The 288358-nt window shown below is 40.7% G+C and overlaps 2 protein-coding genes and 1 long non-coding RNA gene across 6 annotated transcripts; 1 reads left to right on the forward strand and 2 right to left on the reverse strand.

The window, feature by feature from the left end:
* Positions 1 to 25512: 25512 nt before the first annotated feature.
* On the forward strand, positions 25513 to 26574 carry LOC116655248. Of its 4 annotated transcripts, none has more exons than XR_006507379.1 (4): positions 25513 to 25999; positions 26200 to 26233; positions 26297 to 26361; positions 26417 to 26574. It is a non-coding gene; the product is annotated as an uncharacterized LOC116655248 (long non-coding RNA). The 4 variants fall into 4 exon arrangements; XR_004310389.2 differs by having other exon boundaries at positions 25517 to 25999; positions 26297 to 26357; positions 26417 to 26569; XR_006507378.1 differs by having other exon boundaries at positions 25521 to 26233; positions 26417 to 26569.
* Positions 26575 to 34254: 7680 nt separating this feature from the next.
* LOC123257461 (glycine-rich cell wall structural protein 1.0-like) lies at positions 34255 to 34969 on the reverse strand. Its single transcript, XM_044716631.1, has 2 exons — positions 34588 to 34969; positions 34255 to 34535 (listed from the first exon to the last, which is right to left on the reverse strand). The coding sequence occupies exons 1-2, from the start codon at positions 34967 to 34969 to the stop codon at positions 34255 to 34257; spliced, it is 663 nt and encodes a 220-aa protein (XP_044572566.1).
* A 70510-nt stretch (positions 34970 to 105479) lies between these two features.
* On the reverse strand, positions 105480 to 219395 carry LOC26514765. The gene is given in 8 exon segments (XM_044716066.1): positions 105480 to 106237; positions 106296 to 106375; positions 106377 to 106452; positions 106507 to 106576; positions 106578 to 106663; positions 106723 to 106834; positions 166770 to 166980; positions 219016 to 219395. Coding segments are annotated over 7 exon segments (795 nt in total). The 5' UTR covers positions 166974 to 166980; positions 219016 to 219395; the 3' UTR covers positions 105480 to 106070.
* Between the last annotated feature and the right edge of the window lie 68963 nt (positions 219396 to 288358).

Raw genomic sequence — 288358 nt, forward strand, 5'->3', positions numbered from 1 at the left:
GCTTTGAGATAAAGAGAGGAATCCCTTTAGATCCCTTTAGAGCAATCCCTTTGGGGAAAATTTTGATGTAATTCTGCTTTGTGTTTCAGTGTCTCATGTCTTAATGAGAAGACTTACAAATGCACATTTTTACGAGTAGAAAGCTTTATATGCATATGCCTCCACTGAGCATATAATGCAAAACTTTGCTTTGCTTAAATTACAGCCACCACCATTTTTGGGCCAAATCATGGATTAAAAGCTAAAAAAAAGAACCGGGCAAACCAACTTCGCCAATACTTTTCTAATATTTATTATTTTATATCGCACAACCAAAATAAATTATTACATTCAACAATTGGTTTAACTAGAAAAACTGGAAAAACGTAATTTCCAGTTTTTTTAATTTTTTATCTTTGCGCATTTATTTTAGATATAATACATGTTTATTATATGATTGATCGGATATGCCATAACTTTGTTTTTATTTTTATAAGTTAGAAGGATGGGACTTAGTACAGATTGCATTTTGGGCAATCTTACCCGATTTGCAAAATTTTATTACGCAACGCAGTGAAGGAGACATCTCCGACCCTATAAAGTATATATATTCTTGATCAGGATCACCTCCTGAGTCGATATGAGCATGTCCGTCTGTCTGTCTGTTTCTACGCAAACTAGTCTCTCAGTTTTAATGCTATCGAGTTGAAACTTTGCACACACCCTTCTTTCTTTTGCAGGCAGTACTTAAGTCGGAACGGCCGGGATCGGTCGACTATATTCTATAGCTGCCATATAACTGATTGATCGGAAATGCCATAACTTCGTTGTTTTTCAAGTTAGAAGAATGGGAGTTTCAATGGATTCCTCTTTGGGCATATAATTCGATATATAATTCGATATGCCAATTTTCACAGGGATCGGCCAACTTTATACGATCCGCTATATATCTAATAATTCTCTAAATGCTTGGCGCCACCTAGCGGACTGCGACTCAACTGCAAGGGTATATAAACTTCGGCTCCGCCCGAAGTTAGCTTTCCTTTCTTGTTTTATTAGAAATTTTGTTGATGGTGAAATTCTCATAAGGATCGGACAACTATATAGGATCCGATATATATAATAATAATATAAGCTTCTGCTTAACTGCAAGGGTATATCAACTTCGGCTCCGCTTGAAGTTAGCTTTCCTTTCTTGTTTTTTTATACCCCTGCAGAGGGTATTATAATTTTGGTCAAAAGTGTGCAACGCAGTGAAGGAGACAGCTCCGACCCTAGAAAGTATATATATTCTTGATCAGGATCACCTCCTGAGTCGATATGAGCATGTCCGTCTGTCCGTCTGTCTGTTTCTACGCAAACTAGTCTCTCAGTTTTAAAGCTATCGAGTTCAAACTTTGCATACATCCTTCTTTCCTTTGCAGGCAGTATATAAGTCGGAACGGGCGGGATCGGTCGACTATATCCTATAGCTGCCCTATAACTGATTGATCGGAAATGCCATAACTTTGGTGTTTTTTAAGTTAGAAGGTTGGAACATTCCACACATGTTATGTTTGACCAAAATATCTTATGTGCAAAATTTCAGAACTTATGTGCAAAATTTGCAAAAGGATCGGCCGACTATATCTTATAGCTGTCATAGAACGATCGAAATTGGCATAACTTTGGTGTTTTTTAAGTTAGAAAGATGGGATTTGGTACAGATTCTATGGTACAGATTTCTTGGGAAAAACAATCTGATCTGCCAATTTTCATAAGGATCGGCCGACTATATACGATCCGCTATACATCTAATAATATAAGATGCATGGCGCCACCTAGCCGACTGCGACTGAACTGCAAGGGTATATAAACTTCGGCTCCGCCCGAAGTTAGCTTTCCTTTCTTGTTTTTTTATAATTTATTATATAGTGGAACTTTCATAAGGATAGGCCTCTCATCTGTTAATTTGTTAAAACAATTTGGTTTCCCACAAATACAAAACAATTTTGGATTTTAAATACATTTTTGGGCAAATTTTTAATTAAAATTTTTAAACTAACCAAATTCCAAAACCTTTGTAAATTAAAAATACGTATAACTTCAGAGCCACTGAAGTTTCTTTACGTCTTTAGAAAGGTTTTTAATTATTTCACCTTCTTGAATGTCAAAATCTATAGAGATAAAAATAAAAGAGTTTTGATGTTTATCCTTACAATTAAAGTATTGCTAACTGTGTGAATCGCCTGTCCAGAAGTTACTTTCATATATATATTTTCTATATATTATGCGTTCTTTGCGTTATTTTAGTGACGAAAATATGCTATATAGGTGTACAAAATTGCATATAAAAATTATTCTTGTTCAGCACGTGCAAGAAAAACAAAAAAAAATCAATCACGTGCCGAACTAGAATATTTTTTATTTGCAATTTTGTACACCTATATAGCATATTTTCGTCACTAAAATTGATATCAGTCAATATTTTATATGATAGTACTATTAGTATTATATTAGTAGATAGTACTATAAAAACGATAGTATCTGGAGCTCTGGAGATATACAGTGAGTCACAGCTTAAATGCACCAGTACGACATTCTAACTTTAAGTCGCCATAACTTTTAAACAAACGAACTTTTCAATGAAATTCATACGCAAATTTAAAGATATGTATTTTAAAATAAACAAAACAACTTCCATATATTTCTTAAGCATTTTTTTTAACGGGCTTAACAAATAAATAACAAAAATACTTAATTTTGTCAAACCACAGCTAATTTGAAACAATTTTTTTCAACTTAATTTTTATTTATAAAATTTCAGTTCTTAAATTTTAGTATTTAGTTTGTCCACCTTTCTTGTAAAAGAAAAGTTTAACCCTTTCGGGACGGAACCAACCAATTTTTTGGTTACTTCCGGCGAAATTTTCTTCCATTCCTCGGTAAGGGCGATTATTAAATCGTTTTTGTTGGATATTTGTCGTTTTCTTATGTTCTGATCTAATATTACCCACAAATTTTCAATGACATTTAAGTCAGGAGATTAAGCACTAATAATTATAAGCTGATAATTTTTGTCCGACGCCCCATATCTTTTGTTAACTTTTGACAACTTCGATCATAATAAAGTTGTGAAAAACAAATCCAATATGGCATAGCAAAAGAAATAACTGGTACGCATATTATAGTTAAGAAGAAAATGATGGTTAAAGGTAAAAATGGCAAAAAGTAATGATGGTAATAAGTGGTTCAAATTGGCTGTGTATCTATTTTTGAATAAAAATTAGGGTTGTTCTCTCTTTCTTTCTATCGATATACAAAATCTCTTTTTTATGGGTTTTATTATAAGTTATATCTAAGCATAATGTCGTTTAAATGTTGTTACTTTCGTGCTTAATATGGAAATATTATTAACTTAAAGACTAAAAATTGCTTCGGTTTATTTAAGCTGTGAGCAAATGTATATCTGGAGATATTGATTTATACTCTCTATTGTGGATTAATGTAAGCCCTTAAACCGATTTAACAATTTTTTACAACTATATATATAAATTCGCATTCCAGGTGAATCAAACTGACGTTCCCTAATTTGTATATTCCTGGAACATCTGTGGAATCTAAAAGAGTTTTCAGCAAAACGGGCCAAATTATTTCAGAGAGGTGACTCAAGGAGGACAATATTTATATGCTTTTGATTTTGTATAAAAATTTTGGATTAAATATACACTTTTTTACAAAAAAAATTATATTTGTGTGAGACGATATTATCAACGACTATCGATGGTTTAAAATTTATTGTCGTCAAAAATCGATGGACCCACTATTGATAGTTCTCAACGTCTAATCCAAAGTATTCCCCTCTGTCCTGGCAACACGAGTCAGCGTTAAGTGATCTTTCGTTTCGAGGACTGGGAAGTGAGCTGTGGCTGTCTTATGATTTATGTAGGTGATCTTTTTTTTTAAGGGGGAATCCAAATTAAGGCGGTATAAGGTGCTCCGCTGTTTTTTTTTAGATAATTTGTTTTTTGTTCCTATTCCTTGAGTGATTTCGTTAATGACGACTGTTGGTTCGATCCATTTGATGGCAGTTCTGCAGTCCCTGGCTGGTCTTTAGTTGGTAGGCTCAACTTTTCGTTGTTGAGGTGCATAATCAATATGCGGTATTTTTGTACGCCTTGTTTTCATTGTTTTATTGAAGTAACTAGTAGAATTGGTTCATGTCAATTCTGTTGGTTAATTTCATGGCCAGAATAGTGAAGTCTTCTAGGGCAAATAGATGGCGTTATTTTGGGGTCGAGAGACGAAGTGTAGGTTGATGTTGTTGTCGAGATTGACTTATTGTTTTTTGTTTTCTTTTCTTGATTGAGCTTCCCTAATCCACGGGGGTAATTTTTATACCCTTGCAGAGGGTATTATAATTTTGGTCAAAAGTGTGCAACGCAGTGAAGGAGACATCTCCGACCCTATAAAGAAAATATATAAGTTAACTGAAGTTAACCGCGCAACTGCAATGTCCGATTGCTTAAGAACTCGCTCTGGCCAAACTGCTGACACAGCGTCTGGCCGGATGCTTGTGCATAGCCGGCGAACACTGCATATTTGCATGGCCGCTATGAAATACATTTTTGTTAGCTTTAAGTTTCAGTTTATGCTAGAGCTTCATACAATAAAGAACACTAATATCAAACTCCGGCACAAGCCGTTAAAGTTAATTCATTTGTTAAATTGGTTACTCAGCCTCAAGGGCGGTAACAACGGAGTAAGTGACTCCCACCGTAACTTCCAGCAAGAAGGAAGAAACCTAGGCAACCGCCAGGTACAAGGGCGGTACTCAGCCTCAAGGGCGGTAACAACGGAGTAAGTGACTCCCACCGTAACTTCCAGCAAGAAGGAAGAAACCTAGGAAACCGCCAGGTACAATCATATCACCCGCAACTGAGGACATCGTCATCAGCTACGAACCAACAACTACTACTACCACTTAACTTAACTATTTCGGAACTGAGGACATCCGTCATCAGCAACGGACCAACAACTACTACTACCACCTAATTTAATTAATTGGCACCCATCGTAAAAACATGTAAGTGAGCATTTTCATTCACAATTCTTTCAAGTCTGCTTTAGTTTCATGTCAAATAAAAAATAGAAAAGTAGTGAAAATGTGTTACACTGACAGCTAAAAACTGCAGCCCCATTAACCTTTTTTTTAAAAAAAAAAAAAACTAAATAAATTCCATTAATTGGCTGACGGTTTAGCATGGTATTTTTATACAAATTTTTTATAACAATAAAAATTTTATACAAATTTATTATAGAAACCATTCTTGGGATATCTACCTCCCAATATTTGTTTGCATTTATTTTTCTGTATAATTAAATAAATAAACATTTTTATACAACAACAAAGCTTGAAGAATAGAAAATTCTTAACCAAGATAAAAAAAAGTCACCAGCTCAAAATTTTATTTTCATTCAAAAATAATTCATATAATTGTGTGCATTTAATTCAGCTTTTATATGTCTCTTTGGTTACACAAAAATTCTTGGTATTAGCTGCACAGTCTTGGTTATTTATTTTCCCTTTCTGTTTTGTTTCCCCACTCCATTTTTGGGAATATGATACGGCCGCGCATGCAGTCTGTGGCACTTTGTTATTTTTATTTTTTTTTTATCTTTGTGTTATAGCGGAGGCTCAGTCCCCGCATACCCCTCACCTTGCCTCTACTTGGCAAAACAATAGTGCCGCTCAACGAGCCCGCACACATATGTAACTAAAACGACGGCTCAGCCCTCGCGAGCCCCCCACCCTACCAATCGCCTCTGTGGGCATGCAATTCGAGCATGGAACATTTTTTTCTCTTCTCTCGGATTTTATACGTAGCTGCAGCTCCACATGAGCAATTCCTTCCGGACGATATAGAAGCGTAAGACAGTTCTCCAGTGATTCTGAGTCAGAATCCGAAAGACCGGCCAGATCTTCCACCCCAAAAAACGCTACAGCACTCAAACACGCAAGAATGGCTTTCAGCATGGAACAAATGACAGCCACCATACAGGCAGCCGTTCAACATGCCGTCCAAGAAGCCAATATTGAGAGCCAGCGTAGGGAAAATGAACTTCGCCTGGCTATACAGCGGCTGACCGAACAAGTCAACGCAGTACAGGTCACTCCCGCGCAAGCGGAAGCCCCCGTAATCAAAGTATATGAACCCATAGAAATTAGGGACAACGTAAAATGTGACGAGCCCCTAGATGCCGTCAAGTGCCTGCCCGAATTTACGGGAACGCAGGAAGCATACGTTTCCTGGCGGCAAGCGGCGGTAGCCGCGTATTATATTTTTAGGAACTATATAAATAGCTCTCGCCATTACCAGGCGGTTATAATTATTAGGAGTAAAATAAGAGGCCCTGCCGATGCCGTGCTATCCTCGTTTGGCACTGTGCTGAATTTCGACGCGATTATAAATCGACTCGACTTCACGTACAGTAATAAACGCCAGATTCACGTTATCGAGCAGGAAATGGGTACTCTCAGGCAGGGAAATATGACCCTACTGCAGTACTATGATGAGGTCGAGAAAAAACTGACCTTGCTCACCAACAAAGCCACCATGTCGTACGAAGCCTCGGCGGCAAAGGTTTTGTGCGACAAATTCCGGGACGACGCACTCCGAGTATTTATCTCGGGACTTAAGCGTAGTCTTACGGATGTCCTCTTTTCGGCAAAGCCGAAAGATATGCCTTCAGCCCTCGCTTTGGCACAGGAAATAGAAGCTAACCACGAGAGGTACTCCTTCGCGGCTTCGTTTGCCGAAGCAAGGACAAGGATAAAAAACACTATCCAAAAACACAAGACCACCGTCAGGCTCCTCCGCCGGCGAATGCCCAGACAAATACTGGCAAAAATCCTTACTACACAAAGCAACACAAAGTGCACTCTGCCCCACACAGCGGAAGCACACCTGAACCCATGGACATTGACCCATCGCTTTCCAGAATGCTCAAGCCGTCCCTAGCCCCGGCATACCAAAACAGGAAGCCGGCAGAGTCCGATCGATCGGGCCCACACAAAAGGCAAAGGGTTAACCACGTCGTGCAGGCCGCAGGTGAATCCGGGGGAAATATACCGCCGCAGCTTCAGACGCGGCTCAAGAGATTGACGACGACGCCATTAGGGAATACGACTCAGACGTCATTAATTTTTTAGGGGAAAGTCCCTGCTACCCGTCATCAGACGAAGAGTAGCGGGGCTGGAAATGAAGCTTCTAATAGACACGGGCGCGTCAAAAAATTTCATCCGTCCGATTGAAAGGCGTTCGCCCAGTGGATTCACCATTTTCGATACATTCTATCCATGGCGTTACCACGATCACAAAGAAATGCTTCATATCCCTATTCAAAAATGCCTTCGCTAACCCAAACGAGGCGTTACCTTACAACACTTCAGTGGTTGCCACCATTAGAACAGTTGATGAGGAGCCCATTTATGCCAGACCCTACCCATACCCGATGGGAGCAGCCGATTTCGTCAATGGCGAAATTCAAGACCTCCTAAAAAACGGCATAATCCAGAAGAAGCCCCTACAATAACCCAATATGGGTAGTAGACAAAAAGGGCACCGACGAGTCTGGCAACCGTAAAATGCGGCTGGTATTAGACTTTCGAAAGTTAAATGAGAGGACAATACCGGATCGCTACCCCATGCCAATTATCTCTATGATACTAGGGAATTTGGGCAAGGCCAAGTTCACAACGCTCGATTTGAAGTCTGGCTACCACCAGATTACACTGGCGGAACGTGACCGTGAAAAAACTTCCTTTTCCGTAAATGGGGGAAAATACGATCTTCCAGAGAACCATCGACGACATACTGCGAGAGCAGATTGGTAAATTTTGCTATGTCTATGTCGATGATGTTATCGTCTTCTCAGAGGACGAAAACGCCCACGTACGGCACGTAGACTGGGTACTAAAGAGCCTGCACGACGCCGACATGAGAGTGTCGGCGCAGAAATCGGTCTTCTTCAAAAAAAGCGTTAATTTTTTGGGATTTATAGTCACCAGTGAAGGGACTAGGACAGACCCAGAAAAGGTTCGGGCCATCAAAGAATTCCCGGAGCCCAAAAACGTATTTAAAGTAAGGTCATTCATGGGCTTGGCTAGCTACTATAGGTGCTTCATCAAAGATTTTGCATCAATAGCTAAGCCCATTTCGAGCATCTTAAAAGGGGAACATGGAAATGTCAGCAGATACAGATCCAGAAACATCCAGGTACAATTTACCGAGCCACAACGGCTGGCCTTCGAAAAGCTTCGAAACATCCTGGCCTCTGAGGATGTCATCCTCAGATACCCCGAGTATAAATTGGCATTTGATCTAACGACAGATGCCTCAGCATACGGCATTGGCGCAGTGCTTTCCCAAAAGGGACGACCCATTACTATGATCTCTAGAACCTTAAAGGACAGAGAGGTTAACTACGCTACCAACGAAAGGGAGTTAGACTGTTAGCCATAGTTTGGGCACTAGAAAAGCTTCGTCACTACCTATATGGGGTCAAAGACATAAATGTCTACACTGACCACCAACCTACGCGGTTTCGGATTCTAATCCAAACACGAAAATTAAAAGGTGGAAAGAACGCATCGACGAGTGTGGTTCCAAGGTTCATTACATGCCTGGCAAAGACAACCTCGTTGCAGATTGTTTACATTGTTTTACATTGATTACATTGTAAAAGAGGAAGAGGCCCTCTCGAGCGCAACCTCAATTTACAGTGAGCTGTCGCTAACTCATACCATCCCATCCACGGATAAGCCTCTCAATTGCTTCCAAAACCAGATAATTCTAGAGGAAGCTCGCTTTTCGTCTAAACGCAGCTTTGTTCTCTCGAGGCAACAACTCAACGTTGTAGAAGAAGAAGAGGCATTTTCAAGCGTGGCCACAATTCACAGTGAGCTGTCGCTAACCCACGCTTCCAAAACCAGATAACTCTGGAGGAAGCCCGCCTTTCGTCAAAACGCAGCTTTGTTCTCTTTGGAAACAAGAGACGGCATAACATTGACTTCGCTTACGAGGAGTCATTGCTGGAGGAGCTCGCGGACGTGATAGTTCCTAAAGGCGTAAACGCCATTGCGATTTGCACATGATAGCAATGGTACAGGACAAATTGGTTCGGCAATTCCCAGCCACCAAATTTTGGTACTGCAAAAACCGAGTATCGGATATTTTTGCAATTGACGAGAGGCGGGAGTTTCTCACTGTCGAGCACAACAGAGCTCACAGGTCTGCCCAAGAAAACGTGAAGCAGGTACTCTCCGAGTACTACTTCCCAAAAATGACCAAAATGGCGAACGAAATAGTCGATTCCTGCAGGACTTGCGCCAAGACTAAATACGACAGACATCAAAGAAACAGGAGCTTGGCGAAACACCAATCCCATCTCATGTAGGAGAAATGCTACACATGGACATCTTCTCCACGGATAAAAAGTATTTCCTTACGTGCATCGACAAATTCTCGAAGTTTGCCGTCGTCCAACCGGTCCCCTCTAGATCCATAGAGGACCTCAAAAGCCAGCGCTACTACAGCTGATGAACATTTTCCCTAAGGCAAGGTCATATATTGCGACAAAGAACCATCGTTGAACTCGCACACCATCGTGGCCATGCTGGAAAACCATTTCAGCGTTAGCATTTCAAATGCTACGCCCCTCCACAGTGTCTCAAACGGACAAGTGGAACGCTTTCACAGCACTCTGGTAGAGCTTGCGATACCGTAGAGCCAGATACAACAAATCTATCCATTCGGTCATCGACAAGAGGCCGGCCGACGTCGTTCAGACTCAATCAAATGAGCCACAATACGAAATATAGGATAAGATAAAGCTCTCTCAGGACAAGAAGCGTTTTCCCGAAACAGAGAAAACACTTTCCGACAAAATAGAGTGTTCGAGGTTGGCGAAAAAGTCCTAGTGAAGTCCAACAAACGCCTAGGAAACAAACTCTCACCGTTATGTGAAGAAAAAACCGTTGAATCGGACATGGGGACGACATTAAGGGGAGGGTGGTCCACAAAGACAACCTTAGGTAGGCCAAGCGTGACTATATTATCGCTCGAGTGATAATTTTTCATTTTTTATTGTCCTTTTTTCCTACTTGGCATAAGTTTTTTGCTTCCATTATTATTTTAATCACGCTTTGGTGGTGGGCTACCCAATTTCAACAAAACTTACAGCACATCCAAACTACAGGTTCACAACCATATCCCTGATTTTCCTTTTAGCCACAACAACGGCACGCGTCACGGACTATTCTAAAGCTAAATACATTTCCATCGTTGATGGCCGAATTCTAGTATGGGAGGAATTCGCGTTCGCGTAGGCGCGTCATAGAAGAAACTAATGGGATGACCGACATTGTTCCTCAGTCTCACATGCAGAAACTCTTGGTTGTTGATGACACCCATCACGCGACCTACTCGACGCGTTGAGCATCCATCATAGGGTAGCAAGAAGCTTAGACTTCCTAGGGACCGCGTTGAAAGTAGTGGCAGGAACGCCGGACGCGGAAGATTTTGAAAAAATTAAATTTAGAGAATTCCAATAATCACTTGCAAACAATAGGCAGGTCAATATTAACAATAAAGTACAAATTCAAATTAATCAAATTTCCGCTACCGTCCAGTAGCGTAGATAGGGGGGGATCAGGGGGATCAATCCCCCCCCTTGGGTCTGACAAATATAAGATGATATAATCTCAAAATTGAAAAAGAAACACATTTTTACGCGATGACTGTGCAGTACAGCATTATTATTATTATTATTGAAGATTGCGGATTATTATCGCAGTGTAAAATAAAACTTACAAAAAAATAGGATATTATTCTGAGTCATATCCCCCCCATATCAAAAAGCTATCTACGCCACTGCTACCGTCAACCAACTTCTGAGTCCCAGTTGAGACTAAAAAGTTCCAAATTGATACTATTCGAGATGCTTTTAACTCGAAATAGGATGATAACAATGGAGCTGCAGGGTTTAATACTGGCAGTAGCACTTGCCAAGGTTAATGTTGTTAGCCCAAGCATCTTAGATCATGCAGACCTGGAAGGTGTGTGGATGGAAGAGCAGACCGAGACCGCGATAAGGGATGTTTTGTCAGTATCGCCCGTTAAGATCTTACAATCCGATAACATCTTACACTTTATTATTAAGTTTCCAAAAATTAAGTCGGCCTGCAACAAGATCACCGTTTTCCCGGTGTCACATCACGACACCATACTCAGGCTGGAAGATAACGTGATTGCTGAATGCGACGGCAATATCCACACGGTAGAAAACTGCTCCTCGACATCAGGGGCTACATTTTGCCGGCTGGCACGAAAGCGACTTACACCCCATTACTTACGTTGATGAGGGGATTGTAATTATAAATGATCGCCCGGCTCGCGTGTGTGTGGATAATGGCACCTGTGCCTATGTAAGGGGCACATATCTCGTCACCTTTGCAGAAGGTGCTATCGTCAATGAAACCCGATTGGTCAATCATGACACACCGCAGAAGTGGGCTCCAGAAGTGGCTATCTCGCCTTCCCTGAACCTCACTATGGAACGTAACGTTTTCAGTCTTCCTTACCTTCACCGGTTGAGTGAACGTAACCTGGAACACATTAAGGAGCTCGGGGAGAAGGTGGTTGCACCATCAATTATATCAGATAGTGTTCATAGCGGGAGCAATATGCTGCGCTCTGATTTGCATCGGCTTGGCCTATCGGCGGATCACTCAGGCCCGAAGAACCGCGGCCCAACTAAAGGAGATGATCGCCCAAATAGGGTCGGCCGAGGGCGGCCTCATTCTTGAAGGGGGAGTAGTTAACTGAAGTTAACCGCGCAACGGCAATGTCCGATTACTTAAGAGCTCGCTCTGGCCAAACTGCTGACACAGCGTCTGGCCGGATGCTCGTGCATAGCCGGCGAACACTGCATATTTGCGTGGCCGCTATGAAATACATTTTTGTTAGCTTTAAGTTCAGTTTGTACTTGAGTCTCACACAATAAAGAACTCCTTTACCTAAACTCCGGCACAAGCCGTAAGATTCAATTCACTTGTAAAATTGGTTACTCAGCCTCAAGGGCGGTAACAACGGAGTTAGTAACTCCCAACATAATTTCCAGCGAGAAGGAAGAACCCTAGGCAACCGCCAGGGATATTATATCATTCTCTACTGAAGACATCCTCTCCAGCAACGGACATACAACTATACCTACCACCTAACTTAACTAATTCGGAACTGAGGACATCCGTCATCAGCAACGGACCAACAACTACTACTACCACCTAATTTAATTAATTTATATTATTGATCAGGATCACCTGCTGAATCGATATAAGCATGTCCGTCTGTCCGTCTGTCCGTCTGTCTGTTTCTACGCAAACTAGTCTCTTAGTTCAAACTTTGCACACATCCTTCTTTCCTTTACAGGCAGTATATAAGTCGGAACGGCCGGGATCGGTCGTCTATATCTTATAGCTGCCATATAACTGATTGATCGGAAATGCCATAACTTTGGTGTTTTTTAAGTTAGAGGGTTGGGACTTTCCACACATGTTATACTTCTTATACTTCAAAATATCTTATGTACAAAATTTCATAAGGATCGGCCGATTATATCCGATTATAGCTGTCATAGAACGATCGGAATTGGCATAACTTTGGTGTTTTTTAAGTTAGAAAGATGGGACTTGGTACAGATTACTCTTTGGGCAAAATAATTCAATATGCCAAATTTCATAAGGATCGGCTGACTATATACGATCCGCTATATATCTAATAATATAAGATGCGTGGCGCCACTTAGCGGACGGCGACTGAACTGCAAGGGTATATCAACTTCGGCTCCGCCCGAAGTTAGCTTTCCTTTCTTGTTTTTTTTTTAATTTTTGTAGGAGGCTAAGGCATGTACTCATGTCTACTTTTAATATCTGCAGAGTACCGCCAATCGGCAAGGATAACAACAAGGGTATGAAAAAGATTAGATAGCGAGGCCAGAAACCCGAGTAATTACTTTAATAGTGATAAGGAATAGAGATGGGTACCGGCTGGGTCTGGGCCGCGACGACCTTTTGCCATAATTTACTTACACAATAGTTCTAGAATAGATCTAGCAAGTTTGTATCTAGCAAGTGAAGCCACTATATATAGCCTATGAACTAAACATTTTCTTGATTCAATCTGAATGAGTGTTATACAAAATGAAAGGTAATATTTTCATTAGATGGATATTATCCAAACATTTGTCCTTTAGCTTGGAAAAAATTGAAGTAAATGTACAACGCTTTTGATTCACTAAATTGGAGATAGGAGGGACATTGGTGTAACCAGAAGTAAAATATTTTATTATATACACAGATTCTGCTTGATCGATTAGTATCCCAAACATCCGACATTTATTTCAAGTTATTCAGGAAAATCGATTTTAAAAAAATTTCCCAAATAAATGTGTTTCTCAAATATTTTTTCGAAAAAAAGTCCCGTCCGCGTTTGGTTAAGGTTTCCTAACTTTACACCCAATGCACCTCACTTCACATGCTTTACTTCGATAGAAAGGTTTTTTAAATATCTTATTCACTTTCTTAAGTTTCTTTCTTTCTTACCAAATTTCTATATCGTAAGAAAAAACAAATACGCTGAAAAAAAATTAAAAAAGTTTTTTTTCAGAATTGGCTTAAACGATTCTATTCATCCGATAAGTAGAGCTACCGATAGTGTTGGTTGTGAAGCTAATGTACATATTCACATATTAAATCTTATAGGGTTTTGGATTTGCTTATTGGTGTTTGCGAACATAAAAAACAAAAAAATAAATAGTAATAATACTTAAATGTATTTATTCATTTAAATAAGAATAGAATAAGAATATATTTAAATAAAACTAAAAAAAAGGCACCTCTTAACTAAGTGCGAAAAGAAATACGCCTAAAGTTTGCTCGAACGCATATGACATGGTCCAATGAGTGGCATAACTTCGAATTTTCAGACGACAAAAAATTAAACTTAGAGGGTCCTGACGGATATAATTATTATTTCCACGATTTACGCAAGTAAAAGCATCATCTGGATCGCCGGGTTGGAGGAGTAATGGTATGGGGAGCCATATCCTATTATGGCAACTGCGAACTGCAGTTGTTAACCCCAAAGATGAACGCGGAAAATTACAATTGCGTTCTGAAAACTGCATTTCCCGTTTTTACAAACTTTTTTGGGAATCTCAAATGGCATTTTTAGCACGACAATGCCCCAATCCACACAACCAGGACCGTAAAAGCATGGATTCAAAGGGAAAATGTCAGTGTCCTGGAGTGGCTCTCATACTCCCCAGACTTGAACATAATAGAAAACGTCTGGGGATGGTTAGCTAGGAAAGTGTACGAGGGTAGCAAACAATATGCTACCAAGGAGGATTTAATTCACAGTATAAAACAGGCCTGGTCAACAATAACGTTGGACTATCTAAAGAACTTGTATGACTCTGTCCCCAATCGAGTTTGCGGAGTCCTTGTAAACAAGGGAGGGGAAACTCATTATTAATTTTCTTTAAAAATGCTTAAACTTAATCATAAAATTGTTAAAGATAATATTTTGTAATAAATTGATCGAAAAAAGTTAAGTTAATGTAGCTGGCGCTATCCTGATGACGCAGTTTTTTCTTTTAAATAAATCTGTTTCTTTAGTTTTTAATTTAATAAAAATCTATGCAAATACCAACTACGTTCTAAAATACGTTTTTGTTTAGAGAAATAATCGAATTATATTGGAAAATAATTGTACAGTTCAATCTTAAATAGTTTTGATAATATTTCACTTCAAACGCGAACACCAAGGGGGGCGCTAATCTGGTGACGCGCAGTGTAAACACATCTGTATAATCATTGGATCATGCTCGCTTAAATTATTACGCCCAATGTGTCGAAAAATTTAAGTTTTCCACAATTTGTTTATGTTACTCTGTAAAAGTAACGCATAATAAATATCAATTTCCATATTTTAGCAATCGATTTTTTTCTCCATAATAACACTCAGAAGCTATTTCAAATTCGAAATGTACAGAGGATATATGAATACCGCTCTTTTTTTTGCTGAGGTTGTATAATGTCAGGCAGGCAATTATATAAAAAAAAAACCTCTTGACGATGTAAAATACCGGTGACAAGCATTCATGCAACGCTCAAAATATCTGATATCAAATAAAAACAAGAAAGGAAATCTAACTTCTGGCTGAGCCGAATTTTATATACCCTTGCAGTTAGGTAGCAGCTTTTATTATTATATGTATATATATCGGATCGTATATAGTTGGCCGATCCTTACGAAAATTTCATGGATTCAATAATCAATTTTCGAATGAAAATGTTGGAAACAGCCCCAAGCATCTTTCAAAATAGCTATAGCAAAAATGCTATTTCCGATGCCCTCTGCAAGGGTATAAAAAAATTTAGATTTTGTTGTTCTTTTGTAGTGGATCGGGACGAGCCAGGGCCATTTTTCTCAAATTAATGTAAATTAATGTTTAATGTTTATTTATTTCCTTGTTTGGTATGTTAAAAATTTTGGACAAGATAATATTGTTTCAGTTTTATCATTGAGGTCAACATGAGTGATAAGTTAACAAACGTTTTCTGATTAAGTGTTTACATGTACATATGTTAGTTGAAGATATGATGACGTAGAGTTAAAGACCGAGTTTGTTTAGTCCACCATGATGTTTCGATACGTCTCTGAAATGCTTTTCCGATTTTGTTTAAAGTTTGTCCCAAAATGTTCCCATTTGAAAAAAGGTAATAAATGTATTTACGTTAATCAATTGAATTTTCTCACTAATAAAAATTAGTATGGGCTTCAGTTAACATTGTGTTTCATATTCTGTTTCGACCGCAATGTAATTTTTTTCAATTTTTTTTCTACATTATTTTATTTATTTGTCAAATATTTTCGAGAAGGCGCTTGTAAGCGTATTTGGCCCTGAGCGCCAACGAGGCTAGCTCCGCCACTGTCTGGTTTGTTACAAATTTGACTTGCAATGCAGAATTTCTTCTTTTACTAATTCTACCCCGGCTAATAATTATGATAGACTTTTTCCATTGTTTTGGAAAGTTTTCTGATGTAACTTAATGCGCAATCTGGTAGGTTTAACATTTAAGAAATGATTGGGTATAACCCACGAGTCTTATTTGGATTCAGATGTTCCTTGATGACGTTAGAGATTTCAGTATTCTGGAATACGATCTCTGTGATGTGATCGTTGATTGTGGATGGATATTGTGAACATGCCTGGAGCTGCATTTGATTAAAAGACGTTGTGTAGGAGTTTTTCGAAACCCTTAGCTCTTTCTGCATCGCTAGTAGCCCAAGAGACATCTTAGTCTCGAAACGGTTTTTCAACAAGAATCGGTGGGCTTATATCGAAATGAGCTTTCCAGAGCAGGAATTTTCCAGGTATTGGTCCGTAACCGTAGTAGTAGACACAAAATCAGACATGGGAACCAAGTTGTCAACTAGGGATATTTTAGGGAATTTTAGGGAAGGCGTTTTTTTTGCCATTATTTTGCTTTGCTTTTGGATTTGCTATTGGTGCCTTTGATTCGTAATTAATAAACTCTGAGTTTGCTTTTGTTTTTTACTAAAAATTTCTATTATTAAATAATCTGGCATCTCTTTTCAAGGAAACTGGCGATGGACTCCCAAGTTGGAATGGAATCCAAGGAATCCGAGTCAGCCTGCATTTTTTTCCACTTAAACTGTGTGGCATCATCAACCTTCTGCAAACCGTACTTGGATTATGATGCAGCTAGCAATCTGCTTCGTAGTGCCCATGCGTACCAGGGCTCGCATATTGCGAGGAGATTGGATCTCCCACACACCAAGACAGGTGGCAAGAGGGGCGCAGGGGGGGGTCAAGAAAGTCAGCACTGCAGCGTCGGATGGGCCAGCGCCCATGGGTGCTGTGTTTAGAAAAACGGAAAGGGAGAAATGCGTCGAGCACAGACGGCATGCGGGGGCAGCAGCGGGTACGCGCATCAAATCGAGCAAGGAGTCAGGGGAAAAGGATCAAGGATCCGCGGCAAAGCTGAGGCCCAAGGGTAAAAGAGTCGGGTGGAGTTATTCCCGGACACGACAGGTATCCTGGTGTAGTGGCGGCAGCAACGGATCAGCCTGGCGTACGCCTTGTCTGCTCCTGACCGTTCGATCCAGGTGTGATCCTGTAACGCGAGGGCTAACCAACCCGGGAACTCAAGCCCATTTGTGAAACCAGGCAGGGACACCCCGGGAAGTCAAGAGAATCCTGATCCAGGCGCTGGAGCGTATGCACGGTGAACCACCTGGAGTCAAAGGAGACGCGACGCCCAAACCTCTGGCCTACCAGACGCGGGGCGTAGGCACGCAGGTGTTTGGAGGCGAGTGGCGAACGCGACCGGGGGCGTGTCCTGTAGGGTAGGAAGGCCCTTCGTGCCCTGATCCGGCCGCTAAGCAGCGAGGAGCATATCCTGCCCGGCGTATGCCTGGGAGGTGAGCCACTCGGTCTGTTAACACGGATTAGGTGCCGGCCACGGCGAAAGGGCAAGTCCAGGCAAGCCAAAGGTTCCGAGGTCCACGGCGTTCCCAAACGGAGGAGCAGCAGCAGGAGAGCAGCGACGACGAGGGAGCAGCGACAACCGTAGAGCGGCGAAGACGAGGGAGCAGCGGCAACCGTAGAGTAGCGACGACGAGGGAGCAGCGGCAACGGTAGAGCAGCGACGACGAGGGAGCAGCAGCGACGGACAGGCAGCGGCAACAGAAGACATCAACAACACAGGCCCCGCAACCAGAGTCCGTGAGTCCGAACGAAGGGAACCGAGAGCCGTTTCGGCGCCAGGCACCAGGACCGCACGACCTGCCGGGCGCAAGCTTTGGGAGGGCGTGCGTATTGGCACCAACCCGGAGCGGGGATCGGGGATCGACGGGAGGACGAGCGGTCGGTCGGCTGAGCCAGACAGCCGGTGAGATTCCTTTTATTGCTTTGTAAACTATTTACAATAAAGGGGATTTATTTGAAAAGAAGCAATAACGTGTTATTTCTGGGCTCGGGCAATCACGTCGAACTATAAATTCGGTGGAACGTACCCTCAACCTCTGTGAGCTAGCCGCGGCGTTTGTTGCGAGCAAAATATAGCAAAACAGTTCGTTACACCTGGCGCCCAAACTACGTGATTGCTTTAGAGTCTAGGAGTAACACTGCTTCAAGATGGGGAGGAAAAACTGGATCTACGCGCTTCGCAAAGAAGAGTTGTGCGAAGTGTGCAGAGAGCTCGGTCTCGCAGCGGATGGAACCGTGGAGACACCATCTATCTAAAGCGGCCGAAGGTTTTGCGGCGAAGCTAGCGCCGAGATACGACGGGCCATATACAGTAACAAATTTCATTTCGCCGGTGATCGCCGTGCTACGTCACGGGATCACAAAGAAAGAGAGGAGAGCCCACATAAGCGAGCTAAAAGCCCAGGCAGAGGAATCGGCACCGACGGCATAGGATAAAAGTAAAAGGAGGCACAATGGAAACAAAAAAAAAAACGCAGAACACATATACGAATGCGGCCCGAAAGAGCAGTCCATAAATGATGCACCAAAAGAACCGCAAGAACGGGTCTGTGCCAGGCGGCGGGCCTATAAAAGGCAGCAGTGGACACCGGCCGGCCTTTTTCGACAAGTCTAACATGGAAGCTACACTGTCATCCCAGCCGTCATCCCACGCCTCGCCAGTCGTCTCGTCAGATGAGAGCGACCTGGAGATCCTCGACTTGCCAGGTTGGGACGTCCGGCGGCTCCAATCAACGAGGAGGGTCCTCCGGGTGATGTCCCGGGGGCCAATGGGGTCACGGCGATCCCGGTGGGCAAGGCGAGGACAGAGGAGGAGGACCACCGGCCGAGCCAGAACCTTCAGGCAATGAGGAGGAGACGGAGGAGGAGCCAGGACCGGCGGAAGGCGGGCGCGACCCTGGCGCTGGCAAGGGCCAGGACTAGGCTGGCGGAGGAGATGGCCCGGGCGGCGACCCACCGGTGGAGAAAGGAAGCAGCGGCAGGGCGTGCCGCAATGCTCCAAGGAGCGGCGCGCCAGAGGTGCCGGCAGAACAGGGTCACCCGGCGGGGCCGTTGGGCCCGGAAGGAGGCGCAGGACGCGAGAATAAGAAGGATGACGGGGACATGGGAGTGGCCAAGCCGGAAGTGGCAGCCGGCGAGGCCACCCACCCCGCACCCGCAGGAGGCAGAGGAGGAGCCGTGGACGCGAGGTCCATGGGTGTGGCCAGCCCCGAAGGTGAGGCCGGGGCTGGAGAGGCAAACCTCCTGCCCGGAGAAGAGGCCTCCGAGGCCGGTGCTCGAAAGAGCAAATTCCCAAGGAGACGGAGGAGCAGTGCCCGAGCAGAGCTGGCCGCCGGAGCTACACAGGAAGGTGGAGGAAGAGGCCCGGAGGAGGAAGGGAAAGCCGGGCAGGTGGAGCATAATCTGGCAGATCGGGCCAGAAAGTTTCCGGGTGCGCGGCGGCCAGAACGGGATACGCGTCACCCGGAAGCTATGGAGTAATAAAAAAAAAAAGGAAAGGAAAAAATAAGGAATAATAAATAAAAATCACAAACGAAACACTTACAAGGAAGAAAGGGGGAAGGGGAAGTCTAAAAGACACAAAAAAAAATACATACAAAAAAAAAAGATAAAAAAAATACATACAAAAAAAAAAGAAAAAAAAAGATAAGAAAAAACACATACAAAAAAAAAATGATGAAAAAAATACAAAAAAAAGGGGAAACCAAAAAAAATATATATATAGTAAAACAAGAGAAAATATAAGAAAAAAAGGAAAAAAAAAACGAAAATTAAGTGGAAAAAACTTGAAAAAATTTGAAAAGAAATGAATTGAAAAAAAAAAACACAAAAAAAAAATATATATATATAGAAAAGATGGGAAAATATGAAAAAAATCTACTCACAGCAAAACAGGGAAATGGAAGGGGAACGACCCTAAAAACACCCGAAGAAGGGGGAAGTGGATAAGGGTATCCACACACAAAATAGCCACACGCAAAAGGGGAGAAAAAAAAAATCGAAAACAAAAATTTTTGCAAAACAACAACAGAACTGAAGCTGGAACCATAAAGCTTCTGTCGTTCCCGAAGAAGGGGGAAGTGTGAGGAGATTGGATCTCCCACACACCAAGACAGGTGGCAAGAGGTAGCAGCGGGGGGGGACAAGAAAGTCAGCACTGCAGCGTCGGATGGGCCAGCGCTGCTGTGTTTAGAAAAACGGAAAGGGAGAAATGCGTCGAGCACAGAGGCCATGCGGGGGCAGCAGCGGGGGCAAGAGGAATTCGCACGGCGTCGCGCACGAAAGTAGGAGGAGGAGGAATCACCGTGGAAAGTAACGGTCCCGGCCGGGCCTCCGCCGCCGCGCTCGAAGGTCGTAGGAAACAGCGGGGACGGCGGGGAACGAAGCGGCCGGCGATTGCGCAGCTGTGTTTACAAAATGCACAAAAACACAGAAATGCATTTGGAATGTCCAGGGGGGATCGCGGGGCATCGGGACGAAGTCCGATGACCGGCACAAAATAATGCGGATCGGAGGCCCGAACGGGGCAATCGGGGGGAACAATAAAGAAAGCCCGCCGATAGAAAGACGGCGGGCTTGGAGAAAGCTAACGGAGAAAGTGAAGGAGCGGAGGATTAACGGCAGGAAGTGGATTCGCAAGGATTAACGGGCGCCTCTGGCACTATATAAGGAGGGCCCCTGGAGCGAATCGGGGCCGAGTCTTCTAGGGAAGCTGGGAGAGTGAGTGAAAGACCCCCGTGGGTAAGTCTGCCATTCAAGTTGGAAAGCTTCCTTGAAGAGTTAGGAGTACAGGCTGAAGGACCCCCGTGGGTAAGTCCGACAGTCTTCAGTGCGGGCTATTAAAGCGAGTGAGCAAGGATATACGAAAATAGCCTAAGGACCCCCTGTGGGTAAGTCCGGCGGCGGTACGCGCATCAAATCGAGCAAGGAGTCAGGGGAAAAGGATCAAGGATCCGCGGCAAAGCTGAGGCCCAAGGGTAAAAGAGTCGGGTGGAGTTATTCCCGGACACGACAGGTATCCTGGTGTAGTGGCGGCAGCAACGGATCAGCCTGGCGTACGCCTTGTCTGCTCCTGACCGTTCGATCCAGGTGTGATCCTGTAACGCGAGGGCTAACCAACCCGGGAATTCAAGCCCATTTGTGAAACCAGGCAGGGACACCCCGGGAAGTCAAGAGAATCCTGATCCAGGCGCTGGAGCGTATGCACGGTGAACCACCTGGAGTCAAAGGAGACGCGACGCCCAAACCTCTGGCCTACCATAGATCCTGCGGGGCGTAGGCACGCAGGTGTTTGGAGGCGAGTGGCGAACGCGACCGGGGGCGTGTCCTGTAGGGTAGGAAGGTCCTTCGTGCCCTGATCCGGCCGCTAAGCAGCGAGGAGCATATCCTGCCCGGCGTATGCCTGGGAGGTGAGCCACTCGGTCTGTTAACACGGATTAGGTGCCGGCCACGGCGAAAGGGCAAGTCCAGGCAAGCCAAAGGTTCCGAGGTCCACGGCGTTCCCAAACGGAGGAGCAGCAGCAGGAGAGCAGCGACGACGAGGGAGCAGCGACAACCGTAGAGCGGCGACGACGAGGGAGCAGCGGCAACCGTAGAGTAGCGACGACGAGGGAGCAGCGGCAACGGTAGAGCAGCGACGACGAGGAGCAGCAGCGACGGACAGGCAGCGGCAGCAGAAGACATCAACAACACAGGCCCCGCAACCAGAGTCCGTGAGTCCGAACGAAGGGAACCGAGAGCCGTTTCGGCACCAGGACCGCACGACCTGCCGGGCGCAAGCTTTGGGAGGGCGTGCGTATTGGCACCAACCCGGAGCGGGGATCGGGGATCGACGGGAGGACGAGCGGTCGGTCGGCTGAGCCAGACAGCCGGTGAGATTCCTTTTATTGCTTTGTAAACTATTTACAATAAAGGGGATTAATTTGAAAAGAAGCAATAACGTGTTATTTCTGGGCTCGGGCAATCACGTCGAACTATAAATTCGGTGGAACGTACCCTCAACCTCTGTGAGCTAGCCGCGGCGTTTGTTGCGAGCAAAATATAGCAAAACAGTTCGTTACAATATGCAAATTCGTCGCCGATGCGAATTCTACGGTCCTCAGAGTTCCTTCCAATTCGCTAAGCCGCACATTTATTATTGCCCCCGCAAATGTCTCCACCGCTTTCAGGGGGGACAGCCATCCTTGAAGATCATCAAAAAGGACAACTGCACTTTGACTTAAAAAGAGCTTCCATTCAGGAGAGGAATACTCGAAAAACGGGTTTATTTTTGGAACAAAAAAGTTAATTTAATTCGTCTATTTATTGATAGCTCATAACCCACTGTGCAACTGCTTGTGAGGATATTAAATCTCCCACACGCCAAGATAGGTGGCAAGAGGGGCAACAGCGGGGGCAGGCAAGCTGGTACGGCTGCGCACACGGACAAAGGAGGAAGCGGAGACGGCGTGGAACTTAACGGTTCCGGACGGGCCAGCGCGGCTGGGCTTAGAATGTGCGGAAGGAAAGAAATGCGTTCGGAATATAGACGGCATGAAGGGGCACCAGCGGAGGCAGACGAAGAAGGCTGCGCGAACCGAAGAAGGAGAATGGTTCCACGAATCACCGTGGAACGCAACGGTTTCGGGCGGGCCGTCGCGGCCGGGCTCGAATGTTGTACAAGAAAGCGGAGACAGCGGGGAACGTAGCGGCCCACGACAGCACGGCTGGACGAAGCACGGCTGGTATCTGCACAAAGTCCGGTGAACTGCATAATAACTATATGAAAGGGATCCCGTCAATGAAAATGCGGGAAAAGATTAACGGCGAGAACCGAGGAATGAAGGATTAACGGCAGGAAGCGAGATCTATAAGGATTAACGGGTGCCTCAGGCGCTATATAAAGCGAGGGCCACTGGAGCGAATCGAGGTTCAGTCTTCTAGGGAATCTGGAAGTGTTGAGTGAAACACCCCCGTGGGTAAGTCTAAAATTCGCCCGAGATTTAGAGCGAGTGCGAAAGGATCTGTGGCTCAAGGACCCTCTGTGGGTAAGTCCGCCGGCTGTGAGCGATTCATCGAACAAGGATAAGTCAAAGAGCAAGTGGGGAAAGGATCTAGGATCCGCGGCGGAACTGAAGCCCAAGGGTAAGTCGAGTCGGGTTGGTTAATCCCGGACACGACAGGTATCCTGGTGTCAGAACAATTGCGACGGGTCGGCCTGGTGTATGCCTTATCCATTCCTGTTTGTTACGACCAGATGTGATCCTGTAAAGAGAGAGGTAACCAACTTGGGAACTCAAGCCCGCACATAACACCAAACAGAGACACCCCGGTCAAAGTCAGGAGACTTCTGATCCAGGCGTTGGAGCGTACCCACAGCAAATCACCTGAAGTGAAAGAGGCGCGACGCCAAACCTCTGGTCAGCCATCGATCCACGCAGGTGTTTGGAGGCGAGTGGCGAACGCAACCGGTGGTGTGTCCTGTGGGGTAGGTAGGCCCTTCGTACCTTAATCCGGCTGCCAGGCACCAAGAAGCGAATCCTGCCAGGCGTATGCCTGGGAGGTGAGCCTAATGGTCTGTTAACATGGATTAGGTGCCGCTCACGGCGGAAGGGCAGTCACGTCGAATCTATAAATTCGGTGGAACGATCCACAAACTCTGTGAGGTAGCCGCGGTATTTATTGCGAGCACAAATTAGCAAAACAGTTCGGTACAGTGGATACGCCCAAAAGTCTTTGCAATTGCTGACAGTTTGGAAATGGGTCTATAATTTGTAGCTTCGTATTTTTTTTCATTTTATGCAGAGGAGTAAAAATTTCTTCCACATGAGGGGAAAGATCGAAGTCTCTAGAAATAAATTAAAGAATTTAAGAGAACTTTGCCTTCTCAGCCTTCAGGATAGCCAGCTACTCCATCGGAGCCTTGCAACGGCATACAGGGCCTCAACCTTAAGAAGACCCGATTATAAATCACTTTTATCAAAAGTTGGGTAAAATATAGGGTTGGCAGAATAAATATTATTAAATATTATAAGAGTAAAGTTGAGCTGGAATAGTGCTAGAAAGAGATCCGCCATTGTGTAATCAGTGTTCGCTTATAGATTTACAAACCTAAACAGATAAAAAAAACATCTTTACGCTTAGTGCTTAAAAAGTTTTAAAACTGCTTCGGATCCTGAGTAAACTGAATCCAGCTGCGGCGAATATAACTCCTATAACATTCTTCGTTATGCACGGCTATTAGGCCGAGCTACTAAGTATCTTGAAAAACTTATTTTACAGCCGATTATTTTATTTTTATTTAAGTTTCTAAGTAATTAATAGGTGCCTTGTATACCGAGGCGGATTTGTTGAAGCGGACGGATATTTCCTCGGTAGACTAAAGTCGAAAAATATTTGTAAGTGTAATAAAATTTATGAAAGGCAATGTTTGTATCTTCACATGCCAGTCGATCGCACCAATCAAACCAATCAAATTGCAACAATTAACTTCTTCAGTTTCATAAATTCAGCCTTACGGAAGAAACGTACTTTAAGTGGAGTTTAAGGATTACTTTAATTGACGAGTTTTAGGTATAGGCTTAAGGTCAATTGGTTTTAATTAAAACCTCAATAATGGGAGGATATGGATCCTCAGGATTAAAATGGGGCAAAGTTCCTGAAAAGGTCCAGCAGCCGACATAAAGAATTTCTAACGTGGTTAATTTGACCGGGTGACGTGCCAACATATCTGTGAAGAAACCGTAGTTTGTGTTAAGCTATAAAGATGGAGGATGGAAATGATGAGTTTTGAGATATTAAAGTCTCCCAGACAGCTAACAGCTGACGAAGGTTGTATATGTAGGAACAGGTAACGTATAACCGGGACAGGATTATTTTAATGCATAGAAAATCTATGTCATCATACTTTTATGATTTTTCTTTTCGCTTATTTCGATGGTCGGCTCACTTATAAGGCTTTTAGTGTCGCAGTTACTAATAGGCAACATCAGTCGGTACCAGAAGTCCATACGGTTGATTACTCGGCTGTATGACTTGTAAGATAGGAATTATTGGGTCCAGTGGTATCAATTGAAGCGATGCCTTAGACAATTGCTCATTTATACTGAGATATGCGGAAGCTGAATTTTTCCCATGTCCAGTCCTTGGGGTGGTTAGAGATTTGAGCATCTGCACATTTTACGAATGAGCAGACTGAAGATTATTCGCCACAAACATATCAAATACAGCGGATTTCTTGGAGACTCATTTATCAGTTGTAGACTACTAAACTGTGAATCAAGCGCACAGACTTGGTCATTGAATTTGCGAAAGCCGCTAATCAACTTTTCCAATCCATTCTTGGTCTGTCTCTCGGATCGGATATAGTCGGTCAATTTTTATGAGAATTTCGCTATTAAGTCAATTTTCTAAAAAAAATTTTCAAAAAAGTCCTAAGCTTTCCTCTTTAAAAATACGAAGGTTGTGTCATTTTCGATCATTCAGTTATATTGCAGCTATTAACTATAGTCGGCCGATCCTAATGATATATTATATTAATAATGTGGATCCTATGGGTTTACCAAAAAGAGAATCTGCATTAAGTCTGAACCTGATATGCAAAAAAATACCAAAAATTATGCCATTTCCGATCAATCAGTTATGTGGCGGGTATAGGATATACATAGTTCCGACTTATATATTGGGTGCAAAGAAATAAAAGACTGAAAGACTTGATTGCGTTTAATAGTGAGAGAAACTTAGAAACATGCTTATTTCATATTCACTGCGTTACATACTTTTGACTAAAATTATAATACCTTCTGCAAGGGTATAATGAGCACTGTGAGTATAGGGCTGAGCACACCTGGTGTTAAACATTACGAGGCAGAGCGTTGCTGAGATAATGTGTTACGAATAAAATATTTAAAGGCAGAAGTTAAAGGTTTTAAAATATATCCTACATTTTTGTAAAAGCAAACAACTTCTTTTAGTTGTTAAGTAAATATGCTTAACCATTTTTTTGATAATATTTATAATATTTATTTAAGCGGGGTTTATAAGACTTAAAAAAAAAATATATATAAAAAATTACAAATGTGAATATTTTCTTTTTTTGATTTCTAAAAATAAAAATACAAATAGCCTAGTCTGAAATAGTTTGATGAATCCAGCCAAGGTAAACTCATTTATTCATTTAAATACCCTACGTATAAATGATATTAATTTTTTATTTAAATAGGTATATGCACCTTTTTATTGGAACGGAATCATGGATGGCTGAATAATATAATGTATACAATGTATGTATGTATGTATCTTGAATAATGCGAATTATAAATAACCAATTTCCATATTTCAGTGCTGTATTTATGCATGTACATATACAAGTAAATATGTATTCAATATAGAGAAAGGGTGATACAAATTTTAATATAAATATATTATAAATTAAAATCATTATATTATAAAAATTAAAATCTAAAACTAAATTTAATAGAAATAATTACAATCATACATGTTTTGAAAAAAATATATGTATATATTTAATTTTTTGAACGTACCAGTTTATATTCAATTCCAAAAAAAACTTTTTTTTATTAAAAAAAATCACAAATATAACAAATTTTCAATTTTTGTTTGGCTTAGCAAATTTTTTTATTTTTTTTAGAAAAAACGATTTAATTTGTAAGTCACCTAAGCCATTTATGTATGTAAAATAACGCCTCTAGTTGTTGCCATGTGTGCAAAACGTTCAGGAGAAGCTCGACACTCTACTGAAACTAAAGACACAGAGGACATCATGACAAACTAATTTGAAAACAGGCGTTTTCAGTTTCATAATGAATATTGACACTAGAATACTCTTAATATTTTATTATGTTTCTGAAAAAAATGTACCTTAAGGACTCTTATTTTAAAATTAAAAATATTATAAATTTTTTCATTTAGAATAATATAAAATGAAAAATAATAATAATATAATATACATATGTATGATATGTATGATGTATATATGTATAATATATTATAATATAGATAAAATAAATGTACAAAACTAAAGTTACCAACTTTTCATTAGAACAAATTTAAATTTCTTCTCTGTAGTTATATACATATTTCTAATATTGTCATACGTAGAAACTATAATAGATAATTATAACTGAGAGCATATTAAATGTACTTTATACACCGAACGGCAGCTCCCAATTTCCAAAATTGTTTTCTCCAATTTGCTTAAGAAAGACACAGGTTGGGGGAACTGAAAATAATTAGGTGTCATAATGCGTCGATAAAAGAGATAGGACTCACAGGAAGAGCACTTTTTAACTGAAGACGGCCCGTCCAAATAGGTGACGAACCGCACCTATAATGTTGCGCCTATAATGAACAATTCAATAATAGGCGTCCGAGCTGTTCTTAGGGGTTACATGGGTTTCCTGGGCAAAAAAACGGCAGTTTTTCATAATTTTTCTGCAAATAAAAATGATATAATTTAATGAAACTGTCCCTCTAAAAAGAGATGCTTCCATTTTGTCAGCGAAACTCTTTCAAGATCATCAGAAATAAAAGCAAAAAAAAAACGTTTTTTAGTAAAAAAATAAATTAGGTATTGAAGGAGGGGAAAAACTTAAAATTGGATTTTTGGCGGACGTTTTAATAAAAAGATTTAAATTTCGATGAAAATTTCTCGAAATTTTTTTTTTAATAGTTAAATAATTTTTTTTATAGTTTTTTAAAAATTATAAATATTTATAAAAAATGTATTCTAAATTATATCATGAAGACCTGGGTAAAATTTCATTAGGATCGGCTTAGTAGTTTGCGAGAAATAGTTAAAAACCGACTTTAAAAACATACATAGTCTTGAGAAAAAACGCGTTTAAAGGTTAGCGCTCTGCCTATACTTGCTCTCGAGCGTCCACCTTTTCATCTTATATAAAGCTTATACAATTCAAAAAAGCAAAACAATTTTATTGATTTTTGAAACCGCGAAACCTATGAAATCAAAATTTATAAACTGGTATAAAATCCTGAACGGATTTTAATAATAAAACATTTTATCTATGATATAATATATTAGTTTTGGTATTTGGTACATATGCAAAAATGCTATTTACAAGAACTATCTACTATTTTGTGGTATACGCAATTACATGCCCTTAAAATTTCAATATAAGGTACCGTTTTATCAATTTCTTCTTATATGTGTACCTAGGCCACTGAGGGTGATTGGTTTGGGAGAGTCCATAGAAAAAAACACAAACATCAGAAAAAACTATACCCCGGAGAGAAAACCCAAAATCGATTATGTCGACCAGTGTATTTTACCAAATAATAACTACCAATCCAAAAAATTACTCAGTGTAATAACTGCATGAACTTCCTCAAATCCTGTCCTATCCACAGGACTGTATGACTCTTATACAGCATTTACTAAATGAGCCTGTAAAGGGAACATTGCCATAGAAAGTTACATTTAGTATAAAAATACGAGGTCAAAAAGTATCGCGAATATTGAATTCTCGCGGGCTACAAATGTTCGATTTTATATCTTTTGGTGGCGTTATGTTGGAACTCATGACCCTAACTTATGTTGACAATTTCGCCATTTTGAATGTCAGTCAGTTTTTGACAGCTATTGTTCGTGTACGTGTTTTAGCTTGTTTTCTTAAAGTGCGCTGACGCATTCAGAATGTTGACTGTTGCATACGGCCAGGCGATTTTGGACAAAAGCAACGTTTATCGAGGGTACAAAATGTTCTCAGAGAGCCGAGAAGATGTGAGCGACGAAGAGCGATCCCGACGCCCGAGCACGTCAACAACACACAACACAAGGCGGAGCTGAAGAAGATCACAAAAAATGATTTTTTAATGCTTCGAGGATTGGAAAAAAAGATATATTAAGTGTATAATGTCTGATGGGGATTACTTTGAAAATGACAAAATTGATATTCATAAATAAATAATTCTCGAAAAAACATTCATAAGCCCAAGTAGATCGCATAGTCATTTAATTATACATAAAGTATGTATTTTGTTATGTCGGTTGGTTTAAACTAGCAAAAATATATTCGGTAGTGAACACCATAGTACACAAACACAAGTGAAAATCACATGTAAATAAACTGAACATTTTAAAGAAAAACGACTTTTTTAGGCAACAGATGCGGGACGACAAAAAATGAATGTGGGACCACAAAGACACCAAAAATAGGTTGTTGATCTACGTAAAATTACTCTCGTACTCGCAAAAAATTAAGAAGCTGAAGGATGTATAAGTTAGTACAAGATAGGCCTTTCAACTTTATTTTCGAAATCAGACTAAAGTCTAAACCTTAGTAGAAGCACTGACCTCGTGCCTCGTGCATGGTTGTCCGGTTATAACCGATGACGATGATGTTCAGTTACGCTGGGAGTGCTGGTTTTCTGGGAAACTTCCCAGTTGCTATTAAATAACGTACGTATATAATAACGTTAAATATATTAAAAAACGTCAATAAAATTATCCGCAATAAATAATAAAGGACACTCCATTTAATATAATTGGTACAACCACATTGTATAAACTGCAGCCATCTCTTGAAGATGTATTTTTCATCGCAAAAACATACGAGGCAACAACAAAAGGAATCAATCATTATAGAACGTGAACACAATCAGTAAATATAAATACGGTTGTCACAAAAAAAATATAAGACTGCTTTTATGTGGATGGCAAAAGTACAAAAAGAGCGCTTCAATTTTGCGATGCAAATGCCATATATGTAAGAAAAGAAAAGCATAACGGTATTGATACTTTCACAACGTTTAAGTTCGAAATTCAGCAAAATTTAAATGTAGCACATGACCTTGTCCATGTATAAAAAACGGTTAGTGGGCAGACGTTAGATCCGAATGTCACACTGCTGTAACCAGATTTTGCGGGATATTTATGGTAGTTGCTATTTTAATTAAAAATTAGTTTTTTGGTTCAGTTTTTTATAGATATATTTAAGAGTAAGTCTAAATTATTTTTACAGAGATACAATCAAATTACATTTAATTTCATCTTGGTATAATTTCAGGGGGAAAATGCGAAAATAGTTTATAAATTTTACAGAAAATCATCATGATCCACAAAAATCGATCAACAAATTGGTAACCAAAGGGGTCGAAAGGACATGGTAACATGTCTGGATCAGAAAATAGTATCTTTTCCAGTAAAAATTTCGAATCAACTTGACCAAAAATGATCCTATGAAGCATTACCCCAGCACAAGTACGAAGTACTTGCAATGGTGGTAGGTTTAATAATTTTAGCCGACAAGAGACAAGAGAAACTGCTTTTACACGGATTCAATATCCCTTTGATGAACATGTACTGCGGTCTCCAAACGCATAAACAGTATTCAAGGATCGGTCGAACCAAAGAGACATACAGTGTTTTAGTGGTGAAGGCATCATCAGCGCTTGATAAAAGCTAGTACTCTGGTTTTATTAACTGTTACAGAATTATGTTCATTCAACGACAGCTTGTGGTCGAAAAGAAATCCAATATCGTTTATTAAAGAAACCCGATCTATAACGTAATTCGCAAGTGAGTACGAGATGACATGAGGCATGCTATTATTAAACGTCATAACCTTGTACTTTGAGCAGTTAAGTGAGAAGAGAGTGTTTTAGATAACCCTTCCGATAGACGATCGAAGAGAATTCAAGCAGATTGGTTGTAGTTGAACGATGTAAGACAAAACCGTGCTGTGTGGAGGATATTTTTCTTTTGCAATCATGTTGCAGTTGCGATGTTACCAGTTTCTCCAGCAGCTTGGGAATCGCCGAAAGTTAAGCAATTCCGCAGTAGTTTTCTATAAGTATTTTATAACCTTTCTTATGAAAGCTTCATTCCATCTATTGGGAAGGTTATGCCTTGGGAAGGTTCAAAGATAAGTTGAATAGGGTAGTAAGAGGATAGCATAGGATATCGGAGCCGTACCTGAGAATACAGCTCGGGACATTATGGGGACCAGCAAAAAATTATATATCCAAGGTTAAAAGAGCATTACAAACATCAAAATGATGCAATTTTGACAAGTAAATATTGATTATGTTCGGAATTTTCTAAGGGTATGTAAAATTTAAATCATGTGATCGAACGAATAGGTTGATTGAAAAAATGAAGCAAAGAGATTAGCAATACCTTATTCTGAAAAAGACTGTATTAATATTGACAAACGAATAGAAGCTCGGATCAATTCGAAAGTTTGCCTTGTAATTTGCGATGTAACGCTTATAAAGTTGTTAAAAAGAGAGAAGATATGTTGTTAAAACTGGTTGCGAATGTAAAGAAATTTTTGTCTGATAAAACAAAGATCCAGACTTAAGAAACATTTTTTAAGCTCTTGATTTTCTCTTCTTAAGACGAGGAAGGTGTTTATTAAACCAAGGCGTTTTAGTTGATGATGACAATCAGACTTCGTGAATTACATCATAAAATGAATTAGTAGCTACTTCGATAGAGTTAAAAGATGAAAAATATTCCCAGTCAATTCCAGACTGAAATGATTGCGAAGAGCATTTTTAATCCGTTTTTTGGAAACATTAAGTACGAGGCTGAGCCTTATAGATAGCATGAATATTAGGGACATCAATTAACACAGAAACCAATAGTGTGGGATGGTTTAAGTCCTCAGGAAGCGATAGCATATTAGAGAAAATCAGGTATTAAGTTCGGTATTAAGTTCGGTTAATTGTGTTAAGGATGGGGTTAATTTGGAAAAGAGCAATTAATTCTTCAACAAAGTCGTTGTAACAACTGGCATGCAGGGAATTGTCATCTTCACACGGGATCCAGGAGAGGTGGGGAAGGTTAAAATTACCCATAATTAGGAGAGTCATTGACTAATAATCAGAGTCATTGACTAATAATAAAACATTAAGTTTGTTCAAGCCTCAAGGTGGTGAAAATATACAGTATCCTTAACCGATGTAAGTATATAGGAACAGGTCAGAAAAATATGAGACTGACCAGCAGAAATTACAGCAATGAAAAAGTCATGGCTATCTACAACTGTTTCTTTGTTCAAAACGTATCTATTGCAGATTTAGCTTGTTTAGTAAAGCTTTACAGAAGTTGTAGATAGCCATGACTTTTTGAAAATATGAGATTAAAAACTCCAATTTAATTGAAGAAAATATTGTTTAACCACCTATAATAAATTCAATAAAATTATTTCGAGTTTTTCCTTAAATCCAAAATTAAAACATGGTATGATCTAGTGATTTCAATCAGAAAATAAAAATCTTCCATAGAAAAATGATTGGAGAAAAATCATAGAAGACCAAAAATTAATGTAGAAAATCTGAGGTTTCAACTTTGGATGAGTATTCCAAAGATGTGGTAACTGCTAGATACCATTTTTTAATTTAAGTTGGTATACATACATTTCAAAATGATATGTACTAGAAACAATGATGGTCATCGCCATTACACGGACTACATAATTCAATATATGGTAAAATTCAATCAATTTCTTCTCCTAGGTGTACCGCGGAAACTGTGGGTGATAGAACCTATGTTTGTTCTGGACTTTGGTTCAGTGGAGCTTAAAGGTTATGGAGCAGGTGAAATTATGCGTGGAGATTTTTTGCTGTTGGCCTGTGTTATTAACAGCAATGAGGCCACCGCCTGCGAAAGATGCCCTATCGAATTTATATATTCGACGTGATTGCCCGAGCCCAGAAATAACACAGGGTGCTTCGTTTAATAAATATCCCCTTTATTGCGATCAATTTACAAAAGGGTGAATCTCACCGGCTGCTTGGCTCAGACGACCGACCGTTCGTCCTCCCGTCGATCCCCGATCCCCGCTCCGGGTTGGTGCCAATACACACGCCCTCCCAAAGCTTGCGGCCAGCAGGGTGCCTAGCCCCGAAACGGCTCACGGTTCCCTCCGTTTGGACTCACCTTGGCTCACTGGGAATGCCCTTTCGCCGTGTCCGGCACCTAATCCGTGTTAGCAGACCGATAGGCTCACCTTCCAGGCATACGCCGGGCAGGATGCGCTTCTCGGCGCCAGGGGGCCGGATCAGGGCACGAAGGGCCTACCTACTACGCAGGACACGCCCCCGGCTGCGTTCGCCACTCCCCTCCAAACACCTGCGTGCATTCGCCCCAGCGCCTGGATCAGGATTCTCTTGACTTTCCCGGGGTGTCCCTGCTTGGGACCCTGCTTGGTTTCACTGTTGGGCTTGAGTTCCCGAGCTGGCTACCCCTCGCTTTACAGGATCACACCTGGTCTTAACGGTCAGGAATCGATAAGGCGTACGCCAGGCCGGTGCGTCGCTATCGCTATGTCCGATACCTGTTGTGTCCGGGAATAACCCAACCCGACTCGTTTTAACCTTGGGCTTCAGTTTCGCCGCGGATCCTTGTTCCTTTTCCCACTTGCTCCTTGATTTCTACTCCTTGGCTGACTCGCTCCTCATATAGTGCCAGAGGCGCCCGTTAATCCTTGCAAATCTCGCTTCCTGCCGTTAATCCTCCGCTCCTCTGCTCTCACCGTTAACTTTCTCCGATTCCCGCCGCATTTCTATCGGCAGGCTTTCTTTATTTGCCTCCCCTGTTTGCCCCGCTTGGGCCTCTGATCCGTATTGTTATTGTGCTGGTCATCGGACTTCGTCCAGATATCCCCGCGCCCCCTTGGTCACTCCAAATGCATTTCTGTGTTTTCTGCATTTTTCTAAACACAGCTGCGCAGTCGCAGGCCGCTTCGTTCCCCGCCGTCCCCGCTCTTTCCCATAACATTTGAGCGCGGCCGCGGACGCCCGCATGGGACTGTTACGTTCCACGGTGATTCCTCTTTCTCCTTCTTTTGTGCGCGCCACCGTGCTGGTTCCTCTGTCCCCAGTGCTGCCCCCGCACGCCGTCTGCACTCGACGCATTTCTTCTCTTCCGTACTTTCTAAACACCGACGCGCTGGCCCATCCGACGCCGCCGTGCTAGCTTGCCTGTTTTCCTATTTGTTCTTATTAAATATTTTCCATGTTTAATATTTTATTTTATATATATTTTTTTCCTTGTGTTTTTTTCTATATTTTTTTATATATATATATATATTTTTTTTTTGTTTCCCTCCCCTTTTTTTTTATTCAATTGTTTGCAGTTTTGACGGTTTCTCTTTATTTCCGAGTTTTGGTGCTACATTTTTTGGGTGACGCTTATCCCATTAGCGCCTCCGCGCACCCGAAAACATTCCCCCCACCAGCCAGATCACGCTCCATCTGCCCATTTACTGCCGTCTTCGCCTGGCCTCCTCCTCCACTTTCCGCTGCAGCTCTGGTGGCCAGCTTTCTTGCGGCACCGCCACTCCTTTTCCTGCCGAATCCGTCCGTATGAGGATTGGCCAGGGCGGCCTCTTCTCCGGACCCGACGTTTGCCGCTCCAACGCTGGCCTTGTCTTTGGGGCCGGCCACACCCATGGACCTCGCGTCCATGGCTCCTGATCCTAATTTTCTGCGTGCTCCTAGGGGGTGCGGGGTGGGAGGCTTCACCGGCTGCCACTTCCGGATTGGCCACTCCCGTGGACCCGTCATCCTCCTTATTCTGGCGTCCAGTGACTTCTCCTTGGCCCACCGGATCCGCCGGGTGGTCCTGCTTCGTTGGCATCTCCGGCGCGCCGCTCTCCTGAGCATTGCTCCGCGCCCCAATGCCACCTCCGCCCTCCATCGCTGGACGGCCTCCTTGGCCATCTCCGTGGCCAAATTCAACCTCGCCCTTGCCAGGGCTAGGGTTGCGTCCACCTCCCTCCTTTCGTGGCTTCTCCTTCGTCTCTGGAGCACCGCCGTTAGCGCTTGGCTGGGCCGGTGGTCCTCCTCCTCCACGGTGGCCGAGCCCACCGGAATTTCTTTTACTCCATTTTTTTTCCTGGACCATCACCAGGAGGATCCTCTTCGTCGCCCCGGAGCCGCCGGATGTCCCATCCTGGCTAGGACCAGGATCTCCAGGTCGCTCTCGTCGGAGGAGACCACCGGCGTCGTGTTTGGTGAGGGTGTGTGCGAGGGCGTGTGCGATGCGTTCATGTTGCCTTTGAGTATCGACTGGCCGGCCAAGTGTCGCCCGCTGCCTTTTTATAGACCTGCTCTCTGCCGCTTTCCCGAGGTTCTCATATTCACCATCCGTGCTCCCGATTGTGGGTCTCCTCCTTATTCCTTATCTCCGTTTGTTCGTGTAATTTCCGTTCTCTTGTTCCTTTTTTTTTTTTTTAATAAAATTTATAATTCTATGTTCTCCCCCTTTTTCACGCCTTACGTCTGCGGTGGCCTGATTCCTCTACTTGGGCTTTTAGCTCACTTACGTGTGCCCTTTTCTCTTTCTTCGTGACAACGTTGACTCGAAACCTTCCACTGCTTTGGACAAATTGGTGCTCCTGTGCCCACACTGTGTCGCCGATCTTTGGGCGCACTCTCTCACACTCTCGCCTTCCTCAGGTTGTACTGCCGAGCTTGCTCCTGCGACGCGCGGCTCCATTTCCCTTTCGCACAGCTTGAACACTTCCTGCAACCCTCGCTGCCTTGTCTGAGGGAATGGCTTATGCTGCTCCCGTCCCCAACGCCCCTTTATCGTATATTCGATACCAAGGCTCTCTGCCTTGGGTTACGAAGCATGGCGAGTATCCCGTGGAGTCTGACACGCTTGAGTTCACTGCCATTGGTCATTGCCTGCAAACTGGGCGATCATCGTCTTAACCGTACTGTTTGCCCTTTCTGTAGGGTTTTCCTGCGGCGTGTATGGTGCGGTAAACTGATGACGTACACCGAGCTCCTTGAGAAATTTTTTTAAAGCTCCTACTGGTGAACTGGACACCGTTGTCTGTCACATCACCTTTGGCACTACGTATCTCGCAATAATCCTTTCGCGAATCGCCTTCTGCAGCGTCTCAGTTGTGCCCTTCCGCATTGGGACTATTTCTGTCCATTTTGAGAAACGATCGATCATCACTAACAGCATGGTGTTTCCATGCTTGGACCTCGGCAACTGTCCCACGAAGGTCGCACATACCGTCGCCCATAGCTCCTCTGGGACCTGTGTCAGCATTTTTACTGCGGCCTGCATCTGACTTGGTTTATACCCCATGAATGTCTCGCACTTTCTGACATACTTCCTTATGCCCCGTTGCATCCCTGGCCAGAAGTATCTTGGGACTATTTTCGCAATTGTTTTCCTTCCGCCTAGATGCCCCGCTGTCGGTTCGTCGCGGTCTCCTTCAGCACTTGCTGCCTCATATCCATCGGCACGCACAGCTTCCTTGACGCTACTTTCTCGCTTCCGGCTCTATGCGGAACATGTCGGTATACCAAACCTTCCTCTTCTTCGTATTTCGGGCCATTTTTGTTGGTTTCTCGCATTTTCCTTTTAGTGCGCCTATCCAAACGCACTCCTCAACTTTATTACTAACGGCGGGAAAGTGCATCTGCAACTGTGTTTAGCTTGCCTTTCCTGAAGCTGATAACATAATCATATTGTAGCAACTCGAAGACCCATCTCGCGATCCTTCCAAGTGGGCTCTCTATATTATTCATCCACTTCAGCGCCATATGATCCATGATCACGTCGAACTAGTATCCCTCCAGGTATGGTCTCATCTGCCGAATTGCCCATATTATCGCTAGGCACTCTTCTCGGTTGCCGAGTAATTTTTCTCCGCGCCTATCAGCGTTTCGACTGCGTAGGCGACCACTCGCTCGCCCTCCTCAGTGTCCTGCGTCAGCACTGCACCCACGCCGTAGTCGCTGGCGTCTAAATCCGGGCATGCCAGCACTGGATCCTGGACGCCAGGCCGATCCGTCTCTATGACACCAGGATACCTGTCGTGTCCGGGAATAACCCAACCCGACTCGTTTTACCCATGGGCTTCAGTTCCGCCGCGGATCCTTGATCCTTTTAACACTTGCTCCTTAATTTCTACTCTTTGGCTGACTCACGTACCGCCGCCGGACTTACTCACAGGGGATCCTTGCGCACTCGCTTTAAATCCCGCACTTTGGGCCTCCGATCCGTATTGTTATTGTGCTGGTCATCGGACTTCGTCCAGATACCAGGCAATAAAAGACCATGTCAGGCCAATATTCTTTCTGCACATTTAATATGTGAGAAGTTATTAAAAAGCCAGCAGGACAGGTAAGAGTCACCAGAAATCCCCCAAACCCCGCATTTTTTTAGCAGTCCATTAGACTCATTATTGACAGAGATTTTTCCACTGTTGTGAGAGCGAGAAGAGTTCAGTTAGAAACTCTGTGGTAGAGAGGCACATTTGGATCAGGCACGTCGAGGAGAAGAAATATGCGTAACAAAAGAGACATGCGTGGATGCCGTGACGAACAACCGCTTCAGAGTAACAACGATGTAACGGGTTACACGTCCAGACAATAGAACTCAGGAAAGGAAAATATATATATATGTAATTACGAACTGTATAGTTCAATGAACTATATAGGTCAAATATACTCCGAAAATTGATACAGTATATTTTAGCTTGTCGCGAAAAGATGATGAGAGCAATCGAAAAAACACGTCCGGATACGGCAAAGTCAGATTAACGACAGCATTATTTTGTGGGTTTGTGACCCCGGAACAATCATGTTGTGGCATTTTTAAAATTTCACGGAAAATTTATTTTTTTGATTCAATAACCTTTCACTAAAATTTATAATGGATTTTGGAGGTACTGCCTCTGCAGATACTGCATCTGCTGCCTCAAGCAGGGAAAGAATTTGCGAAAACGTGCAGAGGTGACCTGTCAGGATATGGAGGTCCTGCATCAAAAAGTTAAGGCTGCGGTGTGGACCGAAGACTCAAGAATTTTGATGCTAGAGTCAGTCTCCACTGACTTCTCCGCGAGGGTCAGCGCGATCGATTCACCACGCTGCAGAAGCGTTGAAGAAGCTTAATTATAGCGAAATCGGGAGTGATTTGTGTTGGATTATCCCTGATTATCGGGGCTGATCAGATCAGCCACCCATCCGACATCTAGGTGGAGGTTGCCAATAGCTCCATGAAACTATCTGCGCTCTGTACGATTCTCCATGGTTCCCATGGTGATGGTATACCAAGAACTTCATACAAGCCTGCTTCACCTTCCGAGCGGCCGTATTTTTGTGACCTGCTTCAGACGACGATATTACGTTGGAGATTACTGACACTAACTAAGATGTGGCCCTTGATCAACGAGATCCTTCAGCTAAGAATGGTCAAGCCAAGATCCGATTGTTGCAACTCTTCGTTGCCTCTCATGAGTCGGTCTAAATCCAAGGATGCCTCCACATCCAGATCATTTTCCAGAAGCTGGACCCAGTCACAAAGGCCAGTTGGGAAGACTCTCAGGAAGCAGTGACGACAGCCTACCAACATGGGAATCTATGGCTCGGTTCTGGAGCAAAGGTGCCGAACCTTCAAGACTGTGGATATGGCTTTAGCTCCACATCTGCCAGCGAATTTTTTAAAATCGATCGTGCATGCTCCTCTATGATCCGCCTGCTCTGGGTGCCCTATGCAGCGTCCAGTTTCGTTTGCTTAAAGTCTGAGCCCGCGGATACTCATTCCACCGCTGCCCAACGTATGATCGCCGACAACATGCCACATTCCCTTGCGAGCAAATTCAGCACCACCTCCGTTCCCGCTCCGGCGTGGAACCGGCCAATGAAGCCGTAGTTGCGACCTCTCAGGCTTCTCCAGTTAACACGTTTGTGTCCCAGGTGTCACAACTCGCCAAAGTAGGGTTCATGCCAACCGATAACATAACCAGCTTCATCGGTCCAAATGCTCTATAGCGCTGATTGGCCTTGGAAACGCTGAATCTAGCTTGGATCTAGCAGATCCAAACTTCCACAGAGTGCAGCGTGTGGATTTGCTGATTGAAGATTGTCTTTTGATCTGGTATCAGAGTTGATGAGTCTTGCAGACTCGTTTTGGATGGTAGTTTCTGGAGGCCGCATGCAAGGTGATTACTGCTGACTCTATAAATAATCTTCAAATGGCGGTGCGTTTTCATCGCGTTTAATCCAGCCGATTTACTATCCTGGGGTGCTCTTTCTATTGGACTAAACTATCGGACTTTGGTCCAACGGGCCTTCATATCTTCGAGCCTCTAAGGATGATTGGCCTATCACTTTTGTGGCCGAAAAGGCATCGATCGAACTTCGCCTCAGAACCTTATTGGCTACGGCTCCGCAAAGGGACATCGCATCCCCAGGATCCCCAAAGAGGAACCCGCTGTTGTGTGTCGTCCAGCATCCTTAGTTTTAAGTAGCACATATGCTTGCTAAAATCGCGCAGATTTGTTTCACCCTCAAGCCCGCATGCCACGTCGGCGGATGACCTGCGAAACTCTGCGTTGTCTTTATTTATTGGTATAGACAGCCGTGAAGTCACTCGATTTTACCGCCGTTGTTATGTTTGTTATGTTCGTTTTTTATATCTTTATATATCTTAGCCACCTTCGTCGTTTTGGAAATTTTATAGTAAACAGTCACCTTTTGTTTTAAAAATTGTTGAGATAAAATAATCTAATTTTACATTTTGGCGCCCCGGGTGGATTTGTTTATTATAATTTTATAAATTAATAAGTAAAGTAATTTTTACAAATTTTATAATAAAGTTCCCGTCGCGAAACAACATTTATTTAACAACTGGATTTATTCAGCGCCTTTATTGAAGGAGTCATCGTCATCCCCATACCCTGCACCTGCATCATGTGTACTAGGAAAGTAGCTGCAGGATTAAAGGATCCGAACTCAGAACCGCAGGTGTTTGTGGAAAAAATATCGTCGATAAAAAGTCGAGAAAAGACATTAATATTAGTCTTGTGCTGGAATATGGCACCCTCCTTTCAATTCTTGGCGCATACGTACTTCAAAATAGTAGAGCTAAAGTGAATAATAAAGTTGTATATAAATTTAATTTAAATATTGCAATTTAAATGAACAATTGCCCTGTGGACAAAATTAAGATGCATAAATTATTCCAAAATCACTGTCGCCCCGTGCCCTCGTTCTCGATATTGTAAGTATTTGCCAATAAAATAGATAAAGTGCAGCCAAAAAATTATTTTTTATTTGGGCATAAATAATTTGGTACATACAAATAGTTGAAGCGGTAACTTATCGTTGTCGCCTCCCTCCGCTATCCGCGGCTGTATGTATGCACGTATATGCATTTTTGACGCCTTTTGTTCGGTATATTATTTTCGGTATCACTGGCGAACAAATATTTAAATACTCAGTGCCTCGACTATAGATTTATTCGACCATCAATTAATTAATTAAGTATTTTCGTTGGTTGAAAATTAATAATTTATTTTTTAGCATAAAAAATAAAAAATTATAATTTACCGAATTACTTTAAAATAAAAATTTAAATAAAAGTAAAATTTATTAATTGTATTAATTATTATTGTTTTTGTTTATTTTGTACTGAAATTAAAATTAAAATTTATTTAATTTTATTTATTAAAATTTTATTTATTTATTAAATTTTAAATTATTTTTTAAATATTAAAATTGCATCGAATTTGCTTCTTTTTAGAAAAGAAATAATTTTATAGAATGGAGAGTAATAAACCCAAAATTAATTCTACGACCCTTCATGATTTAAAAAGAAGATTAAATGTTAAAGTAAAATGCAATCGCCGGTTAGAGAAACGTTTGGAGGCTGGATTACTTTCTTTAGAAAAGACCGAGTTAGAATGCAGGCTTCAGGTTATAGATGAGACAATTTCTAGTTGCAAGACCAGATCGAGCAATTAGACGAAATAAATGAATTTGAAGCCGAGTTGGAAGAATTAACAATCACAACCAAGGCAAGGATTATGTCCTTATGTAAAGCCTTCCATACAATGACGACTCCCGCCCAGCTACTGCAGCCTCAGCTCGAGCTCGACTTCCCAGTTGGGCATTACAAAATTCAGTGGAAATTATTCGGAGTTCAAAAATTTTATAAGTCTTTTCGAGTCCTTGTTACACAAAGATGTGCACATTCTGTTGTTGGGAAATTAAATCATTTTATTTCTTGCCTCTCTGGTGAAGCCTTAGGAAATATCAAGGCATTCCAAGTCACCGATAGTAATTATGACAAAGCTATCGCTAGTCTAAAAGGAGTCTATGATAACGAATGTCTCATCTTTGCGAACCAAATAAGTCAATTGTTCAGCCTTCCGATAATTTTCAGCCGTCTGCGTCGTCATTGAGGGTCTCATCGACACTGTGTCCCTCGATTTATGGATCATTATTATCTGTGCAAGATCGCACCATAAACTTCTGCACCAATTTACAGTGACTGAAAATAACTTAGCGTTACCACCACCAACAGAAAAACCTCCTCCAGCGTTAACGAATGATGGCCCTTCTACTTCACATGCTTTGCATGCATCGGCTCTAGAAAGGGTATTGTTAGCGACGTCGCTCATAAGCTTTCGAACAAAAAATGGCGAGCACATATTGGCCCGAGCATTACTTGACTCAGGTCACAAATGAACTTCATTACTGAAGATCTTGTCCAACGCTTACAGATCCGTAGGGTGGAATCATGCATCAACTTGCTTGGAGTTGGCCAATCTAATTTACAAGTAATGAAAAAGATTCACACCGTGGTGAAGTCAAGAATCAATGGTAGCGAGTTTCCGCTCGACTTTGGATTTTAAAAACCATTTCAGGTTATCACTCTGACCAGTCAGTGAACGTGAAAGATTGGACCCAACCAAAGAACAGACTCATATTTTTATAAACCTCAGCGGATAGATATGTTAATTGGAGCTGAGTCATTTTTCGAATTTTTGTCCGTTGGCTAAATAAAGCAAGGTCGGAACCATCCCATACTGCAAAAAACGCTCCTTGGATGGATAGTATCGGGAAAATACATTGCAAATTCCTTAACTCCTCTACAACCGGTCTCTAGCCTGAATTGCCATGAAGAAATATTAGAATCAATAGATCACAATTTGAAAAAATTCTGGTCATTGGAAGAAGTTCCATCATCTAAAAAGATTTTGTCGCTAGAACAGGAGTTGTGTGAGGAACATTATCGAAAGACTACTAGAATACTGCCTTCAGGTCGATTTGAAGTCAGACTTTCATTTAAGTCGGATCCAAGCGTTTTGGGCAATTCATTTGAGATAGCCAAACACAGTTTTTTGTCGCTCGAGAGAAGATTATCTCGAGATCCGAACTTAAAGAAAAAAGTATACGAATCCCTAGGTCATATGTCCCCTGCAAGCAATGATGTTTTTGCAGATAGGCGATACCAGTTGATATTGTGGAGAAAAGACACATCTGAGTCCTTGAAATTGTGCAAGCTCAACACCGTTACTTATGGCACTGCACCAGCCCCATTCCTGGCCATAAGGTGCTTGAAAAGGTTGAGTGAATCCGCGAAAAATACATTCCCTCGAGCAGCTTAAGTTATTAAGTTATTTACGTCGAAGACATGTTCCCGGGTACTGGTTGCGTGGAGGAGCTAAAGACAATTAAGTCTGAAGGAACTCAGGTTCTTCAAAACGCTGGGTTTTAATTGAGTAAGTGGTTTTCAAACTCGCCTGAAGTCCAAAGTATCGCCGCTTAAGACGTTCCCCCGTCTTGGGTTATGTGCTGCTCACCTTCTCGCAGAGCTCTGCCGTAAAATCAAGCCTCTTATAAAAGTACCGATCGAACGCAGTATATATTGGTCAGATTCAGAAGTTTGTCTTCATTGGATACGTTCCCATCCATCGTCGTTGTCAACGTTCGTATCAAATAGAGTTGCTGAGATTCAAGAGAAGTCAGAAGATAGCACGTTGTGGCATGTACCAACTAAACAGAACCCGGCAGATATCGTGTCAAGAGGTGGAAACGTAAAGGAGACGGTGGAATCGATCTGGTTCACAGGTACATCGTTTTTAACGGAGCCGGAAGATAAGGGGCTAACAAGTCCCCGGCTTGATCCGTCACCAGAGCTGTTGCAGATGGAAATAAAAAAGAATGCGATCGGATTAACCGCAATGGTCTCCACTTTATATTTATTGGAAGTGATAAAAGGATTTTCCTCTCACTTAAAACTGCTGAGAGTGTTCGTTTACATGTTCCGCTTCATAAAGAAGTGTACAAAATTAGTAGTTCCATTTAATAGTGTACCTTCACTTGTCTCGTCAATCAAGCAAACGTTTTGGCAGTGATGGTCCCGGGAGTACGTCTTGGGCCTACAGGTGCGGTCGAAGTGGCATCGGGAGCAGGAGGACGTCAGGAAGGGCGATCTGGTCCTGGTCGCAGAAGGTCAACAGCCACCCCAACAGTGGATCACCGCCAGGGTCGTCGAAACACACGCTGGCGCGGATGGAAGGGTCAGAGTCGCTGTCATGAGGACTAGCGCTGGAGCGATATTCAAGAGGGCGATCCATAAGCTGGCGAGGCTGCCGGTTGGTTAAAGCCGGATGAAGGCCTTCAACGGGGCCGATGTAGCATAATTATATTAGATTAGTAGCATTATTAAATACTGAAGTCGAAAACAAGTTGAAGTCTAGTCTAAGTTAGTATAGGGCGGGGCGGGAGCGAAATAAAAGCTCAGTTGCGCTCTCTTGCGAATTCGCCCCACTTCGCCGCAAGGTTAGGCTTAAGTTATTTTTGTTGAATATATCGAATTATAACGTCTAGCCGAGTGCATGTACTTTTCTTATCGTCGTTTTGGAATTTTTTGTAGTAAACAGCCAACTTTTGTTTTTAAAAATGGTTGAGATAAAATAATCTCATTTCACAGCGAACAAGACGTAATTGGTTACTTAACCTTGTAAGTCCTCTCGCCAGGTGGTTAGGGTGCACCAATAGCTTTTGAAGGTACTTTTTCTTCTGTTCTGCAATCACTTCTTTGACTGGTACAATGTATAAATCGCGATGTATGTTTTCATTGCGAACTTACAATGGTGCCCCGGATTAGATTTTAGTACCGAGTTATATTGCAGAATTGTATATTTAAGGCTAAGGGTAGACCGAGCGTTGATATGCAATAGGATGTTTGATGGGAGGCACGATTTATCCTTGATCAGGAGATTATGCGACGCTCCAATTTGTTGACGGCGAGTTTGACACTGATCAACGCTACTTTTGCCACCAATTTTGATGCGTCGTTCGGCAGAACTTTCGAGGCTTTTAGCTTTAGGTGTGTTGTTTTGGTTTTAATGTGCCGGCGCCATGCTAGTCATCTGTTGAGGTGTTCTCCTTGATATGTAACTTTGTTTGCTTGCGGGAGTAGAGTGTTGTTTGAAGTAAGCGGGGGGCAGTTTTGACTGTTTAGGGTGAACATAATATGCTTGCATTTTTGTTTGTTCACTTTAATTCGACATTCTAATCGTACACCGGCCAGATTTTAAGCAAGCTGCGCAGTTGCTTGCATTTGGCATTTTGAGAGGCTAAGAATAGCTGTATCATCAGCAAACGTAGATGTTGTTAGTCGTTTTCTTGTCGGAGTGTCTGCTGTGTAGAGGACAAAAAATGTTGGCCCTAGCACGCTGCCCTGAGGAACTTAAACTTCTTTCCAGTAAATATTCTGTCTCTAAAAGCTTATGGGTGTTGTTGGAACATTGTCATGATCTTGTACCAGACTCTATCAAATGCTTGAGAGACGTCTAAAAATTTCACCACCAGCACATTTAATATGTGAGCAGTTATTGCACAGCCAGCAGGACAGGTAAGAGTCACCAGTAACGGATTCTCCAAACTAGAATTTTTTAGCGGTGCAAATTAGACTCATTATTGACGAAGATTTGTTCACTGTAGTAAGAGCGAGAAGAGTTCATTTAGAAACTCTGTGGTAGAGAGGCACGTTTGGATCAGGCAAGTCGAAGAAAAGACGTAAAAAAAGATATGTGCGTGTAAGGCTGGACGCCGTGATGCTGTCAGAGTAACAACGATGTAACGGGTTACACGTCCAGAGAAAAGAACTCAGGAAGAGAATATATTATGATAGCATTAAATAGCTGTTTTCACATTGGTTTTCACATCGGGATACCAGTGTGTGGGCTTGTAGATTTAGTCTCGTGCTGCTTTGAAATAATCTCATCATAAGTTAAGAAAACTTAATAATTCGTCAGAATAATTTTTAACGTCAGATAAAAATTTACATCCACGTTTGGATGAGGAAAGTGCAACTTGTGTATTCGGTATTGAATTGAGTAGCTGCAAAAAACACGCCGACAATTTTCCATTTTTCCCCCCCACGACAAATGTCAAATTCTCCATAACCATTAGACCTCCCACTTAACTAAAGTCCAGCGTCTTTAATTCTAATTCGGTCTTCAACCTTACGCAGTCACATAAAGGTAGTGTGTCTGCAAATACACTCAAACGTATCTGAAAATACCCTAGATAACGATACTTCCATTAAACCAGTATACCCTACCAAGCCTATCAAATCATATATAATCAACATTCCAGAACCTACTGTCGGAATAATTCAAATAGGCTAGACTAAACCCTTTCCCATGCCATTATCATTGACATTCAGACACAAACATAGACATAAACCATTCACAGTAGACGTAAACATCAAACCCCTTTTGCTCCAAATTCATATACAAGTGCCTATCATGGGAACCTAAATGTCAGCATAAAACTCTGACCAATCAAAATTATTCAACCAAAGTCCATCTATGGTGCCAGCGTCGCTGTCACCGATAAAAGCCATAGTTATAAGAAAATTGAATTTTGTAAAATCAGTTAATAATCAACGATCAATCCAATGGGAATACCTTTATAACTCATTCTTGATATTTAAAAATAAAATTTATAAAATAAAAATCTTAATTTTTTTTTTATTTTAAATCGAGAAATTAAAACATATAATTTACATATGTTATATATGTAAACCAAATCGTTTAAAAAAATAGTAATCTTGCAAGGAAATCTAAAGGCGCTTGATTTTTAATAAAGCCTAGATTTAGAACATTAAATGAAGCTCCCGAAAACGCTAGGTGACTGAACATTTGGCGAAGCCCGACGTGATTGTGCTTGAAAAAATAATTTGAATTATTTGATTGAAAATTTGAGCTGAGCGGCTTAAAATATAAACATAAACATATAACTTAAACAAATTAAAACAATAAAAAACATTTTTCGGTTTGTGATTTGTGCACGCAATATTAACATCTGTTGACATACATAGTATGTCATATGCATTACATACATGTATTACCCCGTAAAATAGAAGTTGCACAGTGGGTCGTGAGCTAACAATAAGCAAACGAACTAAAATAAATTTTTTGTTGCGAAAATGAATCCGTTTTTCGAGTGTGCCTCTCCTGGAAGGAAAGTATTCCTGATAAATGATAAATGTGCGGCTTAGCGAATTGAAAGGCATCGTCGCGGATTTCACACATGGAGCTTTCCGAGATGGATGTTGCAGAACTCAGGAGCGATTTGCTCAACTTCAACGATGCGGCGTGGGAGGCACGATTCATTCTGGATCAGGAGATTATGCGACGCTCCAGTTTGTTGCCGTCGAGTTTGACACTGATCAACGCTGCTTTTGCCACCAATTTTGATGCGTCGTTCGGCAGAACTTTCGAGGCTTTGCCACCACTGCCACTTCCCACTTTTAGTGGAGGTTATACGGAGTGGCTTGAATTCCGGTCCACTGTGTTCGACCATGGGGGACACAAGACACTTTCATAAGTCGGCCGAGAAGCTTCAGCGGTTGCGGTCCTGCCTTCGTGAATCTGCCTTGGAGACTGTTTGATCGTTGGAGCTCACGGACAAAAATTATGACGTCGCATTGAAGCTGCTAAACAAAAGTTTAGTAATAGCAGGCTTTTTTTTCAAGCTCATCATATATACCTAACCTTGCGGTAGGACGGCGTAGGCCTCCTCATCCAGGTAACTCTGCATTTGTGATTACAAACTCTTCCGGAAGCATGATTTGTGATGGCCATTCTCACATAATAAACTCCTGCCCAAGGTTTTTAAGTTTGTCGCCTGTGGATTGTTTAGGCGAAGTTAGGCGACTGGATTTATGCCGTAAGTGCCCTTGGATCTGGGCACCTATCTCGGCATTGCAATGCTTTAAGCTTCCATGCGTGTGGACGCAGGCATCATAGTCTGCTGCATTTTGATCGCAATTCGCCAGCTCAAGGCCAACACCCTTGAGCAAGAGTGGCAGGAACCTGCCGGAGCTTCAGTCACATCCAACGTGCAGAAATTCAATCGGCTGGCGCTTACGTCTGGAGCACTCGTGGAGATTTGTAGATTTTGTGACGCCGGCTTGAGAGCCGCCTTCTATGTGCGAAGTCTCGAGTATCGCCTCTTAAGACGTTAACTGTGTCGAAGTTAGAGCTGGGTGGAGCTGAGTTGTTGGCGAGAATGATGGCAGAGGTTCACAGTCTAGGCGCTTACAAAGAGAAGTATTTTTGTTGGTGCGACTCTTTAGTTGTGTTATCCTGGATTCGAGATGAGCCTGCCAGGTTTAACGTTTTTGTCGATGGAGTGGCGTTATGTGCCTACTTTGAAAAATATAGCTGGTATTTTGTCTCGTGGAGCCCTTCCTACTGAGTTGATCGGATCCAGGTTATGGTGTCAAGATTCGCCCTTTCTGTTAAAGACCCAGGAGCACTGGCCTGTGACGTTAGTAGTCGAGAAACCAGCTTTAAAACTTCGCCCTTCAATTTTATTGGTGAAGTCGCCTTATACAGACCTCGTGGCGACATGCAAATACGTTAACTCCTTTCCAGCTCTTCAGCGAGTGTTTTCTTACGTCTATAAGTTTCGTTGGAGCCAAAAATCAGTTGAGGGAATTAAAGAGACTATTTCTCAACGACGAGCACCAGAGAGCAGTCTTGGATTTTTGCCTTCCAGAGTCCATTGAATGGACCTCTCTCTGAAAACCCCGCTGATCTGGATGTCCTGACTCCTAATCATTTTCTGCACAGAGAGCCTCCTTCTAGTTTCAGTGAGCCAAGCTGACAAAACTCAACATAAATCAGCTAAATTCTTGGTCTTTCTTCAGCAGTGTTTCTGGTCCAGATGGAAGGAAGAGTATTTAAACCCTGTTGCAGCAACGATCCAAATGGCGCAATCCCTCAAGGCATAGTCAAGGCATAGTACTAAATGACATTGTGCTGGTGAAGGACGAGAACTTGCCTCCAATGAAGTGGCCCCTGGTGAGGGAGACGGAAATGGTCGTCGGAGATGACGAAGCGTGTTCGGGTGGCGCCGGTGAGGACGCTTCCGGAGCTACAAGGCGGGCAGTCAACAAATTTTTCCCCTTTATAATGCTGTTGAAAAGCTCTTCTTCCTACGAGGGCAGTATGTTGGGCCAAGCAGCCGCCGGAAAGAAGTTTGGCCGGCAATAATTTATTGAATTCGTGACGTCACTTTCTTTTATATTTATGTTTATGTTATTGGATCAGCCACCGGCATCTGCCGTCGTGCGCCATCGTTGTCTCGTTCTCTCGCGGCAGCATAATTAGGTCTTCAACCCTACTCAGTCACAAACATATGTTTGTATGTATAACCAAACCATTTAAATAAATTGTAATCTTACATGGAAATCTGAAGGTGCTTGTTTTTTATTAAAGTAGTTAATCGGAAGTAGCTCAGTTGCAGGCCAACTATGGGAAGTATTTCCGCTGATGCGATTCTGCTGTGGCGCTGTCCTGGATTTGGAAGGAGCCCTGGTCAGGAAATGACCAGAACAATGGAATGACTATAGGTCCCTAAGTTTTTGAACCCGAGGATCTCCTGTCGCGTAGTGCTCTTCCCAAGGAGTTAATTGATAATAATCGGTGGGCTCTTGGTTCTGTTTTTCTTTTTGAACTTCAAGATCAGTGGCCAGCAGCGGTTTCATCTGAAAAATCCACTTTGGAGCTAAGGGCAAGTGTTCTGCTAATCCAATCTCCGTACCTTGACGTGACAGCTGGTTTCAAGTACGATAACTCGTTTCCAGCACTGCAGCGGGTATTTGCTTATGGGCACATGTTCTCACAGTGAGTCCATCACAAGGGTGATGTTAAATGAGATTATTTTATTTCAACGAAATAATTAACAAAAAAAAATGGCTGCGTATTATAAACTTTCGAATACGACGAAAAATAAAATTGGTGCCTAGCCTAGCTTATCTATTGCGGCGAAGCGGGGCGAATTCGCAAGAAAGCGCAACTGAGCTTTTCTATCGCTCCTGCTCCGCACTAAGCTAACTTATACTAGACTTCAGTATTTTTTGTTATCCATTAATGTATCTATTTTAATCTAATCACGCTATACCGGCCCCGTTGAAGTCTTCCATCGGCTTCAACCAATTGGCAGCCTCGCCAGCTTGTGAATTGCCCTCTTAAATATCGCTACAGAGCTAGTCCTCACGACGGCGACCCTGACCCTTCCGTCCGCGCCAGCGTGAGTTTCGACTACCCTGGTGATCTTCTGCGACCAGGTCCGATGGAGGGGGGATCTGCCGGGTAATTTTCCCGGGCCCGCAATGGACAGGGTCCCCGGCAGTGGGGTCAAATTTTTTTTTTTCGAAAATTGAGAAAGAAATATATGATGTTTAATTAGAATGAATAAATATTAAAAATGATATTTGTTGATCTCTTAAATGAGAGACGAAAACGAAAAAAGGGCCCGTGAGGAATCCATGCCCCGGGGCCCGACATAGCTCTCGACGGCCCTGTCTGCGACCAGAACCAGATCGCCCTTCCTACTAACGTCCTCCTGCTCCCGATGCCACTTTGACCGCACCTGTAGGCCCAAGACGTACTTCCGGGACCATCGCTGCCAAAGTGTTTACTTGATTGATGAGACAAGCCGCCGTTCGCCGCAAGCACGTTAGACCCCCCGATGGTCCGGAGTCCGCGGTGCTGGTGGGGCGATAAACAGGTGGGGGGCCCGCCTTTCACAAGCGCCCAAGAGTCAACGCCTCGCCGTCGCTTGGGTCCTGACTGAGTGCGCCCATGGCCCTCGAATTCATCACGGACTCGACACCAACGAGTCACGGTCTGCAGTTCCTGCCCATGTGAGGAGCCCGCGGCGGTATTGAATGCAAATACGCATCCTTTTCTTGATGCGTATTGCCGCAGCTCGTCCGCCTCGTCCTCGATTCGCTGCCGCAGTGCCGCGAAGTGCGACTCGCTCCGACGAAGTTCGTCGCGTTGTCGCAGTGCACGATCTGCGGACATCCTCGGCGCCCAATGAACCTTTGGAAGGCCAATAAAAAGGAATCAGTTGACAAATCGGAAACTACTTCTAAATGTACTGCCTTGGACGCAAAACAAACAAAAAGGGCAATGTAAGACTTGTAGGGTGGTCAACCACGAATTTTCAACGTCGTTTCAATAGGGCCACAGAAATCCACGCCACATCGCTCTAAGGGTAAATCTCCCATGATTTGATCATCAGATGAGGCTTGCATTTAAAACAGCGTATGCATGTTGCAAGAGACTCACCAGTGCTCGTGGACCCACATGAAATTCGACTCGTGCAAGTATCGGACGTAGCTCTGAACAATTGAGAGCGCTTCCTCAACAATTCTGGAAACTTGGCATCGTACGAAATAGGAGCATTAGCTAGTCGCCCTCCGACCCGCAACAACGAAAAGGCAAGCCCAGCCTGAGAGGTTTCATGGACAAACGGACTTAACTTCTTTAGGCTTGGGCTAACACTAAGATTTTTTCGAATATTTTTAATCTTCTCCTGATACTCGTGCTCTTGGACTATCTGGACAATTTTTTTAAAAGCTTCTTCATATTCGACAGGTGAAGGTACGTTATCAGAAGTAACTACTAATTTGTTACACTTCTTTATAAAGCGGACCATGTAAACGAACACTCGCAGCAGTTTTAAGTGAGAGGAAAATCCTTTTATCACTTCCAACAAATATGAGGTAGAGACCATTGCAGTCAGTCCGACTGCATTCTTCGTTGCTTCCATCTGCAAAATTTCTGGTGACGGATCAAACCGGGGCCTCGTTGGCCACTTATCTTCCGGCTCCGTTAAAAACGATGGACCTGTGAACCAGATTGATTCTATCGTTTCCTTTACGTCTCCACCTCTTGACACAATATCTGCCGGGTTCTGTTTAGTTGGTACATGCCGCCACGTGCTATCCTCTGACCACAAGGTGAGCGGCACATAACTCAAGACGGGGGAGCGTCTTTGTCTTGAGCGGCGCCACTTTCGACTTTGTAGTCAATAATGAAACTTTACTACCTTCTGCAGATTTGCAACGGATATAGACGCAGGCTCCATAGGCTCTCATCGATGCGTCAGAAAAGGCATGAATTTCAATTGGTGACATTGGCTCACTCATCACAAATCTCGCTATTGAGATCTCTTCTAACTGTGACAAGGCAAGCTGAATCTTGTTCCATGCGGTTTCCAAGTGCAGTGGAATGGACTCATCCCAATCTAGCTTATTGAGCCAAAGTTCCTGTAACAGGATCTTTCCTTTAATAAGGATCGGGCTTAATAAGCCAAGAGGGTCGAAAAGCTTTGACGTCACCGAAAGAATATTCCGCTTAGTCGCCCTTTGACCCATGACTGACATATCAATTTCGAATTTAAATACATCATCTTTAGGAACCCAAACGATTCCTAATGTTTTTGTCAGCTCTGAGTCCGAAAGTGTTATTGGCTTAACCGTGCTCTCGGATGCAGTAACTTCAGGCGAGTTTGAAAACCACTTGCTCAATTCAAACCCAGCGTTTTGAAGAACCTGAGTTACTTCAGACTTAATTGTCTTTAGCTCCTCCACGCAACCAGCACCCGTTAACAAATCGTCGACGTAAAAGTCAGACCCAATAACTTTAGCAGCTCGAGGGAATGTATTTTTTGCGGATTCACTCAACCTCTTCAAACACCTTATGGCCAGGAATGGGGCTGGTGCAGTGCCATACGTAACGGTGTTGAGCTTGCACAATTTCAAGGACTCAGACGGGTCTTTTCTCCACATTATCAACTGGTATCGTCGATCTGCTTCATTTACCATCACTTGACGATACATCTTTTTTATGTCGGCTACCAGAGCGAATTTGTTTAGCCGAAATCTAAGAAGAGTTGAGTAAAGCTCTTCCTGAATTGTTGGGCCCACCATCAACAACTCATTTAAACACTTTTGTGTGGATGTCTTGCAGGACGCATCGAAAACGACTCGAAGTTTGGTCGTTGTACTTTGAGGCCGTAAGACACACTGGTGGGGAATAACGTAGTGAGGAGAAGCAAGAACGTCATTGCTTGCAGGGGACATATGGCCTAGGGATTCGTATTCTTCCATAAATTCCAAATACATTTTCTTTAAGTTCGGATCTCGAGATAATATTCTCTCGAGCGACAGAAATCGGCGTTTGGCTATCTCGAATGAGTTGCCCAAAACGCTTGGATCCGACTTAAATGGAAGTTTAACTTCAAATCGACCAGAAGGCAGTATTCTTGTAGTCTTTCGGTAATGTTCCTCACATAGCTCTTGTTCTGGCGACAACATCTTTTTGGAAGATGGAACTTCTTTCAACGACCAGAATTTTTTAAATTTTTTGTCTATAGACTCTAATATTTCTTCTTGGCATTACAGACTAGAGACTGGCTGTTGAGGAGTTGAGGAATTTGCCAGATATTTTCCCGATACTATCCACCCAAGGAGAGTTTTTGAAGGATGGGATGGTTCGGACCTTGTTTTATTTGGCCAACGGACAACAGTTCGAAAAATGATTCAGCTCCAATTAGCATATCTATCCGCTGAGGTTTGTAAAAATATGGGTCTGCTAATGGCAAGTTGTTTGGTAGGGTCCAATCTTTCACGTTGACTGACTGGTCAGGGTGATAGCCTGAAATTGTTTTCAAAACCCAAAAGTCGCACGGAAACTCGCTACCATTGACTCTCGACTTCACCACGGTGTGTATCTTTTCCTTTACTTGTGAATTAGTTTGACCAATTCAAAGCAAGTTGATGCACGATTCCTCCCTACGGATCTGTAAGCGTTGGGCAAGATCTTCTGTAATAAAATTCATTTGTGACCCTGAGTCAAGTAATGCTCGGGCCAACATGTGCTCACCATTTTTTGTTCGAACGCTTACGATCGACGTTGCTAACAAAACCCTTTCTACAGACGACGCATGCAAAGCATGTAAAGTAGAAGGGCCATCATTCGTTAACGCTGGAGGCGGATTTTGGTGATAACGCTAAGTTATTTTCAGTCACTGTAAATCGGTGCAGAAGTTTATGGTGCGATCTTGCATAGATTTGACACCTGGTCGATTTGCACTTCGCTACCGTGTGACCTTTTCGCAGACAATTCAAACATAGGGAGGGTGACTTAACAAACTCAAACCTTTGCATTACAGCAAGGTGAGCGAACGGACTGCACTGGGCCAAAAAATGGTTGTTAGCGTTACAATAACTGCAAGCTGGTTTGGCGTTGGTAGAAGAACAAGCCAACGAAGTTCTATTCAGCTGCTTGCTGAACCCAGTTTTTTCTTGTTTTGGGTTGCCAGTCTCTTCAGCGGACAGATGCTGGTATCTACGATTTAGTATATTTTCGAAATCGGACCACAGCGGCAATTCCTCATAATCCAGTGACTCTTCCCATTTTTGCTTGGTCACTGGATCCACTCTACTCAAAACTAAATGGATAATCATTGAGTTTGCAATTTTAGTATCATATCCTATGGATAATAGTGATCCATAAATTGATGTCACAGTGTCGACGAGACCCCTTAACGATGACGCAGACGGCTGGGAAATTTTCGGAAGGCTAAACAGTTGACGTATTTGGTTCGCAAAGATGAGACATTCGTTATCATAAACTCTTTTTAGACTAGCGATAGCTTTGTCGTAATTACTCTCGGTGACTTGGAATGCCTTGATAGTTCCTTAGGCTTCACCAGAGAGGCAAGAAATTAAATGATTAATTTCTCGATAACTGGAATGTTCACATCTTTGTCAACTAATGTCTTGAAAAGACTAATGAAATTTTTGAACTCCGAATAATTTCCACTGAATTTTGGTAATGCCCAACTGGGAAGTCGAACTCGAGATGGCCGTGCAGAAATTGCAATAGCTTGGCGGGAGTCTTCAGCTGCATTAAAGGCATTACATAAGGACATAATTCTTTTCAACCAACGAAATAATTAATTGATAGTCGAATAAATTGATTATTTGATCACCGAAAGCGATACCGAAAACAACATACCCAACCAAATTGTAGGGTAGCGCGTCCCTTGGCGTTCCGTTTAAACAAAAGACGCCCAAAAAAGCATATACGAGCATACATACAACAGCGGATAACGAAAAAATAAAAAATAATAAAGATAATGTTTTGGCTGCACTTTATAAAATATTTATATATATATTATCATATAAAAAAACCTCTTGACGAGGTAAAGTACCGGTGACGGACCTGCATGCGAAACCCAAAATATCTGATATCAATTTTAGTGACGACAAGAAAGAAAAGCTAACTTCGAGCGGAGCCGAAGTTGATATACCCTTGCAGTTCAGTCGCAGTCCGCTAGGTGGCGCCACGCATATTATATTATTATATATATAGCGGATAGCATATAGTCGGTCCATATTATATAGATCCTTATGAAATTTGGCAAATCAGATTATTTTGTCCAAAATAGAATCTGTACCAAGTCCCATCTTTCTAACTTAAAAAACCACCAAAGTTATGCCAATCTCGATCGTTCTATGACAGCTATAGGATATAGTCGGCCGATCCTTATGAAATTTTGTACACAATATTTTGGTCAAAAATAACATGTGTGGAAAGTCTCAACTCTCTAACTTAAAAAACACCAAAGTTATGGCATTTCCGATCAATCAGTTATATGGCAGCTATAGGATATAGTTGACCGATCCCGGCCGTTCCGACTTATATACTACCTGCAAGGAAAAGAAGGATGTGTGCAAAGTTTCAACTCGATAGCTCTAAAACTGAGAGACTAGTTTGCGTAGAAACCGACAGACAGACGGACAGACGGACAGACAGACAGACGGACATGCTTATATCGACTCAGGAGGTGATCCTGATCAAGAATATATATACTTTATAGGGTCGGAGATGTCTCCTTCACTGCGTTGCACACTTTTGACCAAAATTATAATACCCTCGCAAGGGTATAAAAATATGCTATATAGGTATACAAAATTGCATATAACAAATATTCTAATTCGCCACGTGGCTTTTTGTTTTTTTTGTGTTTTTGCACATGCCGAACAAGAATATTTTGTATTCAGTTATATATATTCGTTCAGTTATATGACAGGTATAGGATATAGTCGGCCGATCCTTGTGAGGAGAGTAGATCTCCCACACGCCAAGACAGGTGGCAAGAGGGGCAGAAGCGGATGGGTGGGTGACAAGCGCTGGGGCGTCCAGGCGCTGGGGCGTATGAACATCGTATCACCTGAAGTTAAAGGAGACGCGACGCCAAAACCTCTGGTGTACCATATATCCTGCGGAGCGTAGGCCCGCAGGTGTTTGGAGGCGAGTGGCGAACGCGACCGGGCGTGTGTGCTGTGGGGTAGGTAGGCCCTTCGTGCCCTGATCCGGCCGCTAAGCAGCGAGAAGCATATCCTGCCCGGCATATGCCTGAGAGGTGAGCCAATCGGTTTGTTAACACGGATTAGGTGCCGGCCACGGCGAAAGGGCATTCCCAGTGAATCAAAGATACCGAAGGTCCATGGCGCCCGCAAAGGAGAAGCAGCGACGGAATAGCAGCAACAGAAGCGGCGACGACGAGGGAACAGCAGCGACGTCGGAAGAGCAGCGACGACGAGGGAGCAGCAACGTCAGAGGAGCAGCGGCGACGAGGGAGCGGCTACGACGGACGAGCAGCGGCAGCAGAAGAGCAGCGAAGAAGACAACAGCAACAATTTTACATAATAAAAGGGATTTGTATTAAACGAAGCATACCGTATTATTTCTGGGCTCGGGCAATCACGTCGAATCTATAAATTCGGTGGAACGTACGCACAAACTCTGTGAGCTAGTCGCGGCATTTGTTGCGAACAAACAATAGCAAAAACAGTTCGTTACACCTGGCTCCCAAACTACGTGATTGCTTTAGAGTCTAGGAGTAACACATCTTTAAGATGGGGAAGAAGAATTGGATTTACGCGCTTCGCAAAGAGGAGTTGTGCGAAGTGTGCAGAGAGCTCGGTCTCCCAGCGGATGGAACCGTTGAGATCATGAGGGCACTTGTTGCAAGGTGGGTCGACGAGACGAAGGAAGACAAAGTGATGGTGGTCGCTCGTGGATTCGAGAAGAAATTCGCGCAGAGGTCCACGCCAAGGCAGAGAGCGGTGAGCGAGTCGGAAAAGCTCATTCAAAGTCTGGCAGTGCCAGAAATGAAAAGCATGGAGCATGGAGCCACAAGTGCGGAAGCCAGTCCCGGTACAGGTCGACTATGGGAAAGTGGCGAGACAAGTCCGAGAGTGGTCGTTCCGATTCGACGGAACAGGAGATCCTCTCGAATTCGTGGACCGAGTAGCATGGTCTGCCAAAACATACGGGATGGAAATAAACACAATCACGCGGGCGATGCCAGAACTACTCCAGGGCAGAGCGCAAAGGTGGTTCTTAATGAACGATGAGGAGTGGCTCACATGGAAGGAGTTCAGAAGGAGCTTGGAGGCCTTTTTCCTGCCAAAAGGGTACTTTGAGAAACTGGCAGACCAGGTTCGGCAGCGGAAACAACAACGAGCAGAACCGTTTAATGAAAACATGATGGACCTGCAGACGCTAATGAAGCCTTTAGGAAAGTCCACGAAGGAGGTCATTGAAAGGCTAGTGGAGAACTGCATGCCGCGCATGAAAATGTTCATAAGGCCATGCGCATCGCTCGAGGAGGTGATGGGTCTGGGCGAGGAATTCGAGGAGCTGGCCTTGAAAGAAGAGGCAGCCTGAGGAGCAACGCCAAATGCCACAGCAACAGCAGCCGAGCCAGCAATGGACAGTCCCAAGGCAACAGCAGCCGAGTCAAGGCAGCCGAACTTGCAGTGGGCAGCGACGCCTAGACAGGGACATGTAGAAAACCCAGCGCAGACATGCAACAGGTGCGGACGCATGGGCCAGTGGGTGCAGGAACCCCAGAATTTTATTCTGCAGGATGTGCGGCGCGATAGGGGTGAGAAGCACAGAATGCTGTCAAAGAGCGGGAAACGTGCAGCGATCTCAGCCGTAGAGAGGAAGGCATAGATCGCAAGGTGCTGCTTCTCAGAACTAGTTAGAGGATTAACAGGAGAGGATCAGCAGTTGGCGGCAGTCATCAAGGTAGAAGGTGCAGAAGTGTGGGCCATGATAGACACCGGGGCAACGGCTAGCTTCATTTCAGAAAAGCTAGCAGAGAACCCGGGAATCGCCTGAGAACGGAAAGCAACAAGGAGACTAGTAAAGTTGGCCAACGGGAGTCACACAGAGACTCAAATGGTACTCCTAACAACAGTAAGCTTTGGCAACAAGAAAAAGGATTTGAATATGTTAGTGTTGCCAGGCATGGGAGACAGCGCGGTGCTTGGATGGGATTTTCTCGCGGATTTCGGCACAACAATAAACTGCGCAGGCCACCAAGTCACGATTCGAGAAGAGAAAGATGGAGCGGATGCCTGGAGGATAGACTGTCCATAGCCATAACTGGACCCTCGGAAGAATGGGAGAGCGAGCGGGACAAAAAGTTCATCGAAGAAGAGGCGGCGTTCACAAACCAAAAGGGTTGTTCGAACATAACCCAGCATAGAATCACGAAGAAAGGCGACATCCCAATAAAACAAAAGTATTACCCAAAAACCCCAAAATGCAGGGGGAGATCAATGAAAAGGTGGAAGAGGTGCTGGAGAAGGGATGCATCGAGCCGTCCAATAGCGCTTACAGCTCACCCATTGTCATTGTGAGGAAAAAGACGGGTCAGTGGAGAATGTGCGTGGACTTTCGGCAGATCAACGAAAAATCAGTAAAAGATGCATACCCTATGCCAAGGATAAACTTCATATTGGAACAATTGAAGGAGTCAAAATTTTTCAGCAGCCTCGACCTGAAGGAAGGCTTTTGGCAAATCCCACTGGAGTAAGAGAGCAGGAAATACACGTCTTTACGGTACCAGGGAAAGGTCTGTACCAGTGGAAGGTGATGCCTTTCGGATTAACCTCGGCCTCGGCATACATTTCAAGGGCTTTAGACCAGGTCATAGGCCCGGGACATGGCTCCGCACGCATTTGCGTATCAAGATGACATCGTCGTGATCAGACGCACGAAGGAGGAGCATATGGCAAATTTGAAGAAAGTGTTCCGAAGACTGAAGGCGGCAAACTTAAGAATAAACACGGACAAGTGCCATTTCTTCAGAGAAGAGCTGTTGTACTTGGGCCACCGGATAACAAGTCAGGGGATAGGTATAGATCCTGGAAAGGTTGCAGCGATTACGGAATCGAAACTCCCGACAAACGTGAAAGGGGTACGGCAGTTCGTTGGGATGGCGTCATGGTATCGGCGATTCGTCCCTGACTTCGCTGAGGTCGCAAAGCCTTTGAACGATCTCCTACGAAAGGGAACAAAGTGGGAGTGGACGGCAAGACACAAAAGGCGTTTGAGAAGATTAAAGTCGCGTTTAGCAGAGGATCCAGTGCTGACATGCCCGGATTTCACGAAGAAATTTGTGCTGCAAACAGACGCCAGCGACTACGGGGTGGGTGCAGTGCTGACGCAAGACACTGATGACCGGCGAGCGAGTGGTTGCTTACGCCAGCCGAACGCTAATAGGCGCGAAGAAGAATTACTCGGCAACGGAGAAAGAGTGCCTAGCAATAATAATGGGCAATTCGGCGGATGAGACCATACCTGAAGTAGAGGTGGAGAACTATCGATGGCGCTATCGACACTATCGATGGTCGCTATCGAGCCGCAATCGATAGTGTCAGACACGTTCGATAGTGACCCAGCCACTATCGATAGCTGGCGTCTCCACATCGCTAAAATAATTTCAATATTCGCCTTGTGTAAAAAATTGAAAAAATTTGGTGTAAAATTGACGGCAATTAAGAAGGAACTATTAAAATATGGATATTTTTTAAAAAAAAGGTATGCTTAATGTATTCTACAAAAGTAATTTGATGGATAAAGTGGCGAACTTTAAGGTATACGTCGGAGGTTCGCAAAGCCTATTGCGCCAAGTCCATAAAAAGCTAGACTGCGATTGCACCAGCACAGAATCTGAAAAGGATTTTTTTCCCAAAAAGCAGGGTAACTCAAAAAGGAGTAAGATTTCACATGTTTGGAAAAATTTAAAAAATTCGACGACCAAAAAACTTGCCAATGCCTTGAAAAAAAAGATGTTAATGTCGGATGATAGTATCGGTGACTATCGATGGCACTATCGACACTATCGAGGGTTTAAGAAAACAATCGCCGGCTATCGATGGCGCCGACTATCGATAGTTATCCACCTCTAACCTGAAGGGGTACCAGTTCGACGTGATCACGGATCACATGGCGCTGAAATGGTTGAAACAATATAGAGAGCCCACTTGGAAGGATCGCGAGATGGGTCTTCGAGTTGCAACAGTACGATTACGTTATAAGCTACAGAAAGGCAAGCTGAACGTAGTCGCGGATGCAATTCCCCGCCAGCCAATAGTAGAGATGCTGAGGAGTGCCACTGCAATTGAAGCCACGGAATGCATTTGGATAGGCTCACTGAAAAAGAAGATAAAGGAAAACCCACAGAAATATCCGGGAATACGTTGAGGAGGCAGGCCTGATTTACCGACATGTTCCACATAGAGACGGGAGCGAGGAAGTAGCATCATGGAAGCTGTGTGTGCCGATGGACATGAGGCAACAGGTGCTGAAGGAGAACCACGACGCACCGACAGCGGGACATCTAGGTGGAAGGAAAACAATCGCGAAAGTAGCAGCAAGGTACTTCTGGCCAGGGATGCAAGGGATGCAAGGAATTATGTCAGGAAGTGCGAGACATGCATGCGATATAAACCAAGCCAGATGCAGACCGCAGGGAAAATGCTGACACAGATCCCATAGGAGCCGTGGGCGACGATATGTGCGGGCTTCGTGGGACAGTTGCCGAGGTCCAAGCATGGAAACACCATGCTGTTAGTGATGATCGATCGGTTTGCAAAATGGACAGAAATGGTCCTAATGAGGAAAGCCACAACGGAGACGCTGCAGAAGGCAATCCGCGAAAGGGATCATCGCTAGATACGGGGTGCCAAAGGTGATAGTGACAGACAATGGTGTCCAGTTCACCTGTAGGAGCTTCAAAAAATTTCTCGAGGAGCTCGGAGTTCGTCATCAGTTTACCGGACCATACACGCCGCAGGAAAACCTTACAGAAAGGGCAATCAGGACGGTTAAGACGATGATGAACTCGAGCGTGTCAGACTCCACGGGATACTCACCATGTTTCGTACCCAAGGCAGAGAGCCAAGAATGTCGAAAGCGATATTCGACAAAGGGGCGTTGGGGACGGGAGCAGCATAATCCATTCCCTCAGAAAATGCAACAAAACTACAGGAAGTGTGCGAAGGAATATGGAGCGCGCGGCGCAGGAACAAGCTCGGCATTACAATCTGAGGTGGCGGGAGTGGAGCCCAAAAGATCGGCGGACACGGTGTGGGCAAAGGAGCACGGTGTGTCTAAAGCATTCGAAGGTTTCGCAGGCGAAACTAGCGCCGAGATACGACGGGCCGTACACAGTGGTGAACTTTGTGTCGTCAGTGATTGTCTGTGCTACGTCACGCTGGCACAAGGAAGGAAAAGAGGGCCCACCTGAGTGAGCTTGAAAGCCCAAGCACAGGAGTCGGTGCAGGCATAAACCACAGAAACCCAAATAAAAAAATATATATATATATATGGACGAAAAAATATACAATAGAAGAAAAAAAAAAAATAAAAATGAAATAAGAAAAAAATATGAAAAAAAAAAAGAAAAAGAAAAAAAATATTTTAGGGAAAAAATAATGGAAAAAATATATATATTAGAAAAAAATATAAGAAAAAATATTTAAAAAAAAAAAATACATATATACACAAAAAAAAAAAAAATATATATATATATATATACAACAGCTTAGAGAAATAGAACAAGCAAGCTAGCACGGCAGCGTCGGAGGGGCCAAGCGCTGCTGTGTTTAGAAAGAACGGAAAAGGAGAAATGCGTCGAGCACGGACGGTATGCGGGGGCAGCAGCGGGGGCAGAGGAACCAGCACGGCGTCGCGCACGGAAGAAGGAGAAGGAGGAATCACCGTGGAACATAACGGTCCCGGGCGGGCCTCCACGGCCGCGCTCGAAGGTGATAGGAGAGAGCGGGGAAGGCGGGGGAACGGAGCGGCCCGCGACTGGGCAGCTGTGTTTAGAAGAATGCAGAAAGGAAGTGCAGCGACGGCGAGGGAGCAGCACACATACATGAACAAGCTCAAAAAATCCAGCAGTACTGAAATTCCTGTCACCGCCTTTTCCCTGCCCTAATGTCAGATTTCGTTCGAAAAACAAAAACAATTTAATAAGGTTTTTCCCTTCGAAAGTCAAAACAAGACAGCGAAGTAATTTTGCCGGTCCTCTGCTGCTGCTACAGTTCGAAATTACGCATATCGATATTAGTTATTAATCACTAATATTTTCTGTCATTCTAAATATTTTGCGGAGAAAACTTTAGCTCCATGGTTCAATGATTAAGGTATCTGCCTGTTTATCGTAAGATCGTTAATATCTAATTGAAAAAATACCTTTCGATTGGTATTACATTTAGATCGGTTGCCAACAAAAAATTTTTAAAATTAAAAAATTAAAAAAAAAAAAGTTTTTCCAGTTTTTTCTAGTTAAACCAATTGTTGAATGTAACACTTTATTTTGGGTGTGCGATATAAAATAATAAATATTGAAAGAAAAGTATTGGCGGAGTTGCTTTGCCTAGTTATTTTTATAGCTTTCAATCATGATTTGGCCCAAAAACGGTGGTGGCTGTTGAGCCAATGTTTATGTTTAACTTTTTAAGCCATTTTTTTATTTGGATTTTATTTTTAAATAAATAAACTAAAAGCTGAAGAGATATACTCCATATTTTTTAGGATATTGACCAAATATATGCAGACTCCAAAAGCAAAGTTGCCAATCAAATACACCCACATGTATAAGTTTCACAGGAGGCTGGACAAAATTGGTAGCTGCACTTACAGGACTATATTTTGAGGTTAACGAATTTTGCCAGATATAAGCGACATATCAAAAGTTGCGTCATCTCAAGAGCTATCTCCACGTGCAATATGAATATGATCAAATGAGCCAATTTTGAAAATTTTTTTTTTTTCTTTGGTACCTCAAGATTGGTACCTCAACCGACCCGATCCGACATTTCTCGGGTCGGATTGGGTCGATTGAGGTACTAATCGACGCGTATTTAGCTCTAGAATGCGAATATATAAATATATTCTATCTGGGGACTAAAATATGTCCACCCACTTAAGTGATTACAAATTTTTTTACTTTCACCCTAATTTCTCCCAAACCAAATAACTTTTGGAATATGTTTCGACAAAAATTATCTAATTGAAACAATATCTTTCGATTGGTATATAATTCATTTAGATCGGTTGCCTACAGAAAATTTTTAATTCTTCGGCTATATAAGTTAACAATAGTCAACCTGCTATTATTTACTGACTTCTTAAAGTAGAGCCATTTCGAGGTATGCGTAGATGCTGCTCTGGCGAATTAGAGCATCATCGCTACGAATCATACGATTGATAGTTTTTTGCCTAGGCTAGCGGTTTTACTTGCCGATAAGCTCCAACGGCACCGAGCGAAGTTCAAAAGAGAATTGGTTTTTGTCTGAAGCGTGGACCAAGGGTACAGTAGGATAGTTTTTTAGTTAGAGATCAGCGGTCAATCGAGACGCATTAAAATAAAGAAGTATCCGACTATATTCTTTGTCTGACTTCTGATCCACGTGGGATAAGTTTCGAGTGGAAAACTTCCTGGCTATTTGATCGAGACTCCGTCGAGTCTCCTCAAAGCGACTATACGCAGTTGCCCCGCTGGCCTTCGCCACAGCACGCGTGAAAGGGGTGCAACCGGGATCCCGGTAGTCTGCATCTTTGGAAGCCTCGTCCACTACGCTGGAACCCGCAGGAATCTTAATTGGCGCCCAACTAGATCTAGGACCCTTACAGGTTGCTGTAACAATACAACCCGCAGTCTCAACATTGAACATAAAATTATCATCACACCAGATAGGAACGCGAAGGAACGCATTTACCCTAGTACAAAAGACAGTAGCACCCGGGAGGGATTAAACATAAGTGAACTAAAAATAAAGCATGTAAGTGGAAGTTTTTTCAATATCGCCAAATTGAACTGAAAACTAAAAAGTGGGAATACGGCAATAACCCAAGTTAACAGTATAATAGATTGAGTTGACAGTTTCGCTTGTGATTAGTTAACTTTTGACCGACGACTTTATTGATATTCTAAGACTCTAATATCCGGAGTTGATACTCTAATGTCCGGAGCTGATTCGGACGATTTAATTGAGCGATTTAACAGACTAGTGCTAGAGAAGAAGAGGGCTGACCGTGAGCGACTAGGCGTCAGTACAATGGACCCACAACATTTACAAGTGCTGCGGTCACGGCTGCACTGCAAGCACAGAAGGAAGATTTCGAAGAGAAGCTAAAACTGGCCACAGAAAAGTTAAGGCGGCAACACTATCTATCCCTGAAGTAAAACCGCACGAGCCAGTAAAGATCGTAAGCGGGGTGGAGTGTAATGAGGGTCTAGATTGCCGAAAAGTCTCTGCCAGATTTTCTTGGTTCGGAAGAAGAATATGTCTCCTGGCGGAAAGCAGCACTGGCTGCGTATGAAACATTCAGACCCTACGACGGCAGCTCAATGCACCACCAAGCCGTCTTAATAATTCGAAATCGTATCAAGGGAGCTGCAAACCGTGCCTTATCTTCCTTTAATACTGTTCTAAATTTTGATGCGATCATTAGCCGCCTTGATTTTTACATATTCAGATAAGCGTCCTTTGCACCTTCTTGAAAGGGAGTTATCCACATTAAGTCAGGATGTCAATTGTCCAGTTCTACGAGGAGGTGGAACAAAAACTAATCCTTATTATCAATTAAAACAACCATGACACATGAGCCACAGCAGGCTTGCCTTATGAACGACACACATAGGGAAAATGCGCTGCGCGTATTTATTTCCGGCTTAAAAGAAAAATCTCACAGACATTATATTTTGCAACCCAACCCAGCGATTTGCCATCAGGCACTTGCGCTGGCGCAGGAACTCGAGGTCCAACCATGAACGGTATGCGTTCGCGTCGCAATATGCTAAGTCCATTGAGGAAAGAAGCTTCAGACAGCCCCATCAACAAGGGCGTGTTGGCCAGGGGTGGTCTGAAGGCAATTCTGATCAACGAGCTAGGCATGGTGGGAAAAGTCCAATTTTTTCGTCAGAGAGCGGGCACATCATCAAATCAACGCAGGTGCACGTGACCCCGTTGAAAGTATGGATGTAGATCCATCGTCTTCAAGACTGAGACAGCCTACCAACTTTCGGCATCCGACAAGCCAAGAAACGCTTCCTCAGGATTCATCTATGCCTCAGGCGTTTGGAAGTAGTCGACATCAGGGGAACTATAAGAGGGTTGCGGTTTCCCAGAGGATGTCGGATCAGAGACGCCAGAGAGTGAATCTCCTTTCTCAGGAACACCAACAACAATCTCTGTCGGATAGGCAGCACAGTGAGGTAGCCGAGGACGCAGCGGAAGATATAGACGAGGGAAAGAAAACGGACTATGAAGATGATGACGTTAATTTTTTAGCGGAGCGTCCCTGCTCCCGTTCGTGCAACGAACTGTAGCAGGCAAGATAAGGAACTTTTTGATAGACACAGGGGCAGCAAAAAACTATATTAAGGACAATATTGAAGTTCCAAAAACAGTTCCTGTGCAATCTCCCTTTAATGTAAACTCTATTCATGGCTATAACAAAATTGAGAAAAAATGCTACCTGAATATTTTTGGAGTAAGTAGCCCATTTTTTCTTCTACCCGGACTTAATATCTTTGATGGAATAATAGGACTTGACCTACTCGCAAAGGTAGGCGCATATATTGACCTCGATAGAAAGCTTATAATCGTGAATGGGGGCTCTGAGGAACTTCAGTTTCACAGGTGCGCGTAAGTTAATTTCACGGACGTCAATGACATAATTGTCCCACCTGAGGTACAGGCGGAGTTTATCTTCAAATTTGAGTTTATATATCTTCAAATTTGAATGCCTTTGCTGACCCGAATAAACTTCTGCCGTTTAATACGAAAGATATACGCCACTATCCGGACAGAAGACAATGAACCAGTTTATACAAAAATGTATCCATTTTCCATGGGAGCTGCTGAGTTTGTGAATAGGGAGATCAGCGATATGCTCAATTACGGTATTATTAGACTCTCGAGCTCCCCCTATAATAATCCTGTGGGAAAGAAGGGTACCGATATTTCTGGTTCGCCTAATAAAAGGTTAGTTATTGACTTTAGAAAATTAAATTCGAAAACCATACCCGACAAATACCCAATGCCGAGTATTTCCATGATACTTTCAAATCTAGGAAAGGCAAGTTTTTTCACAACTCTTGACCTAAAGTCTGGGTATCACCAGATTAATCTCGCAGAAGTCGATAGAGAGAAGACATCTTTTTCCGTAAACGGTGGAAAATATGAGTTTTGCCGTTTGCCATTTGGTCTGAAAAACGCATCCAGCATCTTCCAAAGGGCCATCGATGATGTACTTCGTGATAAAATTGGACGTTTCTGCTACGTATACGTAGACGATGTTATAGTCTTCTGCTACGTATACGTAGACGATGTTATAGTCTTCTCAAGAACAAAAGAAGAACATGTATCTCATGTGGGCGAAGTTCTTAGAAGTTTGCACGATGCTAACATGAGAGTGTCAAGGGAAAAGTCTCAATTTCTTATGGCAAGTGTCGATTATCTTGGTTTTGTAGTCTCCAAAGAGGGTGTAAGAACTAGATTGGAAAAGGTGAGGACCATTAAAGAATTCAAAAAACCCGGTAACGTTTATGAGCTAAGGTCTTTCTTGGGGCTTGCTAGCTATTACCGATGTTTTATCAAGGCTTTCGCAACGATAGCAAGGCCCTTGACTAATATCCTTAAAGGAGAAGCTGGCAAAGTTAGCAAGTTTCGGTCAAAGAATATGCCTGTTGATTTTGATGATGCCCAAGTCAATGCGTTTGTCAGACTCAGGAGTATTCTTGCTTCTGAAGATGTAATTTTACACTACCCAGATTTTTCGCGGCCTTTTGACCTGACTACGGACGCTTCATCTACGGGTATAGGTGCGGTTTTGTCACAAAATAAACGACCGATAACCATGATTTCGAGAACGCTGAAGTACAGGGAAGTAAACTACGCCACTAATGAGAGGGAGCTTTGGCGATTGTGTGGGGCCTTGGACAACCCTCCCGCCATTACCTGTAAGGAATAGAACGACATAACTTCTACACTGACCATCAGCCGCTTAACTTTGGCAGTCTCGATAAACCCGAACTCTAATATTAAGGGGGCAGGATGGTTTGAGACTTCAAAAAAAAATTTTTTTTTCAGAAATTTTTTAAATAATAGAACATTATCTTAAGAATATCCTGTGAAAGTTTCATGTCGATCGGACTAAAACTTGCTGAGATACCGATTTTCTAGTTTCTTTCTCTCCATATACTTTCCATTGCTTTTAAAACTTTAGACGCGTTTTTCTCAAAACAACTTTTTCAAGTCGGTGCGTAACGTAACTCAAAAAGTAATGCTCGGATCTTAATAAAACTTTGCACACATCTTTAATACAATAAATACTTGCGGATGAACGAATGCTTTTTTTGTTTTAATTTTTGTTCACCATTTTTACGGGCAATAATGGGCGGATTTTTATGTAAAAATGGTGTTCCTCCGACTTTACAACCGCGCCAAAAATTCAAAATCGCATATTTTTCAAAATGGTTTCATTTATCCGCACAAGAACTAATATTTTAAGTAAATCAATTCAATTTTTGTATTTCCGATAACACTGTAAGGCCAGACTTTACGCACCGCAAGAGACCAATTTTTGGAAGCGACTCCGGGCCGACTGCCCGTTACGGGATAAATTATAATTATTTCTTAAAAATAAAAATTCCTAGATACTCTCCAAATATAGCCATTAATTGTGTAAAAAAATTGAATTGATATATTTACTCAGACATAACAAAAAAAAATCGCAAAAAACTGCTATTTTTCAGCCTCTGAAACCATCCTGCCCCCTTAAGCGCTGGAGAGCGCGCATCGAAGAGAGCGGTGCTAAGGTTCTTTATAAGCCGGGGAAAGGAGAATTACATAGCGGACGCCTTGTCGCGCCAGAAATGTTTATGCTTTGCAGAATGAGCCAGAGTCTGATGTCGCGACGGTACACAGCGAGGAGTCGTTAAACTTATGTTATCGAAGCTAGTGACAAACCGATCAACTGCTACCAGAACCAGATAATTCTGGAAGAAACAGTCACCCCGAATCGCAGGACATTTATACTGTTCGGATCGAAGACACGGCACCTTATTTCGTTTAGCAGTAAGGAGAGTCTGATAGATCAGATAAAGGATGTTGTAACTCTTAACGTGGTAAATGCAATACACTGCGAGCTGCCGACTCTGGCCTATATTCAGGACAAATTAGTGAGGCTATTTCCCGCTACCAAATACTGGTACTGCAGATATTGGGTGACAGACATTGCTAGAAGGGACGAGCAAATGGAATTAATGGTCACACAGCATAACAGGGCTCATAGAGCTGCCCAAGAAAATGTTAAGCAAGTTTTACTCGACTATTTTTTTCCAAAGATGGGTAAGATAGCATCCGAAGTGGTTCTGAATTGTAGGGTTTGCGAGAAGGGAAAGTACGCATGGCATCCAAAAAAACAAGAGCTTGGAGTGACTCCAATACCCACGCGCGTGGGAGAAATTTTACATATTGATATTTTCTCAACCGCCGGGAAATATTTCCTCACGGCAGTTGACAAGTTTTCTAAGTTCTCCTTGGTGCAGCCCATTTCCTCGCGGACCATTGAAGATGTTAAGTCTCCCATTTTGCAGTTGGTAAATGTTTTTCCTAGCAGTAGGACCATATACTGCGATAATGAGCCTGCCTTTGCTTCTGCTACGATTCGATCTTTACTGAAAGGACAATACGGGATAGATATGGTTAGCGCGCCTCCATTGCATAGCACTTCAAACGGCCAGGTGGAAAGATTTCACAGCACTCTATCAGAGATAGCCAGGTGTTTGAAAGCTACAGCGGAAGATAGATGATATTGTCCAACGGTTTCTCCAAGCAGCCATAGAATATTATAGAACATATCACTCTGTAACGAAGAAAAAGCTAATTGAAGCTGTCTATGCCAGCCTTGACCTTGCTCCGGACATAGTTGAAAAGCTTACGAAAGCACACCAGGAGCAGCTAGGCAGAAATAATCCGTTTCGGCAAAATACAGTTTTTGAGGTAGGCGATACGATCCTGGTAAAATCCAACAGACGTTTAGGAGACAAAACTACCCCACAATACGTAGAGAACGTAGTTGAAGCTGATCTGGGGACCACGGTTCTTGTAAATGGGAGGGTGATTCACAAGGACAACATAAGATAGAACTCTTGTATAGATCGACGTGAAACTAGCCAACCTTTTTATGAATTTAAAAATTGCCCTAGCCTAATATAATAAGATAATAATAACTTTCTAGCATAACACTTTTGTTTGTTTTGTTAGAGGCGATATTGAAGAGGTTTCTGCAAACTTTATATAATGACCGTAAAAGGTCAAATTAATGTGTTAAAATATGTAAACTTCTACACTTTATACTTAATTTAAAATTTAAGAAAATCAATAGTTTGTTGGTCCATGCAGCTAGCTAGTTTAGTACAGGACCTTCCTTTCGCAATGGCCCACCGATTGCATAATTTACCAAAGAGACGCTGGCGAAACCCACATACCATACGTACACTTCAAACCATGGAAAAATGAGGATTGGCCTATCAACAGGCCGGGATTGGCAGCCGATTAGGAAGCAACGGACGAACTTCGAATACACGAGGGTTCAATATTTTTGTTTGCATCACTGATATTTCTCAGTGTAAAATGACACCACTTGTTATCCGGAATGCATCAAGCCCTCAAGCTGGAATGAAGAAACCTTGCTGGTCATAGATTACCTCCACACTTAAAAACGTCAATGAACCATTCTCTTGCTGGCGCAGCGGAATCTAAGACGAGACTTAATTCCTGTCAAAAAAGCCCTCGCGGATATGGAAATAGCCGAGGACGTCCGTATTTTAAAAGGAGGGAGTAGTTAACAATAGTCAACCGGCTATTATTTACTGACTTCTTAAAGTAGAGCCATTTCGAGGTATGCGTAGATGCTGCTCTGGCGAATTAGAGCATCATCGCTACGAATCATACGATTGATAGTTTTTGCCTAGGCTAGCGGTTTTACTTGCCGATAAGCTCCAACGGCACCCGAGCTGAAGTTCAAAAGAGAATTGGTTTTTTTTGCCTGAAGCGTGGACCAAGGGTACAGTAGGATAGTTTTTTAGTTAGAGATAAGCGGTCAATCAAGACGCATTAAAATAAAGAAGTATCCGACTATATTCTTTGTTTGACTTCTGATCCACGTGGGATAAGTTTCGAGTGGAAAACTTCCTGTCTATTGATCGAGACTCCGTCGAGTCTCCTCATGCGACTATACGCAGTTTGCCGCTGGCCTTCGCCACAGCACGCGTGACAGGGGTGCAACCGGGATCCCGGTAATCTGCATCTTTGGAAGCCTCGTCCACTACGCTGGAACTCGCAGGAATCTTAATTTATATAGAGTTTCCTCGCGCACGCCAAGGCATGCAGGTTGTTACCTCGTGGACTTCCGTCCACAGTGATTTTTATTTATATTAGGAATATTTTAATGAAATTTATATACATATAAACTTAACTAGCTGTACTATTTTGAAGTACGTAGGCGCCAAGAATTGAAAGGAGGGTGGCATATTCCAGCACAAGACGTGCCATATGCCAGCATATTCCAGCTCAATATTAATTTGTATTTTCTCGACTTTCAAAATTTTTCACAAATACCTGCGTTTTCTGAGTTCGGATCCATAAATCCTGCTGCCACTTTCCTGGTACAATCGATGCAGGTGCAGAGCATGGAGATGACGATGAATCCTTACAGTTTTAATAATGTTGCTGAATAAATTGTGTTTCGCCGTTGCGGACATTTGTTTTTTTTTTTATATTTCTTAATGTGTTAACCTGTCTCTAGTTGCTTTGTTTTGTTAAATTTTAATAGACACAATCCGCCCGGGGACCCCCAAAATGTTAAATAAGATTGTTTTATCTCAATGAAATAATTAAAAGAAGGTGGCTGCGTTTTATAAACTTTCGAAACGACGAAAAATAAAATTGGTGCACTCGGCTATGCGGTTTAATTCGATATGTATTCAATAATAAACTTAAGCCTAGATTATCTATTGCGGCGAAGCGGGCGAATTCGCAAGAAAGACGCCAACCTGAGCTTTTCTATCGTTCCCGCTCCACTCTAAGCTAACTTATACTAGACTTCGGTGTTTTTCGTTATCCAATAATGTATCTATTTTTAATCCAATCACGCTACAGGTGTCACTGCTAGCTACATCAAGGCAGAAACCCACTACCCAAACCGCTTCAGAATGGAAGGGAGATCTCGTCAGCCAGCATACCCGCCTCATTCTGTCTTTTTTAGACAAGTTTGGCCTTTTGCGTGTGGACGGTCCTTTAAGAACTTCGAGGAGGAAGACGGTTACAAGGGCATTGCACAAATGCATCCGATGCTTCCGTACAAAGCCTCGGTTGCTGGAGCAATTTATGGCTGATCTCCCGGAGCAAAGAGTCAGCGATTGCCAAGTCTTTGGAGTTACTGGTGTGCGTTTTATTTTATTACAACCCAGAAGTTACGTAAAATGTGAGTATCTTTATTTGCTTTGCTACCAAAGCCGTGCATTAAAGCTTATAAAGGATCTATCCATATCTGCGTTTTTGCAATGAGTATCAATGAGTGCTTCTGGAATTTTGCGCGATTGATGGAAGAAGGAGTATTTAAGCCTTCTTTAGCAGCTCTCCAAATGTCGTGCATCCGGTCCTGCCTTGGTGATTAACGATGTAGTGCTAGTCAAGAACGAGAAGCTACCCCAAACGAAGTGGCCGTTGGGGAGAATGGAGTGTCTCGAGTTGCAGTAATTTAAACTGCATCTAGAACTACCAAGCGCACAGTGGCTAAGCTTTGCCTATTTCCCCTTACGGATGAAGTTGACGGGGAGAATGTCGGGTCAGGGAGCAGCCAAGGCTTAGATTAAATCACTTAAATATAATAAGTATAGTTGTTATTATCTTTATCTTTCACTATTCGGCTTTAACGGGCTTTATATGTAGCATTAAGATAGCAAGCTTTCCCTCAGCCTATGTTCTAAGGTGGTTTCACTCTTGCCCTTTATCTCAGTACATAAGCATCATAAATTTTAGCTTTTGTCTCACTCCATTCTCATATGCTCACATATAAATATACATAACATATAACGTTTAAAGATAATTAATTCACTGTAATTATTTGGATTAAACGTCATAGAAAAATATCAATAACCAAAAATTGGACTTTAGTCCAACGGGCCTTCATATCTTCGAGCCTCTAAGGATGATTGGCCTATCACTTTTGTGGCCGAAAAGACATCGATCGAACTTCGCCCCAGAACCTTATTGGCTACGGCTCCGCAGAGGGACATCGCATCCCCAGGATCTCCAAAGAGGAACCCGCTGTTGTGTGTCGTCCAGCATTCTTAGTTTAAGTAGCACATGCTAAAATCGCGCAGATTTGTTTCGCCCTCAAGCCCTGGGTCATCAAGCGGATGACTGCGAAACTCTGGGTTGTCTTTTCATGGATTCTATTCGATTATACTTCCGAATGGCCATCCCGTCCCAATGGTTATAGTGATTAATTTTCATGAGAAATATTTACACTCCTCAAGCGCTAATAACGAAAATTCGTTCCCAATACTGGCTCAATTGGAGGTGTAAAACCCTTTTACGGATTTAAAAAAAATGCATTCGCTGTCGTCATTCGGTTGTTCCGCCGTTATTATGTTTCTCCGTCCACTTTCGTTCGCTTTTTATATCTTTATATATCTAAACCACCAGAAAACGCTTGGTAACTTAACATATTGTGACACTGACTGTGCGCGGGAAAAATTTTTTGAATTATTTTCCATTGAACATTTGAGCTGCTTGGTTTAAAATACAAAGGAAATTACAACTTAAAAAAACATTATTTGTGAATTGTGCGCAAAAAAAAACATCTATTGACATTTATTCGCATATTGCATCCGTTGTTCGGGAGTTTTAATTAATGTTCCACATCTAGGCTTAAATAAAAACAAGCTCAGTTAATTTCTATATATGAACCCAATTTATTTTTATGACTTGATTTGGTTTATATATATAAATGACATATTGATCTGCCGTAGGGTGGAAGACCGAATTAGAAGTAAGAGACGCGGGAGAGATGCAGGTGGCCGATCGAATGCACGAGAGCGGGCGACGCAAATAGAGACATAAAAATAAAATATACAAATTCACTAAATTATTGCCGGCCAAACTTTCCGGCGGCTGCTTGACCCGACACATATATTACCCCCCCGTTTTATAGCATGTAACGAACTGAGTTTGTGTGTCGTTTCACCGAATTTATATATCCGACGTGACTGGCCGAGCCCAGAAATAACACAGAGTGCTTCGTTTAACAATATTCCCTTTTATTAGCTTATTAGCTATGTAGCTTGTTTATGAATGTATCGTATGCGGGAATCTCACTGGAGTTGACTCCTCCGCCGGATTCTCGCTGACTCTCCGAATGCTGCTGCTTGGCTCCGCCCTTCGACTGCTCTTCCTCCCATCGTCCCTGGTCATCGTTTCGGGTTGGTGCCAATATACATGCCCCCTGAAGCTTTCGCCCAACAGGGACTGTTGGCTAAGCAGCCACCAGATAGACTAATTAGAATATTGATTAATTTGTTTATCTGCAGCGGCATTTAATCTTTTCTTTTGTCTCCCCAGATTCGCATGCACTTTGTTGTCATTTTGTAGCGCATGCGCTTTTGGGAGTTGTGGAAGAGGCTTCTGCGCCAAAGCTGTTCTTCTTGTTATATTTTCGGAATTGTTATTGACGGGCCGCTATTTTGTTTTATTGCGCCGAATTAGCTCTCAATAAATTGAATATAAAAATTGAACCTCGTCTTATTAATTCGGTCTCTATCAAAACGCTGATAGCTCAACAAAGACTTAATCCGTGTTAGCAGACCAATAGGGCTCACCTCCCAGGCATACGCCGGACAGGATACGCTTCTTTGTGCCTGGCAGCCGGATCAGGCTACGAAGGGCCTACCTACCCTATAGGTCACAACCCCGGTTGCGTTCGCCACTCGCCTCCAAACACCTGCGTGCCTACGTTCCGCAGGATCTATGGCTGACCAGAGGTTTGGCGTCGTGCTTCTTTCACTCTAGGTGATTCGCTGTGCGTACGCCCCCAGGCGCTGGGAGTCTCCTGACTTTGACCGGGGTGTCCCTGTTTGGTTTTATGTGCGGGCTTGAGTTCCCGAGCTGGTAACTGTACATTTGGCGAACCCAGAAGTGATTGTGCTTATAATTAACCAAATTATTTTCCTTTGAAAATATGAGGTGCGTGGCTTAAAATATATAAACATAAACAAATAAACAAATTAAAAAATTAAAAAACATTATTCTGTTTGTGATTTGTGCGCGCAATATTAGACCCTTTTGACATACATACATACGCTGTTTACATACGCTGAACATACATAAGCTACTTCTGCCACCAATTTCGATGCGTCGTTCTGCAGAACTTTCCAGGCTTTGCTTCCACTGCCACTTTTCACTTCTAGTGGAGGTTATGCGGAGCTGGCTTGAATTCCTGTTCTCGACCATGGGGGACACAAGACACATTTATAAGTCGGTTGAGAAGCTTCAGCGGTTGCGGTCCTGCCTTCGTGAAACTGCCTTGGAGACTGTTCGATCGCTGGAGCTCACGGACAAAAATTATGACGTCGCATTGGAGCTGCTAAACAAAAGGTTTAGTAATAGCAGGCTTATTTTTCAAGCTCAAGTTAATGAGATAATCGCCAGTTAAGCCAGTAATCGCTCCAGCTCAAGGCTAACACCCCTCTCCCAAGGCTTCCGCATCTATCTACGCTGTTTCTCGTTTAGCGTCGACCCCAGTCAATGCTCTCGTTGCTAAGGATCGATTTGGTGATGTAGTGTTGCTAGCCACTGCCAATATTCTGGTTAGGAACCGCTACGGAGATCTACTGCTCTGCCGAGCGCTGCTCTATTCTGGCTCGCAGGTGCATCTAGTCACTTCAAGGCTGGCGAAACTGCTGCAGCTGCGGAAGATAAGGTCCCCAGTGTCTGTATCTGGTATAGCATGACGCAGGGTTCTCTACAGATGGGTTTTCTGTGCAAGTCAGCTTGCAATCCCACTGTTCTGATTACTCGGCGCAAGTAAATTGTGATTAGCTTCCAACATCACTGACCCTTCAGCCCAATTTTGCATCGGACGTCAGCTCTTGGAAAATTCCCGCCAATGTAAAGCTAGCAGATCCTCATTTTCACCAGCCTCAGCGAGCTAATTGGAGCTGAATTATTTTACGAGCTGCTTTGTGTCGGGCAAATTTATTTGTCTCCTCGTTTTCCCTCAATCCAAATATCTCGGCTCGGTTGGGTTGTTTGTTGAGGCGGAGGTCCCGACAATGACAAGGTTCTCATGGCTGCTGAGCGCTTGGGACTGATCTGTCCAAAGGGCCCTTTAGATGAGCGGCTCGATCAACTCCTTCGACAGTTCTGGGAAGTGGAAGCCTGCACCGATCGGATTGTGAAGGCGTCAAGGAACTTCGGTTTATTGGGTGATTCGTACTCACAGGCTCTACGTCGTTTCCAGTCGTTGGAGAGGAAACTGTCTCATCAGCCCGAACTGCGCGCTCAGTATTCGGCCTTTATAAAGGAGTCCCTGGTTCCACCGGAGTTTCATCGAGGTTGCAAATATTTTCTGCCACTTCGCTGTGTGCTTAAGAAGGACAGCACCACGATGAAACTTAGGGATCATCCAACCTAAGCATTTTCACATCCTGCTGAGGTTTCGTTCGCATCCGCTAGCGCTGACTGGTAAGATGTACCGTTGTGTGAGGATGGCGTCCGTCTGACAGCTTTTTGCAGTGCATTCTGTGGCGAGATTCCCCTCTGGAGGAGCTACAAACATATAAATTGGACACTGTTACATATGGAACAAAGCCTGCGTCCTGGTGGAAGGTGGAAGACTTTCCAGTGGGATCGGAAATCTTGCTTGGAGATTTTTACGTCATGACAGCTCCAAGGAGGAGGTTGTTGGCATTTTAGGGCAGATTTCAGCGCTTCTGTCCAAGGGCGAATTTCAGCTGCGGAAATGGTGCTCCAATATCCCTAGCGAGTTGGACGGCGTACCTAAAGAGGATCGGCAGTCTTATCTAACTTTTGATGACGGCAGCAACTTAACGAAAACGTTAGGATTGGCTTGGGATCCTTCCAGTGATCAGCTGCTGCTTTCCTTTTCTGCTCTTCAGTCCACTTTGAACGCCGTCTCAACGTTCTGTCCTATCATCAATAGCGCGTTATACGATCCGCTGGGCCTTGTTGGTCAGTTGTTACTAAAGCAAAAATATTCTTGCAGAAGCTATGCGAGAGCATCTTTCTTGGGATGAAAGCTTACCTCAGGGTTTTTACACCGAGTGGCAGGATATCTGCCGGAGCTTCAGTCAAGCCCAACGTGCAGAATTTCCTCGGCTGGCACTTAAGTCTGGAGCACTCGTGGAGATTCATGGATTTTGTGACGCATACATAGTTGCCAGGTCGCCAGGGGCCTGCGAGCCGCCTTCTATGTGCGAAATCTCGAGTATCGCCTCTTCTTAAGACGTTAACTCTGCCGAAGTTAGGCTGGAGTTGAGTTGTTGGCAAGAATGATGGCAGAGGTTCACAGTCTAGGCGCTTACAAAGGGAAGCATTTGTGTTGGTACGGCTCCTCAGTTGTGTTATCCTGGATTCGAGATGAGACTGCCAGGTTTAACGTTTTTGTCGCTAACCGCGTAGTCAACCATCCAAAATCTGACGAGGTCCATGGAGTTGCGCTATGTGCCTACATTGAAAAATAAAGCTGATATCTTATCTCGTCGAGCCTTTCGTATTTAGCTGATCGGATCCAGTTTATGGTGACAGGGGTCCGCCCTATCTTTTAAGGCACAGGATAGTAATCGGAAAGTCAGCTTTAGAGCTTAGCTCTTGAATTTCATTGGTGAAGTCGCTTATAAAGAACTCGTGGCGACATGCAAATACGCTACCTCCCTTCCAGCTCTTCAGCGAGTGTTTGCGTACGTCTATTAGGTTGGCAGACAGGTTCGGCATAAAGGAATTACCGTTCATGATTCCAAGACGGGGACTAGCATGTTTTTGTGGGAAGTTCAGAGCGCTCATTTGGGTGATGAAATTTGGGTGGGACGTTGCAGACAAAGGGAATGGTTGCATCCTCCAGTTCGCTGGCTTCGTTATCCCCCTTTTTGGATTAGTTTGGAGTGCTTTGAGTAGACGGGCGTATCAAGAATACATCCTTGGATTTCGATGGTCGTCATCCAGTAATTTTCCAGTAAGGAGCTAGAGGTGGAGAGCTATCGATGGCGCTATCGACACTATCGATGGTTGGCCGCTATCGAGCCGCAATCGATAGTGTCAGACACGTTTCGATAGGGACCCAGCCACTATCGATGGTGCCTTCGATAGCTGGCGTCTCACATCGCTAAAATAATTTCAATATTCGCTAGTGTAAAAATTGAAAAATTTGGTGTAAAATTGACGGCAATTAAGAAGGAACTATTAAATATGGATATTTTTTAAAAAAAGGTATGCTTAATGTATTCTACAAAAGTATTTTGATGGATAAAGTGGCGAATTTAAGGTATACGTCGGAGGTCCGCAAAGCCTATTGCGCCAAGTCCATAAAAGCTAGACTGCGATTGCACCAGCACAGAATCTGAAAAGGATTTTGTTCCCAATAAGCAGGGTAACTCAAAAAGGAGTAAGATTTCACATGTTTGGAAAAATTTAAAAAATTCCGACGACCAAAAACTTGCCAAATGCCTTGAAAAAAAGATGTTAATGTCGGACGGTAGTATCGGTGACTATCGATGGCACTATCGACACTATCGAGGGTTTAAAAAAAACAATCGCCGGCTATCGATGGCGCCGACTATCGATAGTTCTCTCACCTCTATAAGGAGCCATCCGGTAACGCGAAGCATAATCCTTAGCTTTCGTGAGCAGAACCTGCACGCTAGACCTCGAATGTTATTGGCGATGATAGTTTCTCATTATTGGCCGATTTGAGGGAGAAAAACTGTGCTTAAGGCGACAAATAAATGTGTGAGGTGTTTTCGGACGAAACCAAGTATCATTTTTACAGAGTCGTGGGTTCGGCGGATCTAAAGGCCGTCGATTTGCAGACGCAGGTTGTGATATTGCTGCAGTGATTAATTCGATGGTTGTCGGAGATGACGGAGTGTGTCGGGTGGCGCTGCTGAGAACGGCTTCCGGAGCCACAAGGCGGGCAGTCAACAAATTGTGCCTGCTGCCCCTTCATGATGCTGTTGAAAGCTCATCTTCCAACGGGGGCAGTATATCGGGTCAATAAATCGGGTATAAACCCAAAACAATTAAATAAATTTTATTAATACCTATAAATCGAACTGTGCTTGTTTTTATTAAAGCCAATATTTAGAACATTAAATAAAGCTCCCGAAAACGCTCGGTAACTGAACAGCTTCGTTTACTGGGAGCATATCAAGGCTGATTTTTTCGACCCATAGATAAAAAAAATTCCAAAGCTTTGATGTAAAAGATATATACACATAAGTTATTACCCGGCACTGCCAAACACCGGAAAGCTGACTCCACACACGCTGACACCACACACGGAGTTGGAGTGGAGATCGAGCGATATTGAACTAACGACGGAAGGGCCACAACTCAATGCAGTCAAGCTGATACTTCTCTAAAATTCCTAAGAATTCTTCCCCACCACAAATTTGTTATAATAAACAACTTTTAAATTTTTTTAATAAAAGAAACTTTCCCGAATAAATTGTTAAAATAAGTTACTTCCATAATAAATTGTATTTTCAACGTCACAAGAACATGACCCGACTACTCATCATGAGGTGATCAATAAATGGACACCTTAACTTATATTTCTGTAGACTGTTCTTCTACACGGAGTGTCGGAATAAGGGCTCCCTTCAAATATAACGTGACCGTATGCTTCATTACGAAGGCGATTCATTTGGAGTTAGTCAAGGGCCTTTTGCACAGCTTCTTTGATAATCGATTAGCTATCGATTAACTTACAATCACACAGTGATGATGTCTCAGCTTTTTCCACGAGAAATTTTACCCGTACAGAAAAAGACTGCAAAAACATTCGAGCAGGATCTAAAAACCTTTTTTCAGCATAACCCTGCAACAAACTCGATCCTTCCATAAATAAACACTTTAGCAGTTTAGATCATAGACATTTATACCAGCAGATAATTTTTATCCAAAAATATATTAAAAAGGTTTTATGCTTCAGGTGCTTGCTTTACCCAACTTTGATTCCTATCAGTCCAGCATATAGCTTTTTTTTTGTTCACACACTTTTTATTTTCTGCTTATTTTGCCTCTTGTTTGTACTGAGTGCAGTGGTGAAGTTACTGCTTCGTGAGTGTGAGTCGGCCCATATTTGTAAAAGTTAGTCGCTTTCATCATAGAGACCTGGTAAGATTATTGATCTCCCTGCAAGACTTCTTCTTCATATTCTTCGACTGGTCATCATGTTCTCTCTCTGCTGAGCCACCAACAAGGATCGGCGCTGTCATTCAATCCGATAATTTAACTGTTGCGCATATTTCACTTCCCCCGATATTCTGCTCCCACCAAGGTGGGCTGTTTACATATTATCTTCGCTTGTGGATCTCCAGCAACAACAAGGGGTTTGAGATCGTGTTGTTGGGAGCGCTTCTTTGTTCATCTCATATCTCTTTTTAATGATCCGTCATCTGGGAAGCTGACCTCTCCTTCTCACTCAATATCTTTACCTGACACTGGACTCGCACGGCGACTCTGCAATTACTATATCGCGCCAAATGCTGCATTCAGTACCTATCACGCACATATGGAAAACCAGTTTCTGTTCTAGAACGGAGTACCCAAACGCTTTGATGGTGGTGGACTTCAGCTTGAGCTCTATTGTTGAGTCTCGGGACCCGGAGTCTCCCATGAAGTTGTGGTCTTGGATGATATCTTTAGTATCTTGAATAAAAAAAATTTTAGTATCTTCAATTTAAAATCTTTTGAAATTTACTCATAATCCAATTATTTTTAAACGGACGTTTTTTTTTAGTCTTAACAGAAATGTTTAAAAAAATAATGACTACAATTCCCACAGAAACTTGATGTCCAAATTCCATTTTGATAATTTTAATTCCATTTAAAACGGCATTGTACTCTGTTTGATTATGATTACACAGTTCTACAAAAAAAAACAAAAGTGAATGAACTTTTTAAGTAACATAAACAATTCCTAGTTTATCTGGTCGAGTAAAGCACAAAACCGTGTATGAAATATTTGTAACACCCTAAAAATCTTTATTTATGGTTTAAAAAAGCGTTTTTCCGGGACTTTTTTTGCGCTTAAAAAATTCCTGAACGCGTTTTTTTAAACCGATTTCAAAATTGCCGGTGTTTTTTCAATAGTTTAAGGTTGCAGCTTTTGGGAAAAAATAGATCTTCGATTTTTTTTAATCAAAAAGGACAACATTATTACACAAGAACTGAAATTTTCGCCTTTTATTCTTGTTTTTCGGATTTTGACGCCAGTTTTTCGGTACAACTTACAAAAAAGAATTTGGATGCGGACTTCTTTCGAACCTCTGTGGGCCCTGCGAATGTGGGCTCTGCGAATTTTATACAGCTTAAAATTTTCAAAGCATATGGATTTGAAGAAAGGGAGGTAGGTTTCGGCAATCTTTACTCCATTAGTTATGGAGGGTTTAAGATATTTTTCAAGTATACCTAATAGATCGGACATTATTTCACTGTTAAGTGGAATTAAGTGACGGACGTAATAAATGTGCGGGTGCTCACATGAGTACTCAGTTTGGTTTTCGTCAAATTTTTGTAAGGTGGATTTGATTTCTTCCATTCCAAGAGGGGAGAGAAGAAAAAAATTATATTCGGAAACTTATGGAATCCGTCCCAAGGGGCCGCAAGAGAATGACGTGTAAAATTGTGTAAAAATACAGTAATTAAATTCTTTTAAATATTTGTAGTATAATTTTGTATTCGTAATTTTAATTATTATGGTTAAAACAAACAGAATTTTCAATCTTTATTTGGTTTGACTTGAGGAAAACCCTTTACAAAGTATAGGTGTATAGATATTGTGGTGTTCGTGTTCGTCTTATTTAAATTCTTCTGATGATAGAGGAAAAAAAAAGAGATTTTAATTATGAAGAATAGCAGAATGCAATATTATTTAATTATAGTAGGGTGTAAAGTGAACGTGTGTTACGGATGCTATTTTGTTATATTCTTTTAATTCTTTCTGTTGCATATTTTTAATTTTTTCTGTGGTGCACACTTTTAGTTTTTTCTGTGTTGTATATTTTGTGAGTTTGGTTTTTTATGGTCTATTTATATTTTTTTTGGTACTGGGCGCGGTGGTTCGAATTGTTCCGTTTTGGGTTTTAGGCCTACTCAGGTACGGTTGCACACACAACTCGTTGGGCAGCTTTTTTTGGGTGCATTCCACACCTCTTTGCGTTTCCAGTATGTTGCCATACATCATTTGTTATTTCTGTTTTCAATGTATATTTCTTGCCATTCGCGAATGTCTTCACGATAGTTCTCTTATTTCTTTTATTGACTTTTATATTCCTTTTATTATTTTTTTCTTTTTTCTATTTTGAGAAAAACATTTACTAACACCCATAATTCACATTCACTTTACTTATCTGCTCGGGCGCCAGTTAAGGTGTCCATTTATTGATCACCTCATGATGAGTAGTCGGGTCATGTTCTTGTGACGTTGAAAATACAATTTATTATGGAAGTAACTTATTTAAACAAATTATTGGGAAAGTTTCTTAATTGGAAAAATGGAAAAGTTTTTTTATTATAACAATTCGTGGTGGGGAAGTATTCTTAGGAATTTTAGAGAAGTATCAGCTTGACTGCATTGAGTTGTGGCCCTCCCGTCGTTAGTTCAATATCGCTCGATCTCCCACTCCAACTCCATGTGTGTGGTGTCAGCGTGTGTGGAGTCAGCTTTCGGTGTTTGGCAGTGCCGGGTAATAACTTATGTGTATATATCTTTTACATCAAAGCTTTGGAAACTTTTTAATCTATGGGTCGAAAAATCAGCCTTGATATGCTCCAGTAAACGAAGCTGTTCAGTTACCGAGCGTTTTCGGAGCTTTATTTAATGTTCTAAATATTGGCTTTAATAAAAACAAGCACAGTTCGATTTATAGGTATTAATACAATTTATTTAATGTTTTGGGTTATACAAATGACATATGCACATATGTGACTGTGAAGGGGGTTGAAGAATTAGAATTAGAATAAGAATAATGACGCGGGAGCGCGGCTCAACGGAGAGATCGAGATAAACGATAGCACATGACGGCATATGCAGGTGGCCCGAATGCACGAGAGCGGAATAGAACGATGACGAACATAAATATAAAAGAAAGTGACGCCACGAATTCAATAAATTATTGCCGGCCAAACTTCTTTCCGGTGGCTGCTTGACCCGACATACTGCCCCGTTGGAAGATGAGCTTTCAACAGCATCATGAAGGGGCAGCAGGCACTATTTGTTGAATGCCCGCCTTGTAGCTCCGGAAGACGTTCTCAGCAACGCCACCCCGACACACTCCGTCATCTCATATCTCTTTTTAATGATCCGTCATCTGGGAAGCTGACCTCTCCTTCTCACTCAATATCTTTACCTGACACTGGACTCGCACGGCGACTCTGCAATTACTATATCGCGCCAAATGCTGCATTCAGTACCTATCACGCACATATGGAAAACCAGTTTCTGTTCTAGAACGGAGTACCCAAACGCTTGATGGTGGTGGACTTTCAGCTTGAGCTCTATTGTTGGGGTCTCGGGACCCGGAGTCTCCCATGAAGTTGGGTCTTGGATGATATCTTTAGTACCTTGAATAGATGGGACAAATTTTATAAGGGATTTTAAAAGAGCAAAGAGCCTCTAGTCATTTTTTCCCCCGAACTTTGATGGAACGAGCCTATAAAGCGGGCTTTATATTACTTTAATTCGTTATCCGCCTAGCCTCCGAAGCACGTGGTGGTCAGAAAAAACATTCATTAAGATGCTTATTGGTACGCATTTCTCTCTTAATATTTACGTTAAATAATATAGTTGCCATGTAACATATAAGTGCATTGATGAAATAAATAAATATATTGACCAAAAAAATGTTAGTATCTTCAATTTAAAATCTTTTGAAATTACTCATAATCCATTATTTTAAAAGGACGTTTTTTTTTTAGTCTTAACAGAAATGTTTAAAAAATAATGTTAAAAAATGTTAAAAAAGCTCATCTTCCCTTGGAAGATGAGCTTTTCAACAGCATCATGAAGGAACAGCAGGCACAATTTGTTGACTGCCCGCCTTGTAGCTCCGGAAAGCCGTCCTCAGCAACGCCACCCGACACACTCCGTCATCTCCGACAACCATTTCCGTCACCCTTGCCAGGACAACTTCTTTGGAGGGAAGTTTTCGTCTTTCATCAGCACGATGTCATTTACTGCTATGCTTCGACCAGGGATGCGCCATTTGGATCGTTTCTGCGACAGGGTTAAATACTCTTCCTTCCATCCAATATCACCACCTGTGCCTGCAAATGGTCGTCCTTTAGTACCGCCGAGCCCACGACCCTTTAAAAATAATACTTGGTTTCGTCCGAGAACATGTCACACATTTATTTGTCGCCTTGAGCACAGTCTTCACGATAGTTCTCTTATTTCTTTTATCGACTTTTATATTCCTTTTATTATTTTTTTCTTTTTTCTATTTTGAGAAAAACATTTACTAACACCCATAATTCAACATTCACTTTACTTATCTGCTCGGGCGCCAGTTAAGGTGTCCATTTATTGATCACCTCATGATGAGTAGTCGGGTCATGTTCTTGTGACGTTGAAAATACAATTTATTATGGAAGTAACTTATTTAAACAATTTATTTGGGAAAGTTTCTTAATTGGAAAAATGGAAAAGTTTTTTATTATAACAATTCGTGGTGGGGAAGTATTCTTAGGAATTTTAGAGAAGTATCAGCTTGACTGCATTGAGTTGTGGCCCTCCCGTCGTTAGTTCAATATCGCTCGATCTCCCACTCCAACTCCATGTGTGTGGTGTCAGCGTGTGTGGAGTCAGCTTTCCGGTGGTTTGGCAGTGCCGGGGTAATAACTTATGTGTATATATCTTTTACATCAAAGCTTTGGGAAACTTTTTAATCTATGGGTCGAAAAATCAGCCTTGATATGCTCCAGTAAACGAAGCTGTTCAGTTACCGAGGAGTTTTCGGGAGCTTTATTTAATGTTCTAAATATTGGCTTAATAAAAACAAGCACAGTTCGATTTATAGGTATTAATACAATTTATTTAATTGTTTTGGGTTTATACAAATGACATATGCACATATGTGACTGTGAAGGGGTTGAAGAATTAGAATTAGAATAAGAATAATGACGCGGGGAGCGCGGCTCAACGGAGAGATCGAGATAAACGATAGCACATGACGGCATATGCAGGTGGCCCGAATGCACGAGAGCGGAATAGAACGATGACGAACATAAATATAAAAGAAAGTGACGCCACGAATTCAATAAATTATTGCCGGCCAAACTTCTTCCGGTGGCTGCTTGACCCGACATACTGCCCCCGTTGGAAGATGAGCTTTCAACAGCATCATGAAGGGGCAGCAGGCACTATTTGTTGAATGCCCGCCTTGTAGCTCCGGAAGACGTTCTCAGCAACGCCACCCGACACACTCCGTCATCTCATATCTCTTTTTAATGATCCGTCATCTGGGAAGCTGACCTCTCCTTCTCACTCAATATCTTTACCTGACACTGGACTCGCACGGCGACTCTGCAATTACTATATCGCGCCAAATGCTGCATTCAGTACCTATCACGCACATATGGAAAACAGTTTCTGTTCTAGAACGGAGTACCCAAACGCTTGATGGTGGTGGACTTCAGCTTGAGCTCTATTGTTGGGTCTCGGGACCCGGAGTCTCCCATGAAGTTGTGGTCTTGGATGATATCTTTAGTACCTTGAATAGAAGGGACAAATTTTATAAGGGATTTTAAAAGAGCAAAGAGCCTCTAGTCATTTTTCCCCGAACTTTGATGGAACGAGCCTATAAAGCGGGCTTTAATTACTTTAATTCGTTACCGCCTAGCCTCCGAAGCACGTGGTGGTCAGAAAAAAATTCATTAAGATGCTTATTGGTACGCATTTCTCTCTTAATATTTACGTTAAATAATATAGTTGCCATGTAACAATATAAGTGCATTGATGAAATAAATAAATATATTGACCAAAAAAATGTTAGTATCTTCAATTTAAAATCTTTTGAAATTACTCATAATCCAATTATTTTAAAAGGACGTTTTTTTTTAGTCTTAACAGAAATGTTTAAAAAATAATGTTTAAAAATGTTAAAAAAGCTCATCTTCCCTTGGAAGATGAGCTTTCAACAGCATCATGAAGGAACAGCAGGCACAATTTGTTGACTGCCCGCCTTGTAGCTCCGGAAGCCGTCCTCAGCAACGCCACCCGACACACTCCGTCATCTCCGACAACATTTCCGTCACCCTTGCCAGGGACAACTTCTTTGGAGGGAAGTTTTCGTCTTTCATCAGCACGATGTCATTTACTCCTATGCTTCGACCAGGGATGCGCCATTTGGATCGTTTCTGCGACAGGGTTAAATACTCTTCCTTCCATCCAATATCACCACCTGTGCCTGCAAATGGTAGTCCTTTAGTACCGCCGAGCCCACGACCCTTTAAAAATAATACTTGGTTTCGTCCGAGAACATGTCACACATTTATTTGTCGCCTTGAGCACAGTCTTCACGATAGTTCTCTTATTTCTTTTATCGACTTTTATATTCCTTTTATTATTTTTTTCTTTTTTCTATTTTGAGAAAAACATTTACTAACACCATAATTCACATTCACTTTACTTATCTGCTCGGGCGCCAGTTAAGGTGTCCATTTATTGATCACCTCATGATGAGTAGTCGGGTCATGTTCTTGTGACGTTGAAAATACAATTTATTATGGAAGTAACTTATTTAAACAATTTATTTGGGAAAGTTTCTTAATTGGAAAAATGGAAAAGTTTTTTATTATAACAATTCGTGGTGGGGAAGTATTCTTAGGAATTTTAGAGAAGTATCAGCTTGACTGCATTGAGTTGTGGCCCTCCCGTCGTTAGTTCAATATCGCTCGATCTCCCACTCCAACTCCATGTGTGTGGTGTCAGCGTGTGTGGAGTCAGCTTTCCGGTGTTTGGCAGTGCCGGGTAATAACTTATGTGTATATATCTTTTACATCAAAGCTTTGGAAACTTTTTAATCTATGGGTCGAAAAATCAGCCTTGATATGCTCCAGTAAACGAAGCTGTTCAGTTACCGAGCGTTTTCGGGAGCTTTATTTAATGTTCTAAATATTGGCTTTAATAAAAACAAGCACAGTTCGATTTATAGGTATTAATACAATTTATTTAATTGTTTTGGGTTTATACAAATGACATATGCACATATGTGACTGTGAAGGGGGTTGAAGAATTAGAATTAGAATAAGAATAATGACGCGGGAGCGCGGCTCAACGGAGAGATCGAGATAAACGATAGCGCATGACGGCATATGCAGGTGGCCCGAATGCACGAGAGCGGAATAGAACGATGACGAACATAAATATAAAAGAAAGTGACGCCACGAATTCAATAAATTATTGCCGGCCAAACTTCTTTCCGGCGGCTGCTTGACCCGACATACTGCCCCCGTTGGAAGATGAGCTTTCAACAGCATCATGAAGGGGCAGCAGGCACTATTTGTTGAATGCCCGCCTTGTAGCTCCGGAAGACGTTCTCAGCAACGCCACCCGACACACTCCGTCATCTCATATCTCTTTTTAATGATCCGTCATCTGGGAAGCTGACCTCTCCTTCTCACTCAATATCTTTACCTGACACTGGACTCGCACGGCGACTCTGCAATTACTATATCGCGCCAAATGCTGCATTCAGTACCTATCACGCACATATGGAAAACCAGTTTCTGTTCTAGAACGGAGTACCCAAACGCTTTGATGGTGGTGGACTTCAGCTTGAGCTCTATTGTTGGGTCTCGGGACCCGGAGTCTCCCATGAAGTTGTGGTCTTGGATGATATCTTTAGTATCTTGAATAGAAGGGACAAATTTTATAAGGGATTTTATTGCATTGATGAAATAAATAAATATATTGACCAAAAAAATGTTAGTATCTTCAATTTAAAATCTTTTGAAATTACTCATAATCCAATTATTTTAAAAGGACGTTTTTTTTTAGTCTTAACAGAAATGTTTAAAAAAATAATGTTAAAAAATGTTAAATGCCTGCAAATGGTCGTCCTTTAGTACCGCCGAGCCCACGACCCTTTAAAAATAATACTTGGTTTCGTCCGAGAACATGTCACACATTTATTTGTCGCCTTGAGCACAGTTTTTTCCCTCAAAATCTTCCAAGGGAAGATGAGCTTTCAACAGCATCATGAAGGAGCAGCAGGCACAATTTGTTGACTGCCCGCCTTGTAGCTCCGGAAGCCGTCCTCAGCAACGCCACCCGACACACTCCGTCATCTCCGACAACCATTTCCGTCACCCTTGCCAGGGACAACTTCTTTGGAGGGAAGTTTTCGTCTTTCACCAGCACGATGTCATTTACTGCTATGCTTCGACCAGGGATGCGCCATTTGGATCGTTTCTGCGACAGGGTTAAATACTCTTCCTTCCATCCAATATCACCACCTGTGCCTGCAAATGGTCGTCCTTTAGTACCGCCGAGCCCACGACCCTTTAAAAATAATACTTGGTTTCGTCCGAGAACATGTCACACATTTATTTGTCGCCTTGAGCACAGTTTTTTCCCTCAAATCGGCCAATACAGAGAAAGTATCATCGCCAATAACGGTCGAGGTGCAGCGTGCAGCTTGTGCTTACGAAAGCTAAGGATTATGCTTCGCGTTACCGGATGGCTCCTGGGCAAAATTACTGGGTGACGACCATTGAAATCCAAGGATGTATTGATTCAAAAAGGGGGATAACGAAGCCAGCGAACTGGAGGATGCAACCATTCCCTTTGTCTGCAACGTCCCACCCAAATTTCATCACCCAAATGAGCGCGCTGAACTTCCCACAAAAACATACTAGTCCCCGTCTTGGCATCATGAACGGTTATTCCTTTATGCCGAACCTGTCTGCCAACATTATAGACGTACGCAAACATTCGCTGAAGAGCTGGAAAGGAGTTAGCGTATTTGCATGTCGACACGAGGTCTGTATATGGCGACTTCACCAATAAAATTGAAGAGCGAAGCTCTAAAGCTGGCTTCTCGAATACTATCATCACAGGCCAGTCCTCCTGTATCTTTAAAAGATAGGGCGGCCCCTTTCACCATAAACTGGATCCGATCAGCTAAGTACGAAGGGCTCGACGAGGTAAGATATCAGCTATATTTTTCAATATAGGCACATAGCGCCACTCCATGCACCTCGTCATAACACAACTGAAGAGTCGCACCAACACAAATGCTTCCCTTTGTAAGCGCCTAGACTGTGAACCTCTGCCATCATTCTCGCCAACAACTCAACTCCAGCCTAACTTCGGCAGAGTTAACGTCTTAAGAAGAGGCGATACTCGAGATTTCACACATAGACGGCGGCTCGCAGCCCCTGGCGACCTGAAAACTATGTAGACACATGCTCCGTAGGCTTCAATGCTGGCGTCACAATATCCATGAATCTCCACGAGTGCTCCAGACGTAAGCGCCAGCCGAGGAAATTCTGCACGTTGGATGTGATTGAAGCTCCGGCAGATCTCCTGCCACTCGGTGTAAAAATCCTGAGGTAAGCTTTCATCCCAAGAAAGATGCTCTCGGCACAGCTTCTGCAGGAATATTTTTGCTTTAGTAACAACTGGACCAACAAGGCCCAGCGGATCGTATAACCGCGCTATTGATGATAGGACAGAAAGTTGAGACGGCTTCGAAGTGGACTGAAGAGCAGAAAAGGAAAGCAGCAGCTGATCACTGGAAGGATCCCAAGCCAATCCTAACGTTTACGTGAAGTTGCTGCCGTCATCAAAAGTTAAATAAAACTCCCAATCCTCTTCAGGCACTGTTGGGACTTGTGCCAGCATCAAATAACATAATTATTTAAATTTAATTCTCCCAGTGTAACTAGCCGCAGCGGTCCACTAATTGCCCGTTATGAGCTGTACCATATTCTTTGTTTCTCCCAGATTCGCATGCGCTTTGTTGTTATTTTGTAGCGCATGCACTTTGGGAGCTTTGGTGGAGCTTCTGCGCAAGCTCTTAGGTTTTATGACTTGTAATTCGGCATTGTTTTGGACCGGCGGCGGAATTTGTTTTGGGGTTAAATTGACCCAATAAAAATATTGAAATCGAATTGTTGATTGTGTATTAATTCGGTCGCTATCAAAATTCTGATAGCTCAACATTGGTGACCCCGACGTGATCGCGCTCTAATTGATTTGTGATCATTAAAGTGCTTAAAGGAAAACTTGTAAAGGAAAACTTGTTGCTATTGTTTCCATTACATAGCGCCTTGCACAAAAAGCAAATTACATAATGGAGTCTGGAGACTTATTTAGTGCCTCGGTTCCTGCAAGCGGGGAAAGGCTGTTGCGGCGAAGAGCAGAAGTGACCTACCAGGAGATGGAAGCCCTGCATAATAAGGTCAAGGCTGCAGTGCAGAAGGGAGATTTGACCATCATGGTACTGAAGCCGTTGGAAATTGCGTTGCGGGAGAAATTCACCACACTCCAGGATGAGTTAGAGCGATTGAGCTCTAGTGAAATTGGGAGCGAATTATTCTGGAAGTTCTCCCAGCTCGCCGCTGATGTGCGCGTTGATATTCAGGTGGGAATGGCAAGGTACTCCATGAGGGTGCCTGAACACTCCACTCGTCTCGACGGCACCACTGGTCCCATTGCTCCTTCATTGACAAAACCAACCATCGAGGCTACGAAAGTGCATGCTGGTCTCTTGGTAAATCGTCGCTCATGCAGTCACGATTCTTCGCTGGACCGCGACATCCAATCGGGTTTTCAGGATTTGAAATTGGAGCGAAACCTAAGCAACGATCATGATAGCCAGGCCGGGTCCAATTGCGCCTCATCAGTGCCCCTGCTATCCACCGCTCCCCCGGTGGTCGCTATTTCCACATCGCATCTGGCTGTTGTCTGCGATGGATTTTCTAAAGCTGCTACTCTTAATCCCACATCTGGCCCGGGATTTGGTTTATTGCCACCGTTGCCGATTAAGTCAGCGCCCAGGTTTGACTCCATTCTGGACTCTAGCCTGCACCCTTCCAATGGGGAGGTCGTCCGCATCGCTGCTGCCGCCGTCTGCAGCTGCCAAAGTTTGTTGTTCTTTTGTAGCGCATGCACTTTGGGAGCTTTGGTGGAGCTTCTGCGCAAGCTCTTAGGTTTTATGACTTGTAATTCGGCATTGTTTTGGACCGGCGGCGGAATTTGTTTTGGGGTTAAATTGACCCAATAAAAATATTGAAATCGAATTGTTGATTGTGTATTAATTCGGTCGCTATCAAAATTCTGATAGCTCAATAGGCACTTCTTTAGGTTTTCTCGATTGTTACCCTCGTGTTTGGTATTCCTTTGGTGGAGGTCAACTTCATCCAGATGATAAACAGTATCGGAAGACTACCATTGTTAATAAAGCCTCCAAGACAAAGGAAAAGGTTACGCCTCGTGAAACGCCAGACATTAACCGTAAATTTTGGGCATTGACATCATAAACATATCCAAGCGAAGGTTGATAACCGGTTACTGTTATGTTGGTCAGTATTGGTGGTAAGGCTTGCAGTATAGGCGGTGAATTTTTTGTCGCGGACTGTGATGGTTTCGCTGTTAAACTGGACAATAAATGTTCCTTCCAGTTGATAGTCTCTTTCGGATGTTGTTATTGAGCCATTATAGTTGGAGAGGAATAGTGTCCCAATACTCCATTGATCCGCCATACTGCTCCTTGCTACAGGGGAACGACGGGAGCGTCGTACTTAAATATTCGCGCGGCTGATGTGAGGCCGATGGGTGTAAGACTTGTAGAGCATCGTGATCGAGGAGAAAAGAATGACTTGTGTATGTACTATTCGTGCTTATATTCCACAGTGCAACAGTGATTCTGAACTTTTAAAGTGACATAGTAGGAATTGTTTATCTGGTCGAGTATAAATCTTGATTTATTGTTAACAAAACAGTTTTCGGGACTTTTATGCGCTTAAAAATTCCTGAACGCGTTTTTCTAAACCGATTTTAAAATTGCCGGGTTTTTTCAATAGTTTAAGATTGTAGCTTATGAAAAAAATAGATCTTCGATTTTTTTAATTAAAAAGGACAACATTTTTACACAAGAAACTGAAATTTTCGCCTTTTATTCTTGTTTTTCGGATTTTGAAGCCAGTTTTTCGGTACAACTTACAAAAATTCTGTCATTCATGCTACATATCAATGTTGTCTCATTAATATTGAATAAAACGAGACAAATTTCATTAAAAAATTATGAAAATTGATGATGTTATAACGCTTTTCCCAAAAAGAGTCAATTCAATGTCACTTTAAAAGTTCATTCACTTTTGTTTTTTTTGTAGCACTGTATAATCAGTCGGGCATGTATTACGTATTGCGTGTAATGAAATGTTACAAGTTTTTGTGGTGTCTTCGTAGTTAAATGTTAAAGTGAATGAACTCAACGGTGAAAATTTGCATAGAAATCTCGTTTTCAAAAAGCTGTGGAAAGTCTAGTCCAACCTTGAAACCTATTGTACGTCGTAGAGTAAATACAGTACAGATTAATTCTCTTTCGACTGTATATAGCCAGAAATGCCATTTTTAACTATTTTTTTGTGCAATTCGGGTTTGTATCTTATAACCTTGAATCCAACAACTCGGAAATTTTTGAAACTTTAAAGTCTGTAAAGACTAAGAATCGAAGGATAAAGCAATTTTTTATTTCTTCAAAACTTAAACTAAAATCAAAGGCTTTGGACAACATTTAGGTCTGTTAATTAATCAAATATAATAAGCATAATACAAAGTTAAACCATATGTATTTCAGATCCTGAAGCGGTTTTCTTTATGCAGATCTAAAATTAATTTTATTTCTGGTCCCATACGATCATATTTTAAAAAATTAATAAAATAAAAAAATATATATATTTTTGAAACATGAGAGGAAAGCTAACTTCAGCTTCGCCCGATATACCCTTGCAGTTATATGGCGACTATAGGATATAAAACACATTATTTTGTCCAAAATAAAATCTGTACCAAGTTCCATTTCGAACTTGAAAAACAAAAAAGTTATGCCAATTCCGATCGTTCTATGACAGCTTTAGCATATAGTCGGCCGATCCTTATGAAAGTTTTTAGATAATATATTTTGACCAAACCGGACATGTGTGGAAGTCCCAACCCTCTAACCTTAACAACACCAAAGTAATGGCATTTCCGATCAATCAGTTATATGGCAGTTTATAGGATATAGTCCACCGATCCCGGCCGTTTCGACTTTTATACTGCCTGCAAACAAAAGGAGGATGTGTGCAAACGTTTCAACTCGATAGCTCCAAACTGAGAGACTAATTTGCGTAGAAAGAAACAGACAGACGAAATGCTCATATCGACTCAAGGACAGGGATGAAAGAGGAATAATATGATACAGACCATTATAGTTCGAACATAAAATCCTAAGGGGATCATGCTGCGCATATGTCGATCTACAATGGCTTAAGAATGAAGGAGTAAAGTTTCTGGTCCGGAGTCTGTTTGGGCAGACGGGAAGTTATATTGCAGACCAAGCTTAATTTCGTCTGCGTACATTAGTACCAGTGAGTTCGTTAAGAATGGGGGCAAGTCATTTATAAAAAGAGTGAATAGTAATGGGCAAAGATGGCTTCCTTGAGAGACTCCAGATGTGGGCACGGACTAAGCGGGAGTATTAATTTTTAAATAAGACTCTCTGTGTTCTTTCCATTTAAATAGCTGGAGATCCACGTAGTGAGGTCGGTTTAGAATCAGAAAAGATTTAGTTTACTCAACAAGAGTGAGTGATTAACTGAATCAAATGCTTTACTAAAGTCTGTGAAGATAACATCAGTTTTGAAGTCCCTTTTGGAAGCCATCTAAAACAAAGGATGTCAACTCCAATAAATTAGTGGTGGTTGAGCGACGCTTAATGAAACCATGCTGACATGGAGAAATTATTGATGAGCATAGGAGTTGCAAATAAGGAGTTATCATTTTTCGAATAACTTTGAAATCGCCCGACAATTTTGAGATGCCTCTGTAGTTAGCAGCATCGGATTTTTTTCCCCCTTTTTGTGCAGAGGAATTATGAAAGATTCCATATATTTAAAGGGGAAAATCGAAGATGCCAAAGATAAGTTGAAAAGTTTTTGAAGATGTTTGCACACAGCCTGGTACTCCGTCGGGGCCTGGCGAAATAACTGGTTTTACCTTTTGAAGATCCAATAATATATTGTTTTCAGAAAGAAATGGAACAAATATACGATTAATGGTTGAATGTTGTAAGCGTATGGCTGATCTGAAGTTTCAGGAGGTGAATACGTTGTTTGGAAAAATTTTGCAAATAAATCAGCCTGATCTGAAGTCGCTGATAAATTTTTATACGTTAGTAGGGAAGAAAAAGATACATGTTTACGCTTCGTGTTTACAAAGTTATAAAACTGCTTTGGATCCTGAGTGAACTGAATCCGACAGCGGCGAATATAATTTTTATAACATTCGGCGTTATGCACGGTGAAATTTAGCCGAGCTATTAAGTATCTTGAGAAATCTATGCTGCTACAGGTTCTTTTATATTTGTTTAAAAGCCTGTCTTTGTCTGTTTTTAATTTTGTTAGGCACCTTGTAAACCAAGGAGGATTATTTGTAGCGGACGGATATTTCCACGGTACACTTAAGTCAAAGAATGTATTTAATGTCAAATAAAATTTATCTAGGATGATATTTATATCAGTGCATGCCAGAATATCGGACCAGTAAAAAGTATCGATTAACAAATTAAGTTTACGAAAATCAGCCTTACGAAAACAACGAATCTTTTTTGCTACGCGGGAAGGCTTCTGATTGACACCAGAATAGGTTTCAATTAAAACTTCAAGCGTAGGGTGGTATGGATCTTCAGGCGTTGAGAGGGCAAAGCTCTGGAAAGTGTGGTACCATCTGGATCAGATACAAAACATAAGTCAAGAAGCCGACCTAACGAATTTCTAACATGGTTGATCTGGCCTAGGGACAAGTCAAAGATGCCCGCCGTGAAATCATGATGGGTGGAAAGTTATAAGAAAGTTACATTTTCAGTAATTGACCAATTGAGTTCTGGTAAATTAAAGTCGCCAGAACTACCAGAAGGTCAATATCTGACATAAGATTGGAAACAGACTGTATAGCCGACAAGTGTATACCAGTATGTAGGCGGCTCGGAAGATGGTGGGATGTAAGAACATGTAATAAACAAAGATTGAGCAGACAATATGACTTTAACGCAAATGTATTCGAAATCACCAAAGGACTATTATAAATGGGCATCCTTTTTTTTTCAAGTACGTCAGTGGGCGGTCAATATCGGCGTATCCAAATATAAATTTCATACAAAATCCCGTTAAACCTAGAAAGGACTGAAACTCCTCTGATGTTTTTTGGGACTCCTAGCCGACTTACTGCTAATATTTCGGTCATTGCATTCGATTTCTGGTCAGACACGTACAGCTTCGATGACATGCCACAGAAAATGTATTCGTGTCGGCATAAAATCACATTTCTTTCCCTTGATATATTGAATAAGATTATAAGATTATATTGTGCAGTCTTCTGGAGAACTCAAGTATTGCTCTGGTGCCTCGGCGTAAGTAATAATATCATCCATGTACAACTGATAGTGAATTTTTGAATCCAAATGGCGCTCTGTTGAATTCAAACACTTTTTTGTCACGAGGGCTGTTAACGTTCTTCTGCGAATGTCATACAAAATGGCAATTGAAACACTCATTGATGAAATCGTGGCCCAATAATGCGTATTGGCTCATGTCTGTGTTGCGAATTACTAAGAAACCTACTCAGCTTTGATTTCATAAACGTTTACTTCGGCGCAAAAATATAAAACCAGCTGCGTTTCTTTATTTTCTAGGCCACGTAAAACTTTGTGGCTGCTTCTTATGTCAACTCCTTGTATTTTTTGGGTTACGTGCTGTTTTATTATTAACACTTTCGATCTTGTGACCACAAAGCATAACACAGCAATGTTGTTAATGTTTATCATCCGAAGGTGCATCACTCCCATTCGCCTGAACAATCTTTTCGCAAATGCTCATCAGATCCGCATGCAAACGGCGATTGCTCTTGATACTCCTTCTGCTTAGTCACATTTTAACGACCGTAGATTTCAAACTCTTTTTCAGTTCCCCCAGATACTTGCAGCGCAGCATTAAACAATTTTATTTGTTTTCAATGGCCAGCCCATTCAGCGTGTTGACCACATGATTGCTCAGCGCCATATTCCGATTCCAGGAACAGCTTTGCTTGGCCTTTCATTCTTTTTATGGCTTTTACATACTTTTGCAACTCCGAAAAATCGTACGCCTCGGCATTTCTTTCAAAAATTTCAAACCACTTTACAATGTGAATTGAGCATTCTCTTACATTTTCAAACGCTTCCGCTGAAATTTTTGTTGACCTTAGACTTGATTAAGCAAGTTGTGCCGATCCTTTCTCTTGGAAGATCTTCCAATCCATGGGACGTCCAGGGCCTCGCATTGCCTAATGGAGCTGTTTTTATTATTTTTTTTTATTTATTGTTTTTATTTGTGTTTGTTTTTAAATTCTGTTCCGCTATCCTTGGCTCTTAGCCAAGGATTAAATTCTGGCTCTTAGCTTGGCTCTTTATTCTATTTGTCTCCTCGGCCACTATCAACGGTCGGTTCATTAACCTTCTGACCACCAATATTCACTACGTCGAACTGGAACTCGCGGGAGTAACTGTAGCTCCCGGGGTCGTAGTCAAAGAACATATAAAAGTCTGACTAATTTTACCTGGATTCTTCAAGGGACTGCTCGGGTTAAACAGGCGCTTGCTGTGATCAGGCTGAGGTTGATGTGAGATACTTGAAGTCCTGGTTTGGTTATGCTCAAGTACAGATGGTAAGGGGCTTCGGCTGATACCCTATCGGGAGGTCCTACTGGCGGTCCGTTTCACGGCAGCAACACTTAGCGTACGTATCGGCAGGTCCTACGTGTGGTCCGTTTCACGGGAACAACACTCGAAGTAGCTTAGGTAAAGAGAGTCTTACTTGTGGGTCGTTTCTCGGGAGGTAGGTTGGTTTTAAGTGCCGTAACTTAACACTGAGTAACGAGACGATTCACACTGTATTCGGAACTGTTATGATCTTTTCTAAGATTAGATAATTACATAAGTTGTTGCTTAAGTATGGTTAGCCGGTAAGGTCAATGTTGAAGAACGTGGTATGTTCTAGTTCTGGGTCTGCTCACTTAGATCGCACGGTATTAGGTTTCTGCTGAGCTCGCTGTCAGTCAGTCGGTCATTCTTAGAAGTGGGTTATTAGGTCTTGGCACTAGGTGCTAACATTCTCCCTCACCGTATTAAAGACGACTTATTCTGCCTTGACATCAGGAACTAATTCCTGTCGCACTGGCCCCTATCACAATCCATCCAAGCGCGGTATTTTTGAGTAGTGGCTGTCCTTCTCCCAAAAATACCTGTTGTGGCCTCATAAGCTGGGGGATGAATTCGGCGCTGCGTAAACTCAGGATCGGCTAGGCGCAACTGAGGTGAAAAATTTATTGGCGCTTGAATAGGGTGGGATGGTTGATTGGGCATTATTTTCAGGAGTATAACTTGATTTGTTTTTTGAAATCAGTGGTTAATTATGATAGGGTCACCACAGTCTTTTTTCGTGATATTTTAGTTGTCCCTTCCAGTGCAGCGATGTTCAGGGTTGATGACTCCGATTGTAGTCTCAGTGTGTCAGCCATCCTGAAAGGTCCGGCTGGTTCATGTATTGCCACTTGGGCGGTTGGTAAAAGAACGGTGGGCTTATCTGTAAGCAGGGCTGTGGCTGAACACACCTCTCGTTATGAACTGGATCGAATTGGAGGTCATTCTGATCACGAATATATCTACTTTATAGGAAGATGTCTCCTTCACTGCGTTGCACACTTGTGACCAAAATTATAATATCCTCTGCAAGTGGATCAAAATGGCATCTAGTAATTACCACATGTTTGGAATACTCATCGAAGATGTCTCCGATTTTCAGATTAATTTTGTGCTTCTATGATTTTTCCCCAATCATTTTTCTATGATTTTTTTACCACCGTGTCCGTCTGTTTATCATACCGTGTTTTTATTTTGGATTAAGTGAAAAACTCAAAATAATTTTCTATTGAATTTATTAAGTTAGTTAAACAATATTATCTTCAATTAACTAGGAGTTTTTAATCTCAAATTTTCACAAAGTCATGGCGATTTCCTACTTTTTGTTTTGGACATTGGTTCAGGGGAGCCCAAAGGTTATGAACCAGGTAAAATAATGCATGGATATTTTTTGCTGACGGCCTGTGATTTAAAAATAATTCTTTGTGAAACTTTACAGGGAAATTCATAAGAATTTTGTCCCTTGAGCGCATTACGGTATACTAATGTTCTTTAAAGGCTCTTTCAAAAAATGAATGACATATGTACCATCATTTATTTGGTCCCATTGATCCTATTCCATTGGTCCATTAGACTTTTCACATAGAAGTGATTTTAAAATTACTCAAAATAAACGTGGGTAAAATTCGTTTAAAATTTGAGTACAGCCTTTCTGTGGCTGTAAGATAGATAGGATAGTTCGTTGTATATATTTTTATATGTTCAAGGATTCAACCCAATGTTAATAAAATTTTAAAGAAAGATGATGTTGAAAGTGATCGTTCCAACAAGAAAAAGTAATAAAGAAGCCTTGAAGACTGACGCACTGAAGAGGGTCGTACAGCAAGTCGGTGTTTAATGTGTTGACCAAGCTGATAAGTTGTAGAAAAAAATCACGTCTTGTCCTTGAAAAGATTTTAGAAAACAGGTTTTTATTTAAATGTCATATATTGACTAACAAAGATTTAAAATGAAGAGATATTGTTGGAAGTAATGTGGTTTCCGCAATAAACCATAGATTAAGACAGTTCCCATAAAAGTTGTAACTTAAATATATGTATTTTTTATATTAATTTTTATAGATATGTTGTAGACAATAATATGAACATTAAGGAAAATTACTTTTTAGGTATTAAATTTTATACAATTTTCTAAAAAAATCATTTTTCAGTCAAAATGGGGATCTTAATAATAAATATTAATTCTTAGTTGCGATTTTTTATTAGAGATTTTATAAATTACTTATTTGACAATATGTAAGATTGTCGAGACTTTTTTACAAAAAGTTTGTTTTTATCTTTCTGAGTTTAAGTTTAAAAATAACCGAAATATATTCATAATAGAGCTTGAAAAATTTTGGACATCAAAAATATTTCAACCAAGTCCGAAAAAAATAAAATAAAATCACTTAAATTTTCGAAATTTTCAAAAATTTTCAAAAATCAATGTCATTATTTTCTTTTATAAAATAACGGAAATATCAGAAATTAAATTACTCAACAAGAAAGGAAAGAAAACTTCGGGCGGAGCCGAAGTTTATATACCCTTGCAGTTGTGCCATTTCCGATCATTCAGTTATATGGCGGGCTATTGGATATAGTTGGCCGATCCTTGCAACGTTTCAACTCGTTTCAACTCGAGTGTGCAACGTTTCAACTCGATAGCTCCAAAACTGAGAGACTAATTTGCGTAGAAAGAAACAGACAGACGGAAATGCTCATATCGACTCAAGGACAGGGATGAAAGAGGAATAATATGATACAGACCATTATAGTTCGAACATAAAATCCTAAGGGGATCATGCTGCGCATATGTCGATCTACAATGGCTTAAGAATGAAGGAGTAAAGTTTCTGGTCCGGAGTCCTGTTTTGGGCAGACGGGAAGTTATATTGCAGACAAAGCTTAATTTCGTCTGCGTACATTAGTACCAGTGAGTTCGTTAAGAATGGGGGCAAGTCATTTATAAAAAGAGTGAATAGTAATGGGCAAGATGGCTTCCTTGAGAGACTCCAGATGTGGCACGGACTAAGCGGGAGTATTAATTTTTAAATAAGACTCTCTGTGTTCTTCCATTTAAATAGCTGGAGATCCACGTAGTGAGGTCGGTTTAGAATCAGAAAAGATTTAGTTTACTCAACAAGAGTGAGTGATTAACTGAATCAAATGCTTTACTAAAGTCTGTGAAGATAACATCAGTTTGAAGTCCCTTTTGGAAGCCATCTAAAACAAAGGATGTCAACTCCAATAAATTAGTGGTGGTTGAGCGACGCTTAATGAAACCATGCTGACATGGAGAAATTATTGATGAGCATAGGAGTTGCAAATAAGGAGTTATTCATTTTTCGAATAACTTTGAAATCGCCGACAATTTTGAGATGCCTCTGTAGTTAGCAGCATCGGATTTTTTCCCCTTTTTGTGCAGAGGAATTATGAAAGATTCCATATATTTAAAGGGGAAAATCGAAGATGCCAAAGATAAGTTGAAAAGTTTTTGAAGATGTTTGCACACAGCCTGGTACTCCGTCGGGGCCTGGCGAATAAACTGGTTTTACCTTTTGAAGATCCAATAATATATTGTTTTCAGAAAGAAATGGAACAAATATACGATTAATTGGTTGAATGTTGTAAGCGTATGGCTGATCTGAAGTTTCAGGAGGTGAATACGTTGTTTGGAAAAATTTTGCAAATAAATCAGCCTGATCTGAAGTCGCTGATAAATTTTTATACGTTAGTAGGGAAGAAAAAGATACATGTTTACGCTTCGTGTTTACAAAGTTATAAAACTGCTTTGGATCCTGAGTGAACTGAATCCGACAGCGGCGAATATAATTTTTATAACATTCGGCGTTATGCACGGTGAAATTTAGCCGAGCTATTAAGTATCTTGAGAAATCTATGCTGCTACAGGTTCTTTTATATTTGTTTAAAAGCCTGTCTTTGTCTGTTTTTAATTTTGTTAGGCACCTTGTAAACCAAGGAGGATTATTTGTAGCGGACGGATATTTCCACGGTACACTTAAGTCAAAGAATGTATTTAATGTCAAATAAAATTTATCTAGGATGATATTTATATCAGTGCATGCCAGAATATCGGACCAGTAAAAAGTATCGATTAACAAATTAAGTTTACGAAAATCAGCCCTTACGAAAACAACGAATCTTTTTTGCTACGCGGGAAGGCTTCTGATTGACACCAGAATAGGTTTCAATTAAAACTTCAAGCGTAGGGAGGTATGGATCTTCAGGCGTTGAGAGGGGCAAAGCTCTGGAAAGTGTGGTACCATCTGGATCAGATACAAAACATAAGTCAAGAAGCCGACCTAACGAATTTCTAACATGGTTGATCTGGCCTAGGGACAAGTCAAAGATGCCCGCCGTGAAATCATGATGGGTGGAAAGTTATAAGAAAGTTACATTTTCAGTAATTGACCAATTGAGTTCTGGTAAATTAAAGTCGCCAAGAACTACCAGAAGGTCAATATCTGACATAAGATTGGAAACAGACTGTATAACCGACAAGTGATACCAGTACGTAGGCGGCTCGGAAGATGGTGGGGATGTAAGAACATGTAATAAACAAAGATTGAGCAGACAATATGACTTTAACGCAAATGTATTCGAAATCACCAAGGGACTATTATAAATGGGGCATCCTTTTTTTTTCAAGTACGTCAGTGGACGGTCAATATCGGCGTATCCAAATATAAATTTCATACAAAATCCCGTTAAACCTAGAAAGGACTGAACTCCTCTGATGTTTTTGGGACTCCTAGCCGACTTACTGCTAATATTTCGGTCATTGCATTCAATTTCTGGTCAGACACGTACAGCTTCGATGACATGCCACAGAAAATGTATTCGTGTCGGCATAAAATCACATTTCTTTCCCTTGATATATTGAATAAGATTATAAGATTATATTGTGCAGTCTTCTGGAGAACTCAAGTATAGCTCTGGTGCCTCGGCGTAAGTAATAATATCATCCATCCAACTGATAGTGAATTTTTGAATCCAAATGGCGCTCTGTTGAATTCAAACACTTTTTTGTCACGAGGGCTGTTAACGTTCTTCTGCGAATGTCATACAAAATGGCAATTGAAACACTCATTGATGAAATCGTGGCCCAATAATGCGTATTGACTCATGTCTGTGTTGCGAATTACTAAGAAACCTACTCAGCTTTGATTTCATAAACGTTTACTTCGGCGCAAAAATATAAAACCAGCTGCGTTTCTTTATTTTCTAGGCCACGTAAAACTTTGTGGCTGCTTCTTATGTCAACTCCTTGTATTTTTTGGGTTACGTGCTGTTTTATTATTAACACTTTCGATCTTGTGACCACAAAGCATAACACAGCAATGTTGTTAATTGTTTATCATCCGAAGGTGCATCACTCCCATTCGCTGAACAATCTTTTCGCAAATGCTCATCAGATCCGCATGCAAAACGGCGATTGCTCTTGATACTCCTTCTGCTTAGTCACATTTTAACGACCGTAGATTTCAAACTCTTTTTCAGTTCCCCCAGATACTTGCAGCGCAGCATTAAACAATTTTATTTGTTTTCAATGGCCAGCCCATTCAGCGTGTTGACCACAAGATTGCTCAGCGCCATATTCCGATTCCAGGAACAGCTTTGCTTGGCCTTTCATTCTTTTTATGGCTTTTACATACTTTTGCAACTCCGAAAAAATCGTACGCTTCGGCATTTCTTTCAAAAATTTCAAACCACTTTACAATGTGAATTGAGCATTCTCTTACATTTTCAAACGCTTCCGCTGAAATTTTTATTTCTTGACCTTAGACTTGATTAAGCAAGTTGTGCCGATCCTTTCTCTTGGAAGATCTTCCAATCCATGGGACGTCCAGGGCCTCGCATTGCCTAATGGAGCTGTTTTTTATTATTTTTTTTTATTTATTGTTTTTATTTGTGTTTGTTTTTAAATTCTGTTCCGCTATCCTTGGCTCTTAGCCAAGGAGTAAATTCTGGCTCTTAGCTTGGCTCTTTATTCTATTTTTCGCCTCGGCCCACTATCAACGGTCGGTTCATTAACCTTCTGACCACCAATATTCGTTCGTAGAGCGTTATGCGGCCACTACGTCGAACTGGAACTCGCGGAGTAACTGTAGCTCCCGGGGTCGTAGTCAAAGAACGTATAAAAGTCTGACTAATTTTACCTGGATTCTTCAAGGGACTGCTCGGGTTAACAGGCGCTTGCTGTGATCAGGCTGAGGTTGATGTGAGATACTTGAAGTCCTGGTTTGGTTATGCTCAAGTACAGATGGTAAGGGGCTTCGGCTGATACCCTATCGGGAGGTCCTACTGGCGGTCCGTTTCACGGCAGCAACACTTAGCGTACGTATCGGCAGGCCCTACGTGTGGTCCGTTTCACGGGAACAACACTCGAAGTAGCTTAGGTAAAGAGAGTCTTACTTGTGGGTCGTTTCTCGGGAGGTAGGTTGGTTTTAAGTGCCGTAACTTAACACTGAGTAACGAGGACGATTCACACTGTATTCGGAACAGTTGTGATCTTTTCTAAGATTAGATAATTACATAAGTTGTTGCTTAAGTATGGTTAGCCGGTAAGGTCAATGTTGAAGAACGTGGTATGTTTCTAGTTCTGGGTCTGCTGACTTAGATCGCACGGTATTAGGTTTCTGCTGAGCTCGCTGTCAGTCAGTCGGTCATTCTTAGAAGTGGGTTATTAGGTCTTGGCACTAGGTGCTAACATTCTCCCTCACCGTATTAAAGACGACTTATTCTGCCTTGACATCAGGAACTAATTCCTGTCGCACTGGCCCCATCACAATCCATCCAAGCGCGGTATTTTTGAGTAGTGGCTGTCCTTCTCCCAAAAATACCTGTTGTGGCCTCATAAGCTGGGGGATGAATTCGGCGCTGCGTAAACTCAGGATCGGCTAGGCGCAACTGAGGTGAAAAATTTATTGGCGCTTGAATAGGGTGGGATGGTTGATTGGGCATTATTTTCAGGAGTATAACTTGATTTGTTTTTTGAAATCAGTGGTTAATTATGATAGGGTCACCACAGTCTTTTTTCGTGATATTTTAGTCCGATGATGACTCCGATTGTAGTCTCAGTGTGTCAGCCATCCTGAAAGGTCCGGCTGGTTCATGTATTGCCACTTGGGCGGTTGGTAAAAGAACGGTGGGCTTATCTGTAAGCAGGGCTGTGGCTGAACACACCTCTCGTTATGAACTGGATCGAATTGGAGGTCATTCTGATCACGAATATATCTACTTTATAGGAAGATGTCTCCTTCACTGCGTTGCACACTTGTGACCAAAATTATAATATCCTCTGCAAGTGGATCAAAATGGCATCTAGTAATTACCACATGTTTGGAATACTCATCGAAAGATGTCCTCCGATTTTCAGATTTATTTTTGTGCTTCTATGATTTTTTCCCCAATCATTTTTCTATGATTTTTTTACCACCGTGTCCGTCTGTTTATCATACCGTGTTTTTATTTTGGATTTAAGTGAAAACTCAAAATAATTTCTATTGAATTTATTAAGTTAGTTAAACAATATTATCTTCAATTAACTAGGAGTTTTTAATCTCAAATTTTTCACAAAGTCATGGCGATTTCCTACTTTTGTTTTGGACTTTGGTTCAGGGGAGCCCAAAGGTTATGAACCAGGTAAAATAATGCATGGATATTTTTTGCTGACGGCCTGTGATTAAAAATAATTCTTTGTGAAACTTTACAGGGAAATTCATAAGAATTTTGTCACTTGAGCGCATTACGGTATACTAATGTTCTTTAAAGGCTATTTCAAAAAATGAATGACATATGTACCATCATTTATTTGGTCCCATTGATCCCATTCCATTGTCCATTAGACTTTTCACATAGAAGTGATTTTAAAATTACTCAAAATAAACGTGGGTAAAATTCGTTTAAAATTTGAGTACAAGCCTTTTTCTGTGGCTGTAAGATAGATAGGATAGTTCGTTGTACATATTTTTATATGTACAAGGATTCAACCCAATGTTAATAAAATTTTAAAGAAAGATGATGTTGGAAGTGATCGTTCCAACAAGAAAAAGTAATAAAGAAGCCTTGAGGACTGACGCACTGAAGAGGGTCGTACAGCAAGTCGGTGTTTAATGTGTTGACCAAGCTGATAAGTTGTAGAAAAAAAATCACGTCTTGTCCTTGAAAAGATTTTAGAAAACAGGTTTTTATTTAAATGTCATATATTGACTAACAAAGATTCAAAATGAAGAGATATTGTTGGAAGTAATGTGGTTTCCGCAATAAACCATAGATTAAGGGCAGTTCCCATAAAAGTTGTAACTTAAAAATATGTATTTTTTATATTAATTTTTATAGATATGTTGTAGACAATAATATGAACATTAAGGAAAATTACTTTTTAGGTATTAAATTTTATACAATTTCTAAAAAAATCATTTTTCAGTCAAAATGGGGATCTTAATAATAAATATTAATTCTTAGTTGCGATTTTTTATTAGAGATTTTATAAATTACTTATTTGACAATATGTAAGATTGTCGAGACTTTTTTACAAAAAGTTTGTTTTTATCTTTCTGAGTTTAAGTTTAAAAATAACCGAAATATATTCATAATAGAGCTTGAAAAAATTTGGACAACAAAATATTTCAACCAAGTCCGAAAAAAATAAAATAAAATCACTTAAATTTTCGAAATTTTCAAAAATTTTCAAAAATCAATGTCATTATTTTCTTTTATAAAATATCGGAAATATCAGAAATTAAATTACTCAACAAGAAAGGAAAGAAAAACTTCGGGCGGAGCCGAAGTTTATATTACCCTTGCAGTTGTGCCATTTCCGATCATTCAGTATATGGCGGCTATTGGATATAGTTGGCCGATCCTTATAAAATAACATAAAAAACACCAAAAGTTATGGCATTTCCGATCAATCAGTTATATGGCAGCTATCCCGGCCGTTCCGACTTATGTACTACCTGCATGAAAAAGAAGGATGTGTGCAAAGTTTCAACTCGATAGCTCTAAAACTGAGAGACTAGTTTGCGTAGAAACCGACTCACCAAAATTATAATACCCTCTGCAAGGTATAATGACATAGGAATTTTTATACCCTTGCAGAGGGTATTATAATTTTGGTCAAAAGTGTGCAACGCAGTGAAGGAGACATCTCCGACCCTATAAAGTATATATATTCCTTGATCAGGATCACCTCCTGAGTCGATATGAGCATGTCCCGTCTGTCCGTCTGTCCGTCTGTCTGTCGGTTTCTACGCAAACTAGTCTCTCAGTTTTAGAGCTATCGAGTTGAAACTTTGCACACAGCCTTCTTTTCGTTGCAGGTAGCACATAAGTCGGAACGGCCGGGATCGGTCGACTATATCCTATAGCTGCCATATAACTGAATGATCGGAGATTGCCATAACTTCGTTGTTTTTTAAGATAGAGGGTTGGGACTTTCCACACATGTTATATTTGACCAACATATCTTATGTAACAAAATTTCATAAGGATCGGCCGACTATATCCTATAGCTGTCATACAACTTTGGACTTTGGTGTTTTTTAAGTTAGAAAGATGGGACTTGGTACAGATTCTATTTTGGACAAATGAATCTGATTTGCCAAATTTCATAAGGATCGGCCGACTATATACGATCTTCTATATATCTAATAATATAAGATGCGTGCGCCACCTAGCGGACTGCGACTGAACTGCAAGGGTATATCAACTTCGGCTCTGCCCGAAGTTAGCTTTCCTTTCTTGTTTTTTTATATTTTAGAGTGGCAAAAGAACATCTTTTTGAGGTTTTTTGAGACAGTTTCGTATTTTTTCTGCTGACGATAAGTTTTTCCTTACCATATGCGCAAGAAAGACTGCTTATCAGCGAATCAAAATCTGTCAATATAATTACTTAAATATGTCAATATAAATATTTTAAAAATATGTCAAGATAAATATCAATAAATATGAAAGCTGTCAGATTCTATATTGGTCTAATTTAAAATGATACTAGCACTGTGGTTGAACAAATTTGGCTTATTAATTGCTTATTTCACTATTTAATGGTACTGTATAATATAAATTGAATAACTATGTTATTTATTAAAAATTTTATATAAATTTTCAATTAAGCTATTTTATCGAAAAGGGAAAATAATTTATTGAAGGGCACTGTTTGAATTATTTTTCAAACTTAACCCTAATTTTTTTTTAGGTAAAAAATGTTTGTGACTATTTTAGATACGAAACATGTTACATGCGAGTTATGTCAATGCCACCTTTTATAGACTCTCTTCTCAACAGGAGTTTGGTATCATTTTCAATATCTATTGGAGAAATTCCCGCGCTTCGGTCATTTAAATATGGGGCTTCTTCCTCCACGATTTTTTCCAGAAGCGCGTCCCCTGAGCTATTCAAACCTTAAAAAAGTAGACATTTTTAATCAAAATAAAAAATTGAGAACAAACTTTTGCACACCACCTCTGCCAACTAGAGGTCCATTGTTAATAGATTCAGTGGAGCAGCAATCGACAGTAGAAACATCCGTGGGCGAATTTTTTTTGTAAGGCAACGGCCTTTCTAGCATGACGAGTAGTTAGAACACCCGTTTCAACATCTCTTTCAAGACGATGACCTGTATTTCAGATTATTGCTTCCAGACTATTCAACATATTATTTAAATTATTACCAGATCGCGATCGAGTAAGCTGACGTTGAACATAATCCTCAAGGTCTTCTTCCTCTTTTCTACTTATAAGGACAGTTCAAAATTAATAAAAATAATCCCAATCCGAAAGAAAAAAGGCCAGTGCATGTTACTTCGTTCCACCAAACAGCACTTGAACCTAAATTAATTATTATTCGTAAGTATTATTTTTAAGAATTTGGCTTTAAAGTTACTTACTAAAAACGGTCCATGACATAGTTTCATCTGGAATTATGCCAGCTCCACATAAGAAAACTCCAAAAACGATAAAAACAATGCCAATATGAAGCATTCCGATACTAGTTACCACCTGTTATGAAAATTATAATTTAGAATTGGTAATCAAGAAAATACTTGCTTAAAAAATGATTGACTTTCAGACTCATTAAGTTAAGTTAAGATGATAGGCAGTAGAATAGGTTTGGTTGTGGTTAGAACCTGTTAAAAAGTGTCAAGATTATTATGAATAGACAGCTCTTCACTACGTTAGCCACGTTATTCTGTAAACTTCTTAAGCTAAAATAGGAATTTAGTAAAATAGGGACTTTATAAAGATTTTATTTTGTGCATAATAATCCAATCTAACAAATTTCAAAGGATCGGCCGATCCTATAGCTGCCATTAACTGAATAATGTGAATAATTACACAACTTTGCTTTTTTTAAGATAGAAGGTGGAATTTTTTTAAATTTTCATCACATGGAATTCATTTTATAATAAAATTCTCTAAGAGAATTACAGCCGATACGCTGAGAGGTATATTAACTTCGTCTCCGTCCGAAGTCAGCTTTTCTTTTTGATGGTGGCTGTTTAAATTTTTTTTTTAATTTTGTGTTATCAAACAAATTTTTTTAAATATAGACAAAAAAGGTTTTATCTTGAAAGAAACTTCAAAAATATTTGTTGGGACTTGCGCCAGCATAAAATATTTTAATTATCAATAATTAGTTCTCTCAGTGTAACTAGCCCCCGCGGTCCACTAAGTGCTCTTTATCAGCAGTTCCATCGTTTTTGATTCTACCAGATTCGCCTGCGCTTTGTTGTGCTTTGTACCGCATTCCGCTTTGAGAGTTACGCACTTGTATTTTGAAACTGAGCTTTGGTAGAGTTTCAGCGCCCCAAGCTCTTAGTTATGCACTTGTATTTTGAAGTTGATATTGACCGGGCGCTACCTTGTTTTGTTGAGCGGAATTAATTCCAAATAAACATTGAAATCGGACAGTGAACCCATGGCTAATTAATTAAAGCTATAAAAAGCTTTGGCTGGCGTTACAATATTATATAGCTCAAAAGTTTATTATCTTTTACTTTGTTTTTGTTTACAACATTTCTTTCAAATGAAATTCTTCTTGAGTTATCGAAGAGTAGGAAGCCATATGGACTACGCAGCTTTAAGGTCATAAAAATGCATTTGAAGCAGTTTTGATAACACAGGCCAACAGCAAAAAATCTCCACGCATAATTTCACCTGCTCCATAAACTTTAAGCTCCCCTGAACCAACGTCCAGAACTAACATAGGTACATCACCCACAGTTTTCCGCAGTACATACACCTAGGAGAAGAAATTGATCTCATTTTTACCATATATTGAATTATGTAGGCCGTGTAATGGCGATGACCATCATTGTTTCTAGTACATATCATTTTCGAAATGTATGTGTACCAACTAAAATTAAAGAATGGTATCTAGCAGTTACCATATCTTCGGAACACGGAGTTGAAATCTCCGATTTTCTACATTAATTTTTGGTCTTCTATGATTTATACCCAAACATTTTCCTATGAAAGATTTTTATTTTCCTATTGAAAGCAGAAGATCATACCAGGTTTTAATTTTAAATTTAAGGGAAACTTTAAAAAATTTTATTTCGCTTAGAGCTGTTGCACATCGTAAAGCTATATTTGTATCCCGCCTCATGCCGGATGCCACGGTGGATGATGTCACGGGTCACCTCTTAAACCATCTTAAGGGAAGCTCCTAATGAATTAGCGGTATTTAAGTTTTAATTTTAAACATAAGTGTAGCATATCCTCTATCAAAATTGCAATTCAGAATCCTACTTTGAAAAAGCACTTGATCTGTCAGCCTGGCCTGAGCACAGTATTATTCATGAATTTTTAGCCAAAGACCCTCTAAATCCCAACTATGCCGATTCAGCTCCAAAAAACTGAGTAATAACGTATTTTTTTGCTGCTATCAAAACGTTCGAAGTATTCTGGGTAAATTGGTCCAATGTTTACTAAGAGTGCTTCTTTTGATTTTGATGCTATTGCACTTACTGAAATCTGGCTTAATTCCTCTATCTGTGATTAAGAAACTTTTGTTCCAAAGTACACTGTGTTTTGAATGGATAGGCCATCTTTTCGGTGGTGGTGTCCTCATTGCAGTTAATAATATAATACTCAGCTGAACTAATCTCTTTCCCGAATCAGTTTGGAATTGAGTTTATCGCTGTAAAAATAGCTGTTGGCCCGTCTTATATTTTCATGACCTGTTTCCTATATACCTCCATCGGTTGAGACTATTAAGTTCGTTTTATCATTAGTCAATGACTCTGATTTTTTCCTAATTATGGGTGATTTCAACATTCCCAAAATTTCCTGGATCCCGTGTGAAGATGACAATTCCTTGCATGCCAGTTGTCACAACGGCTTGAAATTGCTCTTTTCCAAATTAACCCCATCCTTAACATACTTAGCAGATCTCTAGACCTCATTTTCTCTAATATGATATCCTCTGTGACTGTAAATAGGTCTTCACCACTACCGCTTCCTGAGAACGTACACCATCCTACACTATTTGTTTCGGTGTTAATTGAGGGTCTTTAGTATTCATGCTAACTATAAGGCTCAGTATCGTACTAAATGTTTCCGAAAAACGGATTACAATGCTCTTCGCAATCATTTAGCTGGAATGGTCTGGGAATATTTTTCATCTTTTAACTCTATTGATGCTGCTACTGATTTTTTTTATGATGTAATCCACAACGCGTTTGGACAAATTTGTTGCTGTAGTTTCATCGTCTTCATCAACGAAACCGGCTTGGTTTAATAAACACCTTTCTCGTCTTAAGAACAGGAAATCTAGAGCTTACAAAATGTTTCTTAGGTCTGGATCTTTATTTCATCAGACAAACTTTCTTACATTCGCAACCAGTTTATTATTCTTAATAATCAACTTTATAAGCGTTACATCGGGAATTGTGAGGCAAACTTCCGAAATGATCCGAGCTCCTGATATTCGTTTGTCATATAAAACGTAAATACAGTCGTTTTCCTCCTTCCCTAACTGATTTTTCAGAACAAGGTATTGCTAATCTCTTTGCTTCTTTTTTCAATCAACCTATTCGTCCGATTATATGATTTAAATTCTACATACCCTTAGAAAAATTCCGAACATAAACAATTTCTACTTGCCAAAATTTCATCATTTTTGATGTTTCTAATGTTTTTTTAACCTTGGTTATATAATTTTCTGCTGGTCCCCATAATGTTCCGAGCTGTATTCTCAGGTACGGCTCCGATATCCTATGCTATCCTCTTACTACCCCATTGAACTTATCTTTGAAACTTTTATGCCTTCCCAAAGAGATGGAATGAAGCTTTTATTATTTCATTTTATAAGAAAGGTTATAAAATACTAATAGAAAACTACCGCGGAATGCTAAACTTTCGGCCATTCCCAAGCTGCTGGAGAAACTGGTTACATCGCAACTGCAACATCATTGCAAAAGCATAATTTCTCCCACCCAGCATGGTTTTGTCAAGCATTGCTCTACAAACAACCAATCTATTGGAATTCACTTCGATCGTCCATAGGGGTTATCTTAAACGAATGCAAACCGAATTTGTTTACACCGATTTTAGCAAAGCTTTCGATTTTGTTAATTATTTGTCTTCCTTCTCCGGAAACTTTATCTTATGGGTTTTCCTCCTAATATCATACTGTGGATGACTTCATATCTATCGAATCGTACGCAGGGGGTTTTTGTTCAAGAACATCACATCTCATGTTATAAAAGTTACATCTGGTGTTCCGCAAGGCAGTCACTTAGGACTTGTTCTGCTTATTCTCTTTGTTAACGACTTACCTAATGTCGTGAGCTATGCTACTACACTTATGTAGGCTGATGATGTCAAGCTCTGTTTTCTTTCTCTGACCACTTCCTTCATAGACATCTGCAATTTGACCTTGATGAAGTATTCTTATGGTGCTCTAATAATCTCCTCTCACTAAATTGCTCAAAGTGCAAGGTTATGGCGTTTATTGAAGCATGCCTCATGTTATCTCGTACTCACTTGGGAATCAATTTTAGATCAGGTTTGCTTTAATGAATGATCTTGGAGTTCTTTTCGATCACAAGCTGTAGTTTAATGAATATATTTCTGTAACAGTTAATAAAGCCAGAGGAGTACTTGCTTTTATCAAGCGCTGGTCAAAAGAGTTTGATGATCCTTCACCACTAAAACGACCGATCCTGAAATACTGATCATGCGTTTGGAGTCCGCAGTATATGGTTCATCAAAGAAGTATTGAATCAGTGAAAAAGCAGTTTCTTTTATTTTCCTTAAAATATTTAAACTGGGACTCAGATGGTCTTCTTCCACCATATCGTTGTCGGCTAAAGTTATTAGAGCTACCACCATTGCAGGTACGTCGTACTTATGCTGGGGCCATGCTCCTTCAGAAAATCATTCTTGGTCAAGTTGATTCGATCTTTTACTGGAAAAGATACTTTTGTCTGTTCCAAACAGGTCAACCAGCCCGTCCGACCCCTTACCACTTTGCAGATCTAATTTTGCTTATCATGATCCTTTTTGGCGTTATCTGTAAAAATTATAACCTATTGTCACATTTATTTTCACCTGAATTATCCCTAGATGTTATAAAATATAAATTGATTGTTTTTTTCCAACGTTCCTTAATGGATTTGCCAATGTAGTCACTTATCGCCACTTCATGGAACTCGTCAGATTTTGGATGGTTGACACGCTGTTAGCGACAAAAACTTTAAACCAGGCAGGCTCACCTCCAATCCAGGATAACACAACTGAAGAGTCGCACCAACACAAATGCTTCCTTTGTAAGCGCCTAGTCTGTGAACCTCTGCCATCATTCTCGCCAACAACTCAACTCCAGCCTAACTTCGGCAGAGTTAACGCTTAAGAAGAGGCGATACTCGAGATTTCGTTGGGCTTGACTGAAGCTCCGGCAGATCTCCTGCCACTCGGTGTAAAAACCCTGAGGTAAGCTTTCATCCCAAGAAAGATGCTCTCGGCACAGCTTCTGCAGGAATATTTTTGCTTTAGTAACAACTGGACCAACAAGGCCCAGCGGATCGTATGACCGCGCTATCGATGATAGGACAGAACGTTGAGACGGCTTTCAAAGTGGACTGAAGAGCAGAAAAGGAAAGCAGCAGCTGATCACTGGAAGGATCCCAAGCCAATCCTAACGTTTTCGTTAAGTTGCTGCCGTCATCAAAAGTTAGATAAGACTCCCGATCCTCTTTAGGTACGCCGTCCAACTCGCTAGGGATATTGGAGCACCATTTTCGCAGCTGAAATTCGCCCTTGGACAGAAGCGCTGAAATCTGCCCTAAAATGCCAACAACCTCCTCCTTGGAGCTGTCACGACGTAAAAATCTCCAAGCAAGATTTCCGATCCCACTGGAAAGTCTTCCACCTTCCACCAGGACGCAGGCTTTGTTTCCATATGTAACAGTGTCCAATTTATATGTTTCTAGCTCCTCCAGAGGGAAATCTCGCCACAGAATGCACTGCAAAAAGCTGTCAGACGACGCCATCCTCACACAACGGTACATCTTACCAGTCAGCGCTAGCGGATGCGAACGAAACCTCAGCAGGATGTGAAAATGCTTAGGTTTGGATGATCCCTAAGTTTCATCGTGGTGCTGTCCTTCTTAAGCACACAGCGAAGTGGCAGAAAATATTTGCAACCTCGATGAAACTCCGGCGGAACCAGGGACTCCTTTATAAAGGCCGAATACTGAGCGCGCAGTTCGGGCTGATGAGAAAGTTTCCTCTCCAACGACTGGAAACGACGTAGAGCCTGTGAGTACGAATCACCCAATAAACCGGAGTTCCTTTGACGCCTTCACAATCGTGCAGGCTTCCACTTCCCAGAACTGTCGAAGGAGTTGATCGAGCCGCTCATCTAAAGGGCCCTTTGGACAGATCAGTCCCAAGCGCTCAGCAGCCATGAGAACCTTGTCATTGTCGGGACCGCCTCAACAAACAACCCAACCGAGCCGAGATATTTGGATTGAGGGAAAACGAGGAGACAAATAAATTTGCCCGACACAAAGCAGCTCGTAAAATAATTCAGCTCCAATTAGCTCGCTGAGGCTGGTGAAAATGAGGATCTGCTAGCTTTACATTGGCGGGAATTTTCCAAGAGCTGACGTCCGATGCAAAATTGGGCTGAAGGTCAGTGATGTTGGAAGCTAATCACAATTTACTTGCGCCGAGTAGTCAGAACAATGGGATTGCAACCTGACTTGCACAGAAAACCCATCTGTAGAGAACCCTGCGTCATCTATACCAGATACAGACACTGGGGACCTTTCTTCCGCAGCTGCAGCAGTTTCGCCAGCCTTGAAGTGACTAGATGCACCTGCGAGCCAAGAATGGAGCAGCGCTCGGCAGAGAAGTAGATCTCCGTAGCGGTTCCTAACCAGAATATTGGCAGTGGCTAGCAACACCACATCACCAAATCGACCCTTAGCGACGAGAGCATTGACGGGGGTCGACGCTAAACGAGAAACAGCGTAGATAGATGCGGAAGCCTTGGGAGAGGGGTGTTAGCCTTGAGCTGGAGCGATTACTGGCTTAACTGGCGATTATCTCATAAACTTGAGCTTGAATAATAAGCCTGCTATTACTAAACCTTTTGTTTTGCAGTTCCAATGCGACGTCATAATTTTTGTCCGTGAGCTCCAGCGATCGAACAGTCTCCAAGGCAGATTCACGAAGGCAGGACCGCAACCGCTGAAGCTTCTCAACCGACTTATAAATGTGTCTTGTGTCCCCCATGGTCGAGAACAGTGACCGTAATTCAAGCCACTCCGGTAAACTTCCGGCCACTTCAAGCGGTAAAGCCTGAAAAGTTCTGCCAAACAATGCATCGAAATTGGTGGTCAGCGTCAAACTCGCCGGCAACAAACTGGAGCGCCTCAGGAGATTTCCTGATCCAGGATGAAGCGTGCCTTCCTCGCCGCATCGTTGAAGTTGATGCGCAGATCGCTCATAAGCTCTTCAATATCCATCAGGGACAGCTCCTTGAGTGGGCTCTTGAAATCCGCAAGGAAATGTCTCCACTGATTTCAAGGAGGATAACAATCCTTGAAGATCCTCAAAAAAGGACAACTAAACTTTGACTCAGGAATACTTTCCTTCCAGGATAGGCACAATCGAAAAACGGATTCATTTTTGCAACAAAAAATTTATTTTAGTTTGATTATTTATTGTCAACCCACTGTGAAACTTCTATATAACGGGGTAATATATGTATGAGCGATTGTAGCACTCTGCAAATAGCGTATGTATGTGTGTCAACAGATGCTAATATGTCGCGCACAAATCACAAACCGAATACTGTTTTTTAATTGTTTATGTTTATATATTTAAGCCGCGCAGGCTCTGCTTCCGTTTCCGTTTTTCAACGAAAAATAATTTAACAAATTTTTTCCTAAGCACAATGAACCAAACGTTGCCTTTAATAAAAACAACCACAGTTCGATTGAAAGATGTTGATACAATTTATTTAATTGTTCTGGCGTTTCTACAAATGATATATTTACATATGTGACTGAGTAGGGTTGGCGACCGAAATAGAATGATGACGCGGGAGCGCGGCTCAACGCTTGATGCTGCGGAGCGACCGAGAGATCCCGCGAGAGAGCGAGATAAACGATAGCGATCAAATGCACTAGAGCGGGCGACGAGAATAGAGCGGGAGACGCGAACATAAATACAAAGAAAGTGACGTCACGAGTTCAATAAATTATTGCCGGCCAAACTTCTTTCCGGCGGCTGCTTAACCCGACAAACAAAAATTTAGTCTAGGTGGTTAAACATTATTTTTGTCAATTAAATCGGATTTTTTCATCTCATATTTTCAAAAGTCACGGGAACAATAGATACGTTTTGAACATAGAAAAAGTTTTAAAGCATAAACCAAAAAAATCGATCATCCCCATTATCGCTTGGAAGGATTCATCGTCGCTCCCGTACTTGAAAAATAGAGCTACATTGAGATCTATTGGAAAAATATGTAAACAAATTATAAATATGTCGGAGATAAAATAGATTTAATTCAAATAATATTTACTGATTAATTATAAGTTAAGTGTATGATCCAAAAGGAAATAAATGAGCATTGAAAATGAAGAGAGAACGAAGAGAGAGAAGCTTATTAGAATAAGAGCGCGGTAGGGAAAGAGAGTAAAGCCCTGCTGAGCGTGGCGCAATGATGGAAAGAAGGAAGAGGAAAGGTCATAAGAAAGAATATCGTTGCGACTCGCTGCGCGTGTAAAATAGAAAAATGACTGAGAAAAACGAACAACATTTCCCGACATCAGAAGTGGGATCACCGCCCCTAAAAGATAAGTCGGAAGATAGCTGGTGCAGACTATTAGAATCGCAAAATAGAGTGATAACCGAACTATTAAAAGCAACGCCGCCGCATCCGCGATGTTACCGATATTCAGCCCCGAAGCTGCAGAAGCCGACGCGGCAGCATGGTGCAAAACGGCGGATATGATTTTAAGTGAACATCCACGAGAAGGTGCATCCTTGGTGATGACGCTCAGCAAATCGCTACTCGGTAGTGCATCGCAGTGGCTTTCGCAAATTTGTTTTCCCGGAATGAGCTGGTCGCAATTCCGAGAATTGTTCATGGAACGCTACGAAGGCAACGAGACGCCGGCAGCAGTGTTGCTCAACATGCTCAAGGGATGTCCCAATGCAAATGAATGCCTCTCGCTATATCCTATAGCTATATGAAGGAGATCGCAATATCCCTAGTCTTGGCTCATGCATCCCAAATTGACCCCAGACTGCAGCGTGTAGCGTTCACCTCAAACATAAAAACACGTGCTGAACTGCAACAACAACTTAAGGCGCATACGTTCAGCAGAAATTTAGAATTTTCTGGATCAGAGGGACCCGAGAGGAAGAGATTCAAAATGCAGACGCCGATTAGAGGCCTAATTGCGGAAAACTTGGACATAAGGCAATGGAGTGTCGCAAGAGGAGAACAGAAGAACGAAACGAGACTAGACAAGGCGAAAGCAACAACAGAACTACGATGGTACGAGAGAGATCAACAATAACTTGCTTCAAGTGTGGCGGCGTTGGACATATCGCTTCAGTGTGCACGAGAGGAACAGCAACAGCGAGCCGAAGCAGCAACGAAAGGAGAGTAGACATGTGCGCAGTACATCAGCCAAATGGGACTGCAATTCAATTTGGTGAGAAGTTTCCATTTTTCTTTCATTCTGGATCAGAATGCTCTTTGAAAGAAACAATCGGTGCCAAGCTGGCCGGAAAAAGAATCCATAACATGGTTGTTTTGAGAGGCATAGGCGACAATGTTGTCAAGAGCAATATGCAAATTCTGTCCACCATACAAATTTCTGAATTTAATTTTGAATTGTCATTTCACGTAGTAGATAATAAGTGCCTCAAATATGATATGATAATTGGACAAGACATTTTTGAGCTTGGTTTTGGAGTAACTTTAGAAAGAGATAGATTCGATATCTGCAAAACTCAAACCGTATTGTTGTTACAAAATGATAAAAATGTAAACGAGATAAATCATAAAAGTAATGTTAATTTGGAGCTAAGCAATAGTGATAAGTTAAAATTAAACGACATACTGGCCAAATATTCCAAATTTCTCATTGATGGCATTCCAAATAGACGTGTTACTACAGGTTCTTTAGAAATCCGTTTAGTGGATGTAAACAAAACAGTACAGAGACGACCATATCGTCTTAGCGAGAGTGAGAAAGAAATAGTAAGAGAAAAGATTCAGCAAATGCTAGAATGCAACGTAATTAGACCAAGTAGATCCCCTTTCTCTAGTCCAATGTTACTCGTAAAAAAGAAGGACGGCAGTGACAGACTGTGCATAGATTATCGAGAACTCAACGCAATTACTGTGTCAGATAGATACCCCTTGCCATTAATATCAGACCAAATAGATCGCCTGCAAGGCGGTAAATATTTCTCTAGCCTAGACATGGCCAGTGGCTTCTATCAGGTACCAATTCACCCCGATTCGGTTGAGCGAACTGCATTCGTGACACCAGAGGGTCAATATGAATTTTTAGCTATGCCCTTTGGCCTCAAAAACGCTTCGTCAGTCTTTTAACGTGCCATAGTTCGAGCTTTAGGGGATTTGGTTAATAAATATGCTGTAGTCTATATCGATGACGTATTGTTTCTAGTACTATAGAGGAAGCATTTGACAGATTGGAAACAGTTCTAAGCGTATTATCAAAGTCAGGCTTTTCCTTTAATATTAAAAAATGCAAATTTCTGCAAACGGAGATAGAGTACTTAGGTTTTCTTATAAGAGATGGCGAGCTAAAACCCAATCCTTAAAAAATACAAGCACTAACCCAACTTCCCAAACCAGAATCAGTCACACAAACTAGACAGTTTATAGATTTAGCATCTTACTTTAGGAAATTTGTCCCACATTTCTCAGAAGTAATGAAGCCTCTTTATCTGCTAACATCAAAAACAAACGAATTTGAGTGGAGCGAAAAGCATGAGGAAATTCGAAAAAAAATTATTAAGGTGCTAACTAGTGATCCCGTTTTGATCATATTCGATCCAAATTTACCAATAGAGCTGCATACGGATGCTAGCGCCAATGGGTATGGCGCTATGCTATTGCACATGGTAGATGGTCAGCGTCGTGTAGTTGAGTATTACAGTAAATGCACCACAATATCCGAGTCAAAATATCATTCGTATGAACTCGAGACATTGGCGGTGTACAATGCGATTAGAAATTTCCGACATTATTTAAGCGGCGAATTCCAGGTGGAATATAAAAAAGGGAGCCAAATGGCTCACGTTGACTGCTTGTCTAGGAATCCCGTCACCATAGTAGAGTAGGAAAGTTTGAGTAAGGTAGTGGAGGTACGAGTTGACTTGGCAACTATAACCCACAACTGGCTTATATCCGAACAGAAGCGTGATCAAGACATATCGCAAATCATGACCGAGTTAAATAGTGATGAAATGCAGAAAGAAATAGCTCACTGTAAATGAGGAAGAGCGTGTAGATCTGAATAAGGCTAGGAAGGAAGCTAAGGAAGGCATAAGTAAGAATGCTCAGTATGATAAGGCAAGAGTAAATAAAAAGCATGCTCAGGTAGTAAGGCATAAAATTGGCGACCATGTATTGCTGAAAAGCGAAGAGCGGCACCAAACGAAGTTGGATCCAAAGTTTAAGGGACCATTCGAAATTGTACAATTGCTAGATGGTGACCGATATTTGTTAAAACAGAGAGCGTAGTACTCTGATTTGTATGAGAGAAGCCTGCTAAAATTATGATTTGATGATGAGTGAAATGGTAACCAGATGATTGAGCTTAAGCGGAAGAGAGCGTGTACTCTAAGATATGTGAAAGAAAAGAAAGTTATCCTGCTAAGCTAATCTCTGATGGATATCCAAGTGGTTGGGTTTGTACGGAAGAGAGCTTGTACTCTAGAGAATTTGAGAAGTGTTATCCCGTCAAACTAATGCTTGAAGGCACAAGAAGTGCAATTGAATTTGTTTTGAAGTATAAGTAAGCTTTGTAATCATAGGCATAAGATAAGTAATATAAAATATTGACAACGATCTGATAAATAGTTCTGATAAATCTTGTACTATGCAAAGCAACACGAGGACGTGTTACAGTCAGAAAGGCCGTGTCGGAGATAAGATAGATTTAATTCAAATAATATTTACTGATTAATTACACAGGCCGACAATTTCCAACTTTTTTTTCCTCCACGCATAATTTTACCTGCTCCATAACCTTTAGGCTCCCCTGAACCAAAGTCCAGAACAAACATAGGTTTTATCACCCACAGTTTCCGCGGTGCACCTAAGAGAATAAATTGATCAAATTTTACCTTATATTGATTTATGAAGGCCGTGTAATGGCGATGACCATCATTGTTTCTAGTACATATCATTTTTGAAATGTATGTGTACCAACTAAAATTACAAAATGTCATCCAGAAGTTACTATATCTTTGGAATACTCATCCAAAGATGAAATCTCAGATTTTCTACATTAATTTTTGGTCTTTATAATATATGGTACAGACCATTCCTAACATAATACCCTAAAGGAATCGAGCTGGACATATGTCGAATGGCCTTTTCAGTTAAGGCTAGCTGTGAACAAAAACAACATAAGTACAATCAAGTGGTCGGGATCTCCCAAAAAATCCATAACACTGGCAAGGACGAGTCAGTCGGCGATTAAGCCCACCCGACCGGCCAAGCAAGCTAAGCAGAGTCCGGGCGGACCCTATGTAATCTCGGTTTAGTCCGTATAGAGGACTCCAGACACACATACTCAAGAATAAGACGGATGTATGTAAAGTATTTGACCTTTTGACCACCTTTTAATAAAACCAAGCACAACTACTTCTTTATTTACCAATGTGGATATATAGTCAGTAAATTTAATTTTCAAATCTTATAGGGCACCCATATTGTTAACCTGAGTTAATCGTTCCAAGGCGTACCCGTACTGAAAATACGTAGCCTGGTGAGGGAGAGATCGGTAAAATGACATGAGTTTACATTTAGATCCGTTAAGCTTTAGGTCATTTGCTAAATTGCATTTTTGAAATTTATCCAAATCGGAATGAAGTCTAGATTGGGCACAAGTGAATTTACTGAAGGCAAAGCTTAACGTCATCAGCGTACATAAGTGCAAGTGAATCAGTTAATGCAAGGGGAAAATCATTAATGAATAATGCAAAAAAGTAAAGATAAAAAACTGTTTCTATGTTCAAAACGTATCCATTGTAGGTTCAGCTGGTTTAGTAAAGTTTTAAAGAAATTGTAGATAGCCGTGACTTTTAGAAAATATGAGATTAAAAACTCCAATTTAATTGACGAAAATATTGTTTAACCACCTATAATAAATTCAATAAAATTATTTCGTGTTTTTCCTTAAATCCAAAATTAAAACATGTTATAATCTACTGATTTAATAAGAAAATAATAATCTTCCATGGAAAATGTTTGGAAAAAAATCATAGAACACGCAAAAATTAATGTAGAAAATCTGAGATTTCATCTTTGGATGAGTATTCCAAAGATATGGTAACTGCTAGATACCATTTATTCATTTTCGTCGGTACACATACATTCAAAAATGATATGTACTAGAAACAATGATGGTCATCGCCATTTCACGGCCTACATAATTCAATATAAGGTAATATTTGATCAATTTCTTCTCTTAGGTGTACCGCGGAAACTGTGGGTGATAGAACCTATGTTTGTTCTGGACTTTGGTTCAGGGGAGCTTAAAGGTTATGGAGCAGGTGAAATTATGCGTGGAGATTTTTTGCTGTTGGCCTGTGTTATAAGTTAAGTGTATGATCCAAAAGGAAATAAATGAGCATTGAAAATGAAGAGAGAACGAAGAGAGAGAAGCTTATTAGAATAAGAGCGCGGTAGGGAAAGAGACTAAAGCCCTGCTGAGCATGGCGCAATGATGGAAAGAAGGAAGAGGAAAGGAAGGCAATCAAGAACAGCCATCCGAAGTGAACGGTCATAAGAAAGAATATCGTTGCGACTCGCTGCGCGTGTAAAATAGAAAAATGACTGAGAAAAACGACCAACATTTCCCGACAAATTTATTTACATAAATAAACAACTGCCTGTGGACAAAATTAAAAGAAACAAGAAAGACAACTTCGGGCGGAGCCGAAGTTGATATACCCTTGCAGTTCAGTCGCAGTCCGCTAGGTGGCGCCACGCATCTTATATTATTAAATATATAGCGGATCGTATATAGTCGGCCGATCCTTATAAAAATTGGCAGATCGGATTGTTTTTCACAAAATAGAATCTGTACCAAATCCCATCTTTCTAACTTAAAAAACACCAAAGTTATGCCAATTTCGATCGTTCTATGACAGCTATAGGATATAGTCGGCCGATCCTTATGAAATTTTGTACATAAGATATTTTGGTCAAATATAATATTTGTGGAAAGTCCCAACCCTCTAACTTTAAAAACACCAAAGTTATGGCATTTCCGATCTATCAGTTATATGGCAGCTATAGGATATAGTCGACCGATCCCGGCCGTTCCGACTTATATACTACCTGCAAAGGAAAGAAGGGTGTGTGCAAAGTTTCAACTCGATAGCTCCAAAACTGAGAGACTAGTTTGCGTAGAAACCGACAGACAGACAGACAGACAGACGGACAGACGGACAGACGGACATGCTCATATCAACTCAGGAGGTGATCCTGATCAAGAATATATATACTTTATAGGGTCGGAGATGTCTCCTTCACTGCGTTGCACACTTTTGACCAAAATTATAATACCCTCTGCAAGGGTATAAAAATATTGATTACTGAGTTTATTTTATCTCACATTTAATGAGAAAAAATTGGTGTCTGCACAAATTCTTAGTATCACGACAAAAAAAAATTGCGTGCACTCCCTTACACATTATAATACGATATATTTTTGTAACAAACTGTTTTGCACTGTTGGTCCTAGCAACAAATGCAATGCAAATGAATGCCTCTCGCTATATCCTATAGCTATATGAAGGAGATCGCAATATCCCTAGTCTTGGCTCATGCATCCCAAATTGACCCCAGACTGCAGCGTGTAGCGTTCACCTCAAACATAAAAACACGTGCTGACTGCAACAACAACTTAAGGCGCATACGTTCAGCAGAAATTTAGAATTTTCTGGATCAGAGGGACCCGAGAGGAAGAGATTCAAAATGCAGACGCCGATTAGAGGCCTAATTGCGGAAAACTTGGACATAAGGCAATGGAGTGTCGCAAGAGGAGAACAGAAGAACGAAACGAGACTAGACAAGGCGAAAGCAACAACAGAACTACGATGGTACGAGAGAGATCAACAATAACTTGCTTCAAGTGTGGCGGCGTTGGACATATCGCTTCAGTGTGCACGAGAGGAACAGCAACAGCGAGCCGAAGCAGCAACGAAAGGAGAGTAGACATGTGCGCAGTACATCAGCCAAATGGGACTGCAATTCAATTTGGTGAGAAGTTTCCATTTTTCTTTCATTCTGGATCAGAATGCTCTTTGAAAGAAACAATCGGTGCCAAGCTGGCCGGAAAAAGAATCCATAACATGGTTGTTTTGAGAGGCATAGGCGACAATGTTGTCAAGAGCAATATGCAAATTCTGTCCACCATACAAATTTCTGAATTTAATTTTGAATTGTCATTTCACGTAGTAGATAATAAGTGCCTCAAATATGATATGATAATTGGACAAGACATTTTTGAGCTTGGTTTTGGAGTAACTTTAGAAAGAGATAGATTCGATATCTGCAAAACTCAAACCGTATTGTTGTTACAAAATGATAAAAATGTAAACGAGATAAATCATAAAAGTAATGTTAATTTGGAGCTAAGCAATAGTGATAAGTTAAAATTAAACGACATACTGGCCAAATATTCCAAATTTCTCATTGATGGCATTCCAAATAGACGTGTTACTACAGGTTCTTTAGAAATCCGTTTAGTGGATGTAAACAAAACAGTACAGAGACGACCATATCGTCTTAGCGAGAGTGAGAAAGAAATAGTAAGAGAAAAGATTCAGCAAATGCTAGAATGCAACGTAATTAGACCAAGTAGATCCCCTTTCTCTAGTCCAATGTTACTCGTAAAAAAGAAGGACGGCAGTGACAGACTGTGCATAGATTATCGAGAACTCAACGCAATTACTGTGTCAGATAGATACCCCTTGCCATTAATATCAGACCAAATAGATCGCCTGCAAGGCGGTAAATATTTCTCTAGCCTAGACATGGCCAGTGGCTTCTATCAGGTACCAATTCACCCCGATTCGGTTGAGCGAACTGCATTCGTGACACCAGAGGGTCAATATGAATTTTTAGCTATGCCCTTTGGCCTCAAAAACGCTTCGTCAGTCTTTTAACGTGCCATAGTTCGAGCTTTAGGGGATTTGGTTAATAAATATGCTGTAGTCTATATCGATGACGTATTGTTTCTAGTACTATAGAGGAAGCATTTGACAGATTGGAAACAGTTCTAAGCGTATTATCAAAGTCAGGCTTTTCCTTTAATATTAAAAAATGCAAATTTCTGCAAACGGAGATAGAGTACTTAGGTTTTCTTATAAGAGATGGCGAGCTAAAACCCAATCCTTAAAAAATACAAGCACTAACCCAACTTCCCAAACCAGAATCAGTCACACAAACTAGACAGTTTATAGATTTAGCATCTTACTTTAGGAAATTTGTCCCACATTTCTCAGAAGTAATGAAGCCTCTTTATCTGCTAACATCAAAAACAAACGAATTTGAGTGGAGCGAAAAGCATGAGGAAATTCGAAAAAAAATTATTAAGGTGCTAACTAGTGATCCCGTTTTGATCATATTCGATCCAAATTTACCAATAGAGCTGCATACGGATGCTAGCGCCAATGGGTATGGCGCTATGCTATTGCACATGGTAGATGGTCAGCGTCGTGTAGTTGAGTATTACAGTAAATGCACCACAATATCCGAGTCAAAATATCATTCGTATGAACTCGAGACATTGGCGGTGTACAATGCGATTAGAAATTTCCGACATTATTTAAGCGGCGAATTCCAGGTGGAATATAAAAAAGGGAGCCAAATGGCTCACGTTGACTGCTTGTCTAGGAATCCCGTCACCATAGTAGAGTAGGAAAGTTTGAGTAAGGTAGTGGAGGTACGAGTTGACTTGGCAACTATAACCCACAACTGGCTTATATCCGAACAGAAGCGTGATCAAGACATATCGCAAATCATGACCGAGTTAAATAGTGATGAAATGCAGAAAGAAATAGCTCACTGTAAATGAGGAAGAGCGTGTAGATCTGAATAAGGCTAGGAAGGAAGCTAAGGAAGGCATAAGTAAGAATGCTCAGTATGATAAGGCAAGAGTAAATAAAAAGCATGCTCAGGTAGTAAGGCATAAAATTGGCGACCATGTATTGCTGAAAAGCGAAGAGCGGCACCAAACGAAGTTGGATCCAAAGTTTAAGGGACCATTCGAAATTGTACAATTGCTAGATGGTGACCGATATTTGTTAAAACAGAGAGCGTAGTACTCTGATTTGTATGAGAGAAGCCTGCTAAAATTATGATTTGATGATGAGTGAAATGGTAACCAGATGATTGAGCTTAAGCGGAAGAGAGCGTGTACTCTAAGATATGTGAAAGAAAAGAAAGTTATCCTGCTAAGCTAATCTCTGATGGATATCCAAGTGGTTGGGTTTGTACGGAAGAGAGCTTGTACTCTAGAGAATTTGAGAAGTGTTATCCCGTCAAACTAATGCTTGAAGGCACAAGAAGTGCAATTGAATTTGTTTTGAAGTATAAGTAAGCTTTGTAATCATAGGCATAAGATAAGTAATATAAAATATTGACAACGATCTGATAAATAGTTCTGATAAATCTTGTACTATGCAAAGCAACACGAGGACGTGTTACAGTCAGAAAGGCCGTGTCGGAGATAAGATAGATTTAATTCAAATAATATTTACTGATTAATTACACAGGCCGACAATTTCCAACTTTTTTTTCCTCCACGCATAATTTTACCTGCTCCATAACCTTTAGGCTCCCCTGAACCAAAGTCCAGAACAAACATAGGTTTTATCACCCACAGTTTCCGCGGTGCACCTAAGAGAATAAATTGATCAAATTTTACCTTATATTGATTTATGAAGGCCGTGTAATGGCGATGACCATCATTGTTTCTAGTACATATCATTTTTGAAATGTATGTGTACCAACTAAAATTACAAAATGTCATCCAGAAGTTACTATATCTTTGGAATACTCATCCAAAGATGAAATCTCAGATTTTCTACATTAATTTTTGGTCTTTATAATATATGGTACAGACCATTCCTAACATAATACCCTAAAGGAATCGAGCTGGACATATGTCGAATGGCCTTTTCAGTTAAGGCTAGCTGTGAACAAAAACAACATAAGTACAATCAAGTGGTCGGGATCTCCCAAAAAATCCATAACACTGGCAAGGACGAGTCAGTCGGCGATTAAGCCCACCCGACCGGCCAAGCAAGCTAAGCAGGGTCCGGGCGGACCCTATGTAATCTCGGTTTAGTCCGTATAGAGGACTCCAGACACACATACTCAAGAATAAGACGGATGTATGTAAAGTATTTGACCTTTTGACCACCTTTTAATAAAACCAAGCACAACTACTTCTTTATTTACCAATGTGGATATATAGTCAGTAAATTTAATTTTCAAATCTTATAGGGCACCCATATTGTTAACCTGAGTTAATCGTTCCAAGGCGTACCCGTACTGAAAATACGTAGCCTGGTGAGGGAGAGATCGGTAAAATGACATGAGTTTACATTTAGATCCGTTAAGCTTTAGGTCATTTGCTAAATTGCATTTTTGAAATTTATCCAAATCGGAATGAAGTCTAGATTGGGCACAAGTGAATTTACTGAAGGCAAAGCTTAACGTCATCAGCGTACATAAGTGCAAGTGAATCAGTTAATGCAAGGGGAAAATCATTAATGAATAATGCAAAAAAGTAAAGATAAAAAACTGTTTCTATGTTCAAAACGTATCCATTGTAGGTTCAGCTGGTTTAGTAAAGTTTTAAAGAAATTGTAGATAGCCGTGACTTTTAGAAAATATGAGATTAAAAACTCCAATTTAATTGACGAAAATATTGTTTAACCACCTATAATAAATTCAATAAAATTATTTCGTGTTTTTCCTTAAATCCAAAATTAAAACATGTTATAATCTACTGATTTTAATAAGAAAATAATAATCTTCCATGGGAAAATGTTTGGAAAAAAATCATAGAACACCAAAAATTAATGTAGAAAATCTGAGATTTCATCTTTGGATGAGTATTCCAAAGATATGGTAACTGCTAGATACCATTTATTCATTTTCGTCGGTACACATACATTTCAAAAATGATATGTACTAGAAACAATGATGGTCATCGCCATTTCACGGCCTACATAATTCAATATAAGGTAATATTTGATCAATTTCTTCTCTTAGGTGTACCGCGGAAACTGTGGGTGATAGAACCTATGTTTGTTCTGGACTTTGGTTCAGGGGAGCTTAAAGGTTATGGAGCAGGTGAAATTATGCGTGGAGATTTTTTGCTGTTGGCCTGTGTTATAAGTTAAGTGTATGATCCAAAAGGAAATAAATGAGCATTGAAAATGAAGAGAGAACGAAGAGAGAGAAGCTTATTAGAATAAGAGCGCGGTAGGGAAAGAGACTAAAGCCCTGCTGAGCATGGCGCAATGATGGAAAGAAGGAAGAGGAAAGGAAGGCAATCAAGAAAAGCCATCCGAAGTGAACGGTCATAAGAAAGAATATCGTTGCGACTCGCTGCGCGTGTAAAATAGAAAAATGACTGAGAAAAACGACCAACATTTCCCGACAAATTTATTTACATAAATAAACAACTGCCTGTGGACAAAATTAAAAGAAACAAGAAAGACAACTTCGGGCGGAGCCGAAGTTGATATACCCTTGCAGTTCAGTCGCAGTCCGCTAGGTGGCGCCACGCATCTTATATTATTAAATATATAGCGGATCGTATATAGTCGGCCGATCCTTATAAAAATTGGCAGATCGGATTGTTTTTCACAAAATAGAATCTGTACCAAATCCCATCTTTCTAACTTAAAAAACACCAAAGTTATGCCAATTTCGATCGTTCTATGACAGCTATAGGATATAGTCGGCCGATCCTTATGAAATTTTGTACATAAGATATGTTGGTCAAATATAACATGTGTGGAAAGTCCCAACCCTCTAACTTAAAAAACACCAAAGTTATGGCATTTCCGATCAATCAGTTATATGGCAGCTATAGGATATAGTCGACCGATCCCGGCCGTTCCGACTTATATACTACCTGCAAAGGAAAGAAGGGTGTGTGCAAAGTTTCAACTCGATAGCTCCAAAACTGAGAGACTAGTTTGCGTAGAAACCGACAGACAGACAGACAGACAGACGGACAGACGGACATGCTCATATCAACTCAGGAGGTGATCCTGATCAAGAATATATATACTTTATAGGGTCGGAGATGTCTCCTTCACTGCGTTGCACACTTTTGACCAAAATTATAATACCCTCTGCAAGGGTATAAAAATATTGATTACTGAGTTTATTTTATCTCACATTTAATGAGAAAAAATTGGTGTCTGCACAAATTCTTAGTATCACGACAAAAAAAAATTGCGTGCACTCCCTTACACATTATAATACGATATATTTTGTAACAAACTGTTTTGCACTGTTGGTCCTAGCAACAAATGCAGCGGCTAGCTCACAGAGTTTGTGGATCGTTCCACCAAATTAATAGATTCGACGTGACTTCCCGAGCCCAAAAATAACACAGGGTGCTTTGTTTATTATTATCCCTTTTTATTTCTATCTTGTTTACAGGGGTTGAATCTCACCGGAGTTGACTCCCCGACCGGATCCTCGCTGACTCTCCGAATGTTGCTGCTCGGCTCCGCCGTTCGATCGCTCGTCCTTCCGTCGTTCCCTGGTATCCGGGTTGGACCAATATACACACCCCTTGAAGCTTTCGCTCAGCAGGACGTGTGGTCTTGGTGCCTGGCGTCGGCTCACGGTTCCCTCAGTTCGGACTCACGTGCTCCAGCTGGGGCGCCTATGGCTGCTCCTCTCCTGCCGCTGTCGCTGCTCCCGTTGTTTGTGTTGCCGTTTTTCCGCTCCCGTCGTTGTCCTTGCTCCTGTCGTGGATGTCGCCGTTGATCCGCTCCCTGTTGTTGCTGCTTCTGTTGCTGTTGCTGCTCCTGTCGCCGTTGATCCTCTCCTCGTTGTCGCTGATCCTGTTGCTATGGGCACCGTAGATCCTCGTTTTTCTTGGCTTACTGGGTCTGTCCTTTCGCTGTGGCCGGTACCCAATAGGCCCAGGCATACGCCGGGCAGGATACGATTCTTGGTCGAACTTACAATCGACGTCACTAACAAAACCCTTTCTAGAGACGTTGCAAGCAAAGAATGTGAAGTAGAAGGACCATCATGAGGGGGAATTTCTGTTGGTAGTGCCCGGTTATTGTCAGTCATAGTAAATCGGTGCAGAAGCTTATAGCCATTTGCACGACGATTCGCTACCGTGTGTTCTATTCGCAGAAAATTTACACAGAGGGATGCTGACTTAAAAAACTCAAACCTTTGCATTACAGCAATGGGAGCGAACAGACTGCACTGGGCCAAAAAATGGTCTTGAACGTTGTAATAACTGCAAGCTGGTTTGGTGTTGGCAGAGGAGAAAGCCAACAAACTTCTATTAAGTTGCTTGCTAAACCCAGTTTTCTCTTGTTTTTGTTTGCCAGTCTCTTCAGCGGACAGGTGCTGGTACGTATGATTTAATATTTTTCGAAATCGACCAACAGCGGCAATTCCTCATAATCCAGTTACCCTTACCATTCGCCTCGTTTAATTTGCCACAGCCCTGCCGCCAGCCTATCCCACGAACTTTCTGAAGGACCCCTAAGGGATCTAATATCCACCGTTCTGAGGAGCTCAGTTTGGACCTACTCGGTTCGTGAGGTCGCGCCCGCACCAATGTTGAAATAATTTATGATATCCGAGGCAGCAGCATCAAGGAGAGAGAAAGGGGTGTTTCAGGAAGAGAGAAGGGGTGTTTCAGAACCCGCCCATTAGCCGACGAGATCTGGCCGGACACCGCGTGCAACCCTATCTCTCATCCGATATCACCAACGATGCCACCTCAACACTGCAAATATTCGTTACAGTTATAATTATCCCAATCATAAAATTATCTGGCCATAAATTTACTTTACCATAATTACTCTCGGTGACCTGGAATTCTTTATGGTTCATATGGATATACCAGAGAGCAAGAAATTAATGATTAAATTTATCGATAACATGAATTTGCACATTTTTGTCTACTAAGGTCTTGAAAAGACTTATAAAATTTTTTTAAATCCGAATAATTTTCACTGATTTTAACATTTAATCTTTTTTAAGGGTCGTGGAATAAGTTTCTGTTTATTACTCTCCCATTTTATAAAAATTATTTATTTTTTCAGTAAAGAAGTGAAAGCAATGCAAATTGTAATATTTTTGTATTATTTATTTAAATATTATTATTAATTAAATTAAAATAAATTTTATTTCTAATTTCGTAAGAGGAAAAACAAAAATAATTAATTAATAAATATTAATTTTATTATTAAATATTTATTTTATAGTAATACGGCGTATTAATATATATATTTTTTTGTTTAATATAATAAAAATGAGTTATTAATTTAAAAAAACCAAAAATAACACTGTGCGACAAAAAAAAAACGAAATACACTTGGGAAACGAGATAGTGTATGTTGTTAATCTGTCGAAGAGAACTCAAAAATATTTTTTTGTATTTTTGGAACCCTCCAATTTTATTTATTTAAAAAAAAACCGTTTTTTCGGGACTTTTTTTTGCGCTTAAAAATTCCTGAACGCGTTTTTTTCAACCGATTTCAAATTTTCGCTGTTTTTCAATAGTTAAATGTTGTAGCTTTTGAAAAAAAAATATATCTTCGATTTTGTTGAACAAAAAGGACAAAATTTTTACACCTGAAACTGAAGTTTTCGACTTTTATTCGTGTTTTTTCGGGCTTTTATTGCTTTTTTTTATTTTTAGTTTTTCGGTACAACTTACAACAATTCGGCCATTTTGATACATATCAATGTTGACTCATTAATACTGAATAAAACGAGACAAATTTCATAAAAAAATAATGAAAATTGGTGAAGTTATAACGCTTTTCCTAAAAAGAGTCAATTCAACCTAGCGTGCGCTCCGGAGTACCTGTGTGGTATAAGAAAAGAACATGCTCTTCTTCTTATAGTGCTCCCATGGTTTTATTGACTTTTTTTGGGAAAAGCGTTATAACTTCACCAATTTTCATTATTTTTTATGAAATTTGTCTCGTTTTATTCAGTATTAATGAGACAATATTAATATGTGGCATAAATGACAGAATTTTTGTCAGAAGAAAGCAATATACTCTTATTTTTATACACATTGTTCCTCCGAAGCGCTCGGCTAGGTTGAGGTTGACTTTTTTTGGGAAAAGCGTTATACCTTCACCAATTTTCATAATTTTTTGATGAAATTTGTCTCGTTTTATTCAGAATTAATGAGTCAACAGTTGATATGTATCAAAAATGGCCGAATTTTGGTAAGTTGTACCGAAAAACTGGCATCAAAATCCGAACAACACGAATAAAAGTCGAAAACTTCAGTTTCAGGTGTAAAAATTTTGTCCTTTTTGTTCAACAAAATCGAAGATATATTTTTTTTTTTCAAAAGCTACAACATTTAACTATTGAAAAACAGCGAAAATTTTGAATCGGTTGAAAAAAACGCGTTCAGGAATTTTTAAGCGCAAAAAAGTCCCGAAAAACGGTTTTTTTTAAATAAATAAAAATTGGAGGGTTCCAAAAATAAAAAAAAAATATTTTTGAGTTCTCTTCGACCAGATTAACAACCTACACTATCTCGTTTCACAAGGTGTTTTTTCACTGTCGCACCGTGGTAATTGATAATTATTTGATAGTCGAATAATTTTGATAGTCAAGGGCACTGAGTATCCAAAAAAAAAAATATTTGGTCGCCAATGACATTGAAAAATATACCCAACCAATTTAGGGTAGCGCGCCACTTGGCGTTCCGTAATACAATTGCGATAAATAGTACATATAACGGCGGATAACGACGGGAAGCTAATACAATAAGATTACCGCTGCATCTATTTGTATATACTCATATATTTATGCACATTATTCAATCTTAATATACAAATAAATTTTGGCTGCACTTTAATTATTTATTTGAAAAAATATTATTGTACCGAAAACGAGGTGGCTTTAGCTCTTACACTTTTTCAAGTACTTATGCGCCAAGAATTGAGGATTACCATCATCTGCGTTCGGATACTTAATCCTACTGCCAAATTTCTTGTACAATCGATGCAAGTTCAGGGGCATGGGGTGCTAAAGATGAATCCTTCCAGTTGCAGTTGCTAATTTTTAGATAAATGTGTAATTTTTAGATAAAACCTTTGTTAACCTTTTTGGAACAGAAAATAGTATCTTTCAAGTTAAAATTTCGAAACAACTTGGTCCAATTATTTTCACCGACAACGATATGGTGGAAGGAGGCCATCTGAGTCCCAGCTTAAATATTTTAATGCAAATAAGAGAAACTGCTTTTGCACAGATTCAATACCCCTTTGATTGACCATGCACTGCGGAAGAAACTCTTTGACCAGCTCTTGATAAAAGCAAGTACTCATCTGACTTTATTAACTTGTGGTCGAAAAAAACTCCAAGATCATTCATTAAGCAAACCCGATCTAAAACATAATTCCCAAGTGAGTATGACATGACATGAGGCATACTACTTCATATCCTTACACTTTGAACAGGTTTAGTGAGAGGAGATTGTTAGAGCACCACAAAAAGACTTCATCAAGATCAACTTGCAGATGTCTATAAAGAAAGTGGTCAGAGGAAAGGAAAACAGAGCTTGACATCATCAGCATACATAAGTGTAATAGCATTGCTTACGACACTAGGTAAGGTCGTTAACAAAAAGGATAAACAGATTTATTTGCGTTTACCATCATTTTTTTTAGTACACATTTGGAAGACGTATGTGTAACTTCGGGCGAGGCGAAGTTGATATTCCCTTGCAGTTATATAGCAACTTATATAATTATATATATATATGATCGCATATGGGTGGCTGATTTTTATGAGAATTTCACCATCAATTCTATTTTCTAATTGAAATGTTAAAAACAACCCCAAGCATGTTTAAAAATAGCAAGGTTGTACCATTTCCAATCGTTTAGTTACATGGCAGCAATAGGATATAGTCGGTAGATCCTTATGAAATTTGGCAGATCGGATTAAGTTGCTAAATATGGAATCCGTATATGGAATACTTATACAATATGGAATACTTTATAGAGAAATGTCTCCTCATTGCGTTGCACACTTTTGACCAAAATTATAATACCCTCTGCAAGGGCATAAAATGGCATCTAGCATTTACCATATCTTTGGATTACTCATCCGAAGTCAAATCTTCGATTTCCCAGATTTATTTTTGTGCTGCTTTTTTGCTTATTGAAATTAGTAGATAATACCATGTTTTAATTTTAGATTTAAAGAAAAACTCGAAATAATTTTATTGAATTTATTAGAGTTAGTTAAACAATAATATTTTTAATTGGACTAGGAGTTTTTAATCTCATATTTTCAAAAAGTCATGGCTAGCTAAAATGATTTTATGTTTAAATGGGAAAAATCTTGCATAGGATAATGTTTGGGGAAAAATAATAGAAGCACAAAAATAAATCTAGAAAATCGGAGATTTCAACTTTAGAGGAGTATTTCAAAGATATGGTAACTGTTATATTAATTTTTTTATATCAATTTGATCAATTTCTTCTCTTTGGTGTATTGCGGAAACTGGGTGATGGAACCCATGTTTGTTCTGGACTTTGTTTCAGGGGACCCGAAAGTATATGAAGCAGGTGAAATTATGCGTGGAGATTTTTTGCTGTTGGACTGGATTTACGTTTCATATTGACAAATGAACAGAAGGAGCTCGGATCATTTTGGAAGTTTGCCTTACTATTCGTGATGTAACGCTTCTAAAGTAGAATATTAAGAGATATAAACTGGTTGCGAATGTAAAGAAAGTTTTTCTGATGAAACAATAAGAAACATTTTGTAAGCTCTTGATTTTCTGTTCCTAAGACGAGAAATAACCAATAATAAACCAAGACGGTGGGACTTCAGGAACAAATTTGTCCATCGCGTTGTGAATTACATCATAAAAAGAATCGGTAGCTGCTTCGATAGAGTTAAAAGATTAGAAATATTCCCAGTCAATTCCAGACAAATGATCGCGAAGAGCATTTTATAATCCGTTTTGTAATCCGAAAACATTTAGTACGATACTGAGCCTGATAGTTAGCATGAATACTAGGGACATCAATTAACACCGAAACCAATAGTATAGGATGGTGTACGTCCTCAGGAAGCGGTAGTGGTGAAGACCTATTTACAGTCACAGAGGATATCATATTAGAGAAAATGAGGTCTAGAGATCTGCTAAGAATGTTAAGAATGGGGTTAATTTGGAAAAGAGCAATTTCAAGTCGTTTGTGACAACTGGCATGCAAGGAATTGTCATCTTCACACGGGATCCAGGAAATTTGGGGAAGGTTGAAATCACCCATAATTAGGAAAAAATCAGAGTCATTGACTAATGATAAAACGAACTTAATAGTCTCAACCGATGGAGGTATATAGGAACAGGTCATGAAAATATGAGACGGGCCAACAGCTATTTTTACAGCGATAAACTCACCACCTAAAATTTTACAGCAATGAGGACACGACCACCGAAAGATGGCCTATCCATTCAAAACACAGTGTACTTTGGAAAAAAGTTTCTTAATCACAGACAGAGGAATTAAGCCATATTTCAGTAAGTGCAATAGCATCAAAATCAAAAGAAGCACTCTTAGTAAAAAATTGGACCAATTTACCCTGAATACTTCGAACGTTTTGATAGCAGCAAGAAAATACGTTATTACTCAGTTTTTTTTGAGCTGAATCGGCATAGTTGGGATGGGGTTTGGAAAAGAGCAATTTCAAGTAATTCATCAATAAAGTCGTTATGACAACTGGAATGCAGGGAATTGTCATCTTCACCGGGATCCAGGAGATGTGGGGAAAGTTGAAATTACCCATAAGTAGGACAAAATCAGAGTCATTGACTAATAATAAAACAAACTTAATAGCCTCAAGGTGGTGAAAATATACAGTATCCTTAACCGATGGAAGTATATAGGAACAGGCCAGGAAAATATGAGACTGACCATCAGAAATTTTTACAGCAATAAACTCGATTCCAAACTGATTCGGGAAAGGGATTAGTTCAGCTGAGTATTCATTATTAACAGCAATGAGGCCACCGCCTGCGAAAGATGGTCCTATTCAAATCACAGTGTACTTGGGAACAAAAATTTATAATCAGAGACAGACCAATTAAGCCAGGTTTCAGAAAGTGCAATAGCATAAAAATCAAAAGACTCTTAGTAAAGAATTGGCTTAATTTACCCAAAATACTTCGAACGTTTTGGTAGAACCAAGAAAATACATTATTAATTAGGTTTTTTGGAGCAGAATCGGCATGGTTGAGATTTACAGGGTCTTTGGCTAAAAATTCAATTAAGAGGTGACTCCTGACATCATCCACAATGGGGCATCGATAGGTGGACCAAGATTCCTTGACGATTCAGATTATTACGGTCCATTTCATTACAAGCCATTTTGATTGTCACAAAAGCCATCACTCTGGTGCTTGTAAAGGATCTAACCACAACTGCTTTTTTCAAACATTCAATCGGTTTATGTAAACTTGTCAAAATGGTCTCACATCGGAACCAATTATGTTAGAGCCAAAAAAACGAAAAAAGGAGCTGTTGCACCTTTTCATAAGCGATGAGCATCAACGGGCGTTATTGTAGTTTTGCGCGATGAACTCCGTTGAATGGTATTTTATTTTCGCTCGATATCCACATTTCAGTAGTCTCTGCTGTCAAAACAGCAAAGCTGCAATCTGTAGAAAATAAGGTACCCTGTATACTTTGGTGTGTTACAATGCACCCTTTTATAGATATAGGAAGGAAAAAGAGATCTTCGAGTAGTAATAATTGTCCCACTCTAAGAAATAGAGAATAAGAAAATATGTATATCAATTTTTCCTCAGTCACAAATAAAGTTTCCGAAGCATACACACGGTGTTTTAATTTTGTCGCTTCGAATTCTGACGCTCAAGAGGTTATGCAAGTTATTCGGTGTGTGACTCGATATTAAGAACAATGAGTGCTCTTTATCAAATTGATAAGTTAGAGGAGACGAGCAATGACACATGGAAAATACAGATGCGATCTGTATTGGTGCATTCCGGTTTGTGGAGTGTTACGTCTGGGGAGCTAACTGAAACGAATGTTCCAGAAGGACAACAGTTTGCGGCCTTGGACAGTAAGGCGTTGGCAATAATAACATTGAGTGTAAAGTCATCTCAATTGACCTACATCAAGAATTGCTTGACGGCTGTGGAGGCATGGACCAAGTTGAAGGAGGTTCATCAACCAAGCGGACCTGTACGAACGGTACAGTTTTACAAGAAACTGCTTAATAAACGGATGGAGCAAGGGCAGAGTATGACGACCTACATAAGTGAATTTGTGGAAATTCTGTATGGTCTAACTGGAGTTGGAATAGAGCTAAACGACGAACTTCGCATTATCGTTTTGCTATCAAGCCTTCCAGAGCAATTTGAACATTTCGTGGTCGCTATAGAGACACGAGATAAGTTGCCTTCGTTCGAACTTCTCACCATAAAGTTAAAGGAGGAGAGCGAAAGAAAATTAATAGCAGATGAACGAGTCGACACTAAGGCATTCGCTGCAACGCAGAAACACAACTCACAGACGAAAACCTATGGGCAGAAGAAAAGAAAGAATATCGTTTGTTTCAAATGTGGTGAACAACAAGGACACGTTAAGTCCCAGTGTCAAAATGAGGGTGAGGGGAGATCACCGCATGGCATCAAGAAATGTGGTGAATCGCCAAAGCAGCCTTCTGCACGCCTGTGACGTCAACAACATTGACAATTCAACATGGTGTTTGGATAGTGGCGCAACAAGCCATATGTGTTGCGAAAGAGAGCTATTCACAAAGTTTGAGAAACACACTGAACAGATCGGACTTGCCAATGCTGGTTTCCTTCAAGCAGAAGGTATAGGTGACGTCAAGATACAGACAGGCCAGTGCATGTTGACACTAAAAAATGTTCTTTACGTTCCGAAGATGACCGGAAATTTCTATTCCGTGAGCAGTGCTGTCCAGATCAGGTGCAAGGTGACCTTTGACTTAGAGAATGCCAAGGTGATGCAAGATGAGAATGCATAGTGAAAGCCAAAAAGATTGGTAACTTGTATTTGTTTGTGGGTGGTCGCAGCAAATGTTTTGCCATGTCAGCTGTAGATGGGATTTTGCTACACAAGAGATAAGGACATATTAATTTCTCTAGCTTGAAAGAGATGGTATCCAAACTGATAGTTCGAGGGATAGATAATATTCGGTTGCCAGAGAATATTAGTTGCAAAACGTGTACGGTTTGCAAAATCCATGTTCAACCCTTTCCATCAGCAACAAGTAATCGGGCCAAGGAGATTTTAGATCTGGTACATGCAGATGTTTGTGGACCTTTCCCAACATTGTCCCTCGGAGGTTCCAAGTATTTTTTGACGTTCATTGACGATAAGTCCAGGAGGATTTTTTGTTTACTTCCTGCGTGGGACGAATTTGGGTAGCAATTCGTCGATTTCAAGAACCTTGTGGAACGGCAGACAGGAAGGAGACTTAAATGCCTGCGGAGTTATAATGGCGGAGAATTTGTCAATAAACAGTTTGACGAATGTCTGAGGCAGCATGGAATCGACAGACAGCTAACAATAGCGTATACTCCCCAGCAAAATGGAGTTGCGGAACGGGCAAATCGTACACTAGTGGAGATGTCAAGATGCCTTCTGATCCAGGCGGGACTGGGAGATCAGTTTTGGGCAGAAGCTGTCAACACTTCGGTTTATTTGCGAAACCGCTCCCCTACTAGCGCATTAGAGAGTATGACTCCTATGGAAGCGTGGACGGGTAAGAGACCTTATGTACAACACCTAAAGGTTTTTGGATCTCTTGCAGTTGCTCTGGACAAGGGTCCGAGGAAGGTCAGCAAATTTCAACCTAAAGGCAAAGAGTACATTATGGTTGGGTACTCTGTGGCAGCAAAAGGTTATCGACTATATGATCCATCAACTCGACAATTGGTCGAGAAATGGGATGTGTTATTTGATGAACATCATGACGTGGCATCCAAGGGTGATGCTGTGACGATCAATCTGGAGGAACTGGAGGAGGCCCACCAGCAGCAGGACACGGAGATACAGAAATCGTTTTTGACTTATCCATCGCCGGCAGCTCCGATGAGAGTAAAGATCAGTACGAGAGTGCCGAAGAAAAAATTGTGTGCGTGGAGTCCCTACGCGCGAAAGAAGTGAAACTTCTTAGCGATATTCCAAAAAATGCATATTATTTCGTATAAAAGAAAAATAGCGGGAGGGAAAGGATAAAAATAAGGTGGAGTGACCAACACTTTCTTCAATTCACATTTTATAAATTTATTATAAAGCAAAGTCCAAGTTCCGCTTTCTTTCGTGCTCGGTATTCACGATAATATTGTGCTCTGTTCCCTCCTCTTAAAACACCGGCTGCACTGTCTTTTTCCGCTGTAAAAATCAATTCAAAATCAAACCATTAAAATTTTTGCCAATCCAATTGATATTAATTTCAAGATGATATGATCCACAAGGTGCATCTGTTATGGACAATTGAAATATTCAAGAGAAACGTACCACCACATAACCTGGAATCCGCTGTGTTATGCGTATTTTCACTGTCACTCATTTTATTGTTGTTTGAATCACTATTCACTGTACTAATACTACAAGTAGTGCGTCAATATTATATAGAACACGAATTAATTATGGGAAACACTTTAATAACAAAATACGAGATAAGAATAAGAAAAAGAATTTTCGACACATAGGACGCTTGATGCACTCTCGCATAGGCACTAATATTAGTCTAGGCAGCTGTTACGCGCTACGTGTATCGCCATAGCAGCGCATGCGCCTGGCGATACCTTACTCTCATTCACTCTCTCTCTCTCTCGCACTCTATCTTTCTCTTTTCCTCTTCTCCTTCCGAGTTGCTGTTAAGGCGTTCAACGCTATCCCCCTCCACTGAGCGTTAAACGTTTAACGCAAAAATTTCCGGGCGTCGTATAAGAAGTTTCACTTCAAAAAGTGAGCATGTCTGAGAGGAGGCACGCAGGGGGACCCCGGTCGTCCTAAGATCATTCGGAGTGGAAAAGCTGGACGCCCAAAGAAAGCAGTACAATATACTAGGCGCCCTTGTTTCGGAAAATGTTCCGATTCCATTAACTTGCAAAGAGGCGCTGGAGAGTAAATATGCAAAGGAATGGCGTGAAGCCATGGAAAGAGAACATGATTCTCTAGTTGCCAACCAGACTTGGAAAATCACTGATTTACCCAAAAATCAGCGAGCAATTGGATGCAAGTGGGGATTCAACGTGAAGCGTGATAAAGATGGCCAAATAGAACGATTCAGGCTCGACTGGTAGCAAAAGGATGCTCCCAGCAGTTTGGCGTAAATTACCTAGAAACATTTTCGCCGGTATGCCGATTGGAGAGTGTGCGCTTTATTATAGCACTGGCGGCTGAGCTCAAGCTTCATCAAATGGATGTATACACCGCGTATCTCAACAGTGATCTGAGTGAGACGGTCTACATGAAGCAGCCGGAAGGGTACTCAGATGAAACAAATCCTGACAAGGTATTGCTTCTGAAAAGAGCAATATATGGCTTAAAGCAATCCGGAAGGGCCTGGAACGAGAAGCTAAATGGCGTATTAGTTAATATGGGATTCGTTGCCTGTGATAGCGAGCCATGTTTGTACAAACATTGTGGAGAAGGTAATCTTGTATTAATCCTTGTATATGTTGACGATATACTTATAGCCAGCCAATCGCACGAGGATTTGCTAAAAATCAAGAGCAGCATCTCACGATCATTCGAGTGCGTTGACAAGGGTCAACTTAACCATTTCCTGGGCATGGAAATCGAACGGGACGGCGATCTTGGAGCAATTACTTTAGGGCATACGCAATATATCAAGGACTTATTGCATACCCATGGGATTGATTTTGCAAATCGGCGAAGACACCTTTGGATCCTGGTTTTCAAATAGATTGCACAAGCCCCCAAATGCAAAAGGTGTATCCTACTTCTTATCAGTCCGTAGTAGGAGAGCTTATGTGGCTAGCTCTTACAACAAGGCCAGACATATTGCATTCGGTGTCAAAATTGGCACAACGGAATCAAAACCCGCATGCTGAACACATGGCAGGCATAAAGCACGTCCTTGGATATCTCTCATCAACGATTGACATGAAACTACACTACCGACAATGTGGTCAATCGTTCTGTGGATACGTGGACGCGGATTGGGCAGGTGATAGGCTTGACAGGAAGTCCTATACTGGTTATATCTACCTGTTAGTAGGTGGTCCGATTCTTGGCGTTCGGAAAAGCAGCGAAGTGTGGCGTTGAGCAGTACCGAGGCGGTGTACATGGCACTATCGGCGGCATTTAAGAGGCGATAGTCAAGCGAAGGCTGATTATGGAAATTGGTTGCGGAGACAACGACACCCCGATCGTCGTTTATGGGGATAATCTGAGTGCGCAGGCGCTAACTAAGAATCCCGTTCATCATTCCAGAACAAAGCAGATTGATATACGTTATCATTTTGTTAGAGACGTTGTTAAGGAAGGGCAAGTTTTTTTGAAATACAAATGTACAACCGAAATGATAGCAGATATTTTGACAAAAAATCTTCAAACGAAACACAAAGAGCTTACAAATATGTTTAATTTGGTGTGTTACAATGCACGCTTTTATAGATATAGGAAGGAAAAAGAGATCTTCGAGTAGTTATAATTGTCCCACTCTAAGAAATAGAGAATAAGAAAATATGTATATCAATTTTTCCTCAGTCACAAATAAAGTTCCGAAGCATACACACGGTGTTTTAATTTTGTCGCTTCGAATTCTGCCGCTCAAGACAATCATTGGTATTGTCATGAATTCACGACCGTTATTGTCGCTTCAGAAGATCCTGCAGTCCAGTGCTCTATCGCCAGCCCATTTAAGCCCATGCTGGTCAAGGGACGAGAACCTAATGCCGATGAAGTGATCGCTGGCAATACGCACGTGTTATTAAAAATCTTAATGACCAAAGAGTAATTTTTGCTTTGGAGCATCATCATCAATTATCATTATTCGGAACCAAATATACTTAGGCCACTCTTTGGCCTGCCTTAACTCTCGGACATGTTCAGGACTCGCGCTTTTGATAATCTGTCTGTTGAAATCTGTCTTTTTAGCAAGTTCTATTCATTTAAAAAATGTTTATAAATTCGAGAAAAACGCTTTTACGCCTTGGAAACCGTTTAGCTTTTTCCTTAAACTTTTTCGATACCCATTTTCAAAAGTACCCTGCTTCCCTGTGCCAACTCCATTCGCAGAATTCATAAGATTTCACATTTGCATATGCCTGGTGACCAGTGGTCGCAAGAATACAAGTTCTCGTCGCTAAGTATACAAAATTTTCACTATACCTGCCTTCGCGATAACACCCGCGCTGACTGGGCAGATTCCCAAGGATTTACGTGTGGATCTGCGCGGCGATCGACGCCCCCTTCTACTTCATTATCTACTTCAAACTTACCGATCCAGAAAACAGCACCAGTAAAATTTTCTAAAAAAGATCAACTCCGGAAAGCATTTAAGGAGTATGGTTCTACTATAGTGGTCTTCCATGTATGCATTTCATTGATTTCGGTTGTTAGCTTTTATGCACTCGTATCTAGTGGAGTTAACATGATTTCCATTTTTGAGTTTCTTGGAGTTCCTCCTTCCGCGATAGCTGAAAAAATATCTACTAGAAGCTCTTTTGACATAGCCTATGCTGTTCATAAAGTTTTTGAACCAATTAGAATAAGCATAACTCTGGCTGCGACTTCCGTTTATCGTTCGTTACCTGCGATTGAAAAGGATTCTTAAAAAACAGTCAAAAAACACCAAAACTTTTTTTTTCGAATCGAATTTTCTTTCCTAGTAACTAAACTTGCCCAACTATTTATTGTAGCCGCAATAATGAATAAAAGCAGCTAAAATATATATTAACACGTGGATCATTTGGGTCCGATGTAGGGATCCGCAAAGTTTCTGTATCTAATCCCTGCAAAAAGGAACCTCCCTTCATTTTTCGTTTTCAATAGCAATAGCTTAAGATGCATCCGGAATTATAAAAAGGATGGCCGAATCGAAAATTAAAGACTTTCAAACTTCTTTTCAACTTCCACTTTGAAACAAAACTATCCATTCTCGAAGAGGATGAAAATGATGCAAAAATTCATGTAACGGCCAGAACCGAAAGCAACATCAAGTATGCTGAGAAACTCCGGATCAGTTTCGAAAAATATGTCGTCACTTTCAAAAGCAACCGTGACAAGCTAATGCAAGGCACGAGTTGGAAGGAAGAGGCTCAAGAACAAGTAGAAAACGAAGTTCAAGAGCAATCCCGTGTCGTTGTCCCCTTGGATAATCGATTAACCGGATTATGTCGGCACCAAGCAGAACTAGGGGAGCCCGTAAGCGGTACTTTACGAGAGTTTAAGGCATCTGGCAGTCTTTGAGGAATTGGAAACAACTGAATGAGCAAATCACGCTTTATGTAAATGTGAGGAGTTCCGCGCAAAAACAGTATCCGAAAGATTGAATTGGATACAGAAACAAAAAATGTGTGTCAACTGTTTCAAGACCGACCATAAGGCCAAGGAATGCAAGGAAGGAATTGTTTCAAGTGCGACAAAAAGTATCACACCTTGTTGCATCTAGAATCCAAATTATCAGAATCGTGATTGTGAATCGGAAGAGATTGTACCATGATACAAAACACGAAACTTGAATGGATTGTAGCAGAAAGAATTAAATCAAAAACGCAATCAGCCATATTAGGTGTGTCGGCGTCGGTGAAGAAACTAACGCATTGATTAAATAGTTTTGGTAGCTAGATAATTTAGAAAACAAAAACAAACATCGATCTCCGTCCGAGGAACATTTTGAAAAACACTTTGTAGAAAATCTGCAACGAGCAAAAGACGGAAGATTTATTGTGAAACTGCCGAACACTCTCAGCCCAGGGGGATCGAAAAATATTGCCATCAAAAGGATTTTAGCACTAGAGCGACGATTAAACGGTGATATTCCGGAAAATGTATTCCGACTTCATGAAAAAATATGAAGCCTTAGAATATGTGCCCAAAAACCACTATTTCATACCACATCAGGCGCCACCGTTTAGAGGGAGTTATTGTCCATACATTTGCGCTTCAGCAAATGCAAATAAAATTATTTATTTATAAATATTAACGGCGGATAGAAAAGATGTACATCAAGTATGGGTCAATCCAGATAATCAGTTCCAAAGTTCAGTCAGACAAGATTTACGCCTGTCTTTAGACAAGGTTGCAAGGTTACCACACTTTTGTGGCAAAATCGGATAGCCAAAATTCAAGAAGTAACGGAACAGTCTCTCGAGCAAAAGTATTTGGTTGTATGGACCCCTATTCTTACATGGATCAAGGGAGAACTGGACAAAGCCGAATTTAGAAAAAAAATTGGAGGAGAAATATACAACTGCAAGCACAGTAATTCCTTTTACAAACTGCAACGGATTGTGGCGTACATGCTGCGGTTCTGTTATAAGGCTAAGGCTATCGAATTTACTGCGGAGTGCAAACAGCTCAAACGTTTCAAAACAGCGGACAAAAAGAGTTCCCTTGTATCATTGATCTGATGGGTTAATTCGAGAAGGAGGCAGATTAGAACATCCGAACCTGTCCTACGATGCAAAACATTTAATTCTGCTCCCCTATAATGACACAATTGTAAAAATGATCCTACTACATGCGGCCAACATGCATAGCGGTGCCCAAGCCTTGAGTGCAATTGCTCGTCAACATTATTAAATCATCGATGACAAAACAATGGAAAAAAGCATTGTACACAACTGCGTGCAATGTACCGTAGACATGCCCAAATTAATGAGTCAAATTATCGGAAACTTACCAGCCGAAAGACTCCCGCAGGCTCGACAGTTTTTAACTTTGGAGTAGATTACTACGACCCCATATGAATTAATCATAAGATTTGAAGCTCGATTTCACACACGCAGAAGAAATGAATAAAACGATCACAAGGTTAAGGATAATAAGAACTTTTCCGTACATTGTTGACTCCAGCTTCAACTTGGTGCGGTAAGAAAGTTTCGCTATCAACAACCGACTAAGGTTTTTGGTGGTTGACCCCTCCAATGGGCCCTCATAAATAAGTAACGAGGACAGTACCAAGGCGAGCATTTGGAGCAAGCTTTGTGATCCTCACAACCCAAATGAATATACTTGTAAATGGTTTACAGCGGATGCAGAGTGAGATAACCAATGTACTAACTGATGTTCGTCATAGAACAATCAGCCCAATGTTAATATCACCTACAAAGATAAGAGATCAACTCGACCAGATCTTCCCAGTCACCAACACTGATGTTCTTCAGCTCTACAAACTAATGTATGCCCAAGGCAGTACAACTGATACTCACGCCATTTTTTCGAATAACCATACCATAGCTTCATGCATTGGACATTGTACAATCTTAAGACAATGATACTCGTGGAAATATCTCCGAGCCCATAGAGGAAGCATCATAATCCATCTTAAGGACTACCACTCAATAACCGAGTATGGACAATACAGAATTAGATCGGTTCGCCGATATAAAAGGGAAAAATGCACCAAAACCTACTGGACCAGCAGACAACAATGTCGTACGCCAGCATTGGCAATTTCAGTCACATATTGATACTGATCAGCTTCCACATCCTGCGTCACAAACGGTCTTTTTTGGACTACAAAGGCTAAAGACATTACAAGAAGATCAACTTCGGAACCTATCCCAAGACAGTTTACTATAGAGCTGGGAGAATGTTGTCATAAAAATTTAATATTAAATCACAAAAGACAAAAATATATACACAACAAAAACAGAGACACGAAAATACATAATAAAGAAAATATAAGGTCATAGCCTATATAAAGAATGATGACTTAAAGAACCAAGCACTAAACCAACAACAAGCTGTAACTGCTAACCAAGAACTGCTGACATGCAGTCGAATTGTAACGAAATATTGTAACACGATCCACACTTTTGAACTGTAATTTTTTATCATTTTTATGTTTTGCTATATTTCCTTTAATTTACCACCACATAGAAAAATAAAATATAAATTTTCGATCCGAATTTTCGAACAACACGTTCGTTTTTTGAACATGCGTTTTTTGATTATTGCGTTCATATTATGTTGATATGTTGGCCTAATGTTGATATTTACCGCGGGCATACTTGACATGTTAACGTTCTGAATTTTTAAAGTCGGTTGCTGCGCTTGTGTTTTCTTAAAACGGCGGGATCGTTCGACTATATACTATAGCTCCAATATAACTTATTAATCAGAAATCGCGCGGCTCCCGCTGCATACGTGCAGCCCACCCCCCGCCTTAAAAGCAGAGTAGGATAGAGTCCGATACTACTACTTTGGATTGAAAACTACTTTGGATCCTGAGTGAACTGAAGCAAATATAATTTTTATAACATTCAGCACGGTGCCGAGTTACATTATGAGCTTCTGGTAGAGCTCCTGTGCCCAAGCTCTAAGAGCTAAGATGCACTTTTTTATTGGAATTGAGTTTGCCGGCCGTTGCGCTTATTTTGGCGGGATACTTTCCTATCAAGCTTTTTTTCCATCGCCTTGTAAACTTGCAGAATTTTAGATGGAGTCCGGAGTTGTAACTCGGCTTCTAAAAGTAGAAATAGGATATTGCGGAAAAGATCAGGGGTCAGAGTAGGACCTCTATAAAAGAATCAAGGCTGTAGTGCGATGTGAAGAGTTTACCTTGAGCCTGGAATCTGTGAAGAAAGGTTACTAGAAGGTTACTTGCTAGATTCTCCACTCCGCTAATGAGTTAGAGGATCTTTATTTCAGTGAAATTGGGAGTGACTTGTACTGAAAGTTCTTCCACCCTAGGAGGTGCGTTTGGATATCCAGTTTAAATTGGCCAAACGCTCTATAATACTTGCGCACATTACTCTTCTCGACGGAACCAGTAGTGCCAGTGCCCCGCCAACGGTAAACTATGCTGCTCCATCTTTGCCCATGTTACCGATGCCAACTTTTAGTAGAGGCTTCGCCGAGTGGACGACCTTCCTTATTTCTAACCCCGCACCATGACTTTACCGCGGGCGTATTTGACATGTTAACGTTCTAAATTTTTAAAGTCGGTTGCTGCTCTTGTGTATATGTTACTATAGCTGCAATATAACTGATAACTAAGCCCTCCTCCCGCCGTAAGAGTAGAGTAGGATAGAGTCCGGATATCACGATTAAGAGTGTTGCATATATATTTTGAATAAGGGATTTAAGGTTGTAAGTAGAGCCCAAGCGACAAGGTGTGGTAGAAACCATGGAAGTCCAAACTATACCCTAACAGGATCATGTTGGGAATATGTCGAACTACAATAGGTAAGGAGTAGACGACGAAACTAGGACTAAAACTTTAACAAGGAATGTTAAAATTTAAGCGTGTAGTAAATGCTGGCTGCCTACATTATCATTAATAAAATTATGTAGAAATACGACACCCTGCATCGTTCTGCGGTTGGTTAGTGATAGTAAGTTAATTAAAAAAACGTCTACTATGGTAGGAGGGAAGGTGAAGATTTGAGGTGAGATTCCATACTCAATAATGGACGGATGGATGATGTTTATAAAGTTTGCGTCATTAAATTCTTTTGACCATCTTTTAATAAAACCAAGCACTCTCATTGCTTTATTAACCATGGTGGATTCATGGTCGGTAAAATTTAAGTTTCAAATCTAATAGGACACCCAGATCGTTAACCTGAGTTAATCGTTCTGAGGTGTACCCATGGAAAAAGAATATAGCCTCGAGAGGGTTAGATAGATAAGATTTAGGTTTTTTTCTAAGCACCAATTTTGAAATTTATCCAAATCGGATTGAACTCTAGATTGGGCACTCTATCTATACTGAAGACAAAGGACATATTTTTAAGTAAGTTAAAATAAGGGCAAAGGGCAAATCGTTTATAAAAAATGTAAGAAGTAAGGGTCCATGATGGCTTACTTGGGACAGATGGGACGCGGGACTAAAACGCGAGTGATCATGATTAAAAAAAGACACGTTGGGTTCTTCCCAACGTAATAAGTAACTCGAAATCCAGATAAGGAGATCAGTTGGGAATCCCAAAAGACTGAGTTTACTTAAAAGAAGCGAATGATTTTCATCCCAGTCCTCTAAGAGCAAAAAATAGGAAATTCTTTGCATGGATTCTATGCGAACCAAGTATATAAAGACGATCCCATAGATATAGTACTTAGCCTGGGGGGGATTAGTACTATAAAAAGACATAACTGTGCAATTTGATCCATTACGTATTAAGCCATTCGCTAAACACCATTTTTGAAAATGATCGAATTCGGACTGAGTCTGTGTTGGGTAGACGAGGATTTGCATTGCAGACAAAGCTTACCGTCGTCTGCGTACATTAATACCAGCGAGTTCGTTCAAGATCGGGGCAAGTCATTAAGAAAAAGAGTAAACCAGGGATGCCCAGTCCCATTACTCTCGTTTCTCCTTTGTTGTTGGATTTCTCTGTCTTATGAGTAAAGCAAAGTCATATACGTATGCTGTTCCCAGCATAGGCAAGGAACATTGCAATAACACTTTCTTGTTAGTTGCATAGCTTAACAACACTTAACTAAGTTTAGTGCGAGGGTATTTTGTTTTGTGGATTGGAAATAAAAAAACTATCGCACATACGTATTTGTGATTTTGTACATCGGTATTGAATTTTGCTCTGTCGTAAGCAGTGCTTGGGCACCCCTGGAGTAAACAGTAACGGGCTAAGATGGCTTCCTTGAGGGACTTCAGATGTAGCACGGTCTAAGCAGGAATGTTCATTTTTAAATAAGACTCTCTGGGTTCTTCCATCTAAGTAGCTGGAAATGCACGTAATGAGGTCTGTGGGGAATCCCAAAGGATTCAGTTTACTCTACAGGAGTGAGTGACTAACTGAACCAAATACTTTACTAAAGTCTGTGTAAATAACATCAGTTTGAAGTCCTTTCAAAGGATGTAAACTTCAATAGATTAATGGTGATGGAGCGGCTCTTAATGAAACCCGACTTCTTAATGAAGCGACTCATGGAGAAATGATTGAAGAGAAAAGGTGTTGCAAATAAAAGTAACGAACTGTTTTTGCTAACTTTTGCTCGCAACAAATGCCGCGGCTAGCTCACAGAGTTTGGGGGATCGTTCCACCGAATTTATATATTCGGGGAATTTATATAATAACACAGGGTGCCTCGTTTTATAAATACCCACTTTATTTCGATAAAGTTACAAAAGGTTAATCTCACCGGCTGCTTGGCTCAGCCGACCGACCGCTCGTCCTCCCATCGCTCCCCGATCACCGTTTCGGGTTGTGCCAATACTCAAACCCTCCCAAAGCTTGCGCCCAGCAGGACGTGTGGTCTTGGTGCCTAGCGCCGAATCGGCTCACGGTTCCTTTCGTTTGGACTCACGTGCTTCAGTTGCGGGGCCTGTGCTGTCTTTGTTGTTGTCGTCACTGTTCTCTTGTCTTCGCCGCTGATCCTGTGTTGGCGCCGCTTTTGTTTGCTGCTCCCTTGTCGCCGTTGCTCCTGACGCTGATCCTGTCGCTGCTTTTCCTTTGCGGGAGCTGTGGACCTTCGGTATCCTTGACTCACTTGGAATGCCCTTTCGCCGTGACCGGCACCTAATCCGTGTTAGCGGACCGATAGGCTCACCTCCCAGGCATACGCCGGGCACTCGCTTTAAATTTCGCTTAAAAATGAAGTCTGTCGGACTTTCCCTCGGGGGTCCTTCAGCATATTCTCCTAATTCCTTCAAGGAAACTTTCCCGCTTGAATGTCAGACTTACCCACGGGGGTCTTTCACTCAACTCATCCAGCTTCCCTAGAAGATTCGGTCCCGATTTGCTCCAGGGGCCCTCCTTATATAGTGCCTGAGGCGCCCGTTAATCATTGCAAATCTCGCTTCCTGTCTTTAATCCTTTGCTTCTCTGTTCTCGCCGTTAACTCTCTCCCATTTCCCGCCGCATTTCTATTGGCGGCCTTTCTATGTTGCTCCCCCCGTTTGCTCCGCTTGGGCCACCGATTCGTATTGTTATTGTGCAGGTCACCGGACTTTGTTCGGAAATCCCCGGGCTCCCTCCCTTGGGCATTCCAAATGCATTTCTGCGTTTCTCCACTTTCTAAACATAGCTGCGCTGTCGTGGGCCGCTTCGTTCCCCGCCGTCCCCGCTCTCTCCTATGACATTCGAGCGGGACTGTTACGTTCCACGGTGATTCCTCTTTCTCCTTCTTCCGGGCGCGCAGCCGTGTTAGCTTGCCTGTCCCCCGCTGTTGCCCCTCTCGCCCTGTCTTGGAGATCTAATCTCCTCACAAAAGAGTTATTAATTTTTCGAATATCTTTGAAACCGCTGAGGCCTGGCGTCTATTCGCTTTAACCTTTTGAAGATCGAATAATAAATTATTTTCAGAAAAAACTGGAACGAATGTCCGATTTGTTGGTTAAATGTTGTATGCGTATGGCTGATCTAAAGTTTTAGGAGGTAAATAAGTTTTAGGAGGTGAAAAATGTTGCGAATACCTATATCGGCAATGGCCTGATTTTAGGTCGCAGATGAATTTTTGAAAGTAAATAGGGGAAGACAAGATACATGTTTGGATCCTGAGATACTACTTTGGATCCTGAGTGAACTAAATCCAATAGCAACGAATATAATTTTTATAACATTCAGCACGGTGCCGCGGCACATTATGAACTTCTGGTAGCGTCCAAGCTCTTAGTTATGCACTTTTTTATTGGAATTGAGTTTGCCGGCCGTAGCGCTTATTTTGGCGTGAAACTAACCTACCAATAAGAATTGAAATTTGACTTGAAATTGTTTAATTTGGCTGCTATTAACAAGCTTATTTTTACTAGATTTTAAAAAGCTGACAGCTACATTTTGGTGTTCGCGACGTGATATTGCACTTTGATATTGCTATCGTTTTATAGTACTGTAGATTTTTATACCCTTGCAGAGGGTATTATAATTTTGGTCAAAAGTGTGCAACGCAGTGAAGGAGACCTCTCCGACCCTATAAAGTATATATATTCTTGATCAGGATCACCTCCGAGTCGATATGAGCATGTCCGTCTGTCCGTCGGTCCGTCTGTCCGTCTGTCTGTTTCTACGCAAACTAGTCTCTCAGTTTTAAAGCTATCGAGTTGAAACTTTGCACACACCCTTCTTTCCTTTGCAGGCAGTATATAAGTCGGAACGCCGGGATCGGTCGACTATATCCTATAGCTTGCCATATAACTGATTGATCGGAAATGCCATAACTTTGGTGTTTTTAAGTTAGAGGGTTGGAAGTTTCTAACACATGTTATATTTGACCAAAATATCTTATGTACAAAATTTCGTAAGGATCGGCCGACTATATCCTATAGCTGTCATAGAACGATCGAAATTGGCATAACTTTGGGTGTTTTTTAAGTTAGAAAGATGGGATTTGGTAGAGATTCTATTTTGGGAAAAACAATCTGATTTGTCGAATTTCATAAGGATCGGCCAACTATATCCTATAGCTGCCATATAACTGATTGATCGGAAATGCTATAACTTCGTTGTTTTCAAGTTAGAAGGATGGGACTTTCTGTGCATTCTTATTTGGGCCAACTTATATGATCTGCTAAATGTCATCAGGATCGGCCGTCTATATCCTATAGCTGTCATATAACTGATGATCGGAAATGCTATAACTTCGTTGTTTTTCAAGTTAGAAGGATGGGAGTTTCAATGGATTCCTCTTTTGGGCAAAAATAATTCGATTTTCCAAGTTTCATAAGGATCGGCCAACTATATACGATCCGCTATATATCTAATAATATAAGATGCGTGGCGCCACCTAGCGGACTGCGACTCAACTGCAAGGGTATATAAACTTCGGCTCCGCCCGAAGTTAGCTTTCCTTTCTTGTTTTTTAATATAAAAGACTTGGAGACTTATTGCTGTTGCTCCCATCGTCTTGTAAACTTGCAGAATTTTATAATGGAATCTGGAGTTGTACCTCGGCTTCTAAAAAGTAGAGATAGGATATTGCGGAAAATATCAGGGGTCAGAGGAGGAGCTCTATAAAAGAATCAAGGCTGCAGTGCGATGTGAAGAGTTTACCTTGAATCCCTAGAATCTGTTAAGTAATCTGCTGGTAATCTGTTAAGAAACGGTTACTTGCTAGATTCTCCACTCTGCATGAAGAGTTAGAGGATTTTTATTTCAGTGAAATTGGGAGTTGACTTGTACTGAAAGTTCTTCCACCCTAGGGGTGCATGTGGATATTCAATTGGAATTGGTAAAACGCTCTATAATACTTGCGCACATTACTCTTCTCGACGGAACCAGTAGTGCCAGTGCCCCGCCAACGGTAAACTATGCTGCTTCATCTTTGCCCATGTTACCGATGCCAACTTTTAGTAGAGGCTACGCCGAGTGGATGGATCTCTGCGCCCTATTTAAAACCAACCAAAATGGAGAATCCAAGTGAAAAAAATTCTCCTTAGAGAACAAGGAGGACAGCCTTCCATCGTGGAAGTCTATGGCTCGATTCTTGGAGTAATGATAACGAACTAAGCATGTAGTTTGCTTTGTCTATGCATCCACCAGCTAAACAGCCGGGCCAATGTAGATCGTATTCCAACCGATTTTCGTTCATACAAATTAATACTCGTTCTGCTTCGCGCACCCTGTGCGGTGTTGTGGCGCATACCTTTCCAGCTTATCCAAGGTTCCTCATTGCCAATTGAGAAACGATGCGACAAAGTGCTGTGGCTGACTCACTGTTTTGTTTGCCTAGAGCATGGTCATTTTGCTCGAGGAGCTCAGCTTTCCGCTGCCCAATGTGCAATCGGCGTCTGCATATTCCTTTGCACCATCGTGAACAGGTTTTAGCTCTACCAATGCTCCCCACCATCCCCCAACCGACCATCCCGCTTAGCCAACACCGTCGTGACCTAGGATCGCCATGCTGAGTAGTGCTACTGCCACGTGCTAATATACTCCTTCGTGGTCGATCAGGTGCCTTTTTGTCTTGCCGAGTGTAACTGGATTCCGGTTCACAAGTGCATTTTATTTTGTCGCGACTGGCAAGTTCTGTAACGGTGGCCGGTCTCAATGGAGCTAAGTTTGAAAGTTTCCAACATTACGGACTGTGAACACAGCCTTAGCATAGATGTTTCAAAGTAGAACTATTTTCCTGGCAACAAAGATCTGGCTGTTTTTACTCCTTGACCGATTGTCGGCTGACAAAATCCAGCTGCCGAAACGAGGTCCCATTGCTTTGAATATTTAATTTGTCTAGGTGGTTTCAGGGACGCGGTGGACTATCACGGGAGTTGCCGACGTCCTGTGATATTGAGAAGAATGGAGTGCTATGGTGAAGAATATGGACTAACGAAGAATCCAAGTTTACGGCCCTCATACGATTGTTTGCAAAAATTCGATCCCAAAACTTACGCAAATCAAGTTTGTGTCTTTGTGTAAAAAAGATAGAATCATCTTTTCTAACGCTATTTTATCTCTACAAAATATTCAGGAGAGTCGAACGAGAAGAGGAGTTATACGGGTGTTACAGAAGTGTGTGCTACAGAAGAAGTAGTGGCGGAACGCGTGGGTCTTTAAAAAATTTAACAAGGGAGCTCTCTGGTGCTTGGGTTGGAGCGGCTCCGATACTGTGGCGTCGAGACTGCCTACTCCACCCTAGACTGCCTACTCCACTCCACCTCCACCCTAGTACAGGCTTCCTAGTATTGATTTTGATGATTGTTCATTCATTAAATTTTCTCCTTTGAGGAGATGCATCATAAGCTTTAAGTGTAAGAGTTGCAAGTCCGCTTCCCTTATGTATCAAATAGTAAAGAAAGGGTTAGGCTTATAGCTACCAGCAGACTTATCAGAGGTTTGGGCACTAGACCTTAAACTATCAATTCTCTAATTCCATCGTTGCCAAAGGCCGAAGGAACAGCTTAATTCCGATACGGATCTACTAACTTGAACTGCACTCCTTCAGATAGAAGACTCTATCGTCGGCGCTCTACCAGTTGGTAATGATTCGGATCGCTTACTTTCGTTTTCTATGGGTATATAAGTAAGGTTGCTAGTAAGGTGATATGACGGGAGATGACGATTACCTCTACATCCACCGGCTGTAGATGGAGATGCGAATGAATTGATTTCCATGCAAAGTAACTAGTGGCAAATTAATATATTAGAACAGTAGACTCCAGTACACGTCTGTGCCGCTGTGGAATCTTATATAGCTCACGGCAGGGAGTTCACAAATGTGCCCATCTCCACTTGACGGATGCAGTTGCCATTGCGACCCCACCTTCACATTTTATTATCAAGAATGTGTAACGAACTGTTTTTGCTATTGTTTGTTCGCAACAAATGCCGGGACTAGCTCACAGAGTTTGGGGGTACGTTCCACCAAATTTATAGATTCGACGTGATTGCCCGATCCCAGAAATAACACGGAATGCTTCGTTTAATAAAAATCCCCCTTTATTATGTTAAATTTACAAAAAGGTTGAATCTCACCGGCCGCTTGGCTCAGCCGACCGACCGCTCGTCCTCCCGCCGATCCCGATCCCCACTTCCGGGTTGGTGCCAATACACACGCCCTCCCAAAGCTTGCGCCCGGCAGGTCGTGTGGTCTTGGTGCCTGGCGCCGAAACGGCTCACGGTTCCCTTCGTTTGGACTCACGGGCTCTGGTTGCGGGGCCTGTGTTGTTGCTGTTGTCCTCTTCGCTGCTCTTCCGCTGCCGCTGCTCGTCCGTCGCCGCCGCTCCCTCATCGCCGCTGCTCCTCTGACGTTGCTGCTCCCTCATCGTCGCTGCTGCTCTCCGGCGCTGCTTTGCCTTTGCGGATGCCGTGAACCTTCGGTATCTTTGGCTCACTGGGAATGCCCTTCGCCATGGCCGCACCTAATCCGTGTTAACAGACCGATTAGCTCACCTCCCAGGCTTACGCCGGGCAGGATATGCTTCTCGCTGCTTAGGCGGCCGGATCAGGGCACGAGGGCCTACCTACCGCCACAGGACACATGCCCGGTCGCGTTCGCCACTCGCCTCCAAACACCTGCGTGCCTACGCTCCGCAGGATATATGGTAGACCAGAGGATTTAACCCAACCCGACTTCCTTTAACCCTTGTGCTTCAGTTTTGCCGCGGATCCTTGATCCTTTCCCACTTGCTCCTTGCTTTCGCTATTTGGGCTGATTCGCGTACCGCCGCCGGAATTACCACACAGGGGTCCTTAAGGTACTGATCGCAGATCCTTCGCACTCGCTTTAAAATCCCGCACTTGAGACTGTCGGACTTACCCAAGGGGGTCTTTCAGCCTATACTCCTAACTCCTCCAAGGAAACTTTCCTGCTCGAATGTCAGACTTACCCACGGGGGTCTTTCACTCAACTCTTCCAGCTTCCCTAGAAGGCTCGGTCCCGATTTGCTCCAGAGGCCCTCCTTATATAGTGCCTGAGGCGCCCGTTACTCTTGCAACATTCGCATATCCTTAATCTTTATTATTAATCCTTAATCCTTTGTTAATCCTTTGCTCCTCCGTTTCTCGCCGTTAACTTTCTCCAATCCCGCCGCCTTTCTATTTTCGGGCTTTCTTTACTGGCCCAACCTCAAGTACTCTCCCTTACCAAGGGGGTCTTTCAGCCTATACTCCTAACTCCTCCAAGGAAAATTTCCTGCTCGAATCAGACTTACCCACGGGGGTCTTTCACTCAACTCTTCCAGCTTCCCTAGAAGGCTCGGTCCCGATTTGCTCCAGAGGCCCTCCTTATATAGTGCCTGAGGCGCCCGTTACTCCTTGCAACATTCGCATATCCTTAATCTTTATTATTAATCCTTAATCCTTTGTTAATCCTTTGCTCCTCCGTTTCTCGCCGTTAACTTCTCCAATCCCGCCGCCTTTCTATTTTCGGGCTTTCTTTACTGGCCCAACCTCAAGTACTCTCCCTTCTTTTTACAAGTATACGACTGTATCATGGCCTTGTAGGGTTTTCTGGTATGATAGATAGCCCTCAAAAATTAACATAAATAAGTTCGGGAAAGTTCATAAAGCGCCTACAAAATAATTTCTGGCACTCTCCGTTCCTCTAAGCAACCTACCTAATCCAAAAATATTTGGTATGGAACAGGCAAAAGTAGCGGCATTAATGCTAAGAGAATCTAACTCGGAGATTTAAACTTTGAATGAGAATTCTAAAGATATAATAACTGCTAGATGAAATTTTGTATTTCAAAAAAGAACTAAAAACAATTATGGTACACGCAATTACACGGCCATACACAATTTTTCGCTCAAAAATATCACTCACTTCATGCTTCCGGAATAAGTATTAAACTTTTTGGACATATGAGTGCATGTCTATAACAAATATATAACAACAAGTATATAACAAATTAACAGAAGTTAGGTCCAAATTAACACAAAACAAAAATTCGAAAAATCGGCAATAAAGAAATCGTTTTTATATTATTATAAAAATTATATTAAAATTTTTGTATTATTATTTTATTATAGTTATGGTCAAAAGTGTGCAACGCAGTGAAAGAAACATCTCCGACCCTCTGCAGTATATGTATATATTTAGGGCGGTTCGATTTGTAGGGGGTCAAAAAAATCGCCTAGGCACATATGATTTTCGTATTCTAGGGATCAAAATAAGAAACTTTGCTCAAGAAACCATACCTCTAAAATGAATTCTGATGTACCTCGTTTTGACGTGTAGGTACCCAAAAGGTCAAATTCCAAAAAATCCTGTTTTTTACCCATTTAGAGTTCCCCAATCGAGTCCAAATGTATGAACGACCCACTAACTTTGGAGGGTCGAACCCACCCCATTCTAGTGGTAACCCCCTGGGACCCCCCTAGGGATTCTCCCTTACAAAAATATCACAAAAGGTATGCTATGGTATTAAAGGTATCACCTAAAAAGTATGCTATGAAAATGTAACTCAAAACCTGTTGCTCCGCCCACCGCCTTATCTCCTCCTTTTCGTTCCTTTGGGGCCCCAGGGGGGGTACCACTTGTCTCTGATTTCGCAACTGTTTTTATTTCAGAAGAACAACTCTTATATAATATGCTAAATTTTACATCATTAAATCTAAGAAAGGTCAATGTTATGGACGTGCTAAAAATAATGTTAATGCCAGGGTCACACACCTCTGAATCTGCTGACTCAGATTGGTTTGTTCATGTACTGCTTTCCACACGCGTTTCGGCTTCGCTGTACATGTACTACTTTCCACACGCATTTCGGCTTCGCTGGCTGGTTTTTGCTTGCTTCGGTCAGTCGGTCATTCTTCCCGCTGATAATGATTGGAGTAATTAAATTGGAGTTTTTAATCTCATATTTTCAAAAAGTCATGGGCTATCGACAACTTTTGTAAAGCTTCAAGCTAAACCTAAACCGTTTTGAAACAAAGAAACAGTTTTAGGATAGCCATGACTTTTTGAAAATATGAGATTAAAAACTCCAATTTAATTGACGAAAATATTGTTAAACCACCTATAATAAATTTAATAAAATTATTTCGAGTTTTTCCTTAAATCCAAAATTAAAACATGGTACGATCTACTGATTTCAATAAGCAAAACAAAAATCTTCCATAGAAAATTGTTTGGAAAAATCATAGAAGACCAAAAATTAATGTAGAAAATCTGAGATTTCAACTTTGGATGAGTATTCCAAAGATATGGTAACTGCTAGATACAATTTTTTAATTTTAGTTGGTACACATACATTTCAAAAATGATATGTACTAGAAACAATGATGGTCATCGCCATTACACGGCCTACATAATTCAATATATGGTAAAATTTGATCAATTTCTTCTCTTAGGTATACCGCGGAAACTGTGGGTGATAGAACCTATGTTTGTTCTGGACTTTGGTTCAGGGAGCTTAAAGGTTATGGAGCAGGTGAAATTATGCGTGGAGATTTTTTGCTGTTGGCCTGTGTAATTTTGCTACCAGTCATAAAAAAATATCATTATTTTTAAGTAATATCAAGGATTTTTGATTTCAGTCCACTACAAGAAGCGGCAGAATTTTAGTTAAGACACAATGTTTCGCGCGCAGATGCCCTCGGAAGTGTACATCTTGTTGCCGCCATTTTAAATTTGTTTAACTATTTTACTTTTTAAATTCTCTGATAATAAACTAATATAGGGCAAGAGTATATAAACATCGGCTCCACCTGAAGTTTGCTTTCCTTTCTTGTTTAAAATATTTGAAATGTTGAAAATATTTGAACAATATTTGAAAATGTTGAAAAATATATCAACGTTGGTCCCGGAGACGATGGGACAATACGAAGTTGTAGGGTTGTAGTCAAGCTTTTTTTATTTCCTCCCAAAATTTTTTCGTTAATTTAGTTGATGATTTGAGGTGTCTATCGATAAAGTCTTCAAATGTTAAACATATGACATTTAGTATGTAGAGCAACCCACGTGTGAACACATCGAGTACTGTTTTGGGGGGGAAGAAATTAATTTTTTATTATATATTTCGTAGAATGGTAAATTGGGCCACTGTATGTGTGTGGCATGGAATGGTTAATTTGACCATTGTGCATGCATGTACATGTTGAGTCACGGCACGATGTCGCTAACGGTTCTTAGGCGGCTCAGGGAAAGAGACATACTCTCCTGCTGAGTAGGTCTGTTCGTAGAGGCGTAGAAAACAGACAACATTATGATTTGTCAAAATTGTGAAATAGCATAGAATGTGCGAGTTTAGTTTATGGGGACCACCGAATAGAACAGAACTTGCCACGGAAAGAACTGGAACATGGAAACTAATGACCACTTACCAATGATACCTATTGAAAAATGGAGTCAAACAATTTGACTTATATGTGAGATGAAAAAAATTATCGCCTGTATGTTGGTATCCGTAATAATGTGATTTACTTTGCAGGCTTTATGTTCAGTTACCGAGCGTTTCGGGAGCTATGTATATTCAATGTTCTAACTCTTGGTTTTAGTAAAAACAAGCACAGTTCAATTTCATGCAATTTATTTAAAATGTTTTGGCTTTATACAAAGTGATATATGTATAGATGCGACTGCGATGGGGTAAAGACCAAATTAGAATACAAACGCGGGAGCGCGGCTCAACGCTTGATTCTGCGGAGCGATCGAGAGAGCCCGGGAGAGAGCGAGACAAACGCTAGTGCATGACGGCAGATGCAGGTGGCCGTCGAGCGGGCGATTGCGAACATAAGTATAGAAGAAAGTGACGTCAACTCAATAAATTATTGCCGGCCAAACTTCTTTCCGGCGGCATGCCTTACCCGACACATTATTTAAAACCTCTGAGGATTCTATGCTTTGCATGTAATCCTAAATTGCGAGCTTAAAAACTTTTATGTTTAAAATGATTGCTCGATTTTCTGTTTTTTCTAATTTTTTATGGTTCGGAGGAGTGATCGCGGAAAAATCATAAAGTTAATTTGGACCTAATAAATACTTGGTTTATATGTCCTAAAAGTTTAATACTTATCCCGGAATCATGAATTAAGTGATATTTTTGAGCGAACAAAAATAAAAATCACAAATAATGATTATTTTGTAATTTTTTTTATTCGCTGAAAGCATAGTGATTGTTTTTGATTTTTTAATTTGTTTTCTCAGAAAATAATTATTATTTTGTGATTTTTAAAATAAAACTCATAGTGAATACGGTCCCTGAAACAAACTCAATTCTGGCCTCACACCTCAAACCATAGGCCTACACTGGCCTCCAATAGAAAAAAAATAAATATCAGTTGTTTAGGATGAACCCGCACCAGAGCTCCAAAGTTGATACGGGGTACTGAATAGCATGTGTTTTTTTAGGCGGAAATGCTTGCCATCACGAATAGTGCCACAGAAAAGGAAGAAAAACAGCATCTTTGATATCACTGTGCAGCCGTACGGTCTTTTAGATTCTTAATCATCATCTCGAACACAACAGCATATTGCAATTTTTCAAAGCCTTGGGGTGGGGAAACTGTTAGTTCAGTTATGTTTTGTGTGCCGGGTTTTCTACTTTAATTATGACTCCGCCGCCCAACGGGTACAACAGGAGGACCAACGCGCGACCATATCGCTGAAAGTGCGGGACTCGTTTTTTTTATAATCGTTGGATTTTTTTATTGCTGATTTTGGGATTGCTGCAGGAACAAATTCGCTAAACTTTTTATTACTTTGATAATATTTTTTGTGCTTAAATCTAAAACAGGAACTCGTTACTGAGCTCAAATACGGAGGAGGAAGTTTGCTGGAGTATCTCAAGGATGTTCCTGAAATTTCTGCAGATAAACATTCACTACTGAAAGTGGGCACCCTCCTACAACCACTTCGCAGAAAGTGGGAGCTGAAGTAGCCCTCATTCAGAAACCTTGCAAGCAAGGAGACAGGATTCTTGATTTGGTGGCGTTGGAATTCAGGCTTTGTAAAGCCGGTACGCCAGTTAAAAGGCGCACGTGGCATTTTGGCAAAAAAAAAAACCTTAACAAATTCAAATTTGCAGTACGCAATCCTAGGAAGGCGAATTGGGAGCTCAACAAGAGACACTAGATAAATCCTAAGGTTAATCCAAAACCGATTTTTTTCTATTCGGTAGAGATGTATAAAATACCATATTTCTTGCGAAAACTCTTACCCTCAGTGGTAGTGCAAAATACAGTAAAAAATAGTAATTGTGGTCTGAAGAAATCCTCTTGCAGGGAAAGGTTTAGGAAAACGCATCGTATGTCCGAGGTACCACACCCAAGCGATGCTCTAGTCTAGATTCTTGTGTTACTATCAGTAGAGGTAATTGGAGTTCGACAATAAAGCTACGAAAATAAAGCTATTTACACCAGGCAAACTGAGGGTACAGACTACTGTGTACACGTTGATCATGCCACCGCCAACTTCCGAGTCTCCATCCCCATCCATAGAGAATCCCGGGACCAGTGGAATTCATTTTTACTCAGACAAAGCTGAATGGCCAGGTGGGACGAGAGAATGAAAATTTAACGTAGAGAGTTCGAGGAGGCGTTGACGCTGAGGTGGCGAGAGAAAGGAGCTTCCGGCGATGGTAAGCCGAATAGACTTTCTTCACAAAGGGTCGCTGGAAGTATAACCTCATCCCAGATGATAAAATATGACGAGCTGAACTTTACGTTGTCGCAAAACCTAAGTCTCCATGGCTGCTTCAGGAGCTACTTGTACAGATTCAGCCAATGAACCGCGGAGCACGTCCTGCTAGTTTGCCCACACTTTCGCGCTTCAAAGGGAACGAGAGGATGCGACTACCCTGGGAGACATCTGGTCGAGGACGCTTGACTTCTGGGGAAACCTATATGGGTTCCCAGCAGTTGTTATGCAGGAGCTGCAGAGTCAGGAGATAATGAGAGGGGCGGGCGCATCAAGCACAGCAAAGGGCGCTCCAGCGATAAAAGAATCCATAACGAAGATACGCTAAACCTTGGCCTAGTCAACATAGTCAACTGAAGCAAAGCTTAGAGGCATTCCCGCAGGTTGCATTGGATCAGAGTATTAGCTTCCCCTGTACATCTTTTCACGCCCTGTTAATACAAATTTCCTGTCGTAGACATAAGATTCTAACAGCCTGTGCATATAATTTGGGAGTCTTGTTTAATCTTATACATTAGACCATCTAGCCAAGCAACATCGAATTTTTCAGAAAAAAACAGGAATGTTTCTGTACAATATTCATGATTTTCGATGCGCTACTTATTACGGATTTACCTGTTCGATGGTATCGTGTTTTTCTAGATTACTGCGATAGAATTTTGCTGTTAAATGATAGGAATTTTTTATTAATTTATTAAAAATTCAGATGATAGTCATTAATCTTTTTCTCATAGTCTACATAGCCACCTCGCGCCCAAGAGACCGATGTGCGATGCCGCATGACGAGTATAGTTTATACATGGATAAAAGGAAAGAAAGACAGTGGGAACGATTTGGTGGGTCTCGTAAGAAGTTATAAAATATGTTTTTAGATTCAAAAGAGAGGAAATCGATATAATGTGATATAATGAAAACATACTAAGAGGTTCATGTTCTTGGGTTCATTGGCTAGGAAACAGAACACTACAATTTTTAGTCGATCAATAAACTTTAAAAATAAAAGCGTGCTAGTAGATACTGGCTAAAAACGACACTCAGTATCGTCCAACGATTTTTTAAGGTGGGTAAGTTAATTAATAAGATTTTACTATGATAAGAAGGAGGGTGAAGATTTGCATCTCAGTTGAGTCCTCTAAGAGCAATAATAGAAAAATCTTGTTTACTGATTCAATACTACTTCAATGAACTCTATATTGGGGCTCCAGACGTATAACCGCATTCTAGTATCGGAAGGATATATATACGCTTTAAGTTACATAGGGTCACTAAATTCTTTTGACTATATACAAGGTGGCGCAAAAATAACCTTCCGATGTTTTTTGGCTGTAATTTAAAAAAAAAATAAAAACTTTGATTCTTTTTTGTGGATTATTTTTATTTGGTCTTTTAATTTTTTTACATCAAGTCGGGAATATGATGTCATGTAAATGACCGCCGCCACAGTTGATTGTCATTTGTGCCCTTTGTCTTGAAGAGCTGCAAGAGTTTGAGGCTTGTTAAAATAAACCCGCGACTTCAAAAACCGTACAAAAATAAGTCTGGAACGGTCAAATCAGGCGATCTTGCTGGTCAGTGCTAATCGTCAAAACGGCAGATTTGGGGCTTGGAAAAATGCATCTTCAGCATAATAGTTACCAATAACCCGCGTTCTAGAGCAGTGTAGCGTAATAGTGTTTATTTGTCATGTCAAAACAGAACTGACATTAGAGGCCTATCGCAAAATTTATATAGCATCTTCTGATAGGAGGATTACTTTTGCGCCACCTTGTATTAATAAAGCTATAAATACCCTTAGCTTTATTAAAAAATTAGGAGATATGGTCACTAAATTTATATAAAGGATAGCTGTTGGAATCCACGTAAGGAGAGTATCGTACTGTTTTTGATAATTCCGCTCGCGACCAATGTCGCTAGGTCACAAAGTTTGTGAGAAAATTCCGCCGAATTTAGATTCGACGTGATTGCTTGCGCCCAGAAATAATACAAATAGCCTTCCTTAAATTATGCCTTTATTAATTAATGGCCGTGACTCTTTACATCGTATTGATTCAATTCCGCTGTTGGCGCGTACTTTGTTTAGAACTGAGCGCTTGTGCCGCTAGCTTCTGCGTGGAATTCGTTTTGCTTCTGCTGCTGTCTCTTGTTGTTCTAGTTGCAGCCGCTCTCAATTCTTTGACTCTGCCCGCACTATGGCCAACTTTTTATTCGGGTTGGTCGCCAAACATATGAAGGATATGAATTCTTGGTGTCTAGCAGCCGGACAAGTGAAACAATGGCCTTTGAGGACACACACATGGATCTATGTGTTCGCCACTGACCGCCTCACACCTGCCTACATACGCACTGCCGGATTCGTGGCGGGTCTCGTTTACCCTTCCAAAAAATTCCGTTATATCACTGGAGTGATACCATGGAGAACAAAGCGGATGAATTTTGGTCATCCATGGGAAAATTCGGGAGCCAAATCTTTTTCACCGTTCTTGCTCGGAGTGTGGCAAAGGAAATGGGAGGGCTGTATGATTGCTGGTGGATCATACTGTCCATCGATCGTTAAGCCATTAGTAATAGTAATTTGTACGCCTACCCATCACTCATCCAATCGACAATCTCTGAAGCAGACCTTGAGGGATAGACAGGATATGCCAAATAACGGTGAAGCAAAATGGTTCAACCGCTTTATTTCAATTCTGTATCATGTATTCAGCAGTCGAACATCTCACAAGTGAGGATGCCGTTCTGTTACAACTAAAAGACCCGCAAAAAACTCTGCACACTCCTAGATTCTGGATCGCAAGATAACGTAATAATCAAAAAAATTGTTGATACACTGGGCCTTCAATTTGTACCATCAACACGATGTTCAATCGCTGCCATAGGAAGGAAAACTCAAAGAGCTCAAACACAATCTGTGTAAACCACAGGTTTTCAAAAAAAATGATTGTAGTCGTATTACCGAATTGCTCGATCAACCATCTCACACACTTATCAAGAACTAAACGATTAAGAAGCGAAGCGAAAAAAGGACCTAGATTCCGGTAAGCTAACAACTGACGAACCCGTAAAAACGCTTTTTGCTACATGGGATGGTCAAAAGAGTGATTACGAATGCGAGGTACAAGAGGAATTACACAACCGGTAAAAAAAAAATTATCAAATCAAAAGAAATTATATTGTTTTTTATTAGCTTTCACAATCACTAAGGATTGAAAAGACCCCATGGCGCAAGGTTCACAGCTACGACCCAAAGCTAGTCGGGTCTAGCTTCTCTTTAGTTAGCTGAATTCGCTTCAGTAAATAATGCGGCAACAACTTTGCGGGGGGGGGAAAAATTCGACGTTGGATTTTGATAGTTCATTATCGAATCATACGGCATGATATTTCCTTGAGCGAAATCAAAACTCTGGACCTCGCCTTCTTTTGCCTATCATTCGATGCCAATATTGGTCAATTAAAGGGAGGAAAATGGTAATGAAGGCATGCTAAAATGTATCCGATGCGTCCGGTCCATACCTGTTACTAAGGCACACTATGGCTGATCTCCCTGTTAGAAGAGGCCGCGGTAAAACGCTATTTCTTTTGCCGCCCATTAGGCCAGAATTGAACGGAGAATATCGGGTCAGGCGGCAGCCACAACCTAGCTTTGTATATAATTATAATAAATATTAATGGAATTAATAATTATTAAAACTTTTTATTAATCAATTTCGCTTTTTATTCGAGTGAATTACAGATAGTAATTTTCATAATAGTTATTATCATTGATATATAGATTATCATCATAGATAGATAGATATCATAAAGATAGTCAAAAATGTCAATGACTGAAAAACGGTAATCAGATGACTCGGAATATTTTTGTAATGGCGAAGTTGACTAATTGTGTAAATTCTTGGGGTTTGCAAAACAAAAATATTGGTAAAAAAATTACATTTGAAGTGAATATTCATAAAGGTATTATATGTAAGGCTGGGATTTGAATTCTGGCTAAGCATAAATAACATCAAATACTGGAGAATTTGTTGCACTATAATTTGTGGTATTATCGTGGTTCCGCTGTTGTTACCTAGACAAAGGATACTCCTTGTATCGTGGTTAATGGTGTGTATAGTGTATTTTGTTGTGAGATGACTGGGTTGCGAGGCACCCAGTCAGTGTGTAAAATACATCCGTGTATACTGGACAGTCTCCGTTGTTGACAGTGTGGTTGCAGTTTTCGGACTCCGCAGTTTCTGACAATTTTTCGGAAGGGTCATCGTTATTTTCAGCACAGGACTGGTTATGATGTTAGCCCTAGAGGCGACGCAGGCCTGTCTTTAAATGCAGTAAGTTTTTGTGTGGCTGTGTACCTGGGAGTTTGTGCATTGCATTGTGCATCTCGTTTGTGTGGTTTCTCAACAGTAATTGCAAGGTGCAAGAGATATTGCAGCTTTTAGACTCCTGTATAATAAATGTTTGCTAATAAAAGCTTTTTAGATTCTATGCATATTTTTATAACTATATTTACTTTGAACTTTATTTCGTTTAACAACCTTTAATAAATTTAGTTATGGGGACTCACGTTTCATGAGCACAGATGTTCAAGTTTACCCCAAGCAACCGATTTTGATCAAAGCAACGATAAAGTTTAAATTTAAAAAAAAAAGTCCGATGTCGGCGGTTGCCATTATGAATGAAAATATTATTACTGATTACAAAGAGCAATAAATAAATTGTATGTAATAACTATCAATCAAGTCATCCAAAAGAAGGAAACTTCAGTTCCCAGCTCCAAAAGTTGCAAAAGGGGTATGGAATAAGTAGATTCATTCATGCAATAATAAAAGACAAAAACAAAAAACTCAATGTAATCAACAGTGGCTTATAGTGAACATCACTAGGACTTAATGTATTTTTTCATAATACCATTTTACTGTTAAATTAATTATTTAACAAGAAATGAAAGCTATCTACGGGCGGAGCGAAGTTATTATACTCTTTCAGTTAGGTATCATCTTATATTATTATATATATAATATATATATATATCGGATCGTAAATAGGTGGCCGATGTTTATGAGAATTCCACCATCAAATCAATTTTCTAATACAAATTTTCCAAACAGCCCAAAGCATCTTTAAAAATAGAAAAGTTGTGGCCATTTCCGATCATTTAGTTACATGACAGCTACAGGATATAGTCGACGATCCCTTATGAAATTTGGCAGATCGGATTAGGTTATCCAAAACAGAATCCGTTGAAAGTCTCATCTATCAAAGAGTTGCACCACGATAGGATTTTTAAACATTCAAAAAAAATTGTATTGGCCCTTAGAATACCCTAGTATCATATAAATACCTTGTCAAAAATTCACTTCTAGCAATTTTTTTTCAACTCTTAACGCATCTTTAACTGACCAAATTCCAATATATAGAGCATGAAAATCGGCCCGAGCCTATTGAACATGTGCTTCAAAATCGACTAAGGCATGTCTAAGGCTGCAAAAAAATGCGGTAACGAATAGAAATCAATCAGGAAGGAACAGAAAGAGGCGGATGTTGATCTAGAAGACCAATTTTATGGAGCAGGAATGCCAGGTTAAAGGTCATTTTGTTAATGCTTTTTTTTTTGTATTAAAACTTTGATCGTGTTTTTCTCGAAACAACATTTTTCAAGTTGGCTGGTAAGATTTTTCAAAGAGTTTTTTTCCTATCGGTCTTACATTGTGCACTTCCAACTATAATTTATTTATGGAAGTAAGAAGTTTGTTTTTATTTATATTGCATATTTCAATGGTTAAAAACAATACTCGAGCGTTTTTTTATCGCTTATTTTCACTTTCTTTCCAAAATGTCAAATCCTATGTACTTTCATAGCTGCGACATCCGAGCCGCAATTTTGTTTTGAAAAGATCTAAACAAATTCTGTAACATCAAAACGGACGGAAGTCCGCTAGATGGCGACACCCATGCCCTAGCTTGTAGCTAGCGCGTGAAGACACTATATATAGCCAAAAAATTCAAAATTAAAAAAAAATTTTTTTGAAATGCGTTCAATCTAAATGAGTGATATACCAAATGAAAGGAATTGTTTCTTTAGATGGAATTTATTAACAATTGCCAAAGTAAGGCTTGGAAGAAATTTTCGTAAATGTAAAACACTTTGGATTCACTAAATTGGAGATGGGTGGGACATTTTTTGAATACGTTCCTCAACCATCGCAATCCGACATTTCTTTATAAAGTTATTCAGAACAACTTTTTTCAACAATTTTTCAAATGAAGATATTTGTCAAGTTTTCTCTGAAAAAATTTGCGTCCGCGTTTGAGTTATTTTTATACCTTGCAGAGGGTATTATAATTTTGGTCCAAAGTGGCAACGCAGTGAAGAAGACATCTCCGATCCTATAAAGTATATATATTCTTGATCAGGATCACCTCCTGAGACGATATGAGCATGTCCGTCTGTCTGTCTGTTTCTACGCAAACTAGTCTCTCAGTTTTAAAGCTATCGAGTTGAAACTTTGCACACACCTTCTTTCTGTTGCAGGCAGTACATAAGTCGGAAGTCGGTACATAAGTCGGAAAAGAAGGATATGTGCAAAGTTTCAACTCGATAGCTAGATAGGTTAGACACAAAAAGGAAAGTACATCTGCCGATTAAGAAAACCATATGCAGATTTAGGCAATGGCAAAAGTTGTTGGTAATGAAGCAGGTGGCAAACATGATAAGATTTAGGCATAGAGATTTGTGAAGAGGAAGGAATAATGGCACCAGCGGGGTCGTTTACTGTGTGTTTTTTGTTTCTCGTTTACTAGGTGTTTCACGTTTGTTGCCGATCCATGCTGTGATTGAACCAAATTGCTTTTTTTGTGAGAGAAAAATTATTCATTTGTCAATTATTTTGACTGTGATTCAACATCACAACCATAGTTGCCAAAAACTATTTATATAATTTTTTTATTTTTTCGGAAAAAAAATCCGATCCTATTTTCGAAATAAAAAGGGGTAAATAGAGGTTCAGAGTTAAAAAACGAGAAACGGAAGAGTGGCATGATTATGGAAAGATGAGCAGTAATAGTAGTCTATTGAAGGATTGGAAGGACTCACAGACCCATATATGGTGAAAAGCGGAGAAACAGAATGACCAGAATGGACCAGAAGTAATATATATTTATAAAATATTCTTAAGCTCCTGTAATCACTATAAATCACTATAATTTTGGTGAAACGTATCTATAACTAGTCTCTGCAGTTGTTACGAGCTGAACCACTCAAAACAGTTCGGTTTCTTTCCGCTCGTTTAATCTGGTCTTCACTTCAAAAAGTGAAAAAGTCGTCAAACCTTTTGCCAAATCTGATTAATGTTGTGAAATCAATCGGTAACTTCAATACACTCGTTATGATATTTACTATCATTTGTTTGTTCATATGGTGTAGTAAATACTTAGAGATACATTTTAGGCAGTTTAAACATGCAATCTCATTAAAATAAAATCTAAACTATAAATTACTGTAACATTTGGAATCAAAAAATGTTGTGAAATCAATCGTTAACTTCAATACACTCGTTATGATATTTACTATCATTTGTTTGTTCATATGGTGTAGTAAATACTTAGAGATACATTTTAGGCAGTTTAAACATGCAATCTCATTAAAATAAAATCTAAACTATAAATTACTGTAACATTTGGAATCAAAAAATTTTAGGAAAATTCTTTTTAAAATTAATGCAAATTCTTGCAAATTTACAACCTGGCTGTCTATCATTCTAGGTCGGGGCTGAGCCGCATGAGAGTGTTGATATTTACGCCTGACGGATCCAGTTGGAGAGTGAAATGTATCTCCGCTTTCAGAGCTTTGTGTACTGTATCGTCTTTCCCTTGCTCTCTTCTGTTCGTCGCGCCGTTTGCGTTGTCGCTTAATTGCCATAGCGGAATGAATGCCGACCGAATGCATTATAGCCCTTGAAAGATAATAAATGTATATATTTACATTATAAATTTAGAACTTTTAGTTTTAACCTCGTTTAGTTTAAATTCGTGTACTCAGTATATATGTATATTTAATGTGATATTAATATAATTTTTTTGGTTAATTCATAATGCGCTGGTGCTGAAAAAAAATGTTTAATGTAATATGTTAACGTAATATGACTAGGGGCCCTTTGTTGTTGGATTGCTCTTGGGAAGAGCAAAGTCAAACACGTATGCTGTTCCTAGCATAGGAAAATTCAAATTTGAAGACAAATTTTGCATAGTTTTTCTATTTTCCTCATTCGTTTTGCCGCCGAGCTGAGCAACAACATTTGCATAGCATAAACGAATTTCGTCGGCTTTTTGTTGTTGGATTGCCGACAAATTTTCACAAAAAAATCACTAAATTCAATCACTTGTAGACAGATTAAATATTACTAAAAGCTAAAATCTTTTTCGGATAGAAATTTTATTAAACAGTTTGCCGAAATATGTTATTTTAATTTTTCTTTCCATTGAAAATGTTTCAATAGTTTTTTTTTCAGTGATACGATTTGAAATGAAAAAAACCTCGCACAGATGTGTTTGTGATTTTGTGCATCGGTATTGGAGTTGGCTCGGTCATAAGCAGTACTTGGCCACCCTGATATATATTCTTTAACGAACTGTTTTTTGCTTGTCTGCTGGCAACAATTGCTAGATCAGAGAGTTTGTACCTAACAACAAATACCTAAGAATCCAGAATGGAATCCCGTCACTTGGGTTTCGTAACACAGAAATTCAGAACACGTTTGAACACGTTATCTGTATAGGAGCTGGAGTTCCTCTAGTTTATGTCCCTCTACACAGGACACATCCTGACAAGCACACGACTAACAACATCTACGTTTGCTGATGATACAGCTATTCTTAGCCGCTCAAAATGCCTAATGCAAGCAACTGCGCAGCTTGCTTCAAATCTGGTCGATGTAAAAAAATGACTATCAGAATGGCGAATTAATGTGAACGATCAAAAATGCAAGCACATTACGTTCACCCTGAACAGGCAACGTCGCTGTTGCACGATAAAGACGTTTCCAGTTTGAGAACGGTTATATGTTTAGTTTAAGATAAACCTGACTGTATACTTTAGTTACTAGAACTACCCTTTTCAACTCGTTATTATTGTTTTCCAGTGATAGACTTGGTTGATTATTTGGCCATTGGTCTTTGGGCCTTTTCAGGAACGCAGGTTCGCTGTCTAAAGCTCCACGTTTGGTTTGGCGAACTTTCAAAGCCATATCCGCGACGTTTTCATGTGTAGAAATCCAGCGCCTTTGTGCAGCGCTCGTTGTTACCATAATCTCACCAATTCTATGCATCATGAAAGCATGGAACTTCCATGGATCCATTGTTAACCATGACAGGACGGTCTTGGAGTCTGTCCAAAAGGTGCATTCTAGACTCGACTAGATGACTAGATTTGTCTATCGGCAGTATGCAACAATGGTGAGTAATGTCGTGGAATATGTAAGGACTTAGCTTGTAAAAGTATTTTCAACCATTTTGTCCAGCAATTCTGTAAAGGTTCCGGTAATTCGTCGTCCCATCCAACCCCTGATCGCCATGTTTCTTGTAGAATAATTTTAAGTCCAATAGTATAACAGGACAAAAATCCTAGGGGGTCATAAATTGACATCAGAATCTGCAGAGCTTCCCTTTTAGTGGGTCTCACTTAGTACGTTCTCTTTTTACCTTTGCGAATCTGAAAACATATTTAAACGAATCACTAGTTGGATCCCAAGACTTTCTCAGCGTCTCCTAAGTCCTTTGTAGGGTTCATTGTGGTTGATTTATCATTTAATGCTCTCCATTTAATGCGTTTAAGACTTCAGGTGAATTGGAAGTCCAGTTTCTGATGTGGAAATCCTCAGCTTAATGTATTTGTTTGACCGCCTTCAACACTTCTAATAGCTTCCTCTTCGTCGTTTAGACTGTCTTTATAATCGTCGACGTAATGAGCTATGGGTGATGGCTTCATAGGCTCTTGGATACTGCATCTTGTAGTCCTCCGCACTTTTTGTCCCTGACGTAATGAGCTATACAAGGGAAGATATTCCGAAAGATATTCGAACGTCATTGCTCTCATTACGTATCCCTTTGGGCTTTGCGTTTGCTCGTCAATCCACAGGAAACGTTGTACATGGATGTCATTTTTCTTTATCCTTATCTGATGGAACATTTCTGCTATATCTCCGCAGACCGCTATCTTGCCAACTCTGAATGCCATCAAAAAGTCGGACAAAATGCCATCAAAAAGTGGAGGTAAAAGATCCGGACCAGTAAGAATGAAGTGATTTAAGGAGGCGTCATGAGATTTAGCTGCTGCATCCCAAACCAGTCGAATCTTATTGGGTTTGTTGGGTTTATGAGCTATGAAAATTGGAAGGTACCAAATATGGTTGTGCTAGACTTCCTTATTTTTTAGCTCGATGGCATAGCCTTTTTTTAGCAGATTGTTTACTTGCTTCTGAATTTTTACTTGTAGGTCTGGTTCTCTCTCAATTTAAGCTTTTAGAAAATTTAGACGTTTTAGTGCGTTTGTGTAGCTTTCAGGAAGTACCGTATCTTTATGGCGCCAAAGCAGGGCGATTTCGTACCGTCCGTCGAATTTTACGCACGTCTCCTGCATGATTTTGAAAGCTTCTTATCATCGTTAGAGCGAGGGGTCTGGAACGTTGATCCTTTCCTCTTCTCCTTCTGCAGCCTCCCGCGGTAGTCCATTGCGTCCAGAAACCACCCATCCAACCGCCTTTAGGTTCGCACAATATGTGGTTCGTCGAGACTTCACTTACACATTAACGGATGAACCATCCGTAGCTAACTCAGTGCCGCCGAGACCTACACAGCTTTTGGTGAGACGAAGCTGAAGTTGACTTGCCAGCCGCGATGAGATAAGGAGATAAGGTCCAATAACACTCTGCAAGGCAGGAAGGCACCTGATCGACCACGGATGAGGATATTGGCGGTTGGCAAAAGCACTTCAGTAGGGCGATCCTGCGTCAAGACCGTGTTGATTGACTGGGAAGGTAGGGTAGCAACGGCAACACCAGCGGCGGAAACAAACCTCGTATTGGTGGGGATTTGTTAGGGCTGGACAGCTGCCCGCAATGGTGCAACAAAGCATGATGTCGGCGATTGCACGTTGGGCAACGGCCAGCTGAACATCCGCGTGCAAAATGACCATCCTCCAAACATACAAAACAGCGGGTCAGACGTCGCACTTCGTCGTACCGTTTGACTAATTGGCAAGGCAATGAAGCTTGGACATGTAGGAAGCACGTGCGCTAATACATCACACAGGGCGCATAGAGCTGGACGGGCGTTGATAATCATGCACGAAGATCGGTTATTCGAAGATCTCCCTCGGCCCACTTGGTTAGCTGGTGAATACGCAGCCAAAGAAAAGTCGACGCCTTCAAGAGTCCGGCACCTTTGCTCCAAGAATCGTGCCATGGACTCCAAGACGGAAGGCTGTCGTTGTTTCCGGCGAGAGTGTCTTCCCACTTGGCTTTTGTGGCAGGATCCAACTTCTGAAGGACAATCTGGATGAACAAGCATCCTTGGATCTCGGCAGCTGATCCGGAACTCATGATAGCCCGCATATGCCCATTGAACCGATCTGACAGCTCCCGCAACGTAGCAACAGAACCTGGCTCGACCACACGAAGATGCAGGATCTCATTGATGTGAGACTGGAAAATTAATCGCCGATTACTAAACCAATTGCGCAATAGGTCAAAGAGCCACATTATAGTTCGCGTCAGTAATTTCCAGCGCTCTCACCGTCTCCAAGGCTGACTCCCGCAGGCATGAAATGAGCTACCGGAGCTTTTACATTTTTGTTAGGTGAGGATGGCTGTCAATCGTGGTCTTAATAAGGACGAAGAAATCCGGCCAGTCAACATAGCGCTGCTAAATGTTGGCATCGGCAAAGGTGGCAAGGAGGGGGCTGGCTTGTATGGCATGGGTGAGACACCGGCACCGTCGAGAAGGTGGAGTGGGCAGCGATTCTCATGGAGGGCTTGGCAATCTCCACCTAAATGTCCACCGGCACATCTGTCGCCAGCTGCGAGAATCTCCAATAAAGCTCACTCCCGATCTGGCTGAAGTTAATCTCCTCCAACTCTTCTTGAAGCACGGTGAACTGCTCACGCAAACGGTGCCATCCTCATTCCGCGCTGCAGCCCTTACCTTATGATGCAGCGCCTCCATCTCCTGGCAGGTCACCTCTGCTCTTCTATGCAGCATCCTTTCCCGGCTTGCGACAGCAGATCCAATAGCTCCACATCCAGACTCCATCCCCTAAATTTCCAGCGCGAGTGATGCAAATCAAAACCAAGAGATGTTTGTTTTTATTTTTGTTTTGTTTTTCGTACCGCAGTTTTTTCCGTTTCTGGAGCAATTAAACTGATTGAACTTCGGGCGCGATCACGTCGGGGTCACCAATGTTGAGCGATCAGCGGTTTGAAAGCGACCGAATTAATAAGACGAGATTCAATTTTTTATATTCAATTTATTGAGAGCTTATTCCGCTCTCTCTTAATTATTATTATTATTTTATGAATAACATGAAGAAGAACCGCTTTGGCGTAGAAAGCTCTTCCAAAGCTCCCAAGGCGCATGCGCTACAAAATGACAACAAAGTGCATGCGAATCTGGGAGACAAAAGAGAAGATTAAATGCCGCTGCAGATAAACAAATTATCAATATTCTAATTAGCCTATCTGGTGGCTGCTTAGCCCAACAGCTAACTTCAATCGTCTGTTCCATTCAGCAACATTGTATCAGCATCAGTATATGATAAAATCTGTAATCGTTGCAGATGAGTATATTTTATGGTTAACTCCTTGATGTCCAGCGTTTGCTTTGGTAATCCTAAATTTTTCACTGTGTGTATGTTGTTTAACCAATGTGTTTTGTTGGTGTCTATGCTAGAGGCTTTATGTTAAAGCAAACGGATTCGTTCTCCCTTCTTGTCGTTTGGTTCACCGGAGTACCTTGGATGTTTAGCATTTTGAAGAGTTTTTTCGTCTATAACTGTGACCGATGACCCTTCATCTAGAAATGCAAATGTATCAATATAGGAGTTATAAGTGTACATTTTAATCGGAACGATACGAAAATATTATTCTCCTCCGGGTGGATTAGTTCAGTGCGAGGAGACGATGTTAGGATTCAAACGGCCTTTGTGCAGCAGAGTTTGGTGTCTTGATTCGCATCCGCCGATCCCACACAGATTAGTTGAAAAACACCTGCGACCATGGATCTTCAAGCACTTGAAGCAAAACTTGTATTCCCTAACCATTCCTGTTTCTTTTCATAAGGGAGCTTTTGGAATGCCTCGCATTCAGTGATAGAATGGAGTGTACTGTTGCAGACGTTGCAATGGGTGGCTTTCCTTTGCGAAGCGTTGTACGTTGGTGGATTGTACTCCGAGCTCTCTTGGGCATTCATGCTATACTGGACGTGGTTGTGTACGTTGCTGGTCCTGGAGTAAATTGAGCCAGTCGCTGAACGACTTGATCAATGCGGCGCTTGAGTCTTTTGGGTATGCTATGCAGCCCAAGTCAGTTTTTAATGGCTGAGCAGTTTATCTACTAACTCTCTCAATAGCAAGGGGTTGTTTAGGTAGTGAATAAGCTGGCAAGCCTCCATGGTGGCACAAATATTTCGTACTGCTACCGCATAATCTATGAGAGTATTAAGTCGTTTCTTATTGATAGAGATTTTGTTCGCCTTTTCAGGCACTCGAACTTCTTTGAGGCATTTTTGGAGTCGTAGCATATTTTCGACATTTGAAAACCCAGCGACAGTGTTCCTATTTTCAAATGCACTGAGGAACGACGGCCAGTCATCCGGATGCCGTTGAATGTCGGTAGATAGGGTGACGGTATTTGACGTGCTGACAGCTGGGTATTTGTAGGCCAGAAGGATGATGTGATTAGTGCGGCTCCCCCTTGCTGAGCTAGTATATGGTACTTTGTTCGATATAGCTTTGATCGGCTTGTCGATTTTCCTCTAGCATTTGTAGCATTAGAGTATTATTTTGTATCAAAAATTTGTTCGTTGGCACGTTCATCTTGTAAAGAAATCGGCAGTTGCTTGTCCTGTTTTTTTACAGCACCGGTTAAGCGTCCGACTGTTGGAGCAATGTTGGTTGGGTATTGCGAAACGGGTCCTTGGGTGGCTGTTTACTGCAGGAGATGCATTTCCATTTGTATTCTGGGTGTTCTCGTCTGGGCGAAGAGGAACTTCTTCGTTCATGTATGAATAGATACGTACGCGGCAACAAAATATCACACACGGAGAGTTTAAGTAAGATTTTTTAAAGATTGTTGCAGCCCAGGATGTGTTAATGTCAAAAACCAAGTTTTCATAGCACGCTTTTAAAGATATTTTAATATTTATTCAATCAAAATTACACGAGCTTTAAAAAATCTTGTTCATTGCGTTTTTCTTTTTCTGCGACTACAATTTCTGTAGAGCTTTACTAAACCAGCTGAACCTGCATAGATACGTTTTGAACATAGAAACAGTTTTAGATAGCCATGACTTTTTGAAAATATGAGATTAAAAACTCCAATTTATTGACGAAAATATTGTTTAACCACCTATAATAAATTCAATAAAATTATTTCGCGTTTTCCCTTAAATCCAAAATTAAAACCAATGCTATGATCTACTGATTTCAATAAGAAAATATAAATCTTCCAAAGGAAAATGTTTGGGGAAAAATCATAGAAGACCAAAAATTAATGTAGAAAAATCTGAGAATTCAACTTTGGATGAGTATTCCAAAGAAATGGTAATTGCTAGAGATAATTTTTTAATTTTAGTTGGTACACATACATTTCAAAAATGATATGTACTAAAAACAATGATGGTCATAGCCATTACCGGCCTACATAATTCAATATATGGTAAAATTTGATCAATTTCTTCTCTTAGGTGTACCGCGGAAACTGTGAGTGATAGAACCTATGTTTTGTAACGAACTGTTTTTGTTATATTTTGTTCGCAACAAATGCCGCGACTAGCTCACAGAGGTTGAGGGTACGTTCCACCAAATTTATAGATTCGACGTGATTGCCGAGCCCAGAAATAACACGGAATGCTTCGTTTCAATCCAATCCCCTTTATTGTCTTTACTTTACAAAGAATAAGAGAATCTCACCGGCTGTTTGGCTCAGCCAACCGACCGCTCGCCCTCCCGTCGATCCCCGATCCCCGCTCCGGGTTGGTGCCAATACACACGCCCTCCCAAAGCTTGCGCCCGGCAGGTCGTGTGGTCTTGGTGCCTGGCGCCGAAACGGCTCACGGTTCCCTTCGTTCGGACTCACGGACTCTGGTTGCGGGGCCTGTGTTGTCGCTGCCGTCTTCTGCGCTGGTCTTCCGGCTGCCGCTGCTCGTCCGTCGCCGCCGCTCCCTCGTCGTCGCTGCTCCTCTGACGGCTGATGCTCCCTCGTCGATGCTGCTGCTTCCTCGTTGTCGCCGTCGCTCCTCGTCGTCGCCTCTGCTGTTGCTGCTCCTCCTTTATGGGTGCCGTGGACCTTCGAAACTTTGGCTCGCTGCACTTGCCTTTCGCCGTGGCCGGCACCTAATCCGTGTTAACTGGCCGAGTGGCCCACCTCCCCAGGCATACGCCGGGCAGATATGCTCCTCGCTGCCTTAGCGGGCCGGCAGGGGCACGAAGAGCCTACCTACCGCACAGGACACGCCCCCGGTTGCGTTCCGCCTCTTGCCTCCAAACACCTGCGTGCCTACGTCCGCAGGATCTATGGCAGGCCAGAGGTTTGGGCGTCGCGTTTCCTTAAACTCCAGGTGATACGCTATGCATACGCTGCAGCGCCTGGATCAGGATTCTACTGACTTTCAACTGGGTGTCCCTGCGTGGGTTTTACTTGTGGGCTTGAGTTCCCGAGCTGGCTATCCCTCGCGTTACAGGATCACACCTGGTTCGAACGGTCAGGAGCCGGCAAGGCGTACGCCAGGCTGATCCGTCTTTGCCGCTACTATACCAGGATACCTGTTGTGTCCGGGAATAACTCCACCCAACTCGTTTACCCTTGGGCCTCAGTTTTGCCGCGGATCCTTGATCCTTTCCCCTAGCTCCTTGCTTGTCTCGCGTACCGCCGCCGGACTTACCCACAGGGGGTCCTTAAGCTATTAAACGAAGATCCTTGCTCACTCGCTTTAAAGCCCGCACTTTAGACTGTCGGACTTACCCACGGGGGTCCTTCAGCCTGTACTCATAATTCCTCTAAGGAAACTTTCCTACTGAATGTCAGACTTACCCACGGGGGTCTTTCACTCAACTCTTCCAGCTTCCCTAGAAGACTCGGTCCGATTTGCTCCAGGGCCCCTCCTTATATAGTGCCAGAGGCGCCCGTTAATCCATGCAAATCTACTTCCTGCCGTTAATCCTCCGCTCATTTACTTTCTCCGTTAGCTTTCTCCAATCCCGCCGACTTTCTATCGGCGGGCTTTGTTTATTTCCCCTCCCCCGATTGCCCTGCTTGGGCCACCGATCCGCATTGTTTTTGTGCCGGTCATCGGACTTCGTCCAGATACCCCGCGATCCCCCCTGGTGATTCCAAATGCACTTCTGTGCATTTTCTTAACACAGCTGCGCAGTTGCCGGCCGCTTCGTTCTCCGCCGTCCCCGCTGTTTCCTATGACCTTCGAGCGCGGCCGCGGGGGCCCGGCCTTTCGCCTTCTTCCGTGCGCGCCGCCGTGCCCCTTGCTGCCCCGCATGCCGTCTGCCCTTGATGCCTTTCTCTTCTTCCGTATTTCTAAACACAGCGCTGGCCCATCCGACGCTGCAGTGCTGGCTTGCTTGTCTCTCCCCGCTGCTGCCCCTCTTGCCACCTGTCTTGGCGTGTGGGAGATCTAATCTCCTCACAGTTTGTTCTGGACTTTGGTTCAGGGGAGCCTAAAGGTTATGGAGCAGGTAAAATTATTCGTGGAGGAAAAAAAAGTTGGAAATTGTCGGCCTGTGTAATTTTATTAATTTTCCTTCCAAACATAGACCTGCTCTGCTTCTTCATCTTTTACGGTGTTGCTTCTATTCTGCTCTTATCTCTATTCTTTGCATTTTACGAACTCGCACTAAACGCTCTCTTTAATCTCCCCCTTTCGTTTCCCTTGTACAGTGGTTCAAGGTTCTTCAATAAAAAAAACAACTAATATTAATAAATTAATTATTTAATTTTTAAATAATTTAATTTAATTTTTAATAAAATAATTAATTTATTAAATAATTAATAATTAATTATTTAATTTTTAAATAATTTAGATTGATTTTTAATTAAATAATTAATTTATAAAAAATTGATCATTTAATTTTTAATAATTATGGAATTTAAACTTGTCTGTGCTCTGAAGTCTTGTAATAAGACAATCTCCTCTTCCCAGCCTGCTTTGTGAAAACGTTTTACACGTTAAGCGTGACGGGTTCAGGGCCTCAGTTTCGGATGCTATTTCACGTAGATCTGGTCTCCACTTTTGCTTTGACGGTTGCCGTGCGGTTCAGGACGAAATGAGATCGTTCATGAGGCAGACTAAATTCAAGTAGTTCATTAGTGGTTTTCATAAAATCAATGACCAACTCTGTGCGCTCGATACACAGTTTAGAAGTCTCCAGCTACTAAATGAGTCTCCAAAGCGTAAGGAATCCTATTTTATTGATGTTCTTGTGACGAATAATCTTTATCCTGCACAGCTGATAACTATGCAGCCGCTTATATCTCTGGCCACCCCAAGGGTCGCACCTGAGAAAAATTCGGCTTCCGAATATCTCAGAATTAATGAGCAAATGTCCGATATGTTCTTTGTGGCATCGCTTCAGGTGATCCCCGACCCAATAATTCAAACCCCAGTAACAGTCACCAAACAGGGTAATCAACCGTCCGGACCCCCGGTACGTACTGATGCCGCAGTATTAGTTACAGCGGCACCAAAACCCTTGCAGGTGATCCCGCCATCGAAACACATTTTTATTTCCCGGCTTGCCCCTGGTACTTCTGAGATTGATATCTCGGCTTATATGAAAGCCAAAACAAAAGCCGACATAAAGGTGGTGGATATTACGAAATTTAAATATTCATTGCAGATTAAATATTCCCTTGCAGATGTTCAAGACGATTCGTTCCGCCAGTTTTTGGCCAGAGAACATTTTCGTCCAAGAACATCAGCCAAGTACGGTGAAGAAAAAATAACCAAACCTATGGGTGTAAAACTCCCACATGTTACGGCCACTGACCAACCTTCCACTTCATATTCCCCAGTTTCAAAAACTAATGTCTTCACTAAGACTTACCTATCATAATACTAGAGGGTTACGTAGCAAGCTTCCCAAACTGTATTCTGATAGTTCTTCCTTTGCATCTCACATTATTGTATGTAGGAGAGGAGGTAATTCAGTCACATTAGACTTTAAGGTGTGACCATTGGTCGTGCTGGAATATACCAGTGCTGGTATGATGAGGACTCAGTTTGCGAACTTCATTGTGGCTTCGTTGTGTTGCTAGATCTGGTCCTTCTTTCTTTTTCATCTCTGCTTCGTACTGAGCTTGGTGTGTTGAGTTAACTGCAAACTTTATTGACCAAAGATGAGCAACAAAGGCAACGAGGACTCGCTGCATCAACCAGAATATGACATGGAACACCACCAGGGGAACGAGCAAACAAATCCCGAAACCCCGCGAGGAGAAGGCTTAACTTATCCGACATGTATTTACAGAAACTTGGTTAAAGCCGGAGATCTTAAGCTTCGAAGTTTTTTATAATAGGTACACCACTCTTAGATGTGATACAACTCTGCAAAGGGGAGGAGGAGTGTTCATTTCTGTTAACGCCAAATTCGCTTATGAAGAGGTAAAATCATAAGAGTTTGGTGACATTGAATTTCTTTGCCTTAAAATCACTTTTTCCGATCAATCTTTGTATGTTACCTGTTCTTACATACCACCTTCGTCCGAACCGCCAACATACTGGACACATTTGTCCGCTATTTGTTTTTGATCGTCTGTCTCGTGGTGACCAGCTGATAGCTCTGGGTGACTTTAATATCCCAGAACTTATATGGTCAAATGTTGAAAATTCACCGTCTTTACAGCTTAACTCCCACCACGACTTCCCTGTGGGCATGTTTGACATGTCACTCGGGCAAATTAACCACGTTAGAAATTCTTTAGGTCGGCTTTTGGACTTATGATTCGTTTCTGATCCTGATGGAATAACTCTTTCCAGAACATTGCCCCTTTCTAACCCTGAGGATCCATATAATCCCACTCTTGAGGTTTCAATCGAAAAAAATTACTTAATTGACCTTAAGTCTTCACTTAAATCTCATAAAGTTCGTTTCTCATAAAATTTAAAGAACATTATGAGTAGACTTTTAAATAAACAGATTATCTGGCTGTACAGTTAGTTATTCAAGATCGCCGCTGCCAGATTCAGTTTACTCAGGATCCGAAGCAGTTTTATAACACTGTGAACACTAAGCGTAAACATGTATCTTTTCCCCCATTGCTTACGTTTGAGACTCTAATGCGAACACTGATCAGGAAATGGCCGACCTCTTTGCACAGTTTTTTCAAACAACATATTCACCTAGAAGCAGTTCAGCTCAGCCTTACACTTATAATATCCAATCAGCCAACCTTATATTTTTCCCATCTTTCGATAAAAGTGGTGTGTACAACCGACGTTTCCCTCCCTCGGTTGGTTGGACGAAAGGTGGGTTGTACGTATGCAGTGAAAACCGGAACCTGGGTATGTTGCCACTATGTGGAGAAAAAATTTTTGAAGTGGACATATGAACCACGGTCCTTATAAAGGGGAGGGTGGTCCACAAGGGTAACCTGAAATAACATCTTCAACCAATGGCCTTTACACTTAATTTACGCGAGATTTTTTGGCCCCTTGGATTAGTCATAAGATCCATTTTCAAAAGCCGTTTCGAAGGGATGCATTCTAGTATAGGAAAAATACGCATACGTCACCCACTTGCCTAATTTCTCGGACCTCAGACGAGTCGTGGAGGAGCCCGCTGGTATGAGCAACTTGTTTTCATAGTCGCATATGAAATTGGTTCTGGGTGTGCACCATGGAGTGCCTAAAAGTCTGTAATTCTAAGGATCCATCCTAAAGGAATTACATTCACAGAATCTCAGTTAGGAAACTTAAATAAGAGACAGACAGAAATAAATACAAAAATTCAAAAAAACAAAAGTTAAATTAATCAACAGTTACAGTTAACCATACTCTGAGCGTGGCAAAAAACTTGGCACGTTATTAAATGTTAGTTTTAAAGTTACAAAATTAATTCTATCCATTGCGCTAGCAATATTGTCAGCCCTAACATATTAGATCATGAAGATTTATAATCAGTTTGGCAGGAAGAGGCCACTAACACCCTCATAAGGTGATACCCACATATTTTTGCGTCCGAGAAAATATCCACTTATCAGCCCATTAAGACGTAATACGCGTAAGAACGTGTTAAATCGTCATAAAAAATATAGTTTACATTGGAGTATTTTTTAGTTTATAAACAGTGTTATAACGATAACTCTATCCTCTATCCTAGTCTTTACTTTCCTAATAATAAATATGTGGAATTAACTGTAAATTTTCGCACTATATACATTTTTTGGACGTATTTTTTAAACGTATTTTTTCTTTATTTATCTATGTTTTAGGGTTGCGTGCTTTTACACAGTTTTCTTTTACTTTTTTTAAAATGCACAGTAGCTGAGAAAAAGGGACACACTCGGCTGCTGAGCATGGTCTGATCGTAGAGCACGGGCTGAATACAAAAAACAGAGAGGGCAATAGACTTTGCAGGGATGATGACAGAACTTTGTGTTACGCAGTTTAGTTGGGAAGCGTCTCTAGCAACGAACAGAACTTGCTGTGCAATTGTGATAGAAAATGGAAACTATTGAGGAATCTCCGACATCAGAAGTCGGATCTGCTTTGCCTACTGATCGTGCCACCGATCCGTATTTGTCAGCGTTGGAGCTGCAAAACCGCAACCTACTGGAGATCATTAAAAACATGCAGATACCAAGGGCACCGCCAACCGATGGAAAAGCGTCATATGTGACTCTTCCAAAATTCAATCCTGACAGGGCTGGAGCGGATGCTTCCTCTTGGAGTTCAACAGTTGATCTAATTTTTGCGGATAACGTGCTCGAGGGTAGCAACCTGGTTATCGCCCTAAGCAAGGCACTAGAAGGCTGCGCATCACAGTGGCTTTCCCAAATTTGCTTTGCCGGCATCACTTGGGCGCAGTTCAATGAGCTGTTTATACAACGCTTTGTTGGAACTGAGACTTCTGCCGCCATGCTATTAAATGTTCTGAATGGTCGACCAAAGCCGGATGAGGGCTTCGCTGAATACGGTAGCCGTATTGTGACGCTACTGATGTCAAAATGGAAAGCCAAGGATTTGGAAGAAATAGCGGTATCTATGGCTCTGTCTCACATGGCGCAAATAGACAACAAGTTGACGCACTGGGTTTTTACAAAAAACGTGAAAACTTGCAATGAGCTACAACAACAGTTACACGCACACTTTTTCGCAGTATAAAAAGCGCAGTATAGAAGACGATTCAACAGGCTCGGAGCGCAAGAAGTTAAATTTTCCGACACCGATGAAATGCAATTACTGTGGAAAGGCTGGCCATAAATACGCCGAATGCCGTGCTCGCTTGGAAAAGAGCCAGAGTAAAGGCAAAATCCACAGCGGCAGCAACATGACTGTGCTACATGACTGTTAAGTGCTTTAAGTGTGATGAAATAGGACATTTTGCATCCGCTTGTCCAAAAGGCCGAACAAATGAGAAGCGGGTAGATATCTGGACAGTAGCTCCACCGACTGGAATAATAAGGGCATCCGGTGAGTCTATTCCATTTCGTTTTGATTCGAGTGCTGAATGCTCCTTAGTGAAGGAAAGCGTCGTGGATAAATTTAAGGGAAAAAGAATAAATAACATTGTAAAACTTAATGGTATAAGTAATGATGCTATTTGTAAGACAGTGCAACGACGTCCTTACAGGCTAAGCGAGGAAGAAAAAACCATGTGCGCTGTAAAATTGATGAATTATTTAAAGCAAATGTTATTCGTCCAAGTTGCTCACCTTTCGCCAGCACTACGATGTTGGTAAAGAAGAAAAACGGAACTGATCGTCTTTTTGTTGACTATGGGATATTAAATGAGAATACCGTGGCTGATAGGTCTTATCGCCGACCAGATTGCCAGGCTTCGCGGTGCCAAATATTTCTCGAGCTTAGATATGGCTAGTGGTTTCTACCAAATTCCACTACATGAAAATTCAATTGAGCGAACAACGTTTGTAACGCCAGAAGGGCAGTACAAGTTTTTGACCATGGCTTTTGGCTTGAAAAAATGCACCTTCTGTGTTCCAGAGGGCCATAATAAGAGCATTAGGAACTCTAGCACACACATATGCTATTGTTTATATTGATGATGTGTTGGTTATAGCCGAAACCAAAGAAGAGGCGTTGGAACGTACTGTGCTAGAAACATTAAGTAAGGCCGGATTTTCGTTTAATGTAACTAAGTGCACCTTTCTTAAAAATCGTATAGAGTATCTGGGGTTCGAAATAAGCCACGGGGAAATTAGGCCAAACGCACGTAAGATAAAAGCATTAATTGATTTACCGCCTCCACAATCTGTGTCGCAGTTACGACAAATTACACAGTGTTACAAAAAAAACAAAAGTGAATGAACTTTTGAAGTGACTGTGGGAATTGTTTATTGGTCGAGTATATCACAAAACCATGTATGAAATATTTTTAACACCCTCAAAATCTTGATTTATGGTTAAAAAACCGTTTTTCGGGTCTTTTTTGCGCTTAAAAATACCTGAACGCGTTTTTTTAAACCGATTTAAACCGATCAAACTTTCCGGTGTTTTTTAATAGTTAAATGTTGTAGCTTTTGAAAAAAAAAATATATCTTCGATTTTGTTAAACAAAACGGACAAAATTTTTACATCTGAACTTGAAATTTTCGCCTTTTATTCGTGTTTTTCCGGATTTTGACGCCAGATTCTCGGTAAAACTTACAAAAATTCTGTCAATCATGCCACATATCAATGTTGTCTCATTAATTCTGAATAAAACGAGAAGTTTTAACGCTTTTCCCAAAAAAGTCAAAAAAGTCAAAAAGGGTTTGTATCATGAGCACACTCAAAAGTATGTTGACGGCTGTGGAAACCGGTCAGAGATCGTGGCAGGATGCGTTGGCCGAGGTGCAATTGGCAATGAATTGTACGGTAAATAGAGTAACTAAGTTTAGCCCATTAGAATTGTTAATTGGTAAGGAAGCTAGACCTTTTGGCTTTGAGATTGTCAAAATACTAAATGGAGATAGATATCTGTTTAAGTCCTTAACAAGTAAGAAAACTTACAAATATTCCCATGAATTCTTAAGAGCTTTGCCGAATAATCAGCTAATACGCGAAAATAGAGACGGCATGATGGAAAATGCGTCTGACAATAAAGAAAGAGATTCATAAAAAAAAAACAAACAAAAAAGGGGGGGGGTAAAATAATGTAAAGAGATATTCCGAAAAAGAATTTAATGTTATTGTAATGTGTTAAAGGAACTATGTCGGGTCAAGCAGCCGCCGGAAAGAAGTTTGGCCGGCAATAATTTATTGATATCGTGACGTCACTCTCTTTTGTACTTATGTTCGCATCGCCCGCTCTCGTGCATTCGATCGGCCACCTGCATTTGCCGTCATGCACTAGCGTTTGCCTCGCTCTCTCCCGGGCTCTCTCGATCGCTCCGCAGCATCAAGCGTTGAGCCGCGCTCCCGTTTTGTATTCTAATTCGGTATTCACCCCCTCGCAGTCGCATCTATCTATAAACAATTTTTTAAACATTCTAAATAAATTGTATGAAATTGAACTTTGCTTGTTTTTACTAAAACCAATATTTCGAACATTAAATATAGCTCCCGAAAACGCTCGGTAACTGAACATTTGGTGACCCCGACGTGATTGTGCATAGGAAAATAAGTTATTAAATTATTTTCCGTTGAAAATTTGAGCTGCGCGGCTTAAAACATATAAACATAAACAAATTAAAAAAAATTATTCGGTTTGTGATTTGTGTGCGAAATATTAGCATTTGTTGACATACATACATACGCTGTTTGCAGAGTGCTACAATCGCTCATACATATATTACCCCGTTATATAGAAGTGGCACAGTGGGTCGAATATAATACAAAATAAAATAAATTTTTTGGTGCGAAAATGAATCCGTTTTTCGATTGTGCCTCTCCGGGAAGGAAAGTATTCCTGAGCCAAAGTGCAGCTGTCCTTTTTGAGGATCTTCAAGGATTGTTGTCCTCCTTGAAATCAGTGGAGACATTTCTGGAGGCGATGTTAAATGTGCGGCTCAGCGAATTGGAGGGAATCGTAGCGGATTTCAAGAGCACACATAAGAAGCTGTCCGAGATGGATGTTGCAGAACTCAGGAGCGAGCTGCGCGTCAACTTCAACAATGCGGCGAGGGGGACACGTTTCATCCTGGATCAGGAGATTATGAGGCGCTCCAGTTTGTTGCCGGCGAGTTCGACGCTGATAAACTCATCTTCTGCCACCAATTTTGATGCGTCGTTTGGCAGAACTTTTCAGGCTTTGCCGCCAATGCCACTTCCCACTTTTAGTGGAGGTTATGCGGAGTGGCTTGAATTTCGGTCACTAAGCTTCAACGGTTGCGGTCGTTGGAGCTCATGGACAACAATTATGACGTCGCATTGGAGCTGCTAAACAAAAGGTTTAGTAATCGCAGGCTCATTTTTCAAGCTCATGTTAATGAGATAATGAATCTAATTGCCGTAGAATCCGCATCGGCGACGAGGCTTCGCGAGCTTTCGGACAAATTTAATTCGCATATGCGAGCCCTGGCAAGCATGGGAAAGACGAAGCAGATTGCTAGCTGCATCATTATCCAGGTGCTGTTGCAGAAGGTTGATGGTGCATTACTTGGCAAGGGTGACGGAAATGGTCGTTGGAGATGACGGAGTGTGTCGGGTGGCGCTGCTGAGGACGGCGTCCGGAGCTACGAGACGGGGGGAGTATGTCGGGTCAAGCAGCCGCCGGAAAGAAGTTTGGCCGGAAATAATTTCCATATACATCTACCCATAAACAACTTTTTATAAAGACAAAACATTCTAAATAAATTGTATGAAATTGAACTGTGCTTGTTTTTACTAAAACCAATATTTCGAACATTAAATATAGCTCCCGAAAACGCTCGGTAACTGAACAAACTACACAAATGTTAAAAATTGTTAAAGGAACTACACTAATTATTTATTTTATTTATGTTATTTTAATGTGTTAAAGGAACTACACCAAAGTTATGGAATTACACAATGGTTAAAATGTGCCAAAGGAAAGGCACAAATATTTTATTTTACAAAAGAGAATAATGTTATTAAAGAATAACTAAATGAATTAATAAGATTATGTTTAATTTTTTAGAGGGAACAAGGGCCACCCTGGTCCCGTAAGTCGGTTTTCCAACCATATCGAGCAATTGGCACACCGCGCTATGCTACTCCAAGCCCTGTCCCACGATATTCGTCACCATATCAGCCAATGGCTGGTACCCCTGGGGCCACAAATCGCAATTATAGTTCGGCCGGAAGTTCCCGGAGTTTCCAACGGTTCCAGGAGTCCAGGCAGACTATCAAAATGGAATCAAATAGGTCGGGACAGTCGTATCGATCGGGCTATTATGCGCGCCAGGAAAGTGATTTTGTAGGCTAGCGCGGCCCGAACTCAGGAAGGCGCAGAAACTTTACCATACATCTGCTGCCTCTTCGTACACCGCATCTACAAATATCAACCCCGAACCGAATTCAGAGGAGTCTACCCAGAAGATCGAATTTGGGTTCTCGGTGATCGAAGATTTACTTGAGGTTAATGATAACGCCACTCTTGAAGCTGATGCAGGGGGCCCAAATTTAATGTTCGACTCCGCCTCTCTAGCGTACCATATATAGAGTAAAGTACAAAGGAGGGGAATAATTTGCAATTTATCATAGATACCGGTGTGAATAGTAATTTTATCAGTCCCAAAATTGATCCATCAGCGCGTGAGTCGATGGCGAACATTCACAGTCTGTCAGTGATTGACTTCAAGCGCCTGAATGCAGTTCCTATATCGGATACCTACCCCATACCTGACATAATCTCCCCTTTGGCTAGTCTTGGAAAGGCCAAATACTTTACTTCCCTCGATCTGACTTCGGGGTTCCGCCAGATCTTCATAAAGGACAGCGACACCGCAAAGACCCTAACGGCCCTAAACGGCAAATACGAATTCCTTCGTTTTAAAAACGTCTTAAAAAATTCCCTTCGGTCTTAAAACAACCCCCGCAATTTTCCAACGGATGATTGATTAAGGGAACACATACGAAAAATTTGCTACGTCTACATCGACGATATCATTGTTTTCAGTGCTGGCTATCGAAGTCATTGGCAGAATCTGAGAGCGGTATTTAAAAACCTAAAAAATTATCAAACTCCAAGTAAACCTAGAAAAGAAACGATTCCTCTCCCCACAAGTCGAATTCCTGGGGTACATTGTCACACAAGATGGCATCAAGTTCATCCGGGACTATGCTATTGTTGTGAAGCTCTTGACAAATCTGACCTCGAACGGGTGAAGTCTCGCAGTCGAGGAAGATTCCTATCAAATTCGACGAGAAAGCGGCACAAGCCTTTGAGGATTTAAGAACCATTTATTCCTCGTCTTAGGTATTAGCCTTTCTCGCCGAGTAAAACTACGCTACGATAGAAAATGAGATGCTCTCCATAGTATGGGCTTTAGACAACCTTTGATCCTATCTTTACGGCGATGGCTCTATTCAGGTGTTCACGGATCACCAGCCCCTTACCTTCGCTTTAAGCAATAGGAACTTTAATGGGAAGTTAAAGCGATGGAAGGCAACTATTGAAGAGTACGGAGCCAACCTGATCTACAAACCCGGCAAATTCCAATATCGTCGCCGATGCTATTTCACGCATTGAGACACAAATAAACTACCTGCGATCAGACACATCCGCCCATTCTGAGGCTGACTCAATGGCTACGGTCCACCGTGCGCTTAAGGACGCCTCGCACCTAACCACACGTGGAGGCGGCAATCTCGCGTGAAGATGCCCACGTGAAGGGTATTCCAGGCATCACATTCCCATCAGTAGCGACACCTTGGTCAAACTCGCTGAAATACTCACGAAATATCTGAAATGCACGATAATTAATAGGGTGAAGATACCTGAAACCTATTTGCGGTTTCTCCAGACTACTTGTTTGGAAATATTTAAGTTGTACAATATTCGAATTCGATTAGTGAGGGACCTGTCCGACAAAGAATAAATTTGTGAGGTGAAAACGATTATCACAGGGCGCACAAAAACCCGAAGGAAGTTCGTATCCAACTTTTGGAAGAATTCTACTTCCCCAAAATGTCACGCATCATATGCTTCACAAGGCTTGGTTTCACAACAACATTATGCAACAAACTATGTAAACCTAAAAAACTATGTATATACAGAAAACACGCAAAGTAAGCCAAAAAAAACTATTTAATTGACTATGAACACATAGCTTTACATACAGCTGACACCCTCAAAAACATGCTAAGTAAACTCGAGAAACCTATAAAAAACTATGCACACCTTGCTTTAAACACAGCTCAAGAATATGCAAAAATTAAAAAAGTATAGAAATAAGTCCAATCACCATATAACGAATTGAACACATACCCATTACACACCTGTATTTCAGATATAATTTCCAGTCTTTATGAAACACTAATAATACACACAAATACTAGCTTGCAATACACAAGACACCGTTGACTGCAAATTACCCAAATTAACCGATTTGACCGAAAAAACCCAATTCCTTCCCAAAACACCCTAAGAGGCTCACTTCTTGTAAATTTTATATAATAAGAACTCTTATAAAAATAGATTAAATTAAAATATTCACATTGACCTAAAATTATAATTTTAATTCCTAACGCTCCCGCTCCACCATCAGCATAGTCCTGATCCATGCAACAGGATCTGTACAGATATACAAGTACGAGGCACGTGGTATCCCAACAACAGGGAATCGCTCTGCGTATTGACGAATTTTTTAAGCTTGCCCACGTCATCGACTTTAACAGTATGCAGCACCTCATCGACAGTGTTGAAGAAAAAGCACAACGCATCGCCGACCCGAGCATCAGCACCTTGACCCAACACTATCGGAAGGATGCCACCGAAAACAGCGCTTGCATGCTGAATACACAGCAGCGGAGGCCACGCTCTATAGATTGGCTGAGGTCAGGACCGACTGGAATGCCAGCCTCAAGTCTCAGGAAGATTTTAAAAGGAAGAATGATCAACAGGTCCCTAGTAATGAGATCCGCATTAACAGGCTCTTTGATATAACCCACGAGTCTATCCAACGCCTCAACAAAATCGTTGGAAGAGTTTACGCAATTGCCTGGAATGGCAGCTTACGAAACCTGGAGTGGTCAACTCGAATCTAGTGGACCTTGGAGAAGTCCAAGCGAAGTCCAAAAAATCTGCCATATCAGAATGTGGTCGAATGTGGTGAAATGTGTGTGGCACTAGAATTATCTCGCCCGTCCATTTTGATTTATGGAACTTTTCTCCTCTACATCTTGGCCATGAATAAGGTCACGAATAGAGAGTATCGATTAATGCGTCTACTTCCGTCAGTATCCAATGAATGACAGGTCGTGCTGGACTTCGATTTAGTAGCCATGAACAACCATACGCCGTTTGCTGGGAATTGTCTGTCCATCGGTAACACAACGGTCTACCCAGAGAAGAAACTAATGAAGCTGGACGAAGATAGCTGCATCACCAGGCTACTGAGTCGATCAAGCAATGGACTGGAGATAAATCACTTCTTCAGCTTCCCAACAACGCTTCAGCCTCACAATGAACCCACTCAAAATTCTTATTTGGAACGTCAATGGCATTTTAGGTAAAGCCAGAGAAATTGAATTCTTCGCGCACACTAACGAAGTTGATATCCTACTCTTAAGTGAATTAAGGCTCAATCGAGGAGAAATTGTCAAAATTTATGGATATTCCTTTTATCCAGCATATAAACCAGCACGGAACCGGAGGAGCGGCGGTATTGGTAAGGAGCTCTCTTAGTCATTTCCCACAAAATGTTATTGAAACACAAACCATTCAAACGTCCTCTATCAAAGTTGACACAGGTTTGGGTATCATGGTATTAAGCGCAATATACTGTCCTCCAAGAAACAGAATCGAAGAAAGGCATTTCACTGACATACTCAGTCGGTGGCGACTGGAATGCTAGACATTGGATGTGGGGCGACACTTAGAATTCACCAAGAGGACGCGAGCTAGCTGAATTCATTTTAGTAAGCTAAAATTCCCTACTGTAGTAGGGCTAAAAATCTTGCCACTGGTTCACCAACCAGATACCCTTAAGTACCAGGTCACACAGCTTCTTGCATAGACTTTGCATTATACCATGGGATACTGGATTCTCAATTAAGTATTGAAAAAAACTGGGATTTGGACTCGGATCACATAGCTCTCGTTGTTAATCTGCAAACAAATGGTGTACGGATCAGACCAAGCCCTCGCTTAATTACAAGCCGAACTGATCTCAATACTTTCAAACAACATCTTGAGAGCTCCTTCCAACTAAATTCTGTTCTGAATTCTAGAGAAGACATCGAGAATGTAGTTGACATTCTTACTGATAATATATATAGAGCTGCTACTGCTTCGACGCCACCAGAACCAGTTCTACGTCCTATAAGCTATGGCATTGTTCTTACAAGGGAAGCCAGAGAGCTAATCAAGAGAAAAAGGCGCCTTCGAAGAAGAGAAATTTTTTCTCAAGATCCTTTCGACCAAAATAGATGGCACGAGGCAGCGAGGCAACTACGAACTGTTTTAGATGAACTCCGAAGCGATTTTTTCAAGCAAAAATTGTCCTCTATGGACTACACCGTTGAACCAAACTACTCACTATGAAAGTGCATAAAATCGCTTAAACGACAACCTTTTAGACAAGTTCCAGTCCGATGTCCTGATGATGAACTGGCAAAAAATGAATTGGAGCAGGCTAATGCCAGCATCCAGAGGATCACTTCACTCTATTTAACTTTACATCGGTAGAACAGAATAGAGAGACCCATCAGAACTTGGAGACTCCATTGCAGATGTCATTGCCTACTAATCTTTGCCCAAAAACAAAGCTCCGGGTAATGATCGAATTTGTCACGCTACTTTAAAGGCCTTGCCTACAAAAGCGATCCTTTTCATAGCATTAATTTTTAATGCAATTATTAGAATCCAAGTGTTCCCAAAACAGTGGAAATTGGCTGCGATTATGATGATCCAGGAAGGCAGGGAAACCAGAGGCTGATCCTGAGTCATATCGACCAATTAGTCTCTTACCCTCTTTGTCTAACCTGTGGGAGAGACTTATTACAAATCAAGTTAAAAGGATTATGACTGAAAACAATATCTTTCCAGATCATCAATTTGACTTTCGAGGAGAACACTGCACCAGGGAACAGGTCCACAGACTGGTGCAACATTTCTTGCAGGCCTTTGACGATCAGAAGCATTCCAACGCTGTTTTTATTGATATGCAACAAGCCTTTAATAAGGTGTGGCATGATGGCCTTTTGCTCAAAATTAAAAATCTTTTACCTGCTCCGTACTATGGACTATTTAGATCATATTTGGAAGGACGAGAGTTCAAAGTAAAAGTAAAAAATATGAACTCGGACAACTTTTTAATGAGAGCAGGAGTTCCACAGAGTAGTGTGCTTGGACCGTTCCTCTATTCACTGTATACGGCAGATATACCCATCTCCAACAGCCAACATATCGTAGCTCCCTCTAAAGCACTTATTGCGACCTATGCAGATGACATTACAGTCATTTACAACTACAGATGTCATAGAGAAGCTTCCAATGGATTACAGGAGTATCTAGTCACTCTTGCAGCTTGGTGCAAAAGATGGAACCAGAAGATTAATCCGCAGAAAACAACGAACGTCTGCTTTACACTGAAAATGCTCATAATTAATACCCCTCAAATCCAACTAGAGGGAGTTTCCCCAGACCAGCAAAATGAATCAAAATATCTTGATATTACTCTGGATAAGCGACTTTCTTTTGGGCCACATATAAAGGCAATGACTAAAAAAATAAGGGTTCAGCAGCTGCGTTGGCTAGTAAGTGAAAGAAGCAAATGCCGCTTAGATGCAAAAGGGCAGTATATGTTCATTGCATCCTGATAATGTGGTTTTATGGTATACAAATTTGGGGGATCGCAGCCAAATCGAACTATAGGTGCATCCAGGTGTTGCAGAACCGTATGCTAAGAATCATAACAGGCTCTCCCTGGTACGTGCGAGGCTCCACTCTTCATAGAGACCTTAACATACATACTGTGGAAGAACAGATAAATAGACACACAAGCCGTTACAGCGACAGACTTCTAAGACATCGCAGCCTACTGGCTAGAAATTTACTTCCAGCTAGACCATTGAGGCGTCTTAAACGTCTAGGTTTTGCTAAGACCAAAGTGCCGGCTACCCGACCCCGGGCGAAGTTACAGAATCATCTAGCGGAAATGCAACGGTTAGCGCTCACTGCCGAGTAAAGTCAGCGGACTTCAATTTCACTGCACAGGCAACGACGGCACAAGGCGCTGACGCTTAATTTTTTATCATACATAACTTTCAAATCCATTTTGTCAATTCGTATAAAATAAATAAAATTATTTAAATCTTAACCATCCATACAAACGGACGAGTCCGGATATCTAAGGCTACACCGATGCAAACTTTGACAACAATACTCAGCTGAGGGGGCATTTGTCTTCACGAAGGACAATGGTCCTTAACTTATTTTTGAGTCGTAACACCTCTTGAGTCGATATAAGCGTGTCCGTGGGCCCGTCTCTACGGAAACTAGTCTCTCAGTTTTAAAGCTGTCGACTTAAACTTTGGGCACATCCTTTTTTTGCTTGCAGGCAGTATATAAGTCGGAACGGACGGGATGGGTAGACAATATCCTATAGCTGTCATATAACTGATTGTTCGGAAATGCCATACCTTTTTGTTTCTTAAGTAGAAAGATAGGGTTGCTAGAAAGATTGGTACAGATGCAATTTTGGGCAAAGTAATCCGATTTGCCAAATTTCAATGGCACAACCTTTTTCATTTTAATGAACTTGGGACTGTTTCAACATTTTTGTTAGAAAATGAATTTGAAAGTGAAATTTCATTAGGATCGGCTAACTATATACGATCCGATATATATATAATAATATAAGCTCCTACCTAACTGAAACTTAGCTGTGCTTTCTTGTTTTTTTTTGTTGTTGTAACACTGCCAGTTTTTTGAAAGCAGCCGAATTAAACAATTTTGTTGGGACTTTTGCCAGCATCAAATATCGTAATTATTACTAATTAATTCTCTCTGTGTTACTAACCGCAGCGGTTTGTGACGTTATCAGTAGTTCTATATAATGTTATTCTCCAAGATTCGCATGCGCTTTGATGTTCTTTGTAGCGCATGCACTTTGGGAGCTTTGGTGGAGCTTCTGCGCAAGCTCTTAGTTTTATGCACTTGTTATTCGGCATTGCTTTGTATCGGCCGCGGCATTTTTTTGGCGTTAAATTGACCCATAATAAATATTGAAAATATTAATTGAACTTTGTCTTTTTGATTCGGCCGCTATCAATTCGCTGATAGCGTAACAAGTTTCATATTATAGTTTAAAACTAGTTTATTCGCGCAATATAACAAAGTAGCAAACCCTCAACAACTCCTCATTCAACTCCAAAATACAAGTGAGAACTATGAGCTTGGCGCAGAAGCTCTACAAATAACAACAAAGTGCTTACGAAACTGGGAGACAGACAGGCAGAATACGGGGTATGCCGGAGGTTGCTTGCAGAGGACAGGCCGGATCCAATTAGCAAGTCCACACTCTGCGGTCTGTGGAAGTTGGGGTCAGCCAGAGCTATGTTATCAGGAATCTTCCACTTCAAAATAGCGATGTTAAGGCTGGGCAGACAGTCTGTAATGTGGAAAATTAACAGACTCAACGCTCACATTAACAGAGGCACAATCCGTAGCAAACTCCACTGCAGGGCGCTGCATTTGGGGCGATGAAGCTGAAGTTGACTTACTAGCCGCGACAAAATAAAGTGAACTTATGAACCGGATTCCAATAAAACTCGACAAGGCAGGAGGCGATCAGATGAACGAGGATGAGGATATTGGCGGTTGGCAGAACCATTAAGGGCGCATGGAGCAGGACGGGCGTTTATAAGCATGTACGACAATCGGTTATTGGTAGATATACCGGGCCATGTGGGCTAGGCCCACATGGTTAGCTGGTGGTGGATATACCTAGGCCCAACATGGTTAGCTGGTGCCAATAGGTGCCAAAGAAAAAATCAATGCTTTCGAGTGCCAGGGTCTTTTGCTCTAAGAATCGTAACTTGGACGAGAGTGTCCTCCCTCTAGGCTTTTGTGGCAGGATCCAGCTTCTGGAGGATAATCTGGATGAGTAAGCATCCTTGGATCTCGGCAGCTGATCCGGAACTCATGACAGCTCGCAAATGACCATTGAACAGATCCGATAACTCTTGCAAAGTAACAACAGATCCTGGCTCGACCACACAAAGCCCAGCCCAGAAATAACACAGGGTGCTTCGTTTTATAAATGTCCCCATTATTGCGATCAATTTACAAAAGGGGTGAATCTCACCGGCTGCTTGGCTCAGCCGACCGACCGCTCGTCCTCTCTCCCGATCCCCGCATCGGGTTGGTGGCAATATACACGCCCTCCCAAAGCTTGGGCCCAACAGGACGTGTGGTCTTGGTGCCTGGCGCCGAAACGGCTCACGGTTCCCTCCGTCTGTACTCACGTGCTCCAGCTGCTGTCGCTGTTGTTGTCGTCGCTGCTCTTCTGTCGTCGCTGCTCCCTCGTCGTCGCCGCTCCTGTTGCTGCTTCCGTCGCTGATCATGTCGCTGCTTCTCCTTTGCGGGTGCCGTGGACCTTCGGTATCCTTGGCTCACTGGGAATGCCCTTTTGCCGTGGCCGACACCTAATCCGTGTTAGCAGACCGATAGGCTCACCTTCCAGGCATACGCCGGGCAGGATGCGCTTCTCCGTGCCTGACGGCCGGATCAGGGCACGAGAGCCTACCTATCCCGCAGGACACGCCCCGGTTGCGTTCGCCACTCGCCTCCAAACACCTGCGTGCATACGCTCCGCAGGATCTATGTTGGACCAGAGGTTTTGGCATCGCGTCTCCTTTAACTCCAGGTGATACGCTGTGCATACGCCCCAGCGCCTGGATCAGAATTCTCTTGACTTTCACGGGGTGTCCCTGATTGGTTTCACCGTTGGGCTTGATTTTCCGAGCTCGCTATCCCTCGCTTTACAGGCCCACACCTGGTTTTAACGGTCAGGAATCGACAAGGCGTGCGCCGATCCGTCACTATCGCCAGGATACCTGTCGTGTCCGGGAATAACCCAACCACTTGCTTCTGACTTCTACTGTTTGGCTGATTCGGTCAGCCGTCGCACTTCGTCGTACCGTTGACTAATTGGCAAAGCAATGAAGCTTGGAAAAGTAGGAAGCGGGAGTTTTGTTAACATAGTTATGTTATCTTTTAGATAAATATAATTAATGTTTTTTATTTTCTAACTTCAGTTTATTTTCTTTACGATGTGTTCTTGTTCGCTTCTGCTCACCAAGTCAGCTCAAAGCTTCTTTTTTGTAGTTGAGAGAGCTTGTGATCTCTCTCTCTCTTGTTAAATATAAACGAAAGAAATGAAAGCTTCGACTACATAACTTCCCCATCGCTTAAATTAAGACTCTCCTAAGTTTTACAATTCGTTTATAATAAAATATACATACATAAGTGTTAAGAATTCAATTATGGTAGATTACGTTACATTTGAAGTCTGATATTTCTTTTTTCTTTTTTATATTGGAGCTATGTACATTGTTTAAATTAAATTTCTTATATTTCGGTTCATTTTTGTGTCTTTAAGTGTTAAGAATTCAATTATGGTAGATTACGTTACATTTGAAGTCTGATATTTCTTTTTTCTTTTTTATATTGGAGCTATGTACATTGTTTAAATTAAATTTCTTATATTTCGGTTCATTTTTGTGTCTTTAAGAGTTAACATATAGTTTTTTATATATCCCTCATTTCTAGTTTCATCAAAATTTTCTCTCATTTTTATTTTAGAATGTTGTTATGTATAATTTTTTTGTCACAATTTCCATATTCAATATTCAGTGGCGTGTTTTGTATTGTTGAGTGATGTTATTATGTTATTATAATATTGTATAGCTTTACTAACTTTATCTTTGATTGATAGATCTTTGTTTTCGAGATATATTTTTCTTTTCTTTTCTGTTAACGTGTTGTGGAATCTTTTAACGTCTGCATTGCCAGTGTGACTGATCGGTTTCACAAAATGAATTTCTATATTCTCATTTCTTAAATATTAAAAATATCATTATCAGTTATTAATTTTTCGAAGTTTCCTCTTTGGGATTTGTAAAAGCGCATTTTTTCGATTATAGTTTGGCTTTGAAAATCAGTCCATAAAAGTTAGAAAATTACATTTTGAATTTTTATATATATCCATATGAACAATTTTTTTATATCGTTTGGTGTTTCTGTATATTTAAATTTTTCTTTTACTGGGTTCCTATCAAATTTACATTGATTACAAATATCACAATTGTTAATATATTTTTGGATGCAATCTTGAAGTTTTGGAATGTAAATAATCTTTTTTAAGCTTTGGTAATTTTTATTTATACATGAATGACCAGTATCATATTTATGGAATCGTTCAATTTCTTTATATACATCTTTGTTTTCAATGTCTTTTGCGTGAAATGAGCATTTTACAAATTTTACATTTTTATTACCTTCAAAAATTTGGATAATTTTATATTGAAATTTATTGTATTGATGATCGTACTTTGCCTTTTATGATATGATGCTTCAAAATTTCTTCCATTCTATTTACGAAATTATTTAAATTTAAATAAATTTTCTTATTTTTATTCTTATATTCAAAATGGATTTTTTATTTGTTAGAATGATTTGTATTTTAAATCTATTAAGAACTGTTTCTAAATTACCTAAAATAGCTGTGTCCACAAAGTCTTCAGCTTGTGTAAGTTGTGTACCCATGTCATCAACATTGTTTTCTAAAGAGCTACAGGATTCTGCTGTGTTTACGGCAAAAATTTCGTCGTTACTTATTCGACTTAAAAATCAGCTACCTGCTTATCTTTTCCTTTAATGTATGATACGTCTTCTATCGAGATGCCAAGCCATCTATTTAACTTATCATTTCATTAAGTTCTTTTCCGTTATATTTAATTGGCAGCCACTTAAGTGGTTGATAATGGATAAGCTACTTGCGAGAAATCCTTTATGAACATTCTGTAATACCCAGTGATTCCTAGAAAAGCTCTAATTTGTTTAATATTTCTCGGAATTTGAAGAATGCTGTTAACTTTTTCTGGATTAGGCTTAGCTCCTTTGGGTGTAAAAACATGACCTAAAAACTGAGTTTCTTTTGAAAAGAATTTTCTATCATCTATTTTGATTGGTTCCATTTGATTTACCTCATCAGAGTATGGTAAAATATTTTGAAATTGAATAGTATTATTATTAATTGTAAATGTAACTGATAAAAATCAATATCAGCTTAATGGTTTAAGAATACTTCTCCCTATAATAGCACCACACTATTTTTTGTGAAATGTTGTCAATTTCCAACTCATTGTGGCATATTTTTTAAGTTCAAGAGAAAAATCAGTTATAATTTCTTGTGTTATAAGTGATTTTGAATTTAGAGATGAAATGTTATTGAATGACACAAAGTTCTTTGAGTAACAATTTATTGTAACAATTTATTTTTATCTGACATGGAAGTTATTAATCCAATAACGATCAAGGCTTAAACAAGACAAGGATCAAACTTAATTAAAAGAAGTGATCTTTCGAGGCAACTTTATAAAAATTAGCATGGCAAGAAAAGTGAAGCTTCGATCTTGATTATCATTTCTAAATTGGCCACAATTAGTTTTATCCAATTCGAAATGATCGATTCCCATTTTTGAAATATGGCTTTGTTGATTTGTACAGTTCTGATATGAATTTAAATTTTGTGTTCTTGATCGAAAGTTCCCTGAATAAGCTTTTACATTTTGGAAAATGTTGTTGTGTTTTGCATTCTGATCTTGATCATTATAATTTAGTTTTTAAAAATCGGTCTCTGTCGGGTCAAGCAGCCGCCGGAAAAATGTGGCCGGCAATAATTTATTGAATTTATTTATCTTTTCTTTATCTATGTCTCTATTCACGTCGCATCTGCCGTCATGCTTTAGCGTTTGTCTCGCTCTATCGCGGGATCTTTCGGTCGCTCCGCAGCATCAAGCGTTGTCCCGCGCTCCCGCGTCATTTGTAGAAACGCCAAAATAATAAATAAATTGTATCAATGGCAATATTTAGAACACAAAAATAAAGCTACCGAAAACGCTCAGTAACTAAACAGTCTCTTTGATTATTTGTATTATGATAGTTTTGATTTTCTTCGGTTTTCGGTTTTTTTGTTCGGTTTTTCAATACTTTGAGGAAATTTTGTTTTAACATTTTGAGTTCTAACAAGACCTTCGGTTTCCAATAAATCGAAAAGCTTTTCTTAAATTTGTTACATTTCTATTAATTATGACTGAAGCTAAATTTTTACATCAATTTACAAGAATGTTCTTAGCATAGCTTCTTCAACATTTTTGGGACTAAACTCAGATCAATTTCACCGAATAAGAATCCTCTTGATGTCATCCCACGACGGCTCGGAGTTCTCGATGGTTCTTACAACATGTAGAGCACCGCCTTGGATTTTATTGAGTATGACACGGCGAAACACGTAGGCTCCTGCAGTAGATGTGGAAGGTAATAATGACAATATCATCTCCACTTCACGAATAAATGATGATAGAGCCCTTGAATGGTCTCCTCTATACTCGTGGATGTGGTGGGCATCCTCAAGAATATCTCCAAACGACCAAGTAAATCGTTTGCCATCGTTCGTAGTTAAAATAAATAGCCGTTAAGTTCGTTAGAACTTACAATATTCTAACAGAATTAGTTCTGTTAGTTCTCGTCGCTCATCGATACCAAACGTTCTTATGAACTTGTCATCGAACCACTTAATAAAACACCACATAGGGCGCATAGAGCTGGACGGGCGTTAATAATCATGCACGAAGATCGGTTATTTGCAGATCTACCTCGGCCCACTTGGTTAGCTGGTGGATACGCAGCCAAAGAAAAGTCGACGCATTCAAGAGTCCGGCACCTTCGCTTCAAGAATCGTGCCATGGACTCCCAAGACTGAAGGCTGTCGTTGTTTCCGGCGAGAGTGTCTACCCACTTGGCTTTTGTGGCAGCTGATCCGGAACTCATGAGAGCCCGCATATGCCTATTGAACCGATTGGATAGCTCCCGCAAAGTAGAAAGAGCATAGAAATCCGGCCAGTCAGCATAGCCGCCGCTAAATGTTGGCATCGGCAACGGTGCCGAAAAATTTTACCTTATGATGCAGCGCCTCCATCTCCTGGCGAATTACCTCTGCTCCTCTACGCAGCAAATCCAACAGTTTCACATCCAGACTCCATCCCGTAAATTTTCAGCGGAGTGATGCAAAAAGAAAACCAAGAAATGTTTGTTTTTTTTTTGTTTATAGTATCACGCAGCTTTTTCAGTTTCTGGTCAATTGAATTACAAATTTGGGATATGTCTGAAGGGTTGCAGACCAAATTAAGAAGTAAGAAACGCGAGGCATGACTTAACGCTTGATGCTCCAGAGCGACCGAGATACCGGGAGAGAGCAAGACAACGCGCATTACGGCAGATGCTGGTGGCAGATCGAATGCACGGGAACGGGCGACGCGCATCCAGAAACCACATAGCCAAATATTGTGTTTTGGGCAATGGGGAGACATTGAAGTAACTGCTTTTGGCCAACTGACAAGAGGTCGAAGAGTAGCCTGGGTCTAATCAGCAAGTCTACACGCTGCGGTCTGTGGAAGAAGTGACCACTCAGAACAATGTTGCCCTGAACTCTTTTACTGTAAACTATGTAAGCTAAGGCTGGGCTAACAATCTTTTACATGGAAAGCTGTGACACGCTCTGTTCGGGTTAGTGCCAGCCCCGTAATGTCTCAATTATCTATAATTAGTTATCAGCAGTTCGATCTTCTTTTATTCTTTCAGGTTGGCATGCGCGTTGTTGTTCATTGTAGCGCACACGTTATTGGGAGCTTTAGTAGAGCTTCCACAACCTAAACTTATTAGAGGAACTTGTGTTTTTTAGTTGATATTGACCGGACGCGGAATCACCCCAAATAAATATTGAAATATAACTGTACACCTTGGCTTATTATTTTGAGCTATTAAAAAGCTGGTAGCGTTAGAGCTTCTATGATTGGAAAATACGCTATTGTAGTTCGACTACCCTTTAAGGTATAATGCTTGGACAATGGTCTCTTTCACATATTTGGCTCTTTGCTCTATTTATAGTATTAAATCTTACATCTTATTGCACTATTTAATTTTTATATATATGAATCGTTAGCATAGCATAATACTCCTGATCTATGGCATTAAATCTTATATCCTATTGCACTTTTTAATTCTTATATATAATAATCTTTAGGTATATTCGTACATAAAATCTCTCCCTGAGTTTTACTTTCTGGATGCGTAACCCGTTACGTCGTTTTTACTATAGAATTTGTTCTTCGTTGCAGATCTCTTTTGTAATGTATTCTCTGGTTCCTACTTTGAACGTCTACTCTTCTCCACAGGGCTCCTTGCTAAAGCTCTTACCAAAGTGGATATAACTTCGTCAAAAATGACAAATGAATCGATCATATTTTTTTAAGAATATTAAGCATGACTAGGTCTTGCATTGCTTGCCGAGAATTATTTCTGAGATGCGAACTTTTATAAAGCAGACAATAATTGGTTTTCTTGATATCTGCAAGCAATTTTGATTTCCTTATACTTAAAATACACTTTCTCTGTCTTAACTTGTCTAAACGGAATTTGCAAGATGAAAAATTCCTAGTAATAACCTAAGGATGTTCAACTCATTAGGTACCCTATTGCCCATGACCTCGATTTATTTTCAACGCTCAATATTGTGGGCCTCCCTGCAGTCCCGACAAATATTAATCTCATGCATGAAGCGATCCGTTCACCGAGTCATGCAATGGAATCGTCACAGATTCAGAGTCTGCCTACCATCTTCCAGCCTCCTTCGTTGGGCATCCCACTTGCCCTCAAGGCCTATCTCGGACGTGGCACCGTGGAAATAAGATCTTCTGGCTTACGCCTTATGCGGTTGCTCCCTCTAACGCCCAATTTATTTCCCGCTCATGCCGAATACCACTGTGGATCAGTGGCGTAGATAGTTTTTTGATATGGGGGGGGATATGACTCAGAATAATATCAGAATAATAATAAATTAACTGTTTTTTAAGATTAATTTTAAACATACGCGTAGTATACTTTATTTCAAAATAGTTTTACCTAATTCCTACCTTAAAAAGAACTTGATACTGTGATTCATACATTTTTTGTCAAAGACTCTTAGTGTCCCAGCTCTGCAAAAGCTGCTCTTGAAAAACTGAATAATAGTGTATTTTCATATTGCTACCAAATGCTTGAAGTATTCTGAGTAAATTGAGCGAAATTCCTCTGTCTCTGATCACAAAATTTTCCCAATGCATACATTTCATGATCCTTCAGGTCAGGATCCTTTTTTCTCCAGGCACACAACTAATATATTCAAAACAAATTTACTTACCTTTACTTAATTAAATGTAAGCTCAACTTTCGTAATGATCAAAGCTCCTTCTATTCTTTTGTCAATAATAGAGTCCAGCCTTTTTCCTTGATCTCTAGCTTTGAAAACATTTGCGATTCCTTTGAACTTCGCACTTTGCATTATTTTTTAATCAACTTTTTTGTCCGGTTCAAATGATTTTAACTCTACTATATAAATAATATCCATTTATTTAAGCTTCACTAGTGTTACGTCGTAGTTTCATCATTACAATGATAAAGATCCATACAATGAGACAATGATACTACCCATAAAGAGGCGAATGCAACTGAAGACCGAGAATCTTGGAAAATTCAGCTACTCAAAAGTCGTTCGGACTCCCACCTAGGCGGACACATTGGCAAACGGTCCAATGTCTTAAAATACTTGGGATCACTAAGGATCGAGAGACTAGAGACCAAGTGAGTATGTCTAACCTAACAGCAGACTCACGTGAGCTTCATACAAGGTTCGTTAATAACCTAAAATTTGAGCTACCACGCAGTGAGACGGAGTCATCAGAAATAACAAGATGGATGGCGGTCATCGGCATTGGATCAACGAATAGGAATCTAGGCGAAGAAGCAGGATCGAATTTACCAGACAAAACTCCTATATCAGCTCAGAGTACAGGAAGCAGTCAAGCAAGAACGCTTTGAGAAGCCTAGGTTAGTTTGGCATTAGCGGCCCTTGAGATGAACTGGACAACTGTAAGTGTGTGCTAACTGGACGGATGCATAAGAAGAGGTACACGAGGCTAGTAGGAGAGGAACCGACGCAGAAGAGAGTTCAATAGTTCTTCCCTAGCAAATGAGCAACCCTATTTAGAAACGTGTCCTTCGTAGTCTACGGAACGAAAGGCGCCGAATAACCTTTTTTGTTATACTATGCTCGCAACAATTGCAGTAACTAGCTCGCAGAGATGATGGGAATTTTCCAACGAATTTATTGCCCGAGCTCCTCCGTTAGATTCTTGCGTCTCCTCCAGTTGCTTCTGGTCGGCTCTGCCGCGAACGTTTGTCTTCCAGTCGTGTGGCCGGCACCTGATTCGGGTTGCTCGTCAATAAGCACACCCCCCAGGCAAACGCCGGACAGGATGCCAAGTTAAGCCGAGGATCCTTTTGCACTCGCTTATATATACTCGCGCTCTCGGGGGCCCTTCCTAGCAAACTTTCCTGGTTGATTGTCGAACTCTCCATAGGTGGTCATCCAACTCAATACTACCAGCTTCCCTAGAAGACTCGGCCCCGAATCGCTTCAGTGGTCTTCCTATATAGCGCCCGAGGCGCCCGTGATTCCTCTTTGATTTGAATCCAGCCGTTAATCCTTCTTGATTCGGTTCCCGCCGTTAATCCTTTATTCCAGTATCACGCCACACTCCCGTTGGCGGTTTTCTTTTTCTACCCCCTCGATCCAACTTGATCCTGGCAATATGTTCCTCTTGATCCTGGCACCGGCTGCCTTCCAGGGATCGCCCCACTCCGAACCCCCTTCCCTTTCGATAGAGTTTCTCCTCCACCGATCTTTCTAAACATGGTCGCTTCCGAGGGCCGTCACGTTCCACGATGTCTCCACTTTCTCTTGCTCCTTTCAGGCACGGCTGCGCTGTCCCTCTGAAAACCATTGGTTTCAACATTGTCTCCGCTTTCTCCTGCTCCTGTCGTGCACGGCCGCGCTGACTCTCCGAGAACCGTTGCGTTTCACGTCGTCTTCGCTTTCTCGTTCCCCGAGAGGGAGAACCGCCGAGCAATGGACGTCTGCGAATGCAACCACGACCTTCATCTAGAAAGCATGCTGGGGAAGATCTATTCATGAGACTCAATAAGGAAAAAACGCAATCAACAAGATGCAGAGATCAAAGCGGTAGAAAACAGTTTTTTTCGGCAATACGACGAAGTGAAGTTATCGTCTTCGTTGTAGACGGCGATCGGACGACTTAAATGCCTTGAGTCGCGCATGGAACAAGAACTCAGAAACTTTGTAAGCCATCAACTGAGAAGATACGAAGAAACTTGATATGAACGTACATTAGAAAAGAACGATGTTTCATACAAGAGATGTTCCTGCCATTTGCCATTATTCGTTATCATTAATCAACAGTGGAAATATATGTCTGCGACAAGAACGCCAAGCAATTTATATTCAAGTACCTAGAAGCGGTGGAAGCTATATTACAGAATACCTACGGATGGCTTCATATCAGAAAGAACACACGCTAAGGTGGTCTGAGGTCTAAGATATACGTCGAAAAGGCGGTTTCAAGATGAGAAGATACATATCCAAATCCAGAAAGGTGATGCAAAACTTAACAGGACACGTCGATAAGCCCAAGGGCTCAGTGAAGATTTAAAATGAACCCAAACGAAAAAAAGTTTAAGGTTTGGAACCCGAAAACTGACGAATTTCTTATTCACCTATAAACTTAGAGCTTAGAGGCGAGCTACACTATAATCAGGAGACAAGAAAATAACCATTTTAAGTATGGTCATGTTTTGATCCACGAAGTTAATTCTTCAAACAGTTTGGAGATCCGCGACTGGCTGGGACGAACATGTCACAGAAGAGGACGGCCTCCTCTAGAACCTTTGAAAGAAGCAGCTTCAACACATCCACTTTATAAAGGTTTGACACATTAAACATCAGATATTTCCATTATATGTCTTCCTAGACGCCAGCATAAAAGCATTTTCTGCAGTCGCTTACCTACGGATTAAAATAAACAAAATACACATGATCCGTGAAATGTGCGATTTTAGGATCCAAGAAAAGAGACGCGTCGATAAAGCCGATATCTGTTCCAAGGACTTATTTAATGAATTAGCTGAATTAGTCGTGATTCGAAGGGTGTGAAACGCGTATTCTTGACCAACTCAAAAAAACGTATTGTATTGGTTACTTTCTGACGCGCGGAAGTTGTAGCCGTTGCGGGTAGGGGAAATCCTGTGAAGTTCGGAGACCACAGAGAAGAGATGGGTACCGATCGATGAACATCACAGACGATGGTACAAATGGACCAAGGAATCTAAATTTAAAGGTTGATTAAGATGGCTTATAGGACCACCGTACCTGTGTGAATCATAATTTCCAAGGCTGAATTTCCAAGGTCACAGAATTCGATCTCATAATCTAGAAGAGATTCATATCCATGACACACAAAGGCGACTAAAGCAACGATGCGATTTTTGTGATACATTTGCAACAATTAATTGACTTCGGAAGATTTAAAAAGAGCCTAAGAATTTGGGAATCTCAATGATGTTTATAATAGAATTTAAAGAACAGGACGCTTAGCAGGAGGAAATCGCACTTCTTAGAACAGGCATTAAAATTGGTAGAAGAAGCAGAATTTTCAAGTTTTGACCTATAATGACCATATTTAGACGAAGTCACGTCTTTGCTCGGGGACCGTAGCGACAGAATAGGTAACCAACGTGTAAGAAGACCAGTGATTCTTCCCAAACCGATGAAACGCTTGACAATCAACGAGCTATCGTTCACAAACACAGAAATTTTTCGGACCACTGGAAATTAACGTGGGAAGATAAGCAGAGAAGCGGGGAGTACTCTTTACGTGCGTCAAAGTCTGAGCCGTACACATAGAGTTGATCCACTCTCTGTCCTCAGATGCATTCATGCTAGTGCTGGAGACGTTCGTTGCCAGAAGGGCGAATTGTATCCGACAACGGAACAAACTTCCAAGGTGCCTTCTACATATGGAGATAAAAAAGATAGAGAATAATCTCCCAGAAATTGAATGGTCGTTTATACCACCAGGAGCGCCTCACATGGAAGGGGCCAGGGAACGGATCCCTTCTGGTGGAAATACTAGAAAAGGGTAGCATGCCTGAAATGTTACAAAAATCCAAAATTTTAGCTGGCTTCAAAACGAAGTCGAACGCACACATATGAAACAGTGTATGTGAATGTGTTAGCACGCATACATATAATGATCAGTTTAACCGCAGAGCAACCTTCTTGATGATGCGCCTCTCAGCGACTGAACAACCAAAAACGTTCAGAGAGAATTTGAGCGTAAGAATGAGAGTAAGATTCTCTCTGGGGCCTCCGGGGGCCTGTCGCAAGAAATTTTTGCGTCCATTTTCGTTGTAAGAAATGAGAAGTCTATATATTGTGTGGTTAGTGCCATTAACTGGAAACCTGTACCACTGGAAACGCCAGAATCAGACGCGATAACCCCAAACCACTTTCTACGAGGTTTTTCAAGCATCATGGCTTCGAAGCAGCCAGAAGCCGGAAGGGATGGCTGAAGGTATCTGAGTAGTTTGATGCACAGGCAAAAATGGCATAGTGAACCAACCAAACCGCTCAAAGTAAGTGACATCGAAACCCAAGTCAAAAAGGCGCACAAAAAGGAACTATGTAGAAAGGGTATAATCTACGAGCTGCGAGTACCTATAGTGAAACTGACGAAATTTGACGTCATGCATAACCAACTGAGATTGACATTTCAACAGACCTCTCAATCTGACGAGCGTCTAGAAGTTTCACTAGGTGAATGGCAAAGCGGTGCGAAGAAAAACAGATCGATTCGCAAGTTAAACGGTAGAGGCGAACAAGTTTTATATTTTTTCTTTTGTTCTTATTTTTTCCTGTTCTCATAGATTTACCTATTTCGTAGCTCAGCATCAGCAATTCAAACCAGGCATTGTACTAGGCTCGAGACAATTTCGCATAGTGGAAGCGAGTTGGATTTCTTAGCTTCCACCAGCCAGAAGCGGTCTAGGCACGAACAGAAAATAGTCAGTAATACACCAAGAGAAGAAATGAGCCAAATAACTATTAAAATTTTTGCCGCTATAAAACAAATGCAAAACGAGCTACTATTTGTGCTCTCCAAGAGGATGGCAAACTTTATACAGACAAATGTTGAAGTGCAAATGAGCAATATAGGCCAACAAAGGACAAAAAAAGGAATTCTAATAAATTATAATAAAACAAGTCCTCCTTAGAGCAGGTCTTAGGTATTTACATTCCACAAGCGGAGCTGTATACGATTTCATAGAGACCTATTGGCTCCAGATCATTGATTCCGGACTTAGCACAAAGACCCAACAAAGTGAGACACATTTTGTCAAACTGGAAATAAATGTTTTCGGGATCAGGAAACACTTTAGGAGTAGAGTATGTAGCGTTATTAGATTAAAAATAGATATATTAATGAAAAATATTGAAGTCTATTATAAGTTAGCAAATGTCGGAACGGTAGCGAAAGAAAAGCTCAGTAGATAAACTAGCAATAGATAAGCTAGGCTTAAGTTTATTATGGAATACATATCAAATTATAACGTACAGCCGAGTGCACGCATCTGAATTTTTCGTCGTTGTAGAAAGTTTATGTAGAATTAATGTAGAAGATTAAGTTTTGAATTGTATTGAAGTCTAGTATAAGTTAGCATAGGGCGGAGCGGGAGCGCAAGAAAAGCTCACTTGCGCTCTCCCGCTTCGCCGCAATAGATAAGCTAGGCTTAAGTTCTTTTGTTAAAATACAGCGAATTATAACGTAGAGTCGAACGCTTGTGTATTATTTTTCGTCGTTGTTAAAAATTATAGTAAACAGCCACCTTTAATTTTTTCGAAAGTGTGAGGTAATCTCAGTAAACAGTTTATATATGAATGAAAAATGAAAAATACTGAAGTCTAGTATAAGTTAGCATAGGGCGGAGCGGGAGCGAAAGAAAAGCTCATTTTCGCGCCTTTTATTATAATTGAAGAAAACTAGCAACTAGACAGTGACACAATACAGAATATATAATAAAAAAAAAACAAAAAAAGGAAAACAATTATAAGTCTGCGATGCGAAACAACATTTTTATTTAGCAACTGGCAACTGGCAGGATTTTATTCAGCAACTTTAGTAACTGGAAGAATTGCACCTGCCAAGAGCTGCACCTGCATCGATTGTACTAGGAAAGTAGCAACAGGATTAAAGGATCCGAAATCAGAACCGCAGGTATTTGTGCAAAAAATTTAAAGTCGAGAAAAGACAAATTAAAATCCGTCGTGTGGTGGAATATTGCACCCTTTTTTTAATTCTTAGCGCATACGTCAAAATACTTCAAAATAGTAGAGCTAAAGTGAATAATAAAGTTTATATGTATGTATATAAATTTAATTAAAATATTGCCAATATAAATAAATATCTAATACAATACAAATAAATATATAAACTGCAGCCAAAAAATTATTTTATATATTTGTGCATAAATTATTTGGTGTACATACAAATAGATGTAGCGGTAAACTTCTCTGTTGTATGTTGCATGCACTTAGGCACAAATGATTTTTGGATTCTAGGGATCAAAATAAGAAACTTTGCTCAAGAGACCATACCTCTAAAATGAATTCTGATGTCCCTTGTTTTAACGTGTAGGAAAAATCCTATTTTGACCCATTTAGAGTACCCCAATCGAGTCCAAATGTATGAACGACCCACTAACTTTGGAGGGTCGACTCACACATACAAGTGGTACCCCCTGGGGCCCCCTAGGTATATTGTTTTCGGTATCATTGGCGAACAAATATTTTTTAGATACTCAGTGCCTCGACTATCAATTTATTCGATTAATTTTTATTAATAATTACACTGTGCGACAAAAAAAAAAAAAACGAAATACACTTGGGAAAGGAGATAGTGTAGGTTGTTAATCTGGTTCGAAGAGAACTCAAAAATATTTTTTTTATATATTTTTGGAACCCTCCAATTTATATTTATTTAAAAAAAAACCGTTTTTCGGGACTTTATTGCGCTTAAAATTACCTGAACGCGTTTTTTTTCAAACCGACTTTCAAATTTTTGGTGTTTTTCAATAGTTAATGTTGTAGCTTTTGAAAATAAAATATATCTCGATTTGATGAACAAAAAGGACAATATTTTTACACCTGAAACTGAAGTTTTCGCCTTTTATTCGTGTTTTTCGGATTTTGATGCCAGTTTTTCGGTACAAACTTACAAAAATTCTGTCATTTTGCCACCGATCAATGTTGTCTCATTAATTCTGAATAAATGAGACAAATTTAATTAAAAAATAATGAACAATTGGTTAAAGTTATAACACCTTTCCCAATGGGAAAAAAAGTCAATAAAACCATGGAGCACTATAAGCAGAAGAGCATATTTCTGTCTTATACACACAGGTACTCCGGAGCGCTCGCTAGGTTGAATTGACTTTTTTTGGGAAAGGCGTTATAACTTTACCAATTTTCATTATTTTTTAATTAAATTTGTCTCATTTTATTCAAAATTAATGAGACAACATTGATATGTGGCAAAATGACAGAATTTTTGTAAGTTGTACCGAAAAAACTGGCATCAAAATCCGAAAAAAACACGAACAAAAGTCGAAAACTTCAGTTTCAGAATGTAAAAATTTTGTTCTTTTTGTTTAACAAAATCAAAGATATATTTTTTTTTCAAAAGCTACAACATTTAACTATTGAAAAACACCAAAATTTTGAAATCGGTTGAAAAAAAGGGGGTTCTGGAATTTTTAAGCGCAAACAAGTCCCGAAAAACGGTTTTTTAACCATAAATCAAGATTTTGAGGGTGTTAGAAATATTTCAAAATGGTTTTGTGATATTACTCGACCCAATGAACAATTCCTACTATGTCACTTCAAAAGTTCATTCACTTTTGTCATTTTTGTAACACTGTGTAATCCGAATGGTCGAGGTGGTCGAATAGCTTTGATGTCACCGAAAGAATGTTCCACTAGTTCCAAAGAATGTATCAATTTCAAATTTCGTATTTATACGTCATCTTTGGGAACCCAAGCTATTCCTAATGCCTTAGTCAGCTCTGAGTCCGAAAGTGTTATTGGCTTAACGGTGCTCTCGGATGCAGGCGAGTTTGAAAACTTACCCAATTCAAACCCAGCGTTTGGAAGAACCTGAGTTCCTTCGGACTTAACTGTCCTCCTCCACACAACCAGCACCCGTTAACATGTCGTCGACTTAAAAGTCAGATCCAATAACTTTAGCAGCTCGAGGGAATATTATTTTTCGCGGTTTCACTCAACCTCTTCAAACACCTTATGGCTAGGAAAGGGGCTGGTGCAGTGCCATATGTAACGGTGTTGAACTTGCACAATTTCAAGGACTCAGATGGGTCTTTTCTCCACACTATCAACTGGTATGGGCTATCTGCTTTATTAACTATTACTTGGCGATACATCTTTTTTATGTCGGCTATCAGAGCGAATTTGTTTAGCCGAAACCGAAGAAGAGTTGAGTACAGCTCTTCCTGAATTGTTGGACCCACCATCAACAAATCATTAAAACATTTCTGTGTGGATGTCTTACAGGACGCATCAAAAACGACTCGTAGTTTGGTCGTTGTATTTTGAGGCCGTGAGACACACTGGTGGGGTATTACGTAGTGTAGAGTAGCAAGAACATCATTGCTTGCAGGGGACATATGACCTAGGAATTTGTATTCTTCCACTAATTCAAAATACATTTTCTTTAAGTCCGGATCTCGATATAATCATCTCTCGAGCGACAGAAAACGACGTTTGGGTATCTCGAAAACGCTTGGATCCGACTTAAATGGAAGTCTGACTTTAAATCGATCTGAAGGCAGTATTGTAGTAGTTTTGTTCTAGTTGTAGTAATGTTCCTCAGGCGACAATATCATTTTAGAAGATGGAACTTCTTCCAATGCCCAGAATTTTTTCAAATTGTAGTTCTAATATTTCTTCTTTGAGGAGAAGAATGAGGTTGAGGACTTGAGGAATTTGGCATATATTTTCCCGATACTATCCATCCAAAGACCGTTTTTTTAAGTATGGACCAACGTACAAAAGTTCGAAAAAATTACCCAGCTCCAATTAACATATATATCCGCTGAGGTTTATAAAAATATCGGTAATGGCAAGTTTTTTGGTAAGGTCCAATCTTTCACGTTCACTAACTGGTCAGGATGATAAGCCTGAAATTGTTTTTAAAATCCAAAAGTCGAACGGAAACTCACTCATTGATTCTCGACTTCACCACGGTGTGTATCTTTTCTTAACTTGTGAATTAGATTGACCAATTCCAAGCAAGTTGATGCACGATTCCTCCCTACGGATCTGTAAGCGTTGAGCAGATCTTCAGTAATGAAGTTCATTTGCGATCCTGACTCAAGTAATGCCCGGGCTAATATGTGTTCGCCACTTTTTGTTCGAACGCTTACGATCGACGTCGCTAACAATACCCTTTCTAGAGCCGACGCATGCAAAGCATGTGAAGTAAAAGGGCCATCATTCGTTAACTCTGGAGGAGGATTTTCTGTTCTGGTGGTGGTTATTTTCAGTCACTGTAAATCGGTGCAGAAGTTTATGATGCGATCTTGCACAGATTTGACATGTAGTTGATTTGCACTTCGCAACGGTGTAATCTTTTCGCAGACAATTTAGACAGAGAGATGCTGACTTGACAAACTTAAACCTTTGCATTACAGCAAGGTGAGCGAACGGACTACACTGGGTCACAAAATGGTCTTGAGCGTTACAATAACTGCAAGCTGGTTTGGCGTTAGCAGAGGAGCAAGCCAACGAACTTCTATTAAGTTGCTTGCTAAACCCAGTTTTCTCCTGTTTTGTTTTGCCAGTCTCTTCAGCGGATAGATGCTGGTACCTACGATTTAATACCTTTTCGAAATCGGACCACAGGATCTAATCTACTCAAAACTAAATATATAATCATAGAGTTTGCAATTTTTGTGTCATCTCCTATGGATAACAATAATCCATAAATCGATGACACAGTGTCGATGAGATCCCTCAACGACGACGCAGACGGCTGGGAAATTTTCGGGAGGCTGAACAATTGACTTATTTGGTTCGCAAAGATGAAAAATTCGTTATCATAGACTCTTTTTAGACTAGCGATAACTTTGTCATAATTACTCTCGGTGACCTGGAATGCCTCGATAGTTCCTTAGGCTTCAACAGAGAGGCAAGAAATTAAATGATTAAATTTCTCGATAATATCTTCACATCTTTGTGTACTAAGGTCTCGAAAAGACTTATAAAATTTCACTATATTTTGGTAATGCCAAACTGGGAAGTCAAGTTCGAGTTGGGGTTGCAGAAATTGAAGTAGCTGGGCAGGATTCTTCATCTGGCTCCAACTCGGCTCATTTGCTTTAGAAATTATCGTTTCTCGAGGAAGTGATTTAGCTTCTAAACGTTCCTCTAACCGGCGAATGCTTTTATCTTTAACATTTAATCTTCTTTTTAAATCATGAAGGGTCGTGGAATTAAGTTTGGGTTTATTACTCTCCATTCTATAAAATTATTTATTTTCTAAAAAGAAGCGAAAGTAATGCCAATTTTAATTTTAAAAAAATAATTTTTTAAATATTTTTTAAATAATTAAATTAGGTAAATTTTAATTTTAATTTCGATGAAAAATGAAAATAGTTAATCAATAACACGGTGCGACAGTGAAAAAACACTTGTGAAACGAGATAGTGTAGGTTGTTAATCTGGTCGAAGAGAACTCAAAAATATTTTTTTTATATTTTTGGAACCCTCCAATTTTTATTTATTTAAAAAAAACCGTTTTTCGGGACTTTTTTGCGCTTAAAAATTCCTGAACGCGTTTTTTTCAACCGCTTTCAAAATTTTTGGTGTTTTTCAATAGTTAAATGTTGTAGCTTTTGAAAAAAAAATATATCTTCGATTTTGTTGAACAAAAAGGACAAAATTTTTACACCTGAAACTGAAGTTTTCGACTTTTATTCGTGTTTTTCGGATTTTGATGCCAGTTTTTCGGTACAACTTACAAAAATTTGGTCATTTTTGATACATATCAATGTTGTCTCATTTATTCTGAATAAAACGAGACAAATTTCATCAAAAAATTATGAAAATTGGTGAAGTTATAACGCCTTTCCCAAAAAAGTCTATTCAACCTAGCGAGCGATTAATCGCAATGGTCTCCACTTCATATTTATGGAAGTTACAGAAGAATTTTCCTCTCTCTTAAAACTGCTGCGAGTGTTCGTTTAAGTGTTTCGCTTTATAAAGAAGTGTAAAAAATTAATAGTTCGTTTTGATAGTGTATGTACCTTACCCTGTCGAATATCAAGAAGCTTTTAATAAAATTGTCCAAATAATTCAAGAGCACGATTATCAAGAGAAAATTAAAAATATTCGAAAAAATCTGGTTGTTGGCCCAAGTCTACAGTAGCTAAATCCATTTGTCCATAAAGCTTCTCAGGCTGGGCTGCACGAGTCAAATTTTCATGAAGCATTGGCGAGTCTCTTGCGACAGCGTGCTTGGATAGTAAACGCTCAAGAAGTCTGCAGTCAGATAGTACGGTCATGCATACGCTGTTTTTAATGCAAGCCTCATCTGATGACTCAAATCATGGGAGATTTTTCCCTAGGTCGAATCCGAGATTTATGCCCATTCTCCGTATGTGGTATGGATTTCTGTGGCTCACGAGCGGTGTGCTTATCGCCCCACCAGTACCGCGGACCCCGGACCAGCAGGGTGCGTGCTTGCGGCGATGGCTGCTTGTCTCGTCAATCAAGCAAACGTTTTGGCAGCGATGGTCCCGGGAGTACGTCTTGGGCCTACAGGTGCGGTCGAAGTGGCATCGGGAGCAGGAGGAAATCAGGAAGGGCGATCTGGTCCTGGTTCACCAGCCAGAGGATCACCAGCCGCTCCAACAATGGATAACCGCCAGGATCGTTTAAACCACGGCGGGGCGGAAGGAAGGGTCAGGGTCGCCGTTGTGAGAACTCGCTCTGGAGCGATGTTTAAGAGTGCAATTCACAAGCTGTCGAGGCTGCCAGTTGGTTGAAGCCAGATGGAAGCCTTCAACGGGGCCGGTGTAGCGTTATTAGATTAAAAATAGATACATATGTTAATGAAAAATACTGAAGTCTAGCATAAGTTAGCATAAGGCGTAGCGAGAGCGAAAGAAAAGCTCAGTTGCGCTCTCTTGTGAATTCGCCCCGCTTCGCCGCAATAGATACTCTAGGCTTAAGTTTTTTATTGAATACATATCGAATTATGTATGCTTGCAGCACGCATCTTTATTTTTCGTCGTTTTCAAAAGTTTATAACACGCAACCACCTCTTTAATTATTTCGTTGAGACAAAAATAACCTCATTAAACAGAGTAGGTGTTTATCTACAGAGTCGAGGCTCTGACACTCCAGACATTAGAGGAAATTCTCAAATTAATCCGTAAATGCGAATATACTATTTGAAGGAAAGGCCTCTGAATTTTTGTTGGCGTCATCAGTATCTGTAAAAGTGGTAAGATAGCAGGAACTTTGTTCTGCATTAATGAAGCGATTCCGGGATTCAAGAACATATGTAGATATCCGTCAAATGAGGGACAAAAAGCAACATATAATTTTACAAAACAAATAAATGACCTTTTAGAAAAGGTTAAAGCCAAAAGAGTTTGGGGAAGAAGAAATCAAAGAAGAGATAGGTGTTCGTCCGTAGAGCGTTATGCGGCAACTACGTCAAACTTGAACTCCCGGGAGTAACGGTAGGTCCCGGAGTCGTAGTCAAAGACCGTAAATAATCTTGACTAAATTTACCTGGATTCTGCAAGGGACTGCTCGGGTTGGCCAGACGCTTGCTGTGATCAGGCTGGAGTTGATGTGCTTAAAGTCCTGGGGTGGTTTTCCTCAAGTACCGGTGGTATGGTGGTTCGGCTGATTCCTTATCGGCCGGTCCTACTGGCGGTCCGTTTCACGGGAGCAACACTCGAAGTAGACTGGTATGCCGCGGGATCTCCTCGTGGTCCGTTTCACGGGAGCAACACTCGAAGTGGTTAGGTAATGCGGGGTCTACTTGTGGTCCGTTTCACGGGAGCAACACTTGAAGTAGACTGGTATGCCGCGGATTCTACTTATGGTCCGTTTACACTGGAGCCACGCGAAGTAGATAGGTTTTAGAGAGCCCTAATTTGTGAATCGTTTTACACAGGATCACATGAAGTAGGTCAATTTTAAGTGCCGTAGTTTCAACACTGAGTAACGAGACTATTGACTCTGCTCTCGCAACTGTCTTTATTTCAGAAGAACAACTCTTATATAAGATGCTAAATTATACATCATTAAATCTAAGAAAGGTCAATGTTATGGACGTGCTAAAACTAAGGTTAATGGCAGGGTCACCCACCTCTGAATCTGCTGACTCAGATTGTTTGTTCATGTACTGCTTTCCACACGCATTTCGGCTTCGCTGGCTGGTTTTTGCTTGCTTCGGTCAGTCGGTCATTCTTCCCGCTGATAATGCTGATTCCGCTTCCGGTGCCATTGGATATTGGCTTATGATTATCGTTACATTATTAATAGGCTAGTAGGTGTGATGCTTGTATATCGTGACCTGCTGATGCATCTTGATTGGGTAGTACGTCTTGGCACTAGGTGCCAACAATAGGTATATTTTCCTAGGTCTTTTCGAACTGAATGAAGAATATCAATGATACCAAGATTGCGCAGCAAAAAGGAAAATCTTTTATTATGGCTGTGGTCTTTCTAATGCTTATAACTCTCTTGTGTTTTTAAACGACAGACAGGCATGGTAGAACATCCTTAGGGGAGTAAAGCCTCCTTTCGAAGATTTTGGATTGAAAGTCTGGCATATCAAGCCGGAAACTTTCCAAATATTAAACTTGCCAATTTTAAAGAACGAAGCCAAAACTTTTTCGACAAAAAAGTTATTAGAATGCGGTACAAGAAATTGCTAGCATTAAGAATAAATATTGAGGCAATTGGCCTTACACAGAAGTTTCCCCCTTGAAATGTTAAGAATAGTGTTGTTAGATATAGGCATTGCTATATCGTGTATAGATGGACAGTTGGCTTGTGAGGGTACGAATATTATTTTTATTACTACGAAAAATAAACAGAGAAGATAAACTCTAATGCAGGGGTGCCCAAGCACTGCTTATGCACAGAGCAAATTCCAATACCTATGCACAAAAGCACAAAATACATATGAGCGATAGTTTTTTTTTTTTCTATCGTATCACTGAAAAAAATTTTTGTAACATTTTCAACAGAAAAAAAAAAAAATTTTTTCGGATAATTGAGAATTAATTTTAGGATTATAATTATTTTCAATATGCTCAATTATTTTTCGAATTTTTTTACTGCGCTTCCATATCGGCTTGTGACGCAGATACTTTAGCATAGCATTTAATAAAATGCCTTTCCAAATTAATTTTTTTGTTTCCGCTTATTATTATATTACATATAATACATTGCTGCTCGCAAAGAAAATTTTCGACAAAGAAAAAATGCATCGTTCCACAGTCAACCATTCTGTCCAAAATCACAACAAGAAGTGATTTTTTGCAGTGAAAAGTTTTCGGCAATCCAACAACAAAATGCCAGAAAAGTGTTGAAACTGTTTAAGTGTTATTAAACTACGAAAAATTGTTATTGTAATTTGCCTTGCCTATACTGGGAGCAGCACACGTATATGATTTTGCTCTACCCATATGACAGAGCAATCCAACAACAAAGGAGGAACGAGAGCAATGGGACTGGGCATCCCTGCTCTAATGTAAACAAACTGTAGTCGATAGTTAGTAGTCGAATAAAATAAGTCGATAACAGATCGCTGTTACAGCCCTTTAAAGCTGTTAAGGCGAACAATCTGGCAACCCCGTCTATCTGTCAATTTTGTTATCTGTCTATCTGTCCTCTTAATTGACTTGTTCTTTTGCGATCAAAACGCCAAAGTGAATAGTTGTCTATAACGCAAATTATATAGTGAATATCACCAACGTGGAAATTGGGATAGTACCGAACACGGTACACCAGTGGAACTGGGAGCAGCAGCGGAACGTTGGCCGTGGATGTGCCCAGCCGTTCACCGCTGCTTTCCTCGATCAGCCCCTAAACGTGCTCGAAACCGGTCCAGACTCGAACCAGTAGATCAGGAGCTGAGCTGGAACCTTGCCACCTAGGAGCGTGGAGGTGACATAACCTCACTTTCCGGCGCAGAGCCGGAATTTTGTAATTATTTTTTTTGTAAATTATATTGGATCGAACCTAGACTCATCTTCTTTTCCTGAAGAGCATTGATAAAATTTTGGCAACATGTACATCAAAACTCCATAATTTAATTCGAATCTAACCCGTACACCCAAAACATCCAGCGCTCTCGCTCTCAAGGCCTGCGGACTCTTCGAGGGATGGTTGAGTGAGTAAATCTTTCGACTTGAACATGTAAACAGTGCCTCTATAGGAAACGTTATTAATAGTTAGTCCATATCCAAATGATTGATTAGACGTTCTACCTTAACTCCTAATTGTACTACATATATATATGTATATATTTCTATATCTACACATTCTTATAATACACATTCCAATTTATTAATCTAAGCTGTATTAAACCTCATTTTGTAGAATTAGGAACCATTAGGTGTAGGGTTTTAGTTAAGCATGCAGTCTGAAGAAGAAGAAATCATGTTTTTGTAATGAATTTTGATATTCTGAATGAAGTAAACTTATAATTTTTATGGGCACCTGAGCTGAACGATTCCATATTAAATGGGTAAGGGCCAGCAACAATTCGTTGTTGATTCTTTACAGGTAGGGCGGGCCCAAGCAGAAGAATCTCACCACCATAGTCTTCAATAGCAAGGTTTCCTGTCTCAACTTCGTATCCTTCCAAAGGACTGTAACCCCCCTTCCTAACTCTGTCTAAAAATTTTTATTGATGCTGATTAGGAAGTAACCGACCCCCTTGCCTCTTCTCTGAGTAGGCCGTTAACGTATGCAACCATTCGGTATCCACCTACACCATGTTCGTCACAGTCTAATGAGTAATATACAGTAGGAAGTCTCTAAAAAGGCTTTTAACTTAAAGGTGCATTGCCGATGAAAATAAGCTGTTGAGCTATCCGCGTTTTGATAGCAGCCGAATTAATAAGAAAATAATTTTTGATTTCTTCCAGATTGATAGGATGCTTAGACTAGGAGTTATTAAAGAGTACGACAGTACCTGGTCTTCGCCAGTCGCACTGGTTCAAAAAGCCAGGCCGCAAAGTAAGATTTTTTTCTTGATATAAGAAGGTATAACGCATAACAGCAAAGGATGCGTACCTGTACCCCTAGATCGATGGCATACTTAGAAGGATACCAAAGGCAAATTACTTAAGTATCCTCGACGTGAAAGACGCGATCTGGCTTATTACCTTTGAATTCTGTATAGACATAGTATGACGAGGTTAATGAACAAAATTAATACTGGCATCACTTAGGGACAAAGTTTTTGTATATCTGGACGATTTCGTGGTAATTTCCTATGCGTTCGAGAAGCACGTGGAAGTTTAAGAGACTGTAGCCCAACCCAGATCCCAAGAATTAAAACTTAATGTTGAATGTGGAGAAGAGCAAATCTAGACTGTCGGAAAGAGCAGATAAAATCCCCTCAGCGATTACCAATTTTCCGCTGCCCAACTTCACTCAAATACTTCTTCTAGCTTCTTAAGCTTTCTATGATTAGCCCGATGGTACCGGAAATTTTATCAGTTGATGCTATGCTAGGAAATGCGCCAGTATTGCAAACCCCTTTGCGAAACCTTTTTTCGTGCACTGTAGACGCCGAGTAAAACCGGAGTAGAGGGGAGTCCTAGTGAGGGTCGAAATGAGCCTTATATAAGAAAGCATAAAGAAATTCAGAGCATATGTTGAAGGACGGGACTATTTACCGTCATCACGGATCTCGCAGATAATCTAAATACAAGACAAGGACATGACAAGGTAGGCTTTAAAGTTACAGGCTTTCGTTTCGCAATTCAGAATCAACAAGGCAAGCTCAATATTGTTCCCGATGTTTTGTCTAAAGTTGAGCATGAACAGCATTAAGCATTAATAACGGGTTAATGATGGATATCGACCCAGAGCCTTTCACGGGGGTATTCAAAAAACTCCGGAAAGGATTCGTTATTATTACTTTTGGTTAGCAATATTGAATGACAATTAAGTCTACATTTCAACATTTGAAAATTGTACGATGACTAAAAGCGCTGAACACTCTGGTAGAGCCACCTATAGACAAAGCAATCAAGAGGCAGAGGTTTTTCTAGCGTCTCTACATTGATTTTTTAGACCCTTATCCTAGGTCTCGTTGCGAGCATAAAGGAATTTTCATTAAGCTAGACCATTTGTGAAAGTTCGTTTTTCTCAGAGAAGAGGATCTTTCCGGAGAGCATTGTTTCCGATAATGGGTCGTAGCTTAGAAATCCCAAGGAATGTTTAGGATTGGTGCATCACACATACCTTAACGGCAGTGCACGCTCCTCAGGCTAACGCTTCTGAGCAAGTAACTTGCTCTGTTATTTCTGGCATTCGTGCTTATATTCGCAGCAACTAAAAAGACGTGGACTTCTAAAATCTTAGCAAAATAAGGGTAAAATCTGGGATTTACACCATACTATATAGTTTTTGGGCAGCAGATTACATTAGGTGTTTTAAAAAAGAGCAAAAAGGTTTTTTTTTTAAAAATAAATGAAAAAATAAATCAAATTCTTTACATAACGACATAACGTTTAACGCTAACTCGGTTAGGTAAGCGTCCATGGGAAAATTAAACGTAAAATAGGAGGACGTAAAAGAAGAGGAGTTGACTAGGACCGCGTTGTTTTTTGCGATGGGTCCGAGGTGAAATAGGAAAAAATAAAATAATTTGAAACCAGCATCGCTCAAGCTCAAAAAGGCAAGGAGACAACGCTCTGGGTCTTGATTAGTCCACGGTTCACAGGCACGTAAAATTACATTGAGCATAGGAACTTCGTGACCCCAAATCAAACATAACTTTTCCCCGAATTATCTAAAAAAAATCAAGAAAAATCAATCAATTCAAGTAACCAGAAGGTCAAGGAGACAGGAAATGTCAGGCGACAGGAGAAGTCTGTGAGGGAGCCCCATTGCGGAATTGTCGTAAAACGAAAGGGACGATAGCACTCGGTGGACCTTCTCGGTAGTAGAGGCTAGTTGTAGCATAGCCCTAAAATGATCCAAATGAGAGTACATTGACACAAGTAAAAAAAATGTGAGAGGGAATAGTATTAAGAGTTAGAAAAATTGTAAAGAGTTGTGTTAATTTAAATTTACTTTAAACAGAAAAAACCAGAAAAAGTGGGGAAAGAAAAAATATATTTTGGTGGAAACCTTATTTAACGATTTTATTCAATTTAAACCAGACAATAGAAAGCATTGTTAGTATACATTTTAATTTAGTCATATTGATAATATTTAAATTAAAAACCTAATGGCATTTTTGATATGTTTCTAATAGAATTAATCACATATTTTATAATGATTACTTTAATCAAATATTTTTGATTTCCTAAACCAGCCTCTGTAGCGCTTGCCAAACCGAAAGAGAACGTGTCAAAACTTTTATTTAATTTTGAAATGGCACGATCAAAGTAGGGTAGGCAAGGTTAGCTCCAACAACACCAAAGAGAGCAATGTCGTCCGATTCTCAGAATTTTTCTCCTTTGTTTTTTCTTTCTAGTACATTTTTTTTTTGTTTTCGGTCAATGCTCATAAGGTTGCATAGTTCCCACGTTTATAGATATTAAATAAAAATAAGTCTTAACAAGGCAACCGCTAATTGCCAAACCCCCAAAATACTTCGAGCCTCCGTCGAGCCAGTGCCAGAACCATATAACATGCGGACCAAAGTGCAAGATCAACATCCAGCCTGCTAGTTTTTTATCCATTAGACAATATACCCTTGTATTTTATGGGAGCGGTGTATAAAATTTTCAGAAATTGCTTTCCATGCTTGCAAAAATCTTTGGAGTAATAGGAATATCCATATCGTCGAATTATATACATATACATATGTACATAAGTACATACATATATATGTATCTATAGAGTGTTTATTAATATATTCATATCAAAACTTTATTGAACTATTTAAATCAATCTTACCCTTAGAATTAGTTTTTTTACAATACTATATTTGTTTTATTTTTCAAAATAAAATCTGTTTGTAGATAATCAATTTACTGCAAGTCACGACTGTGAATATTTTCAAGCGCGTTGTTTCAATATTGTATTAAGTTCATAAAAGAAACATTTCTTACGTAAATGTGCAAAAGTTAGTAATGATATAAACAATTGTTACTATATTTACAATTGTACAATTACGAATATTAATTGTTTGTTCTATGCACTAAAAAAGGACTAAAATATCCTTTAAGGTTGAGGGTGGGTTGGCGTAAGTGGTAAACTCAAAAAATACTGGTGAAGGTAAAAATCATAACGTTTCTGACGATACGATTATTATCTAACGCAAATTAAAATCAATACGTATAATAAAATCAACAAAGGAAAAAGAAAATAAAAATTTAATTATATTCAAAATTCTTTAAAAAGGCATAGGCTTTTAGATTTAAATTTACCGAACTTACAAAAATTTGACAATTTCAATAATTTTGATATAAAATATAAAAGATACAAATTTATAAATTCGGAACAAGCTTTATTTTTCAATTGATGACTTGATTATTATGGATTTTCTCCTAATCGTATTACCACCGTAATCGTATTATTATTAGGCCCTCTTCTGATTTGGCAACCGCCATTCGTAGTGCTGGCGAGAAAAACCCATCATTTGCAACTAGATAGGTGTGGCCGGGACCTGCCTTTACAGACTCGCGCTAAAGATGGCAAAGATCGATAAGCTATCACCAGCTTCTTTTTTATTCATAAGATGCAATTGATTTCGTCCAAAAAAAAATGATATAATTTTTAGTTCTATATAATCAAACTTAAAAAAATATTTTTTTTATATTATATTAAAGCCTAGTACTCGAAAAAAAAAGAATTTTATTTAATAAATAGTTCCCAAAAAAGATTGATGATGTTTGTTTTATCAACTCAGCAAGTAGCCCTTTGCCGGCTTTTCCCCATTTTGCCCTCCATATTAAAAACTGTGCCATGGGAAATTAAGGTTTTGCACGCTCAGTGACCCATGAACGGTATGAAGATTACAATTTTTTAATCTTTTGCTAGAACCTGTAAAACATTCATCGGTGCGGGTTAGCAAAGTTTTCATCTCCATGAATATTTCTGGTATTTTTTTTTTAGCACTAAGAACAGCGGGCGGCGAACAGGTCCTGTCAAAAACACGTCTTTTTTTAACTTTTTGTCTCGCCCCACTCTCGTTGTATGTACGTTAACTTGAAAAAATCTTCTACACTCGAAAGAAAAAACTTTTTTTCTCTTCAAACTTGTTTTTTGATTTAAGTATTTGGCCATACCATAAAAACAAGTCGTTTCATAACGACAAAATAGGCTAAAAAATGTATAGCCACAGTAATTGGCCCCACTGGGATTAAGCACATCTGCCGTTTTTTATACCCTTGCAGAGGGTATTATAATTTTGGTCAAAAGTGTGGAACCGCTGTGAAGGAGACATCTCCGACCCTATAAAGTATTATATTCTTGATCAGGATCACCTCCGATATAAGCATGTCCGTCTGTCTGTTCCTACGCCAAAATAACGGATATTTTACTGAATTTTTTAGCCAAATATTATATTTACCATAGATTGAATAAAAGATTTAAGGGTTTGAAATTGATTTTTTCCCTTTGTAGTGTGTAGGACCGACTTACGTCCAGTTGTTTCAGTTCTCATATCCAAATTGGAAAAAGGATATTTTAAATTTTGCTGAGCCAAAAAAACATGAAAGTTTCTAGTCCTCCAATTTCTAAGGAACCAAAAATATATTTTCATCATTGATAATACCTCCTAAATGCAATAGAAAACTTGTGCGAACGCGCAAAAATTGAGATTAGAAACTTGTCCATTTTCTATTAAAAAATGAATTGTACCCATTATTATGATCTTATTATATGTAAATATCATCTCTTTTTTTTTAATTATTCATATGTTGGGACTTGTGCCAGATCAAATATCGTAATTATTACTAAATAGTTCTCTCAGTGTAACTAGCCGCAGCGGACCACTCATTGCCCGTTATCAGCAGTTACATATTCTTTGATTCTTGTTGTTCTTTTGTAGCGCATGCACTTCGGGAACTTTGGCAGAGCTTCTACGCAAGCTCTTAGTTTGTGCACTTGTATATTCGGCATTGCTTGGATCGGCCGCTACATTGGTTTTGGGGTTAAATTGACCCACAAATAAATATTAAATAGAAATTGAACCTCGTCTTTTTAATTCATCGTTTTTTTAATGATTCATTTGTGATCATTAAAGTGGAAAAAAACAATCCAATCGTCAGAGAAAGTGGAACGTGTTTCTGTGCTGCTCCGCCAGCAGCTATGCAAATTACCAGAAACTCAGTGCAAAAAGCAAAAGAAGTGGTGTGCCTCTAGAAATCGCGAAAGGACGCTTTTGGACACACATAAGCCTCAGAGCTCATAGTGTCCAATAACTAACACAAATCAAATTTATTAAATCTAGATTGAAATGCCATCACGACAAAATAAACAGCTTGTGCATATTCATTTAAAGAAATAAGAGCGGCCCCTTGCCCCTGCCCAGTACCTAACATAAACAACAACAACATGAACGAAAGTAAGCTCTCTGTCCCCAGAAGAAACAGAAGTAGCGATCTTCCAATGCCTATTTCTCATTCGTCGCAAACGAAGAGCGCTGCAATCATGCTCTCCCAGGCACAAGCATTAGTGCATTAGGCACAGTGCATTAACTTGGAGTGCGAAGTGCACCTCCCCAGCACTATCACCCTCTGGTCTATCAAACTCCGTTATATTTGCCTACAACGAGCACTACTATATCGATTACCACATCGTGTACATCAACCACAACAGCAACATCGGTAGCTGTCTCTCAGCCCCCCGAGAAACAATCCAAACGGGCATTGACCGATATATCAAAGTAAAACAAAAGATCAGTCCCAGCCGAAAAAAATGCTAACGCTGCAAAAGCAATGAAAGTCAACAATCAAGTCGAACCGATTAATTCTCTGTCTGAAAACAGATTTTCTATATAAGCGAAGACCGTAATAATCAAGAGAATACGGAAGTTCCCAAAGCCAAGCAAAAGCCGCCCATCTCATTTACATACGTGATCAAAACTGCAGCGATATGGTAAACTGTCTCGCTAAGCTAATTGTAAATAACATTTTCATATAATGCCACTGACCATGGGCAATATACGGGAGACCAAGCTCCAAGTCTACACGGAGGAAAATCATCGCTTAGCCACGAAATACCTATATGACAACCAGAAAAAAATATTACACCTACCAATTGAAGAGCAGCAAGGGCCTTCAAGTGGTCATAAGGGGTATTGAATCGTCGGTACAATAAAAGAAATCATCCGAAGCCCTTTCAAGCGCAGGTATTAAAGTTAATGGAGCCATTAATATTCATCAACAGACAAAAGTCCCCCAGCTTATGTTCAAAGTTGAGTTGCAACATGAAACGAAACAACTTCTAAAAATATGATTCATCCCACATACAAACAAAGTATCTTTGCATAGGATCATCACGGTAGAGGAACCTCACTAAGCGCAACCAACCTCTACAGTGTTCAAACCTGTCAAGAATATGGACACTCAAAGTCGTACGGCACCTTGCGTGCAGTCTGTGTGGCTTGTGGCGGCCTCATGACACTGCATTCTGTACCATAAATAAAACGACCATAACTCTAAGAAATGTGGCAACTGCGGTGTAAATCATACTGCCAATTACAGGGGATGCCCAGTTTATAAAGAGCTAAAATATCGTATGAATACAAAAAAACCCTTGCAACAACGTTCGTTTGCCATTCACACTAACACCAAACCACCACGGCATCTTTGACTACACTGGAGTTTCTTTCTCTAGCGCTCTACGATGGCCAGGACTACTAAATAGTGTAGGTTCAGCACCACGGGAACCTGAAACTATAGGATATCCACTCCGCCTACGGGTACTACGAGGGAAAGAGTAGGCCAAGAATCTGCAACCCCAGAAATAAAGGGTATCGAAGGAATGTTGTCCACACTTATAAGTCTAATGGTCACAATGCGAAATAATATGCAGGAGCTCATGCGAAACCAAAATCGACTAATAGAGCTTTTTAGTCAAACAAAAATCAATTAGATGGCTTTATTTGAGAATCTGTCTATGGAATTCTAACTGCATTTCAAAGCGCACAAATGAACTTAAGACATTTCTTGATGATAATAATATCGATATTGTGCTCTTCTCCGAAACTCATCTAACAAACAAAAACAACTTCTATCTGACGGGCTATATATTTCATGCAACAATCATCCAGATGGGAAGGGTCATCTAAGGAGGTCATCTAAACCTAGCTGCAATATACTGCCCAACACGTTTCTGCATATCTGATATGGAGTTTATGCAATTCTTGATACACTAGGCGATTGCTTTATAGCAGGCGGCGACTACAATTCCAAGCACCCTCACTGGGGCTCTCGCCTAACCAACCCAAAGGGTAGAAAACTATTACAACGCTTTGATACAGCCAGGAAATAATCTAGATTTTCTATCACCGGGAAAGCCTACATACTGGCCAGCGGACCCACGGAAGAAGCCAAACCTAATTGACTTTGCGATCACTAGAAAAATTCCACGAAGCATCATTCGAGCCGAACCTTTGGATGTCCTATCTCGTTTGACCATTCAGTTGCCCTTCTTCATCTATATCAACATGCGAATTACAAAATTCCTGCGACCACAGAAAAACCTCTTACTCCGCCACAAATTCATATATAGAAAATCTAGTCCGAGAAAAGCGGCAGCTCAACCGTGAGTGGCAGGCACACTGGTCCCTTCTTCAAAGGAAAGGCTAAAAACAGCGACACGAAGGCTCACAAAGGTCCTACGGAGCAGAGAAGAACTTGCTCAAAAATCATACATAGAACAGCTTTTCCCAAAAAGTACCAGGTGTCCTCTATGGAAAGCCCATCCTAACTTAAAGCTGCCCATAGAAGCTGATATGCCCCTTTGAAAAACCAGATGGATCTTGGGGCGCGCAGCGATGAAGAAAAAGCAAGCGTCTTCGCTAGTCACCTTTGTAAAGTTTTTACTCTAAATCTCCAGAGCTCCAGAGCTACCAATTCCAGATCCGATTCCAGCTATAGAATTTCAAACAACTGAAATCACTAAGGTCATCAAAGAGCACCTCAAGCCAAATAAGTCTCCAAATTATGACCTCATTGCGCCGAAAATGATTATGGAGCTGCGTGCGCCATCAATTATATAAAAATTCTATTTAACTCCATTACAAAGCTTGGCCACTTCCCCCAACAATGGAAAAAATCCATTATAATAATAATACCGAAACCAGGGAAAGACAAAGCTTCGGCCTCTTCATACAGACCAATAAGTCTACTTTCAAGCTTATCAAAGCTTTTTGAGAAACTTCTACTGCTCCACTTCTACTGCTCCGTATCACGTCTCATTAGACTTCGAATAATATAATCCCTGAACATCAATTTGGCTTCCGAGAAAAGCATGGCACCATAGAGCAGTGAACCGTATCACATCTGAAATTCGAACCGCCCATGAACAGCGAGAATACTGTTCTGCTATATTTCTGGATATATCCCAGGCACTTTGACCGAGTCTGGCTGCAAGGACTTATGTATACAAATAAAACTATTACTCCCACAAAACTGTCACATCCAGGCATTTGACCGAGTCTGGCTGCAAGGACTTATGTATAAAATAAAACTATTACTCCCACAAAACTGTCATGAGCTGCTCAAAACATACCTGCTTAATCGAGTGTTCACTGTAAAACAAAAAAAACTTTACAACAGAAGAGTTCGAAATTAAGGCGGGCGTACCCCAAGGAAGCGTCCTCGGCCCCACCCTATATCTTCTATATACAGCAGATATCCCAACAGACCAGCGTCTAACTATGTCAACATTTGCCGATGATACAGCCATACTAAAAAGATCTAAATGCCCGCTGGAGGCATCCAGAAGCCTCTCCTCTCACCTTGTACTAATAGAAAAGTGGATGGCGGACTGGCGTATAAAGATAAACGGTGAAAAATCTAAACGCCTATACTCTCAACAGACAAAACAGCCCCGCTCCAACTCTAAACAATACCATAGTCCCCTCTGTGATTGAGGTCACATATCTCGGCGTAAACCTGGACAGGCGTCTTATATGGAAAAAACATATTGAAGCGAAACGAGACCAATTAAGACATAAATCTAGAGGACTGCACTGGCTAATCAACCCTTGTTCCCCACTTCGACTGGAATATAAAGTACTACTCTACAATTCACTCATAAAGCCTATCTGGAAGTATGGCTCCGAACTTTGGGGCAATGCAAGCAGTAGCAATATACCCGTTATCCAAAGGGCACAGTCTTAAAGTGCTCAGAACCATCACAGGAGCTCCATGGTATATTCGCAATGAAAGGAAACTCTCCACGCACCAAAATCCTCTAGCCAGATCGCTAAACCAAGTTAGTCAACAATCTCGATTAAGAAGATATGACCTTCCAGCCGTTGACATCAGAGGACCCATAGTATAGATGTTTACAAAGATAAACTAATTATGTATTAGATTAAGATTTTTAAAATTGTTGTTAGTCTCTTAATAAGAGAAGATCCAACAAATAAAAGATAAAAGTAGTAAAAAAAAAAAAATTAAGTACTTATAGTACCTTGTAAAGGAGTACTTGTTGCTGTTGTTTCTATTACTTTGCACCTTGCACAAAAACTTACATAATGGAGTCTGAATGGCAAAGTACTCCATGAGGGTACCTGCACACTCCACTCGTCTCGACGTAACCAATGGCCCCACTGCTCCGTCAATGACAGAACCAACCATAGCGGCTATGAAGGGTGCAAGGTGGTCTGTTGGAAAATAGTCGCTCATGCAGTCGGGATTACCCGATGGACCGCGACATCCAATCGGGTACTCGTGATTTGAAATTTGAAACGAAACCTGAACAACGATCACGATAGCCAGGACGTGGCCAATTGCATCTCATCAATGCCCTTGCTTTTTACCACTCCCCCCCGCAGTCGCTATTTCCCACGTCGCATCTGGCACTTGTCTGCGATGGATTTTCTGAAGTTGTTGAACCTAATCCCTCATCTGGCCCGGGATTTGTTTTATTGTCACCGCTGCTGATTAAGTCAGGTCTGACTCCATTCTGGACTCTAACCTGCACCCTTCCAATGCGGGAGGTCGTCCGCTTGGTTGCTGCCGCCGTCTGCAGCTGCCAAGGTGGCTGGTGCTCCAGCCGTTAAGGCTCCCGATCCTGCAATCAAAAGGTGCGCCTCCGCGCAATCTTGGAAAGAAGTTTCCCTCAATTCTCGCCACTCTATTGGCGACTGACTCGAGTGCTATTCGGGTCTGGATGGACACGACAGGCTGCAACCGAGAATTATAGACATTGAGATCATCAGCAATATTGTGTGATGAAGCTGTCGCATGCACCTAAGGATTTTTGTTGAAACTTGAATTTTCAACGGGTGAGGACGTTGGGACTTGTGCTAGCTTAAAAAATGGTAACTATTACTAATTAGTTCTCTCAGTGTAGCTAGCCGCAGCGGTCCACTAATTGTCCGTTATCAGCAGTTCCATATTCTTTGATTCTCCCAGATTCGCCTGCGCTTTGTTGTTCTTTTGTAGCTCATGCACTTTGGGAGCTTTGGTACAGCTTCTGCGCAAGCTCTTAACAACTCGGCGTTGTTTGGATCGTCCACTGCATTTGTTTTTGGGGTTAAATTAGCCCATAATAAATATTAAAAATAAATTGAACCTTGTCTATTTAATTCATTTGCTTTCAAAACGCGTAACACAATAAAATCAAAAGCTGTTTTTAATCAAACGCTGACCCTATAAACTTGAAGTTTATTATAATCGTAGCGATAGATAGAAATCTGATCCCGCGGTATCTGTCATCATTAGTAAGCACGAAAGTTTCAAGTCCTTCTACTAGGAACGTCAAAATGTAAGCTAAGCTAAAATTTAAACGTTAGTAAATTCTGGCTGTCTATATAACAAATAATAAGCATTGTTCTACGTTTTGTTGGTTATGGTAAGTTGATTAATATAAGTCTACTATGCTTAGAAGGAAAGTGAAGATTCGCGTCCCAAATAAGTCTTTTAAAAGCGAAAATCAGGAATTTGTTTTGTACAGATTCTATGTGATCTCGGTGTACAACGTATTGGGGACTACATACACACGATTCACTCTCAAAAATGGGACGGATCAATATGTAGCTTGGTGAGGGTTAGATCGAAAGAAACAATGTTTACATTTCGATCCATTAAGCAAGTCAGCACGACAGCATCGGATGGGCAGCGCTGCTGTGTTTAGAAAGAATGGAAAAGGAGACGGGCAAATAAAGAAAGCCCGCCAGGATTAACGGGCGCCTCTTGCACTATATAAGGAGGGCCCCTGAAGCAAATCGGGACCGAGTCTTCTAGGGAAGCTGGAAGAGTTGAGTGAAAGACCCTCCGTGGGTAAGTCTGACATTCAAGCGGGAAAGTTTCTTTGGAGGAATTAGGAGAATAGGCTGAAGGATCCTATCCGTGGGTAAGTAAGGCAGTCTCAAGTGCGGGATTTAAAGCGAGTGCGAAGGATCTGCGATCAGTAGCTTAAGGACCCCCTGTGGGTAAGTCCGTCGGCGGTACGCGGGTCAGTCAAACAGTAGAAGTCAGGAGCAAGTGGGAACAGGATCAAGGATCCACGGCGGAACTGAAGCCCAAGGATAAATCGAGTCGGGTTAGGTTATTCCCGGACACGACAGGTATCCTGGCGATAGCGACGGATCGGCCTGGCGTACGCCTTGTCGGTTCCTGACCAATAAGACCAGGTGTGATCCTGTGAAGCAAGGGATAGCCAGCTCGGGAACTCAAGCCCAACAGTATAACCAAGCCGGGACACCCCGGGAAAGTCATTAGAATCCTGAACCAGGCGCTGGGGCGTATGCACAGCATATCACCTGGAGGTTAAAGAGACGCGACGCCAAAATCTCCAAATCTCACCGCATTCCCGGTGAGCCAAAGATACCCAAGGTCCACGGCACCCGCAACGGAGGAGCAGCGACGGAAAGCAGCGACAGAAGCGGCGACGAGAAAGAGCAGCAGCGTCAGAGGAGCAGCGGCGACGAGGGAGCGGCGGCGACAGACGAGCAGCGGTAGCGGAAGAGCAGCGAAGAAGACAACAGCAACAACACAGTCCCCGCAACCAGAGCCCGTGAGTCCAAACGAAGGGAACCGTGAGCCGTTTCGGCGCCAGGCACCAAGACCACACGACCTGCCGGCGCAAGCTTTGGGAGGGCGTGTGTATTGGCACCAACCCGGAGCGGGGCCAAGCGGCCGGTGAGATTCACCCTTTTCGTAAACTTAACATAATAAAGGGGATTTTTATAAAACGAAGCATACCGTGTTATTTCTGGGCTCGGGCAATCACGTCGAATCTATAAACTCGGTGGAACGTACCCCAAACTCTGTGAGCTGTTACAGGTTCTTAAGGATAAGTAGCACGAAATCCAAATGAGAAGATCGGCGGAGCGGCGTGATATTATAAGTACAAAGTTAAATATCAAATTAATTAAAAATCATATTAAATGTATAACTACAAAGTGTGGATAATAATAACAAGTGACGGATATTTCCACGGCACAGATATTTTCACGGTATTCAAAGTGTAATAAAATTTTTGTAAGGCAATGTTTATATCCTCACATGCCAGTAGATCGAACCAATCACATTCCAAGTTCTGGAAAGAGTAGTTCCATCAGATCAGAAACGAAATACAAGCCCAGCAGCCGACCTAAAGATTTCTACCGTTTTTAATTTGCCCGAGTGATACGTCGAACATGCCCGCAGGGAAGTCATGGTGCGAGTGATGCATTAACGACGGTGAATTATCAAAATTAGACCACATGAGTTCTGAAATATTAAAGTCACCCAGAGCTACCAGCTGGTCACCATTAGACAAATTTTGCCAGACATATATTGCCAGTAAGGGTAAATAAGAACAGGTAACGTATAAACATTGGCCGGACAACTGATTTTAATAAAAAGAAATTTCATGTCACCAAACTCTTGTGATTTTACCTCTTCAGAAGCGAATTTGGAGTCAACAGAAATTACAACTCTTCCTCCCCATACGCAGTGTTCTATCACGTCTAAAGTGGTACCTACTAGGAAAAACTTCGAAGCTTAAGATCTCCGACTTTAACCAAGATTCTGTAAAGACTATAATGTGAGATGCAAAGGAAAAACTTTGGGAAGTTTACTACGTAACGCTCTAGTATTCTGATAGGTAAGTGTTAGTGAAGACAACATGTGGAAGTGGCTCTAACATGTGGAAGTTTCAATTATATCAATAGTTTGTATTTTGGGTTCTACCAGTAGCCTGTTCGATATGATTGGTTTTCTAATTTAGAGGATAACTGAAGCGCAGACGGCAAGTCTGTTGGCTTCTTCAAACCGAGCAGTCGAGGCAAATTACCCACACAACCCGCGTATAAAGGTATCCAAGGCTTTGTCTCAACTGATTTTGTCATGACCATTTCGGCTTCTTCTGGTCTTTTCCCTGGTTCACAGAGTGAGTAAAGCCCTCTTGTGTGATGGTCAACCTTTAAATGAATGCTGGGAATTTTTGCATTAGCGTGTTATTAATGACGTTCTGCACATGTTGTTAATATTATATGTACATTCATACTTAAATTTTAGTGGAACCTTTATTGTACAGAGGGAGTACCTGTCTCTCATCTCGTGTCTTTGTACTCTGTAATTTTCAAGCTCTGTTTATTCTGATTCGCCATTCACTACATTCAAGTGCAACACATTAAAAAAAACATACGCACACAAATATATTGCTTACACAGCTGAAAGAAAAAATAGTTTTCTTTTACAAATAAAAATAGAAAATTATATTGTTTTTTTGGGTTGTGCATTATGTATTAAAGTTCATATCTAAATTGTTTGGGTCTGAAATGGGTCAACAGAAGGAGATCGATGCCCTCAAAGCACACCGCACATTGGAGCTCCAGGATTTAGCAAAGTACTTATAGTACCTTGTAAAGGAGAACTTGTTGCTGTTGTTTCTATTACTTTGCACCTTGCACAAAAACTTAAATAATGGAGTCTGAATGGCAAAGTACTCCATGAGGGTACCTGCACACTCCACTCGTCTCGACGTAACCAATGGCCCCACTGCTCCGTCAATGACAGAACCAACCATAGCGGCTATGAAGGTGCAAGGTGGTCTGTTGGAAAATAGTCGCTCATGCAGTCGGGATTACCCGATGGACCGCGACATCCAATCGGGTACTCGTGATTTGAAATTGAAACGAAACCTGAACAACGATCACGATAGCCAGGACGTGGCCAATTGCATCTCATCAATGCCCTTGCTTTTTACCACTCCCCCGCAGTCGCTATTTCCACGTCGCATCTGGCACTTGTCTGCGATGGATTTTCTGAAGTTGTTGAACCTAATCCCTCATCTGGCCCGGGATTTGTTTTATTGTCACCGCTGCTGATTAAGTCAGGTCTGACTCCATTCTGGACTCTAACCTGCACCCTTCCAATGCGGGGAGGTCGTCCGCTTGGTTGCTGCCGCCGTCTGCAGCTGCCAAGGTGGCTGGTGCTCCAGCCGTTAAGGCTCCCGATCCTGCAATCAAAAGGTGCGCCTCCGCGCAATCTTGGAAAGAAGTTTCCCTCAATTCTCGCCACTCTATTGGCGACTGACTCGAGTGCTATTCGGGTCTGGATGGACACGACAGGCTGCAACCGAGAATTATAGACATTGAGATCATCAGCAATATTGTGTGATGAAGCTGTCGCATGCACCTAAGGATTTTTGTTGAAACTTGAATTTTCAACGGGTGAGGACGTTGGGACTTGTGCTAGCTTAAAAAATGGTAACTATTACTAATTAGTTCTCTCAGTGTAGCTAGCCGCAGCGGTCCACTAATTGTCCGTTATCAGCAGTTCCATATTCTTTGATTCTCCCAGATTCGCCTGCGCTTTGTTGTTCTTTTGTAGCTCATGCACTTTGGGAGCTTTGGTACAGCTTCTGCGCAAGCTCTTAGTTTATGCACTTGTATACTCGGCGTTGTTTGGATCGTCCACTGCATTTGTTTTGGGGTTAAATTAGCCCATAATAAATATTAAAAATAAATTGAACCTTGTCTATTTAATTCATTTGCTTTCAAAACGCGTAACACAATAAAATCAAAAGCTGTTTTTAATCAAACGCTGACCCTATAAACTTGAAGTTTATTATAATCGTAGCGATAGATAGAAATCTGATCCCGCGGTATCTGTCATCATTAGTAAGCACGAAAGTTTCAAGTCCTTCTACTAGGAACGTCAAATGTAAGCTAAGCTAAAATTTAAACGTTAGTAAATTCTGGCTGTCTATATAACAAATAATAAGCATTGTTCTACGTTTTGTTGGTTATGGTAAGTTGATTAATATAAGTCTACTATGCTTAGAAGGAAAGGGAAGATTCGCGTCCCAAATAAGTCTTTTAAAAGCGAAAATCAGGAATTTTTTTTGTACAGATTCTATGTGATCTCGGTGTACAACGTATTGGGGACTACATACACACGATCCACTCTCAAAATGGGACGGATCAATATGTAGCTTGGTGAGGGTTAGATCGAAAGAAACAATGTTTACATTTCGATCCATTAAGCAAGTCAGCACGACAGCATCGGATGGGCCAGCGCTGCTGTGTTTAGAAAGAATGGAAAAGGAGACGGGCAAATAAAGAAAGCCCGCCAGGATTAACGGGCGCCTCTTGCACTATATAAGGAGGGCCCCTGAAGCAAATCGGGACCGAGTCTTCTAGGGAAGCTGGAAGAGTTGAGTGAAAGACCCTCCGTGGGTAAGTCTGACATTCAAGCGGGAAAGTTTCTTTGGAGGAATTAGGAGAATAGGCTGAAGGACCCTATCCGTGGGTAAGTAAGGCAGTCTCAAGTGCGGGATTTAAAGCGAGTGCGAAGGATCTGCGATCAGTAGCTTAAGGACCCCCTGTGGGTAAGTCCGTCGGCGGTACGCGGGTCAGTCAAACAGTAGAAGTCAGGAGCAAGTGGGAACAGGATCAAGGATCCACGGCGGAACTGAAGCCCAAGGATAAATCGAGTCGGGTTAGGTTATTCCCGGACACGACAGGTATCCTGGCGATAGCGACGGATCGGCCTGGCGTACGCCTTGTCGGTTCCTGACCAATAAGACCAGGTGTGATCCTGTGAAGCAAGGGATAGCCAGCTCGGGAACTCAAGCCCAACAGTATAACCAAGCCGGGACACCCCGGGAAAGTCATTAGAATCCTGAACCAGGCGCTGAGGCGTATGCACAGCGTATCACCTGGAGTTAAAGGAGACGCGACGCCAAAACCTCCAAATCTCACCGCATTCCCGGTGAGCCAAAGATACCCAAGGTCCACGGCACCCGCAACGGAGGAGCAGCGACGGAAAGCAGCGACAGAAGCGGCGACGAGAAAGAGCAGCAGCGTCAGAGGAGCAGCGGCGACGAGGGAGCGGCGGCGACAGACGAGCAGCGGTAGCGGAAGAGCAGCGAAGAAGACAACAGCAACAACACAGTCCCCGCAACCAGAGCCCGTGAGTCCAAACGAAGGGAACCGTGAGCCGTTTCGGCGCCAGGCACCAAGACCACACGACCTGCCGGGCGCAAGCTTTGGGAGGGCGTGTGTATTGGCACCAACCCGGAGCGGGGCCAAGCGGGCCGGTGAGATTCACCCTTTTCGTAAACTTAACATAATAAAGGGGATTTTTATAAAACGAAGCATACCGTGTTATTCTGGGCTCGGGCAATCACGTCGAATCTATAAACTCGGTGGAACGTACCCCAAACTCTGTGAGCTGTTACAGGTTCTTAAGGATAAGTAGCACGAAATCCAAATGAGAAGATCGGCGGAGCGGCGTGATATTATAAGTACAAAGTTAAATATCAAATTAATTAAAAATCATATTAAATGTATAACTACAAAGTGTGGATAAATACGTCTTCCAAAAGCTTTAGAATTGCTGATAGTTAAAAATGCCTCTATAATTTTCAGCTTCCTATTTTCTTTAATTTTATGCAAAGGAATAATAAAAAATTCCTTCCATATGAGAGAAAAAATCGAAGTCTCTAGATATAGATTAAAGATTTCAGGACAACTTTGCACTATGCCTCGGCGCAGTTCTTCATAACAGTCTTCAGGACAGCCAGCTACTCTATCATCGCCTCAACCTCAGGAAGATCTGATTACAAATCACTTTTATCAAAAGTTGGGTAAAATATAAGGTTGGCTGATTCAATATTATAAGAGTAAGGCTGAGCTGAAATGGTGAATACGTAGTTTGAAAAAACTGTGCAAAGAGATCGGCCATTGCCTGATCAGTGTTCTCAAACGTAAGAAGAGGAGGAAAAAATACATGCTCAAGTTATAAAACTGCTTCAAATCCTGTGTAAACTGATTCCGGCAGCGGCGAATACAACTCCTATAACATTCTGCGCTATGCATGGTCAAATTGGCCGAGCTACTAAGTATCTTGAATAACTTACTGTAGAGCCAGATAATCTATTTTTATTTAAAAGTCTATTCATGACGTTGTTTAAATTTAATAAGTGCTTTGAATACGAAGGTGGATTAGTTGAAGCGGACGGATATTTCCACGGCACAGATATTTTCACGGTATTCAAAGTGTAATAAAATTTTTGTAAGGCAATGTTTATATCCTCACATGCCAGTAGATCGAACCAATCACATTCCAAGTTCTGGAAAGAGTAGTTCCATCAGGATCAGAAACGAAATACAAGCCCAGCAGCCGACCTAAAGAATTTCTACCGTTTTTAATTTGCCCGAGTGATACGTCGAACATGCCCGCAGGGAAGTCATGGTGCGAGTGATGCATTAACGACCGGTGAATTATCAAAATTAGACCACATGAGTTCTGAAATATTAAAGTCACCCAGAGCTACCAGCTGGTCACCATTAGACAAATTTTGCCAGACATATATTGCCAGTAAGGGTAAATAAGAACAGGTAACGTATAAACATTGGCCGGACAAACTGATTTTAATAAAAAGAAATTTCATGTCACCAAACTCTTGTGATTTTACCTCTTCAGAAGCGAATTTGGAGTCAACAGAAATTACAACTCTTCCTCCCCATACGCAGTGTTCTCTCACGTCTAAAAGTGGTACCTACTAGGAAAAACTTCGAAGCTTAAGATCTCCGACTTTAACCAAGATTCTGTAAAGACTATAATGTGAGATGCAAAGGAAAAACTTTGGGAAGTTTACTACGTAACGCTCTAGTATTCTGATAGGTAAGTGTTAGTGAAGACAACATGTGGAAGTGGCTCTAACATGTGGAAGTTTCAATTATATCAATAGTTTGTATTTTGGGTTCTACCAGTAGCCTGTTCGATATGATTGGTTTTCTAATTTAGAGGATAACTGAAGCGCAGACGGCAAGTCTGTTGGCTTCTTCAAACCGAGCAGTCGAGGCAAATTACCACACAACCCGCGTATAAAGGTATCCAAGGCTTTGTCTCAACTGATTTTGTCATGACCATTTCGGCTTCTTCTGGTCTTTTCCCTGGTTCACAGAGTGAGTAAAGCCCTCTTGTGTGATGGTCAACCTTTAAATGAATGCTGGGAATTTTTGCATTAGCGTGTTATTAATATCGTTCTGCACATGTTGTTAATATTATATGTACATTCATACTTAATTTTAGTGGAACCTTTATTGTACAGAGGGAGTACCTGTCTCTCATCTCGTGTCTTTGTACTCTGTAATTTTCAAGCTCTGTTTATTCTGATTCGCCATTCACTACATTCAAGTGCAACACATTAAAAAAAACATACGCACACAAATATATTGCTTACACAGCTGAAAGAAAAAATAGTTTTCTTTTACAAATAAAAATAGAAAATTATATTGTTTTTTTGGGTTGTGCATTATGTATTAAAGTTCATATCTAAATTGTTTGGGTCTGAAATGGGTCAACAGAAGGAGATCGATGCCCTCAAAGCACACCGCACATTGGAGCTCCAGGATTTAGCAAAGTACTTATAGTACCTTGTAAAGAGAACTTGTTGCTGTTGTTTCTATTACTTTGCACCTTGCACAAAAACTTACATAATGGAGTCTGAATGGCAAAGTACTCCATGAGGGTACCTGCACACTCCACTCGTCTGACGTAACCAATGGCCCCACTGCTCCGTCAATGACAGAACCAACCATAGCGGCTATGAAGGTGCAAGGTGGTCTGTTGGAAAATAGTCGCTCATGCAGTCGGGATTACCCGATGGACCGCGACATCCAATCGGGTACTCGTGATTTGAAATTGAAACGAAACCTGAACAACGATCACGATAGCCAGGACGTGGCCAATTGCATCTCATCAATGCCCTTGCTTTTTACCACCTCCCCCCGCAGTCGCTATTTCCACGTCGCATCTGGCACTTGTCTGCGATGGATTTTCTGAAGTTGTTTGAACCTAATCCCTCATCTGGCCCGGGATTTGTTTTATTGTCACCGCTGCTGATTAAGTCAGGTCTGACTCCATTCTGGACTCTAACCTGCACCCTTCCAATGCGGGGGAGGTCGTCCCGCTTGGTTGCTGCCGCCCGTCTGCAGCTGCCAAGGTGGCTGGTGCTCCAGCCGTTAAGGCTCCCGATCCTGCAATCAAAAGGTGCGCCTCCGCGCAACTTGGAAAGAAGTTTTCCTCAATTCTCGCCACTCTATTGGCGACTGACTCGAGTGCTATTCGGGTCTGGATGGACACGACAGGCTGCAACCGAGAATTATAGACATTGAGATCATCAGCAATATTGTGTGATGAAGCTGTCGCATGCACCTAAGGATTTTTGTTGAAACTTGAATTTTCAACGGGTGAGGACGTTGGGACTTGTGCTAGCTTAAAAAATGGTAACTATTACTAATTAGTTCTCTCAGTGTAGCTAGCCGCAGCGGTCCACTAATTGTCCGTTATCAGCAGTTCCATATTCTTTGATTCTCCCAGATTCGCCTGCGCTTTGTTGTTCTTTTGTAGCTCATGCACTTTGGGAGCTTTGGTACAGCTTCTGCGCAAGCTCTTAGTTTATGCACTTGTATACTCGGCGTTGTTTGGATCGTCCACTGCATTTGTTTTGGGGTTAAATTAGCCCATAATAAATATTAAAAATAAATTGAACCTTGTCTATTTAATTCATTTGCTTTCAAAACGCGTAACACAATAAAATCAAAAGCTGTTTTTAATCAAACGCTGACCCTATAAACTTGAAGTTTATTATAATCGTAGCGATAGATAGAAATCTGATCCCGCGGTATCTGTCATCATTAGTAAGCACGAAAGTTTCAAGTCCTTCTACTAGGAACGTCAAAATGTAAGCTAAGCTAAAATTTAAACGTTAGTAAATTCTGGCTGTCTATATAACAAATAATAAGCATTGTTCTACGTTTTGTTGGTTATGGTAAGTTGATTAATATAAGTCTACTATGCTTAGAAGGAAAGTGAAGATTCGCGTCCCAAAATAAGTCTTTTAAAAGCGAAAATCAGGAATTTGTTTTGTACAGATTCTATGTGATCTCGGTGTACAACGTATTGGGGACTACATACACACGATCCACTCTCAAAAATGGGACGGATCAATATGTAGCTTGTGAGGGTTAGATCGAAAGAAACAATGTTTACATTTCGATCCATTAAGCAAGTCAGCACGACAGCATCGGATGGGCCAGCGCTGCTGTGTTTAGAAAGAATGGAAAAGGAGACGGGCAAATAAAGAAAGCCCGCCAGGATTAACGGGCGCCTCTTGCACTATATAAGGAGGGCCCCTGAAGCAAATCGGGACCGAGTCTTCTAGGGAAGCTAGAAGAGTTGAGTGAAAGACCCTCCGTGGGTAAGTCTGACATTCAAGCGGGAAAGTTTCTTTGGAGGAATTAGGAGAATAGGCTGAAGGACCCCTATCCGTGGGTAAGTAAGGCAGTCTCAAGTGCTGGATTCAGTAGCTTAATCAGTAGCTTAAGGACCCCCTGTGGGTAAGTCCGTCGGCGGTACGCGGGTCAGTCAAACAGTAGAAGTCAGGAGCAAGTGGGAACAGGATCAAGGATCCACGGCGGAACTGAAGCCCAAGGATAAATCGAGTCGGGTTAGGTTATTCCCGGACACGACAGGTATCCTGGCGATAGCGACGGATCGGCCTGGCGTACGCCTTGTCGGTTTCCTGACCAATAAGACCAGGTGTGATCCTGTGAAGCAAGGGATAGCCAGCTCGGGAACTCAAGCCCAACAGTATAACCAAGCCGGGACACCCCGGGAAAGTCATTAGAATCCTGAACCAGGCGCTGGGGCGTATGCACAGCGAATCACCTGGAGTTAAAGGAGACGCGACGCCAAAACCTCCAAATCTCACCGCATTCCCGGTGAGCCAAAGATACCCAAGGTCCACGGCACCCGCAACGGAGGAGCAGCGACGGAAAGCAGCGACAGAAGCGGCGACGAGAAAGAGCAGCAGCGTCAGAGGAGCAGCGGCGACGAGGAGCGGCGGCGACAGACGAGCAGCGGCAGCGGAGAAGCGAAGAAGACAACAGCAACAACACAGTCCCCGCAACCAGAGCCCGTGAGTCCAAACGAAGGGAACCGTGAGCCGTTTCGGGCGCCAGGCACCAAGACCACACGACCTGCCGGGCGCAAGCTTTGGGAGGGCGTGTGTATTGGCACCAACCCGGAGCGGGGCCAAGCGGCCGGTGAGATTCACCCTTTTCGTAAACTTAACATAATAAAGGGGATTTTTATAAAACGAAGCATACCGTGTTTATTTCTGGGCTCGGGCAATCACGTCGAATCTATAAACTCGGTGGAACGTACCCCAAACTCTGTGAGCTGGTCGCGGCATTTGTTGCGAACAAACAATAGCAAAAACAGTTTGTTACAGGTTCTTAAGGATAAGTAGCACGAAATCCAAATGAGAAGATCGGCGGAGCGGCGTGATATTATAATTACAAAGTTAAATATCAAATTAATTAAAAATCATATTAAATTTATAACTACAAAGTGTGGATAAATACGTCTTCCAAAAGGCTTTAGAATTGCTGATAGTTTAAAAATGCCTCTATAATTTGCAGCTTCCTATTTTCTTTAATTTTATGCAGAGGAGTAATGTAAAATTCCTTCCATATGAGAGAAAAAATCGAAGTCTCTAGATATAGATTAAAGATTTCAGGACAACTTTGCACTATGCCTCGGCGCAGTTCTTCATAACAGTCTTCAGGACAGCCAGCTACTCTATCATCGCCTCAACCTTAGGAAGATCTGATTACAAATCACTTTTATCAAAAGTTGGGTAAAATATAAGGTTGGCTGATTCAATATTATAAGAGTAAGGCTGAGCTGAAATGGTGAATACGTAGTTTGAAAAAACTGTGCAAAGAGATCGGCCATTGCCTGATCAGTGCTCTCAAACGTAAGAAGAGGAGGAAAAAATACATGCTCAAGTTATAAAACTGCTTCAAATCCTGTGTAAACTGAATCCGGCAGCGGCGAATACAACTCCTATAACATTCTGCGCTATGCATGGTCAAATTGGCCGAGCTACTAAGTATCTTGAATAACTTACTGTAGAGCCCAGATAATCTATTTTTATTTAAAAGTCTATTCATGACGTTGTTTAAATTTAATAAGTGCTTTGAATACGAAGGTGGATTAGTTGAAGCGGACGGATATTTCCACGGCACAGATATTTTCACGGTATTCAAAGTGTAATAAAATTTTTGTAAGGCAATGTTTATATCCTCACATGCCAGTAGATCGAACCAATCACATTCCAAGTTCTGGAAAGAGTAGTTCCATCAGGATCAGAAACGAAATACAAGCCCAGCAGCCGACCTAAAGAATTTCTACCGTTTTTAATTTGCCCGAGTGATACGTCGAACATGCCCGCAGGGAAGTCATGGTGCGAGTGATGCATTAACGACGGTGAATTATCAAAATTAGACCACATGAGTTCTGAAATATTAAAGTCACCCAGAGCTACCAGCTGGTCACCATTAGACAAATTTTGCCAGACATATATTGCCAGTAAGGGTAAATAAGAACAGGTAACGTATAACATTGGCCGGACAAACTGATTTTAATAAAAAGAAATTTCATGTCACCAAACTCTTGTGATTTTACCTCTTCAGAAGCGAATTTGGAGTCAACAGAAATTACAACTCTTCCTCCCCCTACGCAGTGTTCTATCACGTCTAAAAGTGGTACCTACTAGGAAAAACTTCGAAGCTTAAGATCTCCGACTTTAACCAAGATTCTGTAAAGACTATAATGTGAGATGCAAAGGAAAAACTTTGGGAAGTTTACTACGTAACGCTCTAGTATTCTGATAGGTAAGTGTTAGTGAAGACAACATGTGGAAGTGGCTCTAACATGTGGAAGTTTCAATTATATCAATAGTTTGTATTTTGGGTTCTACCAGTAGCCTGTTCGATATGATTGGTTTTCTAATTTAGAGGATAACTGAAGCGCAGACGGCAAGTCTGTTGGCTTCTTTAAACCGAGCAGTCGAGGCAAATTACCACACAACCCGCGTATAAAGGTATCCAAGGGCTTTGTCTCAACTGATTTTGTCATGACCATTTCGGCTTCTTCTGTCTTTTCCCTGGTTCACAGAGTGAGTAAAGCCTCTTGTGTGATGGTCAACCTTTAAATGAATGCTGGGAATTTTTGCATTAGCGTGTTATTAATGACGTTCTGCACATGTTGTTAATATTATATGTACATTCATACTTAAATTTTAGTGGAACCTTTATTGTACAGAGGGAGTACCTGTCTCTCATCTTGTGTCTTTGTACTCTGTAATTTTCAAGCTCTGTTTATTCTGATTCGCCATTCACTACATTCAAGTGCAACACATTACAAAAAACATACGCACACAAATATATTGCTTACACAGCTGAAAGAAAAAATAGTTTTCTTTTACAAATAAAAATAGAAAATTATATTGTTTTTTTGGGTTGTGCATTATGTATTAAAGTTCATATCTAAATTGTTTGGGTCTGAAATGGGTCAACAGAAGGAGATCGATGCCCTCAAAGCACACCGCACATTGGAGCTCCAGGATTTACCAAAGGAAACAGAGGTCATTGGCAGCAATCGGGTCTTCGCAGTTAAGGCGGATAAAGATGGTAAGCGTATTAAGTCAAAGTTGGTAGCAAAAGGATGGGCTCAACATTATGGAAAAAAGTCTTTTTTAAACTTGGGAAATTTGGCCGATTTCATGGTATTCATTTTATCAAAGTTTAAATATTTGGCTTTTTTGTAAAAACTCTATGTAAACATATTAAAAACATATGGCTCCATATGACTCCATATCAAAAATGTTAATTAACAGTGCACTGTTAAGGCTATTCACTGTTAAAGTCAGCTGTTTCAGCCAAAAAGCCCTGTTTCGCATTATTTATGGAAAATTTGAAAGTGTGAAACTCGAAAGTGTAACAAGTTATTAATTAAATTTTTAATGGACACCAATCACACTGGTTTGTATTATGTGTTGTGTGTACTAATATATCGATTTGTCTGGGTTTTACTAATTAGCGATTTTTCTAAGTGTTCTCAAGGTAATTCTTTTGCAAAAACATTTAACTTTACTTAGGTTTACAAAAAATATATGTCTGTGTATTGGTGTGCGTCCAAGTGCAAGTTGTAGAGCTAATAATTCTGAATAAGGCGCAATTTGTCTTAATGTGCACAAATCCGCACAATCTGCGTACTTTCGTTTTTTGGCAGGTAACTTCGAGTTTTCGAACGCAGAGCTCTATGAAGTATGGCGCACGGATACAAAAAGACTTAGTTCTTGACTTTTTGTCGAGCAAATTAAATGAAAATTAAATTTTTTCAGATAGAAATAATCTTTTTAATTGTATTTGTTTCAATAATTTTGCCTATCACCTTTTCAACTTTTTCATATGAATTAAACTTTTTTTTTCTCGGAAAGGGAGGGCGGAACCACGCCCATTTTTTCAAAAACTATTTCTAATGTATTCCATAACAATAATAAAAAAACCGTTTAAAAATGTTTTTACTTAGTTAAAAAGTTATTAATTAATATTTCGTCAGGGAAGGGGCGGAGCCACGCCCATTTTTCTAAAAACATTCCTATCGGTGTCTATAACAATAATAAAAAAACCGTTTCGAAAAATCTTACTTAGTTTAAAAGTTATTAATTAATACCATGAAATCGGCCAAATTCCCCATAGTGCAGTGGTACGATATTTGATCGTAATAATGATTTTATCTCTATCAGTCGAGAGCAAATTTTTTTTGGACTAAATGAATGTTTCGACAGCACATCTAGTATGCTAATTAACGGATGTATGAGTGATACCCACCATGGCAAAGTCTAGAGACTCAAGAAGTCGCTATACGGGCTAAAGTTGAGCGGCAGGGAGTGGAACACGAGGCATAAAAAACATGCTACCCAGGTATGTAGCATGATATGAGATCTCGCAAAGGTGTGACTACAAAATTGAAAAATGGATACCCAAAAAAGTGTGTTGATCCCAACTGTGAGCCTATCGGCGAGAGGAAGTACAAAATCACAGATTAAATCGCTAATGCATCTGACCGGATATATAGCATTCGGTGGCAAAGCTGGCTACGTGACTGATTTTTTGTTTGTTTTTCTTGCACGTGCCGAACAAGAATATTTTTTATATGCATTTTTGTACACCTATATAGAATATTTTCGTCACTAAAATTGATATCAGATATTTTGGGTTTCGCATGCAGGTTCGTCACCGGTACTTTACCTCGTCAAGAGGTTTTTATACCCTTGCAGAGGGTATTATAATTTTGGTCAAAAAGTGTGGAACGCAGTGAAGGAGACATCTCCGACCCTATAAAGTATATATATTCTTGATCAGGATCACCTCCTGAGTCGATATGAGCATGTCCGTCTGTCCGTCGGTCAGTCTGTCCGTCTGTCTGTTTCTACGCAAACTAGTCTCTCAGTTTTAAAGCTATCGAGTTGAAACTTTGCACACATCCTTATTTCCTTTGCAGGCAGTATATAAGTTGGAACGGCCGGGATCGGTCGACTATATCCTATAGCTGCCATATAACCGATTGATCGGAAATGCCATAACTTTGGTGTTTTTTAAGTTACAGGGTTGGGACTTTCCCCACATGTTATATTTGACCAAAATATCTTATGTACAAAATTTCATAAGGATCGGCCGACTATATCCTATAGCTGTCATAGAACGATTGGAATTGGCATAACTTTAGTGTTTTTTAAGTTAGAAAGATGGATTTGGTACAGATTCTATTTTGGAGAAAACAATCTGATCTGCCAATTTTCATCAGGATCGGCCGACTATAAACGATCCGCTATATATCTAATAAAATAAGACTGCGACTGAACTGCAAGGGTATATCAACTTCGGCTCCGCCCGAAGTTAGCTTTCCTTTCTTGTTTTATATGATATCAGTTGTTTTTTTATATATATTGATCTTCAATTATTTAAAACAGAACGCATAATATATAGAATATATATATATGGAAGTAACCTCTGGACAGGCGATTCACACAGTTAGCAATACTTTCATTGTAAGGATAAACATCAAAACTCTTTTTTTTTTTAACTCTATAGATTTTGACATTCAAGAAGGTGGAAGTATTAAAAACCTTTCCAAAGACGTAAAGAATTTTTCGATAGCTTCATTGGCTCTGAAGTTATACGTATTTTTAATTTACAAAGGTTTGGGTATTTGGTTAGTAAATTTTAATTAAAAATTTGCCCAAAAATGTATTTTAAATCCAAAATTGTTTCGTAGTTGTGAGAAACCAAATTATTTTAACAAATTAACAGATAGGAGGCCTATTCTTATGAGAGTTCCAATATATAATAAATTATAAAAAAAAAAAACAAGAAAGGAAAGCTAACTTCAAGCGGAGCCCTTGCTCCGCTCTATATCAAGGGTATGTTGATATACCCTTGCAGTTAAGCAGAAGCTTAAATTATTATTATATATATCGGATCCAATATAGTTGTCCGATCCTTATGAGAATTTCACCATCAACAAAATTTCTAATAAAAATATTTGAAACAGCCCCAAGGCATCTTTAAAAATAGAAAGGTTGTGCCACTTCCCATCGTTAAGTTATATGACAATTATAGGATATAGTTGGCCGATTCTTATGAACATACGATTAGATTGCCCAAAACGGAAACGTAGACAGTCCCATCATTCTAGCTTCAAAAACAACAAAGTTAAGCCAATTATCCTAAAAAAATTTTGCAAATCGGATAAGATTTCCCAAAATGCAATCTGTACTAAGTCCCATCCTTCTAACTTATAAAAAAAAAACAAAGTTATGGCATATCCGATCAATCATATAATAAACATGTATTATATCTAAAATAAATGCGCAAAGATAAAAAATTAAACAACTGGAAATTACGTTTTTCCAGTTTTTCTAGTTAAACCAATTGTTGAATGTAACAATTTATTTTGGGTATGCGATATAAAATAATAATATTAGAAAAGTATTGGCGGAGTGGGTTTGCATCAAGCAGCAAAGTTCGAGATTAGCCGAATGGAGAGCGTTGTGGTTTCTGACACGGGAGGGCCTGAGTTCTAATCCTAGTTGAGTCCCATTTTATGTTTTACTTTTTAAGCCCTTTTTTATTTGGATTTTATTTTTGAAATATTTGAAAATATCTTATGTACAAAATTTCATAAGGATGGGCCGACTATATCCTATAGCTGTCATAGAACGATCGGAATTGGCATAACTTTGGTGTTTTTTAAGTTAGAAAGATGGGACTTGGTACAGAATTTCAATTTGGGCAAAATAATCTTATTGGCCAAATTTTCAACTATATCCAATAGCCGCCATATAACTGAACGATCGGAAATGGCACAACTGCAAGGGTATTTCAACTTCGGCTTCGCCGATGTTAGCTTTCCTTTCTTGTTTTTCTTTGGGACCTCAAGATTGGTACCTCACCGACCCGTCCGACATTTCTTTCAGAAGTTATCTCAGAAATTAGAGTTTTACAGCTTTTTCAAAAAGTTGTAGAACAATAATTGCTCATAAGACAATAACAAAAATCTCCAATTTTATTACGGATTGCAAGAAAAAAATGCAGACAAACGGACACACTGGCTTCGTTTGAAAAAACTGTAAAATCGAATTTCTTGAATAACTTCTGAAAGAAATGTCGCACCGGGTAGGTTGAAGTACCAATCTTGTGAGTCTTCTCATTAAGACATGAGAAACTGAAAAACAAAGCAGAATTACATTAAAAGTTGCCATCAAGCAACAAAGTTCGAGGTTAGCCGAGTGGAGAGCGTCGTGGTTCCTAACACGGAGGGCCTGGGTTCGAGTCCAAGTTGAGCCAATGTTTACGTTTTACTTTTAAGCCCTTTTTTATTTGGATTTTATTTGTAAATAAATAAACCTAAAATCTGAAAAGATATACTCCATATTTTTTAGGGTATTGACCAAATATATGCAGACTCCAAAAAGCAAAGTTGCTAATCAAATACACACACATGTATAAGTAAATGCAAGCTTCACAGGAGGCTGTACAAAATGGGTAGCTGCACTTACAGGACTATATCTTGAGAAAACGTATTTTGCCAGACATGAGCGATATATCAAAAGTTGGCGTCATCTCAAAAGTTATCTACACGTGCAATATAAAAAGGATCAGTCGACCAAATTTTGAAAAATAATTTTTTTTCTTAAAAAAAGTTTATTTTCAGTGTAATTTTTTTTTACTATATAGACGTTTGGTCTCAAAAAAAGTGAAATTGATATTTAAAAAACCATTTCAACGGTGCAAAACTCTTTTTAATATCTTTCTTAATTATAAAGTTATGAATTTTTACATTAACAAAGTTTTTTTTAATTTTGACGTAAGCTTAAGGTATTTCAGAAAAGTTGTAGAACAATAGTTGCTCATATGATAGTAACAAACATTTTCCAATTTTTTTCAGGATTTTAAGGAAAAAATAGTGCAAACAGACAAACCGACAAACCGACGCACATTGGCTTCATTTTGAAGAAGAAGAAAAAATCGAATTTTTCGAATAACTTCTGAATGAAATGTTTGATCGGGTCGATGGTTCGATTGAGGTACCAATCGAAGCGTATTTAGCTCTAGAATGCGAATATATAAAAATACTCTATCTGGGGACTAAAATGTGTCCCACCAGCCCTACTTTAGTGATTAAAAATTTTTTTACTTTCACCCTAATTTCTCCCAAACCACATAACTTTTGGAATATGTTTCGACAAAAATTATCTAATTGAAACAATACCTTTCGATTGGTATATCATTCATTTGATCGGTTGCCTACAGAAAATTTTTAATTCTTCGGCTATATATAGAGTTTCCTCGCGTACGCCTAGGCATGCAGGTCGTCACCTCGTGGACTTCCGTCCACAGTGATAATCGGATAAAAAATGGAGTTTTTTTAAAATGGGTTACAAAAAAAAATATAATAATATAAAATGGAATACAATGGTAGTCTGCTCATTAAAATCGTGCAATAGCCGATTTCATCGTCCCAGCATCTATTGTTCGCTGTGCGAAAGTGTTTCACATGCCAAATGTCTCGGATGCCATATCCCGTCGCGATGGCCTCCATTATTGCTCAAGTGGATTTCGGCTGTCTAAGATGAAATGCATCATACGACAGACAAATACTGGGTTTAAAGAATTGATCGGTGTTTTCCGAAAATCAACGATCGGCGAGTGATCAACGATTCAGTGATTAGAGTGGAAGACATAAAAAATGTAAATACTCCTACTCGAGGCGCATATCATCCTTCTCTGGTACGTGTGCCATTTGAAGATGTTCGCTATGTTCGCCTGGCTTCTGGCCAAGTTCCCAACGTCTGTCCAATCTGACTCTTCAAAAAACCAACACCCTCTATCAATCTTACCTAACATGATTCGAGACCCCTACGAAGTAAGACAAAGTATATAGTTTTTAACGAAACCTGGTTAAAGCCTGGTTAAAAGGGATCCTTAGCTCCGAATTTTTTCCACTATAGACGTGACTGACTTCTGATAGAGGAGGAGGCGTCTTAATCTCTATTGACTCCAACTTCTCGTCTAAAAAGGTAAAGTTACTAGAGCTTGGAGGATTCGAATTTATCTGCGTTAAAGTCATATTATCTGCTCAATCGATGTTTATTGCATTTTTTACAATCCACCATCTTCCCAACTGCCTACATACTGGCATCACTTGTCTGCTATACAGTCTGTTTCCAATCTTATGTCCTATAGTGACCTTCTAGTAGTTCTTGGGGACTTTTATTTACCAGAACTCACTTGGTCAAATACTAAAAAATAGACTTATGTTTTGTTTCTGATCCTTACTCTTTTCAGATCTTTACCACTCTCAACCCCTAAAAATCCATATCATCCCACGCTTGAGACTTCAATAGAAACCATTTCTGGTGGCGATCAGATCCTTCCCGCGTGTCAAATAATATTCGCTGTTTTCGTTAGGCTGACTGTCACAAATTTTATTAGTTATTTGATACTTTTTTCTGGTCTATATTCCGGCACGCACCGATATAAATATAATCTTAAAAAAATTGTATTATATATTAAATACATTTTTTGACTTATGTGTGCCGTGGAAATATCCGTCCGCTTCAAATAATCTTGCTCGCGAAATTAAAAAAGATAAATGTCATATTTAGCACACAGCTTGGTACTCCATCGTGACCTGGCAAATAGACTGCTTAAACCTTTTGAAGATACAATATAAATTAATGGAACGAATTCTCGATTTGTTGGTTAAATGTTGTATGCGTATGGCTGATCTGAAATTCTAGGAGGTGAAAAATTTGGAGAATATATCGACAATGGCCTGATTTTAGATCCCAGATGAATTTTGAACGTAAATAGAGAAGGACAAGATTCATGTTACGCTTAGTGTTTGAAAAGTTATAAAACTACTTTGGATCCTGAGTGAACTGAATCCGACAGCAGCGAATATAATTTTTAAAACATGCGTCACGGTTGCGCTTATTTTGGCGTAAAACTAACCTATCAAAAGAGATTGAAATTTGACTTGAAATTGTTTAATTTGGCTGCTATTAACAAGCTAATTTTTACTACATTTAAAAAGCTGAAAGCTACATTTTGGTGTTCGCGAAGTGATACCGCACTTTGATATTACGACCATTTATAGTACTGTAGATTTCTGGAATATAAAAAACTTGGTGACTTGTTGTTGTTTTTCCCATCGTCTTGTAAACTTGCAGAATTTCATGATGGAATCTGGAGTTGTATCTCGGCTTCTAAAAGTAGTTTTAGGATATTGCGAAAAAGATCAGGGGTAAGAGGAGGACCTCTATAAAGAATCAAGGCTGCAGTGCGATGTGAAGAATTTACCCTGAGGACTACAATCTGTGAATAAACGGTTACTTGCTAGATTCTCCACTCTGCGTGAGGAGTTAGGGGATCTTTATTTCAGTGAAATTGGGAGTGACTTGTACTGAAAGTTCTTCCACCCTAGAGGTGCATGTGGATATCCAATTGGAATTGGCAAAACGCTCTATAATACTTAAGCACATTACTCTTCTCGAAGGAACCTGTAGTGCCAGTGCCCCGCCAACGGTAAACTATGCTGCTCCATCTTTGCCCATCTTACCGATGCCAACTTTTAGTAGAGGCTACGCCGAGTGGATGGATCTCTGCGCCCTATTTAAAACCAACCAAAATGGAGAATCCAAGTGAGAAAATTCTTCCTTAGAGACAAGGAGGACAGCCTTCCATCGTGGAAGTCTATGGCTCGATTCTTGGAGTAATGATAACGAACGAAGCATGTAGTTTGCTATGTCTATGCATCCACCAGCTAAACAGCCGGGCCAATGTAGATCGTATTCCAACCGATTTTCGTTCATACAAATTAATACTCGTTGTGCTTCGCGCACCCTGTGCGGTGTTGTGGCGCATACCTTTCCAGCTTATCCAAGGTTCCTCATTTCCAATTGAGAAACGACGCGACAAAGTGCTGTGCTGACTCACTGTTTTGTTTGCCTAGAGGATGGTCATTTTGCTCGAGGATGCTCAGCTTTCCGCTGCCCAATGTGCAATCGGCGTCTGCATATTCCTTTGCACCATCGTGAACAGTTTTTTAGCTCTACCAATGCTCCCCACCATCCCCCAACCGACCATCCCGCTAGCCAACACCGTCGTGACCTAGGATCGCCATGCTGAGGTAGTGCTACTGCCACGTGCTAATATACTCCTTCGTGGTCGATCAGGTGCCTTTTTGTCTTGCCGAGTGTAACTGGATTCCGGTTCACAAGTGCATTTTATTTGTCGCGACTGGCAAGTTCTGTAACGGTGGCCGGTCTCAATGGAGCTAAGTTTGAAAGTTTCCAATATTACGGACACAGCCTTAACATAGATGTTTCAAAGTAGAACTATTTTCCTGGCAACAAAGATCTGGCTGTTTTACTCCTTGACCGATTGTCGGCTGACAAAATCCAGCTGCCGAAACGAGGTCCCCATTGCTTTGAATATTTAATTTGTCTAGGTGGTTTCAGGACGCGGTGGACTATCACGGGAGTTGCCAGCGTCCTGTGATATTGAGAAGAATGGAGTGCTATGGTGAAGAATATGGACTAACGAAGAATCCAAGTTACGGCCCTCATACGATTGTTGCGAAAATTCGATCCCAAAAGCCACGCAAATCAAGTTTGTGTCGTTGATTTTCTTAGCATAATTGCCGCTTCTTTTGCCTGTTCCATACCAAATATTTTTGGATTAGGTAGGTTGCTTAGAGGATCGGAGAGTGCCAGAGATTATTGTGTAGGCGCTCTATGAACTTTCCCGAACTTATTTATGGTAATTTTTGAGGCTATCCATCATAACAGAGAAACCCTACAAGGCCATGATACAGTCGTATACTTGTAAGTCTGATTATGGGCATTGGAGATCCAGCTTATGATGTAGGAGGACAAGCCACATTTGAGTCTTATTTCTTTTTTGCAGGTGAAGATGCTACTTGCCGCGTCCCGGCTAGTGTCGTCTACTAGCTGCATCATCCTTGACAGGTTGATGACGTGTACCAATTTAAATACTCCATTGATCCGCTATACTGCTCCTTGTTGTAGGGAACGACGGGCGTACTTGAATATGCGTGCGGCTGATGTGAGTCCGATGATTGTAAGACTTGTGGAGCATCGTGATCGAGAAGAAAAGAAAGGTTTAATGTTTTTGTGTGTGTGTTTAAATAGAGAGGTTCTATTCTATTTTTATTATGTCCTATGCTCATATTTGAATCGTTTGCAACAGTCGCACAATGATAACTGAGCACGAATCGTGTTTGACATTCTGGAAAAATATAATTTCTCAAGAATTTGGATGCGGACTTCTTTCGAACCTCTGTGAGCTTTGCGATTTTCCCATTCTATAGCCTCAAAAATCTGTTCTGAATCGGACAGATCTTTCACCAATCTCTGCGTTATTTGGATTTTATACAGCTTAAAATTGTCGAAGCATGTAGATTTGAAGAATGGAAGTAGGTTTCGGCAATCTTTACTCCATTAATTATAGATGGTTTAAGATATTTTCCGAGTAAACCTATTAGAACGGACATTGTCTCGTCGTTAAGTGAAATCAAGTGACAGACGTAACCAACGTGCGGGTGCTCACATGAGTACTCAGTTGGTTTTCGTCGGAAATCAATTGATTCGTAAACGCATTGATCGGCGCTTCCACATGTGGTATCAATTGGGAAGCATCCTCAAGCGCGCTGTGAACGGTGGCCATAGAGTCATAGAAGGGTGGATTGAACGCAAAAAGGAGTAGGTAATGGGGTGGAACCGGCGAAGTGTTTTTGGCTAACAAAGTTCTTACTCGCGCCGGGGTCGATAAGAAACCTTAACTTGTTGCCTTTCTTCGTATTGTATTCTATGTATGGCACGCATCATACTCGAGGCTATTGGAACCTCGCGAGTTACCGGTTGAATTATCGTTAAAGATCATGCCCGCTGGTGCCCTTATCGGTGATTGGAACGACGACGAATATCGATGCTATTGGGATGCTATTGGAGGCGCATAGGGTGATCCGCTTGTTGGGTAACGGGGTTGAAGAAATGGGGTGAACCTATTCGTGTGTTCCATATGTGCATTTCCCCTGACCGATACGTTCTGCAGCTCTAGGCACAAGGAATATGCCTCAGGCAAATTTTCGGGCCCCGGATAATCAGTAACTTAGAGGCATCGCCGTTGAGCCCCTTACGAAATATCCAGCGCCTTGTCCCTATAAATTTTAATTAGAGCACTGCCACGTTAGGCGCATGCTCTGATTGTTTTAGTTTATTCAGAATCAAGGAAAAGTGATTATTGACCTCGTTATAAAATTGTTCCTGAGTTCTATTTGCTTGTGTTAATGGGCTTAGTTGGTATTCGAGGGTTCGGACGTCTCGCTTGTCGGCGTAGTGAAGCGAGAGAACCCGCTTAATTTCCGACCAATTATCATCTGCTACATTGTAAGAAGAAAGCGCCAAATCGGCGTCACCTCCTATTTTTGCCTAATATAGAGAATGATGGTCCTATACAAGGGCTTGCCTATAATGATCTCATAATCATTAACAATGGCTTGCGCCCTGTTAACCCAAGGTACATATTTCCCGGGCTCCCCCTCAAAAGTCTGGAGTTCCTTCACACAATCTGGCAGAGTATATGTTTATTTAAACTCGTATTGGGTGCTCGGGCGAACTAAAGGAACAAGTTGGGTTTTCGTAATCTTGTCGAATTTTTGTAAGGTGGATTTGATTTCTTCCATTTCAAGAGAGAGGAAAAAAAAAATATAATATATTTGGAAACTTATAGAATCTGTCCCAAGGGGCCGCAAGAGAATGACGTGTAAAATTGTGTAAAAATAAGGTATTCAATTCTTTCAATTTTTGTAATATAATTTAGTATTTGTAATTTGAATGAGTATGGTTAGAACAAAAAAAGAATTTTCAATCTTTATTTTGACTTGAGGGAAAAGGGAGAAAGCGCTTTACTCACCCTTTATAAGCATAGATGTATCGAGATTGCAGTGTTCGTGTTCGTCTCTTTAAATTCTCTGAGAGGAAAAAAAGAAATTTTAAATATGATGAACAACCGAATGTAATATTGTTTAATTATAGTAGGGTGTAAAGTGAACGTGTTTTAATTTTGAAGAATAACAGAATGTAATATTATTTAATTAGTGTAGGGTGTAAAGTGAACGTGTGTCACGGGTGCTATTTTTGCCTATTTTGTTATATCTTTTAATTCTTTCTGTTGCATACTTTTAGTTTTTCTTCTGTGTTGCATATTTTATTTTTTTTGTGTTGTATATTTCATGAGTTTGGTTTTTTAGCGTTCTTTTTTATTTCTTTGGCACTGGGCGCGGTGGTCCGTATTGTTCCGTTTTGGCTTATAGGCCTACTCAGGTACGGTTTTACAACACAAGCCACTGGGCAGCTTTGTTTGGTGCATTCGTTTCCAGTAGGACACTAGCACACCTCTTTTCGTTTCCAGTACTTTGCCACACACCATTTTTTATCTTTATTTTTGATTTATACTTCTTGCTACTCTCGAATATGTTCACGGTGGTTCTCTTTATTTCTTTATATACTATACTTCTATATATTTTTTAACACTCGCGGATATGCCAGTGACAAACCGCCGCAGTGCGTAATTGCGTTTTTTTCCTTTTTATAACACAACGCAAACTCCCTTTTTATAAATTATTTTTTTGTTTATAATTCTTGCCACTCGTGAATGTCTTCGCGGTGGTTCTCTCATTTTTTTATATGAAGCAATATTTTAGCACTTGCGAATATGCCATGGTAGCAAACCCGCCGCAGTGGGTAATTGTTTCCTATATTTTTATCACAACACAAATTTTTTATTTTATTCTTTGTTTCATATGCAACTTTATAATTTTTCATTTTCATTTTCACTCTTACATTGTCTACTCTTTCCTACTTATTTTCCTTTTTTAAATTTTGAGAAAAAACTTTATTACTTTACTTTCATATTTTTATACTTTTACTTTTACTTTTATACTCTTTGCTATTTATTTTTCCTTTTTCTTTTTTTTTAGTTTGAGAAAAATCTTTGTTACGTTTACTTTTATACTTTTTTCTATCTATTTTTTCTTTTTTTTATTTTGAGAAAAATCTTCGTTACTTTTTTATCCATTTTTTCTTTTTTTGTTTTGAGAAAAACCTTTGTTAACACCCATAACACTGTGCGACAAAAAAATGTTTTAAGTTGATTTTTTCTTATTTTTCACTTCTAATCAAAATAAGAATACTAGTTTATGGATTTGTTAATATCAATAGCCAATCAGCTTTTATGCACATTCAAATGTCCAAAAAACGCCCGTTTTGGCATATTTCACGGCCTTATAATTACATATTGGGAAAATATTTTTTTACCGTTATAAGCGTTTATGCAAGCTCAATATCTATTATTTAAAATGTATTAGGCAAATACACCGTTAGACTTTTATAACAATCGTTAACATTTAGAATACCTCTAAAAAAATCAGGTGTAAGAGAAGCTCTTTGGCTTAAATCATTATTAAATGATCTCATTTAATGTAGAATTAAGTGGTCCTATAGATATTTGTGAAGACAACCAAGGTTTCTTTTAGGTTTTAGGTTTCTATGTATGATTACAATTTATTTAAATGATTTGGTTTATATAGAACATATGACATATGTATGTATGCTTGATGCTGCGGAGCGACCGAGAGATACCGCGAGACCACGATAGCGCATGACGGCAGATGCAGGTAAATGAACGAGAGCGGGCGACGCGAATAAAGACAAAGTAAAAGAAGAGAAACAAATTCAATAAATTATTGCCGGCTAAACTTTCCGGCGGCTGCTTGACCCGACATACTCCCCCAGAATCGAGCAGCGCTCGGCAGGGCAGTAGAACTCTGGCGCGGTTCCTAGCCAGAATATTGGCAGTGGCTAGCAGCACCAGTTCACCAAAACGATCCTTAGCGACGAGTGAATTGACAGCGGGCGGACGCTGAACGAGAACCTCGGGAGCGGCGTGTTGGCCTTGAGCAGCGAATTGCCGCACAATTCAGCAGACTATGATGCCTGCGTCCACACACACGGCAGCTTAACGCATTGCAATGCCGAGATAGGTGCCCAGATCCTCAGGCGACAAGCTTAAAATCCTTGGGCAGGAGTTTATTATGTGAGAATGGCCATCACAGATCATGCATGCGGAAGAGTTTGTAATCACAAATGCAGAGTTACCTGGATGAATGGGTCCACGTCGTCCTACCGAAAGTTTTGGTGTATATGATGTCGTCAGCAAATCCATGCTCTCCAAACTCGAATTGGAAGTTTTTGTCCAATTCGACCTCTTAATTGATGACATTCGAAAGATGGATTCTGTTCAATTTTTTGTGCGAAATAAACTGTGCACGCACTTTTGTTAAGCCCAAATGTTTGGTCAAATGGAATGAATGTTTTGGAGGTGTTCGATTCCACTTCCCATCAATTTTAATAATGATATCGGCCGTTTTTTTTTGAATTCACTAGCAGTTTTGATGGAATTTTCGGTGATTACGAATTTTGATTGGTCCACATTATCATCGTGGTCACCATTTGATTGATAAGAGTTTGATTTTTTTTGCGGTACTTTGAGACTCTATACAGATTTAACTTTACTCTAACTTAACTCTATACAGACGACTTTATCCTATACCTGCCAAATAACTGAACGATCGGAAATGGCACATGAAATTCTATTTTCAAAGATGCTTGGGACTTTTTTCAACATCTTTTTTGAAAGAAAATTAATCTTATAGTAAAATTTTCATAAGTATGAGCCAACTTATCCGATTCGATATATATCTAATTATAAGAGTGTGTAAACTTCGGCCCCTATTGGCTATTGGTTGGTGATTATAATTAAAATAGGCGAAGCTGCGCCGACCGCAAAACCTGCAGAGGGCAGCGTTTATGTTATAAATTTAAATGAAATATTAAATTTGAATATATTTGGGTTGATCCACAGATCGGCGATTCTACGTCCGTGATGGTCCAGGGGTAAGGAAGAGGTTTTTCCGTCGTCTGCCCGTTGTAGATTGTAGATTAGGATGATCATGTTGAGGGGAAGTACTATTTGCCAGATACCGTGTAACGTTTTGGCACATGTCCTGAAAGTACTTCGATGTACTAACAGGCCGTGCTCAGGGAAAGTGGGAGTGGTTCTTGTACCTTTAGTAGAGACATGGTCGTCACACGAATCGTCGTAGATCAAACATAATACCTGTGATGTGGCGGTCGCTAGTTGGATCAAACCCAAAACAAAATAAAATAAATAAAAAATAATTTGAAAATTAAAAAAAAGGAGATACAAAAAAATAGTAAACAAAAAACAACAGCTGCTCCCCTTTGGGAATTCACCCACCCACGTAGGCACCTGTCAAAAAGTGACAACCAAAAGAGGCATTTTTTGTCTGCCACCTGACTTTACTCTTCTTCTGAATCTCGCTGCGGGCAGATCATTTAATATGTGCATAAAAATTATTAGACCAGTGACCCAACCTCGTGGAAAAAAAATTAGTGTGTCATTTTTTTTTATCAGAATAGAGGTGAGAAAATATTAGGCTCCATGCCATTCCCTGCATTCGCTTAGTATTTATTTTCCCGTTTAGCGGATTTTTGTTGTTGGATGACCCTCGATGCCAGAAGATTTGGAGGTACCACCTGGCCTAACCCCGGCATCCATCCAACGTAAGCACCAGGGATTATATTTACGACCCGTCGCTAAAATTCCGCCGGTAACATCAACCCCTCTGCCTGTGGAGTCTTGGATTTTTTTTATGTAATTTTATTTTATAAAAAAAATTAAGAACAAATAACACGTAAATACAATATAAAATATCCCAGCAAGAGAGGACAAAAAGATCCAACAATTTCAAATACCCTAACGTATAGTTTACCAAATGAGAAAGAAAAAAAAGAAAGCTAAAAATCCATAATTATCAATTTTTTTAATCATTTTTGAATACTTGAATTATTATTTCTAAGCAATCCAATTAAAAAAATTACTTTTTTTAAGCACCAAACCTGAATTATTATCTTTAATTATTATCATAATTATTGAATTGTTATAATTACGGCCATATTAATATTAATTATCATCGATGATATCTTTTTTTATTCTTATGGTTAATGCAAACCACCTTATGTTAATTTATTTTATAAGAGATTCACCTGAATTATAACGTTAACTAAAATGAATTTGTGCTAGACCTTTTGTTTGGGCACCGGAAGAAATCTCGCCACCTATGTAGTTTAACAACATTTAGCCACCTCAAACATTGATCTTAGCCAAGGAATTTTTTTCTCTCCCCCTCACAATGCTATTTAGGAATCCTTCTCCCACTCCCTTTCCTATTTGATCAACGACGATTCGTGTGACGACCATGTCCCTACTAAAGGTACAAGAACCACTCCCACTTTCCCTGAGCACGGCTGGAGCCTGTTAGTACATCGAAGTACTTTCAGAACATGTGCCAAAACGTTACACGGTATCTGGCAAATAGTACTTCCCCCTCAACATGATCATCCTAATCTACTATCCTACAACGGGCAGACGACGGAAAACCTCTTCCTTACCCCTGGACCATCAACGGACGTAGAATCGCCGATCTGTGGATCAACCCAAATATATCAAATTTAAATATTTCATTTAAATTTATAAACATAAACGCTGCCCTCTGCAGGTTTTGCGGTCGGCGCAGCTTCGCCTATTTTAATTATAATCACCAAACCAATAGCCAATAGGGGCCCGAAGTTTACACACTCTTATAATTAGATATATATCGAATCGGATATAGTTTGGTTCATACTTATGAAAATTTTACTATAAGATTAATTTTCTTTCAAAAAAGATGTTGAAAAAGTCCCAAGCATCTTTGAAAATAGAATTTCATGTGCCATTTCCGATCGTTCAGTTATTTGGCAGGTATAGGATAAAGTCGTCTGTATAGAGTTAAGTTAGAGTAAAGTTAAATCTGTATAGAGTCTCAAAGTACCGCAAAAAATCAAACTCTTATCAATCAATTGGTGACCACGATGATAATGTGGACCAAGCAAAATTCGTAATCACCGAAAATTCCATCAAAACTGCTCGTGAATTCAAAAAAAAAACGGCCCGAAATCATTATTAAAATTGATGGAAGTGGAATCGAACACCTCCAAAACATTCATTTCCATTGACCAAACATTTGGGCTTAACAAAAGTGCGTGCACAGTTTATTTCGCACAAAAATTGAACAGAATCCATCTTTCGAATGTCATCAATTAAGAGGGTCGAATTGGACAAAACTTCCAATTCGAGTTTGGGAGAGCATGGATTTGCTGACGACATCATATACACCAAACCTTTCGGTAGACGACGTGGACCCATTCATCCAGGTAACTCTGCATTTTGTGATTACAAACTCTTCCGCATGCATGATCTGTGATGGCCATTCTCACATAATAAACTCCTGCCCAAGGTTTTTAAGCTTGTCGCCTGAGGATCTGGCACCTATCTCGGCATTGCAATGCGTTAAGCTGCCGTGTGTGTGGACGCAGGCATCATAGTCTGCTGAATTGTGCGGCAATTCGCCTGCTCAAGGCCAACACGCCTCTCCCGAGGTTCTCGTTCAGCGTCCGCCGCTGTCAACTCACTCGTCGCTAGGATCGTTTTGGTGAACTGGGTGCTGCTAGCCACTGCCAATATTCTGGCTAGGAACCGCTCCAGAGTTCTACTGCCCTGCCGAGCGCTGCTCGATTCTGGGGGAGTATGTCGGGTCAAGCAGCCGCCGGAAAGTTTAGCCGGCAATAATTTATTGAATTTGTTTCTCTTCTTTTACTTTGTCTTTATTCGCGTCGCCCGCTCTCGTTCATTTACCCTGCATCTGCTGTCATGCGCTATCGTGGTCTCGCGGTATCTCTCGTCGCTCCGCAGCATCAAGCGTTGAGCATACATACATATGTCATATGTTCTATAGAAACCAAATCATTTAAATAAATTGTAATCATACATAGAAACCTAAAACCTAAAAGAAACCTTGGTTGTCTTCACAAATATCTATAGGACCACTTAATTCTACATTAAATGAGATCATTTAATAATGATTTAATCCAAAGAGCTTCTCTTACACCTGATTTTTTTAGAGGTATTCTAAATGTTAACGATTGTTATAAAGTCTAAACGGTGTATTTGGCTAATACATTTTAAATAATAGATATTGAGCTTGCATAAACGCTTATAATGGTAAAAAAATATTTTCCCAATATGTAATTATAAGGCCGTGAAATATGCCAAAACGGGCGTTTTTTTGGACATTTGAATGTGCATAAAAGCTGATTGGCTATTGATATTAACAAATCCATAAACTAGAATTCTTATTTGATTAGAAGTGAAAAATAAGAAAAAATCAACTTAAACATTTTTTTGTCGCACAGTGTTATGGGTGTTAACAAAGGTTTTTCTCAAAACAAAAAAAGAAAAAATGGATAAAAAAGTAACGAAGATTTTTCTCAAAATAAAAAAAAGAAAAAATAGATAGAAAAAAGTATAAAAGTAACGTAACAAAGATTTTTCTCAAACTAAAAAAAAAAGAAAAAGGAAAAAATAAATAGCAAAGAGTATAAAAGTAAAAGTAAAAGTATAAAAAATAGAAGTAAAGTAATAAAGTTTTTTCTCAAAATTTAAAAAAGGAAAAATAAGTAGGAAAGAGTAGACAATGTAAGAGTGAAAATGACAATGAAAAATTATAAAGTTGCATAATGAAACAAAGAATAAAATAAAAAATTTGTGTTGTGATAAAAATAATGAAACAATTACCCACTGCGGCGGTTTGCTACCATGGCATATTCGCAAGTGCTAAAATATTGCTTCATATAAAAAAAATGAGAGAACCACCGCGAAGACATTCACGAGTGGCAAGAATTATAAACAAAAAAATAATTTAAAAAAAGGAGTTTGCGTTGTGTTATAAAAAGGAAAAAAACGCAATTACGCACTGCGGCGGTTTGTCACTGGCATATCCGCGAGTGTTAAAATATATATAGAAGTATAGTATATAAAGAAATAAAGAGAACCACCGTGAACATATTCGAGAGTAGCAAGAAGTATAAATCAAAAATAAGATAAAAAAATGGTGTGTGGCAAAGTACTGGAAACGAAAAGAGGTGTGCTAGTGTCCTACTGGAAACGAATGCACCCAAACAAAGCTGCCCAGTGGCTTGTGTGTAAAACCGTACCTGAGTAGGCCTATAAGCCAAAACGGAACAATACGGACCACCGCGCCCAGTGCCAAAGAAATAAAAAAGAACGCTAAAAAACCAAACTCATGAAATATACAACACAAAAAAAATAAAAATATGCAACACAGAAGAAAAACTAAAAGTATGCAACAGAAAGAATTAAAAGAATATAACAAAATAGGCAAAAAATAGCACCCGTGACACACGTTCACTTTACACCCTACACTAATTAAATAATATTACATTCTGTTATTCTTCAAATTAAAACACGTTCACTTTACACCCTGCTATAATTAAACAATATTACATTCGGTTGTTCATCATATTTAAAATTTCTTTTTTTCCTCTCAGAAGAATTTAAGAAGACGAACACGAACACTGCAATATCGATACAATCTATGCTTATAAAGGGTGAGTAAAGCGCTTTCTCCCTTTTCCTCAAGTCAAAATAAAGATTGAAAATTCTTTTTTTGTTCTAACCATACTCATTCAAATTACAAATACTAAATTATATTACAAAAATTGAAAGAATTGAATTACCTTATTTTTACACAATTTTACACGTCATTCTCTTGCGGCCCCTTGGGACAGATTCTATAAGTTTCCAAATATATTATATTTTTTTTTCCTCTCTCTTGAAATGGAAGAAATCAAATCCACCTTACAAAAATTCGACAAGATTACGAAAATCCAACTCGTTCCTTTAGTTCGCCCGAGCACCCAATACGAGTTTAAATAAACATATACTCTGCCAGATTGTGTGAAGGAACTCCAGACTTTTGAGGGGGAGCCCGGAAATATGTACCTTGAGTTAACAGGGCGCAAGCCATTGTTAATGATTATGAGATCATTATAGGCAAGCCCTTGTATAGGACCATCATTCTCTATATTAGGCAAAAAATAGAGGTGACGCCGATTTGGCGCTTTCTTCTTACAATGTAGCAAGATGATAATTGGTCGGAAATTAAGCGGGTTCTCTCGCTTCACTACGCCGACAAGCGAGACGTCCGAACCCTCGAATACCAACTAAGCCCATTAACACAAGCAAATAGAACTCAGGAACAATTTTATAACGAGGTCAATAATCACTTTTCCTTGATTCTGATAAACTAAAACAATCAGAGCATGCGCCTAACGTGGCCAGCGCTCTAATTAAAATTTATAGGGACAAGGCGCTGGATATTTCGTAAGGGGGCTCAACGGCGATGCCTCTAAGTTACTGATTATCCGGGCCCGAAAAATTTGCCTGAGGCATATTCCTTGTGCCTAGAGCTGCAGAACGTATCGTTCAGGGAAATGCACATATTGAACACACGAATAGGTTCACCCCATTTCTTCAACCCCGTTACCCAACAAGCGGATCACCCTATGCGCCTCAATAGCATCGATATTCGTCGTCGTTCCAATCACCGATAAGGGCACCAGCGGGCATGATCTTTAACGATAACTCAACCGGTAACTCGCGAGGTTCCAATAGCCTCGAGTATGATGCGTGCCATACATAGAATACAATACGAAGAAAAGCAACAAGTTAAGGTTTCTTATCGACCCCGGCGCGAGTAAGAACTTTGTTAGCCAAAAACACTTCGCCGGTTCCACCCCATTACCTACTCCTTTTTGCGTTCAATCCACCCTTCTATGACTCTATGGCCACCGTTCACAGCGCGCTTGAGGATGCTTCCAATTGATACCACATGTGGAAGCGCCGATCAATGCGTTTACGAATCAATTGATTTCCGACGAAAACCAAACTGAGTACTCATGTGAGCACCCGCACGTTGGTTACGTCTGTCACTTGATTTCACTTAACGACGAGACAATGTCCGTTCTAATAGGTTTACTCGGAAAATATCTTAAACCATCTATAATTAATGGAGTAAAGATTGCCGAAACCTACTTCCCATTCTTCAAATCTACATGCTTCGACAATTTTAAGCTGTATAAAATCCAAATAACGCAGAGATTGGTGAAAGATCTGTCCGATTCAGAGCAGATTTTTGAGGCTATAGAATGGGAAAATCGCAAAGCCCACAGAGGTTCGAAAGAAGTCCGCATCCAAATTCTTGAGAAATTATATTTTTCCAGAATGTCAAACACGATTCGTGCTCAGTTATCATTGTGCGACTGTTGCAAACGATTCAAATATGAGCATAGGACATAATAAAAATAGAATAGAACCTCTCTCTTTAAACACACACACAAAAACATTAAACTTTCTTTTCTTCTCGATCACGATGCTCCACAAGTCTTACAATCATCGGGCTCACATCAGCCGCACGCATATTCAAGTACGACGCGCCCGTCGTTCCCCTACAACAAGGAGCAGTATAGCGGATCAATGGAGTATTTAAATTGGTACACGTCATCAACCTGTCAAGGATGATGCAGCTAGTAGACGACACTAGCCGGGACGCGGCCACCCTGACGGATTAACGTGTTACCACAATAACAAGGCATTACCTGGAGCAAGCAGCGGAGGGTAAAAATAGAGTGATCAGGCCATTATCACGCAGAGCTCGGGCAATAAACTGGCTGTGTTCAGCCAGGAAGTGGATTGAAGTGGATCACCAGACGCGGAGGACTGGAATGCGATACTCAACTCGGAAAGGATGATCGCCGAAAAATGTGATCAACGAATTCGGATCAACGCTCGACTCTTCGACACCAGCCATGAATCAATTCAACAATTGAACATTGTGGCGACCTTCACGGCGACCTTTGGTTACGGCAACCCTACACAAGTCAATCTTCCTGGCCGACCAGGTTGCGGAAGTCACAGGGCATGTCAACTTGCCAAAACTGGAGTAGCAAATACCAACCTACCAAAACGCTGTGGAGGCAGTAGAATTTTCCCGGCCAATAGTACTTTCTAACGGCACGGCACAACTGTACATCTTAGCCCTGAAAATAGCCCTTAAATAGATTCCGAGGACCTAAAAAACCCAAAGAAGACGTCGACAACAACTCACCATTCTGACAATTGATCTGCGGGACGGAGACTTTCAGAGGGGGAGGAGTTATCACCCGGCACTGCCAAGCCCCTTCCTTGCTCAGCACTATTCGCCCCCCTACTACTACTACGCCTCGAACTCGACCCCAGACTCTTAACCCAAAATCCACAGCATAAGCAATACTCGATATTTAAGTGTTGTGTTCAACTACACCCGGATGTCACAAGAGTGCAACTATGTACGCTGGCTAGAATGTTGCGCTGACTCTTGACACTAGATAGCTGTCACCACAGTGGAGTTGGAGTGGGAAATCAGCCGATATCGAACTGACGACCAGAGGGTCACAACTCTGGGAAGTCAGTCTATTCTTGACCAGCAAAACATCAAGCCGAATCCATCTCCAAACAATATTTTCCTAAAAGTTAAATTTTACAATAAGTCACAAGACACCATTTCTGTATTTCTTAACTAAGTTACTTCATAATCAAATTGTTAAATTAAGTTTCCACAACAATTAATTTTATCATCAACGCTTCAGAACATGACCCGACTCTTCATGATCAGGTGACCAATGGTTGGATACCTTAACTAATATAATAATATAAGCTGCTACCTAACTGCAAGGGAATATCAACTTCTGTTTCTCTCGATGTAAGCTTTCTTTTCTTGTTTGTGCGTACGCTCGTGACATTGGGAAATGCCCGTATATCCATGACCCGTAGACCTGAAATGTAGATGCCAAATATCTCCCAATAATAAAAAAATGTGTATTGGAAATGTACAAAGGGATACTTTTGTATTATTTCGTCTTTTGACTTCAATATTTCAGTGTTCGCTATGAATAAATACAAAATTCATTCAAGTATATATGCCATGTAAAAATAGGTTTAAACAACATTTTCTCGGTAACAATGATATCTATGTCATCTGCTTTCTTAAGATAGCCTAGGATCGTGGCTGATTGGTCTAGGATTTTCCTTGACCTGTATTTTCATTCCCGAACAAAAAGAGCTTCATGAGGAGCGCTTAGCTTGGGATAGCTTTTTTCCCAGTGGCCAGGGACGCCTTGTAGTCAGTCAGAGGGCTGACTTGTCACTGTCCTTCGTCTGTTAAATAACGTTCTGCATGTCGTTCGGACCATTTCTAGCACTGCCGACCACCAGGAAGGCGTATTGCATTTGCATTATTGCAGGCTTCGGTAAATTCTTGGACCAGAGCGTTAAGACTTTGATGATTGTTGATGTCCAATAGGATTTGGGAATAATTGAAAATGTTGAAAAACTTCTTTCTTTGAACTTTTGAAAAGAAAAGATGTTTTCTGTGTAGACCCACTCTACAGTGGGACACAAAGTTGAGTATCTTTTTGGATACTAGTGTTAAATTAATTAATTCTTTCAATTGATAACGATTTCTAATGAAGAGGATGCTTTACAATGACGGAGAATCCGTAGGGTCATCTGTAGATTACTTTCGCCTCATCGTCGGAAAGGAATTCGTCGTTCACCTAACGACGCCATGCTGCGCAGCAGTGATGCGTAATTGCTGTAGTTTTCGGTATCGGAAGCTTTCATATGATGATGAGGACCCTGGTTCGTTGGCCCTTAAATATCCTCAACCTTTGCCACTCGCCAGTCCGTAGTGGGAAGGTGCAGGTTATACCTTTGCAGCTCCTTTAGTGGAAGCCGGCATCCCTATTCTCGGTCACGGTCTACTCGGGACGTCCCGCTAGCTCAAAGCATCAAGCATGGCGCCCTTGTAGAACTCAACGACCTCGCTCACTGTAACTTTGGAAAGCTATGCGTACTGTTCTTCATCCCAGACTATAACCTCCACGCTTCCGTGGAACCACTCCAGATATTTGCAAAGGAGAGGGCATGAATCCTCAAAAAACTAACGGATAACTAAACGGATAACTCATCCGGTAACTCGCGAGGTTCCAATAGCCTCGAGTATGATGCGTGCCATACATAGAATACAATACGAAGAAAGGCAACAAGTTAAGGTTTCTTATCGACCCCGGCGCGAGTAAGAACTTTGTTAGCCAAAAACACTTCGCCGGTTCCACCCCATTACCTACTCCTTTTTGCGTTCAATCCACCCTTCTATGACTCTATGGCCACCGTTCACAGCGCGCTTGAGGATGCTTCCCAATTGATACCAATCAATGCGTTTACGAATCAATTGATTTCCGACGAAAACCAAACTGAGTACTCATGTGAGCACCCGCACGTTGGTTACGTCTGTCACTTGATTTCACTTAACGACGAGACAATGTCCGTTCTAATAGGTTTACTCGGAAAATATCTTAAACCATCTATGGAGTAAAGATTGCCGAAACCTACTTCCCATTCTTCAAATCTACATGCTTTGACAATTTTAAGCTGTATAAAATCCAAATAACGCAGAGATTGGTGAAAGATCTGTCCGATTCAGAGCAGATTTTTGAGGCTATAGAATGGGAAAATCGCAAAGCCCACAGAGGTTCGAAAGAAGTCCGCATCCAAATTCTTGAGAAATTATATTTTTCCAGAATGTCAAACACGATTCGTGCTCAGTTATCATTGTGCGACTGTTGCAAACGATTCAAATATGAGCATAGGACATAATAAAAATAGAATAGAACCTCTCTCTTTAAACACACACACAAAAACATTAAACTTTCTTTTCTTCTCGATCACGATGCTCCACAAGTCTTACAATCATCGGGCTCACATCAGCCGCACGCATATTCAAGTACGACGCGCCCGTCGTTCCCCTACAACAAGGAGCAGTATAGCGGATCAATGGAGTATTTAAATTGGTACACGTCATCAACCTGTCAAGGATGATGCAGCTAGTAGACGACACTAGCCGGGACGCGGCCACCCTGACGGATTAACGTGTTACCACAATAACAAGGCATTACCTGGAGCAAGCAGCGGAGGGTAAAAATAGAGTGATCAGGCCATTATCACGCAGAGCTCGGGCAATAAACTGGCTGTGTTCAGCCAGGAAGTGGATTGAAGTGGATCACCAGACGCGGAGGACTGGAATGCGATACTCAACTCGGAAAGGATGATCGCCGAAAAATGTGATCAACGAATTCGGATCAACGCTCGACTCTTCGACACCAGCCATGAATCAATTCAACAATTGAACATTGTGGCGACCTTCACGGCGACCTTTGGTTACGGCAACCCTACACAAGTCAATCTTCCTGGCCGACCAGGTTGCGGAAGTCACAGGGGCATGTCAACTTGCCAAAACTGGAGTAGCAAATACCAACCTACCAAAACGCTGTGGAGGCAGTAGAATTTTCCCGGCCAATAGTACTTTCTAACGGCACGGCACAACTGTACATCTTAGCCCTGAAAATAGCCCTTAAATAGATTCCGAGGACCTAAAAAACCCAAAGAAGACGTCGACAACAACTCACCATTCTGACAATTGATCTGCGGGACGGAGACTTTCAGAGGGGGAGGAGTTATCACCCGGCACTGCCAAGCCCCTTCCTTGCTCAGCACTATTCGCCCCCTACTACTACTACGCCTCGAACTCGACCCCAGACTCTTAACCCAAAATCCACAGCATAAGCAATACTCGATATTTAAGTGTTGTGTTCAACTACACCCGGATGTCACAAGAGTGCAACTATGTACGCTGGCTAGAATGTTGCGCTGACTCTTGGCACTAGATAGCTGTCACCACAGTGAAGTTGGAGTGGGAAATCAGCCGATATCGAACTGACGACCAGAGGGTCACAACTCTGGGAAGTCAGTCTATTCTTGACCAGAAAAACATCAAGCCGAATCCATCACCAAACAATATTTTCCTAAAAGTTAAATTTTACAATAAGTCACAAGACACCATTTCTGTATTTCTTAACTTCATTATCAAATTGTTAAATTAAGTTTCCACAACAATTAATTTTATCATCAACGCTCAGAACATGACCCGACTCTTCATGATCAGGTGACCAATGGTTGGATACCTTAACTAATATAATAATATAAGCTGGTACCTAACTGCAAGGGAATATCAACTTCTATTTCTCTCGATGTAAGCTTTCTTATCTTGTTGGTGCGTACGCTCGTGACATTGGGAAAAGCCCGTATATCCATGACCCGTAGACCTGAAATGTAGATGCCAAATATCTCCCAATAATAAAAAAAATGGAAATGGAAATGTACAAAGGGATACTTTTGTATTATTTCGTCTTTTGACTTCAATATTTCAGTGTTCGCTATGAATAAATACAAAATTCATTCAAGTATATATGCCATGTAAAAATTGGTTTAAACAACATTTTCTCGGTACAACTTTTTTTTAACGAGTAACAATGATATCTATATCATCTGCTTTCTTAAGATAGCCTAGGATCGTGGCTGATTGGTCTAGGATTTTCCTTGACCTGTATTTTCATTCCCGAACAAAAAGAGCTTCATGAGGAGCGCTTAGCTTCTGACTTGTCACTGTCCTTCGTCTGTTAAATAACGTTCTGCATGTCGTTCGGACCATTTCTAGCACTGCCGACCACCAGGAAGGCGTATTGCATTTGCATTTTTGCAGGCTTCGGTAAATTCTTGGACCAGAGCGTTAAGACTTTGATGATTGTTGATGTCCAAAAGGATTTGGGAATAATTGAAAATATTGAAAAACTTCTTTCTTTGAACTTTTGAAAAGAAGAGATGTTTCTGTGTAGACCCACTCTACAGTGGGACACAAAGTTGAGTATCTTTTTGGATACTAGTGTTAAATTAATTAATTCTTTCAATTGATAACGATTTCTAATGAAGAGGATGCTTTACAATGACGGAGAATCCGTAGGGTCATCTGTAGATTACTTTCGCCTCATCGTCGGAAAGGAATTCGTCGTTCACCTAACGATGCCATGTTGCGCAACAGTGATATCCTAAACCTTTGTAAATATCCTCAACCTTTGCCACTCGCCAGTCCGTAGTGGGAAGGTGCAGGTTATACCTTTGCAGCTCCTTTAGTGGAAGCCGGCATCCCTATTCTCGGTCATGGCCTACTCGGGACGTCCCCTTGTAGAACGACTCACTCACTGTAACTTTGGAAACCTATGCGTACTGTTCTTCATCACAGACTATAACCTCCACGCTTCCGTGGAACCACTCCAGATATTTGCAAAGGAGAGGGGCATGAATCCTCAAAAAATTCAAAGCTTTGGGTAGGTAGGACTTTCTTTATGCATCTACACTATTCTCTTGGGATTTTGCGGTCAGAGTTGTCTTTATCGATCACCCCGAGCAGAATGCTTGAATTACATTTTTCGCCCATTGTACCTTCTTGAACCTCTCCGAGGATATCTTGACTGATTTAGACCTCTTATGACTTCCGAAATTGAAAGCATTTGGTGCGCCATATTCGACGTGTTCCGTCCGAATATCGTGAAATGACGACGCTTTTGACCGATTCTTTAATCAAAAATCACATTTTAACCATTAACAACTCGCCGGATAGACCGATCCCGGCCGTGGCGACTTATATACTGACAGCAAACAAAAAAAGGATGTGTGCAAAGTTTTAGGTCGATAACGTTAAAACTGAGAGACTAGTTTTGCGTTGAAAAAAACAGAGAGACGAACATGCTTATATCGACTCAGGAGGTTATCCTGATCAAGAATATATACATAGTTTATAGGGTAGGAGATGTCTCCTTCACTGCGTTGCACACTTTTGACCAAAATTATAAAACCCTCAGCATTTTAACACTAATTCGAAGCTTAAACTTCTTGGTAGTCCTAGGTTCTTTACTGTTGATGATCTGCTTGACTCGGCATAGATATTTATACCAGACTGCTGAACTATCATAATTCAGTTTGGCAACATGCGTTTCACTCGTCCGTTTTTGCGCGGCACACCGGTCGCTATTAGCAAGTAAAGTAATGGAGTAATAGCACCCAGCCGCTCAAGGGCCTTCTCGATCCCGCTGCCATGGCCAGGATGTGCGTGGCGGAGGCCATCAGCAACCTCGTCTTCGTCAAGATCACCGAATTGGCCGACGTCAAGTGCTCGGGTAACTGGATGTGGGCCGCAAAGCTACCGGGGGAAGGAGCTAAAAAGTCTTTGAACAATTGTCCTTAAAGGAAATCGAGGTAAAAGAAGTGCCCCTTTCCGGCTCGATACGGATTCGAAAAGAACTTGGTACCTTTCTAAGCAACTGAAAACTTATACGAGGGTTGCTTTATATATGTGTGGCCTAATAATGAAAATGCGAATATTTATGATTAAAAATGGTTTTATTGTTTTCCAAAGTCTTCTCCAGCAAGACTTATACACTTTTGCATGCGCTCAAACCAATTGTCGAAGCACTTTGTCCACTTCGATTGAGACACCTCCAAAACATGATTTTTGAACGCTTCAACTCCATCTTCTGGCGTCGAAACTCGTTGACCACGCATTTTTCTCTTGATGTGCGGGAACAAAAAGAAGTCATTGGGTGCCAAATCAGGGCTGTATGGCGGATGATGTGTGATGCTGATGTGTGAGAGCTTACATTGTCATGGTGCAGAATGATCCGTCTTCTCTTGTTCGTTTTTCGAATTTCTCCGAAGATTTCTGGCAAGCAAATTGTGATGTGCCACTCAGAATTGACCGTCATACGTTGCTCAAGCAGAACAGTCGCCACATTTTACCGAAGAAACAGGCCACCATCTGCTTCGAAGTGGTTCTTCCACGAACAACTTTCGTTGTATTTGGATCGTCTTCGAAGACCCACACGGTCGATTGCTGTTTTATTTCCGGCTCATAAACATAGATCCATGATTCGTCACCTGTGACGATCTTATCAACGTCTTTTCAAGCACTGCGATTGTATTTTTAAAAAATTTTTTTTAACCAATCCACACGAGCCTTTTATCAAGCGATTGTCAAATTGTGTGGCATCCAACGAGAACAAATTTTATGTTTATGCAATAGCGAATGCATGCTGGTGGAAGAAATACTGGTGCGAGCGTCGGCCACGATGGAATACATTAGACCAGTTTTTCACAGTGCTATAAGATGGTGCTCCATCGCCATACAAAGATGTAACGAATAGTTGCAGTGCTGAGACATCGGATGAGAGAAAGGGTTGCACGCGGGGTCCGGCCAGATATGTTAGGATCCCTTGGGGGTCCCTGAAAAGGTCCATGGCATAGGCTGGCGGCAGGGCGGTGGCAAATTAAACGAGGCGAACTATGTTTTCTCACTCCATTATAATCTTCATATTTATTCCTTAAAGAAAGTCCTTAAGTCTCTAAATATACATATGTATAGTGCATTTTTTCGTAACCAAAATATATATCAGATATTTTGGACGTGATTTTACATCGTGAAGAGGTTTCTTATTTAATATCATTATGCTTTGACTTGCCTTTGCAAGTTTTTGTTGTCTCTTTTGCATTCGTGTAGGACTCTGTAACGAATAGTTGCAGTGCTGAGGTGGCATCGTTGGAGATATTGGATGAGAGAAAGGGTTGCACGCGGTGTCCGGCCAGATCTCGTCGGCTAATGGGAGGGTTCTGAAACACCGCCTTCTCTCCCCTTGATCCTGCCTCGGGAGTCATAAATTATTTCAACATAGATGCGTGCACGACCTCACGAACCGCGTAGGTGAAACCAGAGCTCCTCAAAACGGTGAATATTAGGATCCCTTGGGGGTCCTCGAGAGTGTCCATGGCATAAGCTGGCGACAGGGCCGTGGCAAATTAAACGAGGCGAACTATGTTTTCTCACTCCATTATAATCTTCATATTTATTCCTTAAAGAAAGTCCTTAAGTCTCTAAATAAACTCTCTTTTCTTGCATCCTAAATATCCTAATAATTCAATATATATTCTTTCTTACTACGCTTAACAATAACTTATCACTAAAGATTTATGAACTTAATGTGTATTTAATTCGGCAGGGTATGTGGATGCGCGCTCAATTTCATTGTACAAAATTTTAAGTGTTAAAAGAGCTCCACTGCAAAGTCCACGTACGGAAGTGGGCCATATTCGATTTTCTTTTTAATTTCTGTTCAATGCGGTACGGTGGTTGACCATCTAACTGGTGAAGCCTCTTGGGCCGGAGTTTGGAAAACGTGGAAAAAGTTTGATCGGAGAATTCCGCATCAATTCAGCTGGCTTGGCATAGATTGAAGATTACTCACTTTTTATATCAGCGACGAGTCGTTGAAGCGCTTCCACTACTCGAGGCTGGAAAAGAAAATATACATATCGGGAGGACTCTCGCCTGTCCCGTTAACAAAGCCAACACAAAACACTCAGCCAGTAGCAGTGCTCCAGCCCGAAATCTCCGGACACTACTTCCTCTTTCCCGTTTTCGGCACTGTTAGGCCATAAGTCGGACGAATCTCTCCGCTCCCTTGAACAACGGAGCGCTTCTTGAAAGCGCCGCAAACGCTCTGTCCCTGCTTCCTGTCCTACGACCGTCGACTAATTCACGGCTACTCCTCCGAACAACGGAGCGCTCCTTGAAAGCGCCGCAAGCGCTCCGTTCTTGCTTCTGCTCCTACAGGATAGCGCCTATTTTACGGCGAATCCTTAAATCGACGGGGTGCTCCTTGAAAGCGCCGCCAGCACTCCGTCCTTGACTTCACTCCTACAGGATGACGCCTACTTCACGGCGACTCTTGAGAGGTTAGGGCCGAACCCTATCCGAGTCTACAGCGGAGCGCCCCTTAAAGCGTCGCGAACGCTCCAGCTGCTCGCCACTGCTTTAGATCCGGTCGAGCTCACTATATTCGTAGCTCCAAACTTAGTTTCGATGTCCCTTCTCCGCCCCGCCTCACGGGCGGCCGGATGGCGAGATTCGTGCCGCTTCTGAGACTCGCTCTGCTTCTTCGGGCCGAACGCCTCAGCTGTCTGCCACCTCTGCGCGCGTTGCCCGCACCACACCTCGCTGCCACTAGGGATCTAGCTTGTACGCCAAGACCCTTAACCTAACGAATCGAAAACATCTACGTCAGGCTCGCACGACCATGACCTAACCTCAGGACTCATCTCGCTTCTGCGATCCGCGACCTGCCTCAACTTAACTCTGCGTACACCGGCAAGCGGCCGCTTGTGGCCTTTTTATTATTGCAGGTCCTGCGTCAGCTTCTCCAGCGCGATGATCCATCAGCGGGTAAATCTTCGCTAGAGCCCTTCTTGATCTTTTTGATGCCTTTCCTTGCTCGGCCGATCTTTCTCATTTCATGGTTCAAACACCAAAAGAACGCTGCTACCACGCGGTTTTTTAACCTACGCTTTAAGCTTGTTACCAGATCGTCAAAGCCCTCCATGAAATGCTAAACAGGGTCCTACTATGCGATAGGGCTGCCACGCAGGCTGATTCACCGCACCCCCCCGGGTTGCCACCCCGGTCGACCTATTGCCGACGTTACAAAGATTTAAGTTTATCGATGCACTCATGTCGTGTTAATTCACGTCGAAAGCCGTGAATAATTTTTGCGCGAAAATGTTCACAAGCTAATTCCATTTTCTGCCAAATAGTGTTTTTTAAGTCACTGTAAACAACACAAATTATGGCTGTGCGTCAAAACGTTCTGAGCACGTTTCTGCTAAAAGATGTCAAACTTCCCAATGAAAACGTCAGATGGCGCCAGGCAACACTACACATGGCCTAGGCCAGAAATATGTATATATTCTATATTCTATTCTATATATATATTATATTCTATATATATATATATAGCAACCCTCGTACTTGTACTTCAGTACTATGCGTTGGTGCACAAACTTTGTTGAGGATTGCAAATTGTTGGAAATTTGTTAAAAAATATTTAAAAATATTTAACTATATATTAAGAAAAACAAGAAAGGAAAGCTAACTTCGGGCGGAGCCGAAGTTGATATACCCTTGCAGTTCAGTCGCAGTCCGCTAGGTGGCGCCACGCATCTTATATTATTAGATATATAGCGGATCGTATATAGTCGGCCGATCCTTATGAAATTTGGCATATTGAATTATTTTGCCCAAAGAGTAATCTGTACTAAGTCCCATCTTTCTAACTTAAAAAACACCAAAGTTATGGCATTTCCGATCAATCAGTTATATGGCAGCTATAGGATATAGTCGACCGATCCTGGCCGTTCCGACTTATATACTACCTCATACTGCAAGGAAAAAAAGGATGTGTGCAGACGGACAGATGGACATGCTCATATCGACTCAGGAGGTGATCCTGATCAAGAATATATATACTTTATAGGGTCGGAGATGTCTCCTTCACTGCGTTGCACACTTTTGACCAAAATTATAATACCCTCTGCAAGGGTATAATGAAGTAAAAACTAATATAAGGGTTATTACGAGGGTACCAAAAAAAGAACCTTCCTGGGCGGCAGAATTACTTTAAAGTGGTAATCCAAAATCAAAAAATGATAAAGCCTTTTAATTTGTATCTCTGGGGCTATGGAGTCAAATACAAGATTCGACAAATACATTTTTCCAAGACTGAATTAAAAAAAAAAACACTTTTTTTCTGTATAAAACTACTCGAGGAGCTTTTTCAATTCGTTATTTTCGGTTATAAATTTCAAGACGGTAGTTTTTTAGATATCTTGATTTCCAGTCTAACTAATAAACAATTTAAACTATTTTAAGAACATTATTTGTTGTATAACACTAATTTAATTTTTTAATTCATCAAAAACATCTGCCAGAAATAAATATTTTTTATTATTTTGTTTTTTCCTCATAACGAAATAATAATGTTCTTTATTCGTAAGTACGGGCTTAAGGTATTAATTAAATATATTGTTTACTCCCAACGCGGTTCTCAAGGGTTCAAATAATAGCTAATACCAAAGAAAATTTTGGTTGTTATTGGAGAAAGTGTTATTGGAGGTGGTGCCATCTGTGGTATGGCAGAAATTTCGGAATACGTTGGTTGATAAGCTAAGAAGGTGAGCGAGCAAGCAAATTAATAAACGATTTGTAGAAGTAGGCTTGTGTATTCGTTCTCAAGATTGCGACTGATTACTATGTATATGGCTGTGCGATTTATGAATGAATATTCTTCAATTTCATTCAAGTGCCTAAATTTTTTATGTCAACGGCTTTTAGTGATTTCAAAGACAGTATTTGCATTCGTTCGGCCTCTATTGGGCATAGCTTGCTGTTAACCGATTCGAGCGGTCTCAAAATAAGTGTTTGTCACTGAGACTTTGAGCAAAAAGTCTAAAAGCAACCGATTGAGTTGCTCGTATACAAATTTTGCTCGCGCTCAGTCGAAAAACACTTTTTTCTGTTTTCGTTTGGTCTGCTCATTCTCGGACAAATTTTGCTTACAAATTTTGCTCGCGCTCAGTCGAAAAACACTTTTTTCTGTTTTCGTTTGGTCTGCTCATTCTCGGACCGTTTGCTTGCGTTCGACGATTCAAAAAGTCTTTTGTGCATGTATGTGTGTATGTGAAGTTTATTGGGCTCAACTTGTCAATTTGCTTTGTAAATCTCTCGTGTGGACGAAAACTTAATAAAAAAGTGCATCAATTCTTTATATTTAACAAAATGGACAACAAAGTTGTCCAAAGTTTAGTTGTTAAGCTTAACTCAAAATAAATGAATTTAAAAGGAAACTATTCATTTTTTTAATTAAAATAATCAATATATTAGTTTGAAATTGGAAAATTCACGTTTAAAATTTTTATAAGTTTTTTCGTTAAATTTCATGTACCATGTACCACTGCAGCGAAACGAAAAAAAAAATAGAAAAGACTTTTTGCGCTGACTTTTTCAGTAAATCGGTCTTTTACTGAGTCTCTCTGTGCGAGTGTCACTCACATTGAGCGATGTTCGGTAGATGAGAGTTTCATTATTTGCTCATCGTAATTCGTTCAACAGAAAACCGAAACAAAACAAAACAAAGCCTGCTACTCAGAGAGGAACCGAAAAGCATGCTTTGTTTCTGTAAGCAAAAAAACGGTTAACAGTTATTTGCAAGCTATGCTATTGGGTTTATTTGTATAATAGGAGTTCCAAGTATCAGAATACACTGTTTACAAGAAGTGTGTTTATTACACTTGTTGTGTAGACGAATTTTAAGCAGTCCGTTTTTTATTTATGGGTATGGGCCGATCACTCACGAACGGATTGTACACAAGCGGACAATAGCTGATACGGTTAGTGGGAAAAATTAAAAGTATTTTTTTTATTTTTGTTTTGTGCGGACAATGTGACAGTTTTAAACCTGATTGTTTGTTTGGGCAGCTATTGACTCTAAACTACCCATTTTTAATATTGCTTTTATAAACAACTATACCTGCCTCTGTTTTTGTTTAAGTTACTTTTTTGATTGTTTTTGGTGAAGGTGCATTAATTATGCAAAAAAATATTTTTTCCACCTTTTCAGTGATCTTCTTTTTATACCCTTGCAGAGGGTATTATAATTTTGGTCAAAAGTGTGCAACGCAGTGAAGGAGACCTCTCCGACCCTATAAAGTATATATATTCTTGATCAGGATCACCTCCTGAGTCGATATGACCATGTCCGTCTGTCCGTCTGTCCGTCGGTCCGTCTGTCCGTCTGTCTGTTTCTACGCAAACTAGTCTCTCAGTTTTAAAGCTATCGAGTTGAAACTTTGCACACACCCTTCTTTCCTTTGCAGGCAGTATATAAGTCGGAACGGCCGGGATCGGTCGACTATATCCTATAGCTGCCATATAACTGATTGATCGGAAATGCCATAACTTTGGTGTTTTTTAAGTTAGAGGGTTGGGACTTTCCACACATGTTATATTTGACCAAAATATCTTATGTACAAAATTTCATAAGGATCGGCCGACTATATCCTATAGCTGTCATAGAACGATCGAAATTGGCATAACTTTGGTGTTTTTTAAGTTAGAAAGATGGGATTTGGTAGAGATTCTATTTTGGGAAAAACAATCTGATTTGTCGAATTTCATAAGGGTCGGCCAACTATATCCTATAGCTGCCATATAACTGATTGATCGGAAATGCTATAACTTCGTTGTTTTTCAAGTTAGAAGGATGGGACTTTCTGTGCATTCTAATTTGGGCCAACTTATATGATCTGCTAAATGTCATCAGGATCGACCGTCTATATCCTATAGCTGTCATATAACTGATTGATCGGAAATGCTATAACTTCGTTGTTTTTCAAGTTAGAAGGATGGGAGTTTCAATGGATTCCTCTTTTGGCAAAATAATTCGATTTGCCAAGTTTCATAAGGATCGGCCAACTATATACGATCCGCTATATATCTAATAATATAAGATGCGAGGCGCCACCTAGCGGACTGCGACTCAACTGCAAGGGTATATAAACTTCGGCTCCGCCCGAAGTTAGCTTTTCTTTCTTGTTTTATGATAAATTTTATGAAATTATAATTTTTTTCTGTTAAATCCATCGTTTTTAGCTATTGGTGTACAAATAAAAATAAAAAAAGAAAGGAAAGCTAACTTCGGGCGGAGCCGAAGTTGATATACCCTTGCAGAATTTTGTATAAAGTTTAGTCCATTAAAAAAAAAACATATTTAGCTTATCCAGTCAAACACACCCAGAGTAGTGTTTCACGCGACACTTTCAAATTTTTATATCGAATAATGGGATTTTGTGGGACTACCGATCAAAAAATTTAAATGAATTTAAATTTTTAAAATGAATTTAAATGAATTGGGTCTACAGCCCCTAAACTTTTCGATAACGGGGTTCTTAGTTGCCCAATGGTTCCTTCAATGAACACGTGGAAGGGTCATTGCAAGGACACATGCAAGGAACAAAGTGCACAACAGGTATCGCAGGTATGAACCGTAACATAACCCGGCACTGTGGCACCTATAGTAACAGGTAACAGGTTATTTCTGATTGGTCGAGTTTGCAAAAAATTATCCTAAAAATTTTGACTGCAAATATTTATAACCCCAAAATTGCACAACAGGTAGATCAGGTAGATATAAAACATTGTTTTATGGTTTTCAAAAGGTAAATCCTTTTTTAAAAGGGATGAAATTGCGTAACCCAAAAGGGTTAAGGTACAATGTTTTATTATTTTGGATATTACCTAACTTGGCAGATCCATTAATCCGAAGATCAGTTAATGACAAAAATTTATAAAGTGACGACGTTACTCTGTCAGATAGTGCGAATTATTTTTCAACAGAGAAAAGTGTGAAAAAGTATTTTTTATAAGCGAAAAAAAAGCGTGGAAAAAGTATTTTTATACCTATATTATATAAAATTCCAAAAACGAAATAGTGTGTTTTAAAAAAATTAAAAACGGAAAAATTTCCATAATTTTCCGTTTGTTTAAATTTTTTTAACTAGCACTATGTAAAAATATGCCGCGTTTATCACAGGAGCTGCTTTAAATCGAAGCAGGGCCCGCTACGAGCAAAATAATTCATAAATAAGGATGCGGAATCGCCAATGTTCGCGCCAATAACCCAGAATAACGGGAGGAAAGTCGGGCACAGGATGCCACACCGCGTGGTCCCCATACGAAGCGAAAGGACCCGTAACTTTGAGCGGATTCGGGATGCTGAAGCACATGCTGATCGGCGACAGAATCTTGGCTACCGTGTCCCAGAAAGGAATCGCGACATGGGAGCACGAGCGGCCCGTCGAGAGGATCCCGAGGAGCGCCGTCGAGAGCAGGTACAATATACTTCTCGCCATGTCGCTCAGAGGACCATTCCGGATTACCGTATTCCCGAACGGATTCGGGATATGGAGGCATGTGCGACCCGCCGAGGGGACCCCGAGAAGCGCAGACGAGAGCAGGTGCAAAATACTGCTGAGCATGCCATTCGGAGGACCATTCCGAAGCACCGAATTCCCGAACGGATTCGGGATATGGAGGCACGCGCGACCCGCCGAGAGGACCCCGAGGAGCACCGACGAGACCAGGTGGAAAATACTGTTGCCGACCATGCCGCTCGGAGGACCGATGCCTCCCAAAGGCAGTCACAACGCAATATGGACGCATGAGCACAACTTTCGGAGGATGAGATGGAACAGGAACGAGAACTACAAGCTCACAGAATTCGATTATCGGCGAGGGATCTTTATTACAGGAGGAACGTGGTTCCGTTCGCAGGTAAGTGGATTATACATCCTTGCTATCTCCTGTAAATTTCCCCTCCTAAACGTTGGCAACGCTTTCTATTTGTAGAGAAAATTTTCCAGTTCGTCCGGCCAATATAATTTTTGCAACACCTGCCGTCGTACCGTCTCTTTAGGCAAACTCCCATCACTCTGCCTTTCAAATGGTTTCGACTTTCCCGAAATCCCTAAGTGCTAATATTGACTCACCTGCCTCGAGAAGCGCCTGATTTCACCGAGAATTCCTTTCATGAGGATTATTTCTCTCGGCTATGAAAGGCAATGCGGTATTCGAGGCGCTGTAGTGAACCTTCCAATTTCAGTTCCTGACATTGTGAATGCGCTTCCGCACTCTTTCGACTCATGCATCCAAGTCCATTTAAAAAGGAGACTAGATTACGCTCACAATTTCATGACTGAAACTATTCGACCCACTCGGGTCCTTGAAGCTATACGGTACTTAGTGAATACCGAGCTCTACAGAAAGCACAACATTTCACTTATCGAGTCATGGCTAGCACAACTTCAAGGAAGTAATGAAATTACTTTTATTGCGGATGAATCTGATCGCGAAGCGGTAGAACAACTTCTTCAGAGGCAGCACCAATCCCAAAATGCTGTAGAGCTCGAAGTAAATTTAAATCCCGGAGGCCATGAAACATTATTGGAAAATAATGATACTGCAATTCAACGCATTGCATTGGCACCGGGAAAAGCCCGCCGCCCAACAAGCTTAACGCTTGACGAAGGATTTAAAGGAAAGGTTCCTAAAGTTTTATATATGTATAAATTTTACGAAATGCAGCGTATACAAAATTCAATTTCCATTGCTTTACGCAAAAAATCCGGAGCAGTTGCCGCTGGTAATTTGCGAGATGAGTCTTTTGTACATAGATTTGTGCAACATGATGATGGCTATCACATCCTCAAAGGCTTACGGTCTGCACCAGCTCATTGGGAGGCTGAGAAAAAGAAAGTGATCGCCATGATTCGACAATTCGGGTTGCCAACGTTCTTTGTTACTCTTTCCGCTGCTGAAACTAAGTGTAATGAACTTTTAGTTATCCTTTCTCTTCTATTGGACAACAGGGTTATAAGCGAGGAAGAAGCGGCAGCTCTTTCCAGCTCCGAAAAGGCTCGGTTAATCAGATCCGATCCAGTAACGTGCTCTCGATACTTCGATTACAGGTTGCGACAATTAATTAAATTGTTCAAAACCGATATATTTGGGGAATTCAATCTTTCCCATTTGTAGTGGAGAATCAAATTTCAGCACAAAGGATCTCCACATTCTCATGGCATGTACTTGCTTGCTGGTGCTCCTAAGGTCGACGACACCGAAAATACCGAGCAAGTAATAAACTTTATCGATAGGTTTATTACCACAAATGGAGATGATCCTGAACTACAAGAAGTAATTCAGTATCAACGTCACAAGCACAGTTCATCTTGCCTAAGAGAGTTACGCGGACAGGAGTTTGGCCGATTCAATATGCCACACCCTCCTATGCCCGAAACGCTTGTTTTGCATCCGATAGAAGAAAACGAAGTAAATGTTGAAGAACATAAAACTATGTACAAAAAAATTAAGGAAACTTTAAGAACCGTTTCTAATGAAGATGCAGCTTTATTTAATAATTTTGAATATTTTCTGTCCCACCTTGGTACTAATTTTGAAGCCTACAAATTAGCCTTACGTTTAAGCTTGAAAAAGCCACAAATTTTTCTTTGCAGACAATTTTCCGACCGACTGCTCAATGCTTATAATAGAGATATTCTAGGCTTACACAGAGCTAATATGGATATTCAATTTATCCTAGATGCCTACGCCTGTTATAGTTATATCATTAAGTGCATAAACAAATCAAACAGAGGCGTATCGCAGTTGCTCCGTGAAGCCATGGCAGAAATAAGCCATGGGAATATATCTATTAAAAGGAAATTGCAGCACCTAGGGAACAAGTTTATTAACGCTACAGAAATATTAGCCCAAGAAGCATCTTACAACATTTTGGGACTGCATATGTCGGAGGCAAGTGAAGGACAATTTTTATAAACACTTGCCATCCAGACAAACGAGTTCGATTGGCTCGCTCAAATGAAGAATTAGAGCGACTACCAAACAACTCTGTGGATATTTTTGAGCGTAATATTCTTGACCGATATGTGCAAAGGCATGAGCAGCTGGAAGGAATTTGTTTAGCAGATTTTGCAGCTTGGTATAGATTTCATAAGCGCAATACACGATCTGCCGCTAATCATAGTGAGGACTATGATAAAGCAAATGATTTGGAGGTTGATGTTGAAGACGAAAACTATCCACTGATGGACGGGTCTGGTTACGTTAAGAAACGTAAGCATCCCCTGATTCTTAGATGGGTTCGCTTTAGCATTCACTTTATTTAATTTTAATTTTTTAATTTTTAATTTTATTTAATTTAGCATTAACTCTTCACCATCGGATTATTTCCGAGAGCATTTAATGCTCTTCTATCCTTGGCGAAATGAAGAAGCTGAACTTCTTTCCAACGACGTTGAAAACACATTCAGAACTAATCATGAATCTATTAGGGTCATGAAGAGAAACTATGATGTGTTTGATGATATGGAGTTAGAAAGAGTTCTTGAAGATTTCCAAGAAGATAGGGGGGATAATAATCCCAATTTGGAAGAACCCGCCTCCCAATTTTTAGACGAAGAATTTATAGCTTTAGCAGTGCCTAATATAGAGCGGAACGTAAATATTCTTCGGGATGACAATGCAACGAATAATCCTGAAGAAAATGGCGAACTTCAATTAATTAGACTCCCCCCGTTAGTTTCCAATGATGACATTTTCTCGCTAACTCGGACCCTCAACTACAAACAAAGACAACATTATGCTCATGTAATGCATAATGTTGTTTGTAAAAATATATTTTACGAATATGTTGGTGGAGGGGCCGGTGTAGGGAAAAGCAGACTGATTTCAATCATATATCAGTCTGTGACTTGGCGAGCCAATAAGCTTCCTGGTGCTACGGATTCGGCAAAAGTTTTATTATGTGCTCCAACTGGAAAAGCTGCTTTTGGAATTGGAGGATTAACTCTTCATTCAGCGTTTTCTCTACCAATTAGTCAGGCCTCAGGTCCCTTAAGACCTTTAAGCAATGATAGTTTAAATACAATTCATTGCAAATTGATAGATCTCCAATTAATTATAATTGATGAAATTTCCATGGTTGGTTCAAAAATGCTTTCATTTTTGGATCAAAGGCTTTGTCAAATTTTCCGATGCCCAGACTTATGTTTTGGGGAAAATATATGATAGTTTTTGGAGACCTAAAGCAGCTTTCCCCAGTTGGAGACAGTTGCATATTTTCGGAGAGGACGAATAATCCTTATAGCGTTTTAGCAGGAAATTGTTTTTTTTTTTTTTTTTTTTTTTTTTTGCGCGGTTTCCACTGCATACGTACAGCCCACCTCCCGTCCAACCGACCGAGGGACGCTGCCGCGTAACGTACGGCGCGAATCGCGGGAATAGATCCGAGCCTATGTAGCCTATGGAGCAACTTTTAGTATTTTGCGCTCAAAGAAATAATGCGCCAAAGAGGCGATCATGCATTTTCACAAGCCTTAAATAATTTATCCGAGGCCGAAAGTGTTGTTTCTCCCAGCGAAGTTCCAGATGATGCCATTCATTTATTTTCTTCTAACCAAGAAGTAAAGCATTTCAATTCCATTAAATTAGCGCAAATTGGGACGGAAGAGTTGGTTTCCACTGCACGAAATAGAGAAAATACGTTAAGATATGCTCAAAATATGAAAACCTCTGAATCTCAGGGTTTACCATATGTTCATCAACTCAAAACAACTGCTAAATATATGGTTAATATTGACACAAATGACGGACTTGTAAATGGAGAAACTGGTCAGCTAAAGCAAATTGACTATTGCGTAGTTAATGGCTCAAATTTAATAACGTGACTTTGGATTAATTTTTTCGAGCCCATGGTTGGTGCAATCGCCAGATCAAAAGTTCGAAATAGTCCAGATCTCGAATGGACTCCTATAGTAAAAGCCTCTCGAGTTTTTCAGTGTGGAAAATCAGAGCATGCTTCTGTTAACAGAAAACAATTCCGAATTGTTCCTGCTGAGGCTATTACCATCTATTACAAAAGCCAAGGAGCAACATATAGCAAAGTCACAGTGCATCTTAAAAGAGGCATTAAACGAGCTTTGCTATATGTTGGATGCAGTAAAGCCACTAGCGCATCGGGACTTTTCCTTTTAGGCGACTTTGTTCCTCCAACAAGATTTGGAGCTCTAAATTTCCAAGCCGAATTTGTGGTTAACAGAAACGAAGCAAACACTGTTTACAACAAGTGTGTTTATTACACTTGTTGTGAGGACGAATTTTAAGCAGTCCGTTTTTTATTTATGGGTATGGGCCGATCACTCACGAACGGATTGTACACAAGCGGACAATAGCTGATACGGTTAGTGGGAAAAATTAAAAGTATTTTTTTTATTTTTGTTTTGTGCGGACAATGTGACAGTTTTAAACCTGATTGTTTGTTTGGGCAGCTATTGACTCTAAACTACTCATTTTTAATATTGCTTTTATAAACAACTATACCTGCCTCTGTTTTTGTTTAAGTTACTTTTTTGATTGTTTTTGGTGAAGGTGCATTAATTATGCAAAAAAATATTTTTTCCACCTTTTCAGTGATCTTCTTTTTTTATACACAAATAAATGTACAATATAAATATTGTGTACAAATAAAAATAAAAAAAGAAAGGAAAGCTAACTTCGGGCGGAGCCGAAGTTGATATACCCTTGCAGAATTTTGTATAAAGTTTAATCCATTAAAAAAAACATATTTAGCCCATCCAGTCAAACACACCCAGAGTAGGGTTTCACGCGACACTTTCAAATTTTGATATCGAATAATGGGATTTTGTGGGACTACCGATCAAAAAATTTAAATGAATTTAAATTTTTAAAATGAATTTAAATGAATTGGGTCTACAGCCCCTAAACTTTTCGATAACGGGGTTCTTAGTTGCCCAATGGTTCCTTCAATGAACACGTGGAAGGGTCATTGCAAGGACACATGCAAGGAACAAAGTGCACAACAGGTATCACAGGTATGAACCGTAACATAACCCGGCACTGTGGCACCTATAATAACAGGTAACAGGTTATTTCTGATTGGTAGTTTCAAAAAAAATTATCCTAAAAATTTTGACTGCAAATATTTATAACCCCAAAATTGCACAACAGGTAGATCAGGTAGATATAAAACATTGTTTTATGGTTTTCAAAAGGTAAATCCTTTTTAAAAGGGATGAAATTGCGTAACCCAAAAGGGTTAAGGTACAATGTTTTATTATTTTGGATATTACCTAACTTGGCAGATCCATTAATCCGCAGATCAGTTAATGACAAAAATTTATAGAGTGACGACGTTACTCTGTCAGATAGTGCGAATTATTTTTCAACAGAGAAAAGTGTGAAAAAGTGCAAGCGAAAAAGTATTTTTATACCTATATTATATAAAATTCCAAAAAAGAAATAGTGTGTTTTAAAAAAATTAAAAACGGAAAAATTTCCATAATTTTCCGTTTGTTTAAATTTTTTTAACTAGCACTATGTAAAAATATGCCGCGTTTATCACAGGAGCTGCTTTAAATCGAAGCAGGGCCCGCTACGAGCAAAATAATTCATAAATAAGGATGCGGAATTCTCAGCACATCGCCAATGTTCCCGCCAATAACCCAGAATAACGGGAGGAAAGTCGGGCACAGGATGCCACAGCGCGTTGTCCCCATAGGAGACGAAGCGAAAGGATCCGTAACCTTGAGCGGGTTCGGGATGCTGAAGCACATGCTGATCGGCGACAGAATCTTGGCTACCGTGTCCCAGAAAGGAATCGCGACATGGGAGCACGAGCGGCCCGTCGAGAGGATCCCGAGGAGCGCCGTCGAGAGCAGGTACAATATACTTCTCGCCATGTCGCTCAGAGGACCATTCCGGATTACCGTATTCCCGAACGGATTCGGGATATGGAGGCATGTGCGACCCGCCGAGGGGACCCCGAGGAGCGCAGACGAGAGCAGGTGCAAAATACTGCTGAGCATGCCATTCGGAGGACCATTCCGAAGCACCGAATTCCCGAACGGATTCGGGATATGGAGGCACGCGCGACCCGCCGAGAGGACCCCGAGGAGCACCGACGAGACCAGGTGGAAAATACTGTTGCCGACCATGCCGCTCGGAGGACCGATGCCTCCCAAAGGCAGTCACAACGCAATATGGACGCATGAGCACAACTTTCGGAGGATGAGATGGAACAGGAACGAGAACTACAAGCTCACAGAATTCGATTATCGGCGAGGGATCTTTATTACAGGAGGAACGTGGTTCCGTTCGCAGGTAAGTGGATTATACATCCTTGCTATCTCCTGTAAATTTCCCCTCCTAAACGTTGGCAACGCTTTCTATTTGTAGAGAAAATTTTCCAGTTCGTCCGGCAAATATAATTTTTGCAACACCTGCCGTCGTACCGTCTCTTTAGGCAAACTCCCATCACTCTGCCTTTCAAATGGTTTCGACTTTCCCGAAATCCCTAAGTGCTAATATTGACTCACCTGCCTCGAGAAGCGCCTGATTTCACCGAGAATTCCTTTCATGAGGATTATTTCTCTCGGCTATGAAAGGCAATGCGGTATTCGAGGCGCTGTAGTGAACCTTCCAATTTCAGTTCCTGACATTGTGAATGCGCTTCCGCACTCTTTCGACTCATGCCATCCAAGTCCATTTAAAAAGGAGACTAGATTACGCTCACAATTTCATGACTGAAACTATTCGACCCACTCGGGTCCTTGAAGCTATACGGTACTTAGTGAATACCGAGCTCTACAGAAAGCACAACATTTCACTTATCGAGTCATGGCTAGCACAACTTCAAGGAAGTAATGAAATTACTTTTATTGCGGATGAATCTGATCGCGAAGCGGTAGAACAACTTCTTCAGAGGCAGCACCAATCCCAAAATGCTGTAGAGCTCGAAGTAAATTTAAATCCCGGAGGCCATGAAACATTATTGGAAAATAATGATACTGCAATTCAACGCATTGCATTGGCACCGGGAAAAGCCCGCCGCCCAACAAGCTTAACGCTTGACGAAGGATTTAAAGGAAAGGTTCCTAAAGTTTTATATATGTATAAATTTTACGAAATGCAGCGTATACAAAATTCAATTTCCATTGCTTTACGCAAAAAATCCGGAGCAGTTGCGCTGGTAATTTGCGAGATGAGTCTTTTGTACATAGATTTGTGCAACATGATGATGGCTACCACATCATCAAAGGCTTACGGTCTGCACCAGCTCATTGGGAGGCTGAGAAAAAGAAAGTGATCGCCATGATTCGACAATTCGGGTTGCCAACGTTCTTTGTTACTCTTTCCGCTGCTGAAACTAAGTGTAATGAACTTTTAGTTATCCTTTCTCTTCTATTGGACAACAGGGTTATAAGCGAGGAAGAAGCGGCAGATCTTTCCAGCTTTGAAAAGGCTCGGATAATCAGATCCGATCCAGTGACGTGCTCTCGATACTTCGATTACAGGTTGCGACAATTAATTAAATTGTTCAAAACCGATATATTTGGGGAATTCAATCTTTCCCATTTTTATTGGAGAATCGAATTTCAGCACAAAGGATCTCCACATTCTCATGGCATGTACTTGCTTGCTGGTGCTCCTAAGGTCGACGACACCGAAAATACCGAGCAAGTAATAAACTTTATCGATAGGTTTATTACCACAAATGGAGATGATCCTGAACTACAAGAAGTAATTCAGTATCAACGTCACAAGCACAGTTCATCTTGCCTAAGAGAGTTACGCGGACAGGAGTTTGGCCGATTCAATATGCCACACCCTCCTATGCCCGAAACGCTTGTTTTGCATCCGATAGAAGAAAACGAAGTAAATGTTGAAGAACATAAAACTATGTACAAAAAAATTAAGGAAACTTTAAGAACCGTTTCTAATGAAGATGCAGCTTTATTTAATAATTTTGAATATTTTCTGTCCCACCTTGGTACTAATTTTGAAGCCTACAAATTAGCCTTACGTTTAAGCTTGAAAAAGCCACAAATTTTTCTTTGCAGACAATTTTCCGACCGACTGCTCAATGCTTATAATAGAGATATTCTAGGCTTACACAGAGCTAATATGGATATTCAATTTATCCTAGATGCCTACGCCTGTTATAGTTATATCATTAAGTGCATAAACAAATCAAACAGAGGCGTATCGCAGTTGCTCCGTGAAGCCATGGCAGAAATAAGCCATGGGAATATATCTATTAAAAGGAAATTGCAGCACCTAGGGAACAAGTTTATTAACGCTACAGAAATATTAGCCCAAGAAGCATCTTACAACATTTTGGGACTGCATATGTCGGAGGCAAGTGAAGGACAATTTTTATAAACACTTGCCATCCAGACAAACGAGTTCGATTGGCTCGCTCAAATGAAGAATTAGAGCGACTACCAAACAACTCTGTGGATATTTTTGAGCGTAATATTCTTGACCGATATGTGCAAAGGCATGAGCAGCTGGAAGGAATTTGTTTAGCAGATTTTGCAGCTTGGTATAGATTTCATAAGCGCAATACACGATCTGCCGCTAATCATAGTGAGGACTATGATAAAGCAAATGATTTGGAGGTTGATGTTGAAGACGAAAACTATCCACTGATGGACGGGTCTGGTTACGTTAAGAAACGTAAGCATCCCCTGATTCAGAGATGGGTTCGCTTTAGCATTAACTCTTCACCATCGGATTATTTCCGAGAGCATTTAATGCTCTTCTATCCTTGGCGAAATGAAGAAGCTGAACTTCTTTCCAACGACGTTGAAAACACATTCAGAACTAATCATGAATCTATTAGGGTCATGAAGAGAAACTATGATGTGTTTGATGATATGGAGTTAGAAAGAGTTCTTGAAGATTTCCAAGAAGATAGGGGGGATAATAATCCCAATTTGGAAGAACCCGCCTCCCAATTTTTAGACGAAGAATTTATAGCTTTAGCAGTGCCTAATATAGAGCGGAACGTAAATATTCTTCGGAATGACAATGCAACGAATAATCCTGAAGAAAATGGCGAACTTCAATTAATTAGACTCCCCCCGTTAGTTTCCAATGATGACATTTTCTCGCTAACTCGGACCCTCAACTACAAACAAAGACAACATTATGCACATGTAATGCATAATGTTGTTTGTAAAAATATATTTTACGAATATGTTGGTGGAGGGGCCGGTGTAGGGAAAAGCAGACTGATTTCAATCATATATCAGTCTGTGACTTGGCGAGCCTTGGCGAGCCCTGGTGCTACGGATTCGGCAAAAGTTTTATTATGTGCTCCAACTGGAAAAGCTGCTTTTGGAATTGGAGGATTAACTCTTCATTCAGCGTTTTCTCTACCAATTAGTCAGGCCTCAGGTCCCTTAAGACCTTTAAGCAATGATAGTTTAAATACATTGCAAATTGATAGATCTCCAATTAATTATAATTGATGAAATTTCCATGGTTGGCTCAAAAATGCTTTCATTTTTGGATCAAAGGCTTTGTCAAATTTTCCGATGCCCAGACTTATGTTTTGGGGGAAAATAAATGATAGTTTTTGGAGACCTAAAGCAGCTTTCCCCAGTTGGAGACAGTTGCATATTTTCGGAGAGGACGAATAATCCTTATAGCGTTTAGCAGGAAATAGCCTATGGAGCAACTTTAAGTATTTGCCGCTCAAAGAAATAATGCGCCAAAGAGGCGATCATGCATTTTCACAAGCCTTAAATAATTTATCCGAGGCCGAAAGAGTTGTTTCTCCCAGCGAAGTTCCAGATGATGCCATTCATTTATTTTCTTCTAACCAAGAAGTAAAGCATTTCAATTCCATTAAATTAGCGCAAATTGGGACGGAAGAGTTGGTTTCCACTGCACGAAATAGAGAAAATACGTTAAGATATGCTCAAAATATGAAAACCTCTGAATCTCAGGGTTTACCATATGTTCTTCAACTCAAAACAACTGCTAAAATATGGTTACCGTTAATATTGACACAAATGACGGACTTGTAAATGGAGCAACTGGTCAGCTAAAGCAAATTGACCATTGCGTAGTTAATGGCTCAAGTTTAATAATGCGACTTTGGATTAATTTTTTCGAGCCCATGGTTGGTGCAATCGCCAGATCAAAAGTTCGAAATAGACCAGATCTCGAATGGACTCCTATAGTAAAAGCCTCTCGAGTTTTTCAGTGTGGAAAATCAGAGCATGCTTCTGTTAACAGAAAACAATTCCCAATTGTTCCTGCTGAGGCTATTACCATCTATTACAAAAGCCAAGGAGCAACATGTAGCAAAGTCACAGTGCATCTTAAAAGAGGCATTAAACGAGCTTTGCTATATGTTGGATGCAGTAGAGCCACTAGCGCATCGGGACTTTTCCTTTTAGGCGACATTGTTCCTCCAACAATATTTGGAGCTCTACATGTCCAAGCCGAATTTGTGGTTAAGAGAAACGAAGCAAACTGCCTATATTACCATAATGTTTAGTCTCTTGGAAGCCATCGCGAAGATATTTCTAACGATCCTATTATTTTTCCTGCATATTTTCCCAGCGAAGATTTCTCTTTGCAAGATTTCGATATTATAAAAAGAATTAATAGCTATCGATTAAATGGTTTTGGGAAAAATGGAATAATTATTTATGCCAAGCAAAACATTTCTGAAAATGTAATGTTTTTGTTTGAGACTAATAAGTCTTTAAATCCCAGAACCATATATCAATCAATTGCCTTTAAATATCTTGATACATCTTTTATTGTTGTTTATAGGAATCCTGCGTATCCTATAACACGAATTCGAAATGAAGTTATGGCGGATGTAGAAAGAATACGCAGATTAGATAATAATAGCAAATTGGTAATATTAGGAGATTTTAATATATGCAAATCCAGGAGCACTGATCAACTTGAAGAGTGTTTAAGGGAACAATTAGGGAACAATATTTTTTATCCATTTTAAGCCAAATTTTGTATTTAGACAATACATTTTTCAAATATTAGATTTTAAATGCATATTAAAAACAAGAAAGGAAAGCTAACTTCGGGCGGAGCCGAAGTTGATATACCCTTGCAGTTCAGTCGCAGTCCGCTAGGTGGCGCCACGCACCTTTTATTATTAAATATATAGCAGATCGTATATAGTCGGCCGATCCTTATGAAATTTGGCAAATCAGATTCATTTGTCCAAAATAGAATCTGTACCAAGTCCCATCTTTCTAACTTAAAAAACACCAAAGTTATGCCAATTTCGATCGTTGTATGACAGCTATAGGATATAGTCGGCCGATCCTTATGAAATTTTGTACATAAGATATGTTGGTCAAATATAACATGTGTGAAAAGTCCCAACCTCTATCTTAAAAAACAACGAAGTTACGGCATTTCCGATCAATCAGTTATATGGCAGCTATAGGATATAGTTGACCGATCCCGGCCGTTCCGACTTATATACTGCCTGCAAAGGAAAGAAGGGTGTGTGAAAAGTTTCAACTCGATAGCTTTAAAACTGAGAGACTAGTTTGCATAGAAACAGACAGACGGACAGACGGACATGCTCATGTCGACTCAGGAGGTGATCCTGATCAAGAATATATATACTTTTGACCAAAATTATAATACCCTCTGCAAGGGTATAATATGCTAAATATATGCAATAAATATGAACAAATTATTTTAAAATATGCAAAAAATATGCAATTCAATTTCGTAAAAAAAGGTATATGTACTTTTAAAATATTAATAAACCAGGAATGAAACATGTGGGTAACGTAACGTAAATATATAAAATTAGTGGTTTAAGTGGTTTACGTCTTCACTTGTGGTTTTAAAAAACTAGTTCAAGCTGATATTTAAGTAACGCAATG

Source organism: Drosophila ananassae, chromosome 3R (assembly GCF_017639315.1).
Source record: "Drosophila ananassae strain 14024-0371.13 chromosome 3R, ASM1763931v2, whole genome shotgun sequence".
Taxonomy (NCBI): domain Eukaryota; kingdom Metazoa; phylum Arthropoda; class Insecta; order Diptera; family Drosophilidae; genus Drosophila; species Drosophila ananassae.

What these genes read in the sequence shown, in the direction of transcription:
- LOC123257461 (XM_044716631.1), bottom strand. Translation starts at nt 34,969, where the DNA reads ATGGTCCAGGAAAAAAAATGGAGTAAAAGAAATTCCGGTGGGCTCGGC. An exon ending in CAATCCGGAAGTGGCAGCCG is followed by an intron (nt 34,536 to 34,587) that starts GTGAAGCCTCCC and finishes AATTAGGATCAG; the next exon opens with GAGCCATGGACGCGAGGTCC.